This window comes from Vicugna pacos, chromosome 5, assembly GCF_048564905.1.
Source record: "Vicugna pacos chromosome 5, VicPac4, whole genome shotgun sequence".
Lineage (NCBI taxonomy): Eukaryota > Metazoa > Chordata > Mammalia > Artiodactyla > Camelidae > Vicugna > Vicugna pacos.
Genome location: NC_132991.1, coordinates 43,045,704 through 43,289,496, shown reverse-complemented (window position 1 = coordinate 43,289,496; position 243,793 = coordinate 43,045,704). Strand labels below are relative to the sequence as shown.

Sequence of the window (243,793 nt, the reverse complement as noted above, 5' to 3'; positions counted from 1 at the left end):
TGCCATGAACAGAGAAGTGATCATGTTGCCATTCAGCTTATCCCTGATGAACTAATAAGCACTGCTTGCTATTATCCAGCCAGATCAGAGAGTTAAAGGAAAGAACCACGTGTCGTGAATGGGACTGAGACAGTCGCAAGTCTTCAGCTCTCCCACCAACCATCAAGTGTCAGGCACAACCACCAGTGAATGTATCTTGTCTTGGTGGTTTTGATTCTAGTGATTAAAACCATGTTGTTTTGGGGCTTTTTGTTGTTGCCCAACATGACCTCAAATACAAGCCAACAACAGGTACTTTAGAGTTAGCAATTACAACACTGGAGATGTTACAAAACCCTTGGGCCACATCTCCTCTAGTACTGTTGTTACCTCCAAGCCTTCAGTGCTTACAGTGTCTGTATCTTTTCTAAGTCACAGAAAATCAATAAATACCAAATATATAAAACAGAAAAAAAGGTTTATACAAATGGATTCCTAGCTAATAATTGCTAGTAAGCTACAGGATGGAGGGGTAGAGGCAAGGACTGTCAATTCAAACAAGACTACAGACCACTCAAAATAAACATTGTCATAAAGCACTTTAGATTTCTGAAGTCTAGTTTGGAATTTTCAGAAAGCAGCAAGAGGAGGAGGATACAGCTCAAATGGTAGAGTGTATGCTTAGCATGCACGAGGTTCTGGGTCCAATCTCCAGTACCTCCATTAAAAAAAAAAAACAATTAAATAAATAAACCTAATTACCTCCCTTACCAAAAAAAAAGAAAAAAAGAAAAACCCCCAAACAAAAACAACAACAAAAATACATTGCCCCCACTCCCCAAAAGCAGCAAGGACCATAGCAGTGTTCTTCAGATCTGCACACCCATTTCCTTCTCCAAAAACCCACTTCCCATTTCCTGCTCTCCAAAAACCCACTTCCTCTCCCTTCACTCAAATTTCCTACTTCTAAAACCACATACAAAACACTTAGCAAAGGCTTTGCATCAATTATGAGATAAGGATAGAAGAAATAGGAACTAGCTCTGTAAACAAAAGAGTCAAGGAAAAGCAAATGCTTTATATTAACTATACCTTATAGAAACTATTAATTATGTTATGCTTTCATCCTTTCAGCTATGCTCACTTACATATATCATTGTCAATATCTTTGAAAAAATATGTAAGAATTAAACATTTTAAGGACCTTTCACAAACCAAATGACAGGTTTTTATTAACATATCTTACAATGTTGATTATTCCTAGTTTTGTAATTTATGCTTAATTATAAAGATTGATTTAGCTTCTACAGTAATGTACTGTATTTAACTGATCATTCATACAAGATATCACACCAGTACTTTTTTTTGAATAATATACACACATCACTCTAACTTGGACCTGTTATTTTTAAAAGTGGGTTTATAAATGGGACTTACAAAAGTTATGCAGAAAAAAATTAAAGGTCTAGTTTAGCAGCATGCATGTATGTAATTCAAGTACAATTTTCAACCAAGTGCTTTTTAAAATTTTACTGGTGACTAATTCACCAATATCAAAATAAACACTATCAAATACCCAAATTTTAATGTTAAGGCTAATATTTTCACTTCACATCCATATGCACAACCATAAAACATTCCATTTTAAATATGTAGTAATCAAAGTTTGGATACATTATACCATGTATATATAGCATCAGCGTTTCAAACTGTAGAATTATTCAAGTTCATGAATCCTGTAACAGTATTTGCTAGAGATGTAAATTAGCATTTTGTTCTTCAACCACACTTACAAATGGTCTGGTATCCATAATGACCGATGCAAAAAATATGACAGGCTGAACTTATGATACAGTATTTTAAAAAGTAGCAATGTGTTGGAAAGAAGAGCTATTTAGTTAAACAGAATCATTCTAGTCTTTCAGAAAGTTATCTTAATATTTTGGAAATGTATATAAAAATAGCAAGCTATTTCCATGTATTTTATTGTAGAGCTATAGGTAATTTTTTGAGTTTTTGAGCACATTTCAATATTTACTCTTCTGTTCTATTTTAATGCAAGGCTATCATTCAATGTCCATTTTTATATCCTGTAATTTCATGTCATTCAATAATTTTTAGAACACAGATCTGTCTTTATTTTTATATTTTATCATTAGTTTTTTTTGTTTATTTTTACATGTAAAAATGTAATTTTATATAACAAGCCATGGAAGTCCAAAGTACCAGGAACTGCTTGATAGCACTACACATTAAATAATCATCAAATTATTGAATCATTTGGAAGAAAAATCTTGGTATCAATATATAACATGCTTTTCTGTAATTTTCCTTCTGTAAGTACAGAGTGGGTTACAGTTCAATCATTCTCATTCTTACTGACTTAAAAACCCTACAAACATAAGTTGCTTTTCACAGCAGTTTCTGAGAAGAATGCAGATGTACAGCTCATTCCTGAGGATCATCACCAGTGAGCCTTTTTTTTTTTTTTTCCTTTTAGGAAACCAAGCAGAAGTAGCAGTGATTATACTGCATAAATACAATATAGATGAACCTCTTAAGCTGATAAGGAAAGTTCCTACTATGCTTCATTTGTGGGGAAGTCCAAGCATTTTTCCAATCCAATCATTTAAACAAAAACCTGGTTGGTAATAAAAGGCGGACATGCACAGAATCAAACTGCCATGTGTATGCTCTTAAAACTTCAGATTTTACAGTAAAATCTGTTACTACCTCGAGGACTTCATCCAAGTGAAATGGCAAATTTTGATTTTTTGGGACTCCCCCAACCACGTATATGTCCCGCCAAATGTACTGTATTATATTAACAGCAGCCATCTACTTATTTTACAACTGTTTCAATTATTTACCTGGGGAGAAAATTTATGAAATTCCTGAGAATGAATTAAGTTTTCAGCAAAGCCTTAAACTTTTTAACAGATTCTTCACAATAAGAAAAAATTTTTAAGTTCTACTATTAGACCAACTTTTACTATACAATATTTCACATAAATCATGTTTTACATTTTTTTCTAATTACATACAGCAAAAATCTCAAATCAACACAAGAACGGCAGAGGGAGAAGATGCATTATGTTTAGCAGATGCAAATTAAAACACACAGATATAAAGAAGCAGTAAAACTTTAAATAAATCACACCCACTCTAAATATCAATGAATAGCAGATATGAATTGTTGGGAGAATCATTTTTAAATGATTTTGTCAACAAGTTGTGCTTCTTATTAATTGTGGACTTAAAAAAAGGACCACTAAAGAATGATTTAATTTGTTACTTTTATGTTCTCCAGATACTTAAAAAAAATTATTATACCATTAATGTGATTACCAAGCACCTAATTTTGGAAAGGCTTTATAATGTATGTTTTCTTTCTTTCCCTCAGCAAAAGCGTTAATCCCCCAAATTAAGTTAAAGCTTATTGTTGATAAATTCTTAATGAAAATGATATAATACAGTGCTGAGGTGGTGAGTCACAGCCCATTGTAATGTGGACCCCATCTTTTATTGATGTGATCAAAAGTATGAGAAATCCACTGTTGTTCAAGAACTTTGTATCTTTCCTTACAAATGTAGAGAGGCTTGCCTCGCCTAGAATAAAAGGAAAAACAGTATTAAAAGTAATACAATACAATGAAGATTTCACACCAGTTAAAAAAAATAGATTCTTTATGGTAAAAATCTCACCTAGTAATTTGGTTTATTTCATATTTCTTTAACATGATGATGGGAAAATATCCCGCAAACTAAAAATAGCTCTAAATTAATGACTGCCAGAATTTCTTAATATAAAAAATAATTATTATAATTACAAAGCCGAGAATGGCACATTGTTCTCACTGTCCAAACTTCAATAAAACATGTGGATATATCCATGCACATCTAACCTAAGGTCCCGGTCTTCCTCTCCATGAGCATCCAAATACACAGAACCCCAGAGGCAAAAGCGGTGGCCTCGAATGATGATAATCACCGATGCATTGATCAAAAGGAAAATCCCTGTTCCAGCACCACAGTTCTGAGAATGCTAAAAAATTAAAAATATATCAATGAACTTCATAATCAAATGGACTTTATAAGAAAATCAAGAATGCCTTAATTAAATGTCTTCTAAATAATTACATGACTATTTTAAAAAAACTCTAAATCAAATTCCATACAAGTTAAACTTATAATCTCATTCTTAATACTTTATTAATAATACATTAGGAAGAATTTGGGTAAGGATCATCTAAGAAGGCAATTAAGAGCCACCGCTAACCTAATTCATAGGCTAGTATCTAGGACAGCATAGTATATGACAATCGCTTCACAGCACATTTGAAAGTACAGCAGGGAGAGTAGGGAGAGGAACTGCAACTGCACGTAAGAGAGGTTTTACTCACTTAAATAAAACCTTAGGTGTTTTATTGTTGCTGTTGTTGTTGTTGCTTTTGTTTTTACCCTTCTACTAGATTTAAAACACCATCACCAACAACAAAAACAAGATCTTGATATGTATTGTGTATTTAATTCAAAGAGTAGTTAGATTTGAAGAGCCGGCTTGAACGTATATACCACCATTGCCGTGTGATCTGAGATTTGGTTTTCATAAATGCTGTACCTGTGCTATGGCTTACCAGTACACATTCACAGTAACTTTGTTGCTTGCAGCAAAGTCCTTTCAGGCATACAAAAGTACCACAAACAAGGCAAACGGCAGGATCTTTAGGAACCTTGGTGCAGACACTACAGGTTTTTCTGTGGTAGTACTGGAAGATGGTGTTATAATTCTCAGGCAACTGTAGTAGGTGTGGTAATTTCCATCTTGACTCTTGGATAAGCAAGGCCTAAAACATTATTCAAAAATATTCATTAGTCCTATGTATTTCAGTCACTAGCACAAAATATTTACTTTTTAAAAGAACTATTTTGTAAAGAAGGGAAAATCTGTCTCCAAGAATGTGGCTTATTTTCTTTATTAACACTCGTCCTATTTCCATTTACAAATGACTAAAACAGTACTTTCAACAATTATCATTCTCTGTTTTAATGTAATCTTCAATTACAACACAATGTAGGCTTTTAGACTAAGTAGCCTAAACCATTTAAATTAATTGTAACTTTAAAAGAAAAATATTAAATATAACTAAAAACTAAGCATGCATGGAAAATATATCCAGATGTACTTGTTTTTAAATATTCTTAATGCATCATTTTAAACAGTTACACATTTTTCAAAACCAAGCTTTGACTTTTCTCAGATAAACAAACAATTCATTGGCTTTTTCTTTAGGGAAGATGCTGGATATAATTCATTACTTCTATTTCAATACTTTATAAACTAGAGTTTCCTTCCTAGAAGATGAAAAATCTTACACCTCAAGCTGGCGAAGATCTTTTGTATCCGTAAGTGCTGGGGCTACAACTCTTTTCATAAATTTCCTGCAATTAGTATGAAAAAAAAAAAAACCCAAACCCCAAATTAATTAAATTTCCCTACAGGATATTTGTTCATTTTTTTGCAGTTACACAAAAATACTGGAAAAAGTACTAATTCTTTTTCTAGATGCTACTTCATTAACACTTAAAACAAATAAAATGCCATATGAATCTATTATCTTAAGAAACTGTATAGAGGCTGGCAATTCATAAGGTGATCATCTCACATTATTTACAGCCATCATACATCCAAATCAACACAGTAACTAAGTATCCAGCTTGGTGTTTATCAATAAGTTCATGGACAAAGCGGCCATGGAAGCAAGCATAAGGACATTATATGAGCTTACAATATGCTGTGTCTCAGTACTCAGTGCCCAACCCTGGACTCCAAAGACTGCATCTTCTGTAATCTGAAAAAATTACTGCTCTTTTAAATAATGAACTGCTTTGCTGATGAATTTCTAGATGGTACCAGTTAAAAGCAAACACCTATAGATTGAGGTATATGTGCCTACAGAATGAGGTATATGAGATAAACAAGCAACCTGTATATAGGGCGATCATTCTCTCACAGATGGAATGCACAGGTCTGGGAAGGGGGTGACATCTCTCATAATTAGACTCAAGAATTGAGTTTTTAATTTTTGTTTCCATGCTATTCTGGATTCTTCTGTAGTTTTAGTACCATCCTAAGGAAGCTATGTACTATCCTCCATCAGGAGATGTAACAATAGCTCCACTGAATGAAAAACTAAAGACCATTCTAGGTTCCCTACACCACTAGGAGGGGAAAAAGGAACAGCTTACAGCACTTTCTGGAGGGAATGACCCTATCAAGAGGAACAGAAATAGTGCTGACAGCAGTATGTTTGGAACTTAGAAACACCCTGCCCTCTCACGTCCCAAACTTGAAAGGTAAAAATTTAATACAAAACTATCACAGCCTTATACAGAAGCATGACAGGACAAATCACCAAGCTTCCACCTCTCAGAATAAAGTTTGGGTCACATCTTTGGTCAAACAAATCCAACCAGCTAAGGTGCTGGTCAAAGAAGGTGAAAGAACAAAGTCATATATTTGACTGTGTATTAGCTACAACTTTATAACTAATTTAAAATGTTCTTGCTGGTTGTGGCATATACTTTTGCAATATTTTTCATTCTCTTTTCCTTTCTCCTACAATTGAATTCAGAGTGAGTCGGTGCTAATTAAAAATTTCCAGGCTATGGACATCTCACAGAGCCTGTGGATTCAGCTCAATGATATAACTACTGGATGTGACTTCAGGTTATGTATTTGGGAAATGGTGGCTGCACCTGTGGTTGTAAATGGAACAGTTACATCACTTTGAACAGGGGAAGAAGTGAAACTCTGTGAATGAGAAGAAGGATGTCTCTGTGCTGGGGAGGTAAGATATGAAGGTAGTGGGCCATTAGTGTTCACTTTTTCCAACCTGCCCAACAACCTCATCTACCTTCTTATATTAACAGAATTACAACTTATGTTGGAAAATAACCTTTTTCCCTGCTCCATACAGGTCTGATGGGGCTGCCCCAACACAAGATCTTGCTCCATCACAGGGGTGTAAATATGATGCATATTAGGCCAGCCTTTCTCTCTCCCAGGAATCTGAATCTTGAGCACACATATAGAGAAGGAAAGTGGTTAAGGTAGTCATGTAGTGGGAGCGCTTCAGAGGACACAGACCAGAGGTTTGCAATCAAACCATCTATTTGCAACCAAAGAATCTCAGCTGATACAAAAAAATAAAAGCAGTCATTCAGACTATCTTTCAAGGGAAATTCTTGGACTGTTCAGTTCAAATCACTGTTTATCTTGCTAAGTCTCTCTATTCAAATGTAAAGTTCCTGGTAAAGAAAATCTGGCTGACAAATAAGAGTCAACATTGGAGATAGGACAGAATGAAGCAGGGACAAGTGTAGGGATGTAGTTCACACAGGGATGCATTCAAGTAACTGGTAAAAATTCTGCATAAGTAGAAATAAATAAATGTTTACTGTTCTGACTCTAAAACAAATAATTACTCAGTTTTACAAAAAGCTAGTATGTATGTTCTACAATTATACCAATCTCTTACTCTAAGACGTTCCTCATAGGTTTTCAGACACTAAAATATAACTTCAGATTACAGCTATAATCTGTGAATAAAGCAATTACTAGACAGGAAAATATTTTTATACACAATACACAAAGTTCGATTAACTTCAATATTCCTTTCTTTTTAAAACTGGTATAAAATGAGACATTATCTCTTTAAGAATTTCAACAGAAAATGAAGAAAAACAGAGGCGCTTACTATTTATGCTTATCTTGCCTGTATTAGTCAGTCAATGTTTTAAGAATTAAGTCTAGTGACACCTCCACCTGAAATAACTAATTTTTTTTTATTGTTTCTTTGATGTTAAATGAAAATTCTCATTTTTCCTGAAACTGGTGCCCCTTTTATCAGTTCTGCTTCTGCCAGTGACATTAGCCCACTATTTAATTGTTTCACGAGTATTTATTAGCTGACTAGTCTACATCAGGCATTTTCTAGGAACTAGGGATTCAATGATAAACAAGAAACAATTTTTGCCTTGAGGAGCCCCCATTCAGACACATAAACAAGCAAAAGTGATAAACACAGCAACTCTTAGGAACAGTGACAAACTACTGTCAAATATAATAGAGGGAGGGTATTAGGACTGTAGAGGAAGATGGATATCAGACAAAGCTTTATAGAAGAGGTAACATTTATCTGAGCAAAGCCTTCACAGGTAATTAATTCAACAGGAAAAGGGTAGGAAGATTGCTTTAAATAAAAGAAATAAGCAACAGGACAGATGTTTAAAAATATATACCACACTTACGAAACATTCTCTTGTGGTTTGAACAAAGTGGTGGCAGGGAAGTGGTATGGAATGAGGCCAGAAAGGCAAGTAAGATGGTAAAAATCCTTGAATGCCGTGCAAAGACTCCCTATCTTTCTCCATAGCCAACGGGAAATCCATCACCAATGATATTTAAGCAGAAGCAGGTTCCCATCAGAACTATGTATACTATTGTATATTATTTTGATAGTTTGAGTTCAAGATCTTAAAGTCATGTGCATTTAGTCATCACGTCCTATATATTCTTCTCAAATGTCTCTTACATTGGTTACATTCTGTCTAATTTCTACTATCAAAACAACAGTCCAGATTTTCTTTACCACCTAAATAATCTCTAGCTTCCCTCTCTCCTTACTTCAATTTACCTACCAAAACCCCACTAAAATTACCTCCCTAAAACCCTGCTTTCATTGTATTATTCCATTTCTCAAAAACTGTTCAAGCCACAGAAGAAACTCTGAGCACCAAACTATGGCACTCAAAGCCATCCACTGCTGTCTCCATTCTACTTTTCCAGTTCACTTACCTCCAATGCAACACCTTCACCAACCGAGCTGGCAGCATACAGCCAGCAAATTTTAAAGCTAAAGACATGACCTTTTTAGATCTGCTAGCCCAAATCTTTAATTTTTATGTGATGGTTCTCTTTCTACTAAGTTTACAAGTTTTTCGTCTATCTTAAAATTCCTTTGTATCTTCCAAATCAGTGCTATAACTATTTAAAGTATTCAATAAAAACCTGATGACCTAAACCAAACTAAAAGTAACATACTAACACTTTAGTTTTGTTAACTGAACTATTCCTGCATTTATACTCATAAATATTAATTAAGCAAGTCATTTAAGCCATTTTTCCCAAATAAGACTTTAAGTTTATTAAAGTTTAATAAACACTGACAAGACCAGATGACCTTCAATTTTAAATTCCTCATTATTCTCTTACTTATTAGCATATCACCACTATAGCAATTGAGTATTACTCTTCTCACATACCTTTCCTTGTTCTGCATGTCTTTCAGTAAATGAATTTATCTCAAAACACCACTGAGATATAATATCAAATGCTGCAACTGGCCAATCCAGACAGGAGGCACTGATGAATGGATGTTCTGTTTGGTAAAATGTTGGCAGAAGTCCCAGGCAGCTGGAAAGAACTGAAAATTCTTCTTCTTCCTTTTAGATATGAAATAGAAAATTTTCAAGATATTTCATCATGAATATTTCCCATTATAGATATTTAAGTGTCATTCTCATCAACTACTTTAGGACAGTAAGAAAATTTACTTAACTGAGTCAACTAAATTAAAATGAAGGGAGTAAGAGGAGCAAAGAAGAGAGAGAAAGTTTCATAGCAGTTACATCCAATATTCCCACAATAATTCTCTTTGAAATTTAGCTCCTAAGTACCAGAGCATCTGCTTCATGTACACATTTATTTTAAAAAGTGTAGTCACGTATCTGACAAATACAGTCTAGAGAACCTAGCAACTGCTAATTTGGGGCAAAGGGAAAGTGCCTTTTGGTTAAAAAGACATAGACTGTCAGTGTGGATAAAGAACAACAGTGAAAACATGGAATTCACAACAGGCAGTGCTAAATAATTTGCCTGGACCTTGAATGAGTATGAAATAAAGTCAGTTTTTAAAAGAGGGTGGAGTTTTTAAAAACTTGAGAGATCTAAGTGCCAGGCAATCTGAAGCTCTACTCAGTAATAAAAGAACCAGAGAAATTGGTGATCCAAGGACTAATATCCTAAAAGTGCACTCTTAAAGGAGTTTATTAGTCTCGTAAACACCAGTATATATTCCCCAACTCCCTTTAACTTAACTGAAAATCCATTCGGGAGGCTAATTATTCTACTCCCCCAGCTTGTTTCTTTCTTCTCCCTTGACTCCCACATACTCAACTAGCTGTCAGATTGACTATATTTCAACTAAAAAAAAATTATTAAAAAAACCCCCAAGGAATCTAAACTATTTAATGCAATGATCATTTATTTAAGAGAGAAGGAACAATCAACGACTTAATTCTGATATAACACATGCAGGCTTCAAAGACCAAAAATACCACTGGTAAGTATCTTAATTCTCACTTCAAATTCCCTGGAAACAAATGGCAGATAATGTAAGGATCATAATCCTATAAACACAATTTGGTTTACTTACCTTCTGGTTTCCTACTCTGTCATTTCCTTGCCTACCCACACTGATGCACAGTTTTACAAAATAGATTAAGCTAGTGATAATTCATTTATCCAAGTTTTAACTGGCTACAAATTGAATATTCTGCAATTCTAAAATTACATAAATGCCACCATGTCTTCAAACAACCACCCTGATGGCCAATAAAACATAACATTTTTTAAAAAGGATATTAAAAGCCAATGGTGATTAGTGATAAATATATCAATATGATAAAAATGATAAATATATCAATATGAATACCATATTCTGTTCAAGTACTGGGCATTTATTATCACAGATTTAATCCAAAAGTCCTCTAATATTAAATATTAGTAATATTATCATAAAAATGGGTGGATGCTAAAAAAAAATCCCAAATAACAATAGTAAATATTCTAAATATTTACTCCTTTGAGTTAAACTAACATGCATGACAGTTCTGCACATAAATATTACAGTATATATCAGTATATATTTTAAAAATTAGCTAATTGTTTAAAAAAAAAAAAAAGGCTCACTACTCTCTATCCCAAATTGTACCTGGCAGCTAGGTAAATCTTCCCCAAAAAGGTGGTGCTGAAGAAGGCTGGTGATTCTGAGGAAAGGTAAGCAGAAGTCTTGTAAGTATTTTTCCATGGATTCAGAAGACCAAGCAACTGGGCTAACCTAAAGTTAAAAAAGAAAATTCGAACAATTCATTTCATAATAGACATAGCTTAAAAATTATATTCATACTGGCAAGAAAACCCAAATTTTTAAAGAACTACTATATCTGGTCTTAGAGAGAGCATACCATTGCACACTCCTGAGTTCCTTCTTCATGGTATAACTTTCCTTTAGACAGTTCACTTATCACAAAGCTCAGTAATACTTCATAAGACTTTTCTGCATCACATATATTCTGGAAAAAATTAAAAATTAGTTCTACCAGCCACTGAAAATTACAAAAACATTTACACTGTAAAGAAGACTTTTTAATGAGTACAGTATAATTGTGATTACATTATTTTTCAAGCATATAAACTTCAGTGTTTCAAAACCTGTGTACAATAGTACATGTCTGGATTCACAATGCAATTGGGTATGTTATTAAAGCTATTTCAATACTTCTTTAAAAGACAGCATATAAGTTACATAATGTGTAAATGAACATATGTAAATCATGTAATTCTCACTCTTGGAAATTCTTCCTAAAGAAATAATCTAAAAGCAAAAAAATAGTTACATGAGCATGACATTCACTGAAGTACTATAATAGTTGAAAATTAGAAATAACCAACAAAACTTAAGCAGTTACCTAAATTATGATGTATCAGAATATTTTATAGGCAGTAAATATGACAAATTTGAGCAACATGAAAAAATAATATCGTGTGAAAAAAGCCAACAGAAGTATATATACATTCATTATAGTGGTGCAGATCACACATGCATGAAATATAATATGGACCACAAATTTTTTTCTTTTACAATTCCCTCAAATTCCTCGAACAGGATTTATTAAAACAATTTAATGAAAAAATAAAATAAATTATTACAGAATTACAGATAACATTAAATAACAGTCTACTAATTAATCTTTTTGACTACTTTTTATAAGGAAAAATAATGGCTATTAATTTAAATTTATTAGCATGAGGTTTTTATATATAAAGAGATACACTTTTAATATTCCCTGAGGTATTAAAAGTTGTTGCAAATTACAGTAAAGTATAAATGACAATAAGTAATAATTTTGTTGTGATGGTGCTTGTGGTGGTAATGCTATTCTATTCATTACCCATACTTTTTAAATAGTAAAATACAAGAATTAAGTAAACACTATGGGATATAAGTTTATCTTGAATTTTTAAGGCACTTGTAGTCAGGACCACAGAACTTGTTATTTGACTGTTTCAGTCTTTCTTTCTCATGTGTTATTGTGCTCTCTTCAACTAGACTGTAAATTTTAAAATGTCAGGAACTATGCTTTGTATTTTCTGTGTTCCCCTCTGCATAACAGAAATCTGAGCAATAAATACCTGCTGGCTAACTGATGGAATTTATTTTTGTAATGGAGTTTCTGACCTTGGAACTTGCCTAGATGTACTTTATTTAAAAGTCAATTCTTTACATTATCTTTAATTTACAGTTTTGCTTGCTGTCCTATCACACAGCCATGTAGTATTATCATGTCCTGATAAACTATAAAAAGCCCCTGACTCTGCAACTGCTATCCTTATATCATGTGACTTATCCCACCCTTGCCTAATTAATCAACAGGATGATCACTTGCCAAATATGATGACCTATAGGTTACATATAATTTGCAAGAATTAATATCCCAATGAGTATCTTTACAGTGACATATTATGGTTTAAAATTGATTTAATCAGAGTAGTTCTTAAATAGGCAACTCAAAAGAAAATATTACCATAATTTTGTTGCTTACTAATCAATGTGAAATATTTAAGATTCTGAAAACACAATTCAGCCAGAAGTCTAAATTCAATACACTCTCGAGTAGAAGATTTACAGAGCATAACAACAGAAAAGTATTTCAAATATAGTACTTTCCAACTTATGGGGAAAATATCTTCCAATAAAAACAAATGATACCAAGATCACCCAAGTAAGTTCCTGAGTGATAATTAGCTTTTAAATTATTATCATCAAATACATTTTAACTACTTCTTCTACACATAGCAGGTACTAAATCAGATCAGAAAGTCTCATACAATATAGTATTCACTGTTTTGTACCGAAAACTCTTCTCATCAGAATAGTATTAGATAAGAAAATAATTTTATTTCTTACATAAGAAGCCTTAGGAAACCATATTTTATATAAGCAATACTTGAATAAAGGAAAGAGTAGGCTCTCTGGTAAAGTTTAAGAAGATAAGCTTTAAGAAGGAAAGCTTTTTTTTTTAAGAAGAGGATTTCTGAGACTATGGATGGAAGACCCAGAGTCATGATCAGAAGAATCTTATGGGAGAAGTGGCAAAGGTATGGGTGTTAAATCAAGAAAAGAATTAAGGATTGAGACATGCAACAGATGTTGCGTTGGGTGGATGCTTTGTCTAAATTATAGTGCTTCTTAAACTTTTGGGGGTAACAGTCCCCTTGAGCATATGCTGGATTCTATGGTCCTACTCCTCAGCAAAACAAAACAAAACAAACAAGAGGGAAAGGACACCAGATTAAGAAATCCTGGTATAAATATTCTTTTAACAGAAATTCCACTAGCCAAAAGAACACAATTTACACTAAGTATAATGATTTTTTCAGTACAACCAAACCTCATTATCAAGTTAACTATAACATCCCTTTGAAAAATACATGGTACCTGTGTATTTTATTTTACCAGATTAGATCTGTTTTCATTGGAATTATCATACCTAAGGATAAGGAGCTACAAGGATGAAATGAATGAGTGAGAACAAAAAGAAGGAAAGAAGAGAGTGAGAGAGAGGGGGAAAGAAAGAAAAGGAAGAAGAAAAATTTTTTAAGGAGGATGAATGATACAGAATATCACAGTGATATATTTCATTATTTAAAAATATTACTGTTGCTATTATTTATAATCTGCTATCTAAATGTTCAGATCTATTATAGAAAAAGCTAGTTAAGTGGCAAACCAACTTACAGAATATTGTAATTTTTTGTTTTCATTCACTAAAGCAGATTATATGGCTATAAATTTCTAATTTATGTTCTGACAAAAATCTGCCTCGTAGTAAATGTTTTATTAAGTATTTTTAAAATAGCTAACAATTAGCAATTTGAGAAAGAAAACTGAAAGAACAGTTACCTAAGTTACTTCATGTTCCTTCCATCACAGATTTACAAATCTTCTGTCAGTAGATCTCATTTTAGTGAAAAATCAGATGAATAGACTTAGACTCAAATTATATTAGAAAATGTTTTAAAGGTTTACTTTTTCATGATTAGACAACTTACTAAAGAAACATATTTAAACAGTAACACAGCATATAAACCTGTTATACTTGATTTGAATACTAACAACTCAAATATCACATTAGAGTACATCTAGAGAAACTGAAAGAATTTAGAGAAAAGAAAGATAACTGAAGAAGACAAAGTTATCCAAGAATCAACTAGGAACAAGGAGGAAAAATCACTGAAGGAAAAGACAGAAATTCTTTAGTTATTTAGACTAACAGAACTTTAGAAAGGGAGGGGCCCTTATAAATCATATGTTCCAAAACTCTCATTTACCTATGAGAAGACTGAGGTTCAGAGAGTTTTTATGTCTTGACCAAAAAAGTAGTATCTCTATTTAGTGGCAGAAGCTTGTCTTAGCACTAAGGTTCAATGGCCAACAACCAGTATCTCTAAATTAAGATAAATCAATCTTTGTAATGATACTATATTACATTTTTGTACACATAATCATGATTTGGGAGTAAACTAGTGATAAAAGTAAAGGCTATAGTGAATACATTTCACGTATTCATAATTGGTTTTCTCTCCTTTGATACAAGTGGATATGATTTTAACAAAAATTTTTCAGTGAGGATTAAAACCTCTTTAAGAGTCTACAAGCCAATCAAAAGGTTCAATTTACACTATTCTTACTATTTTTTCCTATCAACTTCCCCAAATAAACACAAAAATCTTTGTATTTTATCTACCTCTGAGCCAAATTACTCTCTCACTCAGTTCTATGGTTCCATAGTATCTCATTTGTTTCCAAGCCACTGAAAATATTTAGATTTAACTAAACTTACATAATTTTTCTGAATTGTTCATATAATTTTAACTTAAAGAGAATGCCATTAAATTTGCTTACATGGGAAAAAAGTAATTTTTAAAGAGGTATAATTAAGGCTAGCATTTTTAAATATAGAAGTAGTAAATCAAAAATCATCCTTGGATTGTGATTGGGGTTGGGGCAAGAAGAAAAATGACAGATAAGTAAAACAGGTAAGTCTACATGCATTTTATTACTTGCTGTGTTGATACAATTTTTCATAACTTCTCTAAGTTCAAGGTTTGCAGCAAAAGCAAAATAAAACTGCCCAATATAAAGAGAAAAAGGCCATGGTTTAGAGATAGATACAGGAGACCTCACTGTACAAGGAAAACATTTTTAACTTTTTAGCCCAAAGGTGCTCCATTTCCAATTAAAATACTGTTAATAACTCATTTTGCCTTTTGAACACCTAATCTCATTCACTCATATCACCAACTTCAATGAATTCGCCAAATGACTGAATGACAAATTCAGACAAGACACTAACCTTTTTGAGAGCCCCCGTGTGTTTCCAGGCTGACCTATCTTCCTCATTGCATTTAACTGAAAGTGCCACGAGAGCTTGCGTGTACAGTAGGGTAAAAAGCACCTTCACAATGCACGTGAAGTGGTCTACAAGAGAAAGAAAAGATCATTATTTCTTGGGAATCTAGACATTTTTTACTGAAGATAATTTCACAAATAAATGTCTTTCCTTGCACGTGTAGCTGGTTTTTGTTCAACACTTAAGTGATAAAGTAATAATGTGACATTATATTTGCTACCCAACAGATCTGAAACTATGAAAACTAATTTCCTTTATTCATGTATATAATATGAAAATGAGAGGAATTTAGCATAGTGGAAAGTGCTCTGTTTTAGAAGACTAGAATGCTAATGCCACTGAATTTCAAAACAGTTGTGTAACCTTGGCAAATCCCGTTACTAGACATCATGTGCTTAATAACAATGTCTGCGAGTCTGAGTGTTTAAAACCAACACTTCATCTGTTTCTAATATGATATATATCTTATGAAAAATAATACTATACAGTATAGATCTTCTAAAGTAAAAAAAAAACACTCAATGTTTTAAGTACTCTAACTGAATTTGAAAATTATAACAATGCAAAAACAGTAGTAACAATACATAAAATGCCTGGTAGCTTCTGGCACATATTAGATACATAACAAATGGTAGCTTAATCATCATAATTAACATTTATATAACATTTAATTAACATTTCTAATAACTTAGAAAATTTCTTCAAATGTCTCCTTTCAAAAGAATCCTCAAAAGTCTCAACTGGACAACTGAGCTTCAAAAAGGTGTGCCTGTGGTAACAAAGTTATTAAGTGCCCAGGTCTGAACTAGCATCCATACATATCATTCAGATTCCGTATTCCTTTTATTATACTATGCTACTCACCTAGTAACTGGTTACTACCATTTAATCAGTTGCTAAATTCAGACACTTGTAGACATCCTTGATACTTTCCTACCTCTTTCTCCCCACATTAAAACAATTACCAAATTCTGTCAACTCATTTTAAATATCTCAAGTCAGTTCTAATAACCTGGACCAAGCTTCTAACCTTTCTTGCCTAGATCTATAAATTTCAGCCTAAGTAGCTGTGTTGGGGGTCCCCAAGACCACCTCCAGATTTGATGACTCACTGGGAAGACTCACAAAACTCAGTATACAGTCCTATGATTTGTTACAGCAAAAGGATACAAAGTAAAATCAGCAAAAAGAAGAGGCATATTGGGTGAAGTCCAGAGGAAAATTTCAAAAGTCCTCTCCCTGCAGAATCACACAGGATGTACTTAATTCCCCCAGTAATGTGTTGTGAAAGCATGTGTAAAATATATACCAGGAAACCGTGTTAACAGACTCAGTGCCCAAGATTTTTATTGGGAGCAGTCACACAGACACCACCTGCCTAGCATAGACTGAAGTTCTAGGTTCCCAGGAAGAAAGCAGATGTGTTCAGCATAAACTACATCTGTACAGTTGAGGCACAGGCAGCCACTCTTACCTGTGGGACGATGGAAAGCCTCCCAAAATCAAAATTCCCAGATACCAAAGGCCAGCCTTGGAAGCAGGACTTCCAAAGGACGGCAGTCAGGCCTTTTTGTTAACTCTTCTCTGCAGTGGTTTATCTGCAGTTACCCCTTAGCCCTCTGTAATCTTTTGTTTGTTTTTTTGTTTGTTTATTACAGAAAGACTGATCTTTTTAAAAGAAGTATTTGGCATCCTTCCACTGGGATCTCCATACAAGCTTTAACACTCCCTCCTCATGGCCTGGCTAACTCTTAAATCAGTCAGCTGACACCTTAAAAGTCACGCCCTAAGGAAAATCTTGCCTATTTTAAATTTGTGTTTTTGTGTGTGAGCACTTGCACATGCGTACATGCACACACATGCTGTCTCTTACCAATGTTGATGGGTTGGGGTGGTAATTTAATATAAACTGAGCCAGTTAGAGTACCTATCTAGGATTTTTCTAACTGGAGGTAAGGGGTGTAAAGCTGTGAGTCTGGAAATATGAGAAGCCACGCTCCTGGTCTATGGCAGAGACTGTCTAAGGCATGACTGAACGAAGCAGAGCCACAGATCCACAGAGAGAAGACAGACCCAAGATCACAAGAACTCTGCCATCTGAAGCCCTGGTTCTAGTCATCCCTAAGAATACCAACTCCCACAGTTTGGGTATGTGAGTCCAAGAGTGCTCTTTCTTTGTGTTTATAAGCTAGCTCTAAATGGATTTCTAAATATCCTAACATCTAGGTACTTAACATATGCCAGGATGTAGACAGTAAGGACTTAGCATTTGGATAGTGAGAGAGAGACAGACAGACAGACAGTTGTGTGTATGCACAAGGTGTAATGGGAGCAAATAGGAGGGGGAACTATACAGAATAAGGGTAGGGCACAGAGAAAAATTAGAGCCTCCTGCCCCGACGAGGAGAGTTCGTCTTTAACGAAGAGAAATAAACCATAACAAGAAAGGCAATGATGGGATGAGGCAAGGAAAGGGGATTTCAGACAGAGGAAGTCATTTGGACAAGGATCACAAAAAAGAGCTCAAAAGTTACAAGAACTGCAAACTGTCCAGTGTAACTATAAGTAGTGATCACTGAGAGATGAAGCTAGAAAAGTGATCTTTATGCCGAAGACCAAAGGTTGTAAACTGTAGGCTATTTGTCTGAATGCAGCCTGCAGAGATGTTTGGTTTGCCTTTATCCAGTTTTGTTTTTAGTTACTGACATTCAAAAATAGGGTATTTCTTGTCAAAGTCCAGAATTCTACTTACTCTTAAAAAATAGGATGATTTGACAACACTGGGCTCACATTCTTACATGACAACAATTATCTGGAGCTGAGTGGTAAGCTTCCTCTTTGGCCAAGTGTACATTCTCTAGCTTATCACAGTCCCCTACTCCCAGTTATATCAAACCAAAGGCAAGGAGTCAATAGATAACATTATTGTTAAGAATTAATTTAGGCTATGAAGCCAAATTGTCTAGATTTAAATTCTGACTCTTGTGATCTTAGGCAAGTTAAACACTGCTTTTATTTCTTCATTTGTTAAATGTAGATAATATCACTTACTATAAAGGGATTAAGTGAAATACTGTTTAAACACTTAAATGCTTAAAATAGTGCTTGGCAATGGGCAATCAGTAAACATCTGTTGTCATTAACATTCCTATTTACATTACTTCTTTGATATCTATAAGCATTTGATTTATAGCACCTAGACTGGGCAATGAGAAGTAATTTTAAGCAGGATAGTGCTTATAAGCTATTAGATTTAAGCAGGATAGTGCTTATAAGATATTAGATTTGCATTTTAAAACATTCGCTGCTGCATCTTAGAAGAAAGGGCCTGAAACAAGACTTAGGCAAGAATACCTATTATCAGATAGCAAAGGTATTCTAGCGTATGTCAAATAAGATGGCCTGATGGAGAGAATGGGTCAAATTAGAGAAATACTTAGGTGACAGAAATTATAGGATTTGGTAGGCTTTGGCGGTAGAAAATGATGGTAGTCTTTCATTATACGAAAAGTAAACAGGAGTAGTGCTGACTAAAATGGAAAACAGAGGAAGAGAGCAAGTTTGGACGGAAAGAAAATAAATTAATGTTATAGGTGTTGAGTTTGAGGCATGTGTAGAAACCCGGGTCTGCAGCTCACCAAATCTGGAGTTAGAAATTTGGGAATCATGAAAGAATGGGTAAAGCTGACACTACGGGAAAGAAGGCAAAATTGAGATGGGGTCAGGAACCAAAGAACAACTCAAAGAGTGGTAAGAGGAAGAGCCTTGAAAACAAGTGAAAAAGAGACAGGAGGAGAACCGGGAAAGGATGGTATCACCAAAACCAAAAAAGAGTATTTCACGACAAATGATTTAATAGAATGATAAAAGTTACAGAATTTGTCAGCTAAGTACAAATAAAATGATTTTAACTAGGAGGTCATTTATATTGCTTAGTAACACCACTCACTTATAGCTTCTTCTCACTGTAAACTACATAAATTAATTTTTAATTAAAAAGAAATAAAGCATTTAAAGAAATGACAGCTACTTTAAGCATAATTTTAGCTTTTGTTGTAGCAAAGTACTTTTTAAAAATTACTTTGCTTTGATTACCATAATTTTTTGAAATACTTAACTTGACAGTTTAAAGTCACAGATTAAGTTTAAGTTCTCATATTCACTTATCCATTTAAGAAATATTTATTTATTGAGTAGTTACTATGTGTGAAATCAATATCTTTTAGGGACTTAAGAAAAAAATAAGTAATCACTCATTTGAGGTATATATTAAGTCAAAAGGTTCCCATCTTCCAAGGTGACAAAGAGACCAAAGCCCTTCAAATACAATCAAAATTCAAAAAGGAGAAAATGAACTGGACATCTATTCTCAATGTGTTTTTTAACGAACTAAAAATCTACCATCAAACTACCTGAGGGTAAACAAAGGAAGATCAATACTTCTTTGAAATGCCTTAGAAGCAGAGACTTTAAACAATGGCACAGATTTTAAGTTTTATAGTGCTACTGAATGACAAGGAAAAGGGGCAGGATGGTTGGGAGATACTGCACTTTCAAGGGCTCAATAATAAAAGCTTGCTCCTATTGATCACATGAGAAGAAGAGTTTATCAGACAGAAATATTAGCCTGAAGCTCTTTAAAAAGTGAATTTTTCCTTAGAATCACAAACTAAAATATATTTTTTACTTCATATTCTAAGTTGCTGTGAGGATTAAACTACTAGTAGATGGCACATTTATCTCATCACGCTATTTTAGAAGATGAAGTGATCATTTTGTTACTAATATGTAATTCATCACTGTTAAAAATCTGAAACATCATAATTCATAAAATTAAAACAACTTTTTAAATAGATATTACACATAAATCTTTGTTCCTATTTCTGATTCTTTTTCATCCAAAGATTCTAAAAAAGGAATAAATAGTTCAAAGGATACTGATGTCAAGCTGAGACGACAGCTTGACTCTGGAATTATACAAACAAAATCTGAGTAAACCAGATTTTCTTCAGCAGGTAAGGCAAGAAAACACAAGAAATTTTCAAAAATCAGATAATTAAATATTTAGTGAGTACACACTCTATGCAACGGCATCTGTGCTGTGTTTTGCAAGAGTAATCCAGAGAATGGATAATCTCCCAGAGAGATACAGTTCCTCAACAAACATCCATTTATTTATTGGCTTGCCTACAAGTACCAGACTCAGTGCAGGTGATAAACAAGAAGACAAAGAGGATTCAGATGCTTGCAAGTTTCTTTCCATTAACTGTTTTAGAGTTAAGGTGATACAAAATGCTTCAAGCTTCTAAAACCCAAAAGTGAAAATCACACAAGTAAATAGGGTATAATCTGAAGACAGTATCAGATACTTTATTCTTTTCCTACCATGAAGAATTTTTGTAAAAAAAAATATACTATTCCACTGCTTCCATAAAGCACTCTGCACAGACCTATGCAAACATCGAATCTTCTTAGTCTTCCCTTTTAGGACCTGAGTTACTAACTAATGTGCTCTGATTCTCTTCAAAATGTCTAGTCTACAAGGAAAAACAACTATGATGTGTTTTTTTGTGTGATAAGGTCGAGTTTATTTTCTCTCTGATGAGTGAAGAACCCAGTTTATAAAACTTTCTTTGCCTTATTCCACAGAGAACCGAGAAAAGATCCCAAGCCCATCCAACAACTAATAAGGTAGTTAATGCTGTTCCTTTAGGTATACTTCAGGGCAATTGAGGTTTGGGTCTCATAAATTGTCAGCATTCCCAAAGAACATTATAGAAGTGATCACAATATAAGATATAAAGATTCAAACCAAAGTAATAGCTTTCTTGAATTTCAAAAGAGAAAATAAGCAATTTACCAGAAACTACAACAAATGGATATTTAACACCTCCATTCCACAAACATTTATTGAGCATATGATGTATCAGGTAGGCATGTGGGATACACATAATGGTGCTAATCCCTGAGGAACTGAAAGTCTAGAGATAGTGATATTAAAGAAATTCTACTATTATGACAGAGAGACAAGTGTCAAAACAGAACTATGAACAAGTTATTGTAAGAAAGAGAAAAAGAGATATCCAAAAGAAAGGCTTTTAGGAGAAGGTAGCACTTAAGGTAAAGCAGCACCGGAAGTTATTAAGTGAATAAAGGAGAAATGGCAAGTATTTGAATACGTTCAATACTCTCCTACGTTAAAAACAAACAAAAAATAAATTACATCCACATATAGCTTGTTCTCTCCCTACATTCATTCTTGATAACTCTCTCTGCTCACTATCTCTATTCGCTCCTTTCTCTCTCATTTCCCATCCATTACAATCTGCATCTGATTTGACAACTACTCAAAAGCAACTTCCTTAATGCTATTCCTTATTATAGAATTATTTGTCTATGACCAAGAGTCCTCAGGAGAATTTATATTTAACTCACTTTTATGGGCCAAAATTCTTTTGAAAATATGGTAAGAGCTATGGAACTTCTCAGAAAAAAATGTATATATACATATAAAATTTTTCTGTATCATTTTAGAAGATTCATGGATTCCCTGAAGCCCTCTAATGAACCCCAAAGCACAGATTAAAAAGCCTTTGTCTGAAGAAGCTATCGAAGACTACTGGGGTCATATCAACAGACACACGCCAACATGAACCAAACACAAGTTTTAAACAGTTACTATTCTACACTGGAATTAAAAAACATAACATTTGCTACAATCCACGAATTCATAGCAATACTAAAAAACAAAAAGCAATCACTTTTGGAAAATGCTAAAAAAAAAAAAAAAAGCCCTCTCATTTTTCTGAGAACTGGTAAATAAAAAAAAAAATCAAGCATTTAAACTGACTTTCCTGTCTAGAAGTAAACCCACATCTTTATGGTCAGATTAATGTATGATAAAGGAGGCAAGAATATTTGATGGGAGAGGGAAAAAAAAAGAATACACAATGAGGAAAAGACAGCTTCTTTAATAAATGGTGCTAGGAAAATGTGACAGCTGTATGCCAAAAAATCACATTGAACTATTTTCTAACACCATACACAAAACAAAACAGAAAGCTAATTTTCCACCAGAGAATGGTTAATTATTTGACAGAATATTTTAAATGTCTTCAAATGAAAACTACAGACTATGGAGCAATAATTAAAGTGTTTTGAATATAATATTAATGCTGTTAATATCATACGAGTAAATTAAAAATAATGGGACTTCACATTTTCAATAACTGATACTATTATATCAAAATAAGTATGCATGTAGATAAGGTAGAGGCATTAACTGATGACAGTTTGCTCTATTTTTCACATTTTTGTATTATTTTAATTAAAAAAAGATTTTCAGAGAGATTTCTCTATGTCTTTACCTTATTATTGACAAAAAGCGAAAAAAAAGATCCACAAGGGGAGAAAAACTTAATTTCACTGTCATCTTCTTTAGATATACATGATTACTACTGATTAATAGGAAAAAAATGCTATTTACCTCAGAACATTTCCATCAGACTGAATGCTGTATTTATGCCCACAATTTTTACAAGATTCATTATATATATAATATAATCAAGAATCTGAATTAAAAGACATACCTTTGCGTAAAGGTTGTGGCATCATTAGGATCTGGATGAGCAAAAGGGATGTAACATCATGATAAAGAATTGGAACCTCAGGCTGTTGCTCCTCATTTCCCAGTCTAAAATAAAAATGCATAATCATTTTAGACAGTGTTGTGTATCTCTTCTTTTTAATTCATTTTATATTTCACATATATGTCTATGTACAGAAATAAAACTTTTACAAGCAATTGAGAAACCTCAAAAGAAAAAGTGAGGGGCCATATTTTTTGCCTAAAAATATAATCTTTTCCTTGACTCTGCCTAATATGAAAAAATTACATGGAAAATTTATGAAGTCTTACAAAAGTAAACAATTGGGATACATTAACCTGATTATGAGTCTTTCTGATCTCTTAGATTACAGAAATCAAATGAAGCACTAATGGGTACTTAAGAGAATTAGTTTCACTACAAATGGGGTGACACCTAGTTAGGACATTTGATATCACAAACTTCATACTAAAGAATAAATGTTCGTGTTACAAAAGAACAATTCACAAACATGTTACACTGAAAAGGCATGGTTAATATCTCTTGTTAAAAGTTGTTTCAACTTTATGACTAACAAAAAATTCAAATAAACTCTTTAACATTTTCAAAGTTTCAAAAAAAGATAACAATAACCAAAGAAGAACTTAAAATACACTATAAAAGACAAAATAGTAAACCTAAGGAATGTGTAGTACTATAAAACACACAGAATATATTATAAAGCAAATCTTTTTATTCTAAAAGAATTTTTAAAATTCCTTCAGAAGCTTAAATTTTTTGATCATAGGTTTAATTTTTAATGTAAGAAAATAAAATTAAATTTTAAGCTTCCAGAATTGTCTAACCTCTAAAGTTACACTTCAGACTAGACTTGGCATAAACCAAAATTGCTCAAATCTTTTGTTAGGCTCCATCATTCAACAAATATACACTGATTATTTTCTGTATGTCAGGCACTGAACACACTGGTGGGTAAACCAATCCCTGCTGCTGGGAAGCTCATATAACTGCCAGAGGAAGACAGCACTTCAAATGTCTCCACTTTCTACAAGTATCTCTTCAGTATACTTGTCTTCCTCTCCAAAGGTAGCCTTCCATTAATGCTACAAATCCTAGTATTTCTTGTCTTTTAAGTCTCTCTAGCATCTCTTCTTTACAAACCCAAAGTTCTCAAAAGTAAAAAATCTAGGGGGCACTACTTCCTCACCTATTCTTCAAATTCCCACAGAAACGGTTTTCCATTAGTCAACAATACTCTAATTACAATATCACTTATTTATTGAATTTGGGTTTTTTTGTGGGGGGAGGGAGGAAATTATATTTCTTTATTTATTCCTGGAGGAGGTAGTGAGGACTGAACCTAGGACCTCGTGCATGATAAGCATGCATTCTACCACTTGAGCTACACCCTACCCCCTCCCTGGACATTTTTCAATCTTTATTTTACCATCCCTCAACTTTGGACATAGGGGAACGCTCTTGTCTGGAAAATTCTTTTGGCTTTTATAAAACACTTTCCCAGGCTTCCTTCTACCTCTGTGATTATCCACTTTAATCTTCTTGCCAGGTTCTTTTTCCTCTGACCAACCAAGAAATAGTGCTGTTCCCCAAGGCTCCAATTCTCACTCTCCCTTCATACTACTGACTCTTCGAAAAACCTTCTAACCCATGACTTCAGTCGTCAGCTATACATTGATGAATCCCATGTCTGTATCTCCAGCCATGACTCCCTTGACTTCTCTATCTGAATATCCACTACCTCCACCTGTATATCTATCAGGCAGCTCAACCTCAACATTCCTGAAACTGAACTCATAATCATTCCACTCTACTCTACACACACAATCACATCCTAGTCATAATCAATATGCTCTCCCTTCTATAGTCATAGTCTTGATGTGGCTTACTGATTATATTCTCTAGCAATTAGCACAATGCCTGAAGCATAATACATACAATAAAAGTATAATCAATAAATAAGAACTTGGGAACAACCAAACTCATCTTATCTTACCCCATATTTAATTGGCAGTAAGTCCTAATGATTCTGTCTTTACTCCCTCTTAGCCATCCCTATGACTACTGCCTTCTATTTGATCTTCCCTCATTTTATGTCCCTCCAATACATCCTCTACATGGTTGTGCCCCAAAAAGATGCTTACACAGAAACTGAATCTAGTTTACCAGTATCTCCCCAATGCTTGGATTAAAATAGTTAATAAAAACTAGCTTAATAAACAAATAAATAAATGAATGGAAAAATGGATGAATGGATGGATAAATGAACAAACAGGAGGCAAAAGAGACAAAAACTAGATAGCCAGCATACCAGATCATAAAGAGACAGATAAAACGAGCTGAGGAAAGAAATATCTTAGTAAATTACAAACTTATTGAGATTAGGCACCATAGGTCACTACACATTTTTGTATTTCTGTGGTTTTATGACAGTTCCTTTAATGAAATGAACTAAATGACTCAAAAGGAAATATGCAAAAAGGGTGAAACTAGACCCAAACAAAAGGGGAAAAGAGTAAGAAGAAAGTAACATTGAAAAATCCTTGCTGACCTACGGATAAAAAAGACAGTGATAAAAACAAAAACATGTCCATTAAAAACTGTTTAAAGTAAAAATGATTTGGGATTATCAAACTGTTGCATTAAATCTAACAGATGATTAAAAGACTCAGAATTAGAAGGAACTTTATGGATCCATTTAAACTAGCCCAATCTTACCCCTATAGAAAGACCTACTTTACTGCACAAAAATCGAAGAGGCTTAAGAACTTCTTGCATCATAACCAAAAACCTACAAATTTTAGGTATAGAAAAGAACATTCCCAAATGAGTAAACTATAGTTTCTTAAAATAAGGATGTTATAAGCAACTGAAAAGCTTAAAGAGCTAACAGAATTCCAGATTCTCATTTATTTTATTATGTTATATGTCAACAATTTTATTTGGTAATAGAAGCAATCTTTGTCAAAATTAGAGGTGGATTACTTTTTGCTATTACTTATTTACTTATTATTATTATTATTATTGCAGACTTTCAGATATTATTTAAAATCAGTCTAAAGCTACATAAGAATGGAAAACTCTATGGTTAAGAAGATTATACCCTCTATTATGATTATTCAAAACTTGTTAAAAATTTAGCAACTTTAATATTAAATACAAGTAAGAATTAAGAATGTATAGTTTAACAAATGTTTCAAAACTAAAGGATTAAAAAAAAAACGAATTACAATGGAAAGAACGTGAAATGTTCCCAGTTGAGGAAACTCTCTACTACAAAGGTAACTATCTTTCCCAGATTAATTTATGAGTTTAAAACAATTCTGATCAAAATCACAAGTGAAGTGAACGGTTTAGAAAATGATTCTAAAGATTGTCTGGAAGAATAAACAGGTGAGAACCGTAAAGAAAAATTGGGACGTGGAAAGGAAAAAAGAGAGAAATATAATCTAACCAAAGATATACTCCTCAGTATGTAAACCAGCATGGTTTTGTTGCAGAAATAGGTTTGTAGCTCAATAGGAAAAAAGGGAAAGTCTCTAATTAGGACTATAATATACAGAAACTATCTATATACTAGTGTGTAATAAATGGGACACAAAATTGCTGAAAAATTAGCTAGATATTTGAAAATAAATTTAAATCTTCACCTATTACTATTGATGTAAACCAATTCCACCTAGATTATATATTTTTAAAAATCATCCTATAAGAAAACTATAGAGTATATATAGGTAGATATTGCAAATCCTAAGATGGGAAACACATTGTAACACTGATTCTAAAGGTAAACATCAAATCTTGGATGAGATAGGCAGGCATTCCAAGTAGGAAAGTAATAAAAAAAAATAAGAAGTATGGGTCTGATTGGTTTGGCTAAATGAAAATTTAAAACTGTATGTCAAGAAGTAATTTTAAAATTAAAAGGAAGCATATTCTGGAAAAAAGTTTCAACATCTACAACAAAGTAAAGTATACTTTAAGCTATAAAAATCATTAAGATAATTTTTTAAAAATAAGATGCCAACAGAAAAATGAGCAGATGTCCTGACTATATAATTCACAAAGACTATACAAAGATAGCTGATAAATACGAAATATTTACATGAAGTTAACTTCACCAGAAATCTAAAATATGTATATGCTTTCATATTATCTTACAGTTCTGGGATTATATCTGACATGTCAAGATATACACATCATCTGATATTACTGTGGAAATGGAGAAACAATTTCAATGATTAACAACAAGAATGAATAAAATAAATTAGGTATATGGTTTAAAGAGTCTTTTATAATATCATGTGTCATTTAAAAAGCATATTCTGAAACTGATATAATATGATTCAAATAGCTTTTTAAAAATCCATAGTAAATATACAGAAAAACAGAGACTGGAAAGAAATGTTTCAAAATGTTAACAGTATTAAGAGGAATTTCTGGAAAATAAAATTAATTTTTCCCCTCATATTTGCTCTCATTTTTATGGTTTATCAGTTCATTAATACAGCATGTGGGTTATGAAATTTTATATTATTTCATTCTTTCTCAACATTTTAGTACATTCTAAACATTGTACAGTAAATACAATTTTATAATCAGGAAAAATTTACAAAAAAAAAGAAAATTACTAGCTAATATCAAGAAAAGTGATTTACTTTCCTTAGCGAGAACATGCAAAATACTCATAGCTTGTTAATTTTATCTACAAACACAAATACACACACACACACACACACACAATTGCTTTTGGGGTGGGGAGAAGCAGCGGGATAAATTCAAAGTTTCAAAGTATCTCCCCACCAGATACTTAATAATTACAAAGGATAAAATAATAACTTTACAGTAGAAAAATGTCGTAGATTCACATTAGCCAAATAATCAATTAGCATTAATAACAAGACAAATCTACAGCATGTGCCTCCTGATATGACACAGTAAAAAGAACACAATATTACTTCTGCAGTATTTCTGCCAAAAGTTCATTACCTGAATCTAACCACAAGGAAATACCGGACAAAAAAAAATTGAGGGGTTCTACAAAATAATTGGCCTCAGCTCTTCAAAGAAAAAAGTCAATGTCATGAAATACAATTGTTGGGAACAACTTCAGACTGAAGGAAATTAAAGAGACAGGAAACTAAAGACAAGTATGATCTTTAATTTTCCTTGTACTGCATTTTCATTTCCCAGGACATTACTGAAATAACTGCAAAATCTGAATAGGTTCTGCATAAGGTAGGTGTTAATATTAATTCTCTAAATATCCAACTAACTCAGCACCATTTACTATTAAGACTGTGCTTCCCATCTGCTCCACAGTGCCATCTATGCTATAAATCCAAAATCCAAGTATGTGTAGGCCTTGTTTGTTTGTTTTAATAAGCAAATACAAATTTATTTTCTCATCCCCTCATACCACTGGTGATGACACAAGTGATAGCATAAAGTACAGATTTTATGCTCCTAGATTTGTTTTTCTCTTACCATTGTATCTTAATGAAGATCTTTCCATATCAGTAAACAAAGTGCTTTCTCACCTTTCTTTCTCTCTCTCTCTCTTTTTTTTCCTGGTAGGTCTGTTTTAATTTACTATTGTAGGGAAGGAAAAGCAGTAGTATATTTGATAGCTTTATGGCAAAAAATAAAATTGGATCTATTCCTTATAACATACATCATGATAAATTCCACATAGATTAGACATTTAAATGTAAAAACTGAAGCCACAAAAAAGCAGAAGAATTATATATCTGATAAGAGGTTAATATCCAGACTACATAAAGAACTCAGACACTCAATAGCAACAACAAAAAAAATCCAATTAAAAAATGGGCAGATGATCTGAATAGACATTTTTCCAAAGACATACAGATAATTACGAAGTACATGAAAAGGTGTTCAACATCACTAATCAGCAGGGAAATGCAAATCAAAACCATCACACCTGTTGAAATGGCTTTCATCAAAAAGACAACAAATAACAAGTCTTGGTGAGGATGCGGAAAAAAGGAAACCCATGTGCACTGCTGGTGGGATTGTAAACTGGTGCAGCCACTATGAAAAACAGCATGGAGGTTCCTCAAAAAAATTAAAAAATAGAACTACCATACGATCTAACAGTGATTCTACTTCTGAGTATTTATCTTAGGGAAACAAAAACATTAACTTGGAAAGATATACACACGTCCATGTTCACTGCAGCATTATTTACAATAGTCAAGACATGGAAACAATCTAAGCATCCACTAATGGGTGATAGGTGAATGGATAAACAAAATGTGGCACACACACACACACACACACACTGGAATATCATTCAGCCATAAAAATGAAGGAAATCTTGCCATTGGTGAAAACATGAATGGACCTTGAGGGTATTATGTTAACCAAAGTAAGATAAGACAGAAAAACAAATACCATACAATCTCACTCATACACGGAATCTTAAAAACAAAAAACAAAACAGAAAACCCTCCTAGATACAAAGAATAGACTGGTGGTTTCCAGAAGTAGGGATGGGAGGTGCAGGGTGGGGATGTGTGAAGGTGCTCAAAGGTACAAACTTCTAGTTATATAATGTACATATAGAGATGTAATGTACACCCTAATGACTATAGTTAATAATACTGTATTGTATATTTGAAAGTAGCTAAGAGATTAAATCCTAAAAGTTATCATAGAAAAAAAGAAATGAATGAATCCCTTTATCAGGTAATGGGGAAAGGCCTGAGTCAAAATGGGTTAGGTTCCAGAATTAATAAATAAAAAAATTAATAAATATGACTACATTAAAAATAAAACTTTGCAAATCAGTAGGTAAAAACTACTTTTATTGAAATCATACTTTGAACAATTCAACAATGACTTCCACATAAGAAGAACATTAAGAAATTGCAGTCGGCAACTAGGATCTAGGAAGGTTTTCAGTTAGAAGAAAAAGCAGGAGAGGAAGCGATGTAATAAAGGCACAAGGAATTCAAGGACTGGAAAGTATTTCAGTTGAAGCACAGAATACACATGAAAAAGAAAAAACGCAACTCTGTGACAACTTAGAGTGGGCATTAGCTGTTATCTCAATGTAAGTTATCTCTCAAATGTACTGTCGAGTTTCCAGATACATCTTCCAATTCAGCCAATATATTTTTTCTAGTAAACTCTTAATTGAAGTATTACATACATACAGAAAAGTGCACAAATCCTAAGTATAAAGCCTAAGTTTTCACAAAGTGAACACACGTAACCAACAGTCAACTTAAAAAAAAACAGGCACTACCAGCTCCCCAGAAGCCCCTACCGTGAAGCCATCCCATTAAGCATAAACACTGTCTTCATTTCTAACACCATGAATTAGTTTTGCTCATTTCTGAACTTTAAATAAATGGAATCATTATAATCTATACTCTTTCTTATTGGTTCCTTTTACACAACAGTAAGTCTGAGAGGTTCATCCATGTTGTTGTTTTCACTTGTAAGTTTGTTATCTTATTGCAGTATAATATTCTATTGTATAAATTTAGCACATTTAGAATTTTGAATCAGAATTAAGAATTGGATTTATAGAATACTTAGATAGTAATTACAATTAGACAATAATTAGAATTACCATTCTACTAATGATGAGCGTTAAGACAGTTTCAGTTTTTAGCTACATAAATAGTTCTGCTATGAACAGACTTGTTAAACACTGTGGTGTCGTGGAGTTAACTCATACTGGTTCATGAGAACCCACTGTTAACTTTTCAGGTTAGCTGTGAATCAGCTGTTACATAAAACCACCATTAAAATTAAATTACAAAATAAATAAATAAATAAATAAAACTTTGCAAGGCAAAAACAAAAAAGTCATAAACTAAAAAGACATTAGACAACCTGGTGAAATACATTTGCACCTTGTCACACAAAGGACTAACATCTATATCCATAAACATTTTTTAAATGAAGAAGAAAAAGACCAACAACTTGATTTTCAGAAACGAACAACAAATAAGAAATGCAAATGGACAGGAATGGTTGACAGAGGTCTCTGAATTTACTTTACTATATATAGTTTTTACTTTGGAATAAAGAATAAGTTTATATAATTAAAATTTAAAAATCCAGGGGAAAACAGGCAATTTTTAAATATGGAAGGGAAAAAAGAAAACAAATGAGCCTGACTACAGATTTTTGGGTTTTGTTTATGTTTTATTTGAATGGAGGTACTGGGGATTGAACCCAGAACCTGGTGCATGCTAAGCCTGTACTCTACCACTGAGCTATACCCTCCTCCAAGCCTGTCTATAAATCTAGTTGATGGCAATACCACACAAGAAAAAGTTACTTCAAATGACTTAAAATTTAGTATTTCATCTATACATCCCTAGTGGTATATTTCTAAGGATGAAACTTAAGATTAGTAGTAATATTAGTTTAAAAAAAACCTGTAGTTATACTGTAGGTTATGGAAATAGTAAAGATGTTATCAATATCATTAGGAACCAAGATTTCCAGAGTAAGAGAAAAAATATGCAAATAACAATAAGAAACAAAATATAACCTTGCAATCTTAGGACTGAATTACAAATACCAATAAGAACTCAAGTTCTTTTTCTCCTTAAAAAAAAATTTCCAAACTATTCACCAGAATGGCCTATAATCAATGATAACACAATAGCTAAGGACACCCCTGAGCACTCAGATTATGATGTCTAAATACCATTTCCCATTAAAAGGAATTACATGGAGAAATGGCTGATTCCAAGTATAAAGTGGAAAATATACAAAATAAACCTGGGTCAACTTATTGTGTCAGAAAGCAAGGATATTCCCAAAGACTACTTGGATCATGTTGACATACAATAGCCAATCTAAAGGGATTCTCACTAACCTAAAAAGGATGCAACCTGCTGAAAAGAATGTCTGAAACAGGAGTGAAAGACAAGTATATAAAAATCCATGAGATCATACAATAAATAACCACAACTTATTGGTCACCATGGGAAGTTGCTAGGGTATTAACTCACTTCTTGGCAGGCTTATAAATTGGGAAGAGTTAAGCATTCATCCTGTTAAACTATGTTTCAGGGTAACCAAACAGCCGATGTGGGAAAGTTCTTCTGTATAAAAACTATCTAACCAATAATCAGAAGGAAGGCTTTTTGTATTTTTTTTTTTAAATCACTGTTTCACAGCCCCTAATGAAATACTGGATTTAGGCAAGAATCATCACAGGTTGCAAAAATCATCAGGTGAAAGGCTGATGATGAACTTTACAGTGAAGGGATCAGACTAAGGCTAATTGAACCCACTGATCAATTGTGATATTAAAAAAAAGACAACCAGCCATTATGTGCCTCTATCTGAATGTTTTATCCGCATAAAAACTAATGAAATTCTTTAAAAGATTTTGTGTCTCTTGGTAGGAATTTTTACGGAAAGTATAACGGTAAACTGTTTTCAGATTTTATCATTTCATAAGGAAAATTCACAAATTCATAAAGAATTTCAACCCTATTTTTACACTTAACTATTTTTCAATAACAGTTTTAACTGAATTTAATCTCTCAGTAATACTTACTGCGAATTCATCTCTTCTACCAACTGCGTAAGCTTTCTCCAGGGATTATACTCAGAATCAATGCTATAAAGCCGCATGTGCAAGGCTAGTACATGGAACAGTTGATCTAAACAAATTGAAGAAAAGGTAATTAGAAAGTTCACACAATTCTTCCAGAACAAAATTTCTAAAATTCAGGCAGAATTTCTAACCAATTTATAAGGAAATGTTTCCTACCCTTATAATTACAATTCACCAAGTTTAAGTACCAATTACTTCATGCTTTCTTTTAAGGTAAACTAAAATAAATGTCCAAGTGAGTTTTACTAGAATCCGAACTGTCCTTATGCTCAGTCTTAATACAGGAATGGTTTGTTTTCCTCATCTCCTGTCACAGACCTACTTTTCCTTGGCTTTATGCTTCTGTAGTCTTGATAACTTGTACTTCTCACTATTGTAGTCTTCTAACCAAAATTTACTATTATCTTCAACACCCTACTGTGGGTAATACGCATAACAACACCCATGTATTTTTTAAATGAAGGTACTGGGGATTGAACCCAGGACCTCGTGCATGCTAAACACACACTCTAGCACTCTACCACATATGCTCCTACCTCCACCCCAGTCAAAGGGTTCTTTCTAATGTCTCTTTTTAAGATGAAAGTCAACTTAAAGTGTATTTGATTTCATCAGAAGCATAGAAGTTGCCATTTTATTGATCTGTTTGCCATTGAAACCATGGCCAGCATAAAAATAATGTTGCAATCTGCCTATTTTCCTAGTCTCTGCCATAATTAAAGAATCACAAATGTTAGAAAAAAAGCTTTTTCATCTTCTTATATGTCCTCATTCTACAGATGAGGAAATAGATCCAGAGAAAGGAAGTACCTTGCCATGTCACTCTAATATTCACTGGAAAAGCTAAGTACAGAATTTAAGATGTATTACTTCTTAGTTATTTCTACCACTCCAGTTCTTCTTGGAATTTTTATGATTAAAAAAAGTATAAAATTCCTTTTTTGATACACACACCCCTTTCATTCTCATGAAAAACTGAGCCTGTAACCCTGAGGCATGGTATTGGCTTTAACTAGAACTGAAGGATGGTAACATATCTAATGAGTATATCTACTTTTCAAAAACAATTCAGGAACCTGAAGATAACTTCAGCAGGAAACAGAACAGGCCAAATAACAATACTTCTCACTATGTTTACACAATTCACTGTGTTGTCAAAATTTAGTCTGAGACCTATCAGTAAGAACGAACTCTAATATTTATTTAGCAGCAAAAATATCTTTTATACTAAACAAATATTGACAGTAGTAGACATAGGGTGAAGAGAATCTTTGCTCATATTAAAAAAAAAAACTTAAAAATAACGGGAAAGTGCATTAAACACCAGCAGTGTGCATGATATTTAAAAAGCTGAGAAGCAATTATACCAAGAAAGCATATTATTAAAAATTTTGAATAACAACAGCAAAAAGAATAGACAACTTTTTCTGGTATAACACATTTTTCTAAAGTTCTAAAGTTAGACCTACATTTATAAAATAATGTTTAGAAATGAGAAACATCATTAACTTACAGGTGTGTCATGATTTCAATATATGGATAGGAGCCACCACTGTCTAGTAGGAGCCAGAAAGTCCTGGATTTGAAATCCAAGCTCTGTACTGGTCCTGTGTCCTTGGACACATTACCTCAGTTTTATTATCTGTAAAATGGGGATAATACCACCTTTCTTGGCTGTTTTATTATGATAGTAGTTATAGTAATAGTATATATCTGTAATGTGTAGACAGGTGTGCTTGTACACATGCACATGCATATATGGTTTCTAAGAATAAATTCCAAATAATAAATTTAATATTTATAAACTGGAGATATTACAACTAAAATTAGAGATTATGACTACATTAGAAACATTAGGTCTCCACATAAAACTACCATTCTACAAAAGATACTAACATGTTTTTAATTCTCTTCTCTCTCCTCTCCTGAACTTTTGGTACCACTCTTCCTTGGTTCTCCTCCAGCTCCTTCTCAGTTATTTTTAAGTGCTCTTCTTCCTCAACTGAACCCCAAAAGGTGGCATTCTCCATAATAAAGGAAAAGCGATCCCTTCTTAGCTTTTTTTACCCTCTCTTTCTACACACAATACTTCACATAAGTTCAACTTCCACTTCAACCCTTAAGTTTACAATTCACAAATTTCTCTAGCACTTCAGATGTTTGACAGGCACCACAAAATCAATATATCCAAAACTAAACTGATTATATAGCCCAGCCTAGCTCCACTGTTCATTTCCTCCTACAATCCCATTTGAGTGAATGACATCACTGTCCAAGCAAACATCCAGGAAAAACTTGGGAGTCATCTTCCAAGTCCTTGCCCTCCACAGCCAACTGATTACCAATCCTACTGGTTCTGCCTCCTACTGGTTCTCTGCATCCTCTTCTACTCCACTTCACGGCCACATCATTTCTCAACTGGATTACTCAACAGAGTGCTCATTCAGCTTTATGTCTTTTGTTTCTCCCTCTTCCAATCCCTGTAAACAATAAACCTATTCATATTATCTCATAACTGGTTGGTGAATCACTTAAGAAACAGGCATAGATAGCCTTTCATGAGATAACCGTTGTCCTCTTTCTCTTTATTACTTAATCTTCTTTCCTCCCTTCCTTTACCAAGTATTCCCCAGTGTGCCATGTTTTCTCACTCTGCGCAAGCTGTTCTCTCAGCCTAGAATAGCATCTTCTTGTTCTCCATGCAAACCTGATTCATTTTTCAAGAGCTAGTTCAAGTGCTCCTCTGTAAAGTTTCCTCTAATACCGTACCTGAGACAGAGGTGATCATCCTTTATGCATTCTCTACACCTACTATTTTAGCACTCCTTATACAGCCCTGTAATTATTTCTCACGTGTTTTCTTCTCCTAGTAGATGGTGATATCTCCCTGAAAAAGATAGTGGTTTTTTCCCTCTTTATACCTCCCAGGCTAGCACAGTACTTGGCACTTAACAGGATTTTCTGGTATGCTAAATATTGTATGAAGATGTCAACAATCTCATTTTTTTTAATCATATAAATTCATGATGGATTTATACGCTTCCTTTTCTGTTGTAATGACACACTGGCTTAGTAACCAGGAAGTAGGCAAATTAATCAACCCTAATTTCATTGCCCTAAAAGAGACTGACCTCTCAACTCTAATTACTAACGCAGTGCTTGACCTACTTGTCCTCACCACCGTCTTCCTCATTCTGGTTGCCATGACAATTCACCTGGGACAATGAACTATTTCTTGCAATACCTAATCAAATTTTTTGTAACTGTGACAAGTCTAAGGTATTATAATGTACTTAATCACAAGAGAAACATATCATCACTAAAAGAGAAAACACCACTGAAAGATTGGTTTGTCCTTGAAGAAAATCAGACTTAATCACGAGGACTCTCAGATGGAACAATAAGGTAAGATATAACATCCCTTCAATCTTTATCAATATTAAAGTAAGAGTATTTTACAAAAGAAAATCTATAAAATAAAAACATAATTCCAAGTTTATTCTAAAATTAAGAGCTTTACATTATGACTATGAATACCATCCACACATGAAATATCATTATGCCAATTGTTATGACTAGAGGAGTACCCACTTAAGGAAATTGAACCCAAAGTTGTTATATATTAAAATCTTTGAAAAATGCATTTGAAACAGGTAAGTACTGAGCTCAGAACCAGCTTGGAAATTCTGCGTCTCTGTCAGTTATTTCTAAACATGTAAGGAATCTAAACTGACAGACTTTTTCTCAGTATACCGCATACTGGCCATTAAGATTAAAATACATTAAAGGGAAGAGTTATCCTAAAGATTTTTATAAATTGGTTCTATCTAAAATTGTACTGTTAAAATTTACCTAAGGTAAACTTATCCAGGTCCACATTTCCAAATGATTCAAGATTTTAGTCCTATCAGTGTAGCTATTACTACCTAGGTTAAATACTTATCAATGAAAAAAATTTCAGCTGGCCAAATGACTCTCTAAATTACCATGAGGAAAAAAAATTTCAATTTCTCCATAAGTGAATAATCAAAGTGTGGAATTGTTTCTGAGTCATTTATCTTTGGGTGAATGTAATAGGTGTGGATATATACCTCTTAAGGTAGAGTCAACTTCCCCTAGTCCTCTACACTCTCCTGAGAAATTAGTGGTGAAAAGATGGGAGGGAGCTCCCAAGTGAGGTCTGGACACAACTCTAAGAAGGGAAGATCTGTAGCTCTGGTTCCCAAGAAACAAGAAATTCATGCCATGGGCAACAGGAGCTGACTCATCTTTCCTTATCCCATTCCTCACCACTCCGGGCAAGGCAGGCAGGGAACAAAGTAAAGTGGCAGTCATGGCAGGAATTTTAAAGGATTAAGAAAAAAGTAATAATAATAATGAAATTATATATACACACACATATATAAAATACTTTAGCTCATGTATCTAATACTATTTGATCCTTACATTAATCATGACAGACATGGTTATGGTTATCTGTCATAACCATAACATGTGACTATGTCAGCAGAGGTATCATAAGCCCCATTTTCACAATAAGGTAAAAAGTTAGGTGACTTTCCTATAACAAATAGGACTAGAATCTAGATCTTCTAACTCCAATCAATCCAGAGTTCCTTTCAGCACTGTATTCTACGTTGCTTCTAGTCAATAAAGGGACATATAAGTCCAGGGTAAGGGAGATGAGCTTTGCTTACTTAGCTTTTATTCCTCCATGTGAAAATACAAAAACACCAAAAGAAAAGGCTGTCTTTTGTACTTTCCTACTTTCCATGCTGGGTTCCTCTCCTGCCTCCTGGAGTTTCTATGTCTCGACTCCAAGGCACATTATGCCATTGTTCTCCAGTTACCTCAAGTATCATAGTACTAGTTTCATAGAATTGTTCTCCTCCTACTTTTAAGGTTTAAGCAATAAGCAGCCTCTCCCTTCACCATTACAACACAGCATAGGACAATATGGGTGGAGAAGGGCACAATGCTGCTTTCACCTATTGGTAGTCTTAGGAAGGGTAAAGAAAAAGGCCAGTTCTTAGGACTCCTAATCTCCTCCTTACCAAAGAGGACATACTCCATGAATCCAAGTCTAATTTGAGCACCTCATTTCAAGCTAAGGGGTGAGGGGGAGGGTTCTAATCACACTGCAGAAGAAAGGAGCCGCCCTCTCCTAAGCCAGGAAAGATCTCAGGACTCCTATGCCCTGACAGTGGAAACTGTTGTCTGTGATACTTAGTAACTGGAATAACCAAATCATTAACACAGGAAGGCCTAGCTACCTGGGCCAAAAAGCATAGGACCTGCAGAAAGACCCGAAAGAATAGTTGAATTCACTCCTTTTAGTTCAAAATTTTAACCCACACCTCTGACACAGGCCTCTCCAAATTAAAATGCATTTTGTTCCCAATAAATATTAAGTTGTATCAGTCTTTGGGAATAAATTCTATTCTGTCCTTCTAACCTCACCTTTTAACAAGTCAAAAGAATGTTTGTTAAGTGCTTAAAAAAAAAAAAAGACTAGGCTGAAAATTAACTTTTATCTTGCTTCTGGTCTCCTTACCCACTCCCAACCTCAATTTGATTATGATAGTGTTGAAGTAGTAGAAACAGTAATGCTGAGATTTACAGTCTATTAAGACTTGAACACACATTGTAAAACTGAGTCCTTATAAAAATCCTCTGGTTGGATGCTATGAGGAACAGAATCCATAAGATTAAATAAGCTCGCCATTAAACTATCTGCCTACTCATGAAGAATCGAGTCTGAAGGCAATTTCTATATTTTTATATTAATTTATGTACTTTGACCATTATAATAATTTGGCCAAATTTTTCTCTTGTTATGGGGTAACAAAAAGAGTAGAACAAAAATTATGATTCAACCTATTTGTAGAATTCATAGTTCTTCCATCTGAGAAAGTCCTTAGTAAACTTTAGATATCAGAATTTTACCACTGTTAAATAATGTCAAACTTCTTAATAACAATTTTGTGATATTATTCAACAATATCTTTATGGAGTCTCACTGCGGGGTGAAATTAACATCAAAATAATTTTCTCTAACTCTGATTTGCCAAAAATTCATTCTGTGAGCAACTAAAACTATTTTAAGTTGCATGCATACATCTAAGCTGGATTGCCTTCTATGAACAATAAATACAAGAGCAGTTCTCCACTATAGGCATCATTTTTTTAAAAGATTGTATACTAAAATTAAGTTAAACCTTCCCAAATGAAAATGTCAAAGCAAGGATTTGCATTAACCTTTCTTAAGTTTAACTTTTAATCTCTCTAAAAAAATCATGAAATCCATTTTTGATATGAACTACGGCCTCTGAGTTAAACTACAGTAATAAGAAGAAAGTTTTAGACCCAAAGATATGGAAAGATATTAATCTACCTAAAGATAATTGTTCAAAATTACCCTCTAATATTAATAATTTATCAATGACACCTCTTCCTACCACCCCCACCCAATCACTAGTTTCAACTATTTCTTCTTGAGAAACACACTAAGAATATCACGGCAAAAAAGTGTTGAAAGACTGTAAACTTCACTGGAATCTGAGGGGTTCCAGGTCTACTTTCAAATCACTTGAATGAAGAAATTAACTGAGTAACTTTAATAAAATATTATTCTTAATAAAAAGTTATACCCTCAGTTTTTGCATCTGCTTTGTCCTATATCTGTTGCTAACCAAGTTGGTGGTATTTGTCAGTGTATATATCAATTTGTATCAGAAACTCCAAATTTACTTATCTACTGAACTCTTGTTCAAACACCATGTCCTCCAAAAGCTTCAGTGACTTTACAAGCAAGATATGGTCCCAAACCTCCAAATTTTCTAGAACTTTATCCATATCCAACTTTAGAACTTAACACTTTCTATCTTACAATAAATTATCTAGAACCATTCTTATCTGCTAAATACAAGGTCCTTAATGCCTAGCCTTCTAGTGGATAAAAGGAGATCCAGGGTTCTGACCCAAGAATCAGGAGCAAAGTAGCATGTGGGAGCTGATGCAGATGGCTCACACCAGGAACAAGGGAGAACCAGCCAGCAAACAGGTGAAAAATAAAGGAGAACCAACTAGTATCCAAGGAAGAAGGAATCAGGACTTGAGAAAATGTCTAGGAGTGGCCCAGAACAAAAATAGGATTCACAGTGAAAGATTGACGAAAGAAAACAGACAAGATAACACAAAAGTTAGCTCAGCAGAGCCTGAAAAGATCCCAAAGCAATATTGTGCAGTAGGATATCCTTGACTAAACCATGGGCAAAAGTTTTTAAAGGTTCTGCACCCCTTGAGATACTTAAGGGCAAGAGATATGTCTTACATAACAGAATTTTGAGTCAAAAGAGCTGGGCTCAATTGCAAGCTCTGACATTCTCTAAATGTATGACTTGGCAAGGCAATTGCTCTGAACTTTAGTTTCCTTTTCTATGAAAGAGAGATAAAACCTATTTCACATAGTCATTCTAAAGACTAATTTATGTGAAGTTACTTTATAAACTTTAAAACTACAAAGGTATTATTAAAGTACCATAGTATGCTGCTATGTGAATTAATTTTGCTAATTTTTTACTGTGGAAAACTTCCCAGGCACATAGTTAGGAATGAACTTTTACTCTAACTGGATATCGGTCATTTTACCCCAAAACTTCAAAAATTTGTTTGAATATGAAAGTGCTGAATGGCATTATTCCATGACAATTTGATTTCTCGGTATAAACTTGGCCAGTGATAATTTCTGCTTTCATGTTGTAGACAGAACAACCTTCTTTCCCACCCCACCCCCACAGTGCTGAGATGTGGGTGTGGGTGGGTGTGTGTCCAGGCATTACTCAAGTCATTCCACACATAATTTATTAAATCTTTTCTTGACTAAACTAAACCTCAATTTCATCAAGAATTTATGATGGAATATTATCCCAAAAGTGCAACTTCCCTTATCATTTGCTTAAATAGTGGAGCATTTTCTCACTCTTTTTTCATCACCAAAATATGATGAAAAAAAGAAAAGACACTTTAAGAATAAGACTTAAGATAACAGAAAATAATGAACGGGAAAAAGAAAATACTGTCTTATGAGTAGGCTCTAGAGAAAATACAGAATTTTTGTTTAGTAATAACATTAACGTTCTACCGGAAGATGAAAAAAATGAGACATTTGATCTAAGATCCCATGAAACACCATCAGTGTACATTCTGGTGTTCAACTTAAATTAGGTTTGAATTAGGCTTGAGTAAATAACAAATACATTAAATTTATACACTTGCAAAATAATGGGATTTTATACAACATACAACATATTTTGCATACATGATTTACAGAGCTGCTTTTATAAATAATTAGGATAAATAGTGCATAAGCAACTGAACAATAATAAAGCACATGTAACCTAAAAACAAAAAAATCATGTTGTACAATCTAAATGCATACAATTTTTAATTTGTCGATCATACCTCAATAAAGCTGGAAGAAAAAAGAACTAATGTAATTGATAAGGAAAAAAGAAAACTAAAAGCCATATTAACTTAAATTTAGAATAAGCTGCAGCATGACCCCTTCTATACTGGTACACTGTAATCTTTTATTGGCTAAAGGGGAAAATAAAAATAAATGAAAGGAAGTAAGTAACTACCCATTTAATAATTTAAATTAAAATTGAGGGTGATAATTGAAGTGGCTGCTGTAGAATTTTATTACTATTTTTAGCATTCTGAATAAGTTAATCATTTCCAAGCCTCTGGATAAATTTAAGTTCCTCAGAGGAAGAAAAAAGTAGTTTGTAACATAAAACTAAAATTCCTCTACTAAACACTTTCTAATATAACAGTTCCTGGAATATTATCAGCCAACACCAAGCAACAAATTAACAAGAAACAATAATTTACATAAGTGGGATTATAGTTTCTGCCAATTCATACAGACTAGAAGCTAAAACTCCTATGTATCAACAACTTCCCCTTTAAAACATAGTAAATCACTGGATACAAGTAAGGTTTAAGTGCATTTATCAGGGGGTCAATAAATGCTAAATACTGAGTAAAAAATAACTTCCCAAACCTTAAAGCTTCTAAGAATCAAGTTATAACCCAAATTAAAATACCAAAATCTAACACAGCTAGTTAGAATTTTAAAAGTAATTTGGTTTAAATTTCACAGAAGTTTGTAACTTTATGTTAGAAATTTCAAGGTGTTTTTGATCAGTCCTTTGTTTTGAAATATTCAAAAATTACATATATATCTTTGTAAAATAATATACATATATTTTTTAAAAACTAACATGTATTGGTAATTTTAAATAATTACTAATATTTTAGCATTTAAAAATATATTCATTTTTTCAAAAGAATACATTGTTTTAAACAATTTTCATTTCCTATATCGATCACATTAGATAACATTTTAACTCCAGTGATTTGGGACCAATAATTAGCTCTACATGACATTAAATAATATTACCCCTGTTAGTCACATTAATTCTCTAAATAATGAATACACAGTAATAGCATCAAAAGCATGCTCATGAAAAATCTACTTTAAGTTCCAAATGACCTTCTCAGAAATAGACCCTTACAAAAAGTATTGAAGAATCATGCTCATTTTCAAATATAAAGCATATTCATAAATAAAAGCAAACATTTCCAATTTTAATACATTTTAATACAACTGTGCACATCAAAATGCAGTACAAATGTCTTCCTGATTAACAGTAGCTATTTAAATAGGAATCTGTAGGTGACACAAATGTCTTTATAAAAAGGTTTTCTTAAATCCAGACAATGTAAGAATTCTTTAAAAGAATTTGAGTTTGAGGACAATTTTTTATAGTTGAGAATAATACATTGTTTTAATTTTGAACCAATGTAAATCTGATCAATTAGTATGCCATTATTTACTTAGTAATCATAGTATAGAAAGAGCTAAAAAATAGTCCTGATTCTTCTAAGTATAAGATTAACCATTGGAAGCATATAATCACTATTAACACTGATTATGTAAAACAAAAAGAATTTGAAAAATATATTAAAAGACCACTTTGCCTATATGCTTTCAAAAATGACATAATTAGAAATTGTTTAAAAATTTAGCACTGTTTAATACTTACTTAAACAAGATCTTTTACCAGCTGTGCTTGCACCACCTGAACATAAATTCCCTCCTCGATGAATTAATTCAAGTTCCAAATTGGTTCTGTAAGGAAAGCATTAAAATATATCTCTGTCACTAGGTTGAAATGGTATTTTTTGTTTTATTGACACGTCTGAATCAAGCTAAATTTATTATTTGCAAAAGTATAGTTTATGCAGCATTAGTAATAATCATATTTTATCTGATATTTAGAAATAAAAAAAGGGGAAAAGTTTATCTACCCTTAGTTATATGTTCATATTTATACCTACAAAACTGCACACGTCACAGTGTAATTGTTGCAAAATCCCAGCTGTTGGCAAATACTAAAAACTAGGCCTTAAGGAAAAAAACTGGCACACATTTCATAAACCTGCATATGAATCTGATGAAAGAATTTGTACTCTGTTAGCCACTGAATAGGTGGTTACTGGCATATAAAACACAAGGGCATACCAATTTTTCTTTCAGAGAAATGGTTATCACTCATTGGAGCTTAGACTGCATCTAGAAACCAATATTAAGAAACAAAATTGCTAACATCAAAGCAACTATGAACAACACATATAATTAACAGTAGTCTCTTTAATGGACATTTAAAATCACAGTTTTATTAAAATACATTGTGTAACTATTAACATTGCTAAACAACAGTATTGTTCATATAGATCTGAAATTATAATATTTTTAGCAATTATTACCTTACTGAATAGCAATAATTAGTAAATTGACATTTCAAAAATCAAATTGATGCAGAATCTAAAGATTTACTCAAAAACAGTAACAGTAAAATCGCCAATTTGACAATATAAATGAAAATTCTAAGTGATAAACTGTATTTTTACTTCAACAGTATTAATAAACTTAAACACTCCTTTATTTGCCACAACTAAAACTGTATAAACTAGTTTATACCCAAGATACGCATACTACACTAATAGTGAGATATTCCCTATCTTAAAAATTTTTTTTTAAAAAAAAGGATAGTTTCAAGCTTATTCTTTGCAAGTGAATTCAGGAAAGAACAATGTACTATTTATTTAAAATAAAACATTTTGAACTGGTTTGGGTTGCATTTTGAACATAGAATGTTTTGAAATGTTATTTTTATATACTTACTTATAAATGGAAACTGTTAAAAATATTAATATTCCTAAATCTGTATACTTGCCACCCATTTCTAAAGGAATGCTTTAATCCTCTCTACTCAGGGGGAGAAAAAAGCAATTTAACACTGATAATGTTCCTGCTCAGAGCTCCATCTGGTTGCTGCTGATAAGGGCATCTGTGTGACAAGGGAATTTTCCACCCTTCAGGCGATTTGCATTGCTCACTGAACTTCTAAAAACCTACCAGCAAGGAAGCAGGGACAAGGATTTCATATTAGTGGACAGAAAGCGAGCGGAGACCAGCATGTGTTCCTTCATCAAGGGAATATAAATGAGATCAATACATTTTGTTTTCACAAATCTTCTGTTGCCTAATCTGTAGAAAAAAATTAATGGCTATTTTCTCTTATAAAAACTAAGATTTCCTAGATAGTACTTTTAAAAGAGCTAGCCAGAAACATGGTTAATTCTTACAAATGAACGTCAGAACCAGAATGTCAACTTTTACTTCAGCATAATTTGCAAATGTATTCATTAAAATATACATACAAGAACAATTCTGTTTATTCAATTGTCAAATTAGATCATTTAAAGGATGACAAACATGTTACCAGAAATCTGACTTTAAAGAATACTTGAAAGAAAACTGCTAAATATAATTAATTAGTTCAGATTATGGTTGCAAGAGCTCTGTACAACATTCCTCCTAAGTTAAAAAACAAAACAAAACAAAACCACCTATCCAAAGGGTTAATATCACATAATAATATCTAGGATTTTAAAAATCAGTATGTCAGAAGCCCTAGCGATCAGCTTTTCCTTATTTAATTTATATCGAAATTGGCCCTTTAAGTGTTGCTAGAGAAGAAAACACACAAATGTGTCACCTGCCCCATATCTGCCATTTCCTCACTGTTGAAAATCACAACACAATATTCTGTTTCTGCCCTTGTGAATGGATGATATAAAAAACAGATGTATTGGGAGGAGAGTTTTCCAAGCCTTTTTGTTCTTGGAGAAAAGTGGGCTCAGCTTTCTATATTTTCTAACACAAATACATTCAAATTAGTTTGGAAGGAAAAAAGAGAAGACAATCTCTACATTTGAAATAAAGACGAGAAAGACTGCTTAAAGCCTACCATGATGACCACGTAGGTACATCCATATAGAAACGCCTCCAACTATGCTCCCTTTTGCTTTGCTTCCCTTCTACCCTTCCTTCGGCACTAACTTCTATTTTAAGAGCTATAATTTGAAAAACAAATGTGTGTATAAACACGCACAGAGAGACACTCAAACATACAATAGTATAATATGGCTTCAAGGCCTGAGCCTAACCCTACCAGTTGAGCAAATTACTCAATTTATCAGAGAAAAAAATACCTCCATCCACACCACGGTTAGAGCTCAAGCTCTAACTCCTCCAGGAGTTAGGGAAAACTCCCTTTTCTTGGAACAGGAAAGAGCACTTCCACATTCTTTATATTTCAATTTGCTCACCTTCTCTTTTAAAGTTCTACAGCACTTTCTCAATATGATTATGTATTTTAAAACAAATTATATTCTGTTTTATACAGATTGACATATATTAGTTTTGTCTAACTAAGCTGTAAATTCCTGGAGAGCAGGGATTTCAGCCTCTCAATCCCTGATGGTACTCAGTGAACTGTTCAAAAAATTCCAAGGAACTAACCACCTCTTTGTTTCGATTTGTAACCAGTGATAAAAATTTTCTAGTCTCTGCTATTCTTTCTTTCATTGACCCTATTCCCTTAAACTCAGCAGTGAATCAAAAAAAAAATTTTTTTAAGGGGCTGTTGGGGGGCAGGGGAGGACAGCAAAGCGAGATTATTTGTTTTATATAAGACTGTTTTAGTTTTAAAAAGGATTCATAATTTGGTATTTTAGCAAGCATTCTTTTTATTTCAAATATAATTAATTTATAAAGTTTAAACTTATAATGCAATTAACATATAAATCAAGGCACATTCATGCTACTGAATAGTTTACACATTTGTGACTTAAAGCTGTCTCTCCATTTACGTCTCAGTTACTCATGTTTCATCTTCTTTCCATTTCCATGTTTCTCACCATATACAAGCCAAGTGCTGCTTACCAAAACTCTAGGCTATATATAACTTGGGTCCAAATTCTTTGGAAAAATTAATTACTAAAATTAGTGTGATTTACTGTTTCAATAAAGAAATAATGCATTGGTATTGAAGTGAAGAAAGCTTTCTTCCCCAATATTAACTTTCCATAATCCATTTGAATAGCTGATATTTGCAACAGAATGTTTTCTGAAAATACATTAAAACTTGAATATAGTAATTTTGATTAATTTTAATGCAACAAAAAGATACAATTCCACTAATTTTTCTCTGCTGCCCTCAGAAAGTCCTCCAAGGCTTCATCATGCAAATAAAATTAAAAACAAAGCGATCTATATTGTCCTAACAAAAAAAAAAAAGCTCTAAAACAATAATTAAAGGAAACAGCTTTATATGCTAGTTACCCACTAGAAATATTTTGTTTCTAAACATCAAAATTTTAAGCCCCCCAAAAAGTAAACAAAATTACTTATTCAGCTGGGAGAAATTCAGTTCTGGGAAACTAGGGTTGTATACCATTTGAATTACTAACGTCAAATATAAATAAAATGTGTAGTTTTAATGAATTACACATTTAATAATCACAACATTTAATTCAAAAGTTAAATAATTCAAATTAAGTTTATTTCTAAATATTTTACTTAAATATTTAAGCACTTTAAATACTGCTAAATATTTCAATGCCTACCTTCTAGGAAAAAAAAATCATAATCTGTAATCATAAGTATTTAATGAAGTAAGGTTCTATGTTAGGCATAAGATAACTATAAAGACCTGGTTTCCTTCTTTGAAAAAGTTATATCTTATTCAAATAGAATACAACATACTTTTCTCCTTCAATTCATGTTTTTGTTAATTATTGAGCCAATTTCGTTTTTGTGTGTTTTCTTTGTAATGATTAATGATTAAGTAAAGTTTAGAGAAGGCATGCAATCTCACTGTGAGAACTTTGCAATGGCCTGAGTAATTTTAACCAAGGGATAATAAGGTTTTTAAGGGTTTTACAGTTTCACTTTTGGACTCATTATCTTGTTGCTTGAGAGTTTGTCATTAGGGATCAGAGAAGGGTGGGAGAATGGGAAAGCATATTTTCTCCATTTCTCTACATATAATACCCTTAGCAAATAACATTTGACATCTGTCCCTGCTTATGTATAAAAAGAGAAAAATCAAAATATGTTGATTCAAAAAGTCTCCCATTTTCACATAAGCTTTCTATAAATATTGCTATTAAAAATTAAATATACATATACTCTAAATCATTTATATATTTATACCAAGAAACAGGAACTTCCAAAATTTCTACTAAATTTCAATCAAATTATTTATCATACTACAGCAAAATTCCATGTACAGATCATTCTCATTCAACCAGGATTTCCTTGTAAGGTCAATCCTAATAAAATCAAAGGCATAAGTACATAAGTGACATAAGATATATGTGTGTGTATATACCTTTATATGTGTGTATATATACATATACATAGAGCATAACTGAGTTGGTCTATATCCATTCCAATCTTCTACAACATTATTACCACAATATCGTACAGAAGTTTTACAAAACCTTGAAACTTGGCAAAATTAAGTTACACTTAGTTGAGTTTTCACATAAAGTATGTTTTTTTGCAAGTATAGAATTGGTAGCTCTTCAGAGACAAAATGCTAAATTAATTGTTATATCTTGCTCCAAAGCATTTGGGTAACAGTAGTCTAGGAATGTGCAGACTAAAAAGTTACTTCCTAATCTATTAAATCCTTTTACATCAATCTATGTCCAGCATTTGCATTCTTAGACCAAAAACTAATGTTTCCTTATCTTGAGGTCTAATTTGCTTGCTGCAATTTCCCTAAGTCTGTCTCCATTTTCCCTGGGTTCAAAAGAGTACATTGTTTGTTCACTCTTTTGCTACCCTGTACTCCAGGAATGGGGCAGAGAGGATAGTCATGATGAACTACATGTACATATAACCTATAAAAGCTGAACAAAGAAGAAAAAAAGGAGGATAGTAATTAAAATAACACTAGACTTCAACTCAAGAGATCTGAATTCTATCCTACTCTACCACTAATTTGTTGCACAACTTCAAGTCACATTTATTTCTCTAAATCTTACCTATTACAATGCTACTTGGACAAAATACAAAGTATGAGTCTAGATATACCCAGGGTCTACAACACCAGATCTGGCAGAATGTGTCTACAAGTTTCTAATTGTGCCTGCTTCTCCCCTATTTCCCTATTTCCTTTCTTTTGTGGTTCTTCATTTTCATTCAGTTAAGTTCTCCAAAATTTCCATTTGTAACTATTTTTTAGGTATTGAACACCTACTCAGTCAATAAGGCTAATTCTACCTAATCTAACAGATGAGAAGTATTTACTCCGTTTTCTTGAGCCCTGCTAGCTACTGACAGAGACTTAAAACATACCCGATCTCTGTCTTGCTTCCTCTTCTTAATCCGATTTTCTAAACCTCCTATAGTCTTCTAGGATATTACCAAATCTTTCACTAGCTTAAAACAAAGTAAGTTCTTCTTACTGTTCTCATTTCTTTTTATAAATTAAAAGTATTTAACATATTACAGTGTTTTAGTTCTCAGTATTAATCACTTTTTGACAGGACTTGAACAGTGATTTCTTAACAAGACCCTTCATATATCATACTCACATGCTTTGGGGAAGATACCTGTCCCATAATATTAATAATTTCAACCAACATTAAAAAATGCAATCTTTCTTCAAATAAACATGAATGACAATAAATAAAACAATAAAATCAACTATTATTAATAAGTAAATATAGAAGTATATACTATATATACCTACCTAGCAACAGAATACATAAAGAGAAAATCGTTATCTGGAGAGCCTGGAGTCTTGCTATAGTCTCTATATTTCTTCTGAGTGGTATTTTTGATATCTTTCATTACGGATTCCATTTCTTTACTTAAGTTGGTTTCTGACTGTAAAAAATGCAAACATACATATAAAGTTTATGTATATTTATTTTCTCTAATAATAGTCTAACACTACTTTTTTATCATATGAACACACTAGGAAATTAAAGTTTAAAAGTCAAAACAAATATACATTAGCTATCCACTATAAATGTATTTAGTGCACAAAGATAAAACATATCAAGAGATATCTTCTCTTATTTTTGAGTATCTTTTATCCTAATTTTATATTGTGATCCAACCATGAATTAACCACATGAACTATATTCTAAACAAATGTCCTTACAATATTTTAGAACAGTTTCCATGCTTATAAAAAAGTTTCATTTATGCTCATTTTTCAACATTAATATGGATGTCTTTTACGTTAAGCATATTTAAGCACATAAAAATATGGATTTGCAAAAGAAAAAAATCACATAGATTCTAAAAGTAGTTTTCAATTGAGAAAAGGAGACAAATCTTTCTAAGTAGCAATAAACTATGAATTTCTGTTTTAAAAGTCAGATATTCATAGTTTTCATAAATTTACTACATACAGTGGGCGTAGCTGTCACTTCTCTCAGGGACCATATCATAAATCTATAATGAAGGTGAAATATTTAACAATTTAAATCAAATAAATAAATCCTATTGGATGGGATAGAAAATGGGTTCACATATAGTGAATCTCACAGTTAAATAGACTGACTTATGGTGAATGGTTAGTTCATATATACAATATTTTATTTCTCTAATACACACAAACATGTGTGTAAATCTAATTACACACACAGAAAGTATGTGTGTAATACATCATCTTAATTCTAATACACCTAATGGATATATTTTTAAATGACTAGACTATGCTTTACATTGCAAGATACATATATATATGTTTGGCTTTGCTTTTAAATATTTCAGCATAACCATATCTAAGCTTATAGGATTTCATGATCTGGAAGTTGTATATTAAAAGTCCAACAATTGAGACTAAAAAAAAAATAGCCTTTAGTAATAATTTGTTTCTCTTACTCTCATTTTTGTTTTCAATAACCACAAACAGAAGAGAAAAACCTCTAAAAGCAATTTCTACTAAATGTATAAAGGTCCAGAAAAATTTGGATCAAAATGAAAGCTGAAAAGCACAGGTGAGTTAACCAAGATATTTCTGCCTTACACTGATGCTTACTGGGAAAGCTCCCGGCCGTCCCTGCAGCTCCTCCACTTCCTTTATGAGATCTTGTATGCTTTTGCTACTAGGACGTTGCCAAGGGTTGTTTTCCACATTGCTTCCAGGATAACAAGGAAGAACACTGTTAGCAAACTGCCTACAGAGAGGACACGTGAATTCTCCTTTGTCCACTGAGAAGCCCTGAAGAACCTGGTCATTCTGAAAGATGAAATAAACATACAGATGTATGATGCATACCTTTACAGAAAACAGAATTTACACCACTACATTTTATAGTAAATAAATGAATCATATAAAACGACCTCCAATATATGTCATAAAAACATAAAATCATTTAACTGTTGAAGCTTATCAAATTCTTACACCATGGCAATTATGCAACACTTGCCATCATCAATGAACTGCTTAAGTATCCTACCCTTCCCTCAATATGAAACATTCAAATAATGATGCAATCAATCTGAAATGTGGATCTAAGATAAAGAATAACTCAAAATGCAGGTCATATTAAAGTGAATCACCTTACTCTTACCCTGTGCCCCTGTTTTCATCATGTACAAGTGACTATTAGAAAGATTCTCCCAGTGTTCATGTTACTTGATTTAGGACAGACAGCTTTTGAGAGTACTTAAGCCTAAAAAATGCACTGTCTTCTAAGGTGTCTAACTGCTAAACACAGCTGACTGGACTGGATGCAGTAGGTTTGTGTAGGTTTAATGGATAGGGGAAAGATTTAGTTAGAGTACTCAGGTATAAAGGTGTTAGGAGGGGGACTAATTTAACACCCTTTCTTCAGATGTTTCTGATAGGAAAAGGAGGAAAAAATATAATCTCTGAAACACAGACACATAAATCACAAATGCCTAGGAGGAAACTCTTGCTCATGAGAGACTGCAACACATGCTAACTAACCAGGACTTGAAGACAGGATCCCAGGCTACTACATTTGTTCCTTTCTTTTGCCTGACACCACCCACATCTATTTTGCTTTTTCAGGCCACTGCTATTGTATAGTCCTAACTACTGCATTACTCTTTTTCCCAGCCTCTCTTTTTTTGCTATTAACCTAATGCTTTATCTCAAAATATGTTTTTAATGTACTAATATACATATATGAATGCTACAGCAAGATCATTATTACTAACAAGACAAAAATAATGAGAAAAAAGGAGATAAAGAAGAAAAAAATATTTTATTTGCCTATGGTTGGTTACAAAGGTGGTTAATGACACTGTCAGGGTGAACTTAGGTTTCCCAACTCTTTAATGCAATGTTCATTCAATCTTTCTCCAACATCCTATGAAGTACTCTCTCACCCAATACCAAAGTTGTTTTCCCAAACCACCTCCTCACTCGTCAAGTCCTTTCACCTAAACCAGCTTTGCCCCTCTTACTCTAGGAACATAAAGCCACACCTCCTACTTCAGAAAGAAGAGAGTCATCATAGCTCCTTCAGCTTCCTGCCCTCTCCCATGCCAAATATCTAATCAATAAATTCCATCAGTCCTTCCATTCACTTTCTTTCTTCTACTCCCTTTGCTAATATCTCCTAACTAGTCTCCCAACAAACCACCACCAGTATGATCTACCTAATGTGATTAAAACCTTTCAATGGTCTCCACCATCTCTTAATTCCTTTCTCTCTCTTAGGTTTCACATGCAATCTCTCACCAAGCCCAGAAATCTTTCTCTAAATATATTTCAAATTTCTAACCTCTTCTCCATCTCCACTGTCATGACTAAAGCCCAAGCCATCATTATCTCTTATTTTCTAAATAATATATACTATCACCATATTCTTTCTTGCTCTCCTGCAATCCCACAACAATCCCCTGAAATCTACACAACTGCCACAATGACCTTTCTGAATATGTCATCTCTCTGCTCAAGAGGCTTTAAGGCTCTCTGTAAGGAATCTGTCTAAAGTCTAAATTCCTTACAAGGGCTACAAGACCCTTTACAATATAACCCCTAATTACTTCTCCACTCTTTTCTCTTATCACTCAAGCACCTTATTTTATCAAATGTTCTGTCACTTGGCAGATGTTCCAATAAGAGCTTGTGTATACCTCATAACACTTAGCAAATATACAGCAACTGTTTGTTTATTTCTGTCTCACACAATGCATACTAAATTCCTTGACAGAAGGAACTGTGTCTTATTCACTATTGTATACCCAATGTCTACCACAGTACCTGGAACACTGTAGGCACCAAACAAATATTCATTGGATAGAGGTATGAAAAATGCATAATGTGCTTAAGGAACTATTAATTAGTTTATAAATTCTGAATTGTTGGAAGATAAAGCTAAAGTAACAGGCAAGACCAGATTATGGAGTGCCTTGAATGCCATTCAGAGGAGAGTGAACTTTATTCCATCAGGAAGAAATCAGTAAAGACTTCTAAGCCAACAACATGTCATCAGATTTACATTTTAGAAAGATCAATGTAATGAATACATTAGACTTGGAGTAAGGAAACTGAAAAGAAAGCAGATGCAATAGTCAAGATGAAAGATGAATGCATACACAAAAAAGCAGAAGTGGTAATAACGAAGGCAGAATGTAGTTAAGTGAGATTTAGGAAAACAGAGTCAACAGAATTTGGTAAGTGACTGAACATGAGAGATAAGGAATAGGAAGAGAAAAAGAGAAATCCTCTGCTTCTGGGTTAGGAATCTGGAATAGAGTAGGCCATGCTGTTTAAGAGTTGAGCTGAAAGAAAGAGAAAGACTGCAGCTACACGGGAATGCAAGATCAAGGGAAGGAATTTTGAATGCCAGAGATGAGCATCATTATGAATTGAATTGAAGGGACAGAATGGACAGAAAAACTGAAGACACAGAAGAAAAAGATGTTACTTACTGATAGATCAAGGCCCCTGAGGTGATGGGGAGAAAACTAGAGCATAAATAGAAAAATTATTCCTGAACAGAAGAAGGAATACTACCTCAAAAGTAGAAAAGAAAGGACTGGTTAGAATGCAGAGTCATTTATTGGGGAAGAGAAAAGCAAGGTAGGAAGCTAAGGTAGCATGCAACAGACAGACATTGTTTTCTTGGTGACATAGGAAAAGACAGAAACTGGTAAGAGGAAAGGCACCTCAAGGTTTTAGGCAAAGAGTCTGAGATACAGGAGGCAAAGGTTTGGAATAGCTGCTGAGGAGACTAGGAGAAGAAACTGACCAAAGACAGGTAACTGGCTAGGTCTAAAATAAAAGGAGGTGGACTAAAGGACTGGCATTAGGAGCAGAATGGGCATAGTACAAGAAAGTGAGACTAGAAAAGAGCTAATATACTAGGAAAATGCAATGGGCTAAAAGACTAGAGATCTTGAGGTCAGAAGCGAAGCACAGTAACACTAATAAGAGTAAAAATAAGACACTTTGAAGAATAATCTTACAATAAAATAAGATGGTAGAATATTAAAGCTTAATTTTTCAGAGCTAGAGTAGCAAAGTCTAAAATTACAGCCATGGAAGTCAGTTGCTAATGTGAAGTAAAAAAATGAAATCCCTAAAGTTGAAGAGGTCAAGGAACTGTGAGGCTGAATAGTTCAAATGGCAATCAAAATCACCCAAGATGAATTAGGATGTATACGCTGTAAAAATATTTAATACCTTGAAAGACACATACACCTTTAAAATACTTCAGTCAACTTACCCGTAATGATTCCATGTAAGATTTATGACAATCTATATGTAATGTGTGGCCACAGGTTTGTACATAAACACCTCCTTCCCAGCCAATTGATACTGCCAAGAGACAAGAACTCTTAAAAAAAAAAAAAGATAAAATACAATTAATTTTAAAGAAATCTAAACACATCTAAACAAATTCACATAAACCTCCAAATGATTTCATATTGTTATACTAATGTGAACTTTGAACTTAAAGTTTATTGCTTTCATCTTCTCTTTCTATTTTCAACTTCTCCTTCTCTGCTAATTCCTTCCCTTCAACCTATAAACAGGCTAAGACTTTTCCTCTTAAAGTAATTTTCTTTGAATTTTCATTTGGCCTCTGTCAAACAGAATTTGAGCCTGAATTTGAGTTCAGGCAATATTAGGCACAAGGTCAAACATGAGTGACAGCATATGATGAAAGATTTGAGAGCCATCAAAACTGAGTAAACTTTAAAATTTTATTTCTATGTTGGAAAGAAATTTATACACTATAATGTAAGATGACCAAATAATCTTTAAACAATAGTAAACAAAGTTCCAGTATTAAATCAAGACTCTTCACGAGCATTTGAAAGCTAAAAATACTACACAGTGTAAAATGCCTTCCCAGTCAATTCAAAGATGTGCAACAGCACAAATCAAATACTCACGGCAAGCGAGCTAGCTGCTACTGTTACAAATCAGAAAAACAGCAGGAGACCTGATCATCTCTCTTTCATGTTTTGGAGCAGATGTTGGTATTACGATCATTTTAGAATGGTTGGTAGCCAGCTAATAAATAAGCTGCTCTCTTAGGCAATGTATTATAAAAATGTAGTTAATCTTTCTTTTTAATAAAAGCAATTAGCTTTTAAAACTGAAAATAGTATGTCATTTGTCTATGTAACTATTAGATGTCTTATTTTAATCTGTTAGAGTCAAAAAAAGCAGGAAATCATTTACTAAGACCTATATTTTAGGAAGACTTCAACAATGCGCCCATCACTAATGCTAAGTGTTTAACACTGAATTGTCACCACCTCAATATTTATTAAAACCTCATACAGTAAGTGGTCTTATCCCTTAAGGGATAAGGGAATAAAGAGTTGACCCAGATCACTCAGTTATAAGTGACAGAACACAAGTTCAACCCCAAGTCTATCTGACTCCAAAGCTCAGGTTTCCTCCCTACTGCATCATATCTCTCATATAGAATACTTCCAGTTCCACTAGTAAATGTACTATTATCCTATAAGACAAATTCTACATGTCAACTCTATAAAATGCACCCATTTGATAGAAATAGAATAGAATGTATGCAGCTTCATTCTATAATCAGTATCAGTGTCCACTGACAGTAACTATTCTGCTCTATACAGTCTATCTGGTTACAGAACTGAAATCCAGTAAGCATTTACAACACACACAGCAAGCGATGGCCCCTAAGGGGACTATAAAACCAACAGAAGAAATGGCCCTAAACCTCCAGAAGTATACAATCCAGGGAGCCCACCATTTATAAATAAAATAACCATTATGAAAGTACACAAAAGCATTAATGTAGAAGTAAAATCTCAAATCACTAACAAAAACAAAAGAGATTCAGTTCAGTTCAGATCAGTTTATAGTATTTTTCCAAAAAAATTTTTTTTTCTAGAAATAAACTGCTATTCCAACTGCAAGAGATATCTTAATTCTTCTCTCCTTTATTAGATCTCCATTTCCTTCAAAATTATTTTGCTCTTAGGTCTGAGTTATATTGCAATTGAATAAGTTATTTTTATTTTCTATTTGGCTTTAGGATTCACCTTTACTCATGTAATTTAAAGTGATTCAAAATGATGAAATTAAAACCAGGATTATACCAAGAAATTAAAATCTAAATAAGAAGGTAGTAAATTTCTACAAAAGCAGAACTTAGCACAATTTCATTGTTTTCTTCAAAATGAAGATATTTATCAGTCTCTTATTAATAATGTAATATGCTACAAAAAATTCAAATAAAGTGTGAAAGTGTGTGTCTGTGTGTACATACATATACGTATGCATGTACATCCACACAGACTTCTTTTTCCAAATAATGACAATTTTCTTTTAAAGCCTCTGAAAATACATAGAAGCAAGCACTGTCCTCATTACCTAACCCAAACTGCTTACTGAGGCCTAACTTGATCCTTGTCCTAAACAGCTAGCTTGAAAATTAAAAACACCACTTTATATTGGCCTTTATTACTTTATTATTTACTTTAGTAAAGTGATCTAAAGAAATTTCTAACCTATTGGGTTACTGCATGAAAGACCATTATGAGCCCTATTATACAGATGAGGAAATGGAGTCTTAGAGTTTTGGCCAAGCTCACAATGCTAGGAAATGGCAGAATCAGAACCAAACTCCAGTTTTCCTGGTCTGGAACTCTCCCTACTCTACAGAACACCTCCCCAACTAGAGCCACCATCTCCTCCATAATCCACTGGAAACCTTCTCCTTAGTCCAGACCATTGAACCACATCTACTCTAACTCAACATCATGAGATCAGTTACTGTTTATTCTAATTAAGTATTCTGTCTGCCACCTATCCTACCAATTGCTTCTACCTACCTATCCTACTTAATTGCATTGTGGGCAAGAAATAATTATATTTGGAAATCTACCAAGATAATAATCTCATATAGACAACTAAAAATAGTGTTTCACTTTATATTTTAAGTATTTTAAGTTATTATCAAATGTTTACTTAATTCAAAACACAGCAAGCCAAACAACAACAGGTGAAAGGAATTCCCATTTGATAATCCACTCCGCACATATAAAAAATGGTATCAAAATTTTACAAAGACGTTAACAATGCTGCTGCTACTAAATAAAGTTGATCTAAGACTTATGACCCCTGAGTGCTAGAGTCCCTATGTGCAAAAAGCTAGGAAAAAAATCTCCCAAATTCACAAAGAGAAACCATAAGAGCCATGAGTTAAATCTGTCCCTACCTTACATTTAAAAAGCATCATAATGAGATTTTCTTGTATACCTTTACATGAAAAATAAAAGGAGACAAAAAGCCTCATAAAACATTCATGCCATATCTAAAAGCTTTTATAAAGGTAAGACTTAACATTCCATTGAACTGAATTTGTATATCTCACAATAAACAACATTTAAAACAAAGGTACAACATTTAAAACCTCAAATTTTTGTTTACTGATTTCCATTTCTTTACTATCCACATATTAATTTTTTCTAATAAACTTCCAGATTCCAAGTCAGAAAGACATTTAACTTAGAGTAAAAAAAAATAAAACTCTGGAGAGAAATAACCATCAATTTTGCAAACAAAAATACTATTTGATACAAAAGGGTACTTACATCCTTAAAATAACGCTGTAATAATGAAAGCCTCACATCATGAACTGCGGCACATGTATCCCAAGGGTAAATCTGCTCCTCTTCGGTAATAGGCAACTTTTTTGGCTCAATGTTGTCACGGCACTGCCCCAAAACTATATTAACAACAGAGATAAGAGTTCATTAAAAAATCAACATATAGACTTTACTCAAAGAAAAGCTGAGTTATTTACCACAAGGGACACTAATTTATCCACTATTAGATTATTTTTAAAGACCTAAAAAAAGTAGTATTCTAGTTTTCTTCTACAGAGTATATAAAGCTTTAAATATGCCAATATTTATTTTTTAAAATAACACTAAAATATGAGTTTGAACTCTGGATAGTTTCCAAAATCTGTCCAATGAAAACAGCTAGAAGTAATGACTCTCTACTATCAATAAACTTCATTTCTAAATATACCATTTTTTACTAAAAGGAAACAGATATCATTGGAGGAAAAGCTGAGTTCAGGGTTATGGAAAAGTACAAGATGAGCCTGGGACTGTGTGTAATAAAGTGCAAGGAGGTATTTACAAAACACTGACGAGGCAGGTCACGAGGACCTGAAGGAGTTCTGACTAATCAAATTTGAGAAAAATTGAGAATCAAAAAGAATCATGACAGTAACAGAAAATATATTCACTGATTCAGGCAAGGAGCATCAAGTAAAAGAGTAAAAGTATAAACGGTTAGACTCTCAATGTATCATCCTATAGATTACCCACCACCTTAACCAAGTGTTAGCATCACCAATAATAAGACAAACTATCACTATGCGCCTCCTGATGTGATGCAATGGGAAGGAATATCATCTGTAATAATGCCATTGCCAAAAATGTTTAACTCGAATCTAATAATAGGAAAATAATCACATATATCCAGAAATGAGACAGTCTACAGAATAACTAACTTGGACTTTTCAAAATTTTTAAAAGGGCCTGGAGAAACTGTTCCAGATTAAAGGAGATTAGCAAGAAAAAATTAAATGATCTCTGCTTGCCTCTTAGATCAAGAAAAATACATATCTGCTATAAAAAACACTGGGACAATTGGAAGAATTTTAACATAGACTATTTGATTTTATTAATATTAAATTTCTTACATATGATAATGGCACTAAGGTTACATAAAAGAATATTTTTGTTCCTAGGCAATATAGGGATAGTGTCATGATGTCTGTCTGCCATTTTCTTCTGAAAAGTGTGTGTGTGTGTGTGTGTGTGTGTGTCGATAAGTAAGGGAAAGAAAAACAAACACGGCAATATGTTAACAACTGGTGAATATAGGTGAAGGGTATTCAACTTTTCTGTAGATATAAAAATGAAAAGTTGGTAAAAGAGGTATTTTTATAATTGTAAAACATCAAAGCACAAAAAAAGGGAATGAAAATATAAGCATACAGTGCCATCCATTACTCTGAGACTCAATAAGCATTGGAAGAAACATTCTTAGGGAAGGAAATATCAAGCACACCATTGTGGGCCCCAAGTTTTGGAGTGATTTATAGCTGCAACAGCAGAAAGAACAGACAAAAAGAAGGTAGATGCTAGCACCTAAAATGTAATTAGCCACAATGTACACCGTACTCTTAATAATTAGCCATGATGCACTCCTAATAATGGACTCTTAATAATTAGCCACAGTGTACTCTTAATACACTGCAGGATTTGGTTTGGGAGGATTTGTACATCTGTATTCATAAGGGATACTCATCTATAATGTTAGCCTCATGAATGAGTTAAGAATTGTCCCCTCCTCTTTTGGTGGGGGGGACAAGTTTGAGAAGGACTAGTGTTAATTTTTTATGTTTAGAACAATCACCAATGAAGCTATCTGGTCCTGGGCTCTTACTTATTGAGAAATTTTTGATTACTGATTCAATTTCTTTACCTGTTTAAGGTCTGTTTAAATTTCCTGTTTCTTCGTAAGTCAGTTTTGGTAGCTTCTGTGTTACTAGGAATTTATCAACTTCATCTAGAACATCAAATCTATTGACATAAAATTGTTCATAATATTCTCTTATACTCTATTTTTATTTCTGTAAAGTTTGCAGTAGTATCTTCAATTTCACATCTGATTTTAGTTATTTGTGTGTTCTCTGTTATTCTTGGTCAGTCTGGCTGAAATAATTGTCAATTTTGATAAGATTTTCAATGAACCAACTTTTCTGAGTCTATTATTTCTCTATTCTCTTTTATTTGTCTCTGCTCTAATCTTTATTATTTCTTTCCATCTGCTAGCTTTCCGGCTAGCTTGCTCTTCTTTTTCTAGTTCCTTAAAGTGTAAAGTTAGGTTACTGATTTGGAGTTTTCTTTTTTAATGTAAGTATTTATAGCTATAAATTTCCTTGTGTGAACTGTTTTCACTGCATCTCATAGGTTTTGGTATGTTGTGTATTTATGTTTTCACTTTCATTTATCTCAAAATATCCTCTAATTTCAATTGTAACTTCTTCTTTATTAACCCACTGGTTGTTTAAGAATGTGTTATTTAATTTCCATGTTTGTAAACTTCCTAATTTTCCTTCCAGTACTGATTTCTCATTTCATTTCATTGTAGTCAGAGGATATACTTTTAATGATTTCATCTTATTAAATGCGTTGAGACTTGTTCTGTGGCCTAATATATTGTCTATCTTGGAGACCGTTCAATGTACAACTGAGAAGATGTATATTCTACTGTTGTTGGATAGAGCGCTCTATATAAGTTTGTTAGGTCTAGTCATTTAATAGTTTTGCTCAAGTGTTATATTTCTTTCTTCGATCTTCTGTCTAGTTGTTCTTTCTATTATTGAAAGTAGGGAACTGCAGTCTCCAACTATTACTGTAAAACTATTTCTCCCTCCAATTCTGACAATTTTTGCTTCATATATTTTGAGTTTCTGCTGTTCGGTGTGTATGTGTATATAACTGTTATATCTTCTTGATGGACTGACTCACTTATCAATATGATAAAGAGCCTTTTTGTCTCTTGTAACAATTTTTGACTTAAAATCTACTGTCTGATATTAGCATGGCCACCCCACCTCTCTTTTGGTTGCTATTTGCATGGACTGTCTTTTCTCATCAACCTATTTGTCTTTGGATCTATAATATCTCCTAAAGACAGTATATTCATGTGCTTTTTTTTTTTAACACATTCTGTCACTGTCTGCCTTTTAACTGGAGAGTTTAATGCATTTACATTTCATTAATTACTGATTAAAGAGAACTTAATTCTGCCATTTTGCTATTTATTTTCTATATGTCCCTCAATTTGTCCATTACTATCTTCTTTTGTGATTAAGCTGAATATTATATTGTACCACATTGATTCCCTTCTCATTCCTTTTTTGTTCTTTTTCAGTTTTTTTTTACTTTAATTCTTTCTAAGAATCAAGTTTGAATTAATATCAACTTAGCTTCAATAACATACAAAAACTCTGCTCCTTTACAGCTCCATCTTCCTTCACTGCCTGCTATGTTTTTATCTGAATGCTTGCATTTTTTTTTTACAAATAAGAACACTGACACTTGGTTTTAAAAAATCTCAATCTGCAGTTCATTTCCAGATTGAGTTCCTTCTTATCATACATGCTTTTTAAAGCATTCTAAAGATAAAAACACGGACTTTAACTGTGGACTTTCTTAGGTTTTGCAAAGATTGTGGGAATTAATAGAATGGGAAAAAATTGTATTATAATATTGTATTCTTCTCCTCTGGAGAACTGAAACTCCCAAAGTCAGTAATACATACAACAGGCATTCTGCACAATAGTGTGACAGCATGTAAATCAATACTTTCCGAATGCCACAGAACTGCTATAAAGGACCTTAATTTAAGCAGTGTTTTGAAGGATTCCTAATCAAAAGTGTATAATTCAGCACAAATCAAATGTAAGACTAAGGGAAGAAAACACGGCACTTTTCTTTGATGCATGGTTTCAAGAAAAAGCCAATAAAGAGTCAATAGATTTTTTTAAAAAAGAGTTTAGAGCAATAAAGACACCCAGCACCAACACTGTGGTCTTTAAATTCCATTTCTCACTAAAGAAGAACTAGAGCTTCTTAGAGAAATGGCTGATTTCAGGGCAGGAAATGCAGAAGATGAATATAGTACAACTTGCCATGCCAGAAAATATAAAGTCCCAAGTCTACAAGGTTTGTATTGATAAGACTCAGGAGATAATCTCAAGAGGCTCCCACTGAAGGAAGATGGAAGAAGAGCATCAACAAGAAATTAACTGCGACAGAGTTCATAATTATATAAAAGGTACTAATTAACTATTTTTAGAAAATGCTAAAGAAACACTACCCCAAATTTTTAAGCACCAGTAAATAAAAGGAAATAATAGTGTTTATACTGTCTTCCATATATAATCTATACCTCAGAGTAACCAAAATAGTTGATGAGATGAAATTTCTTTTATACAATTATTCCAGCTGATAAACAAGGAAAACGTGAAAGAGATTTGTGATCCCTGATGAGCTAATAAACCTATGCAATCACCATTCACTGCTAATATCTCAGAGAGAAAATAGAGTGGACAGAGGAACATGTTAAACATCACAGGGACACATTCAGCAAATTCCAAAATGTTCAAATAGTAAAACACATTAGTGGTGGGGAGAGGCAGGCGCAGGGGAGATGAAAAGGGAGCCTATTAATTAAAAGACTGTAAGAGGCCCCTACAACTATAAATAAGTTAATTAAATAAAATAAGTAAGAAACAACTGGGGAATTTTGAACATTGACTAGATATTTGATTAGTATTGAAGAACTAATTTACTTAGGAATGATGGTGGTTATGTTTTAAAAAGTAAATCCTTTCTATTTAGCAGAGACAGTAAAATATCCATAGTTAAAATGAAATGATGTCTGGAATCTGCTTCAAAATAATTCTTGGGGGAGGGAATAAGTAAGTTAAAATTAGCCACAAATTAATCATTGTTTAAGACTGATGGGCACATGAAGGTTCATTTCACTAGTCTCTTTAGTATATGGCTAAAATTTTTCATGTTCAAATATAAAAAGATGAAAAGAGAAGAGACAAATCAAAATTTTAAAAAGTCAAAAGTAAGGAAAAAGTAAAGAGGGTAAAAGGTTATAGGATGTCAGCGGGTGGGTGAGGCTCACAAGAAAAGGAAAGAAATAGCCAGAGACTTTTTCCCCTGCTACAGTTTCCAGTTAAAATCACTCTCAAGATTTAATGCTTTTATGTTAGCTTCTTATTCTTTTCCTCCCATCTTTAAAAGATACATGAGCTATAGTACAGTGGAACTGTCTAATATTAATTAGCTTAGTGTACAAAATTATTAAAAAGGGATTAAATGGACTAACAACTTTAAAGCAACTTTAAAAATATAAAATAATGATCAAATAACAATTTAAAATAAGACATAAGCTTCATTAAGGCAGGGATATTGTTTTGCTGCTTCTTATAACAGCGATGCTCAATAAATAATTGTGAAATGAATGAATGAATGAATAAAACAAAACATTAAGTTGCTGATTATACAGTATTTGGTAAAGAAGTTACAGAAAGTTAAATAGCAATACTGTAATAAACTGATTTCCTCACAATAGTAGAAGAGATAAGTAGCTGCAAAACTAGTCATCATTTCCACACATTTTCCCTTTAGGAGGCATTTCTGTTCTTGATAGCTCTACTTCAATGTCCTATTCAGGGTTTCACAGATCAATTTCATTGTTAAACAAGAAGATTAACAAATTTACCAGGCACCATATGAGATCCTTTTGCTTATAATTCATTATTTAACCAACACAGCAATCCTCTGAAGTCAATATAATTTCTTATGTAAGAGAAAGCAATAAACTTGGCCAGATTATGTCAAGCAATACCTGTATTTGAACTCAGGGGGAATCTCTTATATTTAACTCTTTCCACTTTACTATAATAATTCAGAGAGTAAACATCCTAGAAAAAAATGCTCTAGAGAAATACAAAAGACTTTTATTTTCTCTTTGCTTCACACATACTTCTACTGAAAAAGGACTGAATTCAACAGAACTGCAGTGTGTAATAGTTATCACTATCTCAAAATACTTCATTATGGGAGAGGATAAAAAGCATTCAGACAAATCCTTCAAATTCAAAAAAAATTTTTTGTTTTAACGGTAGATTGGCAAACATATTAATCAGCAGACTTGTTCAGGAGTGACTGCTTCTAAAGAGAAAAACACTATACAGTATCACTTGTATGTGGAATCTAAAAAAAAAAAAAAAAAAAAAAAAGACCCAAATGGATTTATATACAAACAGAGAGACTCATAGACATAGAAAACAAACGTATGGTTACTGGTGGGGAGTAAGGGGGTTGGGAGGGCTAAATTAGGAATTTGGGATTTGCAGACACTAACTACTACATATAAAATAGATAAACAAAAAGGTCTTACTATACAGCACAGGGAACTATATTCAATACCTTGTAATAATCTATAATGAAAAGCATATATGTATATATATAACTGAATCACTATCACTATGTTGTACACCAGAAATTAACACATTGTAAATGGACTGACTATACATCAATAAAAAAAAAATTTTTTTAAAGTAAATGTTTCCAACCTCAAGAAATAAGGGCAAAGCTACCTGAATATGCCTTATGTAATTAAAATATAACTGACAATATTTCTGGGCTTAAAATGCTTCCAGATTTTAGAACAATTAAATTGCCAAGAAAGCTGAACTCAATTATTGGCCACCTAGCATTGGTAATACATCATTACACTTTAAAGAAAAAGACTGTAACATATAGCGAGATCTCTCTGTTAGGGTTTCTTCCAACACTCACGTCCAGGAAAGTCAGATAAAACCAGCTTAAGAGTCTTCGCTATACAGATCTAAACAGATCCTTGCTATATAGATCTACAGTTATATCTAAACAAAAATATAGCTTTCATTTAACAGAGATATTTATTAGTGTTATAAATACTCATTTCTAAAATGTTCCCATTAAAAAGTTACTTTGATTTTACCTGAGGATGCTTGTAACAGTACAACCAATCCTGTAGGTCTGTCTTCAGATGAGGGGCCGCTCTGTCCACAAATAACACAATCATATACTGCCTCAGAAACCTGTGGTTCTGCTGTGGTGATCTCCATGGGAATATCACTCTCAGGAGAATCTGAGGGGAAAAAGTTACAGCTCTTAATTTCTGAAAAGAAGAACCTCTCTTCAATGAAATTACAAAAAAAAAAATCAAGTTCAAATAATTTTGAACTTCAATATCAATAAATGTATACAGTAATAAAACCATGGGAAAATTATCTTGCTAAAATAGTTTCAGAAAAATATTAAAAATGCAAAGAACTGATATAATGAAAGACTTTAAATATATGGTTAAATACACTTTTGCTGCTGTATCATTCATACATAAAACAAAAAAAATGCAAAAATATTTGTATCAAAAAAGCTTTAAAATATTATAATTTAAGGAAATAAAGGGGAGATTGTTTTAATTTTCTTTAAGATATCTCAGAGGGGAAATTTATAATAACATGGCAGCTCTTGGAAAGAAATGGCAATATTTACTAGGAGATAAAGAGAAACAAACTATTTCTCTTTTACTTTTAATTGTAGTGATTATATCTTGGTGATAATAATTATCAATGTATATTTATGTAAGGAAAATGCTTACATATGACCATATATTAATAAAACAGGACTATTCTAGAAAATAACAGTAATCCTCTGGTGATATGTCACTAACAGCAAGAAATAAGACATTGAGTCAATAATCATTTTCAGATAAAAAATTTTTAAATTCATGAAGATCAGTGATGTCCACAGTGGCAAAGAAATGAGTTGAAGGGACTGGGAAGATCAGGGAAGCAGAAGTGATTTATAGTTTAAAAGATGCAGGCATATCTAAATAAATATGTAAAAACACGTGACAGAAACAGAAAAAGAAAAAGAAAGATGTTAAGTTTAGATATGTTTTAATAAGAATTCATGCAGAAAAACATATATTTGATATTTATTAAGAGTGAGAAGAAAAGGGGTAGAAATCTAAAATAGAACTTTGGATAATGCCCAGAATTAATGGAAATAAAAAAAGAAGTCAACAAAAAAATCAGAGAAAAAACAATCAACAATATATGAACAGAATCAGAACCAGAAAACTCATTGTCTATGAAAATATGATTAACAGGTCAAAATGAAAAGATATCAAAACAAAGTACCAGAGGCCATTAAGATTTGACATGTGATTACTTTGTTTTTATAGGGAGAAAATTTTAGTACAGAAAAGAGGGGATATCTGTGCTCTCAAGCTCTAAAAGGGAATATATCTGATTGCTCTCAAGTTCAAATATAGAAATACCTGATTGAAAGTGACATGAAATAACTCAGTCTCATGTTAAGTGCCAAAGAAATAGAATTTCATTAACTCTACCTCACACACAAAGATAGCTTTCCCTTTTTTATGTCTTGGTACAATCAACCTGAAAACTTCAAGAAAATCCTAATACCAAAACGCATTATCAGAAAGGCTGCTAAGTCATCTTTTCTAGAGTTTTTAAAAGTAAGGCTTGACAATCTCCTACATGCATAATAACTTTTATTTTAACTCTAACTTTAATAACTGCAGACATTAATGTCCTTTTTTTCTTGGAGAAACTAAAAAGATCATAATCTATTTCGTAAAATAAGAGGAAAACTGTTTTACAGAATTCATAAATCCTATAACGACTTAAAATATATTATTGGTAATTTATAATTGATTCTATCATTCCAGTGCCCAATTTCAAAAGACCAATTTTAAAAGACCTACAACCAAATAAAATGCTTGTATTTAAATGTAATTATTGCTTCTCACCCAAAGATAAAAACATGAAAAAATGTTAATAAACAGCATCCTATTCTGAAAGAACTCAGGCTCAAAAGAGTACATATTAGATGTAACTGATTACATAAAGAATAAAATGAGGCAAAACTAATGTATAGGATTAGGAGAAAGGATACTGGTTACTCCTAGAAGAGGGAGTTACAGAGAACATGAAGAGGGGTTGTCAGATGCTGGTAACATTCTGTTTCTCAATATGGATGCTGGTTACACAGTGATACTCAGTTTTTTAAAACTCAAATAGCTCTACACTCATGATACATGCACGGTTCTATGTGAAATAGCTCTATACTTATAATACATGCATATTTCTAGGTGTAGGTTATATTTCAATAAAAAGGTTTTCTTTAGCCGCATTAAATAAACAGTATAACTGAGTATATTCTGTAATAAGTATTATAATAAAGGTGCTTAATTCCACCAACTTCATGCACACATTAACATCTGTATATATTTTCCACATCAAGCAAAATCTAAAAGGATGTGGCCTGCAAACTGATGCAATGAAGCGATCACAATGATTTTCTCTAGGTAAACTAAATGGAGATAGATGCAAAAACTGAGAGAATAATAGTCAAAAAAGATGATAAATGCAAGTGCTACCAGAGACCATTCTAATAATGAAAACATTCTTACTACCAATAACTCTTCAATTCTTAAATTCTACTCTGACTTCCAATACAATTAAAATTTTAACTGTATTTCAGTGTAAAACTGACACTTCCTCTTTTAAAACAAAAGTGCCTATCTTAAATTACTATAATTAATATTATTATAATAAAGGCAAAAGATTAATAGAGCTATTAATAATTAATAGTTAATTCATCTGTTTGGTTTTGCTTTTACATGAACACAGAAGAATCTATCTGCATTAAGTAGGTGATTCTTCTGAATGTTACTGCAACTTGCCAAAGTTCTATTTACAATCACTCTGTTAGAATGACTGCAAAATGGTTTACTGTGTTCTGCTAAGAAGCCTGTGACAACTGCCACAGCTGTAAAACTCCCACTGTGCAAAATCATTAATTCTGATAAAGATGTACAGTACTGTCCTGAATTGTTCATCATTTTTATTACTAACATTCTTCCTTTCCTCTTTTCTTTTTTTAATTTGGTACAGAGAGACGCCTCATTTCATTTTTTAAAAATAATCTCATTTCAAAATAATTTCAGATTTGCAGAAAAGTTTTAAAGCTATTACAAAGAGTTCTCATATACCCCTCACCCAATTTTCCCTTACATCTTATATTAGCATGATATGACTGTCACAATGAACTAATATTGATATATTATTGATCAATTTTTACTGATATAACATTGATATATTAAATCCAAGTTTTCTTCAGACTTCCTTCATGTCTAATGTCCTTTTTCTTTTCCTGGATGCCATATTACATTCAGTTGTCATGTCTCCTTAGACTACTCTTGGCTCTGACAGTTTCTCAGACTTCCCTTGCTTTGAATAACCTTGACAGTTTCGAGGAGTACTGGTCAGGTGTTTTGTATAACATTCCTCAATTGTAATTTGTCTGATGTTTTTCTCATCATTAGTCTGAGGTTACGGTTTTGAGAGAGGAAGACCATTGAGGTAAAGTACCATTCTCATCAACATCCTATCAAGGGCACATAATATCAGCATATTTATCACTGTTGATATTGACCTTGATCACCTGGTTAAGGTAGTATTTGCCAACTTTCTCTGCTGTAAAGTTACTTTCTCCCCCTTTCCACACTGTACTTTTGAAAAGGACGTCACTGGCAGCCCACTTAAAAAGTAGGGAGTTATGTTCCACCTCGTTGAGGGTAAATATCTACATAAGTTATTTGGAATTCTTCAGTGTGGAAATTTGTCTGTTCTCTCTTATTTATTTATTCAATCCTTTATTCACGTAAGTATGAACTCACAGATATTTATTTTATACTTAGGGTTATAATCTAATACTACTTTATTTATTTTCTTTTTCAAATTGGTCCAACTTGGCCATTGGAAGTACTTTCACTTGCTTCCTGAGTCCCTCTGACGTACTGCCCTGCCTCTCACCCACCAATGTGTTGGTTTTTAGTACTTCCTAATTTTCTAGCACTATGAGATGCTCTAGACTCATCTTGCATGGTCCCTGGCCCAGTCCTAGAAGTAACCATTTCTCCTAGGAGATCTGGTTCCTTTTTATTTTTTTATATATTTTTGCAGAACTATATTAGAAAACAAGATCTGGGGCAGTGGGTGTACTTATTTCTCCTGGAATGTCATTACTTCTAGGCCTTCTCAGCTGACATAGCAAGGGAAAATATCTGTATAGTAACTCACGTACATACACATACCCACAAATATTTATACATATGTAATTTCATCTTTAGCTATATTAATCTAAACATGAGTTCATACTGATGTCTCCAACTCTAATCCATTACCACATGGACATTCCAGCCTTTTTCCCTTGCTTATCTATGACTTCCCACTCCAACATTGAGAAATTTGACTGTCATCATCTGCCATCCATTTACTAGCATACCTCAGAAATAATGCTGGTTCAGTTCCAGACTGTGACGATAAAGTGAATATGGCAATAAAGTGAGTCACAAGAATTCTGGTTCCCCAGTGCATATAAAAGTATGTTTACACCATAGTGTAGACTAATAAAGTGTGCAATAAACAGCATTATGTCTAAAAAACAATGTACACACCTTAATTTAAAAATACTTTATTGCTAAAAAATGCTAACCATCATGTGAGCCTTCAGCAAGTCATAATCTTTTTGCTGGTGGAGGGTCTTTGGTCTTCTATCAGACCACTCGGATTTTCTCCATATTAATAATATGGTCATTTTCACTTTCTTGTCATTCATGTGTTTACTGGAGTAACACTTCTAATTTCCTTCAAGAACTTTTCCTTTGCATTCACAACTTAGCTAACTGTTCGGCACAAGAGGCCTAGCTTTTAGCCTATCTCAGCTTTTGACATGACTTCCTCACTAAGCTTAACCATTTCTAGCTTTTGATTAAAAAGTGAGAGACATGCAACTCAGCCTTTCACTTGAAGACTTAGAGCTCACTGTAGGGTTATCAATTAACTTAATTTCAATATTGTTATGTCTCAGGGACTAGGGAGGCCAAAGGAGAGGGAGAGAGATGGGGAAATGGCTGATCAGTAGAGCAGTCAGAACACACAAAACATTAATTGATTCAGATCACCATCTTACATGGGTGCAATTCATGGCACCCCAAAACAATTACAATATTAACATCAAAGGTCACTGACCACAATATCACCAAAACAAATATAATAATAATGAAAAAGTATAAAATACTGGGAGAATTACCAAAATGTGACACAGAGACACAGAGTAAGCAAATGCTCTTGGAAAAATGTTATCAATGGACTTGCTCAATACAGGGTTACCACAAACTTTCAATTTATAAAAAACACAATCTCTACAAAGTACAGTAAAGCAAAGCACAATAAAAGGAGGTATGCCTTACGTAACTGCTCAATTTCAGTAGATAACATACAGTGGTTTCAAAAGAGTTAGTTAACCCACTTGCTGTGGGAAAAACTTTATCAACTACAGTACAGTATTTAGGTGCAGTTCCTTTTGCCTTCAGTCTCAAGAGACTCCACTAATTTCCAAAGTTACTTCACACCTTTTCTCCCATCCCCTTCAGTGAGGTTGTTTAATACATTTGTAATACAGTTAGATTCTTTTCACACATTCCATATTCTGCTCTGAGACCTCCAACTTCCTAAATGACATTTTAATTTGCATACATTAAGATTCATTGTTATTAAGTTCTGTGGGTTTTGACAAATGCAAGATGTTATGTATCTAACTTTACAGCATCATATAGAATAATTTTAATTTTAACCTAAAAAATCCCCGTGCTTCACCTATTTAGCCTATTACCACTTCCCAAACCTAGCAACCACTCATTTGTTTATTGTCTCTCTAGTCTTGCCTTTTCCAAAATGTCATGTAATTGGAAACATACCAGTATGTAGCCTTTTCAGACAGGCTACTTTCAGTAAGCAATATGCATTTAAGAGTCATCTACATCTTTGCACAGCTTGATAGCTTATTCGTTTTTATTCTTGAATAGTATTCCATTGTATGGATGTACCATAGTTTGTTTATTCCTTCATCTACTGAAGGATATCTTGGCTACTTCCAGTTCCGAGCAATTATGAATAAAGCTGCTATAAACACTCATGTGCAAATTTCTATGCAGACATAAGTTTTTATACCAGTTGGGTAAAAGACTATGATAGCTGGATCATATGTTACGACTAAGTTTAGCTTTATAAGGAAAACCCCTAATTTCTAAACCAAAAAAATTCTAGAGAAAGAACTTTTTGTACCTTTAACTGGCAATACATGGAAAAAATCTGAGTTAATGTCAGATTTCTATAACTGTAACTGGATAGTTTAAATTACTAATTAACAGGTATTGAAACTATATAAACACTTATCTCTATCTAGAGGCTATCAACAAATAGTTATCTATAGTGATAAACCAATCTCAGAAACTTAAGCTGACTGTTGACCACAGCACTGTTAGTTACAACAAAATAAAAAGCAAACTGAAAATAGAGTAATTATCCAATAATAGACACATGGCTAGGTTAATTTCTTCAGTATGGACTATTATGAGCTTTCTCTCCCTCCACTCAAATAAATAAATGGAAAGAAAAGAAATGTTGAACTAGAGCAGTGGTTCTCAATGTTGGCTGCACAGTACAATCAGCTGGGAACTTTAAAAAGGTTCCTATGCCTAAGCTCCACTCCCTGTGACTCTTCTTTAACTAGTCTATAGTGGAGCTCAGGCACAGATACTATTTTAAGGAGGGTATGATTCTAATGTGCAAAGTTGAGAACTACTGAAATCAGAACTACTAGCGAGTACTCAGAGTATATTACTGAGGTAGACAACAAGGAAGGGTCATCCCATTTGGTAAAAAAAAACCATGATCAAAAAGAAGAAAGAAAAGCTTCTACATCTAGCTTAGTAAAAATAAATAATGGGGGGAAATGATGAGATAAAGATAGACGCAAATGCAGACGTGAGACTTTTCAGATAAGAAACTTGATAACTATGAAAAAGCACTATCAACAGACAAGTAAGAGTACAAATCACAGAGCAGAAATCTATTGCATTCAGAGAGAAAAGCATTTGTCCTTAAATTTTTACCTAATAACGTAAAATATTTGATTAGGGGATTTGTAAAGTACTATATGTTATAAATTTAAAATATTCTATATGTTACATTACTAGACTAGAAATCTTAGGAAAACATCCCTCATACACAAAGATAAGGCAAAATAAGAAAAAAGCAAATGTAGAATGCTTACATTCTTACAACATGGGAAATAAGGCAAGAAGACAAAAGGTAGCTGACAAAGCAAAGGAATGGACTGAGATTAAACTGTATCTGCACTACTGGTAAGTAGTACCTCAGATATTAATAATACTGTAATACATAAGGCCACGTGTAAAAGAACAGAGTAATCAGAGGCAGTGAGACATATGACTTTGCAATTTTCATCTTGGGCAATGTATGAAGATGAGGTCTCAAACAGGTTTTGGGCATCAAACAGATCTCTTTGAGAAGGGATTGAGTTACAAATAAAAGGAATCTACAAATCTGAATGGTCCAAAATCCCATTGCCATGGCCAAAACCAACATAAATAAACCAAATGCTCGTGAATCTGTATTACCTCACCTGTCACCACTGCAGCATGAAAGAACCGGGACTAGGAGAGAGCGGAGCTCATTATCCTGATGGCTTCTGTGAATTGCCTCTGTTTGCTAGCAATCATGTCTGCCTGATCCCTCAATTGTTGTTCCTGTGCCCTGGCTACTGCCAAAAATGGTCAAACCTTCCAAAAAGTAGTAAGATTTAAGACAGCAAGTCAACAACTTTGCAGACTAATAAGACTAATGACATTCAAATTTATGATATTTAACGTAACTGGTCCCTAGGCATGGCTTATCGATTTTTACACTTAGCCTTGGTGAGCAACATCTCCCACTCTCTTCAGCAACTATACCAAACCTCAGGTGGCATTCTTCTCATTCACCAGAACTCACCTTTTACACAGCACTGAAAACTGAAACAACTGAGTGATCTCCTGAACTTCCTGTTTTCCTTACCCCTGATGGAACTTACCTCTATCTCCATCCACTCTTTCCTTCTTCCCTCCAGTGTCCTCAGGGAATGAGTGGCCATTCTCCTATTCAGGTCAACATTACCTAACCTCCTCTGGATACTTTGCTTAGTCAATTCCTCAGAAAACTGTTTTTATTTTGTCTCACTTGGGAGTGGGATGCAACAGATAAAAACAATTTCTAAAAACATTATTAACTAAAGCTTTTTTTTTAGTTCCTAAGGTTGCAAACAAACCAAACTGTACATCAAACTGGTTACATCACCTCCCTGCCGCCAAAAAAAAAAAAAAAAGACTGCTTTCAAGTGACTTCAGAACACAGAGATTCTGACTATATACTCTTAGTGGAATTACTGAAGGACAAAATAATCTGTAAACAATCTAAAAATTTTCAGCTTAATTCAATGATTTCATTGTTTAACACAATATCAAGGTTGGTATTTAGAAGCTGTTTTCTTTACTTTGAAGGAAAAGGTAATTTTCTTACATATGATGTATTGTGCTTGAGTAAGAGAATATTCTCATTACTAGGACATGTACGCTGAAGTACTCAGGAGTAAAGTGTCATGATGTCTACAACTTAACTTCATTTAGTAGAGACAGACAGAAAGACAGTGAGTGAAAGAACAAATAAAGAAAATATTAAGTAGGTGAAGGTTATATTGGTACATGGAAATTTATAATACTATTCCTTTAGCTTTTCTGTATGTTTGAAACTTTTCATAAAAATAAACATGTGTGAAATTAAAACATTTTGGTAAAAAAAGAAAAAGGCATTTATACACATATATATTCAGAAAAAGACCTGTAAGGATACAGCCTAGGTAAGAAAATCTGGTAGTAAGAATATAATATTTTCTTGTTTTTTATTATAAGTTTTCTAAGTTTTTACGGTAAAAATATAATGCTTTTGTAATAACAGAAATTTTAACTTGACACATTATAATAACATTATTATTTAGTATCTAATTCAAGACTGCAGACTTAACACATGCTTCTTGTCTCTCATTCCGTCTTAAAAAAACCACTGAAATAAAAGTAGAGAAATACATAAAGAGATATCCCCCATGAGAATATAGAAGGATGGAGTTGTGGAAGCAAATTTTACCAACCAACAAATAAGAGATGTTAATAAAACTTCCGAAAGATTGGAAGAGATGGAGGCATGCTGACAATGAAAGCCATAAGCTTTCATTTCTGCAACCACTTATGTACGATAAGAAAGTTACAGAAAAGAAAGAATTGATCTGTCCATTAGAATGCCAACTTTGGGCTTGGAATCAGCCAGTGAGGCAGAGAAGAGGCATCATTAAGTATGAAGTGACTCAGAAAACAAAATAAATTGAAAGTCTATATACAGAACTTCACTACTCAGCATCCCAACTCCCTCCCCAACTTTGACTAACAGAGCACTCAGATAACTTGGTATTTACCTCATGGAGGAAAAAAAGACTACCTTTCACCAAAGAAACTGAGTAAGTGCTTGGAAAGCATTGGGTTTCTAACTGAATGTTAACATTTGGGGGCCCAAATAGAGCAGTCTAGCCACCCAAACCTAAGTCTGACAGTTGACATGCCTCACCCATACACAGGCTAAAGAGAATTACCAGGATTAAACTTATTTACACTTCAGAAGAGTAAACCCAAATTAACTACCCAGGACATCTTTTCAGGAGAATCAAGAATTATCAGGCAAATGAGGAAACTAACAACATGAAAAACCAACTTAAATTTTCTAAGTAGGATCAACGATAACTGAGAGAGAAAGAAAGAGAGACTTCTAGTACATTCAGAAATATTTGAGAAAAAATTCTACAGACACAGTAAGACCAAGATATTGAAGAGAAGAAATCTCTAAGCATGTAAAGCAAAAAGAAGACATGCTACAAAAAAGACATAAGAGATTAAAAGATCAATCCAGGAGATCCAATATCCAACTAGTCAGAGTCCCACCAAAAGCGAATAAAGGAAATATAAGGAGAAAAGTACTGTTAAGTTTTCTATTGCTGTTTAACTAATTACCCTAAAATTCGGTGGCTTAAAACATTTACATCTCACACAGTTTTCAAGAATCAGCTTAGCTAGATGGTTCTAGCTCAGGATCTCTCACAAGACTACTATCAACCTAATAGCCAGGCAGTACTCTTCTGAAAACTTAACTGGGGCTAGGAGTTTCACATAGAAGCTCACTCACATGACTGTTGGTCAGAGGTCTGTCCCTAACCACATAGGCTCCTCCATAGGGCTATTCATAACACGGCAGCTGATCTACCCAGAATGAGTAATCCAAAAGAAAAAAAAGAGTCAAGGCAGCAGCCACAGTATCTTTCATAACCTAATCTCAGAAATGACATACTATCACTTCTGCCATATTCCAGTGGTCATGCACACCAATTTTAGCACAATGTCAGAGAAGACTACACAGGGCTTGAATACTAGGAGGTGTAGATCATTGAGGATCATCTTGGAGGATGGCTATACTAGTTATCAAGGAAAACATAGGAAAAATTTTTCTCAGAGCTTCAGATATATGAATCTTTGGACTGAAAAGGCCCATTAAGTACTAAGGAGAATGAAAAAGATCCACCTAGATACAAATCATAAAACTTCAGCTCTCTAAGAATCAAATGATTACAAAAGTGTCACAGGAAAGGGGAAAAAATGCTTACCTACAAAGGAATAAGAATCCAACTACCACCACACTTCTTATCAAATGAATGGTAAAAGACAAGGGAGTATTGCTTTAACAGTTGTGACAGAAAATATGTATCAATGAGGAATTCTACATTCATACAAATGAGCAATCAAGCACAAGAGCAGACTAGAGTTGCATCTGGAAATACAAAGAATCAAAAAGTTTAGCTTAACTGCACAGGCACTATTGGGGATATACTTGAGGCTGCATGCCAACAAAACAAGACCCCAAAAAAGAAGTGAGATTAAGACAGAGGAAACCACAGATCAACCCCCAAAAGGAAAATTCCAAGGTAAAGGCTGTACAGCATGCCTACAGAGCAAACGGACAGACAGGAATAGAATTCCATGCAAAGGACAGTATGACTGAGTGGGTAGAATAATAGAGACATCATAAAGGCATATTAGTTAAGGAAAAAAGGCAGTTGGAAACTTCAGGAAAAACAAAAGATAATATAACAAAGTAATGGCCCAAACAGAAATGAGTAAAAGGTGGTATGGTTTTAGCACTTGAGAGACTGTATGAAAAGAGGCTACATACTAAATACAGTCTCCTTTAAAGTGGTATAGGAGTCAGGCCACTGGACTCAAAAATGGTAAATGAATACCAGGATATTATTTAGCCCTGTACTGAACAATATTCAAAAAGTCATTGTAACTGCTTTTCAATTTTTAGAATCAACCTTTGGATGGAAGACTTGACTGCAACTGCAAAACAAAATGTTAGCAACCTTGACAATTTAAAAGAAAACAAACACCTAATTAAAGGCAGGCAGTAGAGATGAGGAAAAGGGAAATGAAAGGAAAGACAGAGGAGCTTATTAGTTCTTTTCATATGAAGGGGTATGAACAAACTGGCTACAGATAGAACAATTAATAAGTATTATAATTAGTGTGTAAAAACCAAAAAAACATAATTGTCAATTTTTAGAAAGAAGGAAAAAAAGACAACATGGAGAAAGGGAAAGTAGTATCAGTGAACTAAATCTTCCTCTTCCATATGAGAAAGTCAATTGATACTAAGTTAATTTAATAAACAAAATTTGATATACTTACATCAAAGTTACATCACAAACATAAATCCCACTATTGATGCTGTAGAACACACCATGCTAAACCTGGACTGATCCCCTACTCCATCTCTCTTTTGAACACAGGTTATGTGTGCTTGGGTGCACAAAAGTGCATGAGAAGGTTTATGCATGTCTGAATGCACATATTTGTATAAATTTTAACTAAAGGCATGACTTAAGTGTATTTTCTTTCAGTATTTTTGTAAGTTAAAAAAAAACACTGAAATCTAAGTAGTCAGGGAAGGGTATATCCTGGTTAATTGAAGACTGACATTAAGTGAGATTTAATCTATTTCTCCAATGTTCGTAAACGATTACTCACAGCGATCTACCATCATACAGGAAAACGGCACATCCTCTCATTGTACAAATGCTAATGCTAACCCTAAAGGAACTGCAAAGTATATCTGATTTTAAGAAATAGTGAAGGAGTGGCAGAAGCAAGAGACATTAAAAGTATTTAAAACTGTTTCAAGGATCTTAGAATAATTTCACAGGAAAAAAAATAAGAATAAGTAAATACATATTGGTGAACCTCACAAATCAAAAGCAGTTTAACAGAAGATGGCAGTAGGAGAACGCTGCATGGCTACCATCAGGAAGGACTTTCTAACAACTGCAGCTACTCAACGACAGAACTGACTGCCTATGACAAAAGTCTGATCTCCCATCACTCTACTGTTTATAAATAAAGACCACAAATCATCTGTCTGTAATGTTTAAAACTGGTGGGTGATTGGACTAGATAATCCCTAAGGTAATAACCAAGTATGAGAGTTCTAAACTAATAAACTTTGACTTACCAACATCCATTGCCGTTTCCATGAAGCTCTTCTGTCGTGAAGCAAACTCTGCAAGCAATTTCTGCTGCCTCTCTCTAGCCTTTTGTCTCCTAGATCAAACAGAAATAAAGTGATAAGTACCAGATGTGCTGAAGACTTACCTACTATCTTTCAGGGGTCTATAATATAGGAAAGGCTCCTGACACACAGGAACAACCAATTTTCTGTACTATGTATTAAATTTCATGTAAAATTTGACTCTCCTTAAAAGGATTCTGCTGCTTCAAAATGGTTTGAAAATCACTAGACTTAAACAGGTAAAAATAAAAGCCAAAATTTACTTTAAAATGTGAAATAATAATTTAAGTAGACACAAATTTGGATTCCAACAACACAATTTCCTAAGTACATGTCAGTTTATAGCAAGAGTAAGTGGAGTTTTAGTAATGAACTCACAATTTAACCCCAGGCACAAATAATAGCAAACTGATTGCCAGAAGAAAGTATTATGTTATGCTATAAACAGAATCTAAAAGATAAGAATAGACAGCTTTACTGTTATCTTAGGAATCGGGTTCTCCTAAAAGAGAAATAGCAAAAGCCAGGACGGTTCCCAGTTTCTACTAGAAAATATTCCAAATTTGGTTTATTTTGTTTGAAGTAAAAGAATATGAAAGAGTCTGAAATACAACATAAAGAATAAAGCTATATTACAAATCTAAGCATAAATATTCCTTTGGATTAGTTCACTTTATTCTATTAATTATCCCTTATCTACTTCCAAGAGTATTTTAATTTGAGGCTGGTTGCAAAAAACACATGACTATAACATAAGAATGAGAAAATAAAAGTAAACTAATAAAAAAAGGAAATAGGCTTCCCTAGGTTTAGAGATACCAATAATACTAATAAGCATGGAATTCTGCCCCCAGCAAGGTAAGGTTAATACAGCAATTTAAAACAAGAGAGGAGGGAGAGGAAGAAGAAAAAGGTTAAAAGGTGAGTTATATATTAGACCAGGAGAGACAAACTTTTTACTCAAACAAAACTCAAAAAGGGGTTTATCATAGCTCATGATACAAAGAATATCAGAAACAAAACAGATGGAATATACTATGGCAGTTTCTTTTAGTGACTATTATATCTATATACTGTAAATGAATTTTATTAAACTGAGATTCTATGAAGTCATTTCTACGGGAAACCTAAAGGAATTCTTCTATTAATCTGAAATGATTGAAGGATATAGAATACAGAATTTAGAAGAATGGAATGGTAATAGTAGTTTTTAGATTATTCACACATCTGCTCCCACCCAGTCAGTGGAAACAATCACAAATATCTACAAAGTCAAGTACTGTGGTCCAGCTCACCATAAGAAGCTACATGTTTTTACCAATAAAGTTCAAGAGATTTTTAACACTCCTTTTCTAACATTTGCTTTAAATACAGTTTAGAAACCACTTAAGAAAACTCATTTTATACTTTATAAATAAAACTACTTTTTTATTTTGTGTTTAAGCCAAAATATTATCCAGGTTGATCACTCACATTATTCATCAAACTTGACTCCTAATGACACTGGCCACTTCCAAAAATTAAAAACCACTCCTGCTCTCTTTCCTTCCTGAACATGGAAGGTGGCACAGAGGCCTAGAAAGGGTGTCAAGACCCAACATCCTGGCACGGGAGGGCATTCGTATGGGGCAAAGTTACAAGAAATTGTTCACATACAAGGGAACTAATCAAAAAGTAATACATGTTGGGGATTATAGTGGCCAGGTTTCTCACTGTGGGAGTAGAGAGTTATAATTATGAAAGAGAAAAAACAAGAATAACTCCTATGGTGTCAGAATAGAATTGGAATTATCAGGTGGAACTCACCGTCACAGTTTTAATACCTGTCTCTCCCTTTCCTCGACCCTCCCTTCTCCCTGTCTCTCTTTCTTTCTCTCTCTCTCTCTGCTCACTAAGAGGGTCTGTTAATAGCTATAGCTCATTAGAATGTGGTTTCTAAATATCAGTCTCTACTAAAAGTAACGAGAACTCCTTGGAGAAATAGCTAATACCAAACACAAAATGAACCTAAACTATCCTCTTGCTCCAGAAAATAAGAAAAAAGAATGATGGGGGTAAATCAAAAGAACACAGAGACCAGCTTGAAGACTCTCTCACAGGTCAAATCTAGAACAATTTGAGCATCAAAATGTCTAACGATTATCTGAGATTATAATCCATATAATCCATAGGAATCCCTAACTCCAAACTAATAAAAATAAATACATGAATAAAGTAAAAGTTGATGAAGAACAGGCTATTGCAGCATCACAACTATATCTATACAAATTACATATTAATTACAAAGGAGAGGAGAAGGAAGGAAAGTTACAGAGTAATGACTTGACAGTGAAGAAGTCTGGCAAATACCCCCTTAATTAAGTAATCAAAGTTAATCACTAGTAATGAAACAAATTGAAATCATGTGACATCTGATGGGATGGAATCCAAAGAGCAACGCTTCCTTGATATTCCCCTCAAAGAGGCATAACCTGAATCTAAACATAATGGGGCAGCAGACAAGTCCAAAACGAGGAACATCCTACAGTGTTTACTGACCTGTAACCTTCAAAAGTGCCAAGGCCAAGAAAATAAAGGGAATACTGAGGAAACTATTCCATATTGAAGGAGACCAAAGAGACAACCAAATGCAATGACTGATTCTGGACTGGATCTTTCTACTCTGAGAAACATTATTGGGACAACAGTCAAAGCTTGGGATCTAAGGATATTATCATACTAAATAAAATGTTAATTTCCTTATTTTGAAAGGTATATTGTGACTATGTAAGAAAATGCCCCTAGGTCTAGGAAATATGCACTGAAGTATTCCAGGGTAAAGCAACTTGCTCTGAAATGATCCAGGAAGTTATTTTTACTATCCTTGAAATATTTCTGTAGGTTTGAGATTTCTTCAAAATAAAAAGATTTCAAAATTAAATCCATCCTCAAAGGACAAAAATTTGCCACCAAGAAATGGAAATAAACAAAAATGTCTTGTAGATGCTCAAAGACCTATGAGACTTATGAGACCTCCAAAAATGCTTAAAGAATAATAGCACTGATAGAAGACACGTTTCATCTCCTACACTACTCCTTTTTAAACATAAGTTTTAGTGTGTTTATTTAATTAAAACAGTGAGTTATGCATTCTACAGATCACATTTAATTATGTACATGTATATTTAGAATATACACATGTTCATAAAATAATACTTCAAATAACAAATCTAAATATCAAATATAAGAAAGCCTCAAATATAACTGGCAATAGTATTAAAACTCATTTCTATTCTGAAATTACTGTCAACTCCAGATAATTATGGCTGCCACCCTGATTTTAGCCTTGTGAAACTCTGACCAGAGAATCCAGTCATGATATGTGACTTCAACATACAGAAACAATGAGTAAATAAATGGGTGTTGTTTTAAATTGCTTTAAAAAATGCATTTCCATAGTAACTTTCCATGATTCCCAGAAAAGGAATGTCATTGTTATTTTTCCATCACGAATTTTTTTCTTAATTTATTATTCCCTTCATTGGGTATAAATGTGAACAAAGAGCATTAACAAAAAGAAACAAGTTCTGGCAGATTCATACAACTCAGGAATTTTCCACTATGACCTCAGAGGTGGAGACAATGAGGTTGCATATTGTTACAGCCCTCTAAGGTTTCCTATTTGTATCTTGTTTTCTATGGAGTTAACCTATTGTGAAAGTGATGCCAAGTTTATCTATAGGTGAGGTACTTGGGAATGGATCATCATTAAGTGTTTATGAATTGTTCTGCCTTTATTATGAAATTTAATCCAAAACCCAAAATAAATTGAGAGAAGACAATGTGAGAAGCATAGTGAGATTCTAACAGATTCATTTTAATTCTGAGCTGTCTGCTAGGGAATTAGTTTCAAGTCCTTGTTAATATCATTGCCACTCAAAGGAAAAAAAGCCCATTACAAAGAAAGCCTTTAAAAATTTTTAGGATATTATTTATTACAATAGTACAGTGCCTTCGTAAAAACAGCATCCATCTGAACTATGTCCTCCAGTATCACATCTGTTATGAGTAATAATTACAAAATACCTTTAACCAAATAAAATAAACTTTGATTCACTGCATGTTTATCTTCCTTTAAAAAGACATTATTCTATAAGCAAAATGAAAGATGACCAATTAATAAGTTAACAAAAATTAAAATTTTACCTCATTTTTAATCTCTAATTTTACAGTAGATCTATTAAATTCTAAGCAGTTACTAATTCAAAATTAATGAAATTTCATCTAAGTTACATGTTAGTTATAACAATTCCTATTTATAAAGTACTATGAGAAATAAGAACTGTCCCAAATTCCAAATGTACTAAAGTTTTTGTATATATTCTTATTATAAATGATTTGTAACAAACTTATGTCAAAAATGAAGTACAGCTATCTATATATGACTAAATTTGCTCCTTACAGTTACCAAAGGATGACCTCCTAACTATCCAATCAAAGGGACTGCCAATCTTACCTGAACTTTAACAGCATTTAACAATCTTAGTTAAGTTTCTTCCTTTCTAAACCTCCTCCTCTTACGTCTCTCTAATGCCACTCTGCAGTTTTCCTCCTATTCCACTCCTGCCATCCCTTTCTGAATCACCTTTGTAGGTACTCCTTCCCATTAATGTTTTTTTCCTTGAGTTTTGTATTAAGTGTTCTCATCTTCTTACAGTATACATTCTTTCATATACAAGGCTTTAACTATTACCTACATGTCCAAATCTATAGCTCTAACTCCCAAGTCTCCCCTAAGTCTCTAATCCTCTATCTGATTGGACATCTTCACCTGGATGCCTTCCTTAAACTCAGTAACGTACAAAACTGAGCGTATCAATTTTACTGCTAAGCCTGAGCCTCTTCCTATCCTCCCTTATCTTGCTAAACAGTAACACTGCCAGGGAAAAAAATTTATAAATATTATGATTTAACAAAAATTAAAGACAACTTAAAGTTCTAAAAGCTAAAACCATAACTATGTTTTAAAACATTACTTGTTTAATAATTTGTGATCATACACCAGAAAGATTGGAAAGGACCAAAAAAATCAAATTTTTAAGAAATATTTTTAAAATTTAAAATTTTCTATTTTTATTTAAAGTTGAATTCATAATAGTTTTTGAAAATCACAGAATTGTTAGATCCCCACAGTAATAATAGAGATAGCAATTTTTCCAAAAGGGCCTACAAGAATAAGGTAGTAAATTTAATGTTGGGATCGAAAACTCTTATCTTCCCACCCTGAACTAACTCAAGCATGCTAACACACAAGCACTATCTTTCATTTCATTTATCTTACAAATTAATGAGCTATGATTATAGCTGCTAAAAATCCAGGTGATTAGCCTCAGATGGCCAAAGGGGGGGATATATAAAATCTTCAACTATACCATACATTAGTTTAAAGCATTAAAAATAAAAATTACTGAGGGGTTTGAGGGTATTGCTCAGTGGAGGAGCATGTGTTTGGCATGCATGAGGTCCTGGGTTCAGTCCTCATTGCCATCATTAAGGGGAAAAGAAGGAAGGAAGGAGAGAAGGAAGGAAGGAAGGGGGAAAAAAGAAATAAAAATCACAAACAACTTTAAAAAAGTAAAAATAAAAATTACCTTTCTTCTTTGTCCAGTGTTTTCTTCTCTGCTGCAGTGACTTTCTTAGGTGGTACAGGAGGAGTCACTTTCCTACATATCTCTTCAATGATGCGTTTGTTCATTTTGCTTTGCAGTGCAGCTTTTAGTAAGATTCTTTCTACTGCAGTTATACCATCTCCATGACTATATTTAGGAATTTCTGGTTGGATTAAAATTTCTATGTCATCAAGCCAAGGAGGATAGTAGGAGTTTTGTTTTCCTGAGAGTTTGTGGTGAAGTTTAATTAACAAAGACAATATGCTTTCTTTAATTTCCAAAATGGCTGTAGTTAACTGTGGAGCTGAACCAGGAGCAGACCATTTGTTTGAAGTTTTAGGACGAACCACCTGATTTGCTTCACTGCTACTGCGATTGATGATCTCTTGAAACTTCTTTCTACGCTCTGCTACTAAGCTGAAAACTTGAGCTGTACCAGAATTCTACCATTCAAAAGAGAAAGAAAGAAAAATCAAGAGAAGTTACTCAGTGCCAAGTTTAAAAACACATTAGTTTTTAACATTCAAAAAGGAATGTTCAAAGTTTCATCCAAAGACATATTCAATAGATTTGCTCTTTAAGTACATTTATCTCTTCACTTCTCTCAAATAAACTTAGTCCCACTCAATCTGGAAACAACAGTGATGAGAAAGAAGATTATCCACAGTAACACCTTTTTTGTAACTTCCTGGGCCTATCTACCAGAAAAATAGACAAAGCTTGAGTAATACCTATAGCTATATTAAAGAAGAATCATAAACTAAGTTCTTCATCAGTTTAAAGGAATAAAAGCTATTCTATCCAACATTCAGAAAGAATATTACACTCTTTATTAATTTCTGGGAGACCACTGTATCTTCCGCTTTAGTAAATTATGAATTAATTTTGCCAAGTTGATGAATTTGACTGCTAATTAATTTCATTTTTTAAGGTTTGAAAATTACTTCTAACACAAATGCTTAAAGTTAATAAAATGAAATATAAAGATGAAAAATAAAACTGATCTGTTTCATATTTAAATATCACTATAATTTGTTATTTAAACAGATTTTTTTAACTATTTTTCTCAGTAATTTAGCCTCTAAACAGCCTTTTTGCCAAAGAAGTCAAATTGCATTAGGGCTCTTAGAAATCATCTTTTAACTAAAATACAAGTCAGTTTAATGGATTTCATTAATTTTTTTAAGCAAACAGAAAGGATGCTTCAATATCAATTGAGCTTTTATGGGCTAAATTGTATTATACTTTTTTTTTTAACAACCAAGCTGTTTTTCAAAGTACTCTCTACCAGCATTAGAGGCAAAAGCTGCCTCTTACAGATTCCAATACATTAATCAAAATCTTTATGGTATTCATAGCAAAAACATATTGTCAAAGACAAAGAAACTTTTTACAAATGGACTCTACTATGAGAAACGTCTGATTCAATGTTCTCCACCTGCAAAAATCTGTATTAAAGGGATTAGAGGTATTTAAGTTTATTTATTCGCCATGTCATTTTAAGGGTTTTCATTTCCGCTTTTTGTAAATTAATTAAGCCACATGCAATGGAAGAGCTAATTTTCAAAATGAGTCCAAATACATAACATATGGAGTTTAAGATTTTTGTGGGCTTATTTTACCAGTTAATTAACTACCATAGAAGCAAAAAAAAAAAAAAGTGAATGGGCATGCCACCAGTAACTAAAGATTAAATTTGATTTAGAAAACATTCATTTTTAAGATGTTAGTAAAAATGCTAAATGTAAACAGACCAAAATGTGTCACTTATAACTGGTCCAAAATACTAACACTACTAAGAAAAACCCACTATTAAATACGCATATTATTTTTTAAGTTAAATAATATGAATTTTCTTTAAAATTAAGCCTAAGGTACATTTAAAAACACACACACATACGTTAAAAAACTTTTTTTTTAATCTAATGATATTAATTAAACACACACACACACAAATACTTCAGCGTCTGTCCCCATTTCCAGTTAAAGCCATATTGCTAGTTAATGCAAATAGCATATACATCTACCTCTCTTTGAAGAACTTTAGGCCGTCGTGAACTCTGGCAGATTAAAGGAAAAAGAGGTGTAAGGCAGAAGTTGCTTAGATATATCAGAGGAAATAAAAGACATCTACATCATTTAAAGTGATCTACAGCCACATTTCCTTTTCTTTTGGATGTGACAGGATGATCTAAACAACACATCCCAACATAACAAAATCTTTCCTTTTTCCTTTCTCTGCTTTCACTTACTTGTAAAGAACCCAAGCTATCAGAGCTTGTACTTGCAGGTGAGTCTTTCTTCACTTCGGGAGCAGTTTCTGGAACTCTCACTCTAACATAGTTTATAAAGTGTCGCATGTTCGACACCAAGTTACTACCAGGAAACCAACTGTCATGACAACGTTCTGGTCCACATACTGATGCCTAAAACATAAACATAATAAATATGAAACCTTGTCAATCAGGTCTAAGGTACAATGGAGATGTAACAAGCCCAAATAACAGTCCACTGCCTGTCATATTCCTCAATTCCTCAGAGTCTCATCCACAATTATAAAATGCTAATAAAACCAAATGCAAACACAAAATTCAAGAACAAATTTCCCAATACTAGTATGAGAAGTCCAATGGAAGTCAGCTAAACTTCTCCTGAAAAAAAAAAAAATACATTTTCAATCTGGAAATACCTAGTACAGATTATTACTTATCACTCATTAGGAAAATCTCATAATACAGTCAAATCATGCTAATTTGGACTAAGTGTGGAAGAAACTGTGAAAAATCAACCAAAAATCTGACTTAGTCTTAGAGGGATCTTAATGATCTTTTAATATCTATGAAAGCATGTATGTTGATTCAACTTAGACTACAAAGTACTGTCCAGTCTTTTTACTTGTCTGTTACTATATTGTATTATATTTTGTCTTTAGGAGCAAAGGAATGAAGAAAATATTAATTTGTAAAATCAATCTGTAGTAACAATACTTTTATGGAAATTATACTTCTAAAGTTCTGAAACACTTTAACAACTAGTATGCTTAAGTAATTTAAACATTCTCCCTTATAACAATATTATTCATTAACTCAAAATCTTTATAAAAAGAATTTACTACTCAAAAGTAATCCTTAATCAAATTATTAGAATTTCTAGACTGAAGGGCTGACATAATATTTACCAGTAATCAATGTCATTAGCATAACACCAAAAATGCATTAACCATTTTAAGATCTATATATTATGAATTACAAATTTCAAATTCAAAAATTCTGTAAGTAGATTTTAATGTATTAATGAAACCTCTAAAAGAACCTATGTATTTGAAAATTAAAATGGGCCTTTTCCAAAAGCTCTTAAGAAGATTTTATATGAGTATGATGAATCCATACATCTCAAGATGGCATATGACCTTTTACTAAGGCAGGTCATAACTTTAAATATTTAAAAATATAAGAAACTACTTACCTCTTCATCTGATTCCTCTTCAGCTGAATTTTCAAGTCCTAATTCAATCAGATATAAAACCATGCAGAGTACATGTTCTGACAGATTTTGATGATCCATCAAAATCTTTAAAAAGGGAAAAAAATGTCCCATAATTACTTTTTTCCACAAAATGTATTTTGTTTAAATATTAAAAAAATTTTAATGTTGTAGATGAAAGTAACATAAAAAATATATATACATGTGTGTATATGTATGTAAAATTTATAATCAGATATGTAAGTAAAGCTATATCTTGATGGAAAGACAAACTAAAACCAAAAAAAACAGGTTCCCTCCCAAGATCACATAGTATTTTAGGCAGTAACTAGAAATATTAATCCACTGATTTCCTAAAGGTTAACACATTAAATAATCCACTAAAACCATTATAAAAATACTAGGATCTAACAAAATAATTTAACAAGAATATCACACATCCTCATTTGCTGACACACTTCTCCTGGTAATAAGAATATTACACAAGAAAGTTTGTTAAACAGGATAATTAATAGATATGTGTTTAGCATAGCACCTGGCATATAACTGGGAGCACAACAGTTTATGGAACATTAATATTCTTAAAATCTGTCTCTAAAATTAAAGTTCTAGTATTCTGTGCAGCTATGTAAATGTGTAGGCAAATGTGTGGTTTATATGGGTAAAAAAGGATAAAGGAATGCAAGTGGTTAGGAGAGAGGCTTCTTGGAGGAAACACTGATAAATCTGACCTTATCATACGTGGATTACACAATGCAAGCCTTACACATCTAATGCAGGACTTCAGGTCTAACCTACACCAATCACTCATTCCATATGATGCAACAAACTGCTGCCCAGAAGATACATAAAATACCATAAGAAAAAAAACAGCCTAACAGCTATCATGTTGTCCTTATTAAAAAAAAAAAAAGCCATCTGGCCAAACTACAGAAGGGGTAAGAGGAAGAGGTTCTGCAAGGAGTGGCACTGTCAGCTGAGGGCAAGACTGCAGACAGCGAAAGAGAGGCCCATCTACGCTGAGACTCAAAGAAACTGCCCAAATGGCAGTGGGAGCTTGGAAAGGACTTAGTCACTTAGGAAGTATCCTATTATGACTAAAAAAATACCTTCAGTTCACTGACTTTCTAATGCTTGTATGACTACTGAGAAGGCTTTTCCATTCATATTGTGTGGCACATGGTGAGAACAGATTCTAAAACCTTTTAAAAACCTGATTTTTTAAAATAAATTCTGTATGTACCTAGCTATTTGACCATGAACAACATCTAGCCTCAAGTTTTCTTATCTTTAAGACTGAAATAAGAGTCCAGAATTTTTGCAAGGATTCATGGTTAATACGTAATTTGCTCAGTACAGTATCTAGCAATTAATGTTCAACAAAAAGTAGGTAGGTGGTATGGATGGTGGGAGGAGCAGGAGGAACAGGAGGAGTAGGGAGAGGGAACTGAACGCCGGGAGGCAACAGAGGTCATCCGTTCCAACCCAGTACTTTACAGAGAGGAAACCGAGGCTCAGCCACACACCCAGCTTGTGTTAAGCAACACTAGAACACAGATACTAGACTCCCAACAACTGCCTGTCATTACTACATACACTCTGTCTCCTCTTAATAAACAAAACATTACTAGCTAAAATGAAATAAATTTTGGCTTGAAATTCTGTGGCATTATATCTTACAATTTCAAATGAGTAACTTAAAGGCCAAGAAAAAAACTTTATTAGGTATTGTTAAAAAAAAAAAAAAAGAATGATTTCTGGGGAGTTTCATTAACATGTTCCATATTAAAGTTTTTTTAATATTAAACATGGCAGGAAATGAAATGGCTTACTGACACTGATTTTTAAAAAGCTGACCGGACAATGCAATGTCAATTAAAGGTTTTTCTATAATCATTAAAGCTATTATAAAGTTGAAATTTTAAAAAATGTGTTCATGATAATCTTGAAACAACTACACACTGCCTTTCTGTTTTTGATGTAACATAATTTTTATAATAAGCAAATGGAAAGCTTGAAAAAATATAACTTGAAAGAACACAAATCATTTGCAGTTAAGGCTTCTTTAATTTTTAAATCATGAATTACTGAATTATTTATTATTATATCTACACAGCTTCAATATCTGAACTAATTATTTAACCTCTAAAACTTAAAAAATCATATCTGAAAAATAAGAATAGTAACAGAACTTTTACTCAAGATTTTTTTGCTATAATTAAACAAAGTAATATATATAATGTATACACATTACATTGGAAACAAAATCTGGCACTAAGTAAATATTCAAAAAATGTCTGTTACTCATAGTGTTACTTTTTAGTGTTACACTGTTACTCACAGTGTTACTCATAGTAGAAGAAAAATTCTACTTTTTTAATGAAAAAAACATTTTAGATCATTTTACTGAATAATTCTCATAGAAATTAATGAAAATAAACTATTCAAGATGTTTTTTGAAGCACATGTCTAAAAGCTTAACAGGAATAATTCTTACAAGTAAAATGAAAAACTGGTCATGGGGTGGAGTTAAAAAGAATGAGAAGTACAGAAATCTAAAAGCTGTATTTATTTAAACAGCAAACATTAAGAGAAAACTAAAATGTCTACTTAACTAAATGTTACATATATTTTCTTAATTTAAATAATGTATATGTAGTAATTGGAAATTTGCCTACAAGGCTTACTTTTCTATTTCTTTTAATTTTTAATTTTCAAATTCTAATTAGAAAAAAAAAACAATAGTTTTTTCTTTGTATCTCATTTGTATGATGTTTATCTATTATAGTTACTTTATAAATGTCTTATTTTATCTATATAACATGAGCAGTTTTTTGTCTTTCACTTCTTATTCAGACTATAACATAAATATGCCTGTTATATATATTCACATATTCCACAATATTATATACACAATTTTTGAGCATCAACTAATGTTAGCCAAATAAATAAGTCAGTCCTGTGTGAGAAGACCCAAGAAAAAAATTAATTCTAGGTAACAAGAAAGTAAAAGTATCACCTTTTGAGTTTCTTAAGTATTTAACAGAGAAAATTCTTAATGTTATCACATAGGAGCCCATTCAAATCCTTCCATGTTACATTCCTGATCAGAGGAAGAAAGCCAAGAGAAAAAGCCTAAACACAGGGTCACTGGCCCCTATAACTGCTTTCTTAGTTTTGTCATTTTAGTGGATACTGGTGGTTGTTTGGTCCCTAATATTCATTCCACCCTTCCTGCAGTCACACAATATTTCCCTTCTTATAGCACAGAAGCCATTAAGACATAGTCTTATCTGAAACTGTATAAGATGGACAGTTTCCTACAAAGAATGGTGTAGGTCCATTATTTTCAACTTAGACAGACTTGAAATTATATATAGAATGCAAGAGAATTCATATATATGTGATTATGACATATCCTCACACATCTTAAATATATAAATACACTTTGCTTTATAAATGGTACTGTTATATAAACATTATCCTTTAGCACTTTTATTTTAAAATTATTGAAATAAATTCTAATCTGAATCTTTCTATTCAAATTACTACTGTACCTTGTAAAGCAGAGTGAATAGCACAATGTGTAAAGTTTTACAGTGCAAAAGTCTCATGAGACCTTTATAGCTGGGATGGAGTGGTGTCCTTTTCTTATAGGGAGGCCAGGGATTTCCAGGGAATTTTCCACTCTGTTTTAGACTGTAAAAATAAAATAAAACTAAAATTAGATGACAGACTCAACACTAAACCGTGGTTTAAACAGTGATTTATAGACATTAATTTTTGTCACATTCTCTATGCGGTACTATTTTTAACCAAATTGCTCAAAAATGCCAAACAGATAGCTATTCTCTTCACAATGAACACTATTATTATTATTTCCTTTCACATTGGATAAAAATAACTAGAGAGAGCTAAACTGAACCCTAGAAAGAAATATGTTAACAAAGGGAAACAAAGGGAATACAAAGTAAAATACTAAACAAAAGAAATTTCCAGTTGCAACAATTGAACAAAAAAATAGGTAAACCTAATAATTCCCCCACTACCAATAGCTGGGAGAGCTGGGTAAAATAGAATCTTTTGAATGCATATTTGAACTCACAAAAAAGAAAGCAGAGTCCCCCCGGCACCAGAAAAAGAGAAAGAAAGACAACAACAAGCACTAACACTGTGTATGTCAATGGCTTTAAAGTCCATGAGCAGATAGATCTGAAGATGTTGAGCTCACAAGGCTCAGAGATGGAACTGAGATCTCACATAAGGCTGAGACCTTTGAAACGCTTTACCCTCAAAGACAGGATAACTCACAAGGAGAAATAAGAAAGCTTGCCTGTCTCTTCTGTGATGGAAGAACATGCTACCCAGGAAGATAATAATTATGAACTTAAACGCAAATACCACCAGACTCAAAACACAAAAGGCAAAATCTGAGAGAAGCACAGAGAAACTGATAAATCCACAACCATAACAAAGCATATACACATATTTCTAAAAGAAAGCCCAAGAAAAATAAATTGGAAAGAATTTTGAAGATTTTTTAGCAGCACACTTTATAACCTTGAACCAAAGACAAAGAACATCCAGTAATTAGAAAATACACATAATTTTAAATGCAATTAGAACATTTATAAAAATTGATGAATTACCAGGATGCAAAGGAAATCTCAACCAAATACCAAAAGAACTGATATACAGATCACAACCACTTGTCACAAGGCCAGTAAAACTAGAAATCAACTAAAAGATAACTTAAAACTTCAGAGATGTAGACACTTAAAAAAAACACTATGTTCTTAGAAATTCAGAGGCCATTATAATTATAATAGAAAACTTTAAACATTTAGATCCTAAACTATAATAGAAAAATATTGTGAGATACAACAAAAGCAGTACTTGGAAGGAAATTCATAGTCTTAAATGCTTATGTTTTTAAAAATCAAAAACTAAGCATCTAAGAAAAGGGAGAAAATCCAAACGAAGTTGAAAGAAGATAATAACAATAAAAGAAAAAAATACAATAGAAAACAAGTGGGGGGAAAAAGAAACAACAAAATCAAAAGTTTATTCTTTAAAAAAACAAAAACAACAAAAAGCAGTAGAAACAGCAGTCCTGTGATAAGACTAACCAGGAATAAGAACCAGCAAGCACAAACAAACAATGAGAATAAAAAGGCAGACAATTTTTTTACTCATTAATTAAATACTTAAGACAAAGTAGAAGATTTCCTAGAAAATATATAATTTGACAATCCCTTTCAAGAAGAAATAAAAATCCTAAGCAGGACTATAATGTTTGAAGAAAGCAAATTAGCAGTTTTAAATAATCCACAGGAGAAAAACAAAAACAAATCAACAAAACAAAACAAAACACACAAGTCCCAAGTGGCTGAATAGGCAAGTTCTATCAAAACTTCAAAAAATAGTCACAAGAATCAGAATTAAGTTGGACCACTACCTCACACCATATGTAAATATTAACTGAAAATGTATCAAAGGCTTAAATGTAAGACCTAAACCTATAAAACTCTTAGAGGAAAGCACAGGCTTAAGTCTTTATGACCATGGATTAAGCAATAGATATGACACCAAAAGCACAAGCAGCAAAAGAAACAAAATAACTTAACTTGGACTTCATCAAAATTATAAACTTTTATGCTTCAAAGGACATGCTCAAAAAAGTAGAAAGACAACCCACAGAATGGTAGAAAATATCTGCAAATCACATATCTGATAAGCCTAGTATTCACAATATAAACTGAGCTCTTGAAATTCAGTAACAAAAAGACAACTCAAATAAAAAATGTGCAAAGGATCTGGACAGTTCTCCAAAGAAGATATACAAATAGCCAATAAGCACATGAAGGATGGTCAACATCATTAGCCATCAGGGAAATGCAAATCAAACTACAAAGAGGTACTACTTCACATCCACTAGGGTGGCTATGATAAAAAAGACAGATGATAAATGCTAGTAAGAATGTGGAGAAATTGGAATCCTCATATATTGCTGGTAGGAATGTAAAATGGTGAAGCTGCTTTGGTAAACAGTCTTGTGGTTCCTCAAACAAATATAGAGTTACCATAAGATCCAGTAATTTCACTCATAGGCATATACTCAAGAGATATGAAAACAGATGTTCACACAAAAATTTAGGCACAAATGTTCATAGTAGTATTATTCATAATACCCACAAAATGGAAAGAACCTAAATATACGTTAACTGAGGAATGGATAAATAAAAGTGGGATATCCCTACAATGGAATATTATTTGGCAATAAAAAGTAATGAAATACTGATATGCTATAACATGAATGAACCTTGAAAACATGATGCTAAGTGAAGACGTCAGTCACAAATGATCATATTTGATTCCATTTATGTGACATGTTCGAAATAGGCAAATGTATAAAAATAGAAAGTAAATTAGTGGTTGCCTAGGACTAGGAGGATTTGGGGATATAAGTAGCATATAGGTATATATAGGTAGTATAGGTAGGATATAGGTAGCTGTTAATGAATACAGGGTTTCTTTCTAGTGATGAACATGTTCTGAAATTTATTATGGTGACAGTGGCACAACACTGTGAATATACTAAGAACCACTGATTAAACTGTACACTTTAAATGAGTTAACTGCAGTGTATGCAAACTATATTCAAATAAAGCTATTAGGAAAAAAAAGTCAAGAAACAGATAACCTCCATCTCCCAACATAAATTTTAGAGACCAGCAAAGGACAAAGATACACAGATAATTCTATGGTGCTAATATAACCTTGTTAACCATACAAAGAATGATTTTTTTTTAAAGTAGAAGACTAATGAGACAGGAGGGAAGCGGGCAGGGCACAACCATGAGAAGAATGACACAGCAGTTGAGGACAGACATAAATTAGTTAGAACGAACTAAGCTAAGACGGTGGAAGACTTGACTCCCAGTAGCCTTTGAGCCTCATTATGCACTTATTGTAATGTATCAGCATGTTAAGTGGCACACCCACAGGTACTGTGACAGTTCTGAAGCTGACCATAAAAGGCCAAAAAGTAGACAGAGGCTCAATTCCTGGAAATCCCTGCCCCTCCTCACAAATAGCTGGAATAATCCTCCCACTTGTTAGCAAATTAAATTACTGAACTTGTATAAAACTAACCACCCACACACCCCGGATCCCTCGCCTTTTGAAATGGCCCACATTCTGCCTATGGACTCTGTATCTCCCAAGTGGCTCTCACTTTCCTAGACGACCCCATCTCCCAGGTCCTCTCTTGCCTTCTGAGATGGCCCACAATTTGTCTATGGAGTGTGTATACCCCTGAATAAATCTACTTTCACTTTACTATGACTTGCTCTTGAATTCTGTCCTCCATGAAGCCAAGGACCCTCACCTGGCGAGGCGCATCCCAGGGACTCACCCAAAACCTGGGACACGATCATCCTCTCATGCCCCATCTTCCTGCAACACTATCATTCTTACGAGCATAATGGAAAAGAACTTTTAAAAAATTAGTAAACCATATCAAGTAGTATTTTTTTTAAAGAGTGCATCATGACAACATAGGGTTTTTCCCAATATATTATTCAAGGATGTTTGGATTGTATGCTATCAACTACACAGATGCAGAGAAAGCACCTGTTAAAATTAAAAACTCATTCTTAATAAAAATTCTTGGTAAGCATTCAATAGAAAAGAACTTGCTCAACCTGACATACGGTAGCTACAAAACCACTAAAGCAAACACTGCATCTAATAGTGATGCATGAAAACCATTAGGAACAAGATAAGAATGCTTTTCATCACTGCTATTATTGAGTACTATATTAGAACCCTAGCCAGGAAAGTAAGACAAGAATGTGTGCATGTATTCATGTGTGTATATATATATAAAGAAAAGAAACAAAATCATTATCCCTAGATAATTTAACTGCACAAAAAAACTTTAAATCCATAAATTATTAGAACTAGTAAGAGTTTGCCTGAAAACAAGATGAACAATAAAAAACAACTGCATTCTTATTCACTAAGACAAACAGAAACTATAATTTTAGGAAGTATACTACATATAATACTTATAAAAATATAGGATAACTTTGAATAAAAATAACAAATAATATCTAAAACTTCAATTTAAAAAAACTGTAAAATTTTATTGAAAGAATTTAAAGATGACCTAAATAAATAAGGAAAAGGACCACGTTCATGGATGGGAAAACACATTACTCTAAAGATGGCATTTCTACCAAATTAATCTATGAATTCAGAACAATTCCAATCAAAATCCAAAAAGTTTTATCGTTAAATTTTATATGGTCATCATAAAATTCTAGGCAAAGGGCCAAAAATAAATAGCTATCATAAATAGAAGAGAGAAGGAAGAGGAGGAGGAGAAGAAAGACAAGCAAGAGGAGGAAGAGGGGGAGAAAGGAGATAAACTTACAGTATTTGTGACAGTATGGCATTAATTTACAGAATGAACAGAAGATAACAGACCTATATCAACTGTATTTATTCACAGTAGTTATGTTCTATAAAGTTACCACAAACACTGAATTTTTACTCCAGGGGAAATAAAGGGTTTAGTTTTGACAAGTCTGGGACCACAACATTTTTGTCATCAAAATGTCATTTGCATAATATAGGTTCGTTAGCCAATGTCTTTGTAGAACAAGCCAGTCTCATCAGCACTGAAAACCTGCTCTTCCACATAACCCTTTTCCTATATAACTCGTAGCAGGTATTTAAAAAATTATTCTGCTGTCTCCTGATCTGCAGAACCTGCTCTGCCTGCAAGTTTAACATTTTTCACACTATATTACCTTTTGAAACTTGCAAGCCAGCCAGCACTAGTTAAGAAGGGTTTAACATTTTCCTGACCCTGGGAAAATGTGACAGTAAATTTCTTATACTCTCAAGCCTCACAATAATTCTGTCCACTATGCTTTTTTATCAGACATTATCTCATGAGTCCACAAATCCAGCTTTTCAGCTTTTCCATAGCTTAATCACACACTACACATGTTACTCAAACACTTTTTGGAATGGCCTCATGTACAGCTCAGTAAATGTCCTCTACCACTTATCTCAGTGTACCATATAATTGACTCCTTACCATTGAACTCACAGCCAACGGCACTGTAACAGCCTGAATGAAGCTTATCTAACAACAAATTTTCTTTGTAAGGCACATTAAAACCTTCTTGCCCTCAAGAACACTACATTTAGCACTTGGCACTATATTTGGGGGCCATTTTAAACATCAAAATCATCAAGAAAAAGAACAAAAATGCAAAAACATGGCACTAAATTGACCGCGAAAGGGACACTTGTCCACAGTATGAGCTGAAACAAGAGGACAGAGCTTTGCTTTGTTTCACCTCAGCTTAGGTGCACTCTGCAAGTCTGCTCGGGTCTGCGAAAAACCAGGAAAAGTGCTCTGAGTATTGATTTGGGGCTTAAAAATAAATTTTCTCAAGTAGCCAAATTTACAAATACAGAATTTGCAAATAATGAGTGTCAACTGTATATGTATACAGTATATGTATATGTCTGTATATGTCAACTGTATATGACAGAATTAGCATTATTAATCAGTGAGAAAAGGCTAGACTGTCCAATAAATGGTCCTGGAGCAACTGGCTTTCTGTAGGAGAAAAAAATGAATAAATCACTACTTTACCCTCTCTATAAAAATCAACTCCAGGTGGATCAAAACTCTAAAAATGAAAAGTAAAACTTTAACACTAATGAACTTTAGACAAACTAACAGGAAAACCATTAAAGAATAATCCATACACAGGTCTCAAAGCAAGAATTATAAAGGGAAATTAATAGATTTTTTTAAAAGGCTAACCCTCACTTAGTAATCCAGACAATGCAAGTGAGTCATACATTCAGCACTTGAAGTTAAAATGACAGAATGAACCTAAGTAGTTAATTTTACTTTCACCCAAAACTCCAATAAAAAATACAGTTATGGTATTTTTTTAAAGGATGAAAAGCACAAGGATAGGGAAAATCAGAAAAGAAAACACAGAATTTTATTAATTGGAAAGCAAATGGACATTTGATGACTCTAGAAAACATAAGGAAGCCCAATCACAAGGCCATGGGGAAAGCTGAGAATCAATCCCAACTGCAGAATCTTCAAAATGCTCAGTAACTGGAAGCACCTAGTACTTAAATAACTGGTGTGGGGATATAAGAGGCTAAAATGAGGACTGGATGAAAACTGCTTGTCCCCTACTCCAATATAATCTGGCTAGAGAATTCACCTCTGGAGAAGGTAAAATACAAGCATTATTAAAGCTAGGAGGATGCGGGATTAAAGTCATCATATACATTTTGATTTAGAGCCCTTAAGCTGTGATCCATTCAGTTCCGAGAATAATGGCAGCCAGACCATTACCTTCTGGGCAGTATCTGAAAAAACTTCTCTGAGGAATCTGACCAGACCAAAAAGTTATAAAGAGACAAACATAAGGGCTTCTCAACAAACCTGCCTGCCCAAATCACCCTATATTACAGCTCAGAACCTATAAGATCTGCCACGGCACTCAGAGTTCATCACAAGCAGCCAGAATTATCAGACAGTTGAAGAATGCCTCTAACACAGGAGCCAGATAGACTGAACAGCAGAAAACTCAACTTACAGGAAACAGATATTATGCAGGTAGCAGGAAAAAATTGTAAAAATAAAAAAATAGCCATTGACATACCAAAGAAATGAGTTGCATCTACGATTCAACAAGAGGATGTCATTAAGTTTGTATTAGAAAAAAAAAAACTGGTTTCTACATAATACTGTAGTGGCTACATAATTTTCAAAACAATTCCAATAGCTTATGATAAAATGTTTCAATTATTCTATTTCACTCAGCATAGAAAAGCAATATTTAGTTTTTATTTTGTTTGCTTTAAGCACTAGGCCCCTAAATATACAGCACCTACATTAATAAACTGCTCCAAAATAAAGATTATATATTTATTTAAGGCACTGCTCTTTTCAAAAGCATTAATGGAATAATGCAAATGAAAAGCTAAAAAATGACAGCAAAAAAATTTTAAATGACTCAAACCAACATCTAATATATATAAACACATACATCATACTTTCAAACACAGGCCAGCACCTATTAACCTTCAAGATGGGACAACAAAAAATATCAGAAATCATAGTTCAAAAATATTTGCCTTCCAGTTGAATTTAAAGTACCACTATATAAAAATCACATTTGTCTTTTGGAAATGGCCTAGACAATAGTTCCATTATTGCCATTAATAAACATATTTCACTGAACTTCTCTGGATTGCAATGTCCTCATATATAAAATATAACACTGAAATGAATGGATGCTTTTCCAACTGTTGGTATGTTTTTGTTTTTGTTGTTGCCGTTTTCCCTCTCAGGCCTCCTCTTACTGTCGCCCAACCCCCTCTTCCAGTGAGGGTCCCCAAGACACTTTTACAGAGGCTTGAGAGAAGAGTTTGAAGGCCTTTTCCAGCACTAAGATCCTAAAATTCTAAACATCTAAACATCATACAAAGCAAATGGTATATTTTCACTTAAAAAAATCTCAGAGAAATTTACTTTTCATTCATTTAGCCATTACTGATTGTCTATAAAGTACATAGCATCACACTAGATTCTAAAGACAGTATAGCTTTAATTTATCAAATCATTTTTTCCATAATTCTTCAAAAGGTCTTTCTATTGCCTTCTTGAGATAAAAAAGGATCACACTAACTAAAATCAGTTTTGTCATTTTTGTTTCTTAAAACTAAAAGAAAATGAAAATGACCAACAGCCAATAAGTCCTACACTTTAGGGTTATTTCCCAGTTGTGTTCTAATAAGAACTGAAACAGTCAATTATACAGTTATGTAAGAGACAGTCATATAAGAAACATCACATAAAGGAAGCAGATGCTATATTTCACATACAAAATACATTTCAAAAAAATTAAGTTTTACATATAAACACATTTCTTCATGGAGATAATATTTATTTTAAATACACAAAATCTTTTATATTATATAATAGTTTGCACATAAAATTTCACAGATTAATTTACAAGAAAATGATTAAAAGTTTTTAGTCTGAAGCTAGAGTATATTTATTTGTCATCTGTTGTTATTGTTTTATTTAAATACATATTTCTTTAAAACAAAGATTTTCAAGCTGCCAAGAACCATTACAGCACTTCAAAAATACTTCTAAGAAACTAAGAAATATTACACAGGAACTCAAAAGCCAAATGAGGGGAATAAGAGAATTAGGAAAAAAGAGAGCAAATAGGAAAGAAGAAATTTTAATAAAAATAGCTCTAAGGATATGGTTTTCTCTACGTGAAGTAGTTATAAGTCAAAACATAATATGGTGCTAAACAACTAATAACACAAAACAGATTAGAAAACACAACATACCTGCAAATAGAAAAGGTTACCAGTACATCAGTATAGGTCTAAACCAGGTTTTTCTACATTGACACCACTAATGACATTTGGGGCCAGAAATTCTTAGCTGTGGAGGCCAGACTTAGCCTCTACTAGATGTCAGTAATACTCCTCTCCGTCTTTAGACAATGCCAAATGTCCCTTGGAGGACAATTCGTCTATGGCTGGAAATCACCTGTCTAAATACAGAAAATTAACTGCTCAAAGCACGAGTAAAAGTCTTCTATGTGGGAAAAATTTTTTTTTTTGCTTTATAGAGTGCCTGGTGTATAACAAGTACTCCATAAATGTGTATTGTTAAATTAAATTTTCCTATTAAAACCAATTACATTAAGTATTTAATGACTCCTTCAAAGCTTTGAAAGTTTCAGCCCAATCTGAGTTCAAATTTCTATTCAGTATAAAGTAAAAAAGAGTAATAAAATTAACTATATACTTAATTCTCATATATTTAAATGACTAGCCACCAACACCATTCCCTGAAAAAAGGCAGAGTCACTTAAGACAACAGTGTTTATGAAGGCCAGATTAGGTTTTCCATGCAAATGCCTCCTCCCACCTATCTTTTCATTCTTCAGCATCAACAATTCAAATTTATTTATTCACCAAATATATTCGGGATGCCTATTATGTGCCAGCACTGAGATAGGTTCTGAAGATGTAAAAGAGACATAGAGGAAAAAAATATCTCTTCTCTAGTAACTAAGAGTCTAGTAGCCTACAAGCAAACAAAGTTACAAAACCACATTAAAAGCACAAAAAGAGGTTGCTAAGAAAGCAGAGAAAGGAGAATCTCACACTATCTCTACAAGGGTTTTAGTGAAAGGTATAGAGAGATGCTGAACTAAGTTCTGTTTTTTGGCTTTCTTTTTCTTAGGGTGGGTTGTAGGAGTGTGGAGAATATGCTAAAATTCTACACTACAGACTTTCTTTAGATATATCTATGATGGTTCTTAAATTCAGCACATATCTTACCTATTACTGTAAAGTATTGGCAAAGAGAAGTTTTGATTATATCCAATATCTATATTTACACTTTGATAGTTACATGAACAAATATTTCTCAAGATCAAAGACATTTGTATCTTTTTAAACTTGTTTTTAAAATGTTTAAGCACAAATAAACTGAGTAAAAATAAAAGGTGATATCCTATAATGTTCAGCAATTATAATATTACCTATTAAGGTTTAAAAACAGAAGTAAATGATACACTTAAAAATACTCTAACAATAATATATGAAATGGAATTCTCCACTACAAAGATACCTTTCAAAACTTTTCTTTTCTGCAATCATCAACATTTTAAACTACTTTGTTAAATATTTACAAATAAAATTCATTTTACTTTGGCTCTTTTCCCAGTTGTCAAGAACATAGCAATATTACCACACTTTTTGGGGCTACTCATCATGTCTGATGTCAGACCATTTTCTCTTAACTTGTGCCTCCTCTACTGGTTTAGAAGTAGAACAACACAAATCAAGCTTTGAATTCCCTTGGTCGAACAGCAACTAAATAAGTTTGTTATTTTTTCATATTTATTTGTGATGTTTTATAAAATTTATTTTTATCAGATTAACATCAGATTTTCAGTCAAGATCTTGAGAATATAAATCTCAGCTAGATTATTTTTTTAATCTTAAAATATTTTCTCCTCTGAAGATTTTGAGTACATTTAACACTTTATTTGTGTTATAATTAAATTTTTTCTATATAAATACAAGATATCCATTATTATACTACTCAATATAACGGACTTACAATGCTGTATATCTGTCCATTGCAGACTGCACGTCTCTACGGTAAACTGTTCGAAGAATGACCATGACGGGGTCAAACTCGTGATCCCAGACTTCAGCTATTATTCAAAAGAGAGTAGAAACAAAATACTGACTTCTTAGGAATAAAGTCAATCTCTAATGACTAATTACATTTAAGTATATTTTAAATTTAAAAGATGGGAAAGTTTTGAGGAGCAAGGAGATGGTAAAACAGGTAAGAAGCTATGTCTACTACTATATTCACTTTAACAAGAGTAGGTTTGCTTTTATTGCTTTGTATAACAGATTCACTTAAGGCTTAGTTTCCTAAAACTAAAGGCTTATTTTAACTACTTTTAAAAAGTTTTAAAACCCACTCATCTATTCCAACTCTCTCATTTTACAAATAAAAAGTCAAATCCAAAGATTAAAAACTGACTTTCTCTTTTCTGTTTAAAAAGCAGATTCCCAGAATCCATCCCCAGAGGTCTGGATAAGAGCAGATTGAGGCTGAGATATAGGACCTTGTATTTTAATAAGTATTACGAGTGAGTCTGACAGAGGTAATCCTCACATCACACTGTAATAATAAGCACTATACAAAAACATCAACCCACTTACAAGCTCATCTAAATTTTAGACACAAAGTGTTCTCTACAGTAAAGAAATACAGTGCTTTTCCTTTAATGGAAAACATTCCAACCAGAGACTCTGGATTGTTCTTCCTACTTTGTAAACTCTCTAAAAAATCCCACATGATAAGGCTTATTTTGCTATGTTTTACCAAACACAGCACATGCTATTTACAGCTTCAAAGTAGGCATCAGTATTTCACTTAGACAATGAGTGTTGAGGGGGTTAAGAAGCATGTAACTACTACTTCCTTCAAAATCCTCAGATTAGTAAAAATGTGAAAGTGAAGAAGACAAGACAGTGAATCAAGACTTCCCCTACTTCTGTTCCTCGTTAAGTATGTCATTCACAAATCCAGGTGGGAAAAAATCTCAGAAAACCAACCACTTAAAGGAAAAGATTTCTATGTATTTACATAGGTTCAAAATGTATGAGAATGTTATCAGCATTCCATATAGATTTTAACTGTTTCGAGTTAAAATTTGGGTAGTGAGAACTATTTCTAAATAAAATTTAGAGAGCAAATATATTCAGAATGTTTTAAAATATATATTTTACTTTACAGTTTCTGATTCATTTACAGTTCATTTACTCATAAAAATAAACTGGAGTTCATATATAAAGTTTCTGTTATAATTTAGAGTCATCTAAGAAGTCTTATTGTAACATAAACCATAGATACATAAATAAACGGAAGCAATATCTCTGTATACCGTAAAAGACAAACATACACCTACGAGAAAGTTCAAAGGAAAACCAAAGCTGAATAAATTAAATGCAAAACGTTTTGCTTCAGTATACACAACAAACCCTCAGAAAACTAGTATTTGAAAGAATATATTCATGTATATAAACATACCTTTAGGCGTATACATGCCTTGTTGCATAGAACCTCCAGGTTCAAAAACAGGAGCCTTAAAATCAGCTACAGCTGATAAAACTGATTCAAAGCTGTAACTGCCTGGAATAATGCCACTTTTGGGATTTGGATTTTCTGGAATATGATGTATGTGTCAAGAAAAAAAATTAATAACTAAGAGCCAGGTTTATAATCTTACTAAGGTATTCTAGTTTCTAACTGCCTTTGCTAAAATACACAGAGCAATTGGCTGTAATATATAAAGTTAGCCACAAGAGGGCTATATAATACAACAATTCAATAAATTTTTATTATCTGTGAATTTTTAAAAGTTTTAACCTAGAAGCCTAATAAATGACATGCTGAAATAGTTCTGAAGTATATTTCCCCCAAAACAAATTAATATAATTTCAGGAAGTGAAAAAAATTTTAATCTCCATTTTCACCATTTTGCAAAAAATGTTGTACTTTCCCTTAGAAAATCAAAGAGAGTATGCTAAAAATCAGCCAAGATTTTTGTGAGCAAGGATTATTTTTCCAAAAACACAAGATGTCATCCTCAAAAGAAAAAAGAGAAAGATACTAAGCAAATTTTTTAAAAAGAAGAAAACCAGAAAACTACAGACTCTTTCCTACTGTTTTCACATAAAGCCATATAATTCTTTTTAAATTCAAAGTTACAGAGAATGCTTTTGCTCTGTTACAGCACTGATACAGGATATGTTGGTAGAATGAGATCATCAAATAGTATCAAATTGATGCTACTTAAGAAAACCTTCAAGGTTATGAAATAGGGATTCTAATAGCTTTTTCATAAATTTTAGCCAATTATTTCAAACATATTCATAATACAAAAAGTAAATTTAGTCAAAAATTTACAAAATAAACTTAATCACAAAATAACATAATACAAAAAGTAAATTTAGTCAAAAATTTACAAAATAAACTTAATCACAAAATAACAGTGTCTAAAATTTTATTAACAATAACTTAAAAAATAAAGTGTCCATTGTATGCTCAGCCCTATACAGAGAACTGTAAGTTTTTTAAGTTTGTAGATAATAGTCCTTGCCCTTAAAAACTTCTTACTTTAAGACTGAATTCTAAGAAAAAAATACTCAGAATGTTTAAAACCCCAATAATAATTATAAAATATACCTCTAAATTTTACCCATGAATTCCAGCCTGGCTATACAGAAAAAGCAGATCTAGCTACCTTTTACCAAGTGTCTAGCTCCCTTTCAGTAATTCTGATCCTGAGGTGTCCAGAGCCATCAGTCCTGACACGCAACCAAGGTTTAACAAGAGTACCCTGAGAGGCGACAATTAGAGGCAAAAACATTGGCTACTGGTCTTGAACACCAAACTGAAGAAACAGTTGGAAGTTCTTCTTCCATATTATTTTTCAACTTCAAAAAAAGCTTTAATCAAGAAAGTGATATATCTTTAATCCATAAATATTACTTATTATTCAGATCCTGCAACTAACAGAAAACTAAACTTTTAAAAGGATATGAGGTCCAGCAATGAACTATGTGTCCTGTCATTCATACACAGCTGGGCTACCATCTCTGCCCTGAGAATCTCATCATCAGACATTCCTAAAATTAAAAACAATTAATATATCTGATTATCTATAAATTATAGAGAAACAACTTACCACACAATTCATTAGCTGTTTTACCAAAAGTGAGAGGCTTCAAAAATTAAAGAACAAAGAATGTAATGCCCCAAATATAACTGCAGTTTAACTACCCTGCCATTTGCAGTTCCCTTAAGTAAAGAGTTTTTTAAAGGTTACAGTAAAAGGAGTATCAATGGTAAAACATATCATATCAAGAGTTTGAAACACAACCTTTCCTTTTTTCCATAAGCCAGTTACTACCATGGGGAAAGGGGAGGAAAGGGAGTTAAAACCCACGTATTTGCATTAGTGCTTTTTACCTAAATGTAAACGAAGACTCAAAAGAATCACAAGAAATGTAAGAGCGCCTTCTAACATGGATCTCTCATGCTCTGCATCAAGTACTGTGTTTTGATGTTGTGAAGCCATTGTCAACAAATCCACTACCTTAAATCTATTAAAAAAATATTTGAGACAGATTTTTTAAAGTTAAAACAAAATTAACTTAAATTCCAAATAATTCCCAATACCTGTCTTCATATAAAATTATGCTTACCTTTCAAAGACAGATGAAATAAAATAATCTGGATCAAGTCTAGATGCACAAACCTTTCAAAGACAAAAAAAAAATAAACCCACAAACTTATTTCTCAATATTCAGTTTTACTTCTTGTATTAATTATGTTTTTTTTATTTTCTGTATCATACAATCTTTTGACATCTAAGGGGTCTTACAGACCAGGGGAGAAATCACCCCTATTAGGGCTAGCTAATACCTAAAGAAAGTAAACAGCTTACTTGGGAGCAATTCTCTCATATGCCAGTTACTCGTGCCCTTAATTTAATTCATATACCAAGCCAATATTCCAACCCTGCCACTGCCTAGGGCAAGGGACCAGATAGCTGCAGGCAGCTTTTATGCCCCAAAACCCACCAAGATTATTCAAACTAGCCAGTCCTAAACTGTTTCCCCTGCCCTGCTTTGCCTGTACTATGCAGACTCCAAAAAAGGTTCTGGTCTAAGATTTCCCCTCCCTCCTCCTTCTGTCTCTTGACCAAAACCTAATGCTTCCCCTCTGGTCCTGTGCGGCATGGCATGCCCTCTTCCTTCGGGAGATGTAAATAATAAAATTCTTCTTAAATAGCTTTGATCTGTCTGTCATCATTTAGTCACCTCTATAAATTAAAATCCCACAGGTACAAAAGAGACATTTCAAAAGTACAGTATCTGTATAACCAAGCTGGCTTACCTGTAACAGGTAAATGTCAGGATCAATCATGGAATTACAGAAATGAGACTGGACATAGGTCATGGCTTGTCCTTTGATTTGCAGACCATTTCTTACCCACATATTGCTGTGGATTTCAGCAAGACTTGCCTAGTAAAATTAAAATTAAGTAAATTGGACAAAGAAGTCATCTAAAGTCAACTTTTATAAAATCATGTTATAATAAACAATTATTCCAAAATATTTTATAACTTAATCATAGTATGAGCCTCATATTCTGTCCAATGTTAAGATATTCAATTCAAATATATACTTTTAAAATTTTAACTGATTTAAAATTGTTCAAGATCAATGAATATAAACTATACCTTTAATTCATCTAACTCAACCTTCAATCTAAACCAGTCATTTCCAAAAATTTGGCAAGTAAGAGAAGGTCAGATTGTAATAAATTTTTTTAATATACTAATATTTAATTCATGTATTTATATTCTATATCAACTAAAACTAAGTACAGTCATAACTTCATCTCTTATTTGTTCCTAACTCCCAGAGTTAACATTCAATAATGATTAACAAATCTAAAATTGCCAGGAAAAACAAACTGAAGTGCAAATTCCTCTAATGTATATAAAAGGTGGCCCACGAAATCAATTTAGAAATGAAAGAAACCACAATGCATTTGTAGGCTGATTCTTCTCTTTTCTCTCTTCTCACTTTACAGATGGGGAAACTAAAGAATCACTCCAACCAACACGGATAGTAAAACAGTGATAGCACTAAGGCTAGAACTGTTGGGTCTTCTGACTCCCAAAATACTACTGTAGTATGTTAAAACTCCCCTGTAAGTAAATATACTGAAAGGAATTCTTGAGGAAATTACATTTTTTTTTTAAATTGAAGGGTAGTTGATTTACAAAGTTGTGGTAGTTTCTGGTGTACAGCACAGTGACTCAGTCATACATATATATATATACATATATATATACATATATATATATACATATCCTTTTTTCATATTCTTTTTCATTATAGGTTATTACAAGATATCGAATTTAGTTCCCTGGGCTATACCATAGGATCTTGCTGTTTATCTATTTTATATACATAGTCTGTACTTGCTAATCCCAAACTCCTAATTTATCCTTCTCCTCGCACCCCTTTCTGGGGAAATTATAATTAAATGTAAATCTCATAAAATTTTTTAAAAAACTAAATATAATCTAGTAAAAATACAAAAATTAAGTTTTTTTAAAATTTCAAACATTTTGGCTATAATAACAATGATAAAGGCATACAAATAAAATAAAGGAAGAATTCCTTAACTAAGGAGTTTGTCAATTCAAAATCTTTTAAGAGCCTGAATACATACTTGAATTTGGAGTGGGTGAATCATTAGTTTCATTAACATTTCCTGATCTGGTAAAACAGAATCCAAATCTAGTTCTTGACATTTCACAGCCTAAAAATTATGATTAAAAAAAGTTACCAATTCAATATGTATTTTCCAATATTCAAAAAACAAGCAAACAAACAGAGTTGTTTAATGACACTCTTACCTTACTCAAAAACATAGCATAATAACGATGTAGTGGCAGATGAAAAGTGACTTGGTTAGGTGCTGGCTGGAATAAACAAACAGAATCCACAAGTCAAAGAATACTTTGCTGAGTTCAAAAAAGGTTTTAAAATGCTAAAACCACAATTTCATCTTGACTTATTCCTAATACTTTTTAATGAAAGTAAAGTTTTAGAAGTTATAGCTTAAAAATCCACTGTAGATAAAATTATCCCATTTTAAACACACAAATGCAACCTCCTTGAAGGCAGAAATTGTATACTCTTCAACTCTGAATCCTCTGAAGTATCTAGCACAGAACAAAGGATGGAATAGATTTCCCTTTACAGTAGGCTGTCTGCATGCATACCAAACATGATGACAGTAACAAGAACAATAGTCACAACCAACATTTACTGAGCACTTACTATATGCCAGTCACCATGCTAATAAGTACTTTATTCAGACTTAATTGAATCCTACAAGAACCCTATGAGGCAGGAACTCAGTATTTCCATTTTATAAATAAGGAAATTCAAGCTTAAAAAACTTAAGTAACTTCCTAAAGTTAACAAGTAGTAAACTGAGGAGTGAACGTGGAGTATGGACTTCACGGTTATATTCAGAATGATAAGAGGCTCTAACCATAGCCATAAACTGAAGTGCAGCTAAAGGACTTGTCTAGTTGGGTGAGATGCTCCCCATATCAGTGCTGAAAGCACAATCGCCAAAAGCAAGCTTAGTACAGTATATACCAAGGACCTTTGGCATCCTTGTGAATACTATAAAAACTGTATTTTAAATCTGTGACTCCCATGGGTCATGCTATCACTATAGGACAAAAGTATACTACAGTTGTCCTTTGTAAACAAATAAGAAAAATTGTAAAGTATGATTTGTTTTCAATACTTCTATAAGTTTCTAGTAAAGTTTTCTTCTGTTAAAAAATGTTATCCAAGACATTCAGATACTTATGCTAATGTAATATCAGTATAGAGTCATAAAAATTTGCAATGTCACCATTCCTGAGTTTTTTCCAAAACCATCATGAGAATAAGATCCTCCTCAACATGTGAATAAACATCTATAGAATATTGCTAATAAATAAAAGCTTGTCTTCCATAAAAAGGAATTTCTGATACATGCTGCAATATGGATGGATCTTCAAGACATTATGCTAAGTGAAATAAGCTAGTCACAAAAACACATATACTGTATGAGTCCACTTATATGAGGTACTTAGAGCAGTCAAAATCAGAGACACAAAGCATAATGATAGTTGTCAGGGGCTGGGAGGAAGGGAAAATCAGCAGAGTTTTAGGTACAGAGTTTCAGTTTTGCAAAACAGAACGTTCTGGAGGTTGGTTACACAATGTGAACATACTTCACACTACTGAATTTTATAGTTTAAAATGATTAATAAGATGGTAAATTTTATTCTCTGTGCATTTTACCATTATCAAAAATAAAAAACAAGTTTGCTCTCCATTGCTATAATCATTTTAGTAATATATTCTATACTAACTAGCTAAATCAGAATCTCCCTCAATTTCCTTTAAAGGCAGGCATTAAGAACAGTGGTTAAGAGCAGATTCTTATAAGCTAGATTTGCATGAGTTCAAATTCTGACTCTGCCACCTATAGCTGTAAAAATGTGAGCAAGTTTACTTAATTTTCTGTACCTAAGTTGCCTGAACTGTAAAGGGGATAATAAGCAGCTGAACGGCTGTGAGGATCAAAGTAAGACAACAAAGTACCCAACACACATTGCTATTAATTACTAAGCCATGGACCCTACCTTGTCTTTTAAGGCTTTAGCATACGCCAAATGCACATTCTTCTGCAGTGCTTCATTCCATAATCCTTCCTTGTCCAATGTCACAAGTTAGCCACTTGATAAACTCCTCCTCCACTCCTTCCATCTCTACTGAGGTAGTCCTCAGATTCCATTCTCAGCTAATGTTCTCATTCTAGGTGATTTTATTCAGTTCACAGCTTCAACTGCCTACTAAACCAAGATGACTTCCAAATCTCAGCAGAAATCTCACTCTTGAACTCCAAATCCTACATTCAAGTGTCTACTGAACATCAACACTTAATATCCCAGAGGGACTGCAATACAGAGTGTCCAAACCAAAACTCAGCATCTTTGCCCTAAAAACTCAATCTTCCTCAATGCTTCTTCCTCAAATTCCCAGTAATACAAATCTGAAATGTAGAATCCTTCCTTCTCTCAAAGGAAGATGAAATTGGATCTGATGAGGCATCAAAGTGTGCTTGGTTTCCTAAGTACCTTTTAACTCTACTTCCTCTCTTTCCACACTGCCCCTAACTAACCTTAGCTCAGGCCCTCAACATTTAGTACCTAGATTTCAGTGCTAGCCTCTGCTTCTGTTCTTACCATCTGTAAGACATCTTTTGTAGTATCTTTCTAGCTTACAACCCTCCCCATCTTCTCAGAATATCCCTTCCTGCCCCACATCCCAAAGACACACACACGGGGATTGGAGGCTAACAGTGAAGTTTATGATAGCCACATCTGACTGGAATCACAACCCATCCTGGGAAATAAGGTTCTCTGTCACTTGAAAATTGAACTGGGGTTCACAGATATATGTGGAGAGTCTTGGAGTATAGCTGGAATTGCAACATTAAGCAACTGCAGAAAGGTAGCATTTAACCACATAGGCAAAGCAGCACAGAAAAGCAATCTACAGAGAGGGAAGAAAAAATTAGGCAGAAAGACAGGGCAAAGCAAAGGCAAGAGATAGGAGTCCCTACTCAGCTTTCCACTCAGTTTCTTAAGTCCAGCTGCCGTAAGATCCCTGAGAGACCTCTCTGTACTCTTAAAAAATTATTCCTCCTTCAAATTAGGCTGCCTCAAAAATGTTTTTTCCCTTGTATTCAAAAGAACCTTAATTAATACATCTATTTAAACCTTGATAGATTGCCAGGAGGTGGTCTTACCAAAACGTTGATTTAATCTTGTGCTTCACTCATAATTTTTTAATGGCTTCCTATAATTTTAACCTCTATACTCTTCCAACTTTTGAGAAGACAGGGCTTACCTCTCCAGCCTCACCTTCTGTTATATCAACTCATGCACCACAAGTTGTATCCCTAACCTACACTTCTGTGCCGTTGCATATACTATCCCATCTGCCTCAAATGCTATACATCCCCGCTCCTACTGGATTAACATACCTTTAAGACACTGCTCAATGACATTTGTACTAGAAAGCTTTTCCTGAGTCCCTTGAGGTAAATCAGATGCTCCACTCTATTTTCCCCATAGCACCATGATCACAACTTTACAGAAGCCCTGTGATCAAAAGTAACCATTTACTTGTCTTCCATGTCCTTAAATTAGGAACTGTTTCATCACTGTATTCCCAGTGTTTATAACATAGTAAACATTCAAAAAACATTTGCTGGATGATCGCATGTTCTAATTCTCTTATTAGAGATGACTCTAATCAAACTACTCTGCCACATACTCATAAATCTTGCCCTACATGATATCCAGTAATTGAGGATTCTTTTTTTTTCCTGTTTTAAAATTTACATTCTTTTTAATTGAAGTATAGTCAGTTTACAATGTCGTGTCAATTTCTGGAGAACAGCATTATGTTTCAGTCATGCATATACATACATATATTCATTTTCATATTCTTCTTCATTGTAGGTTATTACAAGATATTGAATATAGTTCCCTGTGCTATTTTATGTATAGTAGTTAGTATCTGCAAATCCCAAACTCCCAATTTATCCCTTCCCACACCCTTCCCCTGTTGGTAACCATAAATTTGTTCTCTATGTCTGTGAGTCTGTTTCTGTTTTACAAATAAGTTCATTTGTGTCTTTTTTTTTTTTAAGATTCATATATAAGTGATATCATATGGTATTTTTCCTTCTCTTTCTGGCTTACTTCACTGGGAATGATGATCTCCAGGTCCATCCATGTTGCTGCAAATGGCATTACTTTATTCTTTCTTTTTTATTTGGATGAATAATATTCCACTGTATATATGTACCACATCTTCTTTATTCATTTATCTGTCAATGGACATTTAGGTTGTTTCCATGTCCTGACCACTGTAAATAGTGCTGCTGTGAACATTGGTATGCACGTGTCTTCCTGAAATATAGTTTTCCCTGGGTATATGCCCAAGAGTAGGACTGCTGGATCATAAGGTAAGTCTATTTTGTAGTTTTTTAAGTAACCTCTATACTATCCTTCATAGTGGCTGCACCAATTTACATTCTCATCAACAGTGTAGGAGGGTTCCTTTTTCTCCACACTGCCCTCCAGCAATTATTTGTAGACTTTTTAATGATGGCCATTCTAACTGGCGTGAGGTATTGTAGTTTTAATTTGTTTCTCTCTAGTAATTAGCAATCTTGAGCATCTTTTCACATGCTTGTTGGCTGCTGAGATGTTTTCTTTGGAGAAATGTCTGTCTAGGTCTTCTGCACACTTTCTGATTGGGTTGCTTGTTTTTTTGATTTAAACAATATGAGCTGTTTGTATATCTTGGAAATTAGTCCCTTGTTGGTTGCTTCATTTGCAAATATTTTCTCCCATTCTGTAGGTTTTCTTTACATTTTGTTGATGGGTTTCCTTAGCTGTGCAAAAGCTTTTAAGTTTAATCAGGTCCCATCTGTTTATTTTTGCTTTTGTTTCCACTATAAGGCACAGATCCAAAAAATTACTGCAATTTATGTCCAAGAGTGTTCTACCTATGTTCTCCTCTAAGGGTTTTATAGTATCCAATCTTACACTTTAATTCATTTTGAGTTTATTTTTGTATATGGTGTTAGAGAATGTTCTAATTTCAGTCTTTTACAGGTAGCTGTCCAGTTTTCCCAGCACCACTTGTTGAAAAGACTGTCTTTTCTCTATTGTGTATTCTTGCCTCCTTTGTGATAGATTAACCGACCATAAGTTCATGGGTTTATTTCTGGATTTTCTATCGTATTCCATTGAGTTATGTGTCTGTTTTTGTGCCAGTACCATACTGTTTTGATTACTGTAGCTTTGTAGTATAGTCTGAAGCCAGGGAGCGTGACCCCCCCAGCTCCATTTGTCTTTCTCAAGATTGTTTTGGCTATGCAGGACCTTTTGTGTTTCCATACAAATTTTAACATTTTTTGTTCCAGCTCTGTGAAAAATGTCATTGGAAATGTAATAGGGATTGCACTGAGTCTGTTTATTGCCATGGGTAGTATGGCAATTTCAACAATATTGATTCTTCCAATCCAAGAACACAATATATCTTTCCATCTGTTTGTGTCATCTTCAGTTTCTTTCATCTGTGTCTTACAGCTTTTGGAGTACAGGTCCTTTGCCTCCTTAAGTAGGTTTATTCCTAGGTATTTTATTCTTTTTAATGTGATGGTAAATGGGACTGTTTCCTTAATTTCTTTTTTTTTTTTGCTATTTCATTGTTAATGTACAGAAATGCAACTGATTTCTCTATGTTAATTTTGTATCCTGCAACTTTACCGAATTTATTGATGAGCTCTAGTAGTTTTCTGACAGTAGCTTTAGGATTTTCTATGTATCTTGTCATGTACAAACAGTGACAGTTTCACTTGTTCTTTTCTAATTTAGATTCCTTTTATTTCTTTTTCTTCTCTGATTGCTGTGGCTTGGGCTGCCAAAACTGGTAAATAAAAGCAGCAAAAGTGGGCATCCTTGTCTTGTTTCTGATCTTAGAGGAAATGCTTTCAGCTTTTCACCATTAAGTATGATGTTAGCTCTGGGTCTGTCATATATGGCCTTTGTTTTGTTGAGGTATGCTCTGTCTATGGCCACTTTCTGGAGAGTTCTATCATAAATGGATGCTGAATTTTATCAAAAGCTTTTTCTGTATCTACTAAGATGATCATATGGTTTTTATCATTCAATTTGTTAATGTGGTGTGTCATATTGTTTGATATGCAGATATTGAAAAATCCTTGCACCCTGGGCTAAATCCCACTTGATCATGGTGTTCTGATCCTTTAAATGCATTGCTGGAATTGATCTGCTAGTATTTTGTTGAGGATTTTTGCATCTATATTCATAAGTGATATTGGCCTGTAATTTTCTTTTTTTGTGACATCTCTGTCTGGTTTTGATATCAGGGTGATGGTGGCCTCACAGAGTGAGTTCAGAAGTGTTCCTCCCTCTGAAATTTTTTCGAATAGTTTCAGAAGGATAGGTGTTAACTCTTCTCTAAATATTTGGTAGAATTTGCCTGTGAAGCCATCTGGTCCTGGACTTTTGTTTGTTGGTAGTTCTGAAATACTGATTCAATTTCAGTACTGGTCATTAGTCTATTCATATTGTCTATTTCTTCCTGATTTAGTCTTGGCAAATTGTACCTTTTTAAGAAACTGTCCATTCTTCTAGGTTGTCCTTTCTGTTGGCATACAGTTGCTCACAGTAGCCTTTTATGATCCCTTGTATTTCTGTGGTGTCAGTTGTCACTTCTTTTTCATTTCTGATTTCATTAATTTGGGCCTTCTCCCTTTTTTTCTCGATGAGTCTGACTAAAGGTTTATCAATTTTGTTAATTTTTTCAAAGAACCAGCTTTTAGTTTCATTGATTCTTTCTATTATGTTTTTAGTCTCTATTTCATTTATTTCTGCTCTGATCTTTATGATTTCTTTCTTTTTACTAACTTTGGGTGTTGTTTGTTCTTCTTTCTCTAACTGTTTTAGGTGTTGTTTGTTCTTCTTCCTCTACCTGCTTTAGGTGTTACGGTTAGGTTGTTTATCTGAGATTTTTCTTGTTCCTGAGATAAGTCTGTATCACTATCAACTTCCCTCTTAGAACTGCTTTTGCTGTGTCCCAGAGATTTTGGATTGGGATGAGGAGGGTGTCCACATGTAGGGGAGGGTAAGAGACAGAATGCAGGGAGAAGAGGGCATCCATGCAGGGGAAAGGGAGGTAAATAAGATGAGAAACTGGTTCTATTTAAGAGGATTGGTCAAAATAAGTAAATATTTTAAGGAAAATGGAAGCCATTTTCTCACCGTGGGAGAAAACCAGAGTAAGTCCTGTGGTGTCATACTGGAATTTAAAGTATCAGTTTAAACCCAAAGCTTTCAATATATATAATATATAGAGAAATAAATATAGATCCAATATGTGCATGTACCTACATACATGCATATACTCTGGACCTCTGTTCAGAGAAGGCCTGGGAGCATTAACACCCAAGAACAGTGAGCACACCAAGCAATCAGATCTTGCTTTCTCAATACTGTTCTATACTAAAAGTAACCAGAGATTCCTAAAGAAATGACTGATTCCGAGAATGGAATAGGGAAATTATAAGGTGAGCCTGAAACATCTTGTTGGGCCACTAAGAACAGAAGTGCTCAAAGAATAATGAGACAAATCAAAAGAACACAGAAAACCTGCTTGAAGGGTCTCACTGGCCACATCTGAAAGAATTTTACCAACAAATAATACTAGTATTGGATTATAACCCACTTAATAAAATAGAAACTATGAATCTCTACAGATAAGAACTAATGAATGAACTGAAAATTAGATGAGAAAACAGATATATTTACATTGCTTCAAAATATTAATTACAGTGAGAAAGGGTAACTTTATGGTGAAGAAGTCTGGCTAGTACCATCCTAATCAAACAAACAAAGAGAAAATCATCAGCAATAGGATAAACAAAGATCATAAACCACCATAAAGTATGCAACAAAAAGACTGCAACATCACTTTTGTAATATTCCTGCAAAAGATGCAAAATATGAATCTAATCATAAGAAAACTCAAATTGAGAGATGTTCCACAAAAATAACTGAGCTGTATTCTTCAAAATGTAATTGCCCTGAAAGGCAAAGAATAAGAAATCATCCCAGAAAATTAGAGACATGAAAACTAAATGTAACATGTGACTCTGAATAGAATCCTTTTTCTATAAAGGGCAATCATTGGACAAATTGTAAAATGTGAATGAGTTCTGAAGATTATACAGCAATAATCTATTAATGTTAATTTTCTAATTTTTATGTTGTATCTGTTTATGTAAGAGAATGTCCTGGTTTATAGGAAATACACACTGAAGTATTTAGGTGTAATGGGCATAAGTCAACAAGTTAATTCTCAAATAATTCAAGAAAAAGTTCTTTGTACTCTACTTCCAACTTTTCAACAAGTTTCTGTTGTGTCTAAATTTTTTTTAAAAAAGGAAAATAAATAAATGAAAGCTCCTCTCCCCTCCAAAAAAGACACTAGGAGTTGCATCTGCCCAGAGTTCAGAAATCAGATGAGGAGTTAGCTGTCTGAAACACACTCTTCCTTCCGCATATGGTAAATTTTGACTCCACTTCATAAGAGGAATAAAAGGGGATTCTGATAGGAAACTTGCTGACTAATTAAAAGCAAGTCCTTATTTAATTCATACACAGCATGTTCTGTGCCAATTCTTCTCAGTTCATTATCAATAAGAGCAACCTTTATCCATGCCGGTAGGAGAACGGTGACCAATTAATAAAGTTGTCATACCCTGTCCATTAATCTCCTCTATCCTATTCACATTTTCATTGTTACTTTTACCTCTTGAATGAAACTAGTTTTCACTCCTGAGCAATATTCATTTAAATAACAGGAAAAAAAAAAGTATGTATTTCTTTAGGAAATTCTTTCCCTTATCCCAAGAAAAGACATTCATTATTTTCAATGTTAAATAGGATCTAACACTTTCTTTCTTAAATGCTTTTACATATATCAAAAATATACATACCTCATCTACGAAGTTAATAGCATCAAACCAGTCTTGAAGAGCTTCAAGGCAATATCTAACAACGTTTCGGGTGTATTCTTGAGTTTCCTAAAATAATTAAGTTATGTAAATTTCACAGTATAAAAATATGTACAACTTCAAAGTATATGTAATATATAAAAATAAGTTAAGTGCATTGTATATGTAATGGTAAAATATATTTTCAAAATAACCACATTTGCCATTTAAGAAATCATCCTTTCACAATCTAATAGTAACAACCAGTGAGTTATGAAAATTAAAGACATAATGTGTCATCTTGTATATGATACATTCCTGAAAATTAATCAAAGCTGAAATAAATTTATATGATATAAACTGGGTTCTATTTCAAGAAATTCTAAATATGTAAGTTCCCTACTGTTGTTAATGGGTAGAGTTTCTTTGGGATGATGAAAAAGTTCTGGAAATGGATAGTGGTGATAGTTGCACAACATTGAGAATGTATTTAATGTCATTGTATTGCACACCTAAAAATGGTTGAAGTGGGACATTTTATGTTATGTACATTTTGCCACAAAACAGAGGGCTGAGCAGATCAGTACTATTAGTAGCCTATAAATAACTTGCAACAGAATTTAAAAGAAGAAAGAATGAGTATGTGCCATTTAACATAAGGGTATTGTAAAAGAAAACTGTAATATTTTATGGATAAATGAATTAGTGCAATAGGCAAGTACTGAATTAAAGGAATAAAAATCATGACAGCCTCTCTTTAAAAAAAATAAGCAAAGGATTTGAATAGCTATTTCTCCAAAGAAGATCTACAAATGACTAATAAGCATATGAAATGATGCTCAACAGTAACAGTCATTATGAAGTTGCAATTCAAAGTCACAGTGACATACCACTTCACACCTACTAGGATGGCTATAACTTTTAAAATGTAAAATAAAAAGTGTTGGCAAGGATGTAGAGAAACTGAAACTCTCATACATTGCTGATGGAAATATAAAATGGTGCAGCCACTTTGAAGTTAAACATAGAGCTACCATATGACCAAGAAATTCTACTCTTATATACCCAAGAGAATTGAAAACATACATTCACACAAAAACTTGTAAGCAAACATTCAGAGTATCATAATCCATACTAGCCAAAAAATGAACTCAACCCATGAACGGACAAGTAAGTGTGGCACATCTACACAGTGGAATACTATTCAGCCATAAAGAGTACTGAAGTATAGATACATATTACAACATAGTCAAACCATGAAAATATTATGCTAAATGAAAGAAGCCAGAAACAAAAGGCCACATATATGATTTCATTTACATGAAATGTCCAGATTAGGTAAATTTATAAAGACAGAAGGGAGGTTAGTGGTTTCCAGGGGACGAGAGGAGGTTGAAATTGAGAGGTATGAGTTTTCTTTGAGGGGTAATAAATGTTCTGGAATTAGTGGGATGGCTTTGTGAATACACTATCAACTACTGAATTGTATAGTTTAAACTAATTAAAATGGTGAATTTTATGTTTTGTTAATTTTATCTCAATTTTAAAAAGTTTTTTTAAAGATATTTTGGGGCATCAATGCAGAATAAAAGCACACGTGCCATCAAAATCAAATAGGTTAAACTCATTAGCTACATATATAACTTATTCTGGACCTTTAAAAAAAAGCTCTAAGACTCACATTTATATCCAATTCTCATAGCATCTTTTATAAAGTAGATAGTATCCTCTTTCCTTCAGAGACTGATTTCTCCTTCATCCAGCTCAATTTCCACGTCCTGTCAATTCTTCCTCAATATTATCATAGAGGTTCACTTCCATTTCCTCCTATTTCTGATACTATTCAGACCAAATATCGCTTATTTAGAGTCCCTGTCAACAGTCTCATCCTGTTTAAATCTATCCTTTATGAGATTTATCTTTTTAAAAACATTACTTTACAAATTCTGTTCCCTATATCTTACTGAAAAAAAAGGAATGGCACTTATAAGTTACCATAAATAATGTATCATAACCAAACTAAACTGGCAGATAATTCATGGATAAATAAACATTTAAAACCAAATGTTCTACTATTTAGTCAAAAGTCTGAGTAAAGGGATACCATTGTATCCTCTTTGAACAAGTGTAAACTGATAAACCCTTCTGTAGAACAATTTGGAAAGTAGGTATCAAGAGTATTCAAAAAGGTGACTAGCTAATTCCATTTCTCAAGACAGCATATTTAATAATCATGTTCAGATCATCTCTCTCCCACCTCCCCATCACCATCACACCCATCCCCAAAAATTCAGTATGCATGCTGACTACTTACTAGTTTTATGACCTTGAGTGGACTACTTAAATTTTATGAGTCTCCGTTTCTCCATATGTTAAAATGGGCATACTACTACCTACCTCCTAGTACTGCTATCAAGAAGCAAATGAAATAACGTACATAAAACATTCTGTGTCACCGTCTAGCACTTCATCTCACAAGAACTAGCTAAGTGTTCCAAAGGGTCATAGCCAGAATCAACTTGTCAAGTTCCAGTAACCTAAAGTTGCCACTAGATGGAGACTTTACAGTGTGCCTATTATGTTCAGAAAGCAAAAATTAGTAAGATTCTAGAATCTTTACTAATTTACTAAAGGCATCCCTTTACCCAAGCTACCTATTATTAATCTAGTATTACTTGTTTAACTACCTTTTAACATTTTCAAGAACCAAATAACATACAGGGCAATCATACAAAGAAAGTACGCTATCAGGTGAAGTTCCCTTTTTTAAATTGCTAATCCTTTAGTTTGATATTTTATAATTAAAGAGCACAAACATAAAGAAATAGCTTTTTTTTCCCCACTTAAAATAATAGTCCTTCTTCCAGTTTAAATTTCTAAAACCTGACAACACTGCTGCTAAAAAGCTCTAGACATTCTTGCTTAAGAGATAATTGTAGCAAAGTGGTAAAGAGCACTGGTTCTGAAATCAGATGGATTTATTTTCAAACTCAGCTTCCACTTGCAGCTGTGCAAATTTCGGCAAGTTATTTAACCTCTGAAAGAAAGGGATACTACTATCTACTATATAAGAGATGCTGTGAGGATTAGATAAGAACATAATGTAAGGAATATAGTGTAAAGAACAATGTCTGGCATAGTGCAGGCTCTCACCAGAACATCTTATCTAGAACTAGATGCTCCTTTAGCTGAGAAACTACTCTCTCAGATACTACCAGAACAATATGAACTTGTTTTCTCTCTGTCTTCACTTCTTAGATTAAGGGAACTATACCACATTGTAATCCTGACCTTCAAAACTGAAAAATAAACTACTTTCTGGAAACAATGATTTCTCATTATCACAGAGATAAACATAGTTCCAGCCTTGAAATTCAAATTTATCCTAAACACAGTTGTCAGAATAATCCTCCTAAAATACTGTTCTTTCCATATCAACACCATATCAATCCTCCTTCCTAAATTACCATCTTCTGTTGGCTTATATGATGCTGCATTCTTCTGGTCTTTCTCTTCTCCCTCTCTGATGTCTAAATGTTAGTTTTTTCTTCAAGGTCCATTTCTCTTCTCTCCCTACTTGATCCCATCCCATCCCCTGGAGATAAATATCATTTATATTTCCAAGGGTCTAAAATTTACAACCCTAGTCTAGACTTCTCTTTTGAGCATGAAATTCATACATCCAACTCTTATATTCACTCACTAATTTCCACTTGGATGTTTCACAGGCATCTCAAATTTAACGTATCTAAAACTAACTTTGATCTCTCTAAATCTGCTTTTATATCTTTCTCACTTCTGTAAAATTACCACAATTCTATAAAATAGTTACCCAAAAGTCTCTTTCACTCATCAATAACATACAATCCATCACCACGCTTACTGATTCTACCTTCAAAATATATCTTCAATACCCAAAATATACCTTTAATACATCTTGAATTTCAAACCTGAATTTCCTAGACTCTTATCATAGCATCTTAATTTGTCTATTTGTTTCTTGATATTCCCCAAGCTCCATTCAATCCTATCTTCCTAGCAAACAAAATGATCTTTTAAATATAAATCTGATCACATTAAACCCCTACTTAAAAATATTCACTGGATTCTCCTTAAAATAAAATCCAAAGCTCCTTAACATGATCTATAAGAACCTACATTAATAATCCAACCCCTGCTTAACTCTCCAATTGCATCTTGTTCCACTCTGTGGCAGCAGCATAAACTCCTTAAAAGGACAAATCACTTTCCTACTGTAGGTAGGCTATTCTATACTATCTCCCCTACTACCACCACTAACCTCATTTTTAATTCTTCACACAGCTGGCTCCTTCCTACTCCTTCTTCAGAAAGGCCTTCCCTGATCCACAAATCTAATCATTCCCCACACTCATTACTCATAACAATCTGATATTTTCCTGTAGAATGCTTACAAAATAAATCTCTGTGCTTACTCACTTAACGTCTATCTCCCCTATTAGACTGCTTCATGAGAGCAATAACTGTTATCTATTTGGTTCAACACCCAAAACCCAAGCATCTAGATAGTGTCTGGCATAGAACAGCATTCAACAGAATTTTTTTGAATGAAAGAGCAAATGAACCTTATATTATATAACAGACAGTTTTTTGACAAATGCTACAATGGAAATTAAACGAGGTACTATAAAAACAGAGACTGGAATCATAAATCTGAAAGAACTTAAAATGAGTAGATTAAATATCAGCTGAGTCTTATGAGTATAATTTTTGAAGAGCTAATACTAATGGTTCATCACTCCAGTTAGAATCACTGCCAAGGTTCTACTGCACATCAAACAAATCAAAATCTCTGACAGTAAGACTTAAGCACATGTATTTTTCAAGCTTTCCAGATGACTCTCATGTAAGAGAAGCCTGGACTAAGCATGGAGAATGAAAGCATATGTCAAAAAAAGAATTAACTTGAACAAAAGCACTGGAACCACAAAAGGAACTGCATGTTGAGGAATGATAATCAATCCAATGAAGCCACTGAGGTAGGTAAATTACAAGAGACAAGTTTACAGCAAACTGTGGAAGGTCTTAAATGCCTCTATAGGATATATGGACATTATCCTGTAGACAGATGAGAACTTGAATGATTTTAAGCAAAGAAGAGATATGTACAGACCTTACAATTAACTTAAGTATTAGGCCAGTTTGGAATAGGGAGAATCTAGAGGCAAGAAACTCAGTTAAGAAACCTTAACAACCCAGATTTTTTAAAAGATAAATTAAAACAGAGGAAAGAAGTAGTAGAGGGACATTTCTGGAATGGAAGAGAGAATTCATAGTATCTGATTATAGCTTGAACACAACTGGTACAGCAAGGGGTAAAGGTTTCTATATTGGATAACTGTATCATTTAAAACACTAGGAAGGGGAGGGTATAGCCCAAGTGGTAGAACACATGCTTAGCATGCAGGAGGTCCTGGGTTCAATCCCCAATACCTGCATTTAAAAAATAAAACAAAACTAATAATAAATAAATAAATAGACCTAATGACCATTCCCCCCAAAAACAAAATAAAAGACACTATACATAAAATGACATAAAACACACAGTATGGACAAATGTTTTTAAAAAGTTAGTTAGGAACCTGAGAAAATCCATGTACTTTAAGGAGATCTAAGTGAATAACCAGAGTTGTTCGAAATTTGAAACTATTTAGACTGTAACAAAGTTGTGAGTCATCTACATTTAGAAAAAGCTGAAGTCGTTAGAGAACATACAAATCCGCTTAGAGGAGCACATACATTTAAGAGTATGTGTAAGAGAGCCTCATAACAACCTGTGAGGGAGAGCAGGATTTGCTGTCCCATTTCCATTTTGTTTCCTTTAGTTTTTAAAAAGATGAGGAAAAAAACTGAGAAGTTCAAATATTTTTAAATGAGTTGACCAAGTCACCTAAGCAGAAAGAGGCAGAGCCAAGACCACTAAAAAATCTTATCCACCATGCTTACTGCTGGTACAGGCTACCAGGCTGGACTTCATGGGATCCATACAGCAAAATCTTAGTTAAGTCCTTAGTTTAATAGGGTCAGGAGTTTTCATTTTTCTAGACTGTCCAAGGATTCTGGAGACCCACAAACCAATACTTTAAAATGCAATAGTAAAATAAATATTTGTATAGAAAAACATAAATGCATACAATTATAAGCAAGTATTTCTTAACTACGAGAATTTATATTATTGCCGTGCTACTCTTAGATTCTTTTTACAAACAACTGGAAGTTTTATGGAATATATACTGATTTTGTGCTTGGAATCTTAACTTTATTGAGGACTATTCTCACTCCCTGAAGGCAAGAAGCATTAGGCAACTAACTGATAATGGGTAAAATGAAAAAAATTAAGATGAATGTGGAGACTCACACAACTCCAAAGACTATTAATAATGAGGGAAGGGTGGAAAAACCTAATAATGTAAATAAATTCTAACCTGCCTAAGAATAATAATTACTGTCTCAGGTCAACTTTCACAAAGTGAATTCAGAATTAAACATTGCATATTATTACATACAATTAAACAAATCAATGTTTTCACAAATCTTTTTCTTAAATAATTATTTTAAAGGTAAATACAGAAATTTATAAAAATATTTTCAACATACCCTAACTTTACAATGTGATAAGAGCCCCCACATTGGCTGTGCACAGGCCTCAAGTTCAGCAGCAAAGGCAGCATAGTAGGTCTGAGATTCAAATTCCACATGCTCATTTAGTTCTCGCTTGTTTAAGTTCATACCTTGCAAAAATTAAAACAGATACAAACTTTGCCAAATGGAAGCAAATACCCGTACTGAAAATCAAATAAAATACTGCCTAGTTCCAAACACATTTTAATGTGCACAATTGGCATAAATGATATAATATACATAGAAATTAATAGATTACTAAAAATAAAATAATCCAGTCTTTTTCAAATTCTTTACAAACTAGGTTTTCTTAAAAACACTTAGTGAATTGTCTCTTTCTTATAAAACATAATTGAATATATTAAATTAAAAAGTCAAAAGTATTTTAATTGATGCTAGCTGAAATTTTTATGAAAGTGTTATGACTCTTGGAGAACAGATTAGAAATTTCTGGACTAATGCTTTAAAATACTTTTAAAAATTACACTTCTGTTTCCTATGTAATACTTCGACATTTTTCATAACTGATACGTTTTTATGATCTTTTATTAAAATTCTTAAAAATACCAATTAATTAAAATGAGACATTTCACATGTAACTGACTGATGTGCAATTATCCTGTAGTGTTTGATAGTTTAACATTAGGCATTTTGTAAACTAAAAAAAAAAAATTTTTAAATTGAAATTCATACCTTGAAAGAAAGATACAAAGTTCATCCATGTCACTAACAAACCATGGTCCTCCAAAAATCTCTTAGCCACACTTTGATGAGAAAGGATATTAATAAAATCACTGACAAGAGGCCAATAAGTGTTATTCTTCAGTAATGCTTCTCCACAATTCACTACCACATGTAAACTATTTTCTTCATCTAGAACAGACATACACACCCCAAAAAATTAGTTTAAAAAAAAGTTTTACCAATGATATAGATTATACATTTTAGAATGAGAGACACCAAAATTCAAACCCCAGCCTGCCATTTAAGGTCTATATGGTTTTAGGTATATTACATAGCTCTGAATCAATCTCCTCATCTGTAAATTGGGGAAGACACATAACTTAAGGGAATTACATGAAATTTTAATGTAACACTTAGTTTATCATTATAATAATTACCACATGTCTAACATATACCATGACATTTAGCTATGTATTTATAAAACATTTTCTTGACTTTCATGACAATGCAATATTTTCTGTTCCAATCAATAAAATGTTTTTACCCCTAGATTAATCTCATTTCATCTTTTCAATCATATCTGTATGACTTAAACAATATATATTTAATTGTTTTCTTCTATTCAAAGAACAGGTCAAAAACAATTTTTTAGCAACTATAGTATTTCAAAAATGAAAGAACAAAAACACACATAAACTTCTTAAGCCTTAAAAAAAGTTCTCAAAGTTTAAGTACATTGTTGGAAGGAGGGGACAGGGAAAATTAGGCTTGCACAAAATCTTTACTATTAGAAGTTATAGTATATATGCATTAGCTCTCTTGACCTATTTCAGCTTAACTAACTCACTGGGCAAACAAGCCCTCCATTCCCACTGTAAAACACACTAATACCCATAGTATACAGAATGCTCAAAGCTAGTAGCCTATTCCTTAGTACATAAGAGTCTGTTAATGTTTCTGTTTGCATTAATTGTTCTTTTTATTATAATTATAAAATTAAAATTAAAAGTATATAAACTTATAAAATATGAATGCACAAATAGAGGTACTGCAAAAACTGGATCACAAGCTTTTGAGAGACAATATAAGTGCACAAGAAAATCTTAAGAGGAGAAAAATCATTAAAAGTATAGAAGGATTTTACACTCAGATTGTGTCACAAAAATCTTTTATGTTCTTATTCTACTTTAAAGAAAGTGAAACTGGAAATCACAGATAGTACTTTACAGATGTAGCATATATAAGAAGCACGAGCGAGAATCCCAGTAAAGAAAACCATACCTTGAAAAATGCTTTGCCCAAAATTAAAAGATTGGAGAATAAACATGCATTCCTGTGTTTTAAGTTAAAATGCACTGTTTAAGATATCTATGTATCGTTTTTTAATAATTTCTCACTTTAACCAACTTTTTCAAGTAACCACCTCATTGTTAAACTCATCAGCAAAGAGGGCTTCTACTGCACTTATTTTCCATAAATTAAATTTAGGTTTCAGTCCGTCAAATTACTTTACCTAACTCTTAAATTTAACAATATATAAGAACAGGACCCACAAAGTTAAGCATGCTTGCTTTCAGTGCTTCGCAATAGGATGAGAGAAGGTGTAACTGAATGAGGGAGTGGTGGTGAGGGACCTTTTACAAATTACCCACACCTGAGATTCAGAAAAGCCCTCTCAGACAACTACGGCCATTGCAAGTTGGTGAACCACTGTTATTGATGAGACAGTACTTAGGGATGCTGGGATTTTTAAAAATTTTTTAAACATTTAGAAGCACTGTTCTATTTAATTGAAATCAGAGGATGAATAAGCAGAATATAATTAATCAAAATCACTATTTTCCTGACACTGCTTTAAAAACTACTGTTCCTGTGAAAAACATCTTGGAATCTTTTATGAAATAAAATGATTAGAATTAGAACTTCTATTTTTAACCAAATGGTACTTTTCCAACTATAGACAGAGAGCAATGATTCAGTGTTAAATGATATTCACTCATCAATATTTATCGAGCTCCGACTGAGGGTCAGGTATTGTAGTAAGCTCTAAGAATAAAGTAGTAAAAAAAAAATCAAGATTTACACAGTCCCTCTCTCCACTGAGATTAATATCTAAGAAGACAAAGTATAGTAAGGGCTGTAACAGAAAAAGTACAGGAAGTTATAAGAACAAATAAAGCTGGGCTACAATTTAGGAAGAGAGTTTCCTGAGGAAGTGATGTTGTACTGAGATGTAGAATGAAACAGGAATTAGGACTAGCCAAATAAACTACATATAGGGGAGGAAGTGGTGTTCTAGGTGGAGTCACTGGGACAAAGAATACAGAGGATAGGTGACACAAATGAGTCTAGAGGGCCTTATAAATCAGCTTCTGGAGTTTGCAGTTCATGTGAAGAGAATGGCAAGCCCCAGAGGGGGTTTTAAGAGAGAGGACATGACTATATGTGGAGTATGGGCAACGACTAAAGGAGGGTGGTGATGACTAGTACTAGACAGGCCTAGAGATGGCAATGGCTTGAATTATGGTGCTGGCATGAAGATGCAGCGATGAAGAGAACTGGCTATTCTAAGATGTTTAGAAGGATTTAAATGACAGACTTGGTCATGTTCACTATGTCTACAAGGAGTAAGAAGTCAAAAATGACCTCTAGGTTTTTAGATTGGGCTGCTCTGTAGATGGCTAGGGTGGTACCAAAACACCCACTTGAGCACTAATACATTCATACATTTACACACACACACACACACACACACATGCAATAACAGAAAAGAAGCAAAAGAATGAGTTTTTGGTGTGGACATTTGTGTGTCTGAAGTGCTTATAGACATCCAAAGGATATAGTTCAATAAACAATTTGATATACAAGACAGATCAGGCATTACCAGCAACTACAGACATTCCTATAGTTATGCAACACACGGTTTTCATTTTAGAGAGACAGTTTTTTAAGACAAATTCTAAAATTTCAGGGATATAGAAAGTTATGCATTACGTTTGAAATCACAAGTAATATGGTGCAGAAATGAGTACAACAAAATAAAAGTGTAAGGAAGGGATTATGTAAAACCAGAGGCTTTTTCCTTTTAATCTTCAGCTGTTGCCATGGCCGTGTGAATTCCTACTGTATTAGCTACTACGTTTACTAACAGTATAGACAAAATTTTCAAATATTATCTAATGACAATGTATACAAAGGTTAGATAAAGGGTACTGAAAAAATAAAAAGAAAGCATAGAGCTCCTGTGTAATATCTGTGGCTAGTTCAATATATTTAAAGCTCATTCCAATACTCTTCATGTAAAAACAGGGAAAGCATATGGTGCTTTCAGAAAATCAGTAAATATGTATCATGAAATGTTATACTACTTTTGAAAGAGGAGGGAAAAAACATAGCAGCTAAAGGTAGTGTTAGACTTGGCTTAGAAATAATGTAATTTACTACTAGAAAAAATATATTTGCATTTCAAGATTTCAGCAATGCTATTTACAGCTATTTAGCTTCTGGAAAATTCAATTTGTATAAGAACTCCCAGGACAAACTAATACTGCATTAGAAGGAAGTATATGTAGAAAGCAATCAAGTCCATGTAATATGATTTAAGAAAGTATGGGAAAAGTGAGAAACACAGAGACACCACGACCAAGTGCCAAGAAATACCAATACTGATGGAACAGTAGAAAACTATCTCAGGCCACAAAATGAATAGAGAATCAACAGCGTGAAATGCTAATGAAAGTAAAGCAAGATAAGGTCCAAAGTGTTGCCACTGGCTTTCTTATCATGTACTCACAGAAAGGGTTCCCATACAATTTATCATGTAAACTGGGATACTCTTGAGAGTAAAAAAGACTGTTTTAAAAACTATGTCAAAATAACAAGCATAACTTGGAGCTGTCCTGAAAAAGGATATGTGGCCGCTGGAGTCATGGCAATTTCGGAGACAGAAATAGAATGATGGAAGCTGATGCTAGATTGAAGTGGGTTAATGAGTGACTGGAAGATAAAACAAATATAAAACTCTCTCAGGAAAGCTGGCTATAGAAAAAAATGGGAGGCAGACTCATATACATCTTCTTCCTAAACATTATTCCTTGAATTGCAAACCATATATAACAAGCACAGCTAAACCACTTGGTCAAGAAAATAGACTCCAGACTCTTTTCAAAAGAGTAAATGCTTCTAATTCTTTTTAAGTTTTCCAGTTTGTAAATTAAAAATAACTATTTTTGTGAAAAATCCTTTTCTAATTATATAATTCTATGTATAAGAACATCATTGATACAATTGAATGGTGAAGGATACTATTTCAAAAAAGAAAAAAGAAAGAGCAATATATGTAGCTAAATCTCTAGGAAAGAAAAGGTCATCCTACACAAAGACAGAAAAACTATAACACAAAGCAGCTTTTAAACTTTCCTTTAAAAAAGTAAAGAGGTATATCATTTAACATAACTAATGTATTATTCTCCCACTATATCTACAATGGGAAGGCATAGTTACATAGTGGGCAAGAATATGGATTTTGCGGACACCCAGCCTTACCACTTACAGCTATAAAACCATATAGATCATTGACGTCTCAACTCCTTAGCCACTGCCTCATCTATAACATGGAAAAGACAATATCTACTCCACAGAATTACTGGGATGGTTAAATTAGATAATACATATAAAGTACTACCAAAAAAAAAAGCATGGTATATACTGAGTGCTCAAAAGATGTAGCTATCATAATTATTAGCAAGCTATTGTTATATACAAGGCATCATGCCCTGCACTGAGCACTATATAAATTTTCAGACTACGGTATCATATCTGAGAATAGGCAGACTATCATTATAAAAAGCAATTAAGAGCTGATATGCAAAAGGAGGCAATAGTAGAAGGCAAGTCTCAAGTACAAGATCTCCCATCCACCAAGACTGGAAAGGTCCTAAGATTTAATCTGAGATATTGTTTGTTGTTAATGTTTAGCCCCAGGTGCCAACAAGTGAAGACACAGTCCTATTAATGTTGGCCTGGCTGTGTTGTGGCTAAGAACAAAGATTCTGACCTCAGGAGATATAAAGTCCTTCTTGGTTCTGTCATCTACTAGCTATATTATCTATGGCAAATGACTTAATTTCTCTAATCCTCAATTTACTCATCTTTAAAGCAGAAATAATAATAATGCTAATCTAGATAGCTGTTCAAAAGCTTAACCGAGACAACACATAAACAGTATTAACAGTGCCTAGTATGTAGCAAATATTCAAATAATATAAATTATTTTAGGGAAGTAAAGTCAAGATGAAAGACAACAAAGAAATAAGAATGGGAGGAATTCCTAGAAACGTTATGGCAATTTGAGGAGTATCAACCATACAGTAGGCATAAAGGAAGAAAATTAAAGATTACACTAAAGGAACATATAAAAGGCAAGATTTATTCCAACTTTTAAGTTATATAAGTATACACATATAAATGTCTAAGGCTGCCAGTAACAAATTCATGATTAAAAAATAGAAAAATATCTAATAAGAAAATGGTTAAGTAAATTATGGCAAAGTCATGTGATATTACTACCTGCAATCATTAAAAAATATGTTCTTGACATGTACACTGTGATAGCATATTTTAAAATGTGTATTTGTATCTATAAATATACTCATAACACAGAAAAAGACAGAAAAGAAACATCCCAAAATGTTAATAACAGTTATCTATGAATACAAAACTATAGTAAATTTCACTGAAAATTTTCAAAAATTTTCTTTATCAGACATGTATTATTTTATATTTTTAAAAGCTACTTTTAAGCATAAAAGGAGTTTTAAGACCAGTTATACAAAGTACACTTACAAAAAGAGTGAAAATAATTCTGAGTTTACCTTGTAGCTCACTTTTAATAAGGCAACTTTCCATCATGTATAATAGCACAGTGACCATAATATCCAGCAGCTGACATTCTTCTGTTACCTGTCTGGCTAGCTCCTCATTGCTGAACAACTGAACACTAATATGCACAATTCTGTTAGACATTGTGTCTGATTCATGGCTTTTCTTCAGAGTTTTCATAATGAAAGCATAATGCTGAACAAAAGTTTTTGTAAAAGCAACCTGTAAAATGTTTTAAGTAAGAAGGAATAAAACAGTTTAACTCTGAGTTTTACAATACATTTTCCAATATATTATATTAGTATTTTAAAGCTATTATTAGCTTACGATGATGTCCAAGGTAATTGAAAAAACAATTTCAACAAAGATGGTAGTCTTATATTTTCCCTTTTTTGGATAATTAGCAAAATACTTTATTGGTTAAAAAATGTTTAACATGCATTTAAAATTATTAAAGTTTTAAGGAAATTACAAATATGGTTTAAAAATACAAATCTTCACTTTGCTCAAAAATACATCAATTTACTAATGTCAAAGTAGGGTCTTTGTCCTGTGCTACTTTAAACAAAATCTAAGATCTCAGCTGAAAACCATCACAGAATTGTTTATATAACTAAACCGTAAGTGAGTCTATGTGATTACTCCAAAAGAAGTATCTTCTCCTATTTGATCTGAAAGCTGACCACTATTCTAACTAAATATGCTTCATTGTGTAACATGCACATGTACTTTTTCTCTGTTTTTTTCCTCAAGCAGGTATAAAGACACAAAACAATGGCATTTTAAAGGGTCACTCCTAAAGAGGCCTTACTACGTAAACCAGAAGAAGAACCATAACATAACTTACTGTCTTTTGAGACACTAGGCCCTGCCATAACCACAAGTAGTAACAGATGGGTCCACACCCTCTGAGACTAGAGACTCACCTATCTACACGTGCCTACGAGTCAGTAACTGTTGTGTTTTTAATAGTTATGGCCAGCAGGTACTAACACCATGCTTTTTCCAGGCTTAACCGCACAATTGAAATTCATTTGCCCCCCCTTAAACATTTTCATAGCACCTTGTACCTCTCCTTCAGAGAACTTAACTACAGTTTGTAACTATATACTTATTTGTGCAGTTGTTATTTTTGTTTGTCCCCTAGCAATCCCTTTGGACCAAGTTTCATGCAGAAAGGCAACCCTTACGAATCCTGCTCAATAATGGTGCTTTGACTCAGATTTACAGTACTGTGCTTTTCATGCAAGCTCTGTTTTGACAACAAAGCTGAGAAATATATCAAAAAGATTTAGTAATGAAAAAGCAAAGAAAGAGGAGCGAAGTTCAGAAAGGAAGGAAAAAAATGTAGATACCTTATACTCTTGATCTGGAAGCATGTTGAGTAAAAAAGTCACCATCTTCTGGGGGAATTCATACTTTATAGTCCAAAACAATAGCTCTTCTAAGAAACTTTTATGTTTCAAAACATCCATTATAGATTGATCTACATAAGAAAAATAAAATTTATCACCTAATGATTTAAGTTGTTCATCTCATATAAACCTTACAATAATTAATAACCCATCAACCTCAAACACCTGAAAGTACTTAACAAATAAGGGTACCTTTTCAATAATTCAGTGATAATGCTAACAATATAAAGCTAGGTTTCTATAATGTCCACAGTATATACATAATAAAACACTTAATCCTTATAATTTAATATAAAGCAGTTACTAGAAAAATAAGTAATTACTTGTCATTAAACATAAGCCATTTATCTAAAATTTCTACTAAGATTCAAAATAATTATCTTACAGGAATAATATTCATAGCACTTAATTTAAAATAGTAATAATTTTAAACTAAAAACATACTATTAAGAACATAAACTCCAAAGTTATCTAAATGTTTTGTTTTGAAAAAAAATCTTTATAGCATTTAATAATTTATCTATTCCTTTAAAATTATTCTTCATAAATTAAATACTGACTTCACTAGAGAAAATAATCAACTAATGCATTGCCTACTCTAGCACACAGAAGCATTTATTTTTTTCTGATTGGAATATACCAGGAAATGTATAGAGTATTAGATATGCTTGCTTGCACTGGACTCAAGATGACCTCTTCATGCATAGAGGAAAAAGGTAATCAAAGAGGGAATAAAATTATCTACTGGAAAGCCTATTTCTAAAGCCAAGTGCCACTCTTTGAAGGCTAGGCTATCTCTAGCTTATCTCTGCCCCCTCACCATGCTTAATCAACAGAAAGGTCTCAACAGGTATATGATGAACTGAATATTTTTAACACTTCAGCTATCTCTTTCTCTCATTTTCCCTAATTTTTTCCCTTAAAAATGAACCAGAACATTCTACTAATCTTTGTTGGAGCAGAATATCTTGGGATACTGCTCTGGATCATCAGCTGTATATAAGGATGTCAAGAGGATACAGCATGTGTCAACTATGAATGGACTGGCTCCATGACAATGCTTAAGCAGGGACTAGAGTTAGGTGAGAGATTTGAAAAAATAGCATCACATAAACCAAAATACTCAGGTACAACCCTATCTATATTACAGTTCAAGCTGTCTTGCAGGGTAACCCTGTATAGTTTCTTCAATTAACCCTACTCCAGTGTCATAGTTCCCTTATTATTAAGTAATGTGTTCATATCACATCTCCTAAGGTAATGGGTCTAAAAGATTAACAACTCAATATTTAATCACTCTCTTGATTCTTTTGTAAAACATTGAGTTTAACAAGTTTAATACATTCTAATAAGTTCTTCTGAGATATAACTTTAACCCAATTTTCCATTAATAATTGATAATCCACTATTTTCAGAATAATATTGTCATTAACCTAGAGACACTATGATTTTAACTACAGAAAGGCAAAAGTATCTGCTAATCTCCCAACTAACTCCCTTTCAATGGGGCCTTCAGTATAAGCCATATGTAGTAGGAATGAAAATACGAACATGATTACACTATATATCCCTTTACTGGAAACAATAATACTTTGTTTTCCAAAACTCAGAATTTTCTACTTATAAAACAGAAATCTCTTCCTCCTGAAATAGATCATCCTCAGGATACAGCAATGATTTAAAACAGAAATAAACCAGTCCTGCATAAAATGAGGTAAAATATCTTTAAAGGCACACACTGACAGATTCAAAGTAAAAAGCAATAAAATTAGGGACCAAGTGAATCAGGTTGCAAAAATATAAAGGTGATAATTAAAACTCAGAACGTAATCCACACCACACATTGCTGAAGCCAATTTAATTCTCAAAATTCACTTGGTACTAACGTGATTAAAAATTTCACATACTACTAAAAAAATAAAATAAAACCGTCACAGATAAGCACTTCTGAAAGTACTTACAAAGCTGAACAAAACTAGTAGCATTAATTTTAGACTTCATAGTTATAACTCTCTGCAAGTTTGTTTTAGCCAAAGAAAAGCCTGACGCTACCATAATTATTACATGTCAAGCACTGAAAAAGATATATCTACTTTGTTTTAAATAAATAAAACAACCTGAATGCACCAGAAAAGCTGCGGCTTCTACTAAAATGAAAATAGCTGCAGTTATGGACAATCCAATTTTTCCATCTTCAGACCAAAAAAAAAGAAAAGAAAAACCCCCACAATGCCTTCCTTCACTGTTGTTTTTAAAGTAAACTATATCAGTCTCCCAAGATATTTAAAGCATGTATTATGTGTTTTATGTGTTACGGAAATATGGTTAGAAATGCTTCCATTAGTTACATATGATTATCTACCTTTAAAAATCTTGATTAAATTATAACGTTTACAATGCCCTAAACCACCCTTAAGTCAAATGTGAAAGAGATTTTTGAAGAATCAATATGTGGTATAAACGTATGACAATGTTTAATCAGTTTAATCAGTCAGCTAAGTCCAGGCTATGCAACTCATGAGCTCAATAAACTTGACTATCTAAACGAGGACCTCTGGGTCTCAGCTCCTTCATTCTTAAAATTTAGGTTTTGAGAATGTGTTAGCACTGTGCCTCTCCTCTTGCCTGTCATTACATATTTTCAACTCACTTTTAAACCATTTAATCAAATTCTTACAAAGACCAAACCATTCTCTGGACTTCAGATATTTTCAAAAGCAACAGAACTTCCATGTGCATACTTAATCAAAAATGGTAACTGACCAAGTCTTAAATCTCTGTAGTACTTCTTACCCGTAGAGGAAGGTAGAGAAGACAAATGATCCAATCTTATATGTAAAAAAAATTCAGGTGTGAAAGAAATAAACTTCAAGGTAAAGTCTGCATAAAAACAGCATCTTCAGAGTTTGACCAGGCTGAGAGGAAAGAATGACCTCTTACACCGTAATAGGTATTTTTTGGACAACCCTGAAGCTTAAACTCAAGTATATGCCTAACAATCTGCTGCAACTCAGGTGTGTCTCAAGGACTCAGGTAAACACATAGGCAACTCTGGTAAGTTCAAGGGCCAGGTAGCCATACAGATTTCTAATTTCTTTCAGGCAACCCAGGTACTCGGCTGGGCCATGAAGAAGTCTGGAAACATGCTGCATGTGTGCATCCTGGACACCAAATAAAATTTCATGACCTTTGCTAGCAGCCCACATTTAAATGCAGCAGCATAACTAACTGGGAACAGGCTTACAAAATGACACTCAATTGAAACTGCCTGCTTGCTCCACCTTTCAAGCAGTCCTAAACATTCCACAAGACACAGTTAGCACCAGAAGTAAGAATCTTTTCATTAAAATAATATTTTAACCTCTTAAGACTCTCTAAGAGACCATACTAACCCAGAAAATAGACTATGTTATGATCTACAAAGCCATGGCAAAAATCCAGAGCACAGGCTGCCAACTAACAACAAGTACTCTAGAAACACTTTAAGGGAGGGTCAAGAATATACAATGATAAAGCATTTAAACTCTGGGATTTGAATCAAAGATCTATCTCTCAGCTGTTACGTCTAACATGCCTCCATTTCCCCATTCATAAAATAGTCATAATAAAACCTCCTTCATATGGTTACTTTGAGAATTAAATAAAACAATGCATGTGACGTGCTTAGCACTGTATCTTGCATATACAAAAAGTCCAATAAATGTTACTCATTATTATTACTAATCTATTGCCTCACTACAGGCATATCTCCTTCCTCCTTTGAGTAAATATGTATTGAGTCCTTACTAAGCCCTTAATGTGTGCAAAGTGTCATTCATTCTCATTCATTCTCACTCTCATTCTCTTTGACTCTCCCTATTTTCTCTCACACACACACTATCTCCCCCTTGCTTGTCCTTTTTCACTCTAGAAATTTTATACCCTAATTATAAACAGATGTAAAGTAAATTAAAACTTTACACCAAAAATGCTGGATCCGAGTCAAGATTCAATGAAAAATCTTTTTTTCTGGCTCAAATATAACATTGCACATTTCATGAAGAAAACAATAAACAAAATCTCAACAGTAAGGGTCTTACTTGCTTTTGAGGTCCCCTACATTCCCTAACAGCATTTTCTCCATCATTAGACAAATCTAATAATGTAACGCTTCCTTCAAATGGCGTTGATGTCAATGGCTAGCCAACCAGTGTTCTTAGTGATTAAGCATTTTTAGGAGATTTTTGCAAGGAAAAAAACAAAATATAAATACCTTTGGTGTTACTGCTTAGTTTGACCCTCTTTCTCTTGCCCAGACCTTGACTCCCATCCTGGTCCTCCTGGAGGAAAACAAAATTAGCATTATAAATAGTCTTATAGTCATAGTCATGAATTTACACATTTTATATAAATATAAATATGCTTATTAATTATATTAAATATGTAACATAGGCATGCTTACATGTTATTAATCAACAATTTTACTTTTTATGTATTTGCTATATAATAAAATATATTTTAATGCTGCTAACTTTAAACTGAAGATTAAATTTCAAATTAGAATCATAATTAAAATATAAAATGAAAGTCCTTAGGATTAAAAATATAAGAGGTCTTAAACTTAATCTGTGCTTCTAATGAAAGACTCTTAAACACTCCAAAATACCAAAATAAAATTTTCCTAACCTTATAAACATAAAATCAAATGCACAAAGAAGCTAAAGGGGAGGGGAGAGCAGATTAGCATAGGAATGAAAGAGAGCAGGGGAAGAGGACTAAAACAATGAATAGAGGAACAGCTTTGAAGAATCTAAGATAAAATGAGTTCAACTTATGAAAAATAAGCACAGCATATTAAAAGCTGGAGATGACAGTTAAAAAATTATAATAAAAACAAATTAAAATGTGCTTAGGAAAAAAATCCAAGAAGAAAATACAGACACATTTCTGCTCACATGTGATACATTCATTTCTGGAAAAAAACCTCACATTAAAAATGACAAGGCTTATGGGGAATAAAAGGGTGAGGGGCAGAGCACTCTAACTAAAGATTAAGTAACAAAAGCATTAACCGGGACCTGGGGAGAGCATCGGATACCCAGGTAAACATCTTGGAGTGATCTGGGGCTGTCTCAGGGGATGATGACACTGTACCACAACAACAGAGTGGGAAGTTAGCTGGCTGGGACAACACAGAGGGAAGAAGAGCAGAGAAAGCAGCCTGCTACTAAGGAAACCAATGTGAGGCTAGGGATGTGCCTCTTAGGGAGGGAGCCATGGGTGCTGGTTCTCATTTCTAATTTTCTTTAAATGTTGCAGAAAAGGCTCTTGCTGCCTTCACAGTTCAGGGTGTTTTCCCCTCCAGTTACAGGATATGATTCTACCCCATTATCCCAGCTCTCCTGAACTAGGAAAAGACTGCATAGGAATCCAAAACTTCCATGTTACACTGTTATCTTTTTCCTATCTTCCAAACATATATGAGTCAACCAGTATTATAAAGACATGTGTAGGAATATTTTGGAACACAGTCTGTTGTGTTAACCAAGCATGTTAATGGCTGGTTAGAACTGTGGTACAAATTCCCAGATACTTTCTCAATTAAATCAAATCTCCAGAGCAGAAAAGCCTCAGCTTCAGCTACTGTTTCACCTACTGGTGTAGCCTCCTTGGCCTACATACCACAACCAACATCAGGTTTCTGCCAAGTCCAGCATCAGTCCTCAGGACCAGTCTGGGGTTTCCCACAGACACTACTTAGCTCAGTTATTCAGCATTTACTAAGCACTTCAATATGCCCTCCCTGTTCATTCCCACCAAAGCCAGGCTTCTATGGCCATCTACTTGGCAGCAATACTGATGGTCAAACTACACTCTCTCCACCCTCTGCCACTGTCAACTTGCCCTTGGAAGAAACTCAGCCAGTATGAAATTTGGAGCCATAAAAAACAGAAAACAAGACACAAGAATGCCAAATCATGCCACAGGACCCAGAAGGTTCTAAAGTTTGAGATTTTAGCTAACAGCCATTTATGAAACTGTTCTCCCAGCCCTGAGAGAAAAGACCAAAAACTTTTTTAATGTTACATTCTAGGTTACAATTACTTCATAATTTCAAATATAAACTTCCTAAGAAAATATGTCCTCGATCAAGCAATGGTCATGGCAATACAAAGTTCTATAGATTTCCCAACCTTATACTCTAAAGGACAAGTAAAATTAGCCAAGCAATGGATTCCAGAAGAAGACAGCATGTACAAAGACACAACAATGAAAGTCTAGAAACAAAGACAAGTGAGTTGAGCTTGACATCATGGTAGTCAGCAAACTTAGCTAGGAAGGGAGATTACCTCCATCTAAACTGGTGGAGAAATGGGTACTCTTGTACACTGCTTGAGAGAGTATATAACAGAACAATTTTCCTAAATGGTAATTTGTCAATACACATGTCAAAAGGCTTTAAAGTGTATTTATCTTTGGAACAGAAATTCTAGTTCTAGGAATTTACCCTAAAGAAATAATCAGACAAAAATCAACTCAAAATGGATTAAAGACTTAAACATAAGACAAGATACAATAAAACTCCTAGAGGAAAACATAGGCAAAACATTATCTGACATACATTTCAAAAATTTTCTCCTAGAAGAAATAAAAGCAAGAATAAACAAATGGGACCTAATGAAACTTACAAGCTTCTGCACAGCAAAGGAAACCAGAAATAAAACAAGAAGAAAACCTACGGAATGGGAGAAAATTTTTGCAAGTGAAACCGACAAAGGCTTGATCTCCAAAATATATAAGCAGCTCATACGACTCAATAAGGAAAAAATAAACAACCCAATCCAAAAATGGGCAGAAGACCTAAACAAGCAATTCTCCAAGGAAGACATACAAATGATCAAAAAGCACATGAAAAAATGTTCAATATCACTAATTATCAGAGAAATGCAAATCAAAACTACAATGAGGTATCACCTCACACCAGTCAGAATGGCCGTCATTCAAAAATCCACAAATGACAAATGCTGGAGAGGCTGTGGAGAAAGGGGAACCCTCCTACACTGCTGGTGGGAATGCAGTTTGGTGCAGCCACTATGGAAAACAGTGTGGAGATTCCTCAAAACACTAGGAATAGACTTATCATATGACCCAGGAATTCCACTCCTGGGCTTGTATCCAGAAGGAACCCTACTTCAGGATGACACCTGCACCCCAATGTTCATAGCAGCACTATTTACAATAGCCAAAACATGGAAACAGCCTAAATGTCCATCAACAGATGACTGGATAAAGAAGAAGTGGTATATTTATACAATGGAATACTACTCAGCCATAAAAACTGACAACATAATGCCATTTGCAGCAACATGGATGCTCCTAGAGAATGTCATTCTAAGTGAAGTAAGCCAGAAAGAGAAAGAAAAATACCATATGAGATCGCTCATATGTGGAATCTAAAAAACAAAAACAAACAAACAAACAAAAACAAAGCATAAATACAGGACAGAAATAGACTCATGGACAGAGAATACAGACTTGTGGTTACCGGGGGGGGGGGGGTAAAGGGTGAGAAGGGATAGACTGGGATTTCAAAATTGTAGAACAGATAAACAAGATTACACTGTATAGCACAGGGAAATATACACAAAATGTTATGATAAATCACAGAGAAAAAAATGTGACAATGAGTGTGTATATGTCCATGAATGACTGAAAAATTGTAAACACTGGAATTTGACACAACATTGTAAAATGATTATGAATCAATAAAAAATGTAAAAAAAAAAAGAAATAATCAGACAAGTGAATAGGGGCTATATGCATAACTACTCATCACAGTGTTATTTATAATTTTAAAAAATATCTTTGGCTTCTAACAGCAGGAAACTAGGTGAATAAATTATAGCACACATATACCCTATGGAGAAAAATACTAAAGCTCTATATTCACTGTAACCAGATAGATGTTCAAAAACTATTACTACAAATGAGAAAAGGATACTATGCAGAATATAGCATATGGAGTATGAAATCATTTAACTACTGATAATACACACAAATAAAATTTGTTAAATAAACTTCCCGTCACAGATGTTCAAAACCACCATTGGTGAGAAAAGCAAGTTACAGAATAGCATGTATAGCATGAAACCATTAAAATACACTATATACAAAATCTGTTAGAAATATATGTTTACAGTAAGTCACCCCTAAGTGATAGAGTAATAGATAATTTTACTATCTTCTTATTAGTGTTTATTTTCTATTTGTTCAACAATGACTATGAATTACAGCTTTAAGTTAATAAATACGTTTTAAATACTAATTCTGATTTCTAATCCTAACTACAACAATCTGTTCAAGATGATGAATTACTATGTTATTTAGCACAAGTCCCACTTTTTTATTTTGAGAAAGAACAATACTTTTAACAAACAGGATATAATTCCAAGTGGCGGGAATTTCAAGCATTAAGTCATTAATGAAGATGAAAACAACTCAGTTTATCGTGACCACAAGATGCCACCCATCCCAAATTCATGATGGGCAGTTGTAGCTCTTCCCCATTTATCCATGAGGAAGCAGTATAGAAGCCTGCGAGAAAATGATGGTCCAATGGACAACAGAGGAAGTAAATCAGGTGTAACTTCAACTCATACAGCATTTGTACAGCCCTCAGAAACACTTTTCAAACTTTAACTAGTCCCTGGGCAGAGAAGTAGACAACATTGCTAGGTGTGTTTCAAGCACAAAATATGTATACAGGTCCAAAATGAGAGAAGATCAGCCCCACGCCCCACCTCCAAAAAACAAACAAACAAACAAACAAAAAAAAAAAAACACATTCAAACTCCTAGCCTGCAAAATTTACAAATGGTTTTCAACCCAAATTAACCTTACTTTTCTTAGATGGATTTACGGGGCAGATGAAAAAATGTGAGCTCCATAAAAAGAAGTCAGGTAAATTCACAGCTGGTTAAAAAATACTCAACAATGTTAATACAGAATACATAAGGCTAAAAGGAACATTTAACATAACAGGTTATAAAAATAAAATCCAAAGGAGATCTTGAGAGATTAGAACAATAAAATGAAACAAAGATTTATGTAAGTCACTGTAATCTGAGATTGTATGCTTTAAATCAATTCTACAAATATAAAGCAAACAGGGAGCTCTAAAACTTAGCTATAAATCTGAAGGAAGGGGGTGGGGGATGGTAACCTGGGCATTTCATTTAGCCACTAGGGCTCCCGCCACAGTCTAGCATAGCTGCTAAAAGGCTAACAAAAAACCTTGGGCCTAAAGGAAGGCTTTATCAAAAGATGTCCTTATCACTCTGTACCAAATCAAATCATATATTTTAAAAGGGAATGAACAGGTAAAAGAGCTATATACAGCAGAGAATATTAAATAACTACAAGTAAATATTTTAAAGGATGTCTTATGGAAGTAGAAATAGAAATATTTCTATAGGTGAAAACAAGAAATGTGTGAAAATTATAATATTTAACACAGTATTGGGAAGTTCCTAATAATCAGAGCTATTTAAAAAAAAAAAGGAACAAGTTGCCTCATAAACTAGGTAAGCTCCCAATCACTGGAAGGGTTTCTGGAGAGGCTTACCAATTTTCAGGAATGCTATAAAATCAATTCCTGCACTGGAAAAGAAATACATTAGATATTTCTAAGGCCTTCTCACCAAAAGTTTCTGTGATTCCCCACCCACCCCTTAACCATTAAAGTAACATATGATAACGAATAGATTATTAAACCTTATACCTCTAAAAATAAATTTTTTCCTTTACCAACTCATCAATGAAAAGCCACTCTGACTTTCAATTTCAATAATCCTGTTTTTGTTACAAGTTTGACAAATTAATTTTAACTGTTCATTGGATTCTGTCTTGAATAAAGATAAGAGTATTAAGAACACATCTACATAGAAACTTACTTTGTTTTGTTAAGTGATTATTTCTCATTTATGTAAAAGTATGCAGAACAGAAGAATAGAAGTAAAAAAGCAAAATTAATAAAAAATGGTTAGCTCTAGATAGTACAACTGAAGATTTTCTTTTTTATATCATTTTTTTTTATTTTTCAAGTTCTCCACAACGGGCATGAATATTTTCATAGTTACACAGAGAGAAAAGTGTTTTAAATTATTTCATTTGTATTAACAGCTAAGACACAGAGTACATCAAAGACACAGAGAATAATGATCTACTTCTTGCACACAGATAAATGGACATTACTTATGGTAATTTCACAGTGAATATAATCCTTCCCTGAGAAGTTATCTTGATCTAAAAGATCCTATTTTCTCTAAGAAACTCTCTATTACACTCACGTATATATAATACTAGAGATAATTTTCTTCTGAACTGAATAATATGGTTATAAACAAATCTAAACAATAAGTGAATCAGTATAAATTTACATTTTAAAATACTTCATAAAGTTAAAATACGCTATTTTATTTTCTTTTTGTTTCCATTTAACACAAACAACATTTTCTACTCGTTTCATATTAGCTATACAAAAAAAGAGTAAGAAATAGAAGTATGAAGAATGTCATGTGTATAAATAGCACTGCTGAGTACATAATGTTCTGTTACTCTAGGGATAGCACAGACAAATACCTGACACAACTTGTAGGAGTAAAATAAAGTAGACTGTAATTTGTACCCTCATTCAAGTAAAACTCTTTACAAACAGAAAAACTTTTGCTGCTGTTAGAGTTTCAAACTTGTTTCTTCATTTTTAAAACAAAGTGGTAGATTTGGTTACCCCCTAGGGTCTCCTCCAACTCTAAATTCTCACATTTTTTAATTGTTATAATTCCCTCGCTATACTAATTTTTGAGCTATCACTGCCCTCTTCTCATCCTGTATTCCAATCTAAATAATTTGTTAAATGGTAAGAGTGAAATCATAAAAAGAGTTTGTTCAATAATCTCATGGGCCTGTAAGATAAGGGTGTAGAAATTCCAATTCTTAAGCCATATTCAGCTCTTCACTAAGTTTCAAATATAAATACTAAAAGCAAATATATCATTTGTGCTTACAGTTGCAAATAAAACACAGTAAGGCTTTAAAAGCTTTAATAAAATTCTGTGCTTGCTTCAGCAACATATACACTAAAAGCTTTAGAAAAAATTCTTAAATGGCATAAAACAAGTATTGATTCAAGAACATCTGAATCTGGGTACTATTCTATCATACTCTTTCGATCTGCTTTTTCCTTTATCTATTCCATCCTTTATTAAATTTCTGCTTGAATTCTTACTTATATATGTAAAAGTGCTTTGAAAAGAATACAAGTACAGTACAAAATTTAAATATTAATGTCATTAGTTTTTAAGTGAGTGGGTGGAAATTCTTATATTCATACTTTACTCATATTTCAGAATACTACACAGCAGACGGAAAGAAAAGAGTACTGCGAAAGATGAATTTACACACAACACATTTCTATAAACACACAGTTATTTAACTATATAGAAAAGGGTCTGCCAACAATATCCAAACTACAAGTGTAGTTACCCAAAGGAGGAGGTGGTATTAGGGAAGGCAGAGAGGAGACTTTCATTTTATTGGAATTATCTAGCAAAATAACTACAACAGATGTGTGCGATACTTGGGTAATCTTTTATATTTGTATTTTTACAGATAAACTTCATTACTTTTAAACTATGCTTTAGTAAACTATTTCCTTTGGAAAGCTGAGCAGAAATGTCTACAACATGACCCATGATAGCTCAAAACTCAAATATCTGAATCCCTTCTACATATAAAGCACAAGGACAGAAAACATTCATCAAGAGTCTCATTTGTACCTAGTCTACGATAGGTACTTTATGTTTTATCCCACTTAATCCTAACATTACCGTTTTTTTCATGAGGAAACTGATGTTCAGAAGATAAAAATCTGGCAAACAGCATAGCGATATTTTGAGGCAAGATTCAAACTCAGATCTGCCTAACTCTAAAGCTCAAGCTTCCCTTAAAGAAAAGACAAAGCAGATATTCCTTCAATCTACTTCAGGCAAAACAACTCTACTACAAATTCTTAAGCTTTCAGATGCCCAAAGGACCTCATTTTTATTCCAAACAGAAAATATGATAAATATATAAACTATAAAAAGTATTTTTAAACAGATTAAAAGTTTAATTATAAAATATTATTTAAAGATCAAAAAGTTTAAACTTTTCTTCAATATATAAGTTAAATATACTTTACATGCTCTAAAAGTAAGTGTTCTTGGTTACCATCACAAAAATACTGTTTTATGAGGACAGGAACTGAAATGAAGTATTTTAAAGTTGTCACCATCAAAAAGTATTTATTATGATATTCACACTGAGATATAATCGCAATTAAGAGACAAACGATTGTACAAACTGTGTCACACACAGAAGTTGCTGAAGCAAAGAATCCAAGAGAAATAACAAAAGGAACAGAAGAGAGGACCTAAGAAAATCCGAGTAGAAACAATGGTAATGAACAAAAAAAGGCCCTATTTCAAATCCTCTATCAATTGAGAAATTACTTCTAGAAGAAATTCAAAAGCCACACACATGCGCGCACGCACGTGCACACACACACACACACACACACACACACACAAGGATCTCCTTCTAGCACCCTACAATAAAACAAATACAGTGTTGATGCAATGCAGTAATGTACAATTAAAGTCTCCACTGGCTATTTAAAAGCTAATTCGAGAGCTTAAGCCGAGACAAAAATGACTAACTTTTTTCCTATACAGAGGAAAAAGTATCTATACTGAAAGATCAGCTTTCTGCATACTCTAAAATCAAATTCAATTCATAAAAATAAAGTAGAATTGTTAGCAAGACTGTTGGATACATAATACTAGATACACTAAAACAGTATGAAGGTTTTAACCTACCAAATAAATATAAACATAGAACTATAGATTTTTATTGTTCTAGATCAGATCAGGATGTTCAGATTATTTTAATAAAGTGTTGTATAATATCACTAAACCGTGTCATTTTGTAGTAAATAGTTTTCTAAAGTTTCTACTGACAATAGATTTACAAAGCTCCTTTCCTGTCTGGTTGGCTGGCTTTAGCCAAGGAAGGGTCCCTGCTTGCATTCATATTCAACTCCTAGTATTCCCAGATCTCACCTTGGAGAGGCCATTCCACCACCCCAACAAAATGCCCTTAAAGAAAGCAGAATAAGCAATTTAAAACTGTATGTCTATTATCTAATCACTTCCATCTTTGACGTGTGAAGAATTAGCATTCCTACCTGCATCACTCCTTTCCCCTAGCTTCAAAATGAAGCTATTACTGTTTTAGTCAATAGTTTATATATTTTTGAAAGTCTATTTTAAATATCAGCAAGTTTCTCCATTTGTCATTATAGCAACACTGTTCTTAGAAGTAATTCTTTTAAGCTTAAAAAAAAAAAGCAAGAATTATAGCTAACCATTTACATCAAATTTTTTAATGATTTCATTTTAATTTATTTACTTAACAAACACACATATAGTGTTACAATATGCCAGGCACTACTGCTCTAAGTTCTTAAAATATATTAACTCATTCAATTATCAAAATAACTCCAGGCATTAAGCACTATTATTACCTCCATTTTACAGGTAAGGAAACTGAGGTTTGGAAAAGTCAAGACACTTGCCTAAAGTCACACTACTAATTGGTACAAGAGCTGAATTCAAACTCAGGCATTCTAATTCCAGAGTCAAACTCATAAGCAGCATACTAAACTGCCTGTCTAATTTGTTGACATCTCTTTAAAACTGTTAGTCCAAGATGAGACTAAAAATGTTGCATTTTTGTGGGAGCCCTTTTAGGGGAGAAAAATAATACTGCAAGGTTTAAATTATAAGGCATTAGATCAATTATAAGACTTCCATTAAAGAAATTATGCTTTCAAAAGGAGGATATTTGGCTTAGTTCATACGATATTATCAAATCACAATGGGTTTTCAAAGGAAAAAAGTAAACATTTAAATGTATCAATTTAGTTTTAAAAATTTCAATCATTAAATGTATAAATCAATAAAAATATGAAATTTAATGTTTATAAATATAAGGATTATAAACAAATATAGCTTTTAAAAAGCAAATTTCCCTTAAAATTTATATATACTAATAAAACACAGGAATATTCAAGAAATTTATTAGAAATATTTATTATTAATAAACATTAAAATTTCAAACTAAGTCTGTTTCCCAGTACATTCTTTTTTAAAAATAATCCTTTACATATAAGGTATAACTTTATTATGAGATTAGAAAAGCAGCTACATTTCATACTCTTTCAGTAAATTATTCTAGACTTAGCTAAATTTTTTTAAACAATTTCATTGTGCATATGACAATAATTTGGATAAATTTGGGGATATCTTCATAGAAAAAATATCTCTATCTCTTTCTATCTCCCATTTGTGAAAAGAGAAATAAATTTATAAACAAGAAGTAAAAATCTAGTTGTAGTCCTTGTTCTGTCACTAAGTAATTGTGTAATCTTGACTACATTATTCTACTCTGGGCTTCAGTGTCCATGTCTACAAAATGAGGAATTCAAACTAGATAATTTCCACACATCTGTATAGTAGTTCTGAAACTTTAAAAATTCTATTTTTAAAAAGTTTTAAACGTTAAATCTCACCTCATCTGAAGAATCTAGTTGTCCCAGTGTTCCCGTTGCACCTGCAAAACCTTTAGAAAAGAAAAACAAAAAGTTGTCCCTCATACTTGTTATACAGCTTTATGTTAAAATTATTTTGTGACATAATATCAAAAAGCTAAGTTTTGTTAAGATAACTCATTCTTACTTGGCAAAATTCAAAATTTATCTTTAATAAATTTGGGCCTAACAAGTTTAGTTTATATTTCAATAGGAAACCTCCAGTGAAACCCCAGACTTAATAATCACAAATTGTGATTTCAGAAGGGTTTCTTCTTGCCTTTAAAACATGGTTTACTAAAATACTGAGTTACTAAAGTTTTGGGCTACTCTTAAACAGCAACTGCTATATTTTTCATGAGTTAGAACCAGAACCTTTAAGTTTATTAAATTAACCAGATTTCATTTAAGAAAAATGCACTATATTCTTTGACTAATCTTTCTTATTTCTAAATTTTTACTACTTTTACTACTTTCCTTACAAAGAAGGATACATCATTTAAATTTCTTCAGTAATAAGTAAAGTTTGAAGGGTCTTTGTCTTAACACAGATAAGTTACCATCGTTCAAATTAAGTATTTAGACAAACCTTGAACGGCCAGGGTGCTAGTGCCAGCAGATGACTCTTGTATACCATAAACAAGTTTATCCTCAGGATATGTAAGTCCAGAGCTCTTCAAAGCTATAAGGTACTTCTCATGACTTTTCTTTGCACAAGCATTTTCTCCAAGACCTAATATTTAAAATAAATTTAAAATCAGAAAAAAAATTCCATTCAAAATATAGTACTTATGTATACATACATAAAATAGGTGAATATTCGAATGGAGGGGAAACCCTAGGATGAATAATATAAAATAGCTTTAGACAACATTTTTGTCCTCATGTTTGGCATTAACAATCTCAGAATGCACAGCATGTTTATTACAAATAATGAAATCCACTAAGTAACTGGGCACTTAAAACATGCCAGAGATTTTATACAAGGCACAGGGGGTACAAAGATTAAAGGCATGATTCTTGCCTTCAAGGAACTTGAAAATTAGCAATAAAGTCAGGTAATATGGTAAATGACAATTATGTAGCAGACTTCACCATTTGGTTTCATAATCTGTGCTTTCATAATACTGTGCAGCCAGACTTACCCAAAGCAGAGTTCTTAGGAAAGACCTTGAGAAGATAACTCCTGATTGGAATTTTCAAATGTTACAACTTACATTACTCTTAATTTCTGTTTTACCAAACATAAAATGCGTTTTTATAATCACGTTAAGGAATTAAAAGCATAATTTCTACAGAACTATCAGTTAAAACAAATTTATTCCAAATGCCAGTTTTTTCTTTTGTTTTACTTTTTAACAACCATATTATGGAGGATGGACTAGTAATAAAAGAAAAACACTGATATTTGAGAGTTCTTTTAAAGAAAAAATTATTCTTTGATGGCCAAGTTACCGTGGCATTTGCCACCTCTTAAGCAGATGATATATTTAATTAAGGTTCCAATCTTTCTGATTACAAAAATATATAGTAAATGTGTTTCTTTAGTATTTGCTGAGCTTTTCTCTGTTTCTTCTCTTTGCTAGCCTCAATAATTGCAATAGAATAGTTCCGTTTTGTTTTTTAAATCTCTGCCCCATCTATCTCTGGGCTAGTTGAAAAAGAAGAAAAAAAAAAACTCCAACACAGATTAAACAGATAGGGATACACCTATCCTTCAGTTCAAGTCCAATATTAAAAACAACCACAATCAGTTTATAAAGAACAAAAGACCTCTGGAGTCCTATATAAGAAATGAATTAATGTCTCCTGAATAATAAAAACCACATATTATCTCAATAATGATAGATGACAAATATGCCATCAATCCCTCACAACAAGCCTGAGAAAAATGAACATATAATCACCATTTTTATAAGTGAGGAAACTGAGGCTTACAAAGATAACATGGCTAACCAATGTGTAAACAAGCAGTAATTAGAAGTGAAGCTAGATTGCAAATTTTAAATTTTTGAATCAAAACTAATGTGACTTCTATCATTACAAGTCAGCTAAGGATTTCTGTTGTTTTGTTTTTTAACTTCAAGAAATAAGAATTTAAAAGAAGTGTAGAAATAAAACAATTAATATAAATCATTCCTAAGGATACATTCTTAAAATGATTAAGAACAACGTGCTGTTCTTTTTCCCAACAGTTGATAGTTTCTGAACAAAGAACCGTTTTCTAGGTTGAAGAAATAACAGACCTTCAGGTATAATTCTGATCTCTGTCTAGTTTCATCGCCAAAACTCAAACACAGGCTCCCATCAATTTCTCCTAGGCTGTTGCACTTGAGCTTTTTCTCTTGCCCCTTTTCCATCTATTCTTGGCAAAACAGCAAAACCATCTCTCTAAAGCACATGATCATGTCACTCTTCACCCTAAAATATTTCCATGACTTTCCACTACATTCAGGATAAGAAATAAAATCTTAAATAGCAAATGAAGGCCTACCTAATCTGGATCTAGACTAATATAGTAGCCTTCTTTGTGCCACTATCCCCCTACATTAATTTCATTTCAACCACAATAGTCTTTTTTAGTACCTTTAAAAAAAAGGAAGCTCATTCTCACTCATAAATATTCTCACATGCTGGTCCCTCTGCATGGAATCTAGGAGGTGCCTAGGTGTTATATTCTTTATATTGATCACATTTGGGGTTCATTAAGCATCCTAGATCTATAAATCAATGTTTTTCACCCACTTTGGAGGGTTTTAGTCATGATTTTGTTCAAATGTTTTTTCTGCCCCATCCCTACTTTCCTCTCCTCCTGGTATTCTAATTACATATATGTTAGATCAACTGATTCTACTAGGTCCCTGAGACTCTTGTGATTTTCTTATTCTCTAGATTGAATAATCTAATTAATCTGTCTTCAAATTCACTGTCATTCTTTTAACCTCTTCAATCTGCTGCTAAGCCCATTCAATGAATTTGTCAATTCAATTACTGCACTCTGCAATAGTTTTCAGCTCCAGAATTTCTTTTTTCATTTTTTATATTTCTTCAGTAAGATTCCTTATCTCTTCACTCATCAACACCATATTTTCCTTTAATTATCTAAACAGATTTTTCTTTAATTTCTTGAACATACTTATAATAGTTGCTTTAATGTCTTAATCTGCTAAATACAACTTGTAGGCCATTTCAAGATCAAATTCTGTTACTGTCCCTTTCCTTGGTTATAATTCATAATTTCTTATATTCCTGCATGTCGAATAGTTTTTATTGTATACTGGATGTTCTAATGACACATTATCAAAGATCCTGGATTCTGTTTTCTTCCTTTGAAGAGTATTAATTTTAATTCTAAGAGGACATTCAATGAACAGCCTAATCACCTAGAACACATAAAGGCTTCATCATATACTTTGTAAGGGGTAGATTTATGGAAAGCCTAAAGTTCTTAAAAGACTCTGTAAAATGACAGGAATAGTCTCCAAATTCTAGGCTTCACTAAGGCTAATCCTGAGTAGAACTTACTCTAAGGTTTGGATTTTTGCTGTCTCAGCTTGATGCCTTGGGTATTAATAAGGTCTCTCCAGTCTACTTGAGCTGAAACTCCAATGTCTTCCAACACTGCCTAGCCTCTAATATCTCTATTTTATTTATCTCTAATATCTGCTCTTAATCCCACATCAGTAACCCCATAGCACTCTCTAGTGAGCCTGAGGTAGTCTCATCCTGTACATGTGCATCTCAGCCCTCAGTCAAACACTTTCAGGAGTCCCTCATACATCTGTTCCACTACCCCTTGGTATCCTGCCCCAAAGATTCCAGTTTCAAACTGCTTTAGCTGCCGTAAACTGTGATCTCTGCCTCCCTAGCTCAGCTGGACCATCATGCTCTGCTTCAGTGCCAGCCCTCTGCACTACACTCAGGAAGTTGTCCCCAGATAGAGATTCAGAGAATCGTGAGGCTCATCTCATGCTTTTCCTTTCTCTCAAAGGTTTACAGTCTTGTGTTGCCTGTTGTCCAATGTCCGAAAACAGCTGCCTCACATTTTTTTCCAGTTTTATGTTATTTATGACATAAGGGCTAGTCCAGTAGTCAGAAGCAGAAAATGTTCTCTACCTGGAATCTAATTTCATCCCCCATCACGACAGAACTCACCTCTCCCTCTAGCTAAAAGATTTTCTCTCAAGCATTAGGTTTTACTTTAAATGTCACTTCCTCAGTGAAGCTTCCCCACATTCTCCATCAGTGGAATCAGGTCTCCCTTTCAGAAACACTTGTCTTATCCTTTCACAGTATTTACTACAGTTTATAATTATACAATTTTTTAGTTTGGGGATTTTGTTAATGTGACCTCACTCACTAGTCCGTAAGCTTTAAAATGGCAGGGATAGGAATACCTGGTTTATTACTCACCTTCCCCATTCCAAGCTCTAACACCCAGCCCAAAGCCAAGCACACAGTGGGTCCTTAATAAGTATTTGGTAAAGAAATAAATACATCAGGTAAGACTATCTCTAACACATGGGTAACAATATATGTAAGAATTTTACCACTGTAAAGAAAGATGATAAACTTCAATTCCTAAAACATGCTGTTCATGAGGCAGCAAAAAGAACACTTTAAAATATTTATGAAAAGATTTTAAAACAATCGATATATTTATCACACTATAAATTTGAACTTAGCTAAACCAAAGGTGTAAAAACTAAAGTATTTTATATAACAGTATATGATGTACAAACATACTCAACAATTCTGAGTTTTATAACTTAAATTCTACATTACTATAAAATCCTAAGCCACACAACACAAAAGTTTAGAATACCAAAAATAAAGACAGAGAAGTGATTGTTGTTATTGTTTGGAGAAGAGGAGATGGATTATAATTATGAATACGTCACACCAAACTTAGGAGACCTGGGTTCTAGCTCCAACTCTAAAATAAGTTAGTTGTGAGGTTTTTGAAGTGGTCATTTAATTTTTCTGAGGTTCAGTTTCTTCATTCATAAAATAAGAAATATTCTTAATAACTTAAAGCTTTCACATTCTATTTAAAAAAATCTACATTTTACTTTTAAGTTCTAAAATACACAATTTCTTATAATTATAGTAATGTAAGTAAATTTTAACTTTCTTCTCTTCTAACATTTTACTCACCAGAAGTCAGATCTTTGTAGTTTTGTTGGTTTGTCAAAACCTGAGTAAGAACAGACCGCATTGCTCCTCCCATTTTAGTTAGATCTTCTAAAAAGGAAATTTGAGGTTCCAAAAGCTGAAGGACTTTGTTAAGGTCTTTTTCTGATGGTACATCAGCTGCTAAAAAACATATAATTAACTTTCTTTAAAATATTTTGCTAAGAAACAATATTTTATATATTTTTTAATTATAATGACTTAGATGACAGTCCAAGTCCTTTACAATCAAAAAGTTAAAATAAGGCAGGTAGAGATATAGGTCAGAGGTAGAGCACACGCTTGGCATGCACAAGGTCCTGGGTTCAATTCCCAGTGTTTCTACTGAGGAAAAAAAAATTTTTTTTATTTTTTTTTTTAAAGTTAACATAAGAACTCTGTTTAGAAAGCAGGCATCCCTCCACCCGCACACCCAGCCTAGGGCAGCAGACTTGTTCAGGAATTCAGTCCTCTGAGAAAATGGTGACAGGAAAAAACGCTGACTTGATAAGGTTTTAAGCACCTAGCTTGTGTAAGAAGTATTCAGTTTGAGGGTCCTGTACTTCCAGATATATACATGTAATCATAAGGCTAATTCAAAATTAGACAGTGTTTAGGAAAAAAATTAAGATTACCCCCTAAAATAAAACATGGCAGAAATCAAATATATTAAGAATAATATAAGAATATCAGAACAAAATTATGTCACCTCTAAATTTAAACCTGTGTAGCAAATAACCCATCCTGTATCATATTCTAAAAATAGAGACTCATGTTAGTTGGAGGTCAAAGCAAATAAAGTGAAAAATAACTGTTTTCATAAATATGGATGTTTTTACTAAAACAATTCTAAAATACCAGGCAAGGTATTGCTAGTGGAAGAAGAGAGAAGAAACTTGGACAGCAACTGAAGAAGAATATTTAAGAGGCAAAGAAAAAAAGACGTTTTAGAGAAATTGAGGTCTAAAAGGAAGAAGTGAATAGAGAGATTTAGAGCTTAGCCATAACTGGTTAAAAGAAGAATCATATAAGGGAGCTAATAGGGGGCCTGCATATCGAAGAAAAGGGACATCAATTTCATTCAACATTTATTCACCATGTATAATGTATAATATGATAGGCATTGAGAAGCAAAACTAAATAAGATACAGTTCCTACCTGCAAGGAACTCACAGCCTAGTTCAAAGATAATCTGTGAGTGAAATTCTAGATAACTCTTGAGTCCTGGGATCCAAACCAAAAAACCTTACTTTCTCAGTGAAAAGCCAAAATTCCTCTTTATAGTCTCCCAAATGATACACGTAGTAACATAGCAGATATTTAATTAACATTTTTCTTTGTTTCCAAAGGCTCTAACACAAGCTCTGACACTGGTCTAAGGATGGTAGGGTGAAATGAGAAATAGAACTCAAGGTAACTGTCAAACTACAAGATTATCTGAGCTTCCATTACCTCAGATTAGATGATCTCAAGTCCTTTCTTTAATTTTAAATAGTGATCTCTACACAAAGTAATGCAGTCATTTATTTTTGCATAGGCAAAAGAAATTAATGTTGACCACAAGTGGTAATACAGAGAGGAAAATTTCATGAACCTAACTAAGTTCATGAAGCTCATCATAAGACAAAAAAAAAAAATGCTTCCATTCATTCCTTTATGCTTTCAGCTAATGGTAACAGATAGTTATCAAAGCTATGTACTCATGTCATCCATGAGTATAACTGCTAAAATGTCACCAAAGGAAAATATTAATATAATATACCCTAATATGAACTGCTCTTTGATTAAACTAATGGTAAGCTTTAAGGCTCTCATAATAAATAATTTCTACCTATTACTTTTCTAAAATAGGACACTCATAATATAATATGTAAATTCCCCAAAAGTCTGTTAACTAGTACATGAGAAATAAGATGGAAGACAAGTTCAATAACCCAGTCGATCTCCAGTTCCTTTACTCCAAAGAAAGAGTACTTTGGGATTAAGTCAAAATATTTCTTTCTATATGTGAAGACATATACTCCAAGAGGAGTAGAAATACTTGACAAAAGATTGTACATCTTGCTTGAAGTGTATAAACAAGGAAGCATATATTTGCTCACCATGCAGATAACATGGTAGTTTTAGAAACGATGAAGTTTTTTTTCAAATGTTTAGGATGGAGGATAAACAGAAGATAAAAATATGTGCCATAGTTGCAAATTGGATTTAAGATTATTTATAGTATTAAATAATTTAAACCTACAAAAGTAATAAAAATGCAGTCCCTTAAGTGATAAAAACAAAAGCATCATTAGAAAGGTAAAAGATATCACAAAAAGTTAATAAATTTGTTTCATACCACTAATTGATATCTGAAATTCACAATGTCAGTCTGAGAACTTTAACAGACAATATCTAAATCCAAAATACTTAACTAAAGCATATTAATCAAGACTGTGACTAAATCTTAAATGGCAAGAAGAATAGCTTTAATTTGCATGTTTCTTTTCTCTTTCCAATACCGTCAGGATGACTACACCAATACATCATACTAGCAATGTGAGAGTGAGCAATTTGGCAATTTGACCCTCTCACAAGTTGTTATATATGGAGGGGAATAAAAATACACAGACCTCTACAAAAGAGAGACAGAGAGGGTAGAAAAGTGGGGGCAAGGGAGGGAAAGAAATTGGTAAAATAGTAGTTTATCTTCTAAAAATCTAAGTTAAAGTCAAACATTTCCAGGCCTTCTTAATTCTGCTCTCTATCATAATATACTCACAAATAAAGTCACTTTAACCCCATAAAATGATTATTTCCTCATCTGCAAAAGGCCAAGTAAGTTTGATCAAGTAAGTTTGATCCCAGGAGCAGAGACTGCCAAACTATGTCTACTACAAAGTATCTATGCGATTATATAATTGATATTTAGTGTATTTTTATTTAGTCTCTGTATTTCACAGTCATTGCATAAAAAATATTAAGTAAACAAAATGATCTCTGAAAAAATTCACCTCATTATTAATGCTAAAGTTTGTTCACTGGGAACTTTAAAATTTGAGTACTAATGAAAAGTGGATTAAACATACCTGGTTCATTATAGCCTTCTCTTAAATATTGAATAAGACAAAAAATAAATCTTGGAAGAACAAATTCAGACATCATCAGTAAGTCTTTGGGGACACAGGGAATATTTGAACTTGATTTAATTTGATGCCTTTTGCAAAACCTGTAATATGAAAGAGAAAAGAAAATTAACAATGACACCTAATCTGCCAAGAATGTATGACTTCTATTTACAATATTCATAAAGAGAATGTGGGCCAATATCAAAGCCAACGTATTACTCCCTTAAGACTTTTAAGGCACCAAGTTAAAAGAATATAGTTTTAATTGGTCTTTAAAAAAAAATGGCACTGAGGAAGACTTTTTCCTAATAAAAGGCCATACTAAAGTCCAACTAGAATACAAAAAGAAAATCTCATTACAAGGTTTATATTTTTTAACTGCAATTTGTTACTTTCAAGTACTACATTACTACTTTCACCCTTTATGAGCCATTAAGTATAAATTGATCATTTTCCAAGAATCTGCATTTTCCTCTCCTTAACTATTTCAAACTTATTGCATTAATAGATATGTGATATAAATACTTAAAGCTCATTTGAAAATTTTACATACTTAAGTATAGATATTCCTTCTAATCTTGTTTGTGCTTACTTTAAAATATGACATATTGGTATATGTGAGTAAAAATGAAGCAAACTATTTTATATGCAGAATCCAAATTAATTACAAATAACATATTTTGTGACCAAACACAAAATAAGCACACTAAACATACAACATACTTAGAAACAAACTTGCTACAATGAGTAAAGGAATCACTTTAGCTGAAAAACATAAAAGATCTGAATAAAGAAAAACTACAATTCCCAAATGGAAAAAGACTTTTATTATTTAAGAAAAGTCAATTCCACCAAACTCAATGCCATTATATTTAAATCCCAACAGGACTAACCACAAACCAATTCTAAAGTTCAAATGTATTTAAAAAATCAGTAAAGTTAAAAAAAAAAAATTTATGATAGTGACCTAGACTTTAAAACACAGTACAAAGCAAATATAATTAAAACTCTGTGATATTGTGATAACATCAACGGACCACAATGGAGTCTAGAAACAGCCTATGTAAATTTGTGAATTTAATATAATAAATGTGGCATCTCAGTCACTGTGGAGGGGTAGAAGACTTTTAATAAATTGCCATAGGACAATTGATAACATAGAGGAAACAAATTTGATCCTTATCTTATACCATATACAAAATATACCCCACACAGATCAAAAATCAAATGTAAAAAAAGTTACCAGGAAGAAAATAAAACTATTCCCCTTAAGTATCTCAAGGTACAGAAGTCTAAGTGGGTAAGATTTGAAAACAAGAGCCATAAAAGAAAGATAAAAATTGGCTACATAAGTCAAAAGCTTCTATGCAGTAAACAAACACAAACCGGAAAAAATGTTTACAACTGGTAAAACAGATAAAAGATTAATATCTATGATTTGTGAACTCTTGAAAATGGATTAAAAAAAGAAAACAATTCAACAGAAAAATCATGAACAATTCACAAAAAAAGTGAATGACCAACAAACATAAAAAGATGCTCAAGTTCCCTAAAAATCAAAGCAATGAAGTTTATTAAAATAAAAAAGAGTAATTAGGAAAATCACCATCTGTGATACCTACTGAAATAACTGACCTATGCAATCAAGCCATGAAAGGAAGGCTTCAGGGGAAATTTTCCACTCAGATATCAGACTGTTACATCCTACCAATCTTAGTATCACCAGAAGTGAAAAAAATTCAGATGCTGTGATGCTTGTGAAGCATACAGTACCATTTATAGTTTTTACCCAACAAGTTGAACTTGAATGACATCAAGTCTCTAGAGCTAACTTCATTTATAAGAAACATATGAGATAAAGGAACAAGTTAAATAACACCACAATAAAAAAGCGATTAGACAAATCATGAATGTAGAACATTATACAGGACAACTGACTCAAGTTTCTGCAACCTGTCAGTGGCAGAGAGAAAAAGGAGGTAGAAGGGTCGCTTATTAAAGAGGCCTGAGAGACCCAATAACCACATATAATATGTGAACTGATTCTAACAAACCAACTTAAAGAAAAGCATTCTTTAGACAATCGGAGAAGTACAATTAAGAACTGGGTACTAGTTCATTAAATAATTTTATTAGGCAAGATAATAGCATTGTGGTTATAAGAAAATGTTCATGGATATTTGATAATATTAAGGAATTATTTTTTTGCAGGTATGACAACAGCATTGTGGTTATCAATGAAAAGCAAAGTCTTATCTTTTAGATATCTCTATATAAGTATTTACAAATGAAATGCTACAATGTATGGGACTTATTTCAAGAGTGAAGGGAAGTAAGTGGGAGTATACCAAACCCAGCGTGAGCTGCTAACTGTTGAAACTGGGAGACTGAGAATGGGTTTTGTTACATTACACCCATTAAGCAGAATATGGGCCAATATCAAAGCCAATAATGTACCACTCCTTTCAGATTATTAAGGCACCAAGTCAAAAGAACGTAGTTTTAATTGGTCTTTAAATAACAAATGTTACCAAAGGAGTTTTTTCCTAATAAAAAGGCAAACTAATTGGGTTAACTCATTTCTTTTAAATACGTTTGAAATTTTCTGTACTAAAAAGCTTAAAAAAAAGGTTAAAGAAAGGAACTATTCCTATTGGTTAAAGATGAGTACTGAAGAACATCAAGGAGAGCTCACATGTTTGGGATTTGTGTCAAAATATGCCAACAAAAGAGAAAAAAAGAGGCAAATGTGGCAGAAATCTTGATAAATGTGGAGTTCAGTGATGGGTATATGGAGGTTCAATGTTCTGTTGTCTTCTACTTTGTGTATGGTTGAAAATTTTGATAACACAAAAATGTTTTTTCATCTTGCAGATTAGGGAAGATTCACTTTAATAATTCATTGCTGTAAAGCATGCTCAGAAATTTTTGTTATCATATACATGGAAGTGTAAATAGATCCAGTTTTGTGTGACATTTTGACAATATCTATTAAAATTTTAAGTGTTCATAACCCTAGCTTAGCATTTCTATTTCTAGGAATTTATTATATAGAAATACTCCTAAAGTTTGCAAGAATATATCTACAGAGATGTTCATTGCACCACAGTTGGCAATGCAAAAAAGTTAGAAACAACTCATGTGTTCAGTAATAGAATGAAGATTAACCAAATTAAGGTAGATAATAAAACACTTTGCATTTTGTTAAAAAGAATGAGGTAGATCAATAAGTGCTGAAGTAGAACTATGTCTAAAACAAGTGAGAAAGCAATTATATATCATCTATACATTATAATCTCTTTTATAAATAAAATTTTTGGACAAAGAATAGGAAAGAAAATGTTAATATATGTAAGGAGAAAAATATTTAGAGAAATGTATATCAAATTTGGTGGAAATTAACTGAAAGTAAGATACAGCATAATTTTACTTTCTACATTAATTCTACCTATGAAGTTTGAATACTGTATAACAAACATATGTATAACTTTGTAATTAAAACAGAAAAACATACTCCAAAAACAAACAATAAATTATGCTATTCATTTGGCTTTTGTTTCACAGTTTGAACATTAATTCACTAATTCTTAACCTTTTTTGGCTTATGGACTCCTTTCAGAATCTAATGAAAGTTATAGCTCTTTCTTAAAAAAATATATATACAAACAGAAAATAAAACATTCAGAGTGTTCACACACTACTGAAGTCTATCCACCCTTAAGGCAGAGCTTCCAAATGTCAGGTCATTAGATTACAGTGTAGAGATATGAATTTCCTCAGTTCTCAGGCAGACAGGCAGGCAGGGTCTGAGCAGCCTCCTCAGTTCCCTCTGTGTCTGATCCAAATATCATTTCCATGTTTATCACATTATGAAAACGGTTAGGAAGTATTACACCTTAAAGTCCAAACCTTTATTAAAGGGAAATATGAATTTAAGAATGTCTTTCAGATGGGGTACACAAAATCTAAGTAAAGCAAAGAAACTTTTAAAACCCTACTGTTCTATTTTAAAAGGCTTTAATGATTAAAACTTAAATTAAAAAATAAAAAATAAAAGAATCTGGCCTGTGTAACAGGTTAGAAAACCAGCGGTGATCTAATATAATTTAACTCAAGGGCCTTCAAGCATAAATGTGAAGGAAAGAAAACAGATGAAAGCCAGAAGAGAAGAAAGGAAAGAAATACTGGGGCACAAAGACTAAAGAATGTAATGAAAGGCTTAACAGATGAAAAAGCAGGAAGACAGAAAGGACTGGATAAACGAGGGCACAATAAGCTCTCTTAGACACTTTCTGTGTAGGAAAGAAATGAATTCAAAAGAGCTACTTGAACAGAGTGTCACATGGCTTCAAGAAATGACATTTCAACCTGGAACTAAGTCGAAGAAACAGCAAGAATGGTCTAAGCAATCTAGGGACTGGGGTTACAGGAATTAACTATAAAATACTGACTGACAAACAAACTTGGTTTTTGTATTTTAGGCTGAGAAATAGTGTGGAACCTAAAGCATCTTACATATTACATAGGAAGTGCTCAATAAAGGCTTGGTGAAACAAAGACTTAATTCACTCATGATGAAAAAGAATATGAAAATGAATATATGTGTATTCATGTATGGCTGAAGAATTGTGCTGTACAGTGGAAATTGATACAACATTGTAAACTGACTGTAACTCAATTTTTTAAAAATCTGGGGGAAAAAAGGATTCAATTCAATAGCAGAACTCTAAAAAGTTATTTCAAGGGCATCCAATTACAGAAAAAACAGAAACTCATTTCAAAATCCCAATTTTTCAAATACGTTTTTAAGAACCACTATACGCCTGGCACTTCGGCCTTAGGACTACAGGGGCCTTGCTCTCATGGAGCTAACTATTGTGGGGGGAGGGGAAGCAGTGCAGAGGAGAGAGAAACAAAAAATAAATACGAATAATAAGCTCTACAAAATAATATCACAGCATAATTTAAAGAATGTGTCCATTAGGCTGCTTTACATTGAGTTTGTCATAGAAGGCCTTTCTTAAAGGTGATATTTAGGCTACAGACGAATGAAATGAAGCAGCTAGGCTAAGCAGGCAAAGTTCAGTGGGTAGAGCATATTGCCAAGAGGTATGACAAAAGCAACTGCATAAACACAGGTACTCCTCAAAAGAACAGAAAGAGAGCTTTTTAGACAACTAGCATGGCTCCAAAGGAAAAAACGGCAGGAAGTAATGTGTTTACATTAGTAGTTCACAGGTCACAGATACTTTTTTCAAGGAACCCAATGATTTTGAATGATTAAGAAAGTTAAATATTCCTTAGAGAAGGAGGATGTTATGGCAATAAACAGAATGGTCAAACAGAACTACAGAAACAGTTGATAAAATGATCTCTCCAAATTTTATTTTACACCAACTTTTTAAAATTTTTCATTGAAGTATAACTGACAGAAAATTGCCCAAAACTCAAGTATGCAGCTCAATAAAGTATCACAAACTGAACACACCCATGTAAGCACCCACCAGATCAAGCAACAAAACATTACCAGCATCCCAAAAACCCTCACTGTGATTCCTAAGATATAGAATTTAAATGACTAAAAGCAGAGTTCCCATATTGTGAGAGAAAGAGAGGGGGCTGGATAGGACAGGAGGGGAGGGGATAGGACAGAAAGGAGAAGGGAAGAAAGAAAAAGAAACAGATGATTCAGGTTGTCCATTTGCAGATTACTGAGATTTGGTTGTAGGTAGAAGAGAAAGGAGAGGCCAACTGAAATAACTCAACCACATACTTCAAAAATTAGAAAAGCATGTGAGATAAACTCCCTTAAAAATTAGCCTGCAGCACATACATTCCATTCCCAACTTAGCACAAATAACATACATATACATGATTTTGCATATAATTTAAGGTAATTCATAAAGATTCCTGGAGAGTCACACATCCCAAATTAAAAGCTCCTGAAATAATCTCTTTTCTTTACAGATAGGGAAGTATCGGAAACACTAAAAGATATACCTAACTAATCAAATTAAGACTCCTGAAGATCACAAAAGGCATATCATAAAGATATAGTTTCCTACTAATCCATGTATTTTAATATGACCCCAGTAAAAATGTCAATAAGGAATAAAATAACAACAATGAAAATAGAGCAGTTTTATCAGATATTAAAACTTATTTTACAGTTAAAATAATCAAGACAGTGTTGTATCCAGCCTTTAGGAAGCTTACATTCTAGAGAGTACAGACATAATGATAAATGCAATTAAATAAACTATAGAGTAAAAAAGGGGAGTTTCTTGCATCATTTCTCTAGATATACATTTCCACTTCTCTAATATGGATGGTTTGATTAAGATATAAATTTATCTCATGTCTAAAATTGTTAGATTACATGGATAGTTAAGAAATAAAAGGGAACATTTTAAATTCTATCTATACAAATTCAATATTTATTGGGGCCTAGAAAATCAAAAGTAAAATATTTATGAAGATTTTAAAAGTTCTAAATTCAACTAGAGAAGGCATTTAAGATCAGAAGATTTGAACATAAGATTAAAGATGTAAATATATTTAATTATTAAGATAGTAAATAAATTATAAATTGGATGCTTGAAGGCAGAAAGAAAACAATGTAGTAATGGTTCATGAAAAGACGTATCAATGGACAGATTAATTACTGTGAGTCCAGAAATAGATTCAAACACATGTGGAATTTAATTCAACAAAGGCAGATTTCAAATCTATGAAGGAAACATGGCTCATTCAGAGAAATAGTATTGAAATAACTGAATAACCAGCCAAGTTTGGGGGTATGGGGGAGAATCTCCTCACATCTTGTATCATGATAATAAATAAATAAGACCCACATCAAACTTCCACAGACAAAAAATACAACATCAGAAACAAAAAATACACTTGTTAGGATAACAGATTAAACAGTAGAAAGAAAAGATCAGTAATTTACTGACAAAGCAAAAAAAAATTAAGCCAAAATAAAGCTCAGAGACTGAGAAAAAGAACACAGCCTCAGTGAGGTGTGGGATAATAACAAGCAATATTGCAATACACTGAAATCCCAAAAAGGGTAGAAGGGGAGACAGAACAAATATGTGAAGAATGGTTGCAATCTTTCCAAATTTGCTGAAACCATAAAATCACAGATGTAAGAACTCAAAAACTTTCAAGCGTTATAAAAAAATTTTAAGCCATACCAAGTCACATCATAATCAAATTGCTGAAAACCAGTGACAACAAGAAAATCTTCAAAGCAACCAGAAAATGATCCATTATGTACAGAGCAACCAAGATACAAAAAGGAGTAGACTTTTCATTAGAAATCACACAATCCAGAACAGATGGAGAAACATAATTAGTGTTAAAGGAAAACAAACCTGTATATCTAGAATTCTTAAATATCATTCAAAACTGATAAACAAAAACTTTTTAGACAAAATCTAGAAGAATCCATTGTTACCATGCTTGTATTATAAAAAATATTTAAGTAAGTTTTACAAGCAGCGAATGATAAGCCCACATTTCAAGAAACTGACCTTCCTATTAACAGCCATGTGAGTGACCTGTCTTGGAAGTGGATCCTGTCATCCCAATAAGCCTTCAGAATACTGTAACCTTAGCCAAGATCTTGACCACAACCTCATGAGAGACTCTGCCATAACCACTCACCTAAGGCACTTCAGAATCTTTGGGACACAAAAAGTAATAAGATAATAAATGTCTGTCATTTTAAGCTACTCAGTTTGGGAGTGATTTGTTACACAGCAGCAGGTAACTACTAAAAATACTATCAACCAACTAGACCTAATTGGCAATAATAGAACACTACATCCTAAAACAGCTGAACACTCATTCCACTGATCATAAAACATGTCTCAATAAATTTCTTGTATGATTTTTAAGAAGAAAAGAGATATTATTAACTTACAAAATTATATAATAACTTAAATATACAGATAATATTTTCAAATAATCATTTATACATTTGTGTACATATATCAACATATACATTGACTATGTCGCATAGGACTAACACAAGACACATCTTTCTAATGTATATACCCACTCTCCATCCCACTCTCATCATGAACTGAATTGAGTTCATTCATATATTCAATCATACACTGAAGTCCTAACTCCCAGTGATGTGACTGTATTTAGAAACAGGGCCTTTGAAGGGGCAATTAAAGTTACATAAGGTCACAGGGTGGGGCCCTAGTCCAATAGAACTGGTGTCCTTACACAAGAAAGACACCAGAGATACACGCACACAAAAGGAAGACCATGTGAAGACACAGAGAGAAAGTAACCATCTGAAGACCAAGGAGAGAGGCCTCAGGAGAAGCCAAACCTGCTAGCATCTTGATCCAGCCTCCAGAAATAAATTTCTGTTGTTTAAGCCCACCAGTCTGTGGTACTATGTTACAGCAGCAATCAGACTACTACACTCCCTCAGTAAGACATGTTTGCCTAAACACACAATGGAGCCAGCCTCATGGCCAGCACTGAAATTAGTGACCAGAGACTGATGGCAATCCTAACAAGAAGAAAATATCAAAAAAGGATATATGGATCTTATCAATTTTGTGGGAGTGACATTGTGGGAGTGACATTACACAAAGCATGTTCTCAGACCACAAAGGAATTAAAATGGGATGCAGTAACAGACATTTCTAAAAAATTCCCCAAAATTTGGAAATTAAATTACACACCTATAAATAATACATGGACCAAAAAGTAAATAAAATTACTTGGGACGACTTTTTTGTACCTATTACATTTGCAAAGGCCAAAAGTTTGATGATATACTGTCCTGACCAGATAGTAAAGTGATGGATATTCTCACTGTACTCCTGAAGAGAGTTTAAGTTAACAAACCAACTATGAGGACTATCAAAAGTATAAATGCACACCCATTTGACTCAATTGATGGGAGATTAGAGTCAGGATTGCCTAATTTCTAATCTGGAACTCTTTTCCACCATACCTATGAAGATATTTTCTCAAACCACAGTCAAAGAAAGAATTTTCATATAGTGTCCAGATAAAAGAGATAAGCTAGAAGATGTTGGCTAGCCAAAATATAAAAAAAAATTATAACTCCCTTGGCTTTCAATGGTTTGAGGAATCAACCAAAGAGAATGTCAAAACCAGGGCTAATTCAAAAAATCGGACCCAGTGGGAAACATCGACTGGCACCTGGCCAGGGAGCACAGGCTGTCTCCCTGCCCAACCATAGGTAATTATGGAGCCCAGGCAGCGGTTCCATCTGAGCATGGAACCATGTCAGCAGCTCCACCTACCTAGGGAGCCCAATTAGCAGATTCATCTGACCACAGATCCTAGCCAGTAGGCCCCTTCCAACCTCAAAGCATTAGCAGTGGCCCTACTTCACTAGACACCCTGAAAGCAAATGCTGCCTGCCAATGTACACTACCAGCTGGCCCATCCAGAATCCCAAGCTGGGCTGACTGAAGGTCTTTCCCTGCCAAAGTGAACCTGAGGAGACCACTTCCTCAAATGCACAGACGCCAACACAAGGAGAGAAGGATTACAAAGAAATCAAGTAAGCCTGACACCACTGAAGGAAATTAAGTAACTGATCCTGAAGAAATGGAGATCTATGAAATGGATGACAAGGAATACAAAATGATACTCATAAAGAAGTTTTGTCAACTATAAGAAAACATGAACAAACAGGGGGCTAGGTAGAGGGTATAACTCCACGGTAGAGCACATGCTTATTTAGCATGCACAAGGTCCTGGGTTCAATTCCCAGTGCTTTCATCTAAAAAGGAAAAAAAAAAAAAAAACCCACAAACAATTAAGTGAAAATAGGGGAAAAATACATGAATAAAATGAGTTCAAAAAGATATAGAAACCATTTTCAAAAATAAACAAAAATTCTAGAGCTGAAGAATATAACGACTGAACTGAAAATTTTAACACAAAACTGCAATAGCAGACTTCAAGCAGAATAAAGAATGTGTGAATTCAAAGACAAGTCATTTGAAATTATCCAGTCAGAACAGCAAAAAGAAAAAGAAATGAGAATGAGTGAAGAAAGCCTACAGGACTTATGGGACAACAGTCAAAAAAACAATGTACACATTATGAAAATCAAAAAAGAAGAGACACAACAATGTAAAAATGACTATAACTCAATAAAAAAAAGTTTAAAAAAAGAAAAAAAAGAAGAGAGAGAAGGGGACTAAAAGTCTACTTAAAGATATCATGGCTGAAAACTTCTGAAATTGGGGAAATAAATGAACATCCAGTTTCATGAGGCCCTAAAGTTCCTAAATAGGTTGAGCCCCAAAAGGGCTACACTGAGACACACTATGACTAAGTTATCAGAAGTCAAAGACAAACAGAGAAATTTGAAAGCTGCAAGAGAAAAGTGAATCATCACAGAAGAGAGCCCCCATAAGTCTACAGGTGGATTTCTCAACAGAAATCTCACAATCCAGGAGAAAGTGGGATGATATATTCAAAATATTGAGAGAATAAACTGCCCACCTAGAATACTATGCCCAGCAATGGTGCTCTTCAGAAGTGTCCTACTCAGAACTTCAGCTTCAGCATTAGCTGACAGGAGTAAAAAGTGTTCTGATTGGATTGCCTTCGCCTTCAACTGTTATCTGTATTTTCAGTGTGTTCCTGTAAGATTTTCCTGTCATGTCTCAAAAGTAAAGGCTTTAAGAAAGAAAAAAAAAAAAAATACGGGGGTGAGGCAGCCAGAAAACAATTTAAAAACTGGTAATAGTAAGTCCTTACCTATCAAAAAATACTCTAAATGTAAGTAAATTAAATTCTCCAAATCATAAGGCATAGGCTAAAGTGGGGAGAGGGAAAGAAGAAGAGGAGGAGAAGGGGAAGGAGAAAGGAGAGGGGAGGGGGAAGAAGAAGGAGAAGGAGAAAATGAAGAGGGAAGGAAAGGTGAAGGGAGAAGAAAAGGAGGAAGAGAAAGATGGGGGAAAAAAAGACAACAAAGAAGACAAAGACGAAAACAAAAAAGATCCAACAATATGCTGCCTACAAGAGGCTCACTTTAGTTTTATGGACACCTATAGGCTGAAAGTGAAGGGACGGAAAAAGATTTCAAGCAAATTGTAACCTAAAGAGAGCAAGACTGGCTGTACTTATATCAGACAAAAGAAACTTTAAGTCAAAAATAGTGAAAAGAGACAAAGAACAAATTACATAATGACAAAGGGATCAATTCATCAAGAGGATATAACAATTATAAATAATTATGCACAATACCCCCCATCAGAGCACTTAAATATATAAAACAAACACTAACAGAACTGAAAGGAGAAATAAACAAATACAATAGTAGGGGACTGCAATACTCCACTCTCAACAACAGATAGATCCCCACAGGAAATTAACAAGGAAACAGCAGATCTGAACACCACCAAATAAACCTAAGAGATACATGCAAAACAGTCCATCCAACAGCAGCAGAATACATATGCTTCTCAAGAATGAAATGGAACATTCTCCAGGAAAGATCATATGTTAGGCCAAAATACAAGTTATAACAAATTCAAAAAGACTGAAATTATATCAAGTATCTTTTTCTAAACACATTGGTATGAAACTAAAAACCAATTAAGAGGAGGAAGACTAGGTTACTCACAAATATGTGAAAATTAATACATTCGTAAACAACCAAAACAAATCAAAAGAAAAAAAAATTTTAATCTTGAAGCAAATGTAAAAGTAAACAAAACAAACCAAACTTACAGGCTGAAGAGAAAGATGCTCTGAAAGGAAATGTATAGCTATAAATGTCTACATTAAGAAAAAAGAAAGATCTCAAATAAACAATCTGACACCTTATAGAACTAGAAAAAGAACTAAGCCCAAAGTTAACAAAAGGAAGAAAAAAAAACACAGCAGAAATAAATGAAGCAGAGAATGGAAAAACAATAGAAAAGATCAACAAAACTATGAAGTTTTTTTTTAATAAACAAAAATGACAAGTCTTTAGCTGGACAAGAATAAAAAGATGACTCAAATTAATAAAACTGTTAATGAAAGAGGAAAAATTACAACTGTTACTACAGAAATATAAAGAATTATAAGAGATTACTATGAACAACTGTAGGTAAACAAGTTGGACAACCTACAAGAAATGAATAAACTCCCAGAAACACACAATCTATGAAGAATGAATCAATGATGAAATAGAAAATCTGAACAGACCAATAATAAGAGATTGAATCAGTAATCAAGTATTTCCCAAGATACTTGATACAGCACAGGAAACTACATTCAATACCTTGCAATAACATATAATGGAAAATAACCTGAAATTTGTATGTCAATGTTTTTGCAACACAGCCCAAGATAAAGTAAAAAGCACTAGATTAATCCCCTCATCCAAAATAACCACACACACACACACACACACACACAAACCCAGATAAAACTATGCAATGGTTTTCAAGACATTGGACATCAGGCAATCATGGACAAGGATATCTAACAGATAGGAAGCAAATGAAGTGAATCCTGTAAGTGTCACAGCTTTCTGCCTTGAGAGTTTCAAGGCCACAACACAAGGAAAGAGAATCAATGAAGCCAGGCCAACTTTCTGAGTTGAGGCAAGAGACAGAACTGAGAGTCCAGGAAAATAAATGCAGCTAAAGTTCATAGAACAGAGTTCCAAAGAGAAAAGAATTCCACAGAAAAATAATCCCAGAATCTATATAGGGTACCCTGAGTATTCATCGGAGTACAGATCAGCACATAAGAATGAAGAAGCTATCCAAGGCCAGGCCAAGAAAAAAAAAATGACAAAATTAGAATACAATACATATTCACATAAAAGACCAAGAATGCTGACACATATAAGACCAAGATTGCTGTTCCGTCAGGCAGCCTGGACAAACTCATATTTCATGAGACATTAGGTACCTTCCCTTCATAGTGGGGTAGGTCTTTGATCTTTGATCTCCTTTAGTAATGGAAAATAATTAGCCCTAGACTGAGCAATTCTCCTCACCCATTTAACAAATCATGAAGTAAGACCTGAAAGAATCAAACTATTTCCAAAAAACTACCTATATGTCAAAATGAAGTTCAAAAATATTCAGAAATAGAAAAAATATCAAGCACCCAAAAAGGTAAAATTAAGTGTCAGGCATCCAATGTACGGAATATAAAGAAGCAGGAGAAAATAATCTATAATGAGGAGAACAATCAATCAAAAGTCATCTTGAATTAACACAGATGTTAAATTAGCAGAAATAAATATTAAAAGACATAACAATATTACATATGTTTGAAAGTTAGATAGAAATATGGAAGATATTAAAAAATTGAATTTCTAGGCATTAAACTACAATATCTGATATAAAAAATAAAATGGGTTGGATTAACAGACTAGACAGGGCAGAAGAAAAGATTAGTGATCCTGAAGATACAGAAACAGAAACCAGCAAAAATAAAAGACAATGAGAAAAAAAAAAAAAGAGAAAAAGTAGTGAGTTAAGCTTCAAGCAGCCTCATATGCATATAACTAGAGTCCCCAAAACTAGTAGAAGGTAAAAAAAAATGAAGAAATAATGTTCAAATGTTTTCCAAATTTGATTAACATTATAAACCAAAGGTCAAAGAAGCTCAACAAACCCAAGCACAAAAAACATGGGAGAAAAAAAAAACTTCACTGAGGCACATCATAGTCAAATTGTTCAAAAGCATAATCAAACTGCCAAAAAAAAAAAAAAAAGGAGAAAATCTAAAAGGTAATCACACACAAAAGACAGGTTAGGTACAGAAGAAGAAAGGAAAGGAAGACGGCAGATTCCCCCTTGGAAACAATGCAAGTAAGAAGTCACTAGCATATCTTTAAAGTTCTAGAATCCTTAACCCAGAGAAATTATCTTTCAAAAACGAAGGCAAAAAAAAAAAAGTAAAGACATTTTCAGACATACCCCCCCAAAAAAATCCATCACTAGCAAACCTGTACTATAAGATATATTTTAGGAAGTCATTGGGCATAAGACAAATTGTACCAAGTGGAAACATGGACCTACACAAAGGTACAAAGAAAACTGGAAATTGTAACTAGATGGGTAAGATTTTTTTAATTATTATTTAAATCACGTTTAGAAATTACTGATGTTTAAATAAAAATAACAACAATATGTCCACGGGTTTATGATATATGTGCAAATAAAACATGTAATACCAATAGGATAAAAGCTGAAAGAGAAAAACAGAAACAAACTATTATAAAATTCTTATACTATACATAAAGTAGTATAATATAACTGAAGATAGATTGTGCTAAGTTAAAGATATATCCTGTAAGCCATAAAACAATCAATAAAATAACATGGTAATAACAAGCTAATAAACCAAAAAAAGGAATGAACTATTGACACATAAAAACATTAATGAATCTCAAAATAATTATGCTGAGTGAAAGACAGCAGAGAAAAAATACACACACACACACACACCCCTATATAAAGTTCTAGAAATACAAATTATAGCAACGGAATGTAGATAAGTGGCCGCTGGGGAAAGGGGCACAAAAAAAGGCAAAAGACAGGGATTACAAAAGGCACAAGGACATTCTGGGGGGTGCTCGCTATGGTTACCATCTTGATTGTGATAACAGTTTACAAGAGCATATATATATATATATATATATATATGAAAACTTAATGTACTTTGAATGTGTGTAACTTCTTGTAAATCAATTATGTCTCAATAAAAGTATTCCAAAAAAAATGCCCTGAAAATCATAAGCAATTGCCTTGGTCAAGCATTCAAATCCAATGGATAAAAGGTTTTGCTTCTTACAGTTCTGTCTACAAGAGCACCAGCACAAAGGAATATTAATATAGTGTGCCAATATGTTTCATAGTCCTGGACAATCATCATATAAAATTGGAATAATATCACTCTATTTATGTGTGTAGTGTCTCATTTAGTTAAAAAAAATTGAAGTAAGCAGTCAAATACCATCCCCATTTTACATGTGAGAAAAACTACAGCCTAGGAAAATTAAGTGATTTACCCAAGAACAAAAAGACAACAAATGTTGGGAAGGGCAACCAAAACATGGCCTTATACACAGATATGTTCTCACAAATTCTAAACTGAAAATTAGCAAAACCAATTTCAAAGGACCCCTGTCAAAAAATGGGTGTTCTCTAGAGATGACTGATAAGCTAACTGGAGTTTTCTGATAATGAAAATATTATAGTGAATAAATCAGAACTGTAACAATATATCCTTAAAAACCAGTATTCTAGGAAATTATTCGCATTATTACAGGTTAGATTTCCAAAGAATATATTCCATTAGATTTACCCCACCTCTTCCAATAGAATTATAGGCAGTGTTGTCTCTACCTGAGCAGCAGACAAGGCTTAAAATTCCCTTAAGAAGTCAATATCCCAAATCTAGGCTTCATGCAAGTTTGTGATTAAAACTTGCATTACTCATGTGGTTTTGGAACTCCCCAAACCAAAAATCAATTTTTAAGATTGGCACTGAGTCAAACATGTTTGTGATGGCTTAGAAAACAAATCCCAATCTCCTTCTAGATCAAACCCAAATTCTCTGTAAAGTTTTCCTTAAAGATTTTTCTAGAAATGAAATATACATTCACTCAAATTTAAAACCTAATAGACAAGCTAGACAGCAGATTAGACAGAACTGAAGAAGGAATTATCTAGAAGATACATCTGAGGAAATCACCCCCCAATTCAGGAAAAAAAAGAAAAAGATAAATGGATAGAAAATGAGTAAGCTCTATTTAGAAGACAGAATGAGAAGATCCAACAAATATCCAAAACAGAAAATAAAGAATAGGAGAGACTTGAAATTCAAAGGGGCAATGGCTGAGAATTTCCAGAAGTGATGAGACACACAAATCCTCACCTAGAACCAACCCAACAAATAAAGCCACACCTAGACACATCACAGTGAAACTACAGATCACCAAAAAGCAAATCTTAAAAGCAACCAATTAGTAAAGGTAGACTACTTACCAAAGAATAATTAGATCAAACATGACTTCTCAAGAATGAAGACCAGAAGACAACGCAAAAATTCCTTCAAAGTGTAAGGTAAATAAACATAATTGCCTCCCCTCCCCCAAAAAAAGTGTAAGGGAAACAAATGTCAACTAAAATTCTCAACCCAGTTAAAAGTGAAGGTGAAAATCACTCTAGCATCTGACTACATCATGTTCCTTTATGTCCGTGAAACTTTGTATTTTCTGTTCCTTCAATCCAAAGTATCCTCCTTCAACTCCCAGTATCCTTCCAGATCAAAATCAAATTCTTTGTAAAGTTTTCTGTATCTTTCACTAGAATGCAGTATCAACAGAAGGCATTGGAGCTAAGAACACAGGACTGGGATATGGACAGAAACGGGTGTGAATAACAGCTGTGTGACTGGTCATGTTGCTTCCCTGAAACTGTATTGTACTTATGTAGATGATAACATCAACCCCTAAGGCTTGTCTAGAATGTTAAATCAGATATATGTAAATTCCTGACATACAACAGGTCTCATTAATAAGAAAAAGTACAGATTAGCTATTAGAAGAGACTTCAGAAGATTGTTTGATCAATATAAAAAAAATAGCATTTGAAAATTCTTATAATATAAAATACTGGGAAAAAGCAATAAACAAGGAATTAGAAAAATAATTTTTAAAATGATACCATTTATAGTAGAAACAAAAATAAGGTATCTGGGAACAAATCTTATAAAAGATAAACAATTTACAGAGGAAGTTACTTTAGTGAAATAAAAAATAATTTACACTACTCTCACGGATAGCAGACTTATTAATATAAAGATGATGACATATGTGTTATACTGAAAGTATCTCACTGCATGATTAAACCACAGTTTAATCTCTTTGTTTCTAATTTGTTTCCTATTTCAAACAGTATTATAGTGAATACCCTTATAGAGCTCCTTCTGCAATGTCCTCAATTTTAATGTGATTCTAATAAATATCTAATAGGAATTTTCCACAGAACTTGACAAGCTAACCCTGAAATTCAAATGAAAAAGCAAGGGATCATGTATAGCCAAGATTCTTTTGAAGAATAACAGTAAAGGAAATCCTGTCATATTAATATTTATTCTAATGTTATAATAATGAAAATAGTATGATATTGTTGCATATCAATACCTCAGCGAATATAGCATATACACAGGAAATTGATATGTGACAGAGGTGGCACTGTAGATCAATGGAAGGAAAAAATGACTTTAATAAATGGTGCCAGAACAACTGGATCCTCATATTTAAAAAGATAAATTTTTTTTAAATAATAATAATAAATAAAAAGATAAAATTAGATCTCAATCTCACATTATACATAAAAATAAATGGACTAAAAACCAAAATATGAAATCAAGAACTTTAAATCTTTTAGGAAAAAACTAATAAGCATTTTTTAAACCAAATTAGAGAGGATTGTTTTAAAAAGACACATATAATGCAAACTATAACAGAAAAACTAGATTTTCATTTAAAGCCTTTTACAACACTATTAGGTATTTATTACAAGTGAGAAGACACATAACAAAAAATGAAGTTAGGAATCCATATAATCAAAGATCAGTATCCAGCATATATAGTATGAAAACTCAGTAAGATAAAACAAAAAACTCAGCAGAAAATAGGCAAAAAAAAATATGAGCCAGCAGTTCATAAAAGAAACCAAATGGGGGACGTTTCTCCTTGCGGCAGCGGCAGGAGGGGAGAGTACGAGCTGTGGGGACCGGAGTCATGGCAGGATAGGCATTTAGAAAGTTTCTCCCCATCTTTGACCATGTGTTAGTTGAAAGGAGTGCAGCCAAAACTGTAACCAAAGAAGGCATTATGCTTCCAGAAAAATCTCAAAGAAAAGTTTTGCAAGCAACAGTAGTAGCTGTTGGATCAGGCTCTAAAGGAAAGGGTGGAGAGATTAACCAGTTAGTGAGAAAGTTGGAGATAAAGTACTTCTCCCAGAATATGGAGGCACCAAAGTAGTTCTAGATGACAAGGATTACTTCTTATTTAGAGATGGTGACATTCTTGGAAAATATGTAGACTGAAATGTCACTACTGAAATGGCATCATTTGCCATCAAATGCCCTTTCCACTGAAGTTCTGAAATCTTTTCATCATGTAAATAATTTCCATGTCTCTCTTTTACAATAAACTAATGATATGCAAACAAAAAAAAAAACTAAAAAGAAACCAAATGGCTTAAAAAATATGAAAATATGTTCAATTCTACGACAGTCAGGAAAATGCAAAATTTTTAAATAAATTTATATCCAACAAATTGGCAAAAAATCAGATATATATAATGTATATATATAATACACATATATTATATACATATATATGTGTGTATATATATCTCCAAGTTATGATAAATAGGAAAAACAGAAACTCAAATTCCTGCTGGATGTGTAATTGGGAATAAAGTGGATAAACCAATGGAAGGTAATTCTTAACTATCTAGCAATGCTGAAGAATAGCACACTCTATGACCCAGTAATTCCTCCCCTAGGAATCTATTCTAAAAAAGTCAAGTTTATCTATACAAGGAGACACATGCAAGGATGTGCCACTGCAGCCCTCTGAAAACAGTGAAAAGTGTAAAGCATCTAATTGTCTCTCAGCAAAGAAACAGATAAAACTATGGCTTAATAATACTGTAGAATGTTTAATAGTAGTTAGAAATGAATGAACTAGTCTACATTAGCAACATGGTAAGTGAAAAAGGCAAGCAGAAAAAGGACTAATATAATGTGAAATGACCCATGTAAAATTTTCACACTAAAACAATTATATATATATTATTTAAATGTGGTAAAAGTACATTTAAGTAAATGTATAAAAGTAAATCTAAAAGTAAAACACGCACACAGGAATTTCAGTAAAAATACTGAAGAAAACTAGAGGAATATCACCATTTTGCAAACCCTAATAAAATAATGGATCTAGACAGTGATAAGTAATAACTACTTTTTTAACATGAGAGGGAATTTTATAACAAACGGATTCGGCTGACAAACCTGAACCTACTGATCAACCTAACATTTACAAAAGAAGAGACAAGGAGACATTCTGTGGCTCCCAGTACAAAAATTTATAAAATTTTCTTGCCCCCCACCTCAAAAAAAAAACAAATAGAACGTAAAATTTGATCAAGACTCCAGATTCAACTACTGGTTTAAAGGGTAGAGGAACAAGTTAAATATCACAGAGATGTAATCAGTAAAACTCAGAATTCGGGTTTCTTCAACTAATACACTGCAGAGAAGGAAAAAAGAAGAGAGGCCGGAAGACTATAGATTAACAATCTTAAGAGATATGAAACCAAATACAACATTAGGACCTTCTTTGAATCATAATCCTTAAACAACACTAAGAAATCATTTATGAGATGAGTGGGAAATTCCGGACACTTACTGGATATTTGAAGATATTATGAAATAATTGTGAATATTTTAGGTGTAGTAATGGTACTATAGTTGTTCTTTTACTTGTGATAAAATATACAACATAAAATTTATCATTTTAAGCATTTTCAACTGTACAGTTCAGTGGCATTAAGGACATTCACAATGTTGTGCAACCATCACTACCATCTATCACAAGAACATTTTTATCTTCCTAAATTGAAACTCTACCCTCCACTTCAACAATAACTTTCCATGCCCTGCCCCTACCTTCCCCCACCCCTCTACCCCTCCACCCCTCCACCCCTCCACCCTCCCTGTCCTCCAAAACCCCCAAGTATACTTTCTGTCTCTGTGAATTAGACTCTTACCGGTACTTCACATAAATAGAATTATACAGTATTTGTCTTTTTGTGTCAGGCTTATTTCACTTAGTATAACAAATTCAAGGTTGTAGCATGTGTCCATATTGTAGCATGTGTCTGAATTTCATTCTTTGTAAAAGCTGAATAATATTCTGTCTTATGTATATGCCACATTGTGTTTATTCATTCATCTGTCAATGGACATTTGGGTTTTTTTTTTTTAAGGAGTTCACATCTCTTTACTGAGATACATATTCAAAAATTTATTAATTGAATTATAAATTATATCTGATTTGCTTCAAAATACTCCAGTTTGGGATATAAGGGCAGTGGGGGAAGGGATAACAGATAAAATGAAATATCACTTTTCACTCATCAAATTAACAAAGATCAGTGCGCGCTTCGGCAACACATATACTAAAATTGGAACGATATAGAGATTAGCATGGCCCCTGCGCAAGGATGACACACAAATTCGTGAAGCGTTTCATACTTTTAAAAAAAGAAAAAAAAAATTAACAAAGATCAGAAAACTGATAAACCATATTTACTGGCTAAGATGTGAAGAAACATGCTTTCTTACAGTATCGGTACAAGTGTAAACTACTATCTTTGGAGGGCTCTATCAAAGTTTAAAATGCACATTTCCATTACCAAAGATATTGTTAATGGGCATTTATCCTCATATATACACTAAGAAGTGTATACAAGAATACACTGCAGCAATGCTTATAATAGCCTAAGACTGGAAACAATTCACATGTCTATCAGTAGGGAACTGACTGAATAAAGTACAGTAAAATACAAAAACATGAAAATGCAGTGGAATACAATTTAACTTTAAAAAAAGAAAATGAAAGGGCTCTATGTGTACTAATAAAAGACAGTGTCCAGTAAGTTTGCTAGGGGAAAAAAGCGAGGTACAGAAGAATACAACACTGTTCAAGGAGATGCTCCTGCTTCCATTTCTGGTATTGCCACACACCAAATAATCTAAAAACTTTCAACAAAATATTTAGAAATGCTGAGTAAATTATAGCTAAAATCTTTTCAATGTAGATCTGAGCTGAAAAAAGTAAGGGATGTCTCTCACTGAGGGTGAAATGAAGGAAAGAGTGGAATGAAGGAAAGAGGAACCTTTACTTTTTACTTTATCCACCTATTTTTATATTACAGCCAGGAAGTATTACTGTTCAAATTAAAAAAGAAATCATTTCTGAAGTACGCCGAAAAAGGATGTTATGGATTTAATAATTCCTGCCACCTCCTGAATAACTAAAGCAATGTAATCTCAGGACAATGTTCAGGTATAATAGCCATTATTTTATTCAATTTAATTCAATGTTTACTAAGTACTTACTAAGTGCAAAAGCCTTTGATTAATAACAGCAAGATAAGGTTCTTATTCTTTAAGGAGCTTAGAATCTGTGAGGAATAATAAGCAAGGAGGCAAAAAAATCTATAATACAGAATAGGACATGAAAATGGTCATTCTCTGCATCAAAATTTGCAAACTAAATTTTTAAAATTCCAATTTCTGGTTCATTCCATCAGAACCCCAAACCAATTGGACATTATTTTAGACTTTCCTTTATTTTTTTAAAAAATCATCCATCCATTTGTCAACCATTTGTGACAATGATTGCACTTCTTCATTAGTGGCAAAACAATGCAGCTATACAATTATTAATACATAGTTTCTATGCTTTCTAAGCTTTGTGATCTCTTCCTGCAAATGAATTCTCAATTGTTTTCTTCTTTTGATTTGTATACCTGTTACTATCATATGTATTCTATCAATACTACTAATCAAAAATAATTGAATCCTCCTTCCATATTTCTATAATTACAGATTTGAAAATTAAACAGTAATACAGGTTGTGATGGAGCCAAGACTCGATTCTTCCCCACCTCCAATCATACAACATCCTACCCACAACAGACTCTTGGGAAAAGGATTAAGGCACAACAAGGTTTCTTCTCTTTTACTAAGAATACAGATGCAGAGAAAAATGGAATCCTTCCTTAAAAATTTTCTGAACAGTATTTACAAACTTCTATGGCAGTCACAATAATAATCCCAAAATCAACACATCTTCAATCTTTAGCAATCTAAAAGAAGTTTAAGAAATATCAAAAACAGAGAAAAGTTAAATATATTCCATTATGTGAGGGCAGTCCAGCCTATCAGGTGTCAACACTGCCATAATTTGTTGATTTCCAGTTATAAAAATGCTTCAGAGGCAGCCCTTTAACTTGCACTGCTGGCTAACATCTCGTGTTTCTCAAGGCAGTAGATCAGGTATGTAGCCTAGAAGAATTATTCTACTCAACGCAAAGGGTTGTAAAATTTTCAGAATAATTACCTGGCCACAAAAATGTTTACTGTTCACTCGTGTTCCTCATAAACTTGGGCATGGCAATTGCTGGCACGTACAGGCAAAACCTATGCATTTCAGATAAACAACAATTCTTTGAGTACTATATACCATCTCATAGACAGCTGCCAGACTCGGGGAAAAATAAGAATCTACAAGATGTCAGTAAAGGCAAATGCTATGAGGTTAGGATGTGGGCTATCTATAGCCCAAATGCCCCAAACCTGCATAATTATCTTCAAAGAAACTCATTGAGATATTCTGCTCCAGAGCTGAAGCATCACAGTTAGAGATCAGATATGCATCTCATTCAGATCAACCTGATCATACTACTAATGTGTTCCAAAATTCAAGAAAGAATACTATTTCCAACTTCCATGTTCCTTGGGTGTCTCCTAAATGTTAACCTAGTCTAAAAGGTAAAAATGTCTAAATATCAGTAAAGGATTGTTCCAATTCTTTTGAAATCCCTCTTAAATGTTTTTTAAAAGTAAGCTTTCAAAAAGAAAAAGAAACAAAGGCCCAAATAAGAATGTCATATTAAAAAAAAAAAAAAGACAAAACACAGTAATGAACGAAGTACCAATAAGAATGCTACTTGTAGAGGCAAAAAGAGAAGTGTTGAGCTGTCAGACTCCGGAGCCAGCATGCCTAGTCGGCTACCTATGTAATCTTGAACAAGTTTCTTAAAACTCAGTGTCCCACTTTCCTCTTCTGTACAATGGGGATATTAACAGTAACAATCTCAGAGTTATTGATTAAATGAGTTAATCATGTAAAGCAGACTTTAATATTTGACCACTATTTTCCAAATAGATGAATAAAAATCCAAAATTTTAACAGCACTCTGTTGATGAGGTTGTTGGAAAACAGGGAGTCACATGCTCTGCTTACTACTAAGGGTTATGGAGGGCAAACTGGGAATCCTACTTAGAGAATTTATCCCATTGACATTCTTGCACTAGTGTGAAAAGACAGGTATACCAGTTTTTTATTTCATACTGAAACCCAAATGTCCATCAAAAGTGATGATTAAATAAAGGCAAATTCACGACATGGAACACTATGCAGCAGATTTTTTTAAAAGAGTGAGTACACTGATTCACTGACACAGAAAGACCTTTTAACAAATGAAAAATGCAAGATGTACAGAATAGTGCAATATGTTACCTTTTGCATAAAAGGAGACTGAAAAATCGAAATACATGTTCTTCCTTGTTTTTTCTTGCAGTATGAGAAACAGAAACAGTGGGAAACTAATAACAGTGGGAAGAAACTGGGCAAATGGGAGACAGGATGGGAGGGAAACTTCAAACTGTGTACCTTTCTATTTTTTATTTTTTGCTTTTTTAGCTATATAAATATTATATATATTCAAATATTAACTTTTAAAGTATCTTTTGTGTCAGGCATACACTTTAAGTTCTCAGATGTTAGCTGCAATTACTACCATTGCTGTTGTTGTCATTTAGTAGTGGCGGTATTATAGATAGTATTATTAGCAAGCTCAAAATACCTCCTTTCTGAAGCCTTTTGCTTACTCCCTCCGCAAAGAAGCCTACTCTAACTCCCAGACTATTTAAAGATTTCATCGTTTTCTACTCTAGTGTAAGCAGCTTAAGGGATAGGTCAATGTCTTGTTCATTTTTAATATCCTAGAAGCCTTGCTTGCACCTAGTAGATACATTCTGCAGTAACAGTAACCAAGTACTCCAAAAAAAAAGTGACCACTTCTGAAGGGATCATACTCTATCATTAATTATAAGACCTGAAAATTGAAAAACTTGAACAACTGGATTTGCTAACATTCTTTCAGCTACTGCCTAGCCAAAATCTCCTCTTTGACTAAGTTTTTTTTTCCTTTTCCCAGGACCTCCCCAGACATTGACATCATGTTCCAAGCCAAGATACAACATGTACCAACTCTTTAACTCACAGCAATCTCTGAAATGTCTTTTGTCCTAAATCCCAACACCCTAGTACATCACTCCTCTTGAAAAAAACATTTGTTGAGTGTTTCCTTTCAGCCAGACGTTCGCGTATTAGTGAGCAAGATGCCCTTTTAACTGGAGAAGACCTAATACTTGATTCCTAATTCGCCCAGTGTTTTGTCTGTTCTTCTGGCATGGAGGGTATTCTATAACTGACTGCTCAGTATCTCAATTCTAGATGTCATTCCAGCACACCAAATACTCCAGTGACAGCTCAACAGTCACTTTTCATGCAGGCCCCTCCCCTTCCCTCCTCCCTCAACCCCCATCAGCTCAAGAGCTCCTTTCCTCATACTGACATACTGACAGTTCATAAGTCCCTTTCCACAAGCTGCCCTCCCCTGAAGTTACAAGACCACCTCCCCGACTCTCATCATTCCGCGACCCAATTCGGTCTCCAACATTATTCCTCTCCCAGCCAATCTAAATCACATCATCAGTTTCTTCCCCATAAACAAGCAGTTTTAAAGCCTTCCCCAACAAGTACACAATTGACAGCTCGACACCAGATTCCCCAAGTATCCTTTCCTCCTCTCTCCCCTCCTACCCCACGCACTGGTTCTTTTCTCACACTCACTCACTCGCCCTGGCTTCCCGAAAATTCACAGCCTCGTTCCCTAAACATACTCTCCGCTCTCCCCTCCTCCCCATCCCCTCTCCACCGCTGACAGCTCCCCATGTGGCTGCACCCTCCCCCTCTCCTTTCCCTTGACAGCTCAGAGCCGGCTCCCGGCTCCCCCTCCCCAAGGCCTCCCCAGATCTCGGCCTGGGCCTCCCGCAGTGCCCCCCGCCTCAGGCCAGGGCTCCACTCACCCACTCTCACGCATCACGTTGCTGTCCCCGCAGTCACAGGCACCCCCGGCCTGGCTGCGGAACATGTTGAAGTCGTGTCCAGTGTGGTCACCCTGGTGGAAGCACTCGGCGCACAACGACATGCAGGGGGAGATGCCGCACGTCCGGCAGCGGTAGGCCACGAAGTTGGCTGTCCAGACCAGGCCGCAGAGCGCCGCGGGGTCGTAGGCCCGCACTGCCGCGCAGAACTCGTCGTAGCCTCCGCCGCCCGCCAGAAGGCACTTACACCACTCCAGGGCCTCCTCCTCGGCCGCCCCCGGACCGCCCCCGCCGCTGGCCGCCGCCGCCTCCTCGCCGTCCGCAGCCGCTGCCAGCGGCCGCTCGGCGCTCAGCACCCGCTCCAGCAGCGCCTGCAGCTCCTCAGCACCTGCCCGGTTGTCCGGCCGGCTGAGGGCCGCCTTCAGGTGCGCGGCGGTAGCCGCCTTGTCCAGGGCCAGCCCAGGCGCTGGCACCTCGGGTTGGGGTGACTGCGGCCCCCCGACGGCCGCCGCGGCCGCCGCCGCCATGATGAGAGCTCAGAATTTGGAGAGTCCAGGGCCGGCGGCTCCTCCCGGGAGGGTGGGGGAATTGACTGCTGCGATTGCTCGGCCCGCCCAACTCTCGCGATACCCCGGAGCTGCCGCGCACCTCCGCCTGCGTCCCCGCCCCTGCACACGCCCCCTCCCGCTGCGGTGCCTGCTTCACGACCGTCTTCCCTGGGACGGCTTCCTTGTTTCTTCCCCCAACATCTTGGCTCTCAAAAGTTCAGAGCTACTGAAATAAGGGACTCGACTTTAAAAATATGTATTTCATATTGACAACATGGAAAATCTTTAATATGGACAAGTTTTTATTCACCTGGACGATAGTAATTATACACAGCATCTTCAAATGTATTTTAGGCATCTGCATTTCCTTTTGAGAAGTAGGTTCCCACTGTTATCAAACCTCTAATTACCATTGAATTACTGTTATTATTGAATCAAGCCTAAGTTTCTCCCTGAATCAATTCTTACCCTCACACTTACCAGTTTAATCTTCTAAATACATTTTTTAGAAGATTAAAGTACTTTCTTATCATTCTCCTGTGGAATGATTTTAGTGGAAACAAAGGCCAAAAACTCTTTGAAACTCTGTCAAAACCCACCACCATGTTAGGTACCCAACTTATCTTTCTATCTTTAGCTCCTTATGCTACTCCAAGTTTGCTATGTGAAAGAGACCAATGCGACTGTTCAATGTTTCCTGAAGATGCTGTATCATTTCTTGTCTCTGGTCTTTATTTCCTAGTTCCCCCCTATTCATCCCATATAATCACCCGACATCTCTGTTCTAGCAGTGTCTGCCCATGTCATTTCCCTTCTTCAGAAAATAAGGTTCTGAACTTATTTAATGATATAACCATTGGCTTTGCTTAAAAAAAAATCTCATCCCCACCCCACTACTAATTGGTAAATTTCTTGAGGGCAAAAAATGAGTCTTCATCATTATCCATAAGTGCTCAAATATTTGTCTGTCGTCATTAAGTGGAACATAATTACAATTGATAATGTTTGTTTCATATTAATTATGTGCCCCATTCTTTATATACATTATTCATCTTAATCTTCTCAATAATCCTATGAAGTGAGTACTATTACTAGAGGAAACTAAAACAAGGTTATTTATGTGTCCCAGAAATACACAACTGGCAATTAAGTGAGATGTGACTAGAACCCAGGTCCCTGTGACTCCAAAGCTCTGCTCTTTCTACCACATCAATGCTTCCCAAAATTGCCTGATCCTAAGAATCACCTGAAGCTCTGTTCACAAAAACAGACTCCCAGGCCCTATCTCAGACCTAAGAAGTCAAAATCTCCAGAGATTACACTGCCTTATCTGGCAAAATCTGAATCTTGAAAGAAATTATCATTAATGATCCTTACAGAACTAAAAATCTACAGCTTGTCAGGTTTCCATACTTCATCTCCAGAAAGCTGACTGTATTATTACAAGTAACTTAGTAACATATGACAGAGAACAACCAAGAATGAAAAAAACAAAACAAAACAAAACAAAAAAAAACTGTAGGACAAGCAATCCAAAGAAATAGAATAAGAGTATTTCCAACTAAAAATAGATATACCATATGATCCAGAAATCCCACTCCTGGGCATATATCTGGAGAAAACTATAATTCAAAAAGACACATGCACCTCAACATCCATAGCAGCACTATTTATGATAGCCAAGACATGAAAACAACCTCCATGTCCAACAACAGATGAGTGGAAAAAGAAGATGTGATATATATGTATAATGGAATATTACTTGGCCATAAAAAAGAATAAAATAATGCCATTTGCAGCAACATGGATGGACCTAGAGATTATCATATTAAGTGAAGTAAGTCAGACAAAGACAAATATCATATGATACCACTTATATGTGGAATTTTTTTTAAATTACACAAATTCTATTTACAGGCCAAAAATAGGCTCAAAGACATAGAAAACAAACTATGGTTACCAAAGGGGAAAGGGCAAAGGAGAGATAAATTAGGAGTTTGTGATTAACAGATACACATCACTATATATAAAAGAGATAACAAAGACCTACTGTATAGCACAGGGAACTATATTCAATTTCTTATAATAACATATAATAGAAAAGAATATGAAAAGAAAAAAATACATATATGTATATCTTAATTGAATCTCTGCTATGTACCTGAAACTAACATCGTAAATCAATTACACTTCAATAGAAAATAAAATTTTAAAAAGAGTATTTCCAATTCAGAACCATAAATGAATCTAACATAATTAAAACATACTATTTCACATGTCCTAACTCTTTACATTAATAAAGCATTTCACAATCATCATTTAACAGTGATCATTCAAAAGTTGCTCAATAATTCTCTTTATGAATCACCAAATTATAAACCAAATAAAATCTGGGAACATTTCAAACTAACATAGAACTAGTGTGTATTCACTAATCAGTGTCTGTGGGTTAAGGCAGTTGGGGAGTGTGCTGGTATCTCTCCAGGACGGCTTTCCTGTGGAGAATAACAAGGGTGCCTGCTCTGCTTGACCGTGATGATGCATGCTGGCAAATGCAGCCTTTTCAGGCTTCCTCAGTGGTCTCCAAACTGCTAAATTTCTACAAATTTCTACAAATTTCTACAAAATTCCATCATTTGTCACCAGTGCCTCTTTTTTTCTGTAACAAAAATAAACAAAAACAATTTAAATACCATCCCCTATTTCAGTGATATAGACATTGCAGTACACATATAGAAATCAGGACACATTTCCCACCTACTTTGTGATATCAGGTATGTTCAAAATCAGAGAACCATTAAAAATCACTGGTAATAATAAGCATAGAAATAACCCAAGTGGAAAATTGGTCAAGAATGTTAATAGACATTTTACCAAAGAAGATATATAAGTGGCCAATAGACATGGAAATGATGCTCAGTATCGTTAGTCATTTAGCAAATGCAAATTAAAACTATGAGATGCCATTATACACACTCACTGAAGTGGCAATAATCAAAAAGAGAGATAATATTAAATGTTGGTAAGAATTTGGAGAAACAGGACCCCTCATACAACACTGATGGGAAGGTAAAATGGTACAACCTCTTGGGAAAACAGTTTGGCAGTTATGTACTTAAAATGTTACACATAAAATTACCATAGAACTCTGCAACTCCACTAAAAGTCTACCCAAGAGGATTTAAAACATATACTTACACAGACTTGTAGGTGAATATTCATAGCAGTATTATTCATAGTGGCAAAAACAGAAAACAAAACAAACCTAGAAATGACAGGTCTATCAATATGTAAATGGATAAACAAAATGTGGCATATTCATATAAGGGTATACTATTTAACAATAAAAATAAGTGAAATACTGATGCATGCTACAACATAGATGAATTTCAAAAATGTTATGTCAGTGAAAGAAGCCAGACACACAAAAAAAAATGAATATTGTATGATTCCATTTATATGAACTGTCCAGAAAAGTTACATTTATAGAGATGCATAATAGATTAGCAGTTGTTTGAAGCTGGAGATTAAGAACAGGGAGTGACTGCAAATGAGCACAAGCGGTCTTTTTAGGATGATAGGAATGTTCTAAAGATGGATTGTGGTGGTGGTTGCACAACTATGTAAATTTACTGAGAATCATTGATTTCTGCTCTAAAAACAGGTGAATTATATGGTATGAAATTATACCACAGTAAAACAAAATTAATAATAATTAATATTACTTACTGTTTAAGATGAATTAAATAATCAAATTTCTGTCTAAAAAACTATTTTACTACTTTAGCTTTCAAAAGCAGTATGACAGGCTCTCAAATCTTTGCCTCTCCTAGGACGTCTGGGGCTTGTATTGTTTGGATCCAGAAAGACTAACATTTTTCTCTTTCAACTCAGTGTAATATGAAAGCCCTTCTTCTAAATTACCTCTCAGATCACTGTGCTGTGTCATGGGGAATTCCTACAATGATCATATTTCCATGAGGGAAAGCCAGATTGAAATTCAGCTGAAAACTCTGCACTCATTTAAATACATTTAAAGGCTATACCCCATAAGATTATATCTAATCATGCTACTGTTACTCTGCTGAAGACATTGAATAAGTAACTATGAAATGTATTGCCGTTACAGAAAGCTACAAAATAATATCTAAAAAACTATGTGTATTTATGTATTCCTACTTCATTTATGTGAAAAATCTTGTGATATTTCTAAATTAGCTCTTCAAATTAAAATAAACAACACAGAGAAGGTAAAAGCTATAAATGATAAGTAACATAATTGCTTCCAAAATTAGAGACCCTTAACAGAGAACTTATAAATTAATGTAAACACTCCAAAGTTGTTTTTGTATTTATCAGGACTCTCTTGGTTTCAAGAGACAAAAACTTGACTTGAACTAGCTTAAGCCAAAAAGAGGATCATATTAGATCATATAAACAAAGGTAGAAACGGAGAGGTGAACTTGGATGCATCTCCATCTTCGCTTTCAGTGAGCACTGGCTCTGTTGCCTCCAGCTCTAGGCCTCATCTCCACAACTGCACAACAGAGAAAAGGAGTCTTTTCTCTGCCAGGTCCACTTAAAGCCCTGGGAAATAACTCTGACTGTCCGAGCTCAAGGCCCATGCCACCATTATCCCCAGAAGGAAGAGAAGATATCTGTTGGGAACATAAACATGCAAGATACCTACAACAGTATTAACCTCTAAATCCATTTCTGCCTGGTCTCCACGTATGCATCAAACCTTCTATATGTGCGCAGCAAGTTCACCAGTTCTAATGGCAACTGCTGAAATTGACACCATAAGAAACATGGTGCCTACTATGTACAAGAATTCTGCAGATGATCACATTTAAGATTCACAACACTGAGAGGTAATTATTATTATCCCCATTTACAATTAGCAGTGATACCCTTCATTCGATAGCCTTCAAAACATAAGAAAGAACCCTGGAAGAGAAATCATTCATGGTTCCTACATATGCCTGTCTTTCTTCTGTTTCCTCTGTCTCCCACCCACCTCCTCCCCAACTCCTCCCTCCCTCTTCCTTCCTTGACATGACAGAATCCTTTAAGACCTTGCAACTATACTTACTGGGATTCTCTCATTTGTTTAATATTGAAACTAGCACATTTTCAGTAAGTTTTCTCAACTCACGTTTTAGAAATATTTAGGGGAAAAAAGCATAACAGTGTATTAAGGCTTTGACCTATATTAGCTCCTCTACAGACTGCTCTATGCAACTTTTCCAAGGTTGTAAACGCTTAACCACCCTCTGGGATCTTTTTTATTATCATTTAATACCATTACAAGTTGTCCATATTTTGTTTCTTTTTTTTTTTAATCAGAGGAAAGTTTCCTTCTGTGCACCTCTACTAAAGATGAGATGATTTTCACCCACTGCCTCATTCATTGCAATAAATTAATTCAGCAAATATTTGTTGAGCTCCTACCAGTTACTCTCTGCAAGAGTTGAGGATAACACTGTGAACAAAACAGATGTGATCCACGGCATGGCCTGTTGTGGCACAACTCCAGGCAGCACCATTCACACAGAATACAATGCTCCTGACATGGAGCTTACAGACTCATGGAAGCACATTACAAATTGTAACCTAATCTACAAATACATTGTTACTGTTGCTACAATTATTATTGCTTCTGACCTTGGAGTGAGAAAACATTTTTTAATGGACACAAAAAGTACTAACCACAAAAGACAAGACTGACTGATAAAATGGGTTAATTTAAAATTGTAATTTTTGGTTCATTAAAAGATGCCATTAACAGTTACAGAGTTTCTGTTTGAGATGATGAAAAAGTTTTGGAAATAGTTACTTGTGATGGTTGAGCAACATTATGAACATAATTACTTCCACTGAATTATACCCTAAAAAATAGTTAAAATGGCAAATTTTATTATACACATTTTACCACAATTTTTAAAAATGAATAACATCATATACCCAAAACTACTGTACAATTTAAATTGGTGAATTGTATGGCAGGTGCATTATACCTCGAAAAAGCTGTTAAAAATACCATTATGAGAAAAAAGGCAAGCTATAGAGTATGAGGGAATATTTGCAACATATCTAATCCAAAAAGGACATGCCTCTAGAATATATAGAGAATTCCTACAAATCAATAAAGAAATGAGTCATCCCAATAGACAATTGGACAAGACTTCAATATACATTTCATAAAAGAAATTATCCAGGTGGCAAATAAACACATGAAATACTAATCATTAGTAATCAGAGAATTGCTAATTAAAACCATATTGAGTGTACTACACATCCAACAAGATGACTAAAATTTAAAAGACTAATAATACCAAATATTGGTGAGGAAATGGAGCACCTGGAACTATCAGTTAGTGCCAGTAGCAGTGCAAAATGGTTCGGCTACTTTGGAAAAAATTTTGGCAATTTCTTACAAATTTAAACACATACTATATGATCCAAAAATTACACTTGAGAGAAACAAAAACATACATATCCAGAAAAAAAAACCTATGCAATAATATTCATAGTAATGTTATTCATATTAGCTAAAAACTAAAAACAATACAAATGTTCCCCAACAGATAAACATATAAACAAACTGCAGTATATTAATACAGTGAAATACTACTCGGTGATGAAAAGGAATGAACTGCATTGAAGAATCTCAAACACTTTATGCTAAGTGACATAAGGTAAACACAAAAAGTGTGTTTGCATGATTCCATTTATATGAAGTTTTAGAATATGCAAAAGTAAGCAATGATGATCAAAATCAGAACTCAGTGGTTGCCTATGGGATGGCAGCAACTGACTGATAGGAGCAGAAGGGAAATTACTAGGATGAATGGAACTGTACATTAATTGGGGTAGTGTTTACATGGTATATTTGTTATTCACATTTCATCAAACTGTACACTTGTGATTTATGCATTTTATGTAAACTATGTTTTTTACTGATGTATAGTCAACTTATAATGTTGTGTTAATTTCTGGTATACAGCATAGTGATTCAGTTATATATATACATATATATATATTTTCATATTCTTTTTCATTACAAGGTATTGCGATACATTGCTACTGCATGGTATTGAAAATAATTTCCAGTGCTATACAGCCCTAGGACCTTGTCGTTTATCTATTTTATATATAGTAGTTAGTATTTGTAAATCCTGAACTCCCAATTTATCCCTCTCCAACTCCTTTCCCCCTGGTAACCATAAGTTTGTTTTCTATTACATTTTATATAAACTATGTCTTAATTTAAAAAACAAAAACAAACTAAATATTCATAAACAGTAGAATAAATATAATATATTCATATAATGGACAACTATACAACAATGAAAATGAGTAAACATGGATGAATCTTACAAATATAATATTGAGCAAAATAAATCTGACATAGTGAGTATGAGTCCACTTGTATAAAGTAAAAAAAAAAAAGAGCACAATTAATCTATGGCGTTAGAAGTCAGGACATAGACTACTTTTTAAGAGACGAGCAAGGGAATGATTGGAGAGGAGCCTAAGGGGGATGCTTTGCAGGTGTTGATAGTATTCTATCTACTCTCTCTCGATGGTGGTTATACAGATTTGTTCACTGTCCAGTGATTCATTTATAATTTGTGTTTATATATGTTATATGTCAATTAAAAGTTTTTAAATTAGCATTATTTCTGGGGAAGATATATATTTTGCACTTAATAATTGATGAATAAGTAAATGAACCATCAGCACTGAATAAGAAACATTCCAAATTTGAAGGTTAAAGGTGCTTATGGATTTATTTAAATTGAAATATTAGGAAATATACTTTCTAATATTAGAAATACTAGAATAGTTTATACTTAAAGTTCAGTGAGCCTCTCTGTCTCTCTTTCACACATATAAAGGAGACACTATAAAGTTAATTTCATGACAACAACACAATATGATGGAGAATCAGAGTGAGAATCCAAAAATAGTTCTTTATATCCAGTGTGCCCCTACAGGACACATGCATAAAGATACTTGGAACACATATTTTTGCCTGCTACAGGAAAGAGGCAGAATTCTCAAAAAGAAGAAAGAAAATAATAATTAAATTATTGGAGTAGTGTAGAAAGAGAAAGGAAAGTGGGTAAGATAAGAATTCATAGAAGGATGTTTGGACAATGATGAAGAGGGTAGGTTTTCTGCTATAAGAGCCCCTGAGGAAATGCCCCAGTCCCCAGCACATACACACTGTGCTTGGGCAATTCACACTACTTGTCCAGCCACACTGACTTGGACAATTCATCAAAGGTTACTTAATATAACTTGAGTTTCTTGAGAACCAGGAAGCAGGTCTTAATTATTTTCCAGAATTTAATACAGTATCTTACAAATTCCAAACATTCATTACTTGAGTATCTATTAATAATTTGAGTATCCATCAATAATTCTCAAAGTATGGGCTGCAGATCCTTGGAGGACCAAGACCCTTGCAGGAACTCCACAAAGTCAGGATTATTTTCATAATAAATAATAATAACACATTATTTGCTTTTTTTTTCACTCACTATTTCAGGAGCATACAGTGGAATTATCCAGATGCTACATGATATATGATGATGTCATTGTTCTGGCAATGAAATACGTTCTTTTGTATTCTTGTGTTTTCTAGAATTTTTTGAGGTAGTAGGATTAAGATTTAAATATGTATATTTTCAGAGATTATGTTTGTTCTCAGTACTTCTACCATATTCTTACCTGTTCTATTCAGTTATATCTGCTATAATCTCTACAACCTCCTTATCATGGACTAAATTGTTATTTTAAAATTATGAAGTTTTCATCGCACCTATGTAAACACAAAAAGTTGGTATTATTTGTTGTCTCATTTTTCAACAATTTTTTAAATTTGAGAACATTTCTAAATTTTATCTTAAATTGTTGCTTTTAAGAAGTTAATATTTTATTCTAAAATAGAAGAAAAGATATTTATAGATTTCTTACACTTAAGAATGACTCTTTGGCATAAAAGGGGGAAATTAAATCTACAAACATGGCTGGACTTCCAATTTTCCCTGTATTTGGGCAGATTCAGTGCCAAATAAGCACCAAACAGGATCCTCAATGTGAATGTTAGGCAGTAAATACATTTCATGTTGAAATACTTTGAGTATTGAATAACTTTCTTGAATCTCATGGTTTATCCTGGAACAACTGCATTGACATTTGCATGGATGTTGCAAAAGCAAGGATGGATAAAACTGCTTGTAACTTAATATCAGTCAAGGCAATGACAACTAAACTATCTAGTGACATTGTATTTGTCTCTGTTAAATACTTGCAGGAAAACAAGCCAGCTTCCCTTAAAAATGACCTCAATAAAGCAGCAAAAACAAAACAAAACAACACAACATTACTTTTATTACATTTTGATCCATGAGAATACAACTTAAAATTCTCAATGACTTAGTGGTCACACATAAAGCACTTTTATTGTATACTGAAATATGCTTGTAGTCTCCAGGGAAAGGCATTTGTGCAATGTTGTAAGCTGAACTAGTAACTTAAAAAAATTGTGGCAAAATATACATAACATTTACTATTTTAATTATTTTAAATGCACAATTCAGTGGTAGTAAGTACATTTACAATGTTGGACAACTATCATTACCATCACCAGAACTTTTTCGTCAGCTTACACAGAAACTCTATGCCTATTAAACCACAACTCCCCATTTCTCTTCCCCTCCAGCACCCAGTATCTCTATTCTACCTTCTGTCTCTATGAATTTGCCTATTCTAGATATTTCATATAAGTAAAATCATACAACAGCTGTGATTTTGTGTCTGGCTTTTTTTCATTTGGCATAATGTTTTCAAGGTTCATCTATATTGTAGCAAGTATAGAAATTTCATTCCTTCCTGTGGCTGGATAGCATTCTGTTTTATATACCACACTTTATGCATTGATCTGTTATGCACACTTGGGTTGTTTCTACCTTTTGGTTATTGTGAATAATGCTTGAATGAACATTGGTGTACAGATACCTGTTTGAGTTCCTGCTTTCAGTTCTTTGGGATGTATACCCAGAAATGTGATTGCTGGATCATATGATGACAGTATGTTTAACTTTATGAGAAGTGAATTGTTTTCCACAGCAGCTGCACCACTTTACTTTCCCACCAGCATTGCACAAGGGATCCAATTTCTTCATATTCTTGTCAACACTTGTTATTTTCCTTTATTGATAATAGCAATCCTAATGGCTGTGAGCTTATCATGGTTTTGATTTATATTTCCCCAGTGACAAATGATGTTAAGCATCTTCTCATGTGCCTACGGGCAATTTGTACATCTTCTTTGGAGAAATGTCTACTCAAGTCCTTTGCCCAGTTTTGAACTGGCTTATTTGTCTTTTTGTTATTGAGTTGTAAGAGTTCTTTACGTGTTCTGGATAGTAATCACACAATTTTACTTGAAAATATGATTGACAAACTATGGTTATTCAAACTTCATAGTTGGCAGCCATTTTTGATAAATGGATGAAGTAAGCTTTTACTTTCATGGAAAACACCTGGCAGTATTATTTTTTTGCCAATGAAAAAAATTTCAAGCAAAATTTAATATTTTGGAAACTATGTATCAGCCACTGTGAGCTTGACAGTCTTTCCAACACTTAAAGACTTCTCTGGGAAGATCAGTGATGATATTAACAAATGCAATTTTTTGATATTGTATAATAAAACATGTCAGAAAACTTGGATAACTCAGTGAACCAATATTTTCCAAATGATTGATGCATAACGTTAGCAAATCGTGTGTGGGTAAAAAAATCTATTAAAAATCCAAGATAGACTAATGGATTGTAGTTTAACAGTATGAGAAGTTCATTGATATGGCTAAAGATTCCACACTGCAACTAAGCCTCAAGAAATTAATTCTTTCCATTTGTGTCATAACAAAGAAGATTATCTACAATCATCTGAACAGGCAATCAGAATACTCCGTGCTTCTCCAACTAAATATCTGTGTCAAGCTGAATTTTCTTCAAGTACTTCAACCAAAACAGCATATTGCAACAAATTTTATGCAAAAGCAGACATGAGAATCCAAATTGTTTTCTATTAAGCCAGACATTAAAGAGATTCTAAAACAATGCTTCTCTTCCCACTAATAGTTTCTTTTGGAAAACAATTATTTTTCATATAAAATATGTTACTTACATTAACATGTAATGGAATTATTATCGCTTTAAATGAATTAATGGAGGAATTTTAAATTTTTCTCAGTGTTAGTTTTCAGTAACATAAATATATCAGTATATATAACCTACATAATTAAAAATTTTGTGAGATCCTTAATAACTAAAGAGTGTAAAACTGTCCTGACACCAAAAAGTTTGAAAACTCTGAGAATAATGTATAAATAACTGGTTAGATATTGTTATTAAACTTTTTTGTAAAATTAAGTTTATTCAGGTATAATTTACATGTAATAAAATTTACTCTTTCTAGCTACATTCTATGATCATACAGAGTCTTTTTGGGTCTTTCTCTGCCATCTGTAGTCGGGTTTTGTTTTGTTTTGTTCTTAATTGGGGGGGCGGGAGGAGGTTTGTTTGGTTTTTTTGGGGGGGGGATGGAGGTGCTGGGGATTGAACCCAGGACCTTGTGCATGCTAAGCATGCACTCTACCATTTGAGCTATACCCTCCCCCACTACATTCTATGAATTTTGGCAAATGCACAGCCACATAATCACCACAGTCCATCAGTATCTTCATATTATTTTATAGTCCATCCCTCCCCAAGCCAGTCTGGCATCCAGCTGTATTCACTTCTGATAGTTTTGCCTTTTTAGAGTGTCATATAAATGAAATTATACAATACATAGCTTTTTGAGTTTGGGTTCTTTTATTTAACATAATGCTTTTGAAATTTACCCATGTTGTTACACTTATCAGTAATCAAAATTTTAAATTGCTAAGTAGTATTCTATGGTATGTATGGATGTACTACAATTTATCTATTCACCAGTGAACATCTGAGTTGTTCACATTTTTTTCTAATTTTGAATTAAGCTGTTTTATAAACATCTATATACACGTTTCTATGTGAATATGTGTCTTCATTTCTCTCGGGTACGTACATACAAGTGAGATTCTGAATCTATTAAAGTATGTTTAACTTTATAAGAAATGCCAAACTATTTTCCAAGGAAGTTGAGTCATTTTGCATTCCCATATGCAACATGTGAGAATTCCAGGTATTCTATATTTTTTCTAGCATTTGGTAATGTGAGTTCCCTCTTTTCCCCTCTATTTTATTTTAGCCACTCTATTAGGTGCTAGTAGTTGTTGCTAAACTTTTCAAATATTTATCTTTGGTTTCCCCAAGTAAATTATTAACTGTCTAGTGTAAGGGATTACACACCTATGGAGTTCCCCATAACCATCAGAACAGTGTCTATTATATAGAATTAAGAGCAAATTTTACTATTCTATCAACTAAAGTTTAAGCAAACAGGGCTCCTGGTGATGTGGGGAAAGTATTTGCCTATAAGTCTTGAAGTACCCATTTAAGTCACTCTTTAATCCTCTTTATCAATGTCCTGTAAAAATCAATCTTGCTCCTACATTTTTTTAAAGAGTCAGGAATAGAAAAGCAACTTTTTCCTACATTTTACGTTCTTACCACCACTATGGAGATGTCAGTGTCTATGCAGGTAATACACCAGACATGGATCTTCTCCCTCTAATCCACTGCAGTCACACATTCTCATGGACTCACCCTCAGCTTTGTCAACTCTTAGAACTGATTCATAAATTAGTGTATTTTTTAACTCACTTTTACAATTTTTATGACTAACTTTTTTAAACATTCAAATTATTTTAAGTAAATTTAAAGATGTGCAAACATCACCAAAATCAAGTTTTAGAACATTTTCATCACCTAAAAAAGATCCCTTGTGCTGTTTGCTGTCAATCACTGCTCCCAACTCCAGCCCCATGTGCTATATACAAATATTAAACCTCAATATTCCATTATTTGAACTCAACCTCTATCATTCTAGCTCTCTCACTCCCTTTCTTTCATTAAACCAATTATTAACATCAGGTCCTTGCCCCTCTAGTATTGTTTCCCTCGATCTTAACCCCTTTCTTTTCCCTTCTTTCTCCATGTAGCCACATACTTCCTAGTCTACCACTACAGCCATTCTTTTGCCAATAGCACCTGTACTCTTACCTTTCATGTTTCTATTGTAAAAACTACTATCCTGAGCCTATTGCACTTTAAGGCCTTCCTTGCTCCTGCCTCAATATTTCAGGAGAAAAAACATACAACTTTGCAGAATGGTGCATTAGAATTACTGCCTTTGAAGAAACTTCTTCAACCTGATTAAAGTGCATTTGTGAAAAACCCACAGTTAATGCTGTGCTTAATAGTGAAATACTGAAAGCTTTCCCTCTAAGATCAGGAACAAGACAAGGAAGCCTACTAGTGTCACCAGTTATTCAATATTGTATTAGAAATTCTAACTGGAGCAATTGGGTGGGGGGGAGGCTGGGCATCTAGATTGAAAAGGAAGAAGTAAAACTATTTCTATTTGCAGATGACATGACATTATATATAGAAAATACTAAGAAATACACATATTCACATACACAGACACAATTAGAGCTAATGAGTTTAGAAAAGTTTCAAGACCAATAACAAAATCAATTGTATTTTTATATACTAGCAATGAATGATCTGAAAATAAAACTAAAAATCAATTCAATTTACAATAGAATCAAAAAGGATAAAATGCTTAGTAATGAATTTAACAAAAAAAGTACAAGATGTACACTTAAAACTATAAAATATTGCCAAAAGAAATTAAAGAAAATCTTAAAAATTGTTTATAGATTAGAAGACTTAATATTATGAAGATGACAATACTGTCAAATTGATCTACAGATTCATTGCAACCCCTATCAAAACCCCAACTATATTTTTTACAGAAATTTACCAGTTGATCTTAAAATTTATATAGAAATGCAAGTGACCCAGAAAGTCGAAACAAATTTGAAAAGGAAGAACAAAGTTGAAGGACTTATACCTTCCATTTCAAAATTCACTACAAAGCTATAATAATCAAGATAATGTGGTAGTGGCATAGGAGAGACATACAGATCCTGAAATGGAATTAGAAGTCCAGAAAAAAACTCATACACCTATATTCAATTGATTTCTACAAGGATGCCAAGACCATTCGATGGGAGAAAGCATAGCCTGTTCAATAAATTTTGTTTAGATAACTTGATATCCACATGCAAAAGAAGAAATGTGTGTCTCTACATCAAACCACATACAAAAATCTACTCAATATAGACCAAAGACTTAAATGTAAGAGCTAGAACTAAAAAACTCTCAGAAGAACACATACATGTAAAATTTTCATGACTTTGAAACAGGCAACAGTTTCTTAGAAACAATACCTAAAAAATAGATTTGGATACCATTAAAATTAAAAACTTTTGCATCTTAAGGGATGCTCTCAAGAAAGTAAAAAAACAACATACAGAATGGGAGAAAATATTTGCAGACCATATACCTGATAAGGATCTAGTATCCAGAATATATAAATAAATCTTAGAACAATAATAACACTAATAATACAATTATTAAATAAGCAAAGGATTTGGGTTGTCATTTATTTGAAGAAGATACATAAATTGCCAAGAAGCATAGGAAAAGAAGCACAGCATCACCAGCCATCAGGGAAATGCAAGTCAAAACCACAGTGATTTATCACTTCACACCTGCTAGGATGACTATGATTTAAAAAATGGAAAACAACACGTGTTGGTGAGGATCTGGAAAAATTGGAACCCTCATACATTGCTTGTAGGAAGATACTGTGGTGCAGCCATGGTGGAAAACAGTTTGGTGTTCTCAAAAGTTAAACATAGAATTACCATATGATCCAGCAATTCTACTCCTAGGTATATACTCAAGAGAACTGAAAACATATTCACACCAAAATTTGAACATTAATGTTCACAACAGCATTATTCATAATAGCCAAAAAAGACAAAACGACCTAAATGTCCATCAACTAATTAATGAATACACAGAATTAGTATATCTACATGGCAAAATAATATGCAGCCATCAAAAGGAGCAAAATTCTGATACATGCTACAACATGGATGAAACCTGAAGACGTGCTAAATGATGAAGCCAGAAACAAAAGCACGCATATGATTTTATTTGTATGAAATGTTCAAAATGGCCAAATTCATAGAAACAGAAAGCAGAGTAGTGATTGCCAGGTGCTAGGGGAAGGGGAAGAATAGGGAGCAATTGCTAATAGGTATGGTGTTTCTTTCTGGAGTGATGAAAATGTTCTAGGATTAGTGCTGTTGGTTGTACAACGTTGTAAATAAACTTAGAAATCACTGAATGTTACACTTTCAAATGATGAATTTTATCTCAATTAAAAACACATATATATTACCTATATAGTACTTCTGCTTCCAGGAAAATAGAGTAGATGTACTTTTACCTAGTCTCTAGGATAATAAGGAAATACTATAAACAACTTTACACACATAGATTTAACAATTTGGATAAAATGAGCTAATTCCTTGAAAAACAGAAATTACTGCAACCCAATATGAAACAGAGAATCTTAATAACCCTATAACTAGTAACGAAATTAAATTCATAATTTACCATCCCCCCCATTTTCAGGCCCACATAGTTTCACTTGAGAATTTTATTAAACATTTAAAGAATTCATAACATTGTAAAATGATTATAAATCAATAAAAAATGTTTAAAATAAATAAAGAAAGAAGAATTAACACCAATTGTATGCAATCTCTTCCAGAAAATGGAGGAGAAAGGATCATATCCAATTCATTTTATGAAGCTAGTATTATCCTGATAACCAAAACCAAACAAAACCAGTACAAAAAATGAAAATTACAAATATTCATTATAAATATAGATGCAAATATCTTTAATAAAACATTAGCAAATAGAATTCAACAATGGATAAGAAGAATTCTTCATCCTGACCAAGTAGGATTTATTCCAGGAATGCAAGGCTTGTTTAGTATTTGAAAAATCAATCAATGCAATCCACCATATTAGACGATAAAAACGAAAAATCACACGATCAGATCAGTTGATGTAGAAAAGACCTTTCACAAAGTTCAACACCTATTCATGATCAAAACTTTCAGAAAACAAGGAATAGAGAACTTCCTCAAGTTGATGATATATAGCTACAAAAAACCTACAGCTAACACCATACTAATGGTGAAAGAATGAATGCTCTTCTTTCAAAACTGGAAGCAAACTCTTACTCAACATAGCACTAGAAGTGATGGTGCAGTAAGACAAGCAAGGGAATGATAAGCCGCAGAAATGAGAAAGGAATAAGTAAATTTATTTCTAGTTGCTGACATGATTTTCTACATAGAAAACTCCAAGGAATATACCAAACACAAAACAAAAAACTTCCCGCGTCCGTGCGGTGCGGCCTCCGCTCGCCCGGCCCGCGCCGAGTCGCAGCCCTGGCGGCAAGGACGAGCGGGGGCGCTGAAGACCGTGCTAGAAGCCCGAGTGTTTCGAGGACTTGCTCCTACAGTTTCTCTCTCTGCAGAATCAGGAAAGAATGAAAAGGGACTGCCACCAAATCCCAAGAAGCAAAGTCCACCAAAAAATGTAGTGGAACCAAAGGAGAGGGGAAAGCCACTAGCCACCCCAGCAGCTGAACTGTCTAAAAACTTAACCTCCACCCAGTTCTTCCCGGTCAGTTGTGAACGGAGGCAGGACGGTAGCTAACCCCAACCCCGGTGACAGCCTGCTGGTCACAGAGGAAGGGCTTCCGACGTGTTTGTCAAGAAAGACTTTGGTAGAGTTTCCTCAAAAAGTTGTCTCCATCCAGAAAACAAGGTTCTAATTCAGACGCAGTCCCAGGGAGCAGGAGAGGGACAGGTGACTTGTCCTCGTCCTCGTCCAGCTCCTCTGACTCGGAGTCCGACGAGGAGGGTGACAGCCCAGGAGCTGACCATCCAGTGAAGTGCAGAGGCAGAGGAGGGTTCCCCAAAGCAGAGATCCCCGTTCCCTTGCAAATGGAGCCCCCCAAATTGGGGTGTCACAGCAGCCACATGCAGACCTCAGCTCTCCAGAGAGACCCCGCCAGGCAAAGAAGAAAGGGGCTTCCAGGAAGCCTTTAGAGGACAGAAAAGACATCAAACCAAAAACCACAGCACCCACGTCACAAGAGGGTGAAGGGTTTACAAACCAAAGTGGAAAGGCAAAACAATTGCACAGAACAGGTAGAGCAAATGACATCGATAAAAGGAGCCAGAAGGTAGTTGAAGTTAAAAAAGTCTCATCTAACCATACAAAATCAGGATTTTCCACACGACCGGACAGCGACCCAGCGCCCACCCCATAGACAGAAACTAGAACAGGAACACAGCTGCAGGCGACTCCTCCTGGGACTGGAGGATGACGTGGAGAAAATCAAGTACCAGAACCTGACGGGGAGGCGACTTTTGCCCTGCTCAGAAACGAAAATGTGGGAAAGCCAGTAGCAGACAGACTCTTGAAGTCTAAGGAGGATTTGGAAGATCAGTTACCAATAAAAAATTTGAAGCCAGTTCCTGTTCATAACAGACGCGTTGGATGAAAAGACAGCAGGACTGAAGCTTGAGGAAAAGGACGAAATCACGGAAGACTCAGCCACCCCAGTGGAAGGCCTGGACCACACACAGGGGCCTGCACAGGCCGCCGCCTCCACAACACCGCCTACAAGAATCTCCAGCATCATGACGACAGCACGTACACCTTCTTAGACCTCAACCTGGACCTCTTGAAATTTAGGATGCCTCAGCCCTTTTCAGGACAGGAGTCACCTCGCCACTGAGAGCTCAGTTTAAAGATAAGCCTTCTGTTGTCCTGCATTCTTGCGTGCAAAAATAAAATCCGCTCAGCCGTCAAAAAAAAAAAAAAAAAAACAAACCCCAAAACAAACAAACAAAACAAAACAAAACAAAACAAAATAAAAAACCTAAAGCTTCCTAGAACTAATAAGTGAGTTTACTAAGATTGCAGGATACAAGATAAATACAAAAATCTACTATATTTCTATCTGTTATCAATGAATAAGTGCACAACAAAATTTTAGATGCAAATCACTTACACATTGCAAAATAAAAATTAAATACTTAGGTATAAATCTAACAAAATATGTACAACACTTACATGCAGAAAACTACAAAACACTGATGAAAGAAAGTGAAGGTCTAAATAAACTGAAAGAGACTGTATTCATGACTGGAAGATTCAATGTAGTTAACATGTCAATTCTCCACAAGCGAATGTAGATTTAACTCATTCTTATTAAAATATCATAGAAATTTTATGTAATACAGACAGAACAATATTACCATAAAATCTACATGAAAAGGCAAAGGAATTAGAATAGCTAAAATAATTTATAGAAAGAAGAAAAAAGTGGTAGGAATCAGCCTACCCAATTTCAAGATTTATTATATAACTTCAGTAATCAAGACTATACGGTATTGGAGGATGTATGGACACATAGAGCAATGGAACATTGGAAAACTCAGAAATTTACCCACACCAGTAAACTCAACTAAATTTTTACAAAGATGCAAAAACAACAATGGAGAAAGTACAGCCTTTTAAACAATTGGTGCTGAAGCAAATGGACATTCCTAAAGAAGAAAAAAAAAAAGCCTCTACCTAAATGTGACATTTTATACAAGAAAAACTCAAATAGATTAATTTTAAAAATGGAAAACTATAAAACCTTCACGAAAAAAACATGGGAGCAAATCTTTTTTCAGTTCTAAGGCTAGACAAAGAGTTCTTAGGCTTGACATCAAAGCACTCTACATAACAAGAAAATGATAAATTGGACCTCATCAAAATTTAAAACTTTTGCTTTGCAAAAGACTAAGAGGATAAAAGACAAGTTACAAACTGAGAGAAAATATTTGGAAACCACTATCTGACAAAGGTCTAGTGTCTAGAATATATAAATAAATCCCAAAGCTCAACAGTAAACAAACAAACAATTCAATTAAAAAATGAGCAAAAGAAATGAACAGACATTTCACCAGAAAGGATATACAGATGGTAAAGAAGCATATAAAAAAATTCAACATCATTAGGAACCACTAAGGAAGTGCATATTAAAACCACAATGATACATCACTACACATGTATCTAAATAGCTAAAATGAAAAATAGTGGCAACACCAAATGCTGGCTAAGATGCAGAGAAATTACATCACTCATAATGCTGTTGGGAATGTAAAATGGTAGACCCACTATGGAAAACAGTTTGGCAGTTTCTTAAAAAACTAAACACGCAATTACCATAGAACCCAGTAATTGTACTCCCAGGCATTTATTTCACAGAAATGAAGTCTTATGTTCACAATTCCATAAAGTTGCTATGGAAACTGTACACAAGTTTCCATAGCAACTTCATTCGTAACAGACAAAAACTTGAAGAATGTGACACTCAGCAGTTACGTTTCTATTATCCTTAGACCCAGCCCCATCTTCTTTTGTATTTCAAGGACTTATTAAAGTCTGCGTGTTGTTTATCTTGCTAAAACAAACGAAACAAAACAAACTTGAAGCAACCCAGATGTTCTTCGATGGGTAAACATTTAAACAAATTGTGGTACATCCGTATTGAAGCAGTAAAAAAGGAACAAACTATTGATACACACAACAACATGGAGAGATCTCCAGAAAATTATGCTGAGTAGAAAAAAGCCAGTACCCAAAGTTTGTATACTGTATGCCTCCATTTATATATAAATTTTGAAATGACAAGATTCTAAGAACAGAACAGATTAATGGTTGCCAGGGGTTAAGAGGGGTTGGGGGCGGAGTGAAATGGATGTGGCTACAAAATGGCAACATGAAGGATCTTTGCGGTGATGGAAATGCTATGTCCTGACTGTATTTGTCAATTTCCTGGTTGTGATACTGTGCTACAGTTTTGCAAAGTATTATCCTTACAGGAGACTGGGTAAAAGATACACAGGATCTCTAGATGCTGGTTTTTTTTAATGATTCCCTATGAATCTACAATTACCTCAAAATACGAATTTTAATTTAATTTTGAAAAATAGAAGAAAAAAAAAGCCTTTACCTCAGATGGGTCAATTGTCCTTCCATATATCCCGCTAGTCTGGATCATCCATTTGGCTCAAACTGCTTCCTCTAGCTCCTCCCTCTCAACAGATACCACCACCACCACCACCACCAAACATTTACTGGGCATTTGTTATGTGACAAAGAACTTAATGGACTAACTTTATGTGCTAAGAACATTACGCATGTTAGCTCATTTAATCCTCATAACAGATTACTTTGAATTCTTCTTTCCATAGGAAGCAGCAGCCTCAGACACCACTCCCTCTACTTCATCCTCCACCATCCACTCCTTTCTTTCTTCCTTTGGTAATGAAAAGAAGAGGCCGTTCCCCAAATTAAGGGCAATCCTTTCACTTAAGCACTGGATCCTTTCTTCTCAGGATCGTAACTCTTGTGTTTTGAACTCCTGCATTTCTACTACCTCTATTCTGTCTGAATTTAGGTATGTTCACGAATTCTCTCAATTGAAAAAAAAAAAAAAAGCTTCCCCAAACCTTACTAAGCATCAACTCCTCCTTTCGTAGCCACTTTTCTTTTTTTTTTTTTTTAACATTTTTTATTGATTCATAATCATTTTACAGTGTTGTGTCAAATTCCAGTGTTCAGCACAATTTTTCAGTCATTCATGGACATATACACACTCATTGTCACATTTTTTTCTCTGTGATTTATCATAACATTTTGTGTATATTTCCCTGTGCTCGTAGCCACTTTTCTTAAGAATTGTTCACATTTATTCTTTCTACTTCCTTAACTTCCGTTTTGTCCACAATCCACTACAACTTGTCTTCTCCTCCTGCTCTATGGAAGCCTAATTTCTTGCCCGCATTTGACACCACGTCTATTCCTTAATCTGAACTCTCTCTTTTGGGCTTCTCTGACGTTACCAGCCTGTGAGAGTTGAGATGAGTGACACAGTTGACCTAAAAAGAGGGAAACAAATTAGGGCATGCGAGCGGCAAAGAAAGCAAAGATGAGTGTAGGTTGCTACCTTCTGAGAACAGGTTTGGGCGACAGGAGGCAGAAAAGGCTACACTGAGCATTAAAACAAAGTGACCGTGACTTTCACCCTCACTTTCACCCTCTTTCTTCCTCCTTCCTTTGGCGGCCTGGCGGTACTCAAGGAAAAACTAGAGGATAATGGCCATGCGACAGGCTGAGAGAAGGCCCAGCTGTTTGTCTCCTCCTGCTGGCGCGGACAGCACCACGGTGCAGGCGGAGGAGGAGCTAGGGCGCCAGCGGAACCCGTGCGCGGGGCCGCGGTTGCAGCCCGACCCCGGGCCGCTGGCTGGCGGACGCGTGTGCGCGTGCGTGGCGGCGCTTCCGGTCCCGGCGGCGTCTCGGGCAGCTTATGGGAGTGCGGGGAGGCGGCAGGAGGAACCCCGAAGCGCCTGCAGGCCAACGCCTCCGTGGATCTCGGAGTAGTCGGACATCGTCTTGGAGACTTCGGCGCGGGGCACCCCGGAGGCGGATCAGAAACTGGCCGAGGACTCCGCTCGCTGCCGGTGCTGGGAGGAGATCGGGAGCCGCCTGGGCCGGCTGTACCTTTCGCGCCCTGCGTCCCCAGCCTGGCCATCAGCCAGCGGCGCTGAAAAAGAGGCTGAGGTTCAGGGTTTGGGAGGAGATCCAGATGAAATAGGTTTCTCAGCAGATCCAGCGCCGTTAATCCCAGCGAGCGCACACTTTTTAAAACATGAAGAAATTAAGGCTTAAGGAACTAGAGAGTCGCCTGCAACAAGTGGATGGATTCGAAAAGCCCAAGCTACTCCTAGAACAGTATCCAACCAGACCGCACATTGCAGGTAGGGCGGCTGCTGATCACGCCCGCGTTTCGGGGGTTAGTCCTGTCTATTCATTCCATCATGAAAAAAGAACAGTTATTTGGATACAAAGAAAGTCTAGAGGAATTCTGCTCTAAGATTACATTTTGCATTAGAGAGGACTTCCTTGACACCACAGCTGGAGGCATCCCACGCACAAGACACACTGTCGTTTTACTGTTTGGTTTTCTGCATACCCCTTAACACTGTCAGACATCGTTTTAATGTGTTTGTTAATCTCATTACACTATAGACTCCTCGAGGGCAAAAAAGGTGCTGGTCTTGTTCACAAGTTTCTAGAGGAGTTTCATCTGGTACTACAAACATTTGCTGAATAAGGGTCAGTTTCCTAGTGCAACGAATTGCCAGTGCAGTGATTCCTATGCGCTATACTCTTCCCTAGAAATGAATACTAGAGTTGGTGGTGAAAAAACTTGAGTTTTGGCAAATCCAAAATAGGTGCTATAGAAAGATGAGGATGCATTTCAATTTTAACAGATGATCTGAGAATCAGCAGTGTTGCTTTATGTGAGAGATTGATACTGGGAATAAAAGAACACAGGAAAAACCATTTATATTTAATAAATACATTACCAAAGTCATTGGAGGAGTCTTAGGAAAATTTGTTGAGAATATCTGCAAGGAGGAATCTCCTCTCCCTTCAACATAGTTCTTTTTCTAAGCTGCCAAAGACAGTCAAGGAAAATACGTGTATACCTGCACTTAACTCCAACAGATGATCGTATATTTACAACCAAAAATTGGCGCAAAATTGCGTCTGGGATAAGCCCAGTTTTCTCAATTTAGATAATGATTTCTTTAATGTGTTCTGGCTGTAGGGTTTCTTGGAATCTTTTTTGTTTTTCCAAATAATAATCAGTTGTTTCAAACCCAGTGTGTAACATGCACATGGTTGCGCTAATTCTTCGAGATACTAGCTACAAAGCCACTAACACCTGCGGCAACAATCACAACAGCACAGTCAGCCTGAATGTCTCTGTAATTGTGTTTTTTGATAAAACCTCTGGATCCTGGAGTGTCAGTGATGGCTGGCAGACCTTGGTGGGTTCAGATATCCACAGGGATATCAGTGGAGATACTCATAGTTTAACTTCAGTGTATCCCACACCTTTGTGTATTTGAAAGATCCCTTTCCCACCACAGCAGCTTCTGCTCTGTGCCTCAGTAGTTCTTATGAGGTCTCATTGGTAGATTATGAACATAGTGTCTGTAGATTATAAGCGATGTGCCTAAAGGCTACATTGTTCCTTTTCTATTATATCTTGAAATTATAGTACCTTGTTCTGGTGACAAACTTGTAAAAAAGTTCTGTTCTGTTTTAGTGTTAATGCTTGTCCAGTATTAGTGTGGTTCTCAGACTTACATGTTTTCACAGTAAAGTTTCACAACAATTTTGGAAACTGATATAGGATTACCAAGTTCATATTTTGAGAAGGAAAGATGTTTTTAAATCTATTCTTACCATCCTTTCATAAAAACAGTATTTCAACATCAAAGAAAAAAAACGATATATGGATGTGTACGGCAACATTTGAATAGGTTAAGGAAAAAACATTTTGACCTTATTTTTCTCATTTTACCTCAAAGTTTTATCATTCTTGGCATTGTCAGCAGACTATTTTGGGGGGAACCACTAGTATGTGTTGTCATCCTCTGTGGAACTTTCATTTCACTACATACCAAGTTATTATAACTTATTTTAAAAAATAATTTAGAATACCATTTTGGGAGAGGACTAAATAATCCAAGACAAGAAATCGTTCTACAAAGAGTCATTTGCATAAATTGGATTTTGGTCATCAATTTGCCTGCTTATTCCTTGATATGTTTTCTGATCTTTTAGCATGTATGCTGTATACAATCCATAACACATATGATGACATTGAAAATAAAGTGGTTGCAGATCTAGGATGTGGCTGTGGCGTGCTCAGCATCGGAAGTGCAATGCTAGGAGCAGGGTATGTGACCCGGGGTGTATACTATTTGGGTATGAGGTGGTTTTAATAAGAAGCTTGAATAAAATCAACTGAATTATAATTGTGGGACTCTACTGTATGAGAGGAGAGGAGCAAGAATCTAATACTGAGTACATTTTGAATGGGAAGAACATCAAAACAAACCAAAAAAAAAAAAAAAAAAGGTAATAGCAGTAGTCAGCTGCCTCTTTTGTATAAACCTGAGTTTCTGACCCCTGACAAAGTTGGGAGACCATGCTGTTGAGAGGAAACACTGGCACTTGGCCAGTTGGCTTAAAAAGGTATAAGGTATATGGTTTTGTTGTTTTGATTTGGGAGCCATAGTAGCCACTGTTTCTTTGTGTTTTGTATTTATAGGTTGTGTGTTGGATTTGACATAGATGAAGATGCACTGGAAATATTCAGTAGGAATGTAGAAGAGTTTGAGTTAACAAATGTTGACATGGTTCAGTGTGATGTGTGCTTATTATCTAACAGAATGTCCAAGTCATTTGATACAGTAATTATGAATCCTCCCTTTGGGACCAAAAATAATAAAGGTTAGTAACAAGAATCAGGTTCACTGGTGTCTTTGTAGAAAAGCAAGTTTTAAAAAACATTTTCTCATTGATTGTTTGGATTGAGTGATTTTTATCACTGTTCATTAAATAAACCAATGTCTTACCTGTATAGTTATTACAATTTCAATTTCAACTTGTTTAATGCATGGCTAGGGAACTTTAAATCTTTGAGCTAAGTGAACAAATTTATTCAATTAAGTATACTTCATCAACTTTCTAGAATGATTTACCTAACTCTTATGAATGATTATGAATCCTAAAAAGAATTTTATACTTTTAGAGGCTCTTTTTAATGCCTCAACATTGGAAGGTTGAGCATGTGTCCATCAGTAACAGTGACTCACTGTGTCTATTTTATGTATTTTGTGGGCAAGGAGGGTAGGAAGTCAGTAAGAGGAAGAAAAGACATGCATAGTTTTAAGAAGTCTTCCTTCCACCTGCGCCCACCATTCTGACTACTACTTTACCTGTTCCCTTCTGCCTTCTTTGAAAATCATTAATTTGGAATATAATATTAAAATTTTTACTTTATCCTCATTTAAATGAGACAGAATAATTCTGGTTTTAAACCTTAAAAGATACTTAGATAGCTTGGTTATTTGTACCCTGCCTTGTTACAGAAGGTATTTGAAGTGGCTTCTCTGGAGTTTGGAAAAAATGTTTTTAAATACCTAGTATTCATTTAATCTTCTATTTTGACTATGGGTATATAAGTTAAATAGGAGCTTTTTTCACTCTTAATAGGGACAGATATGGCATTTCTGAAGACTGCTTTGGAAATGGCAAGAACAACAGTATATTCTTTACACAAATCCTCAACTAGAGAAGTAAGTTCAATCATCATGATGTTGTCTTTTTTTTTTTGCCTTTTATTGGGGGGGGTGGTAATTAGGTTTTTACTTATTTATTTTAATGGAGGTACTGGGGATTGAACCCAGGGCCTCGTACATGCTAAGCATGCACTCTACCACTAAGCTATACCCTCCCCACTGTGTCATTTATTTTTAAAGTCATGACAGTAAGGATTTACTGTGAATACTAAATAACCAGGGTATCTAATTCTCCTGACCTTTTAACATCTGGCACTTAAAAACTAAATTTTCCCTTTAAGTAGCTAGCATTTGTGATTAGCTCTATTTTGTTCAGACAGGAACTATTACCAGGAAAGAGACTATATAATTCAGGAATAGAGAATTATGGTATAACTGTGGGAACTAAACGAGTCTGAGTTCAGAACCCACTTCTTCCATTAATCTTTATGTCCAGCATGTAACACAGGAGAGACTATAAGACATATTCCAGAAAATTGGGGGTGGGCCAGTATATTTTTTTACTGTCCATATAACATAGTGATCAAGAACATAGACTGTAGAGCCAGACTACCTAGGTTCAAGTCCAAGCTCTGCTGCTTCCCAGCTGTGTTATCTTCATCAAGGTACCTGAGTTCATTTTTTGTCACCTATCTTGTACTCACCTATACTCTTACAGCATAAGGAACGAAGAGTACCTTATACTCTAGGGTTGTTGTGAGGGTTAAATGAGTTAATATTTACAAATCGCTTAGAACAGTGTCTAGCAATTGCTATGTTAAGCTGTTATTTTAAATTATACATGTATTAAGAGATTTTAAAGTAGTTTTGTAGTAAAAATATTTTGTGTAAATATAGTGTACTGAAATTCAGTTGGAAATAAATTCTGAATATATGGTAATTTAATAACCTTTAAAAATATAATTGCACAGCTAAAAAATATACAGGTATACCTCATTTTATTGCTCTGTGCAGATAATGCATTTTTTATAAGTTGAAGGTTTTGGCAACCCTGCATCAAGCAAGTCTTATCAGTGCCATTTTTCCAACACCATTTGCTCACTTTGTGTCTCTGTCACATTATGGTAATTCTTGCAATATTTCAAACTTTTAAATTATTATATTCGTTATGGTGATCTATGATCAGTGATCTTTGATATTACTATTATAATTATTTTGGCATTGTTTAGCAATACAGTATTTTTAAATTAAGATATGTATTTTTATTTAGACATAATGCTATTGCACACTTAGTAGACTACAGTATAGTTTAAACAGAACTTTTATATACAATGGGAAACAATATTCATGTGATTTCACTTACTCTTATGATACTCACTTTACTGCGATGGTCTGGAACTCACCCTGCAGTGTCTCCAAGGTATGCCTGTATATTGCTAACAATTAGTAGTAGTAAACATAGGTAAGCAGCAAAACACAACACAACTTTACAGGTAAATAAATCCCTATTCAGTAAGTAAGAATAAACACCGGTAATTATTGGTATCTAAAAAGCCTGTGTTAAGGAGGTCCCCAAGACCATCCCCAGGTTTGATGGTTCACAAGGAAGTCTTACAGGACCGAGCATATAGTCATATTCGTGATTCTGATTTGTTACAGCTAAAGGACACAGAGAAAAATCAGCAAAGGGAAAGTGCAAGGGTCAAACTCCAAGGAGAAACCAGATGCAAGCTTCCAAGAGTTCTCCCAGTGGAGTCATACAGGATGCATTTAATTCTTCCAGGAAAGAATTTTTGTAGCAAGGCATGTGAAATGTTGTCAACCAGGGAAGTTCATTGCAGCCTTGGTGCCAAGGGTTTTTGAGGACTGATCACATAGGCACTCTCTGCCTCGCATATACCCAAATTTTGACTCCAAGTAGAAAATGGGTGTTCAGCATAAACACCGTGAACCACTGTTACCAGTTAAGGGATAGGGAGTGGAAACCCTCCCCAAATCTAAATTTCCATACTCCAGCCAAGGGCCAACCTTATAATGTAGACCTTTGTAAGGCTAAGCAGTCAGGTCTGCTATGAACTCTTCTGCACAGCTTGGCATAACGTAAATTTTAGGTTACTCATACACAGTTCATGCAAGCCAAGTAAAATATGCCATTAAAAAGTGCAATTAAGCAGCAGTCTAATTACTGGAATGAATTCCTGTAGTCACATTACCCACGAACTCCTGTCCTCATTGTTTGGTATTGCCATGTTCCACCACCAGGAGGCAGCAGTATTAGTACTGACTTGGCTGGCTTAATAGAATTTTAAGCAAACATTTCATCAAATATATTTTTATTTAGGCAGTGCGTAAGTATTTCATTAGCACAGTAACTAAATAATTTAAGAAATTAGTGTGGTTTGTATTGTGTATACTGTGAAGGAGGTATGATGAATGAACTAATTTTAAGATAGTCCTTAGTTTATGCTGTAGATGTATCTGCTATAAACTAGTGATAATTTAAGTATTCTATGTAATTAGTAAAATTGTCACTGAAGCTTACCTCAGACCCCTTAACTATAGATCCTTGACTTTTAGAAGTGTTTGGCCCTGTACTCATAATATAGGTGCATTTGATAAAAGTTTCTGAATTAAGCATATCCTGGCAGATACGCTAGTAACATGGATGACTCTCAAAGCCGTTGCCATATCTTCTTTCATTAGGTATTGTGAGAATTTAGTTCTTGGCTGATAGTTAAAGCTCAATAGGTAAGCCAGGCACTGTTCTTTAAGTGTCTATCCCAAGCTTACCCCATTCATACTTTGACATCTCTCCCCAAACCAACCACATTCCACTGTATCATCTAACATCTAAAACCTCTTTCACTAATCTTAAGACTCAGAGAGCAAATAACTGATTTCTCAAAAATTTAGCAAGGATCCTAGGATTCCATTAAATTATAGTATTATTTGTATTAAAGTCTACACCCTTATACAGAAATTCTAGATCTCAAAGCAGGGGGGAAGATATGCCCAGAACTGGGATATTTATTATTCAAGAAAAAATTACAAGTAAAAATATATTGTCAGTACTGTTTATAATAGAAATATCCAAACCTCAAATTTTGGGAAAATTAAGTATTTTATCAATCAACTTGAGTACTGTGAACACTACCAACATGAACAAAATGGTTATTCCAAATACTGATATCTCTGCTATAGGATTTCCAGAAAATTATACACATAACTTATTTAGGGGATTATGGACAAATTTCCCCCCCACTTTTATTAATGTTACTGTGTACATAAAGCAATATTTTACAATAAATTAGTACCAAAATTTTATGAAGTGGTTCAAAATTTTTAGATCTATAAACAGTTAACATTTAGTACTTTGTGTGTCACTACAGTTCAAAGCCCTTTTCTTTCACATTCTACCACAATCCGATGAGATACCATTATCATCCTCATTTAACAGATGAGGAAACTGAGGCCCAGAAAGAATGAGAATTTGCTCAGGGTTACATAGCTAATAAATAATAAATTAGTTCAAATGCAGGCTGTCTGGTTCCAGAAACCATGTTCTTAACTACTATACCATACTGTCAACTGAATAGCCCATGGAATTAGTTCTCTGCAGAATGGTTTCCAGGATAGCTGTATATATATTGATGAAATAATGTGCAGAAACCAGGAGTACATTATGCACTTTGATGGACTTCTGAAATAAGAGCTTTATTATTTGAATTTAATTATGTAATTTGGTCCGCATTATTAAATGGTTTGGTTTCTTTTCAAAATATTATCCGTCCAGTTGAAAAAATTTCAAGGGCCTAAATCCTAATGAAATTTTAAAAGCTTGAAAACTTATTAATAAAAATATTAGTAAAAAGCAATTTTTAATTATTTCAAAATCAGCTCACAATTATGTTATTTATGTTTAGCACATTCAAAAGAAAGCTGCAGAATGGAAAATCAAGACAGAAATTATTGCAGGTAAGATAATTTTTAAGTTTCTCACAAAAACAAACCTCAAAAGCAAACATGCAGAATTTTTATACAGGTGCTACAGAAAAGATACTGTAGAACATGTATTTTAGTTTGTGGTTGGTAATGGGTTAGAAATGGAGCAAAGGCAAGGTATCAGTGTTTGCTCAAGACTGTAATAATTTGTGCATTTTACTGAAAACTTTTAATAGCACCCAAATATTTGGTCACTCCAGGCTCAGAACCCTATATAGCATCACAGTAACTTTAAGAGTTTGGGCTTGAAGTTGGTCAGACCTCAGTTTGAAATCCATTCCTGGAAAATAACCACCAGATTATGCCTTTATTGCCTTTCTATGTCAATTTTCTAATTGTCCCTGGAGCTAAATAACATGAAGCTTTTTCTTTTTTTTAGTGGGGGATAGAATATAATCATCCACACTATGTAAATCATGTTTCATACATTTTTATTAGTAAACTGGATAATATTCACAAACATAAAAATGGAAAAAGCATATACCTAAAAGCTAACTATAATCCAAGTAATTCTGAAAAGCCTGAATTAAGAGTACAATAAGGGAATTTTTTTTACACAATAATAAACTGACTGGATTAGCAGTGTGGTATTAACTCCATAACTGGATCTATTACCTCATAATTAGTAATGTAGTATGTAAAAGGTCTGTCTTCCTATTATATTCAGTGTTGTCATTCCTTGCCTAGTTTAAGGTATTATAATATGCAACACGGAGCTCTTAGAACAATTCCAGTAGAAGTGCACCAAGCCCCAGAGCCGTGCTACTCTAAGTGTAGTCCATTATTACTGACATCCCTTGGGAGCTTGTTATTAGATTTGCAGAATTTCAGGCTCTATCCAGCTCCACTGAATTATATAATCTGTATTTTAACAAGGATTTGATTTGAAGGTGATTCAATTGCACTTTAAAATTTGGGACAAGTATCTAGAGTTAGAATTTGTTGCAAAATATGAAACATAGGTAAGTAGACTTACTGTCATCACTCTAAAATTGGTCAGTACTGAGTTTGGAGAACCTACATTATCCTTTAGAAAAGAAGAATATGAAAAGTGGGTTTTCATTTGAGAGTTTAGTAGGAAAATAATTAGCCACTTACTTACTACCATTATTAAATCCAGACCAGAAATTTTTTAAATAAGCATGGTTATGACACTGGTAGCTACAATTTAGGAAAATAAAAATAAGAAGGTACTATCTATACTTTCATAGGATATACCTTTTTGTCTATTTGTATCCTTCTAAACTCTTCCCCATAACCTTAAATTTTGGTATAAATGACCAAAATAGCAAAAATGCCAGACTCAGTTTACTGTGGCTCATCATGGGGATACATCAAGTCAGTCCTGGATAAATTAAAGTGACAGGTCTAAAATATTTTGCCTATCAGCATTTAGTACTTAATTTTTTTTTTTTAAAGTCAAGGGTGGTAAATGTTTGAAAATACAGTTTATATCCTTATGTGGCTTTTGTTTTAGAGCTGCGATATGACCTGCCAGCATCATACAAATTTCACAAAAAGAAATCAGTAAGTCTCTTGATTCTGGTTTATCTATATTCGGTACTGAAAAACTGCAATAAGTAATTATTTCTAATGTTATCAAGTTGCTTAAGTAAATACAGAAACCTAGCTTAGAAAATAGAATAATTGACTATGGGATGGGCCTATAATCAGAATAGCCAATACTCTGGTTTAAGGTAAATTCTTTCTTAAATGCTTTGGGCAAAAAAATAAAAAATAAACTAAGTTTATTTTTATGCAGTATACATTTTATTACTTTGTACTAATACATTCTCATATTACAAAGGCAATTTAGTGGAAGAATGTATCTTTTGATATCTGAATCATCTGAAATAACACAAACGTAACTATACATAAAAAAAATACTCATTTGAGTAACAAACAAAGACAAGTTAAACAATAAAAAAATTTTCCTTTCTTACAGGTGGACATTGACGTGGACCTAATTCGGTTTTCTTTTTAAAAGCCTCCAAAGACAAAAGCAGCTTAAAACTTAATTAAAATGAATAAAAAAAATGTTGTTTACTAAACTACTGGTCTCCCGCACCATTTTCTGTTTTCTGTTGTTTTGATGCAGGTTCTTCTTTCTCTGTTTCTTCTCTTGCTCTTTTTACTGGTCCTGTACAATAACAATTTTGTTAAGTTCACTGTAAGCATTACTCTATTTTAATATTGAGCATAACTATCAAAAAAACTTGTTTAAAACGATTAGCAACAACTTGCCTACACCAATGAAAAAAGGCTTTTCCTTTGGTACAGACCTGCTCTCTAAACTTAGCTTCTAAACATCTTTTGTTTTCCACATGTAAAACAGCGTAACTGGGATCATTTACAATCTGAGAACATCACTTACACAGAAGTTATAAAACCACACTGCTTTTCTCTCCCACAAATAATTTCTCATTAAAGTGCCAAAGGACTTAGAAAAACTTACCAGATGCACCATTTTCATCACGTTCATCATCACTATCAAATTTAGTTTTCTTGCCTTGAAACTGTACTTTTCCTTTAGCAGACCCAGTCTGGGCAGCTTTGTTTCCCTTTCCTTTTCCTTTAAATCTCCGACCTGTAGGGAGATAATTGAGAAATCAGTAATGTTTTAAATCTCTTGTCAATGTTAAACACTGATTAAAATTTTTACCCAAGCAAATGATTTAAACTGTCCAAGATAAATCAGAACTAATGACCTTTTGACTTCCATTTGTTTAGGGATTCTTGTTGATCTTCTATTATTTTTTTCAATGCTTCTTTTTCCACATCTCCTTCTAGTACTTCCCACGTCACATCTTTGTTCCTTAATTGTAGGTTACCGTTATTTGCATCTTTTGCTTTATCCAGTGCTTCCTTAGCTTTTTCTTTAAATAGAATTATTCCCTACACCAAAGAGAAAATGAAAGCCACACTCTTTAAAGTCCCATAGTTAATTCCTTTGCTCAATGAATTTTTCCTACCCTGCACATCTTCTATGCCATCAACAGTTTTAATGATTTTTACTGATCAGGAAGGAAGTTATTACAAAACTTACAGTCACTAATTCCAACAGTTATTCATATAGCATAATTCAGAAAATATCAGACATCACATCCACTTACAACAATAATAGTAAATGACCAGTAGGAACTATATTCATAAACACATTAACAAAAATTTGCTTTCTTGTACTAATGTCATCTAAAAGAAAAGTTTCTATGGATTTTAAATTGATTTCTAAAAAGTATATGAATATTTCCAAACCTCTTTGGCTCCTCTGACAAAGTCTATCCATTTGATTTCACCATGATTTGAGAAAAGGATGTGCAAATCTTCTCTACAGGTCTGATCATCTAAGTCCCCTGAAAATTTCAGCAAGCAGCCAATCTTTTCTTCTAGAGATTTCTATAAAAATATAAAAGGCAATTTTTTTAAAGCAACCATAAACCAGAAATGGCATAAACCACTCACACCTATACAAAGAATAAGCTAGAGACTAAAATGCAATTCTGAAGTAGTTAAGTAAGTTAAAGTAGTTGATGCATTTTCCTTTATCAACAACGGTTCTATGATGGCTTCTAATTTTTAGCTTACTCCAACATGTAGTAGTTATTATATAAACCATATTGTACCGGACAAGTAGTAATTTTAGGCAATATTTGGCTGTTACTTCAGTGCAATGACTGTAGACCTGCTAACTATTTTTTTTCTAATAAGTCCTCAGGCTTTTCATTCTCATAACTTAGAGTTACAGATTTCTTAAATACCAGTAATATATACTTACCATTTCAGCATTTTCTGCTAGCTTTTGTTTTTCTTCTTGTTCTCTACAAACAAAAATATCATTAAAACATTTCCATTTACTTTATGTGTAAGAAAACTGAACCCTGATAAAGCACCTTAATCATGATGGCTAAATTACTTAATAACCAAAGTCAGTCCTTAGGTTTTCTGACTGTCCAATGCTAAAGCGCAACATAATGTGGCCCCCAGATTATCAAGGTAGCTTAAGGCTTCAATGTTTCATTAGCAAAAGAAAGACCTATTGCTACTCATTTCAGAGCTCATCAGCTCCTCTTCCAAGAACCTTTAACTTTACCTTTGTCAATGCTTTGATGAATTAAAATGTCACAATTAGCTCAACATACTTACTGTTTAGCTCGTAATTTAGCTTCCACTTTATTTTGCTTTCTTTCTTCATTTTTTTTGGCAAAGTAATCTTCCCTACAGGACACAAAACATACAGGCCAAGTTCTTGAGAACAAAAATTAGACTGCAAATTATTTTGAATGATTTAAGACATGGCATAGAAATGAATGTTGCATTTTCTATGAACATAATTACTTACAATTCAAAAATATACCAGGGAAGCCATTCTTACTTTTTTTAAATAACAACTTTACTAAGAAATAATTCACATGCCATAAAATTCACCCTTTTAAAGTGTGTAATTTAGTGAGTTTTAGTATATTCAGAATTATACAACCATCACTACTAATTAATTTCACAACATTTTTATGACCACAAAAACCCTATATCCATTAAGAATCTCATGTTGGGTCTTATTTTTCATGTACAGAGGGGAAAAAAGTAAGTTGAAAGATACAACTACTTTGTTTCATAGTTTTTTAGTGTTAATTTCAAAAATTCTTAAATCCCTGAGACCCAATAGTAAGAGCAATTACGAAAATCACAAGTTAAAAATTCCTTTTGAGAGTTTAACACTGATAGGCATGTTTTACCACTGCATCTCACAGTCCATTAGATTTAGAATACAGCATTAAGAAGATCGTGCAATGCAAAAGTAGGGGACTATGGCCCTACAACTAACTTTATTATGAAAATGCCCTGATGTATCCTAATTTTTAGACATACACAATTGAATAATGAGACAAAATTAAATAATCCTTTGTACTATATAAAAATAAATGCATATATATAGACCATGACAAGTAAGAATAGATAAAAACTGTACCATGATTTATTTTCTAACCACATCAAAAGCTCACATTTTAGCAACAAGTGTAATTGTAAGTTTTAGATGCAAAGTAAGCACTAAAACTTTAACCTCTTTTATTAACTGCTAATGAAAAGGTACTAACAAACACTTCCTTACAGTTTCAAAGGACTAGTAGTTTCCACTGAGCAAATTTCAAGCATTTCTCAAAGGATGCCTCTGGATACTAAAAATACTCATCCTATTGTAGGGAATGCTATTCTATACTCCTTACCCCAGTGTATCAACTCCAGATAACTTAAGTGGCCAAAAGAAACATCAGCAAAAAGGCTTACTTGAAAAGTATTAGCAGGTCTGTGTCTTTGTACTTCTGGCCAGGAGTCTCAACAAATTTCTTAGCAGATTCAATGCTATCAAACACAGCAAATATTGATCCCTATTAATAAGGAAAGAGAAGTTTTTTAAAAGTTACATCCCATGTATTTTTTTAACTAGAAGTCTGTAAGATCATACAACCATACCTTAAATGCTTTGTGCAATGTTCGTCTCATCTGAATATTTAGTACTTGACCTTTATCTTCTAACCATTCTTTTATGTCATCAAGAGTTGCATCAGTTGGGAAGCCTTTCTGTGAAAAGTAGGAGGAAATGTACAAATAACATCTCAAGTAAACAATTTGTCAGAAATTGATCCATTTTGTCCTGAAATGAAGCCAGGATAAATATTTCTCTGTCTTTCTCTGTCACTTAAATGTTTAATAGCTCTTTAGAGACACATGCAGGCTACAAGTGAGGGGATGGAAAAAAATTGAATGTAAATGCAAACCAAACGAAAGCTGGAGTAGCAATACTTACATCAGACAAAATAGATTTTAAAATAATGACTGTTACAAGAGGCAAAGGACACTATAATCAAGAGATCAATCCAAGAAAATATAACAATTATAAATATATATGCACCCAACATAGGAGCAACTCAATGTATAAGGCTATTGTTAGCAGCCATAATAGTGGGGAACCATAACAACCCACTTACATCAATGGACAGATCATCCAGACAGAAAATCAATACAGAAATGCAGGCCCTAAGTGACACACTAGACCAGACAGACTTGATAGCTACAGAGCATTCCATCTCAAAGCACAGAACACACATTCTTCTTAAGTGCACACAGAACATTCTCCAGAATCGACCACGTTGGCCCACAAAGCAAGCCTCAGTAAATTTAAGAAAACTGAAATCATACCAAGCATCTTTTCTGATCACAATGCTATGAGATTAGAAATCAATTACACGAAAAAAATTCAAAAACTGCAAACATGTGGAGGCTAAACAATATGCTACTAAGCAACCAATGGATCACTGAAGAAATCAAATAGGAAATATAAAAATACTTTGAGACAAATGAAAACGAAAATACAATGATCCAAAACCTCTGGGACACAGCAAAAATAGTTCTAAGATGGAAGTTTACAGCGATACAAGCTTACCTCAGAAAACAAGAAAAATCTCAAATAAACAACCTAACCTTACACCTAAAGCAGCTAAAGAAGAACAAACAAAACCCAAAGTTAGTAGAGAAAAGAAATCATAAAGATTAGAGCAGAAATAAATGAAATAGAGACTAAAAAACAATAGAAAAGATCAATGAAACTAAAAGCTGGTTCTTCAAAAAGGTAAACAAAATTGATAAACCTTTAGTCAGACTCATCAAGAAAAAAAAGGAGAGGAACCAAATTAATAAAATCAGAAATGACTGAACCAAGAAGAAATAGACAATATGAACAGACCAATGACTAGTACTGAAATTTTATCAGTAATTTCAAAACTCCCAACAAACAAAAGTCCAGGACCAGATGGCTTCACAGGCAAATTCTACCAAATATTTAGAGAAGAGTTAACACCTATCCTTCTGAAACTATTCCAAAAAACTGCAAAGGCAGAAACACTTCCAAACTCATTTTATGAGGCCACTAGCACCCTGATACTGAAACCAGACAGATATCACAAAAAAATTAAAGGCCAATATCACTTATGAATACAGACGCAAAAATCCTCAACAAAATACTAGCAAGTCAACTCTACAAAGCATTAAAAGGATCATACACCAAGGTTAAGTGGGATTTATCCCAGAGGTGCAAGGATTTTTCAATATCTGCATATCAGTCAATGTGATACACCACATTAACAAACTGAATAAAAACCATATGATCATCTCAATAGATGCAGAAGAGGATTCTGATAAAATTCAACATTCATTTATGATAAAAACCCTCCAGAAAGTGGGCATAGAAGGAACATACCTCAACATAACAAAGGCCATATATGACAAAACCACAGCTAACATCATACTTAATGGTGAAAAGCTGAAAGCATTTCTTCTAAGATCAGGAACAAGATAAGGATGTCCACTCTTGTCACTTTTATTGAACATAGTTTTGGAAGTCCTAGTTACAGCAATCAGTGAAGAAAATGAAATAAAAGGAATTCAAATCAGAAAAGAAGAAATAAAACTGTCACTGTTCACAGATAACATGATAATATACAAAGAAAACCCTAAAGAAGCAACTAGAAAACTACTAGAACTCATCAATGAATTTGGTAAAGTTGCAGGATACAAAATTAATATAGAGAAATCAATTGCATTTCTATACACTAACAATGAAATAGCAGAAAAAGAAATTAAGGAAACAATCCCATTTATTATCACACCAAAAAGAATAAAATACCTAGGAATAAACCTACCCAAGGAGACAAAGGACCTGTACTCCAAAAACTATTAGACACAGATGAAAGATACTGAAGATGAAGGTGTGGGAAGGGGTAAATTCGGGAGTTTGGGATTTACAAATGTTAGCCACTATATATAAAAAAAGATTTTAAAAAAGTTTCTTTTCTATAGCACAGGGAACTATGTTCAACATCTTATAATAAACTTTAATGGAAAAAAAAATGAAAACAAATATAATATACATATGCATTACTGGGACATTGTGCTGTACTCCAGAAATTTAGACATTTGTAATTGACTGTACTTCAATTAAAAAAAAAAAAAACTGAAGATGACACAGATGGAAAGATGTATCTTGTTCCTGGATTGGAAGAATATTGTTAAAATGTCCATACTACCCAAGGCAATATACAAATTCAATGCAATCCCTACCAAATTACTAATGACATTTTTCAGAGCTGCAACAAAAAGTGTTAAAATTTGTACAGAAACACAAAAGACCCTGAATAGCCAAAACAGTTTTGAAAAAGGAGAATGGAGCTTGGGGAATCATGCTGACTTCAGACTATACTACAAAGCTACAGTAATCAAACAGTATGGTACTGACACAAACCAGACACATGGATCAGTGGAACAGGTTAGAAAATCCAGAAATAAACCCATGCACTATGGTCAATTAATCTGTAACAAAGGAGGCAACAATACACAATGGAGAAAAGACAGTTTCTTCAGTAAGTGGTGCTGGGGAAACTGGACAGCTACATGTAAAAGAATGAAACATTCTCTAACACCATATACAAAAATAAACTCAAAATGGACTAAAGACCTAAATGTAAGACTGGATACTATAAAACTCCTAGAGGGAAATATAGGCAGAACACTCTTTGACATAAATCACAGCAATATTTTTTTAACCAGCTCCCAGAGTATTGGAAATAAAAGCAAAAATAAACAAATGGGATCTAATTAAACTTTAAAGCTTTTGCACAGCTATGGAAACCATCAACAAAACAAAAAGACAACCTACAGAATAGGAGAAAATATTTGCAAATGATGCGATCAACAGGTACTAATTTCCAAAATATACAGTCCATACAGTTTAATATCAAAAACACAAGCCCAACCCAATCAAAAAATGGGCAGAAGACCTAAATAGACATTTCTCCAAAGTGGACATCTAGATGGCCAACACGCACATGAAAAGATGCTCAACATATCTAATTGTTACAGAGACGTAAGTCAAAACTACAATGAGACATCACCTCACATCAGTCAGAATGGCCATCATTAAAAAGTCCACAAACGATAAATGCTGGAGAGGCTGTGGAGAAAAAGGAACCCTCCTACACTGTCAGTGGGAATGTAAATTGGTTCAGCCACTATGAAGGACAGTAATGGAGGTTCCTCAAAAAACTAAAATTAGACTTACCATATGATACAGCAATCCCACTCCTGGGCATATACCCAGAGAAAAATAAAATTCGAAAAGACACATGTACCCAAATGTCCACAGCAGCACTATTTACAATATCCAAGACATGGGAACAACCCAAATGTCCACTGACAATTGACTGGATAAAGATGTGATACATACGCGCGCGCGCACACACACACACACACACGAATACTACTCAGCCATAAAAAAGACTAAAATAATGCCATTTGCAACAATATGGATGGCCCTGAAGACTGTCATTCTAAGTGAAGTCAGAAAGAGAAAGAAAAATACCATATATCACTTACATGTAGAATCTAAAAAAAAGGACACAAATGAACATCTACAAAACAGAAACAGACTCACAGACATAGAGAATAAACTTATGGTTACCAGGGCGTAAAGGAGGTGGGAAGGGATAAATCGGGAATTTGAAATTTGCACCTCTTGGGGAGTGTTGGAAATATTAGCTATCTGACTGTGGTGGTGGTTTCATTGGTGTACACATCTATCAAAATTCACCAAATTGTTCATCTGAATATGTGTAGTTTACTGTACAGGAAAGATACCATAATAAAGGTATTAAAAAAAAAAGCTTAATAGCTCTGGTTAAGAGGCACTGTTCTCCAGTGCAACAAAAGCGAGTTTTATATGGGATTTACTTCAAAATAGTACAGTTAGAGCAAAGATAAAGTAAGATCAATCACGTTTATAACTGTTGAAACTGGAGAATGGCACAGTACATATTCAATCTACTTTTGTATGTCTTAAATTTTCCAGAATTAATAAAAATCTACTTAAAAATCAGTATGTGAAAGAAAGCATCAAGTTCAGTTGTTGATAAGTAACAGTTGATATGCACTGGGTGCTTACAATACACCAAAGATTTTGTCCAATGTTGTATGGGGTTTTTTAATTTAATTCTCACAATGGTTCTCTAACATAAAAATATTATCCCCATTTATGAAGATAAGGCTTAGAGTGGTTAAGAACATTGCCCAAGGACATACTGTAAGTAGTGAAACTATGATTCCTGAGCTCTTATTCTTATCTACTCTGTTCTTTCTAAATAAATTTAAGATATAATTAAATGCTTTAAAGGCCCACTTACAATATAGACAGATCTGTTTTTCACATTATTTTTATACTCATCAGTCACTTCAGGGAGGGGTTTGCTTGGAGATCTTCTAATTTTAGTTTTATCTTCACTTATTTCCATTAGTTCTGCCTTTGATTTGCTCAGTGCTTCTACTATTACATTAAAGTCTGTTGTTAGACGGTTTAACCTGAAAAATACATATGAAAGCATTTTAAGACTTAGTAGTAGCACTTGTTAACAGAAAATCTAGTAATTTTTTTAAGTTTTTACCTATTAAATTTTATCATTATTTCCAAAGGTACCCAGCCTTCATCCAGTTTGATCTGTTCCTTTAAAAATTTGTCCCGTGGCAAATTGAAGTCACCAAAGTAATACTGCAAGAAAATTACAATATATTTCAGAGCATTTTATAATATTGACTGCAATCCTGGAGTTTTAAAAATGACCATTATATCACCAATTTCTAATCTTTAAAAATACATGTCAAAATTTAACAGGCAATTAACATTTAACTGGCAATAAACACTTTCTCTTAAATACACTATAACAAAATATTTATAATATAAATTAACAGAATGATAAAACTAAAAAATGATTATTGAAAGAATACAATTAACAGATACAACAACAGATTAGGAAGCTTTAATACTGAAAGATATTTAAGGATTCAGTATATGAAAAGCCTCTTAATTCAAGTCAGTGTGCAAAGAACAGATTTTTAAAATTTTAAAAGAAACTGGAATAAACTGGCTAATTGCTCTAATTTTTTAAAAATTAGAAAAATCCAGAAGTTAAAAAAAATAGGTGAGTGTTTATCTAATTTAAGCACAGAGGCACTCTTTCTCAGTATAAAAGCAAAGAAAAAAACTATACATGAAAAGACCAGGTGTGACTACTTGGAATGCCAAAAGCAGCGTAAAAGTAAAAGACAAACACAGAAGTTTGTTAATAATTCTTATAAATCAACAGGAAAAAACTCTGAAAACCCTAACAGAAAAATGATAAAGGGTACTTTTTTAAGAACTACTAAAAAATGTATCATAAAGTTCAAGCTCACTACTAACCAAAGAAATGTAACTTGAAACAATGAAATAGCATTTTCACCTAACAAATTGGCCAAAATTCTACAAACAAGAATACCCAGTATTGGCCTGAACACCAAAAGATGACCACGCAGGTAGAGATGTTAACTGATAAGCATTAAAAATCAAGTTCTTTAAAAAACATGCACAACCCTGGAGGCCATACTCCTCCCTCTAGTTTTATGTTAGAGAAATCAGTAAACATGTTTAGTAAGAGTTATATATAAAGATATTCATCATAGAACTATTACAGCTAAAAAACTGGAAATGCCTTACATATTAAAGAGGGGATGGTGTAAATTACTGATGACACAAAACTTTATTCCGCCAAAACGTATCCCATGTTTGGTGGTGGGAAAGGGAAAAAATTATGGTTAGTAAGCACTGACCAGTGTGTGAAAGGGTATTTATCAGGCTTTTATCCTTGATTACCTCAAGAAAGTGGGATCTGAGAGGTGGCAGGTTGTGGAAGGGACATTATTAACTTTTTCTATATACATTTTTGTATTATTCTCAATATTAAACACAGAATAATTTGTAATTTTTCTTCACAGTTATTAAGAAATTAGTAAAAAAAAAAGGCTATAATGGGAAATTTTAAATAAAAGTGCAACTTTAAAAGTTCTGAGTTGCAAAAAAAACCAGTCCAACAACAAAAAACAAACAAAAAAACCCACGAAATAATATAATCTGAAGTTTCTCAGTAAGAACATCAAATATAAATTAAGGGATAATTCCCATGCAGTCATCATTGATACTGTAAGGCACCAACTTAAATACCTAAATTCAAAAAAAAATTCTAAGAGAACTTTGAAAACAGATACTCTGTAAAAAGTTACAATAGCTGAGAACTAATTGGGCAGAAAAAACTACCGTAACCTTCAAGAATAAAGTGTTATTTAATAGGGAAGGCATTTTTACAAAGGATTTTTGTATTTTCCTATTATGTGCTAGGCAGTACTGTAAATGTTTTACATTTTATGAACTAATGTAATCGTTCCAACCACCTTTTGAGAAAGTGCTGCTATTACCCTCACATTGTAGACTAGGAAACTAAAGCACACAAAAAAGTCTGTACTGTTATCTTTTGAATTGTTTTTGTCCCTCTGCTTCAGAAACTGGCTACACCAAAATAAAATTGTAGACTACCATACGTTTATTAACTCCAAGAATCAAAGACAAACCAAATGTTTGATAGGTCAATGTACTGAAATTAAATGCTCTATCTGTATTTGTTTCGAAGCCCTAAACTTCCAGGAGCCTTTTTGCAGTGTAATACCACAAGAATCATACCTCAATCTGATGACAGATCTTGGTCTCCAGAGCAGCCATTTTTTCGTTATCACCATTTTCAGCCATTGTGGCTATCTGTAAAATTTCCCAAATTGGCATAAAGAGGTTATTCATTTACTTTCTACATGAAACTCAAGACCATTACAACAATGTTTCAAAATTATCAACCTCCCACTGGTTTCCTAAAAGTCAAAATTTTTAATTTCACAGGTTCAATTTCTCTACTCAATTCTCAAATTTCAACAAAAGAAAACTTTGAAATAAGCGATGAAAACCTGAAAAGCTATGGATAATCCACACCCCTTTCAGTAAATCACTGTTTCATCTTCTATAACTAAGTGAGCAGTATCTTCACTTAGCTGATCTAGAAAGCTTTGGGTGGAAAAAAACTCCACTGAACCACTTACCAACCATTACCAGGTTTAAACAGATCACCATCTGTCAGTATATTACTATGGATCTCAATCTTGTTTGGTGTGGGTTTAATTTCTTTTAAAATTAGTCACAGCTGACTTACCAAAAACTTGTTTTCAACAAGATTATGTGTCAAAAGTTGAAGATGAAAAAAATTCAAACATTACAGTCAGGATTAGATTAAATGCTGTATGTTAAGGAACGTATGAAAATGATGATTTGAGGGCCTGGGGACACTAAAACAACATTAAACTGGGAGTATGCCTACTAATTTACAAATATATAGATTAACCTTACAGCCAATTTCCAGTTTCACAACCCTGACAATAGCATTGCAGGAAAAAAATGAGGCTGTGAGGTTGGTCGGCTAGGGATTAGAGTCCTCTGACTTCAAATTACTTGCTTCTAGTACTCTATTATACCATCCGAACACATTGTACAAGAGTATATTTATAAGAATGCATCAAAGATACCTGCCATTAATTAACTCTAGTGATGAACTACCATTGGTACACTTCTTGGAAGCATCGCTTTATACACTGTAATTGCTATGCAATAACCTGGGCACATTGGAAGCTCATGTCTGTATGGTGCGACATCTCACCACAAAATTTTAGCTAATCTTATGCACTGGTTTGTCGACCACAATTCTAAGTTTATTACCGTGATGTAGGTAATAAAGCAAAGGGTGAAACAAAAGAACTATTCAGTCACTATAAGACTTCTTTGGCCTACACCATTTTGGAATTTCATTTCATGAGACCCCTTCCCAGAATGTGCAACTAGAAGTCAACACTACCCATACTTTCCGATTTCGCTCAGAAGCTTTGATGTGCGTGAAACAGGATTACAAAAAACCAAGAAAGTGACGCCAGAGGATCACCTACAGCCCTGATTCCCTGGCCTCCAGTCTGTTCCACAAGATCCAAGGAACCTTTTGATATTTAACCAACGCCAACCTCCTCAGAAACTTACACAGTGGGACCTTAACTTCCGCATTCGGTAACCCTGGGAAGCGGAGATAAGAAACCTTAAAGACGCAGTGGGGATGCGGACAGCCTCTGTCCAAAAAACCTCCAGAGCCCGCTCCCAAAGCAACCACTGGGTCGCCTGGGCCCCAGACACTTGCGTCGAACCCCCGGCTCCCGCGAGGAACACAGGAGCCGGCTCCCCACCTCGCGGCGGCCCGCGCCCCTCAGCCCCCCGCGGCAAGCGAGCCGCCTCCGGCTGCGGCCCACGCGGCGCTTGCCCGGAATGCGAGGGAGACGAGGAGCCGACGCACCCAGCGTGAGGCAGCAAGGAAAGGGAACGCGCCGTCGCGCAGCACGTAAAGCAGGCCCTTTTTTACCTTATTCTCTCTACCCACCGGGAGTTACTCACCTTTACGGTCCCGGTCCCACAGAGCCGCGCCACAGGGTCACTAACAGGGACGGCAACGTCTCCACTTCCCAGCGCCGCACGCTCGCCCAACGCGCGCAAAGAAGATGGGGGCCGTCCCGGCAGCCCTTGCGGCCTGCGTGGGCGGGGCTTCGGGCGGGCCACCGGTTCCGCGTTAGGAGCATGCGCGCCGGCCTCGGGCTCTCGCGGCCGGAGTCCCGGCCTCGCTTCGAGGAGATTGGGTTAGAATGTACCGCGGGGTGTTGGAGGGTTTGAGGGTAAATATTTATTTTTAAGTATTTCTGGACGGCTTTTGTATTTCCAGCCCTAACTTAGGCTCTGCATTCAGATGAAGTTTCGCTTTTTTTCTTTTCGGATTATACTTTTAAAAAATTGTTTTGATTATACGCAATAGTTCCCCCTTAAAAAAATGACAAGTAAAATTTTTAAAAATGAAAGATTCATTGAATCTTAGAGTTGAGGAAACAATACAGTAGAGAAGTTAAGAGCCAGATTTTTGGAATCAGACTACCTGCGTTCAAATAACGGCTTTCTTGTTTACAGACTGTGTGACCTTGGGCAAGTTACTCCTCTATCCCTATATATAAAATGGAGCCAGTGGTATATATCACCTGCTTCATACAGTTGTGAGCGTTAAACGTGATGCAACACATGTACCTTGCTGGGAACTGTGCCTGGCATGTAGTGAGATGAGCAGCATATATTAATTTAAAACAAAAAATGTCATTTTGTAAGACCGAAATGCCATCTAGTGCAGAAACCTATTGCCTCTGCTAGAACCCTAAGAAAAGGGCTTACGCTTTGCACAGTAGCATACTCTTTGCACAGTAATTTTAGTCACTTAAAGGAGTTTTTTTTCATAGTGAGCCAATCTTTTATTTTCCCCTCAATTTTCTTGAAAATTTGAAATATTGGCAAAATAGCCTTTTAAGTGATCTCAGAGTTTTTTGGTAGTCCCAAAACAGATCAAATGAATTTATTTGGAGAAAAAGAAATGCAGTTATAGATTCAATCCAGACATTGCATCAAGCCAATGAGAAAAAAATTTAATAGAATTATGCTCAGGTAGTTTAAATTCATATTAATCATGTTATCTTCTATATACTCAGCAAATAGTTATCTAATCTCTACTTTGTGCCAGACAAAATAAAAACTTAATTCACTTTTTGATTAAGTCAGTGAGAATATAGGTGTTTAACAGGACAAAGTGTCAAGGTACTCCCACTGATCTATTCAGCAAACTGTTTACCACATGCCTACTAATATTCTGGTAAGGAGCTTGGCAATGGGGAATAAAAAGAAGACCCAGACTTTGCCTAGAGACAGTGGCACCTAAACAAATGTCACTGCTCTTTTATGCCCCCACAGTGTCTGGGTAGAACTGCAGATACAGTCTACTACCAGAAACCCCACTTACTGCAGAGCATTTATTAGTGTTCCCATCGGGTCCCTGGTCCTTTATTCTCCCTTCTTTCTCTCTCCCTTTCTTTTCTAGGGGACAAGCTCCATGCAGCCACCACCCTTTAGAGAAAATGAATTCCTGGGTGCACACCAGGAAGGTCCTTTTTTTCAGATGAAGCACCAAGAAGAGTCTCTCTCATGCTGATATTCATCTCTGTCATAACTTTGTAGAGTAATATACTAAAAGACCATCTCTTTGAGTGTAGATTTAGTACAGTCATTTTAGAAAGCAACTTGGTAGTATCTACTAAAGTTTATGATATGCATAGCTGGCTTTAAAGTCTACTCTTAAAAATATATTCTAGGGAAATTTTTATATCTGTGCACAAGAAGAGATGTTCAAGAATATTCATAGCAACATGGTATATAAACGCAAAGAATTGGAAATGCACTTAATTTCCATAAAAAAACTAAATTGTGGTGTAATTAAACAATGAAAGAATAAACTATACAGTGATTAAAAACAAATAAACCAGAACTACATGCGTTGACATTGATGAAGTTCACAAACATGCTGAGTTAAAAAAAAAAAGTTTTAGAAGAAATATAAGTAGCACCCCTAGCCATTGTGGGAATGAAAAATCCCACCTACATTTCTAAACACTAAGAGGTGGTTTTTGCTTTTCCCCTGGCATTCCTCCAATATTGAGAACAATTAGTGTAGGAAAATGACATTATTCTATTTTGGACATTTAGTTAGAAATACTTGTCAGACATCCAGGTAGATATGCTGATAAATGTAGACAGCTGATAAATGAGTTTGAAACTTAGGGGAGAATTCAGTGTTGGAGACACAGATTTTGGAGTTACTAGCATATAGAAGACATTTAAAGCCATGTCATTAGATGAGCTCTCCTAGAGAGAGCATAGACAGTGAAGAGAAGAGGCCCCAACACTGAACCGTCTAACATTCCAACTTTTTGAATATTAGATAAAGGAGGAGAAGCACATACAGGAACTAGAATAAGCACAGCCTGAGAGGTACTAGGCAAATATGGTGCCATAGAAGCTAAAAGGGGAGAATGTTTCAAGGAAGGAATAATCATCTGAGTAAATTTTGCTAAGGATTGCAGCCTGACCAATTTTGTCACTATGGCAGAAACTGCTTTACTTATCCCCTAAAATTGGCTATCCCTTCCTCTATAATAATAAAAATCATCTCTGACTTGTAACCAGATGTGTGGCCAACCAGAGAGTAAAACTACGTTTTTGTTCCAGCCTCCCTTACAGCTAAATAACACTGCATCTGGCTAATGAGATGTGGAAGTGATGTGCATAAATTCTAGGTCATTCCTAAAGAGAATGATTTTGTTCTCTTCCCACTAGCTGGGTGTGGATGTGGTCATGAGCAAAACTGGATCAGGAAAATGAAGGCAACACCATAGTTATGACAAAGCAGCAATAGAAGGGAGCCAAGTCCCTGACAGCCTGCCGCATCATACCAGCCCTAATGGCCCCCTCCTAGAATGGACTTAACATATAATGAGGTTTTTAAAAAAAAAGGAGATATTCTAGCCTTTTGGTCAGAGTTAGGCAACAGATTGGTCACTAAGTGGCAGAATACTCAAATAAATCAAAGCTCCAGACCAAGAGCACCACTCTGAGGCTGCTTGGCTTGTGCTAGACTTTTCTATTTTTGTGTGTGTGTGCAAGATGAATGTCAGAGTGCCTAAAAGCCACATACAGTGTTTCCCTGAGCTTTGCGTTGTAGCACTAGTTTTTTGTCTTCTTGCTGATAGATGTTCGAATGTGTGCAGAAGCTTGTCTGAGACCGCCTTCATTGTAATAGTTCACCTGAGCATGAGGTTCTCGGGGGCAGACGTAGAGCATGCCTCATGTCTGACATTGAGAGGCATCCAATATTCCCCCAACTATCTAATAATTGTGAACAACCAAATTTTCTTGAGTCAATTTGCTACATTTGACCTAGTGAACAGGTTGGTATATACAGAAATTGTAAGTAGACCTTCTATAGAGGACAACACATGGAAGTTGATAAAAGAGCACAGGTTCTTTACTGTCTAAAATAAAATATTTGTGACACGTAAAGGGAAAAGAAGGGGCCTTTGGGGGGGTCAGCTTTTTAAAAAAAACTTTTTAAAAAGTTGAATTATAACATACAAACCGTGAAGTGCATGAATTTTAAGTGTGTGGCTCAATGAAGTTTCACAAATGAATACTACCTTGTAAGCACCATACAGATTGAGATATAAAACATTTTCATCACTCCAGAAAGTTCCCTCTTCCAGTCAATACCCTCCTTAAAAGTAACCAGCATAGATTAGCTTTGCCTGTTCTAGAAGGTCATGTAACTGGAGTCATGAAGTAAATAGGTATGTGGTATATGAACATCCCGCAGTTGATTTACCCATTCTTCTGTTGACAAACATTTGGCTGTTGTGAATAAGCTGCTCTGAAACACACTTATACACGTCTTTGGGTAGAGGCATGCACTCATTTCTGTGAAGTGAATAGCTAAGAGTCAAATTACTGAGTCACAGGGCAGGCCTGTGTTTAGCTTTAATATGTACTGTCAGATAGCTTTCTAAAGTGGTCGAATCATTTTTCACTTGCACCAGCAATGTATCTGTTCAACATCCTAGACAACACATTATCACTCTTTTTAATTTGGGCCATTCTAATGGTGGTGTGGTGGTGTCTTATTGTGCCTTTAATTGGCATTTCCTTGATGATTTACAATGTTGAGCACCTTTCATATGTTTACTTTCCATTTGGACATCCTCCTTTGTGAAATGCCTATCCAAGTGTTTGTCCATTTTTAAAACTGATTTTTAGGATTTCTTTACATAATCTAGATACAAATCCTATGTCAGATATATGAATTGTGAATATCTTGCCCTAGGCTATGGCTTGCTTTATCACTCTCCTATTGGTGTCTTTAGATGGGCATTTCTTTTTATATTGTATTTAAGAAATCATTGCTTACTCAAAAGTCATGACGATATCATCCCCTGACTTCTAGCAGTTTATGTATTATTTTCACATTTAGTTCTGTGATTCATCTCAAGTTAATTTTGAAACACAGTGTAAGGTACACAACCAAGTTCCTTTTTTTCTATATGGATAGAAAAGTAATAGCTCAGCATTATTTATTGAAAAGATTGTTACCGTAGCTAGTCCTAGGGTGGCTACCCCAATTTTTTTAAAGTCAGGAAGTGAAATTAGCCACTTAAAAAATCCAGATAGTACATTCATATTAATAGCTGCATTATTTACAATAGTTAAAACAAGGAAGCAACCCAAGTGTCCATTACTAATGAATGGATAAGCAAAATATGTAATGTACAGACAGTGGGATAGAATTCAATGAATGGGATAGAATTCAATGTATACAATGGAATGCATGTTAAGAAGGAAGTTCTGCAGTATGTTACAGCACGGATGAACCCTGGGCAAATTATGCTAAATGAAATAAGCCAGTCACAAAAATACAAATACCGTTTGATTCCACTTATATGAGGTACTTTGAGTACATAAAGACAGAAAGTATAATGATGGTTGCCAGGGGCTGGAGGGAAGGGCAAATAAGGAATTGTTGTTTAATGGATATAGACATTCATTTTACCAGATTTCCAGAAGAGTTATTCAAAGCAGAATCAACAAAGCATGGATTGAAAACATTCAACAAAGTTTTTTCTAGAAAGTTCCAAAAACTGAAGGTTGAATTTGTCTTGCACTATCAATTACTTACATGGCATATAAGTAAACTATTTGCATAACACTTACATTGTATTAGGTATTATAAGTGATCTAGAGATGATTTAAAATATAGGGGAGGGTGTGTGTAGGTTAAATGCAAATACTATACCAATTTATAAGGGACTTGAGCATCTAAAGATTTTGGTATCCACAGTGGGTCCTGGAACCAATTCCCTGCAAATATCAAGGGACAATTGAATACTCAGACAGATGGACAGAGACACACACACACACACACACACACACACACACACACACACACGGCACATTGTTAAGCCATAAAAATAATTACATCTTCATATTGGTGACAATGTGGATGGACCTTGAGGGCATTATGCCAAGTGAAATAAGTCAGAAAAAAAACAAACAAGTATGATCTCACTTAAACGTGTAATCTATGAAAACAAAACAAAACAAAACCAAGCCCATAGGTACAGAGATGAGACTGGTGATTACCAGAGGCACAGGTGGGAGGTGGGTGAAATGGATGAAGGTGGTTAAACTTACAAACTTCCAGTTATGAAATAAATGTCATAGGAATATAATGTAGAGCAAAGTGACTAATAAACTGAGGGCAGTCATCAGTTTCCAGTCATCAGATTCCTTACACTGTAACTTGCTTAATAAGTAATATCCTGTAATCTGCCTTCACTGATCAAGCTTGCCATCATTGTTCCTGCAAACTGCATAATCTCCAGGTTTCACCACCCTTAGACAACATATCACAAGATTCCTTTAACCAGTCCATATAGGCAACACCTCTGATATATAAGTTCCTACAGTAATGGATGCTTAAGTGTTTTTCAGGAACTATGGAGCAAGTCCTCCCCCACTGAAATGAGTGTCTCATAGACACAGAGACATGGGGTGGGACTCCACCCCCAGGCCTGGGCGTGGAGGGGCACCCCATCTAGTAGACAACTAACAAGGGGTGTGCCTCCACCCCTAGGCCTTCTGATTGACTGAGTGAGTGAGTGAGTGCTTGACAACTCAGTCTCCCTGAGCTCTGGTTGATTGAGAGCTCAGGTTTCTCGTGTTCTGGATTTTTCCTTTCCTCTTCCTCTCCCTTTGCCCACTGCTCATTTCTATCTAAGCTGCCTAGGACTCCCCCCGCTAGTCTTAAGACCACAAATCATGGCAACGTAGATAGCAAGGACCGCTCTAGCTACTTTCTGCTGATCTGGGGCCATGATGGAGCTCGTTGGGGTCCCAGACTAGCTGGCTGTCCTTGGGCAGGATGTGAGTGAAGGGTCGGTATTCATCGAGGGGCTTGACTATAAACGGTCTTGGATGATTGGTTGATTCCCTTGTTATATAATCATTTGAAGTTCATCTCTAGATGAGAAGAAACACCTTTCATAAGAAGGTTACAAAGATAGAGGTCAAATGTATAGAGATAATCCTAGCCAAAGGACGAAAGGGGCAAACAAGGGCCTTAAAAGAATTGATTTCTGTGCTCTCTGTTGGTTTAGGTTTTAGAAAGAAGATGTTGGAAATGATAGTCCAGTGAACTAAAGGAGGAGTAAAAAGAGGGACCCTAATGCCTGAGACATTTTCAATTAGTATTAAAACAGTTTGGTGGGGGCCCTAAAAGAGAAAAGATTTGAACCAGGAGACATTTAAGAAAGTTTTGTCTAACAGGGATCCATAGTCCCCTAGGGTGATGGAAGAGTCTCACCGGAGTGTTGCTTGGAAAGCAGTCGCAGATCGCTAAGAGGTTCACAAGAATATGTGGCTCCCATTGGTGAACCAGATCTCATCAGGATTTTCCAGGAGTTGGTCAGTGAGATCTGTTCTAGCTCCTAGAGAAATGGATAGGGTCTCATGACATAGGTGAAAGGGAAGAGACTCGTCTGGTGATGGTAATAGTGTAGCAGGATTGAGTGTCCCACAAACAGAGACAGTGACACCTGGGTTTTCCAGCAATAATACCTGATATTTAAGAAGCTGAGCATCTAAGAGCCAGAAATGTCCCTTGCCTTTTAAAAGGTCAGACACTTGATGGTTAGCATATGCTTGTATAGGGGCCCTGAGAGTTAGCTTAAAAGCCTCCTCCAGGAGAGTGGAGAGGGCTCCCAACACTCTTAGGGACAGCCTCAAGCAGTGGGGTCTAGCCACTCGGAGAGGTATCCCATAGGCTGTTGGGTAGGACCCAGCCATTGGGTGAGGACCCCCAAGGCTATTCCTCCTCTCTCACGAACATATAACTGGAAGGGCCTTATGGGATCTGGAAGCCCCAAGGCCGGAGATCTTACTAGATTTTTTCATTCTTTCATTGCTTCCTGTTGGGAAGGACACCACTGGAGAGATCTTCTACCCAATCATCTACCCCGAAGGCCCCTTCTGAGTAGCTGGGGACCTCAGATCCCCATGAATCAGCTCATGCACCTGGCATTTAAAGTATTGAACAATAGAGACAGGGCTAAAGAGGCAAAAAGGATTCAGGGACAACAGTGAAAGGCGCAATTCTTAGCGGCAGCCTTCATCTCTGCACCACCTCAGAGTTACCCTCCACCAAGACTCATGGCGAGGACAAGATCCAGGATGCCTCCATCAGAGCCACTGTCTCACCAAAAAGGGACCTGTTTTAAGTACAGCCAGGAGGGCCACTGGGAAAACAAATGCCCCATTTATGGGGAAAGTCCACCAGGACCCTGTCCCATATGCAAACAAAAAGGCCACTGGAAGTGAGGCTGCTCTCAGTCCCAAAGGGGCTTGAGGCTCCCAAACCAAGAACGGCTGAGATGAATAAAGGCTGATGGGGCCCGGGACCCTCCCTGTCTCCTACAGGACACCAGGTCATTTCTCCAGCGGAGCCTTGGGTAACCCTTGATGTGACAGGTAGAAAAGTTGTCATATTAGATAAGGGAGCCACCTACTCTGTGCTAACTGATTTCCCTGGACCCTTGTCCTTCCAATCCTGTGTAATAACAGAGATCAGTAGAAGGCCCCCAACAAGGTACTGACTAAAAATTTACTTTTACACATGAGTTTTGGCTGGTGGCTGAGTGCCCCATCCCCTCGTTAGGAAGGGACCTACTTGCTCAGTAAATCCCAAGAAATAATCCAATTTGAAGACCCTTACAAGACATGCACCCCCCAAAATGTCTACTCTTGGCTTTGGGAGCCTGCCTCAGTCCCAAGCCAGAAGAGGTCTCCCTTCCACTCCATATTGATTCTCAAGTAAACCCTGCTGTCTGGGAAACTGAGGTCCCTGACAGAGCTACTATTGTCAGGTTAGCATCAGAAATGGGACCATGTGAGGCTACAGTTAAGCCTCTTCAGATCAGAGGACAAACCAAGAGCCTTAATTAAAAAATTTCTCAAACTCAGGAAGGTTCCTCAAAAATGTTTGTAAATAGGTGGCCAAATGATAGGCCATCGGTTGGACTAAACTGACCACAGCTGATACTCGGAGCCTAATAAACATTTTTTGGAAAAGTCTCCCCTAAGCTAGAAGAGAAAAAACAAAACTGTCTTTGTTTTACAAATCTAGTCTTTATAGGATCAAAGGTGTGTCTCCAAAAATGATACAAAGCCCACCAATCCTTCTACCACTCCCAAAACCTCCCCTGTGTATTTATCTTAAGAGACAAATATTTAAAAAAAAACTTTTTTCTGGCCTTTAAAAAACAAAGTCTTTCTAGGAGAAACATGCCTTTGAGATACAAATATTCTACCTTGTCTTCTCCAGGAACTCTGATCTCACTATCTTTTTAAAATACAAATTAAAAAAAAAAGTGGGGGAATAAATAATTTAGAACTTAATTTGCTAAGGACAAGTAAAATTTTTATCTCTTTTTCATAAATATTAGTAAAAAGGCTTAGCCATCTAGATGAGCAACTTTGATTTGTTCTATCTGCCAAAAACCCCAGTTTAATTCCAACCTCTTTTGTAGCCAGTGGGTTTTACTTTGTTCTATCTGATTCATGACTAAAATTTAAAAATGAAAACTATAAGGTATCTGGTTTGTATGTCATAGATGTATGGTATTGGCACAATTAAATGGCAAAAGAGCTCTTTAATTGGCTGAAAGGAAATTAAGTACTTATATAAATACTAAAACATAGAGAAAACTGGCCAAAATAAATTTCAGGTTCACTTTACCTAAAAAGGATTCAGTGCTGGTATTGGTATTGAAGCTAGCTTAAGCTTGTTGGTTTAATTAATATAAACGTGTCTTTAGAGACATCAGTGTTAAGTATAATACTTCTGTTGTGCCTAGGCTTTCTAGAGGTCAAGGAAAACTTTTATTATTTCAGTTACAAATTTGTCAACAAAAAAAGTAACTCAATGTAAAAAAAACTTTCAAAAAGTAAACAAAATATGAGATTTGGGGTAAACTCTATAGGAGTTTTCTTTTGAAAGTATCTACCTAAAATTGTCTCTCCAAATTTCGGTACTTAAAGCTTAAAATTAAGTTATAAAGTTCACTGACAATCTGTGTCATTTAGAAAATATTAAAACATTAATTGCTGGGCAGGTCTAAGTTTATCTACCTTTGCCTTAGTGTTGCTGAAAGATGGGCCCCCTTCCCTGAGGAGCCAAATAACCAAGAGACAAGGTCTTGGAGCTTAGAAGAAAAGAGGCAAATAGATAAACAAGATTATACCGTATAGCACAGGGAAATATATACAAGATCTTGTAGTAGCTCACAGCGGGAAAAAAAATGTGGCAATGAATATATGTATGTTCATGTATAACTGAAAAATTGTGCTCTACACTGGAATTTGACACATTGTAAAATGACTATAACTCAATAAAAAAAAGTTAAAAAAAAAAAGCAAGGCAATTTTATTGCTTTGCTGGGCAAAGGGGACTCACAGCAGGCTAGTGCATGCACAATTGTGAACCCACCTTGGAGATAGGGTGGGGTGGTTATATAGCCATACCTCAAATAATAAAGCATTGATAACAAGCAACAGAATCATCATCTCATCAAAAGACTTAGAATGGCGACATGATGCCCCCAGGCGACCAATTCTATAGAGGCCAGAGGTTAGAGCTCTTTATCTTCTAAGCACTCAAGGTGTGGTCTTCTTGGTAATTCTAGCTATTTTGTAAGGTTACAGTCCTGTGACCTTCTCCTTGGAGAAGGACTCAGAGACTAAGCTTGATTATTACTTTCAATGACTGGAATAAAGTAGAATCAGTAAGATCAATAGCTTTAGTTTTAACAACGGGCCTGGAACTGTGAGTAGCAACTGGTCAGTCAGGTCAGTTGACCATTTCAAGGGCAAGCATAAGAAAAGCAATTTGTTGGCCTAAGTGTGGCCATTTTATTAATCCTCCTTCAAAATCCCCACTGCCAGTTTCTCTCATTCCATTTCTATGGAAATTTGGAGATAGGCGTCGTGTTCATATGGCTGCTTCCTGCGAATGGGGGCATCGTTTCGGGGGCCCTTGAAATGGAATGAGTGAACCTGATCTTGCCATGTGGCTGGGGGTTCAGAAAGAGCCTTAGCTGCTCATTTCCCACAATCAGACAAAGGAAAACAGTCTAAATATTAGATATATACCAACTCCTATTAACAGAAGTGATAACAGAAACTGTAGAATTCCCATAAGAATGGATCTGAGACCTTGGGGTACCCATGAAAAGAGACCAGAAAACCAGATGTTAAATTGGGTTGTAACTTTTCACACATAATGCATCTGAATCCCCTACATTATGTATTTGTTGTTTTATGTCCTCCAGGGCAGTTGTGATGTTCCTGGATTCACCAGGTAGGAAAGTACTACAGGCAGTATGAATCCAGAAACTCAATAACTACAAGAGGAGAACTGAGATCCATAAGGTTGTAGCTACAAGTTGCCAGCAGGCACTGCTTTAGAATGGCTGGTGGCATTAATTTTGGCACCACTCAGAAAACACAAGTTCTCAGCAATACAGAAACTTGTCTGGAATCACATCTACACTGGTTACCTAGTTTTACCTTGGGTGTCTGAACTATAGTTATTCCATTTTGATTTTCAAATGCATTTTCCTCCTTAATGGCCAAAGCAGATGTTACCATTAATGACTTTAGTGCTTTTCTACATATGAGGAGATGCAAGAATTTGGACTCATATAAATCTTTTCCTGAAATATCTAACTATCTGAAGGCCTATTCAGCCAGTTTTCCCAGAGCACAGAGGGCCTCATGGCTGATCTCCACCCTGCACTTCTTTCAGGGAGTGTTGGAGGTCAGCGGCTGCAGCGGCTTGTAATTTAATCCAAGCAGAGGTAGATGGCAAGTGCCAACGTGATCCAATCCTTGCAGAGGCAGATGGCGAGAGCCCTCACGATCATAAATTTGACCATGGCTTGGCATGACCATTTTGCCCCACGGTGCTAGGAATGCTTATTCTTAGGTCAGGTGAGGATTTTATTGATAGGCCACTCAATGTGCTATTATGGGACTAGGCCTTATTAACAGTAGCAAAAATATCTCTGGATCACCTGTCTTACTAGCCTGTTATGATCCAGGAAAATATTCCCTCTTCTTACTTCTTACCATATCTAGAGTTGCACTAGTACAATCATTGGGCTCATACAGAAGTATATATCTGGTCTACTGTTTTAAGTTACCTAGTCATTATTTTATCAGAGGGTCAGTCACATATTTGGTAATGCAAGAAACAACAATTTTGTAAAACAGGAAAAATACAAATAGTATAGTTAGCAGTATTAGTAAGGTCATAAGTAAGAATTTAAGCCAAAAACTTCCATTAGGTGCAGCTCAGTGCATCCACCAGGTCATCTGACTTAGTCTGTTCTGTACCAATCCTTATCTTTAAGGAAAATGTTTTACAGGCATTGTTCATAAGCAATGATATGAGCAATTATCAACGTAATTGGTATACAGGCCTGGTCCAGTGTCTTGGGTCAGCTGTCTACCTCAGATTTCATCTTCTTCTCATCCTGGTCTGGTAGCTTCTTCTCCATTTGGGCACTGTTTTAAGGTAAGCAGTCCTCTACAGGCCAGTCCAGTGCAGGGGCTCTTTCTGACTGGAAATTAATCCAAAAGTCAATTTCTTTTACCTTTCACTGTGCATGGCCTAGTTAAGAATACCTGATAAAGGGTCCTTCCATTCAGGCTGAAGGTAGTTCTTTAACTCACATTTGTTCCAGTATGTATAATCCCCTGGTTGCAGGTGATGGGGCATCAGATCTTCATCCGAGGATAGATTACAGAGCTTCAGAAACAAACCTGGAGTGTCCTTTTAATAATTCAACTAAACTTTGCAGCTATGTAACATAACAGCAAGGAATGATCTGGGAAGTGAGTCTTAGTAAATATAGACCTCAATGAGCAAAATTAGAATTTAATATCCACTAAAATATAATCTTTTTCTCTCTAAAGTTACCCTCATTTTATAAAATACAGCCAAATCAAGATTAATTTGTCTGCAAATTAAGTCTGATTATTTGATCATATAGGCTCTTTTAAATTGGCTGTGTTGGAACTTTTAATAGGGAGTCTTAGGCTAGAATTTTAATAAGGTTTTTTACAGCCAAGAAAGCCACATGAAGGGCTTGTCATAGATTTTGTCTTACAGACTTAGGTGAATCCTTTTCTCTTCAAAGTCCTCAAAATACCTTAAGATTCCTATACCTGTTAGAAGGTAATTTTCCTAATTTATCTGATAAAGCCACTGGGAACCTAAAAGTTTCCAGTCTCTGGAGGGATCAGATAGAGAGAAAAGATAACTGTTTTAATTCTACTTACAAAGGTATAGTTTACCAAACTGCTGTAAGTCATAATTAGCTTGAGAAGAAGGACTTCTTCATTTCTGGAGAACACAAATTAAAAGCCAGTAATATTTCAGACAAAGCAAAAAATTATAACCATATTCATCAGTTTACTCAGTCCCATCTAACTAATCCTTTCTCTTTTTTTTTTAATTGATTTATAATCATTTTTTTTTCAGTTGCATCATCTTCTTCATTGTATTTTAATTATTTCAATTTCCCTTCCCCCAAATTATATAAGAACATAGTTTTAAAAAGTCAAATAGTACTAACAGCTCCTAACAAAAGCCAGCTGTCCCTTAACCCATTCCTACATTTTTCCTGAGTCCCTTTTCCCAAAGGCGATTACTTTAAACAATTTACAGACACTTAACTCATATTCATCAGTAATATGTTTATACCACTATTTTTTTAACATTTTTTATTGATTTATAATCATTTTACAATGTTGTGTCAAATTCCAGTGTTCAGCACAACTTTTCAGTTATACATGAACATATATATATTCATTGTCACATTTTTTTCTAACTAATCCTTTCTTTTCGTTGTTATCAGTTTTATGAAATCAGTTTTCATCAGACTTTTAAAATTTCTTACCCAGTTTAGTTCAGTGCTATAGTTTGAAGTTTATCAGAAACCAGTAAATCTCCCTGAAGAGAAAGCATTTTGCAAAAGCATCAAAATAAAACAATAACTGTCTATAAATGACAAAAGATTTAAAAGCATGGTTAAACTCTTAGTTACACTGTAATCGATAAAGAAACATGGTTACAATAACCATAATTATGACTGGTAACATTTCAGATATACCAGATTTTTAGGGATTCCATGTAATTTCCAGAATATCTACATCAATATTTTTTTCATACAGTATAACCTAGGAAGATTTATTATTCATTTGACAATACTTCCCATGTCATTTAACATACCAAATGAAACTTACTAGTTTAAAATCTCTCTTTGAGGTGTTTCAGGAGTCCTCTGAAGCATCCCAGATTTAGCTGGAGGTCAAAAGAATTCTGATTAAAATTTGATATTTGGGAAGCTTGCTAAGAAGTTTGAAAACAATTGGTCAGATAAAAGTATAGGTTACTGTGAAAGAATACTTATTCATTAACGATAAAAATATTTCAAGGGTAAATACAGAACAGATCACTTAAGGGGTAAAAGAAACTTTACAATCTGTTACTAAAGGCAGATTAACATTTTAAGAAAACTTTGTCCTCATAACAGAGAGAGAACTAAGTCTAGTCTTGTACCAGCTTACTTCTAAGATTCATTTAATGAACTAAATTTATTTTAAACTTAGCCAATCCCAGCCATATACAAAACTCTTTTCTCAGGGTTCCTCTTTCACAAACCTTCCACAACTTTCTGTATTCATATAATTTTTTCCCTTATTTTGTTTTTCATTCAGAAGCAACTAGCTTTAGGACAAAGTCACTATTTTTTTCATTAACAAAATATAATTCCATTCCTTATACCTTCTTTCACTGAAAACATTCATCTTTCTTTCCTAGCATAGTGAGATGTTTTCCTTAGTAGAAGAGAATATTTCAAGGTGCCACCAAACATGTATTAATATTTATTTCTAAATATCTTTAGTTTCTCTGTAAGAGGAAGTCAATACTCAGCAATTAATGTTTTGATACCTTATTTTATCTGAAAATGACCTAGCTATATAGTAAACTCCCATCATTTAACTTAATTTAGCAAAATTCTAAAATTTTAAATTACCAAATATCTGAGGAGATCATTTGAGTAGATATTTCTGAAATAATCATTCCTAAAAAGTTTACCCAAAAGCTCTTTCTCATTTGCATTTAATTTACTTAGAAGAATATTACACCAAGTTGTTCTTCTTGCTGGCAGATTTGCAACAGATATGACAGGGTCTTATTGGACTTCTATTAAACCTAAGTACAATAATAGATTTATACCTAACATTAATGAATCTTGAAACATGTCTATATTAATTAAACCAATAAGCATAAGCTAGCTTCAAATAACAGATATTGATTCAGTACTGAATAAATTTTTAGATCACATGAACCTGATTTTCATTCTGGCCAGTTTCTTTCATATTTCTGAATATTTATATAAGCTTTTAATTTTCTTTAAGCCAATTAAATAGCGCTCTTTTACAAATTAATTTTGGCCATGCTACATACATACAACACACAAATAGGTACATACAAATACACATAGAGACCTCATAGTTTCTATTTTAAACTTTTAGCCATGAATCAAATACAACAATATAAGACTCATCAGTTACAAGAGGTTGGATTCAAACTGGTTTTTCTGCAGGTTGAACAAATCAAAGTTGCCTGTCTAGACAGCTAAACATTTTTACTAACTTCTATGCAAGATATTTAAGATTTCTATTTGTTTCCAAATTATTCCCTTTCTCAAAATTTGCATTCCAGAGTTCATAACAGCAGTTGAGTCATTGATACTGACACATAAGTTTAGAAGTTAGAAGTTAGAATTTAGAAAGTCCATTAGTTGAGACCCCACTGTCAGTTGTACCAAAGGCTCTTGGGTGGCAATTGTTACAGCGGTCTTTAAAATGGCTAAGAGCCCTGGGCCCTGGCAGTCATTACCTTCCTCATTATGGGCTTTCATAAAGGCTTGTATGTATGGTGTTTCTTCCTATTTACCTTTTCTCTTTCTAACTGGAGAATGGTTTAGTAATTTACCAACCCATTTTTAGGCCAGCATTCCCCAGAGCCTAAAGTGTGCATTACTCAAGCAGTATTACAGTAAAATGCCATCTTTTTCTTAGTCATAGGTGAATAACTATAATTAGACCAGTCATTCAAAAATCTCACCCAGTGAGCTATTAGATGGAACAGACAGCACAACCCCATAGCAACTTATTTCAAATACAAAGTATAAATACAAATACAAATTTCAGATTGCAATACTAGGCCTTTGTTGGTAAATGGAAGCACAAACTTACAAACAACAGGCTAAAAAAATTCAAATTTCAAACTACAAATACTTTCACTTCTAAGTCCTCTCATCCCGAGATCTCTGTTACATGGGTACCTGTTTCAAATACAAACGAGAGTTCCCCACCTGTCTAATTAGAGAACTCTCAGGTGAGATCAAGGGGCCTCAGTTGTCACCAGGAACTTACCCTAGGCTTGCCGATCAGATGCGGCGCTTCAGAAAAAACAGAAGCATCTTTTCTTCCTCCAAGGAGTTAGTTCGGGCGATTGTGGTCCGCTGACACGTGGAAGGGCAAGGGATGAAAGGATCCCCAGAGCAAAAGAGGCCCTGACAGCTGCTGGGCTGTTCTCTGTTGTCCCTCCGTAGGCCCGGAGAGGCAGTCCTTCGAGCCTTGTTGGCCCGGCAGCAGGGTGGAACCTGAAGCCCCTCTTAGAAAAGAGGGTGTTTCATGCCTCACATGGGCACCATGAATTTGTTTTTGTTGCCGAAAGATCCGCCCCCTTCCCTGATGAGCCAAATAACCCAGAGACAAGATCTTGGAGCTTAGAAGAAAAGAGTCAATTTTATTGCTTTGCCGGGCAAAGAGGATTCACAGCAGGCTAGTGCCTTCAAAACTGTGAACCCACCTTGGGGATGGGGCAGGGTGGTTATATAGCCATACCTCAAACAATAAAGCAGAAATATTTTCTCATCAGAAGACTTATAATGGTGACATGATGCCTCCAGGCGACCAATTCTATAGAGGCCAGCAGTTAGATCTCTTTATCCCCTAAGCACTCAAGGTGTGGTCTTCTTGGAAATTCAGGCTATTTTGTAAGGTTACAGTCCTGTGACCTTCTCCTTGGAGAAGGACTCAGAGACTAAGCTTGATTTTACTTTCAATGACTGGAATAAAGTAGAATCAGTAAGATCAATAGCTTTAGTTTTAACAACGGGCCTGGAACTGTGAGTAGCAACTGGTCAGTCAGGTCAGTTGACCATTTTAAGGGCAAGCATAATAATAAGCAATTTGTTGGCCTAAGTGTGGCCATTTTATTAATCCTCCTTCATTAGGGGAAAAAAAACTAAAACTAAAAGCTTCTAATCAGGAAATGGTGATATGACAATCAATTCACAGTTTCTTGCTTCTTGGTTTTTGCCAGAGATTTAAGGTTTTTAAGGGTTAAAATTATGATATATGTAATTAAAGCTCCTAAAATAAGTATTTCAGTAAACAGTGGGAAAATAAGGTGTATGTTTTCAGGTAAAAGTTTCATTAAAAAAAAGGTTTCATACATAATCAGGATTTTGAATATCTAACAAATTCTAAAAGTTCTTTGTAGCCCCAGCTAACTTTAAGATGACTTAAAGAAAACCTGAGACAACTCAGATATCATGTTACCTAGGATTACTTAATATGTAAAGTTAAATATAATCAGTCCTAATTCTAGTAATTACAAACAAATCTATCAATTACAGATGTTTAACCATGTCTTTTAAGTCTTTTTTGTTGTTACAGACTATCAAGTTGTTACAAAGGTGCTTCATCTTTAAAAATATTCATCACAAGTCAATGGAAACTGTGGGTTACAACACTCCCACGTCAAATGATTGCTATGCAAAGATTCCAGCCCATACCCTCAGCCCTCTGGACACAAAAACAAAAGTCTGTCCTGCCCCTGGGGCCCCTAGATTATGCATTCAGAGATTTTTACTCCCCGCTAGGCAGGATCAATACCCCTACTCAGCCTGGCCTGGAAGTAGTTTTAAGAAGGCAGACCGTCGCCCCTCTACAACCACAGAAGATTATGGGAGTAAAATCTCTGAGGGGGGAATGAGACAGGAAAGGGGCAGGGCACAGCCATTCAAGGAATAACACAGCAATTAACACCAGAATGGCGAAAGATTCAACCCCCAGTAGGCTCTGAGGCTCAAGATGGTAGGAGATTTGACTTCTAGTAGACCTTGAGCTTCATTACATTCCCGTTGTAATATATTAGCATGGTGACTAACAAGTCCACAGGCGCCATGACAGTCCCAAGGCTAGCCACAAAAGGTCAGAGTGGGAAAAGGCCAATTTTCTGGGAATCCCAGCCCTTTCCCCAGACTAGATAGACTGGTCCTTCCAGTTACTAACATGTAAAGCTACTGAGCTCATAAAAACTGACAAAATGGGCGCCTGGTGGCTGCCGCCCCCTCTCTATCCCTCTTTGGAGACGGCCCACACTCTGTCTATGGAATGTGTACCTACTTTTACTCTAATCTGAGCACCCAAAGCCCACACCTCATGGTCTTCTTCTTGCCTCTTTATGTATCTCTAAATAAATCTACCTTTACTCAAACAAAAACAAAAACAAAAAGGTGATTTGTCCCTCATATGAGCAGAGGACTAAGTTAGACAGGCCTAGGGGTGGATGTACACCTATATAATGTACATATTTTACATGTGTATATATATATATCATATTTTATAGGTATATATATTATACATGTATATATTATATAACATACGTATATATACACACATATTATATACATTTCCATATACAGACGTGTATATATAACATATATATTATATATATATATCCACACACTGACATGTGTATACACATATATAATACATATTATATGTGTATATATTATATATGTATAAATATACATATATTATATAATATACATATTATATAATATATATACATATCCATACACAGGCATGTGTATTTACATGCACCCATAAAATAGATATATGATATGGCTGCACATTCATACCTAGACCTTTGTATGGATGTGCACCCCTTTAATAGACACATGATATGGGTGCACTATGCCTCCACCCACAGGCCTGTGTGTGGAGGGGCGCCCCATCTCATAGACACATGATTAGGGTGCACTTCACCTCCACCCCGGCCTGGGGATGGAGGGGCACTCCATCTCATAGACAGATGATGCTGCTTTTGACTATTCAACTGGGCCTGTGCAAGTGTCCAGTGGATGATCTTTGATGTCAGATGGTCAAAAACTCCACTCTCAGATCACACTATCATTGTTAATTTCTGAACATGCGTCCAATGGATCATGTAATTCAGATGCACCTGAACAGAACATAGATTATTATACTTTTTTCTTGGGTCCAATTGTCTTTTCCTATAACTTAGACCACCTTGCTTCTTTATCCCATCAGTAGCCCGAGCCCCTCTCCTTTATGGAGGCAGATTTGAGATTTGTTCTCAGGTGTCCTCCCCGCTTGTCTGCCTTGTGAATAAACCCTTTCTCTGCTGCAAAGCTTGGAGTCCCAGTGTTTGGCTTGCCACCATCCAGCAGATTACATATTGAAATGCTGTTGAGAAAGCAAATCTTAAAAGTTCTCATCACAATGGTAAAAATTGTAACTATGTATGGTGACTAATGATAATTAGCCTTATTGTGGTGATCATTTTGCGAGAATATAAATGTCAAATCATTATGTTGTACACCTGTAACTAATTTAATGTTACATGTCAACTATAACTCTGTTTTTAAAAGAGTAAAAAAAAATGGTTAAGATAGAAGATTTATGTTATTTATATATTTCCACAAGATTAAAAAAAAAAAAAAGAAAGAAAGAAACCAGGTAATAAGAAGCTAAAAAGAAGATAATTCGCCTTTGATGGCCCACTTTGGGGTTATGACTAAGCTGATCTCCTAAAAATAAAGACATTTATAAAGAGTGATTTTATAAAGGAAGTTAAATGTGGACTGAAGAATTTGCTGTTTCCACAAGACTGATAGTACAAACTGTATCAGAGCCCCAGCAGGAAAAATTGATATACTCAAACTGGGGAGCTGGAATAGAGTTTGATAAGCTATTTTCTACAGGGGTGTGGGCAGGGCATAAATAAACTCTGAGGGAGAGTGCCTATCCCAGGGTTAGGAATATTGAGAGCTCCATGACCATCCGAAGGGCTGACCAGGTGAAAGAAGGGAGAGGTCAACAAGTGAGTAGAAGCTATGAAGCAGTATCAAGAAGAAATCCAGGAACTTAATGAAGTTGCAAGACATTGGCCATGGTCCACATTAGTTATGGGAATACAGCAAGAAAACAGACAAATTAGAGAATTGCAACAAGAAAACAAAGAACTACGTACATCCCTGGAAGAACATGGCTGCCTTGGAACTTATAATGAGCAAGTATCAAGAGCAAATGTTTAGATTGCTAATGGCTAGCAAAAAAGATGATCCAGGTATAATAATGAAGTTAAAAGAGAAGCATTCTAAGATTGACATGGTGCATCCTAACAACTCCGAAGGATTCTTCCTTGATGCACCTCAACATGGACTGGAGAGGAGGCACTTGGAAACAAATCGGAATGAATTACAAACACATGTTTACCAGATAACTGAAATGGCAGCAGTAATGAGGAAAGCCATTGAAACTGATGAGCAGCAGGGTTGCAAGAAACAGGAACGAATATTTTAACTTGAATAAGAAAATAAAGGCTTGAGAGAGATCCTTCAAATAACTCAAGAATCATTCTTGAACCTTAGGAAAGACGATGTCTCAGAAAATACATCTTTGTCAGCATTAGTGACCAGTAGTGACCTGAGTCTGAGGAAGAGATGAAGAGCTTTTCTGTCTGTGAACTTGTTACAAGGCTCCAAACATCACTGGGACTGGCCTATTAAATGAATAAATTAACAGAAAAATCCAAAAATAAAATAAAATAAAATCTGAGAAAATTTTGTATAAGATTAATGGAGTATGAAGCTAAAGTGATAAAGAGAATGACAGAAATCAGTGGGAATTACTCTGACTTCAAGAAACTATAATAAAAAAGTTTTTAGGCCACACCAATAGCAGCAATTAATTAATAAGAAGAGAGAAATATCAAAAAAGAAATGAGGACGCTTCTTGGATTATTTATAATTAAATTACTACAGAAGAAAGAATCCTAAGAACACATTGGAAGAAACTAAATTTTTGATTATTTGAAGATAATGATACAACAAATACAACCTAAAATTATAATACACCATTACAATGACATCGATGACAAACTGTTTAATGAATGCCATCAAGTACATTTACATGCCTTGAAATCTTACAGCCTATATATAAAATAGACTGATAGAAGTCTTCCCAAATTTGGTAATACTCTTAAATATTTACAAGGCATCACCAGCAACAATAAGCCAACATTTTTCTAAGAAACTAATAATATAAAAACATTCTAGAGGAATTCTAACTATCCTAGAGGAAAGACTTTATAGCCTTTCTGTAGAAAATACCCCCGCTATAGAAAATATTACAAAATTATTGTCATATGAAAATTTATCAAAGTCTATGCAGCCAAAATGTGTAGGAAGAAAGTACTGCAGAGCTGTTTTTGGAAATTAACTGATTTAAAATGTTTATTTTTTCTGGATTTTGTGGTATTTGTCTTTGTTGTGATTTATTTATCTGCTTAAAGAGATACTCATTTTTCCATCTAATTTGGTATTTTTTCTTAAAGAGGCCCCCAAATTGCATTTAGCATCATGCCTCACAAACTCTGATATGACCCTAACCAGAATACAACACAAAAGAAGCAGGTGTTAGGCTAACTTCAACAATAATAACAGCAGCAATTAAATTAGAATATGAGGCACTCTCCCTTGATAGACGACAGGCATACACATATTTTAAAGAGTCTAGGAACCTCACTAAGATGGAGGGGGTTAAAAAGCAAAACCAACTGAGGTGGGTAAGTTGCATTTTGGAGGAAACGCGGACCCACACAACTTTGGCAACGAAGTGGTGGAAAATCATTCCAGAAGTAAAGCTACTTTAATTGGCTATCATGCAGAG

At 34.1% G+C, this 243,793-nt stretch overlaps 3 protein-coding genes, 1 non-coding gene and 3 pseudogenes across 7 annotated transcripts; 5 read left to right on the top strand and 2 right to left on the bottom strand.

Annotated features, from left to right (window-relative positions):
• Positions 1-1,183: 1,183 nt before the first annotated feature.
• UBR3 (ubiquitin protein ligase E3 component n-recognin 3) lies at positions 1,184-178,415 on the bottom strand. 3 transcript variants are annotated; one of them, XM_031678376.2, is made up of 39 exons: positions 177,811-178,415; positions 152,773-152,912; positions 149,687-149,845; positions 145,119-145,262; positions 144,512-144,561; positions 134,114-134,180; positions 129,802-129,932; positions 128,440-128,668; positions 122,576-122,755; positions 121,859-121,992; positions 115,226-115,312; positions 106,467-106,532; positions 106,280-106,369; positions 104,929-105,057; positions 104,235-104,287; positions 103,999-104,132; positions 103,570-103,655; positions 102,055-102,196; positions 100,564-100,660; positions 89,903-90,044; positions 86,328-86,432; positions 85,115-85,288; positions 82,845-83,305; positions 77,158-77,246; positions 64,557-64,706; positions 57,554-57,687; positions 54,190-54,300; positions 50,511-50,723; positions 49,221-49,357; positions 43,152-43,237; positions 32,980-33,085; positions 23,388-23,491; positions 15,742-15,866; positions 11,290-11,397; positions 11,037-11,162; positions 9,307-9,486; positions 4,617-4,826; positions 3,885-4,024; positions 1,184-3,588 (listed from the first exon to the last, which is right to left on the bottom strand). In XM_031678376.2, the coding sequence occupies exons 1-39, from the start codon at positions 178,353-178,355 to the stop codon at positions 3,471-3,473; spliced, it is 5,682 nt and encodes a 1,893-aa protein (XP_031534236.1). In that variant the 5' UTR covers positions 178,356-178,415; the 3' UTR covers positions 1,184-3,470. The 3 variants fall into 3 exon arrangements, with proteins under 3 accessions (XP_031534236.1, XP_031534237.1, XP_031534239.1); XM_031678377.2 differs by having other exon boundaries at positions 50,523-50,723; XM_031678379.2 differs by having other exon boundaries at positions 149,687-149,842.
• LOC102535283 (10 kDa heat shock protein, mitochondrial pseudogene) lies at positions 170,597-170,922 on the top strand (annotated as a pseudogene).
• LOC116280730 (U6 spliceosomal RNA) lies at positions 173,022-173,125 on the top strand. The gene has a single exon (XR_004190215.1). It is a non-coding gene; the product is annotated as a U6 spliceosomal RNA (small nuclear RNA).
• Positions 178,416-194,818: 16,403 nt separating the features above from the next.
• Positions 194,819-196,289, top strand: LOC102540176 (uncharacterized; annotated as a pseudogene).
• A 3,592-nt stretch (positions 196,290-199,881) lies between these two features.
• On the top strand, positions 199,882-209,765 carry METTL5 (methyltransferase 5, N6-adenosine). 2 transcript variants are annotated; one of them, XM_072961111.1, is made up of 8 exons: positions 199,882-200,367; positions 202,250-202,364; positions 202,740-202,921; positions 203,687-203,769; positions 205,372-205,515; positions 207,636-207,687; positions 209,192-209,241; positions 209,660-209,765. In XM_072961111.1, exons 1-8 carry the CDS (start codon positions 200,259-200,261, stop codon positions 209,696-209,698), a joined length of 774 nt encoding a protein of 257 aa, XP_072817212.1. In that variant the 5' UTR covers positions 199,882-200,258; the 3' UTR covers positions 209,699-209,765. The 2 variants fall into 2 exon arrangements, with proteins under 2 accessions (XP_072817212.1, XP_006214028.1); XM_006213966.4 differs by lacking the exon at positions 205,372-205,515.
• SSB (small RNA binding exonuclease protection factor La) lies at positions 209,462-222,221 on the bottom strand. The gene is made up of 12 exons (XM_006213965.3): positions 222,098-222,221; positions 220,304-220,378; positions 218,199-218,302; positions 217,941-218,115; positions 213,184-213,291; positions 212,998-213,098; positions 211,858-211,929; positions 211,490-211,532; positions 210,970-211,110; positions 210,423-210,609; positions 210,170-210,301; positions 209,462-209,854 (listed from the first exon to the last, which is right to left on the bottom strand). Exons 2-12 carry the CDS (start codon positions 220,367-220,369, stop codon positions 209,766-209,768), a joined length of 1,218 nt encoding a protein of 405 aa, XP_006214027.1. The 5' UTR covers positions 220,370-220,378; positions 222,098-222,221; the 3' UTR covers positions 209,462-209,765.
• An 18,807-nt stretch (positions 222,222-241,028) lies between these two features.
• Positions 241,029-242,569, top strand: LOC102540427 (FGFR1 oncogene partner 2 pseudogene; annotated as a pseudogene).
• The last annotated feature ends 1,224 nt before the right edge of the window (positions 242,570-243,793 follow it).

What these genes read in the sequence shown, in the direction of transcription:
- UBR3 (XM_031678376.2), bottom strand. Translation starts at nt 178,355, where the DNA reads ATGGCGGCGGCGGCCGCGGCGGCCGTCGGGGGGCCGCAGTCACCCCAA. An exon ending in TTCCAGATCAAGAGTATAAG is followed by an intron (nt 128,669 to 129,801) that starts GTATCTACATTT and finishes AACATTTTACAG; the next exon opens with GTTGCTTTTACAAAAACTTT. An exon ending in TATCACATTGTAAAGTTAGG is followed by an intron (nt 115,313 to 121,858) that starts GTATGTTGAAAA and finishes TAATTATTTTAG; the next exon opens with GAAACTCAAGAATACACCCG.
- METTL5 (XM_072961111.1), top strand. Translation starts at nt 200,259, where the DNA reads ATGAAGAAATTAAGGCTTAAGGAACTAGAGAGTCGCCTGCAACAAGTG. An exon ending in AACCAGACCGCACATTGCAG is followed by an intron (nt 200,368 to 202,249) that starts GTAGGGCGGCTG and finishes CTGATCTTTTAG; the next exon opens with CATGTATGCTGTATACAATC. An exon ending in TGGGACCAAAAATAATAAAG is followed by an intron (nt 202,922 to 203,686) that starts GTTAGTAACAAG and finishes CACTCTTAATAG; the next exon opens with GGACAGATATGGCATTTCTG.
- SSB (XM_006213965.3), bottom strand. Translation starts at nt 220,369, where the DNA reads ATGGCTGAAAATGGTGATAACGAAAAAATGGCTGCTCTGGAGACCAAG. An exon ending in TAGCAGAAAATGCTGAAATG is followed by an intron (nt 211,111 to 211,489) that starts GTAAGTATATAT and finishes ATATTTTTATAG; the next exon opens with AAATCTCTAGAAGAAAAGAT. An exon ending in TGATGAAAATGGTGCATCTG is followed by an intron (nt 209,855 to 210,169) that starts GTAAGTTTTTCT and finishes GTTATTGTACAG; the next exon opens with GACCAGTAAAAAGAGCAAGA.